General features: G+C 55.5%; 7 protein-coding genes across 21 annotated transcripts; 3 read left to right on the top strand and 4 right to left on the bottom strand.

Moving 5' to 3' along the window:
• Positions 1-37706: 37706 nt before the first annotated feature.
• LOC141540963 (uncharacterized) lies at positions 37707-53410 on the bottom strand. The gene is made up of 14 exons (XM_074264914.1): positions 53340-53410; positions 52338-52463; positions 52112-52193; positions 51466-51630; positions 49988-50131; positions 49290-49565; positions 47976-48036; positions 45943-46016; positions 44809-44970; positions 41445-41556; positions 41012-41148; positions 40060-40280; positions 39822-39883; positions 37707-37846 (listed from the first exon to the last, which is right to left on the bottom strand). Exons 1-14 carry the CDS (start codon positions 53408-53410, stop codon positions 37800-37802), a joined length of 1740 nt encoding a protein of 579 aa, XP_074121015.1. The 3' UTR covers positions 37707-37799.
• A 726-nt stretch (positions 53411-54136) lies between these two features.
• On the top strand, positions 54137-148596 carry PCNT (pericentrin). 11 transcript variants are annotated; one of them, XM_074264483.1, is made up of 54 exons: positions 54139-54499; positions 56187-56375; positions 57960-58142; positions 63003-63152; positions 67628-67819; positions 68644-70884; positions 70986-71081; positions 73424-73600; positions 75029-75284; positions 76036-76091; positions 76397-76571; positions 77135-77259; positions 77875-77986; positions 78859-79102; positions 79433-79520; positions 80603-80786; positions 81535-81773; positions 83464-83912; positions 87947-89207; positions 90202-90435; positions 90748-90876; positions 91300-91419; positions 94245-94396; positions 98813-98988; positions 99753-99994; positions 102023-102185; positions 102373-102585; positions 105986-106215; positions 106945-107067; positions 107168-107188; positions 108592-108798; positions 111597-111770; positions 113133-113285; positions 119191-119283; positions 120758-121723; positions 124308-125210; positions 126104-126206; positions 126445-126611; positions 127708-127905; positions 128125-128295; positions 128391-128586; positions 128686-128908; positions 129892-130042; positions 130147-130833; positions 132225-132481; positions 133294-133393; positions 141499-141576; positions 142579-142749; positions 143265-143426; positions 143663-143895; positions 144971-145047; positions 146235-146391; positions 147295-147419; positions 148158-148596. In XM_074264483.1, exons 1-54 carry the CDS (start codon positions 54443-54445, stop codon positions 148208-148210), a joined length of 14082 nt encoding a protein of 4693 aa, XP_074120584.1. In that variant the 5' UTR covers positions 54139-54442; the 3' UTR covers positions 148211-148596. The 11 variants fall into 11 exon arrangements, with proteins under 11 accessions (XP_074120588.1, XP_074120584.1, XP_074120583.1 ...); XM_074264482.1 differs by having other exon boundaries at positions 148155-148596; XM_074264477.1 differs by having other exon boundaries at positions 147295-148596.
• A 2736-nt stretch (positions 148597-151332) lies between these two features.
• DIP2A (disco interacting protein 2 homolog A) lies at positions 151333-207310 on the top strand. Of its 3 annotated transcripts, none has more exons than XM_074264472.1 (38): positions 151333-151569; positions 165519-165590; positions 167811-167930; positions 169618-169737; positions 170971-171219; positions 174281-174409; positions 174801-174920; positions 175252-175449; positions 175696-175787; positions 176842-176952; positions 177390-177513; positions 177624-177733; positions 177978-178080; positions 182755-182819; positions 182934-183027; positions 184673-184792; positions 186755-186869; positions 187117-187256; positions 189585-189721; positions 190392-190472; positions 190840-190967; positions 191590-191704; positions 192452-192653; positions 193869-193969; positions 194069-194149; positions 196559-196682; positions 197673-197794; positions 197878-197989; positions 198097-198206; positions 198474-198604; positions 198700-198868; positions 200450-200620; positions 201896-201957; positions 202196-202253; positions 203312-203386; positions 204427-204601; positions 205072-205195; positions 205396-207310. In XM_074264472.1, the coding sequence occupies exons 1-38, from the start codon at positions 151449-151451 to the stop codon at positions 205646-205648; spliced, it is 4734 nt and encodes a 1577-aa protein (XP_074120573.1). In that variant the 5' UTR covers positions 151333-151448; the 3' UTR covers positions 205649-207310. The 3 variants fall into 3 exon arrangements, with proteins under 3 accessions (XP_074120573.1, XP_074120572.1, XP_074120574.1); XM_074264471.1 differs by having other exon boundaries at positions 193869-193978; XM_074264473.1 differs by lacking the exon at positions 170971-171219 and having other exon boundaries at positions 193869-193978.
• A 3121-nt stretch (positions 207311-210431) lies between these two features.
• Positions 210432-218722, bottom strand: PRMT2 (protein arginine methyltransferase 2). 2 transcript variants are annotated; one of them, XM_074264474.1, is made up of 11 exons: positions 217643-218722; positions 216256-216348; positions 215123-215233; positions 214519-214692; positions 214264-214425; positions 213953-214117; positions 213618-213793; positions 213390-213519; positions 212353-212489; positions 211903-212074; positions 210432-211486 (listed from the first exon to the last, which is right to left on the bottom strand). In XM_074264474.1, the coding sequence occupies exons 2-11, from the start codon at positions 216340-216342 to the stop codon at positions 211454-211456; spliced, it is 1347 nt and encodes a 448-aa protein (XP_074120575.1). In that variant the 5' UTR covers positions 216343-216348; positions 217643-218722; the 3' UTR covers positions 210432-211453. The 2 variants fall into 2 exon arrangements, with proteins under 2 accessions (XP_074120575.1, XP_074120577.1); XM_074264476.1 differs by having other exon boundaries at positions 217827-218722.
• A 13595-nt stretch (positions 218723-232317) lies between these two features.
• Positions 232318-238813, top strand: S100B (S100 calcium binding protein B). Of its 2 annotated transcripts, none has more exons than XM_074264468.1 (3): positions 232318-232668; positions 234431-234586; positions 236955-238813. In XM_074264468.1, the coding sequence occupies exons 2-3, from the start codon at positions 234449-234451 to the stop codon at positions 237093-237095; spliced, it is 279 nt and encodes a 92-aa protein (XP_074120569.1). In that variant the 5' UTR covers positions 232318-232668; positions 234431-234448; the 3' UTR covers positions 237096-238813. The 2 variants fall into 2 exon arrangements, with proteins under 2 accessions (XP_074120569.1, XP_074120570.1); XM_074264469.1 differs by lacking the exon at positions 232318-232668 and adding an exon at positions 232768-232909.
• A 275-nt stretch (positions 238814-239088) lies between these two features.
• LOC141540423 (uncharacterized) lies at positions 239089-243034 on the bottom strand. The gene is made up of 2 exons (XM_074264467.1): positions 242896-243034; positions 239089-240871 (listed from the first exon to the last, which is right to left on the bottom strand). Exon 2 carries the CDS (start codon positions 240819-240821, stop codon positions 239763-239765), a length of 1059 nt encoding a protein of 352 aa, XP_074120568.1. The 5' UTR covers positions 240822-240871; positions 242896-243034; the 3' UTR covers positions 239089-239762.
• A 1438-nt stretch (positions 243035-244472) lies between these two features.
• SPP2 (secreted phosphoprotein 2) lies at positions 244473-255623 on the bottom strand. The gene is made up of 8 exons (XM_074264466.1): positions 255457-255623; positions 255243-255367; positions 252225-252347; positions 251156-251266; positions 250497-250548; positions 249702-249752; positions 246781-246860; positions 244473-244600 (listed from the first exon to the last, which is right to left on the bottom strand). The coding sequence occupies exons 1-8, from the start codon at positions 255506-255508 to the stop codon at positions 244598-244600; spliced, it is 597 nt and encodes a 198-aa protein (XP_074120567.1). The 5' UTR covers positions 255509-255623; the 3' UTR covers positions 244473-244597.
• Positions 255624-258107: the final 2484 nt, after the last annotated feature.

Here is a 258107-nt window from a genome sequence, read left to right as displayed (position 1 = left end):
TGACTAATTCTGTACAGAGGATCCCCAACCTTCTAATCCACCCCAAATCTCTCTCCTGAGCTCTAGCTCCACAGAACTGAACCTGAAGGCATTTCAAACTCAACATGGCCAAATGGAATCCATTATTAGGTTTCCCTCTGAAGCTCCTTCTCCTCCAGTCTTCCCTATTTCTGTTAAAAAGCACCACCTTCTTCCAGCCTAAATGTTGGCAATCCTAATGCAATTCTTAAATCTTCTCTCTCCCCACCTCCCCTGCCTGAGTTTATCAACTGAGCCCTTGAATGCATTTTCCTACCTTTTTGCACGGCTCCTTCTCTGCTGACACAGCCAGCTCTTGAGTTCAGACCCTTTTGCTTCTCACCAGACTCTGGAGAAAATCTTTAATTGGGCTCTCCACTTCTAGCCTCTCCCCTCCCTCACCTGCCCCTCGTGGAGCCACTAAAGATCTTCCCCAAACAGGTGTGTCTGTATGTAAATTCCCCCCCCCCCCCTTGCCTGGAACTTAAAACACAACCTTCTGGCTTGGAAGTTAAAGCCCTTCAGGGTCTGGCTCCCTCAATCAACTTTCTAAGTGGTGTTTTTACTTCATTTCACTTTCCTCTCATTGGGTTCCAGTCGGACTTTCTTTTTTGCTCTTTTCCTACTTTTGTGCCTTTGGCTACACTAGAATGCTCTCCTGCCCCCCTCCAGCTCTTTGAATCTTTAGCTAACTGGAAACTCCCATGATTGCTACTCCAAAGCTGCCCCTAGTTGTTGGGATTCTATCCTTCCTCAGACCCGATTGTATTGTTCTCTTCTATGTGAATATTGGGTTCATCAGGCAGACTCTTGTTAATTTGTTTGTTTGTTTGTTTCCTTAACACTTAACATAGGGCAATGGACCCAATAGCTGCTTATTCATTTATTCATTAACAATTATTCATTGTTCATTAAGGTGCATCAGGCCTGGAATCAGGGAGACTCCTCTTTGTGTGTTCAAATCTGGCATCTGACATTTACTGGGTGACCCTAGGCAAGCCACTTGACACTGCCTCAGTTTCCTCCAGCTGGAGAAGGAAATGGCAAACCACTCCAGGGTCTCTTCCAAGAAAATCCCAAATGGAGTCACACAGATTTGGACCCAACTGAACAATTTAAATTTCAATAATTTTATAATTTCCCCAATTATATGTAAAAACATTTTAATATGCGTATTTTTTAAAATTTTGTTTCCAAATCCTCCTCTTTCATCCCCATTGAGAAACAAGCAATTTGGTATAGGTTATACCTGTGTAGTCATGTAAAATGTATTCCCATAAATAAAATAAGTTCCACCCCTCAGAAAGATAAAGAATAGAGGCAGTTAGGTGGCACCGTGAATAGAGCACCAGCCTTGAAGTCCGGAGGACCTGAGTTCAAACCTAGCCCTGAACACTTAACCCTTCGTAGCTGTTTGACCCTAAGCAAGTCATTTAACCCCAATTGCCTCAGCAGAAAAAAAAAAAAGATAAGGAGTATATTGATTTTATATATATATATATATGTAGTTATGTAAAACATATCTCCATTAGCCACGTTGCAAAAGAAAACATGTAAAAATATTAAGGATGTTTTAAACAAAATGTGTTTCAATCTGCATTGAGAGTTCCTCGATTGCCTCTCTGCAGATTAGCATTTTTCATGATAGGTCTTTGGAAATTGCCTTCGATCACTGCTGGATTCAGCACAGCTGGATCTTTTACAGTTGCTCATCATTATAATATTGCTGCCACAATGGAAAATGTCTTCTTGGTTTTGCTCACTTCACATCAGTCCCACTTTTGTTTTCTTTTTCTGAAACCATTCTAATTGTATTTCTTAAAGCACAATGTATTCCACCATGATCACATCTCATGGCTACAGTCACCTCTGCAGGATCTTTTAGCCCAAGAATATAATTCTGACAATGCTTTTCTTTATTCTCCCTCTATTTGTCAGGAAGGTTTAGAGCCAGTTGCCAAGATCTCATTTTTGTTTTTAATATTAAGCTTCAAATGAGATTTTATAGTCTCCTCTTTTGCCCTAATCTAGAGGCTTTTTAATTCTTCACTTTATGGCACTTTATCATCTGCATATCCAAGATGGCTCCTATTTCCCTTGGCAATCTTAATTCCAGTTTATCATTCATCCACCTGGGATTTCAGATGACGTGCTCTGCAGATGATGATATACAGCCTTGTCATACTCCTATTTCCATCTTAAACCATGTTTGATTCTAATTATTGCTTTTTGACCTTATAGAGGATTATCAGGATCTGGTAATTTCCATTTATTTAAGAACTCAGGACATTTTGTTGTGTTCCACACAGACAAAAGCTTTAGTGTAATCAAGAAATCATAAGTCAGTGTTTTTCTGGAACTTCCTTGCTTTCTCCAGAATGCAGTAATTTGGTTTCTAGTTTCTCTGCCTCTTCAAAAACCAACTGTTCTACTGGTAATTCTCAGTTTTACATCCTGCTGAAGTCTAGCTTGCAAAATCTTAATCATAACCCTGCTGCATGTGAAAGGAAGGATCTTCCTAACTGCTTATCCATTTTCCCACAAATATTTGTCAAAAGGTCAGTTCTTACCCCAAAAGCATGAACTTGAGGTTTATCAAACATTAGATTACATAGTACTGTGTATTGTGTACCTAATCTACTCCATTAGGAACCATGACTATTTCTTAGCCAGTACCAGATCAGTTTGATGATTAGTGCTTTGTACTATAGTTTGAAACCTGGTATTACTAGGCTACCTTCCTTCACATTTATTTTCTCATGGATTACCTTTATATTCTTGACCTTTTGTTGTTCCAGATGAATTTTTTAAAATAATTTTGCTAGCTCTACAAAAGTTTTTTGGCAATTTTGTTGCTAATAACTGAATAAGCAAATTAATTTAGGTAGAATTTCCATTTTACTATATCGGCACTATATGGGCTCCAGCAAGCCTTTGTCAGTTTCTGTGTGGGCAGCTGATTGCAAGGTGATGCTGTTGCTCCTTAGCGAGGTGTAGGAAATTTGGGTCCTTAACTTGTCTTTCCATAATTTTTTTTCCCTCATTCCCATTTCTTAATCCAATTATTCCTCTATCATTCTTATTTGATTTTAAAAATCACTTTTTTAGCATTTAGAGGAATTCTTGTTGGACTCATGTTCAATTCACTTTTTTTCTTTGTAGCATGGCTCATGCAGTTATTGTTTTTTACTCCATTGTTTTTAGGGTTTCTTTCTTGGTTTTCTCAGTCACCATAATGACTTTAGGTGAAGTTCTTTTTGTCATTACTGTTAGCTCATTTTCCAAGCCTATTTCTTGACTCTGAATTTATAATAATGTTGAGCTTTATTCACAGTGAGGAAAGAAAGCTGAGGTGGTTACGATCCCGTTCAGGCTTTTACATGTTCCTCTTTTCAGAGCTATTTCAGAAGATTTGCAAGTTTGGGGGCTTACAAGGTGATGTGATGTTAAAAGTAGCCACTCTCCTCCTGTGCTTCTGACTTAGGAAAGGTCACCCCGTATCTCTTGGGTCTTGCTCCCTCTTGACCAAAAGTGTTCTTCTGTGTCCTTGAACAGTGATCCAGAAGTAGATATGGGCAATGGAGTTGTCAAATGGCTCTGATTGTATGTTCAGCACTAGCACAGAGGTTCCCTGTCATCATCTCACCACTTGGTGGGTCCCCTCATATATTTTGGTTGGAGAAGTCCTGAAAGTGCTGCTGCTGCTGCTTTCCTACTCCCTCTTATCTCCCCCCTCCTAAGTTGTCTGGGGCTGGAAGAATGTCTCCCCATGAGCTTCTTCCATCCCGTTATATTCATTTTAAAGTTGTGTGGAGGGGAATGTTGGGAGAGCTCAGCTGCTTGCTTTTTCTATGCTGCCAGCTTGCCTATGTCCCCAAGACTAATTGTTCATTTTCCTGACATTTCTTTTTAGATTTATTCATTTTCTTTTTACATAACCTTCATGCCTCAGAATATCCCTTTCATTTTCCTTCTAGAAAACTATTCTTTGTAGCAAAGAATGGAAGAGAAATAGGAAAATCACAACTTTTTTACATAATAAGCCATTACATATCCTGAGTCTGATAGCATACATATTTCACACCCACAGCCCCCTAGCTAGACAAAGAAAGGAGAGATTTTTCTCTTGTATAAAGTTCTCAATTCATATTTCTATCACAGATACAAAGAGAACAACATATTGAGAAAATAATTTAACATTATTTAACTCTCCACCTCATTAAACAACAACCAAAAATGCCTGTAATCTTTAATGTAAGTGACATAAACTAACAAATATGGTGTAATCTTCAGGACTGAGCAGCTAAAAATCAGCAAAAATTATTTCTTTCAATGATTTGTATTTTCTTCTTGGGTTTTTAGAAAGATGATTCCTCGAGTCTCCTCAAGAACTTGGATGCTGCTGTACATCTTTATGAAACTGACTCTCCACCAGGAGAAAAGAGAGAGGAAATCCAAACACCCCTGGATGAAGGGGTTCTTGGTGTACGCATTTTTCATTTATAAAAGCATATAATATATCTCCAATGTATAGCCGGATAGCTTATTAAAGAAAAATTTGTTGCAGAAAATTTAAATGGAAATGAATTAGACTTTGTTCCCCCCCCCCCCCCCGCCATGAGCATATCTGGAATGTATTCTAACTTTTCCAAGTGACTAGAGCAGTTTTTAGCCAATGGTTTCTTAAATGTACATATTTTTTAAATAGAATTGATTTATACTTGCATCCTAGGGTAGTAGGGTGGAGAAAAAACAAAACTAGAAGAAACCATTTCTTATTCAAAATGATGCAAGTTCTGACTTTTTCCATAATGATTGCCGAAAAGATAGCAAAACACCCGCTTTAAACTTAGTCAGATGGTCCACATGGTCTAAATTAGGCCGACACCTAGGACTTTCCCCCACACAATCTTATCTTTTTCAAGCAAAATTCTAGGAGAGATTCTTAAAGAGATGGTTTAGAAGTACTCCTAACATTAAGTGGTGATCGTTGGAGCCGTCATAGGTTCAAGAGCAAGTCACATCTACTGAAGCTCATTCCTTTCTTTAGAGAATCGGAAGAGTTCCTTAAGCAGAGCATGTTCAGGGGAAATGGGTTTATCTCTTCCTAAAATGGGAGGTGGATGACAGCCTGGGCTAGCACAAGCTGTGGCTCTACAACTTAGAGTAGTGAGAATTGGTTTGATGTTGGTCTAGAGGAAGGTCTCCAGTAGAACCATCGAGAGGTCAGTCCTTAGGAAAATGTGGATCATGTGACTGATAGTTGCAGCCCTGAGACTCCAGCTGGTGTAACATGGGTAGAAGGCTTGGACCTGCCATCAGGAAGACTTGAGTTTAAATCCAGCCTCAGCCACTTACTAGCTGTATGACCCTGGGAAAGTTACTAAATCTGTCTCCGTTTTCTTATATGTAAGACAGGGATAATACTAATACCTACCAACCTCCAAGATGATGTGGAGGATCAAATATCTAAGATATCTGTGAAGTGGTTAAACCCCGCACTACTGCTATTAATGGGGCAAATTTTGAGTGAAATTTGAGAGGGAAAAACATAAACCTTTACTTAGGTTTAAAAAATAATAATTCTTGAATATAAGATAAGGTCAGTCTGACAAAGAGCAAGCCACAAAGAGCCAGATTCTAGTCCTACCCACGACATCAGCTGGTTGCTGATAAGTGCTGACAAATGGAAGCCTGCTGGCTGCTTAAGCCTAAAGTGCCTCAGGAGTTCTCCAAGAGTTTAAGTTTCAGAGCTGCAGTGGATACTATCGGTCTGGTTAAATGAAATTCCTCATTTAGGTAAAAATTAAGCTAATTGGATGAGTGGGAAATGGGAAAGATGTGGCTTAAAAGCTGTAAATGTATATGATATAATATATGTATATACATGTGTGCTTGCGTACATATAGGTATATGCACATGTGTATACATATATGTACTGCATGTGTATATGCATGGATCTATATATGTGTGTGATATAATATACATATACGTGTGTGCATACATGTGTGTATATTGTGTATATGCATATGTGCATAAATCTATGCATGTGTGTGTAAATATACACTTGGGTGTTTTAATGACAAATTCAATATGTATCTATAGTGATGAGATAGTAGCTCCAGGGGGAGTTCCATGGAGGAACATCTGAGTGAAATCCTGTTTTAGAAACTTACCAGCTAAGTGATTGTGTTCTAGTCATTTAAACTTTGCTGGTCCTCAAAGGCATTGGATTGATCCCTGAAAAAGATGTGAGTTTTATTCCAGCCTATTTAGTAGCCATAAGACCCTGGGCAAGCCCGTCTACCTCAGTTTCCTCCGCTATCGATGAAGGATCACAATATAGCCTACCTTCCACAATTGTTGTGAGGATTAAATGAGAAATTTCTAAAGTAAATAGTACACGACTAAAACATAGTAGGCTCTTAAAAATGTTTACTTACTCAGTTTCCTCATTTGTATAATGAAAATTTTCTATCCAATGGCCCACTAAAGTATTTGTCAGTTCTTAAACCTAAGATTCCTTAGAACCTCATCCAAATTCTTCCAATGACACCTATTAACTGCATGACATTTAAGAAAGCCTCAGTTTCCTCATTTAAAAATAGGATGATATAGTCAAATACCAACCTTGAAATTCTAACAATAAAAGGAGAGATTAGTACAATTGAAAGTAAAAATAAAAACTATTGAATTAATAAATAAAACTAAGAGTTGGTTTTATGAAGAAACCAGCAAAATAGATAAAGCTTTGGTAAATTTTATTAGAAAAAGGAGAGAGGAAAATCAAATTGTTAGTCTGAAAAATGAAAAGGGAGACTATCCACCAATGAAGAGGAAACTAGAGCAATTATCAGGAGCTACTTTGCCCAACTTTATGCCAATAAATTTGATAACCTAAATGAAATGGATGAATACCTTTAAAAATATAGGTTGCCCAGATTAACAGAGGAAGAAGTAAATTGCTCAAACAGTCCCATTTCAGAAAAAGAGATGGAATAAGCTATTAATCAATTCCCCAAGAAAAAAATCCCCAGGACCAGATGCATTTACATGTAAATTCTACCAAACATTTAAAGAACAACTAACTCCAATGCTATATAAACTATTTGAAAAAATAGGGAATGAAGGAGTCCTACCAAGCTTCTTTTATGATACAGACATGGTACTGATACCTGAACCAGGTAGGTTGAAAACAGAGAAAGAAAATTATAGACCAATCTCCCTAATGAATATTAATGCTAAAATCTTAAATAAAATATTAGCAAAAAGATTACAGAAAATCATCCCCAGGATAATACATCATGACCAAGTGGGGTCAGGAAAGCAGGGCTGGTTCAATATTAGGAAAACTATTAACATAATTGACTATATCAGTAATCAAATTAACAAAAAAAAATTTCAATAGATGCAGAAAAAGCATTTGATAAAATTCAACATCCATTTTTAAAAAACACTAGAGAGTATAGAAATAAATGGACTTTTCCTTAAAATAATCAGTAGCATCTATTTAAAATCTTCAGTAAGCATCCTATGTAATGGAAGTAAACTGGAACCATTCCCAGTAAGAGCAGGCGTGAAACAAGATTGCCCACTATCACCATTACTATTCAATCTTGTATTAGAAGTACTAGCTTCAGCAATAAGAGATGAAAAAGAGATTGAAGAAATTAAAATAAGTAATGAGAAAACCAAAGTATCATTATTTGCAGATGATATGATGGTATACTTAGAGAACCCCAGAGATTCCACTAAAAACTATTAGAAATAATCCATAACCTTAGCAAAGTTGTGGATACAAAATAAATCCACATAAATCCTCAACAATTTTATACATCGCTAACAAAATCCAACAGCAAAAGATACAAAGAGAAATTCCATTTAAAATAACTGTCTATAGTATAAAATATTTGGGAATCTATCTGCCAAGGGAAAGTATGGAAATATATGAGCAAAACTACAAAGCACTTCTATACAAATAATCAGATCTAAACAATTGGAAAAATATTAAGTGCTCTTGGATAGGTCAAATAAATATAATGAAGATGATATTACTACCTAAACTAATCTATTTATTTAATGCTATACCAATCAGACTCCCAAGAAACTATATTAGTGACCTAGAAAAAATAATAATTTTCATCTAGAAGAACAAAACTTTCAAGGGAACTAATAAAAAAATAAAATGAAGATGACCTAGCTGTACCAGATCTAAAACTATTTTATAAAGCACTGGTCACCAAAACCATTTGGCATTGGCTAAGAAATAGACTAGTTGATCAGTGGAATAGGTTAGGTTCACAGGACAAAATAATTAATAACTATAGCAGTCTAGTGTTTGACAAACCCAAAGATCCCAGCTTTTTGGGATAAGAATTCAGTGTTTGACAAAAACTGCTGGGAAAATTGGAAATTAGTATGGCAGAAAATAAGCATAGACCCACATTTAGCACCATACACCAAGATAAGATCAAAATGGGTTCATGATTTAGGCATAAAGAATGAGATTATAAATAAATTAGAAAAACATAGGATAATTTACCTCTCAGACTTGTGAAGGAGGAAGGAATTTATGACCAAGGAAGAACTAGAGGTCATTATTGATCACAAAATAGAAAATTTGATTATATCAAGTTAAAAAGTTTTTGTACAAAGATTACAGACAAAATTAGAAAGGAAACAATAAACTGGGAAAACATTTTTACAGTCTCATTTCCAAAATATAGAGAGAATTGACTCAAATTTAGAAGAAATCAGGCCATTCTCCAAATGATAAATGGTCAAAAGATATGAACAGACAATTTTCAGATGAAGAAATTCAAACTATTTCTAGTCATATAAAAAGGTCCTCCAAATCACATTGATCAGAGAAATGCAAATTAAGATGACTCTGAGGTACCTCTACACACCAGTCAGATTGGCTAAGATGACAGGAAAAGATAATGATGAATGCTGGAGGGGATGCGGGAAAACTGGGACACTGATGCATTGTTGGTGGAGTTGTGAAAGAATCCAGCCATTCTGGAGAGCAATCTGGAATTATGCCCAAAAAGCTATCAAACTGTGCATACTCTTTGATCCAGCATTGCTACTACTGAGCTTATATCCCAAAGAAATACTAAAGAGGGGAAAGGGACCTGTGTGTGTCAAAATATTTGTGGCAGCCATTTTTGTAGTGGCAAGAAACTGGAAATTTATGCCCATCAACTGGAGGTTGGCTGAATAAGTTGTGGTATATGAATGTTATGAAATATTACTGTTCTGTAAGAAACGACCAACAGGATAAATACAGAGGCTTGGAGAGACTGACAGGAACTGATGCTGAGGGAAGGGAGCAGAACCAGGAGATCATTGTACACTTCAACAACAATACTGTATATGAGGATCAGTTCTGATGGAAGTGGTTCTCTTCAGCAATGAGATGATCCAAACCAGTTCCAATTGTTCAGTAATGAAGAGAACCAAGTACACCCAGAGATAGAACTATAGGAAATGAGTGTGGATCACCACATAGCATTCCCACTCTCTGTCACTGTTTGCTTGCATTTTTGTTTTCCTTCTCAGGTTATTTTTACCTTCTTTCTAGATCTGATTTTTCTTGTGCCGCAAGATAACTGAATGAATATGGATACATATATTGGATTTAACATCTACTTTAACCTATTTAACATGTATTAGACTACCTGTCATCTATGGGAGGGGGTGGATGGAAGGAGGGGAAAAGTTGGAACCGAAGGTTTTGCAAGGGTCAGTGCTAAAAAATGTCCTATGCATATGTTTTGTAAATAAAAAGTCTATAATAAAACCTATGTCGTACCTACTTTACAGGGCTGCTCTTTAAAGGTGCTTTTTAAACCTTAAATTATTCAAGTAAGCATCAGCTTGGAAGGCGTAGGAAGCACCTTTGTAACTTGAGGGTCTTCATAACTTCTCATGAGTTCATAAATCAATTACTAACCTCAACCTGACCCACAGGAAGGTTGAACAGGCTGCCTCCCTCTCCGTTAGAAGGTATTTCTAATCTCAGCTATCTATTTTCTCCGAAGAGCAGTTCCTCAGTGTTGAGCTCTGCTATATAACATACCATTGATTCAATCTATCCTAACAACATTTAGAACTTCAGATTGAGAAATCACAAAATGAGAGGGTGTTCTACTTAAGGAGTACAGTTTAGTTTATAAATGCTTACCCTCCTCCACTTTCTCTCTTCCTTCCTCCTTTCCCCCTTTTCTTCTTCCATTCTTTCTTTTACACATGCCAATTTCGAGACACATCTTTATTGCTATTCTTTAGTACTATTTATAGGGATTTGGGTGCTAGTTGATACTTTCTTCTGATGATATTTGATCACTTTAGCTGGAGTGATTTAAAATTTGCGGGACCAGGTGGTAGCCTGGCATGGAAGAAGGTTGTGTTTATGCTGGATTCTTATTTCTTCATTCCCCTTGGGTCTGTAGCTATATGTCTATTAATAACACTATAATATGTTATAATATAATATATTTCATATATTGCCTGTATTCCTTCCTAGCCTGACTGCACGAATAATTTTGAGATTCCTTGTATAAATCACTATCACTTGCTTTTTTCTTTCTGTCTTTCTTTCTCTTTCTCCATTCATTTGACCACTTTACACATTCGTTTTTCCTTTCTATAAGAATATATAATTAGAATAGTAGCTGCATATGTCTTTAACTAAGATTTTTTTTCTGTCATAACTCTAAAAGTAAGACAAAGAATGTCTCACTTTTTTTTGATAAATTATTTAAAAAAACACTTCCTGGGCCAGTTCTAAATGTTTGTTTAGACAGCTCCTTAATCTGTTCATTTCCTCAAATGCATAAAGCATAACTGCTCCTGCAGTCTCCTTTGGGCCAAACTGGACAGGGACTGAGCTACAGGAACTTGACTGCTCTGTCTAGCCCCAGAGGCCAGATGTAGGAGACCCAGGTGAAGGGGGAAGTCCCATTTTGGCTTCCAAACAGTGAGAACTATCCAATAAAAGGTCACTCAAATTTTAAATCACTCCAGCTAAAGTGATCAAATATCACAAATATCAGTTTCCCCCTTTCTGCCTCCCAGATTTGCCTGGCTTCTACCTCCAGGATGCTCTTCTGATTACCCCAACTTCTCCTGGCTCTCAGAGTCTATACTGCAGCCTCTGGCCCAGCTCACTGTTCTGACATTCCCCACAACTCTTCCCTCTTCTCTTCCATTTTCCTCCCTTATTTACCTCATTTTCCCGTTGAAATCTTTGTCTTTTCCCAGAAGCCCATGTTCTCTCTGCCCCTTCTGTCCACTTCCCACTTCCCAGCTTGAAGCATCAGCCTCCAATGGTCAACTAAGAGACTTTTAGGAATTCTCTAACCTAACCCCTTTGTTAATAATAATAATAATAATAAAACAGTTATATAGCACTTAAGGTTTGCAAAGTGCTTTGTAAACACTGTCTAATTCATTCTTCACAGCAACCTACTGGGAAGTAGATACTATTTTCCCTCTCCTCTCCTCTGCCTGCCTTGGTATCCTAAACTGTAAAATGAGGATAATAACATCTACCTCCCGAGGAAGCTCTAGTGAGATACTTAATGGTACTTAATAATTGCTTGTTTCCACCTTTCCTTCCTTTATGGATAAGGAAAGTAAGGCAGACAAAGGTGAAATGCCTTATCTAGGGAAACAAAGCAACTAAGTCTGAGGGAACATTTGAACTCAGTTCTTCCTGAGTCCAGGACAAGCAGTCTACTCTCTGTGCTTCTTTGCTGCTCAAATGAAACAATTAATGTCTTAGAAATATTAAGTAACCTGGATCTCCTGACCTTCAATCCAGTCCCTTTTCCCCCTTTTCTCCTCACTGGCTCCTCCCTCATCAGAACTTTATGTTCTCTATGCACGTATCATAATTTAATTTTTGTTGTAATTCCTAGCAAGGGCTCTGTTTTGGTTCATGTTAACATCATTCACAAAGCATACTAACATGAGAACTTTATTGATCATTTGTGCACTTCTTTGTTGGTTTATTCATACATTTATTCAATCATTCCTCCATTCACATATCCATTTACTTATCCATTTATTTATTTTACATAGGCAAGTCTTAACAAATAATTGTTGAATTAATGCCCACAGAGAGTTGTATACTATTCTTTAATCATTTCCTGTTTATTAAGCTTATTAAAAAAAAACTTTGACTATGGAAAAGCACATTATTTCCTTCTCTTTAGAAGCAGCCTGGGGTAGTGGGAAGGGCATGGGCAATGGAATCAAAAGACCTTGGTTCCCAGCCCAGCTCTTAATACTACCCAGAAGGCCAGGAGCAAATGACCTGATCATGAGGAGATCCATCCTTGTTCCCATTTGTAAAATGGAGATGATAATAATATGATCTGCCTCCGTGAGCTGGTTTGAGGAAAGCACTTTGTGACTCAGAAGTTGCTTTAGAAATGAGAGCTCTTTTTTTTCTCCCATGTTCCTCATAGTATCTAAAGCAAGGCCTCTGAACGTTGATATGTACATGTGGCCTGGGTTCCTTCATCATTCTTAGAAGTCTGCTTTTACATTCATAGAATAAATGCATAGAACAACAAAGGAAACTAGTAATAAATACAATTGTTTTTTATTTTAAAAATGAGAACTTTTGACCTAAGGACACAGCATCTATACATGTACATACATATATCCATTCAAATATAGGTGTGTGTCTGTATCATGCTATAGACCATATATTTAAAAATATAAATGTTTTTAAGAGAGAACGCTTATTGACTCTCAGATTGAGAAATATTGATTGGCAGATGCTTCCCCACTACAAGCAGTAATGGAGCTATTGAGCACCCAGTTGGGATAAGACTGGGCAGACAGAGAAGATGGAAGAAGATATTAAATATAAAGCATTGACTCTGCCTTTATAATCAAGTTAAGATTTAGGAGAGGCCTAATAAAAAAGCAAAAAAGTGGTGATGGTGGGGCTCTGTGCAATAAGTTTTTAAAAAGCAAGTGTTGGTCCCGTTGTTCTCTGATGGACCATGTTTGCATTCCCAGGTTGATTCTGGACAACTTGAAGAAGAATGTTGACAAATGAGGATGTGCCCAGAATATTCCATAATCTGACAGTTGCATGATAGGGATATGGACTCAAGAAACTCCCAAAGGTTAGCCGAGAGAAGACCCAAGTCTCAAATCCAAACCAGAGCAGGAAATGATTGCTATCTGCAGGAATTTCATAAAGATGCTGATTTTAGTAGAAAAATTTAAGGCTCATTCTGCTTGCCCAGGAAGACAGACCTAGCAACCATGAGAAGACTTGTAAAGAGGCAGATCCAAGGTCCCCATTCAAACTAGACTGGGCTATTTAAGAAGGTGATCAATTCCCCACCACTAATGGTCTTTTTTAGAGGAGGCTGGAGGCCCTCTTGTTAGGGATTCCTGTTCAGGCAAGTAGTTTTGGATGCAAATAGAACTAGGGTTAAGCAATCTTTCCATGAGGCTCCCTATGGAACACATGTTGACTCTAGCTTTAAAATGCAATTTTTTTCTGTTTGATTGTGTTTTTTAAATTTTTGCTGAATATCTCTCAATCCCATTTAAATGGTTTGAGTATGTTTTTGGTCACATGCAGTCCATGGCCATGGGCTTAATGCCTCTGGACCAGATGACCTCTGACTTTCCCTTCCAACTTTGAGAGTCTTTCCTTTTTTCATCCAAATCATTGAGGTTGAAATATGTATTCTACAAGATCATCTAACACTAGGGCTGGGAGATGCTGTGGTTCATTGAGAGTTATCGGAGTGACAGTGGAGCAAAAACAGATAAGAAAAATAAATAATTCACTGATTACACCAAAAATAATTACTTAGTACAGAATCCACTAAGGGAAAAACAGAATTAGCTTAGAAAAGCTATCACATATTCTCTCCACTGAAAAACAATTTCTTATAATGCAGATATGAAAAAAGAATTTTGGAAATAGGAAATAAGGTGGTGTATAAACAGCATGGTGCTTAACAAAGAGCACTGGGCAGAAATTCCGATTCAGGTTTCCATCGTGGCTATATCTTCAATAGTTTGGACAAATGATTATACCTCTCTTAGAAAATAGAAGAATATCTTGTAACTGCAAAAACACATCCTTGCAAAACGTCTAGAAGTCAAAGCTGAATCAGTAATTCAGTAACGATTTCTTAGCACCTCTAACTTTAGCCAAATTAGCCCCTGAGAGATCTTTCTTGTTATTGTCTGTGTTATTGTTTCCTTTCCCTTCTTAAGATCTGGGATTTTTTTCCAAATCAGTAGCATGAGATAATTATCTTTCAGAATTTGTTCAGCGAGGTAAGGACCTAATTAAGACTTAGGCAAGGTTTCTTTTATATCCCTCAATAAAATGAGAGATTTGAAATAGGTCATCTGCAAGGTTCCTTCCAGCCTTGACGGTCCATGTTCTGGGGTCTGTTCTATGTGACAGTCTGTGCTCGACGGTGTCTTCCAGCACCAAAGTTCTTGGCTCTAAGATCCCTTTCAACTCGGACATATTGTTATTCTGTGACCATCCCTGTGCCTGTTGTGTCAGTAAGTCAATATATATTAAGTCCTGCGATGTGCCAGGCACTGGGTTAATTGTCAGCTAAACAAAGCCAGGCGAGGGAAAGTCCTCCGTGCTCATGTTTGTGATCATTGCCAAATGGGGGTGACAGCATGTAAACAATTGTGTACAAACAAGCTTTTCACAGGGTAGATTGGAAATCATTAACTGAGGGAAGGAACTAGAATTAAGGGCAATCGGGCAAGGCAGGAGGTTAGTTGGGGTTTTAAAGAAGCCAGTGAAAGTAGGAGGCACAGATGAAGAAAGGGAGCAGAACGGATTTGCAGGACGGCTGGAGTAACTCAACCATCTTCTCAAAGAAAGAACTTAAAGATGGACAATTCTACTCTTTATCAATGTTAGTTACTCATCTATGTGTAGGACCTTCAAGACCGTGAACCTATCATTTCTTTCAATAGAGTAACCAGTCATAGCTAGGGTTGAGATGCAACTTAATTCCCTTAACATCACAAGGGAACAAGTGATGTATCACTGATATGGAAACTCTGGCTGAGGAAAGTCTGTCTCCCAATGAAGGCAGCGACTTCTTTTCAGTTTACAATCTTTAGTAACTGGCCCAAGTGATCTCTAACTTTGGTAGGGAGGGAGTTAAAATCTAAGATTTTAGTAAAGAGTCTAATTGATTCCTGCCATCTTAATAAGAAGGCATAACTTAAAGCACATTGGATTTGGAGCAAGAGACTTGGCTACAAATCCCAGGTCCGTCCAAACATTGGAAAGTCCCTTTTCCTATCTGAGCCTCAGTTTATCTGCTAACCAGGGCCAATGGCCCAGAAGTTTCAGATATATGGTTACAATACTCCTGAGTGCAGCCCAATCTGAAATGGAATGCAGTGGGGAAAATTTAACAAAATAAATTAATAAAGAAATATTAAAATGCATGAACGTGGCAATATGCAGCCCCCAGAGGTTCGTGTGCTTTAGTGGACCCCATGTCTACTTTAGTTGGAAATCACTGAGCAGATGACCTCTGAGGCCCTTTCTGTTCCAAAACCTTGCAACCCTGTGAAGGGAAATAGATTTTACCTATGCCCGTCTCGGAGTATTCTGCCTTCTGAGCACTCGAGGGAGCTCATCCAGGATAGGGGAGTATCCAGTTAAAATGAGGATTGATTCAAGGGAGCAGAGATGTTTATTTCAGAGAACAGAAGAGTCAGGGAACAGAAGAGCTTCTTTAAGTAGGTGAAGAGTTTGTTTAGCCCTTTAGTCTATGGAGCCCCAGAAGTCCAAAGAGGTGAGGGAAGAAAACTGCAGGAAAATCCTCCTAATAGTTGAGAGACATCCAGAAATAGAACTGAAGGCTTCTCGAGGTGGCGAGTTACCCTCCCTCCAGGCCTTCAAGGAGAGTTTATCTGATCTGTTTTTGTAAAAGGGACCTTTTTAATAAAGGAGATTTTTTTCTAGATCCAGTTTGGACGAGACAGCTGCCAAGGGGTTTTCTGACTGAAATTCTGTGACTCGGTGACTCCGACTCATTCCTCCTCACTGACTTCTCCATTCTTTGCTGCAAAAAGATGTTAATACTCTCTGAAATCCCAAGTGTCTTCCTTACTATCTAATCGATATCAGAGTGTGTAATTCAGCCTCTCTCCCCAATAACCAGGTACTGCTTAGAACCAGACGGAGCCCAGCGTGCCGAGACTGCTGCTTCCCTCATAATTGCCAGCATGTCACCAACCTCCGGAGTCATTCTTAAATCCATCCTTCTCTTTCAAGAACAGAAATAATGCGAGAGAATCCTGACTAGTCCCAAGAACACCCATTTAAAGTATTTGTTCCTCACCCCTCTCCCCCAATTCTCTACTAGCTTTAGTTTTACAACATGACTCTATTGTAGTCAAATATGCTGTGTGTATTCAATCAAATTGACTCTCGGGTCCCCTCCTGCTTTTGCAATCTTCCTGTTGATGATGCAGTGGCAGCTTTGGGATTTCACTTGGGGAGTTTGCTAATGCAATTACTGTCCCTCAGCTGCAAGGCTTTCTGTCGCAAGGTCTCCAGCAAACCTGGCCTTTAGAGGGCAAGAATTCAGAATAGCAAGTGTTTATTGACCTGAAAAGTAGAATATGTCACCAGGTTTTATTTATTTATCTGTGGTGACGATTTGATGGTCTTCAAAGCCTGGGATGTCAGACCTGGAAAGGACTTTCAAAAATAGTGTCATTTGGACACAAAGAACAGGGAGTGTTGGTGCTAGAAGGATAATTCATAAACTCACCTTCACACAGACAACACACACCATTCGAGCACAAGGGCCGTTAACATACAGTATGGAAAAGGAAAATTGAAAGTTCCCTTCAAAAATAGGCCCTGGAATATTAGCAAAGCTACATTCCCAGCTCTATCCATTGTACCATGTTGACCGCCCTCCCAAAAGTAATGCAGCTATTCTTATAAAGAATACTCAGATTTTGGAATAATATTGGAAATTCAGAAAGGTCAATTGGGGCTTTATAAAAGGAAAGTTGTTTTTTTTTCCTATTGGCAAGAGTTCTCCAAAAGTGCAGTAGCCTGCTTCAGGGGATGGGTATATTCCCTCTCCCAAAAGGTCTTCAGGCAAAGACTGATGACCATTTTTTTCTGGATGCTGTGAAATTAAATGAATTACACTAAACAACCTCTGTGGCTCATCCCCACTATGTAACTCTGGATATATTTGTTGGCAGGCCAACCTAAAGAGTAGAGTCCCATTTCATATTGTTAAGGAAGTCAGCAGAAGCGAAATCTGGACACAGGCAACAATAATTACTCTCATTTCAATGGTTTTTAAACTTACAAAACGACTTTTGTTATGACATATCTGGGCAGAAGATACTTCAAGTAGAATTCATTCATTTTTACAGACAAGGAAACTGAGTCAAAGGACTTGCCCACAGTCACACATGATTAGTCAGTGTTGAAACTAGAATATGAACCATCGTTTAACTCCACTTTCTCATTGTGCTACATGACATTCAGAAGTTTTCTGTCTAGAACCTTCAGGCACAGACAAAGCCATCGGGCATATTTCTTTCTCAGCACATCTTGTTAAGTATATGGACTTTATGGATGTAAGGTGATACAAGCATGCGACTTAGTGACCAGAGGATGGTTATAAAGCAGCCCTCTCATGAGGCCCCCAGCAGCTTTCAGTAGAGCAATTTAAATAGGATACAGTGAACGTTCTTCATCCTCAGAAGCTTAACCACTAGCAAAGGGTTATTTAATCCACAGCAGCTCATGAAAACCATTTATCAGGACTTGGACAGAAGCTTCCTTCTGCCTCAATAGAAGAAGCCCCCAGGTCAGCAAAATCATTAAACTTTTGGCAAACTAAAATATTAAACGTTAATGAATTGCTTTAATACCCAGATGCACCAGGGGAAGGTTGCTCAAAGGATAAATCCTTCGTGAAGGATTGATTACAAACTACGGGCAAGAGCTACCTTTGAGACTACCTAATGTCCTGAAGAATGCATTGGGTAGGAGGGTAAAACATGTACCTGAATGACTCTAATAGACAGGGGAGATGTCAGAAAGCCCAGCTAGACAAGTAAAGGACAGGGAGAGCTCACTCGTTCCTAAGGTTTCCAGATTCTTGGACCGATGCTTATTCCATTATATCCATCAAGAAATATCATAGATGCCAAAATGTTTGTGGAAGCCCTTTTTGTAGTGGCCAGAAACTGGAAAATGAAATGAACGGATGTCCATCAATTGGAGAATGGTTGGGTAAATTATGGTATATGAATGTTATGGAATATTATTGTTCTGTAAGAAATGACCAACAGGAGGAATACAGAGAGGCCTGGAGAGACTTACATCAACTGATGCTGAGTGAAATGAGCAGAATTAACTAGGGGATCATTATACACTTCAACAGTGATACTGTATGAGGATGGATTCTGATGGAAGTGGATCTCTTCATCACAGAGAAGAGCTAATTCAGTTCCAATTGATCAATGATGGACAGAACCAGCTACACCCAGAGAAGGAACACTGGGAAATGAGTGTAAACTGTGAGCATTTTTGTTTTTCTTCCCAGGGTATTTTTACCTTCTGAATCCAATTCTTCCTTTGCAACAACAACAAAATTTGGTTCTGCACATATATATTGTATCTAGGATATACTATAACATATTTAACATGTATGGGAATGCCTGCCATCTAGGGGAGGGGGTGGAGGGAAGGAGGGGAAAATTCGGAACAGAAGGGAGTACAAGGGATAATGTTGTAAAAAATTACCTATGCATATATACTGTCAAAAATGTTATCATTATAAAATTAATTTTAAAAAATAAAAAAAGAAATATCATAGAGATTTACTCAAGAGGGCAATTCTGTGACATTTTCTAATATTTGTTTGAAATGTTCCCACTGCTGTAGGGACACGGGCCTGAATTTACAGGTCAGTACTGAGAAATCCTAATAACACTCAACTCATTTTCCATATAAGTTGAGCAAAATGGAAACAGAGCAGAGAAGCATCATGATTTTGAAAGGGTCATTCCATAATTAAAAAGCTTGTTCTGCAAGAGAAGTGTTGAGATTTCCTTAAAGGTCAGCAAAAGCTCCCCAGAATTCAAAGAAACTGGTTTGCGGTTCAGGGGCCCGAGATGCCAGGATTCATCTGTGATCACCTACTGATGGGAACGTGTTTCAGGGACACCTGACTTAGGCGTTTCAATAGGTCATTAATAATGTCAGGGGCTGCCTTAATAACGCTTTACGATTGGACACGTGTACTTGGTATTCTAAGATGGCAAAAGGTCAGTGTTCATTACAGATATTTTCTGAGAAATCTAGAAACTTGAGCCTTCTTTTCCCAAATCTATTCCCTTATTTCTACTGATAGAGCCACCATCCTCTGAATCACCACACTTGCTTCAAAACCTTAGGGGCATGTTTGTCTTTCCTCCTTTACCGTCCTAGGTTAAAGGATTCACCCAAACTTGATTGATTTTCCTTTTAAATATTTCTGACCATTGACAGGCTCAAATTGTGCCATAGTATTTAAAGCTAGAGGAGATTTTAGAGATCTATGAGCCCATTTTATGGTAGAGAAAATGAGCCCAGAAAATTATAAGTTATTTGTCCAGTGGCAAGACAATAATAAGGAGAAGAATGAGATTTAGACTCTGTTCTTGTCATTTCCAATCAATTATGCCTTTCAATCCATCCTAGTGACTTCCTAAGTCATTGTACGGCTAAGGGAAATTTCAAACTTTAATTGTGATTGGCTCCTTTTTTCCCATGTCCTCAGTAGCTGGCCAGTTACTGAGTTCTATTGATTCTGCATGTATAATATATTCAAGCGAACTTGTTTATGCTAAAATTACTCTAGGACTCCCTTTCCTTTTTTTCTTAGCAGCTCGTCCATACCTCCATTCAACTGGTCTTGGTTCTAAAAGGAAGGGGACTGAACTTGCCTTTCCAGTGATATTGGGAACTCCCAGGTGATGAAACTACATCCACCAGGGCAGGCTGGCATCCTCTTGGCATTTATGGTTTTGGCCAGTTTCTGAGAGCACAAAGAGCTAACGAGCTTGTCTATATCTCTCAGAGGCAGGGCTTGACCCTAGATATCCTGGTGTTAGAGCCAACTCAGTTCTATTGTGATTGTGAATATTATGACTGTAGAAACTCATGAATGCATGGAGTGAACTCCTTCGTTTTTATACACCAATGCCCCAAGCTGAGCCCCACATGAAGAATCTTCAGCAATCTATTCTGGATTAGTTGATGAATCTCCATATCAGCTAGTGAGGGATGGAACTGGACTTTGGAAGACTCGAGTTCAAATCCTGATTCAAACACTCACTCCTGGGCAAGTCACTTAAGCTTTATCTGCCTTAGTTTTCTCATCTTATAATGAAGATAATAATTGCCTCTATCTCCCAGGACAGCTGTATGGATAAAGAAGATGCTTCTCTCCCAGTCATTCTGAGCACCCTAACTGGTAGGTCAGTTCTGCTAAGGGAGTCATATTTTTCCTTCCCCTTTCTGAAGATGTTCTTCAGCTAGTTGGATTTGCTGAATAGTGTATGGATTTAAAATCACAGCATCTGAGAGTTGGGGATGACCTCCAAGATGATGTGGTCCAAGCCTTCCTAGAAGTTTGAGAGAGTTCTCCATGGATATCTCTGCCAGAGCAAAGACTCTGTCTGAATAGGGGATTTGCTCCATCAATTATTATCTTCTGGGAAAAGGATGGTGGTAAAGTTTAATGGAGAGTATACTAGATTTTGATTTTTTAAGTTGTGAACATCTGACTCTTATTAGCTGTAGGAAAGTGGGCAAGTCACTTCTCATCGTGGGGATATACACAAGTCATTTTCCCCTCTGTCCCTCCTAATAATCTCTTGTCTATTAAACATCTCCAGCTCCTTAAAGTAATTCTCAAAAGTCTGGCCTCCATCCCCTCATCCTCCCAAGCTAATTTTGTATGGATGTTCTTCGGGGTGTCAATGTCCTTCTCAAGTATGGTGCCCAGAACTGTGCTCAGCATTTCAGAGATGATCTATTGAAGCAGGGGACACTAAGACTCTTACTTCTTTCATTTTAGACACTGGGTTTCTATTAATAGATGCTTTGAATCGTATGGCAAAAGTCCATTCTCAGTCTCCATCTCCCTAGAGCCACCCTGGCCATTTCAAAGATGCTGAGGCAGTCGAGTAGGAAATAAAACAAATGAATTTTAGCTCTATTCAAGGCAGAAAATCAATATTTATCCTGTGAAAAAATGTCAAAATTTAAAAGGGAAAGAAATGCCTTTTCTTGCTTATCAGAGGAGAGCAAAAAGAATGAATCCATTGGACAATTTCACATTGGAAGTCAAAGTCCTTCACCATTTTTTAGTGGAAATAACAGCACCAAATCTATTTTATAGACTGAAAAATTAACTGCCATGATAATTTGTGGCTTTCATTTTTGTTGCTTTATAAAAATAGCCTGAATAAGAGAGAAGGCAACTCTTCAATTATATTTGTTCAAGTAATCCAAAGTAGCTCTGGAGAAAAGAAGTCTCAAAGGAGAAGAGAATCGATATCAACCTGATTCCTGAGAGAAAATCAGCATTTCCAGAGGTTGGATGAAACATCGCCAAAATACTCTCCCTCTAGATGGGCAGCTTCATCTCCCTGGCAGCCAAGGGAACTGTGCCGGCTAAACCAAATCACAGAGCTCCCTTGCTCAGGGAGTTGTTACAGATGACAGTGGCTACCAGAGACACCCCACTTCCCTTTATGTTTTGCCATCTTTCTCCTTTGGCAAGAGTGTTGGAGGAAGCATTATGGATTAGGAGCATTTCAACCCAGATGATCCAGAATCAGTGAATCAGTAAGGACTTCAGAGACCATCGAGTCCAAACCATACTTGGATAAGAATCTAACCCTTCCCTGAAAGCCCCTAGGGAGGAGCAATTCATTATCCCCAAGATTCTTTATTTCACATTTAGATGGGTCAGATATTTAGGAAGGTTTTCATTATCTCAAGCCTAATTTTGGTTCTTTCTAACTGCTATCCCAGAGCTTCTAAGTCTGACCTCTGAGCCAAGGAGGACAGGTCAAATTCAACCCTTCAAATACTTGAAAATAGAGTTCATGTCCTAGCCAAGTCTTCTCCTTTCAAAGCTAGTCATCTCCAGCTCTTCCAACTGATTCTTACATGGATTTATCTTAAAGCATTCATATCCTTGCTCAGTCTATCCTGGACATGCTCCATGTTTCCGCTTCCTAGAATATGACCCCCAGAACTGAACAGGATACCCCAGATGTGATTTGATCTAAACAGAGTAATGGGACTATGATCTGTCTAATCTCAAACACTGACTCTTTTAATGCAAATATCTCATAGGGGTTTTTTTGTTGTTGTTGTTTTGTTTTGTTTTATTTTTTTGCTACCATATTGTGTTGTTGACTTCTGTTCTATCAGCTTGGAGCCAGTTATTCCTGTTCCTTTAGAGTCATCCTGGATAACAAAGAATAAAAAACAAAACAAAACAAAACAAAAAACAGACTTGCTAAGAACCACTTAGTTTACCCTCAATAGATGAACTTCTGGCTCTCAGACCCTCTGGCCATGACAACTCATGAGACAAAGAGAAACATAAAATTAGAGCTTGTGTCTGTGTACCAACTTTATCTTCTGCCCTGATGGGGATATTGTAGGGAAAAAGGGAGAAATAAAATGATCCACTAAGTGTGACTGATTGAGTTCAAGCATTTTTTAAAAATCCTGTCATTCAGTGAAATGATGGATAGTAAAATCCTGCTGTGAGGAGATGAGCTAAACCCAGAGTTGAATAAGAAGGGAATGAGCCAGATCACCTTCACGCAATCCTGAAGCTCCTTTAATGATCCTAAGCTTCCCATGAAAACAAAGGCTCATGTTATTAGCACCAGCATTGCCAGATGCTATCAAAAGAAGGAAATGGTAACTGATGGACTGTCATATCTAACTGATGTGGAACCCTAAGGACCAGCAGTGAAAGACATCATCAAGGAATCAAGTGATAGGAAAATAAAAATGATGAAGATGATGATGATGATAACAGTAATAAAGATGGGCTGCTCCCATGGTAAGACTAGGTGTCCAGAGTGCTCTTTTCACTGTCAAGAAGCAGCAGAGGATGTCTCCAGTATACTGGGTAGGTCTCTATTAGGTACATATTTGGGAGGAGCCAACTCCAGGGAAGATGTGGATACAATGTCACATGCATCCTTAGAGAGCGTTCAGATGAATGAGATCAGAAATCTAGGAGGAGAGAGTAATCTGATAGGATCGATAAAATTATGTCATGCATTATGCTGAACTAAAGAGCTAAATAGTACAACAGGAATTGCTTGGACTTTTAGGGGGAGGGGATGGCTCCTTCACTTTTTCCCCCAAATGATGTTTAAAAACTTACTTCCATTCCAATCTTTTTAAATCCACCAAATTTAATGTACCCCAGTTTGTCACAGAATGGCAGCATCTCAGTTACCAATGGAAATTATCACAGGAAGGTGAGGAGACTTGAAGGAAATGGTTCTTCAGCTGGGAAGTTGGAAAGTTGGCCATGGTCAGAAATCAGCAGCTGTCACACAGCCTTTAAAATATGCTTTGATATTAAAAAAAAAACCTGTGGTTTTGTGGTAATGGGACCACTCTTTCTAGAAACAGGGCACCATATTCCTGGTTTACAGATTGATTTTAGGAGGTACATGAATTTGAATTAAAAAAAAAACATGTATTACTTTGAACATAATCAGTTTCTTTTGTAATTTGATGTATTCTTTTTTATGTAACTAAAACATTATTCATATTAATCCATGGGCAAGTTATTTTTTGTCCACAGGACAAGTGACACCAGGCAAGTTCCATGGCCTTTTTTGTTTTTGTTTTTTGGCTTCTGTTTTCTCATCTGCAAAATGACCTATCTCCCAAGATTGCTGTGATGATAAAATGAGGTAACAGAAGAGTACTTAGCACTGTGCTTAATACATAGCAAGTGGGAGATAAATGTTAACTACTCTTTTTTACTGTTGTTGTTATTAAAGACTCTTACCTTAGTACATGGTTTCCTGGGTTGCCATGCCCAAAGCAGTCAGTCAATCAATCAGTCATGACTCTCGGCCAGCCTTCTGGTGAGGAACTTCTTCACTTGTAACTAATTTGGTCTTCAGAAAATCACCACATCAGCTTAGATCTGAATCTCTCCCAGCTTGGTAGAACCTGCCAGGAATTTTGTTTAGCTCCCTTGGCTTTTGAGTGTTGTGCTACTGGGAGCCACCTGATCCAACCCAGACCTGCAGAACCGATCTCCTCTTTAAGAGGAGGATACAAGGAGACTGAGAGGCCGTTGCTGTTCTCTGACCTCTCTGACTGAGAGCCCGTTGCGTTGTCTGATCTCCCTCATCTTCCCCCTGCCTCCAATTTATCTCATTCCCAATCTGAAACACCTGTGTCAGCCCGGAAACTCCTTCAGATGCTGTGATCCACAGCTGGGGAAGATCTCGGAGAATTGTCCCTTAACATTTGAGGACTCACAGTTAACTCTCGGTCATGGTGACACATGAAGAGAGGTGGGGAAGTCACAGCATAATGCGGATAAAACACGGTCTGAGGCTCTGACTGTGAAAAAGAGCAGAGGCTTCCAGAATATGGCACAGGATGACGAACTGTGCAAAGGCACATGTGCCTGTAGGGAGCAAGAGTTGAGGAGATATAAAGAACAGATGAGCAGGGGAAGGAGCAAATGTTACTATCCATCCTGCCATCCAGCCCCAGGTCTTCAGACTCCATATCCAGCACCTTTCCTGTTGCCCAATACTGTTGTCCATTTGCATAATTATTGATGATGGGGAGGATAATTGGGACTAACATATCCTGCCCACAGCCCCATGAGAGATAATGCATGTCTAATTATCCACATCATACAAATGAAGTCTAGATTTACCTCAGAATCTTTGCTTGAAAATCCACTTCATTGCTGAAAGGTTTAGATTTTTTTTTTACAATTATCTGTCAGCCCGAATATAGACTAATTTAAGAAGACATCAAATGGAGAACTTATTCTATTTTAACAAAAGGACTTTTGAAAGAAACTAAAAAAAGATAATATCTCTGGAAACAACATGTTGCTCTTTTGTGAGTCTTTTAATGAACAATGACCTCTGAATGGAAGTTTTGTTTTATTTTATAACAAAACTATGTAATTGCATTCCCTCATGTGTCCCTACTTATGGTGAGGTAGTCCTCCAGTCTGCTTGCCTGATTTCCTTCCTTAGTACTTCATTTTTGGGGGGTATGGGATATGGTGGAGATTGGGCCCCCCTATCTTACTCAAAATAAAAGTGGACACCTAATAATGGGGCCAACTCGCTTCTGGTCAGTCTGGGATCTTTCCCCTATTTCATTTCCAACCTGCCTGCCTTGCTTCTCCTGAGGCACTGCTCACAGGGGCTCCCCACGTTAGTACCAGACAGTGCAGACAACTGAGCACACTCAAACTCAGAAATTCCAAACTCTAGTGGTCCGTGAGCCGCAGCCTCAGTAGCAAGGATTTTGTTATAAGCTTCCATGCTGGAGGCATTTATTAGGCACCTTCTGAGTATAGGGTAGTAGGCTAGGATAGTATAGGGCCAGGTCAGCACTGGAAGAAATGTGAAGTTCAGGGAAGCTAAGGTGACCAACTTCATGGAATTCCTGGTCTAGTAGGAAGACATGTCATAAACATTGCTAACACACAGTATTATAAGTTCATAAGAGACATGTGAGTTCTTAACTAGATTGTGAAACCTTTCAAAAGTAGCTTGGAAGAGTTCTGATCTCTTGGTGAGAACAATGGACCACAGACTCCTGTGGTAAGATGTGACTTTTGAGGACAAAAAAAAAAAAAAAAAGAAACAGCAGCAAAAAATGAGAAAAGATAATGTGTGTGATCTGCATCATGCACTTGCAATGTTGTTCTTCCCTTCTCAAATCTCTGTTTATAAGGGTGTGTGTGTGTGTGTGTGTGTGTGTGTGTGTGTGTGTGTGTGTGTGTAAAATGCAAAGATTAATAATTTTTGGTAGTTTAGTATGAGTAATTTAGAATAGTATAAATGTAAATAATTCCTGATTATTGAGTATGAAAGGTTCTGATAGCCCAGTTGTAGAGGAGTTTGTGATAACTTATTGTACCGCCCTTCCCAGATAGCTTTTGGTGAGTAAGGAGGATCTTTAGTTTACCAGTCAAAGGGCCGAGAGCTGGCTTACTTGGGCACCTACTTGGAGGAGTGCTTGATTTCGATTTGGTTGTTGCTCTTCATTCTCAAAGAGCATGAAAATGACATCACTATGTCCGAGTCCAGTCAATGTGCCCATTTGGGGCTGACCAGACCAACATGAGCTCAGAACGCTCTGCCCCAGGACGAACACATCTATGAACATCTGGGGTGGATCCAATCTCTGCACATCTGTTGTTTCTCCTGAGCTAATTCAATTCTGCTCTGCTCATAGAGCACAGCAGCATTTCTGATGAGGGCACGTCAATGCCGGGTGCTCCTATCCCTGTGTCTCCCATGTCATCCGATCAATTTTAAAGTTCTTAAAGAAGACCTTGAGGGTGTCCTTGTATCCCTTTATCTGACCACCTTGTGAACGCTTGCTCTGGGCGAGTTCTCCATAAAATAGCCTTTTGGCCAGCATACGTTTGGCATTTGGACAGTGTGGCCAGCCCTGTGGAGTTGATCTCTCTTTGTAGAATTGGAAGATTTGACAGTTTAGTTCAACAAAGGACCTGGGTGTCTGTATCTTACCCTCCAGGTGCAATGTGCACAAGTAAATATAAAGCAAAAGCAGGGGAGTCATTTTTCAGTGATGTCTAAAGGTTCCTGGTACTATTTGGGATTTTCTTGGTGGAGATACTGGACGAGTTTGCTATTTCCTTTTCCAGCTCATTTTAAAGATGAGGAAACTGAGGCATACAGAGTAAGGTGACTTGAGCAGAGTCCCACACCTAGTGTCTGAAACCTGATCTGAACTCACTCTAACCACTGTACCACCTAGCTGCCATAAAACGAACAGAAAAGTATAAAGAAGGTCCATTGCAGCAGGGGTTCTTAACTTGGGCTATATAGATTTCAGGTTGGTCTGTGATTTACTTTGTAATCTTATATATTTTATTTTATACATCTAGTTGCTGCTAGGTGGGATGGTAGATAGAACACTGGACTATGGAACAGAAAGACTTCTGTGTGTTTTGCTTTCCTCATCTGTAGAATGGGGGTGATAATATTAATGCCCATCTCTCAGCCTTGTGGTGGAGATAAAAGGAGGTCATGTTTGTAAAGTGCTTTTCCCACCTTAAGCACTATTTAAATCATAGCCATTGCAAATGTTGGCTGTTTAAAAAAAAATGTTCTGGGAAGAGGTACAAAGTTGTCACCAGATTGTCAAAGGGAGGCAAGATAAACACACACATACAAGCACACATAAACTTATACATGCACATACTGAGCAAATCCTGCCTTGGAAATCATTTCAACCTCTTTTGGGGGGATTTAGGAAAAGAGAGATCAAGTCTATGACTGCGTTTCTATAAGGAAGTTCCCATGTGGAAATGCGCTTTACCAGAGGAAATTTTTACCCAGAAAATTACCGCCTGCTCTACAACTTATCTTAGTTGCCCCCAAATTTGTAAAGTTAAGTTCTTCACCAGGCTCACCTAGCTCACGGTGTCACAAGAGGGACCTGAACCCCCCGCTCCCTAATTCTGAAGCCATTTCTGTATCTAAGCTTCAATCAGGCCACACTGCCACTCTTGGAGAAAGAGGTCAAGATTGTGGGAGTTTTCATTTTCAGATGAGAAAGTTAAGAAACCAGAAAGAGAAAATGGCATGCCCACAATTACACAGGTACCGAGTCAGAGCCTTGATTCAAAGTCCAAGGTGAGCCCCCTTTCCGTAACCCCACATGGCCTCCAGTTGTCCTTCTAAGACAGAAGGATCTATTCTGCTCCCTTGGATTGTTTTCCCTTTTTAGGAGCTATATAGCAAAAGTATCCAAACTTTTGAAAAACTCATAGAAGAAACATTTCTTCAGACCCTCTTAAGACTGGCCTGCCCTTGGGAGAGCGTGAGCACTTGAAGCAAGATGTTCACGACAGCCCTCGAGCTAGAGAAGTCTGACTGATTCCGAGAAAAGTAATGGACGCTTTTCCAAGAATTACTCGACCAAGAAAAACAGGTATTGTGCTTGATTATAACAGCCAGATTGACATCACTCTGAAAACTTGACATCTCAAGATTGGAAAAATAGAAAACAGTATTTGCGTATATATATATATATATATATATATATAATATGTAATACAATACTATATATAAAATATGTAATACAATACTATATATAAAATATGTAATACAATACTATATATAATATATGATACAATATGACACAGTATAATATATAGCATATAGCACAATGTAATGTAATGTATGCAATATGGCACAATACAACACATATACACATACATGTATTTACATGTGGGAACTCATGTGTATCTGTATACCTCTGCCTAGATTCATGTGTGCATAAATATATGCATGTACATAGTACATGTACATATGTATATATGCTCACATTGTGTGTATAGATCATTTATATTATATTATATTATATTATATTATATTATATTATATTATATTATATTATATTATATTATGTTATATGTCCAGAGAGAGAGAGACGGAGACAGAGAGACAAAGAGACACACACTCAGAGAATGTTAGGTCTCAGGGCTAGCAATGAATCCCATGAAATGACCACATTATTTGAAAGTTGTATATTTGCATGAAGTTGGAACCATTGAACATATTTTATATAATTATAACTTCAAATTTGAATTTACTTGCCAATTTGAATAAATGAGACAGAATTCATTATTCATACTGATTGGAAAATAGTGGTAGGTAGGTAAGTAGATAGGTAGATAGATAAAAAGAAAGAAAAAAAGAAGGAAGGAAAGAAAAGGAAAAAAGAAAGAAAAAATTGAGATATGGAAGAATTGTGTTCTAGGATTGGAACATGCACAAAAAAGAAAAGGGACTAGTTTCAGTTTGTGTTTTATCTTAATAGGTAAGAGAGTCACTGAGTTTTTGATTAGGACAGTAAAATGAATCCCAATGAGAAAGCCTGCCGTTTCCTTGAAAAATATGTGAGCATGAGAGCAGTGAAATGCTCATATATCATTTATAAGACATCTACAAGACATCTCCTATTTATGGGAGATGTAGCAAGTGCAGAATTAAAAATTCAGCATCTACTCATTTTGAATAGAAGGCGTAGGTTTTGTATTGATATGAAAACAGGGACAGAACCAGTGTCTTTAGGCAAATATTTCAAATCGAGCTGTAACCTCTCAATAATGGAAATAATTTGGTTATTTTAGGTTATAATAATACCTAAGTTCTTTTTTTTCTCTTCATTTTTTTCCTTTTCCTTTCCTTTTCTTTAGTTTTCTTTTTTATTTGTGGATTTTTCCTGGCTCTACCAGAACTTTTTCAAGAATAGCTACATGTGCAAGTAAGTTTAAAGATCTCATCAACTGATTAAATAAGTATGATCAAGATAGCATTTCCTCAGGTTGTATAAGTCATAACTAATTTACTGATTGATTCTTTAATTGCTTTAAATTGCCTCGAGATATTTAGAGACGGTCATTCTCTCTCATTTTCCACATTGCCTCATTAATGAAGATGTGAGGAATAAACTTTACATGAAGGTAAACAGAGGGTTGATGTCCTCTCAAATCTACCAGCTTCTCAATTCATCAACCTCTTTAAAGTCCATAATCTACATGATCGGTGTCAAACACTGGCACAGTTTCCAAATGCAACCTGAACTAGATTAAAATGTTATAGGAAATATTCAACAAAATAAATGAAGAATACAATAAGACATAATATGTTCATATGTGTTTTTTAAGTCAAAATGTGCCCTACGAAGATCCTCACGTCTGTTTTTTGTGGTCACTGTCCCCATTTAGTTTGACCTCACTCACGTACATCATTGCTCCATTTCAGTCCTACAAAGAGAAAACTCAAAGCACTCAAATGTGTTCTGCCCACATAATTCCTCTGATCTCGGATTTGCTGCAGATCGACTCTAGCACAGTGATGTCATCTGGGTCTTCTTCAAGCAGGAAGGACAACAACCAACCAGACCTTCTCAATTCTCCACTTCACCATCGCTCTTCCCCCTCTGTCTTCCCCATATTTAATCTCAGAACAAGTGGCTCTTCTATTTACCAGGGTGTACTCCCTTACTTAAGCTCTTGATTCTCTTCTCTCCCATATTTTTTTGAGCTTGTTCCTTCAATTAATCCCTTCTCTCTGCTTCATTTTTAAATCTGTTATAAAGCCTTGACTCCTTTCCTACTATTTATAAATATACCTAGATATTCTTAATAAAAGCCCTTCATTTAATCCTATCATAATCTCAAGATCTTAGATCAACTATTATCTCTGTTCCTTTCATAGTCAAACACCTAGAAAAAATATATACGCTTTGCCTCTACTTTCTCCCCTCCCCCTCATTTCTCAACCTATTACAATATAGCTTTTCTTCTCACCACTCAACTGAAATTGCTCTCTCCAAACCCAATGTTCTTTTTTGAACCCTTATTCTTTTTGAGCTCTCTGCATTTAATGGCATTAACCATCCCCACCTCCTGGACCATCTCTCCTCAAGTTTTCATGACCCTATTGTTTCCTAATTCTTCTCTGACTGGGTTTCTCACTCTTTTTTTCCTAGATCAACATTTGTGTAGCATTCCCTGTATGTAATTCTATCCCTCACCTCCTCTATGGAGGATCTCTCTTCTCTCTTAATGATCTTATTTATTCCCATCGAGTCAACTATCACCTGTTGGCAGATTTGAAGATGACTCCCAGATGTACATATCTAGCTCCTAAACCCCAAATCTCTTCCAAAAACTTCTGATTGGAAACATTCAGGTGGATGTTCTATAGATGTCACAAATTCAACATGTCTAAAATAGGATTCTCACCTTTCTATCAAAAATTCTTTCAAAATTCCCCATTTTTTTTATCAGAGCACCATCATTTTTTCCAGAAACCTAGGTTTAGAGCAGGGGTTCTCAAACTTCGGCTCTCAGGCCAGATGTAGCCACTGAGGACGTTTATGCGGCCTGCTGGGTTATGGCAAATGGGCTGAGGGGCGGAGACAGAGTGGGAGTTTTTGTTTTTACTATAGTCCGGCCTTCCCACAGTCTGAGGGACAGTGAAATGGCCCCTATTTAAAAAGTTTGAGGACCACTGGTTTAGACCTTCATCCATTATTTCCTCTTTCACACCCTTCAAATCCAATCAGTTGCTAAGTCTTTTTTCTACCCCTCACAGAAATCTCTTTTACCTCATATCCTTGGCTGTCCTTCCACTAGTTTAGATCCTCATTATATGTTGATTAGGCTATTGAAATTGCCTGCTGATTGGTCTTTTCTGCCTTTGGTTTTTCTTTCTCTTTGTATCCATCTTTCAACTGGCCAGAAAATTGAACTTCCAAAAAACCACGTCTGACAATGTCAGTCCTTTGGTCAGAAAACTTCAGTGAGATTCTCTTGTATCTGGAATAATAAAGTATGAAGTCCTCTGACTCTGAAAGCCTTTAACAATCTGTAGCCAGCCTGCCATTCCAGACTTATTGAACAGTCTTCTTTTTCACATACTCCATGTTCCAGACAAATTGTCAACTTGCCTAAAAGTTGAGGCATTCAAAGTATAACACAACAGGCTCTAGGAGTCAGGAGACCCTGATACTTTGTCATGTGGCCATGGGCAAGCAACTGCCTCTCTGAGTCTCAACCTCAATCCATGAAGAGGGAAGAATAAGTCTTGCTCTCCTTACCTCACAGTTAATTTGGAATAAAACACTTTAAAATGTTCTAACACAAGTAAATATGAGAAGGGGGTGACAATTTAGGATCTTTCCTATTTTCCTTAAATCTCTTTTTTTTTTTTGGTCATGGAAGAAGCCCCAGGATTTCCAGGAGGATCCCCACAGAACGCCACCTCTGCAGTCACCGGATTTAGAGCCAAGTGATAAGATTGCATAATATCCCATCTAACCCTCCTATTTATGATGAAAAGACAGGCCAGACTCATTGAGTGAGCCAGGTAGTGAGTGGCAATGTCAAGAGTCTAACAGAGGCTTATTGAATCTAAATTTGGCAAGCTTCCCACTATTCCCAGTGTCTACCTTCCATACTTCCAAGTAACTTCAAATATAGATTATGAATTCAAGGTATGTTAGAAGCCATTAAGCCCAACCATCCTGTTTTAAAGATAAAAATGCTGCAGCAAAGACTGGTTGAATAACTTGTCCAAAGTCACACAATTAGGAAAGCTCTGAAGTAGAAGTTGAACATAAGTCTTCTGGATGCCAAGTTCCAGGCCCTGTACCAGGGTGCTTAAAGGCACAGTATATTTTTCCTCTAAGGACTTGTTTAGTTAAGCTCAGAGAAGATCATGACCATAGGGTTAGCTACTAAGGGATGGATTTTGAGACCATGGCAGCCGTATATCGCGCATCTCAATTACAAAGGGAGGCAGTATGATACACCTAGGCTGTTTCAGGCCTCTGAGTTCTCATCTGGCTCCATGGTCTTTGTTTGATCTTCTTTTTAGGTACTCAGATATTCATTGATTAACCTCCTACATAATTACAAGGGATAGAAAACACATGGTACAAATAATCCCCAAGTCCTTGGGACATTCCCATGTTTTCTTATTTTGATTTTGTCCAGAGCCTGAAAGCAGGCAAAAAAGGGCATGTTTCTGGCCCAGGGATAGAACCGATCTGGGCAGCATGTTCCTCAAGGGTGCAGGGATGAGACCATTTTCTTGGCTTCCTAAGCATTTGGCCGAGAGATGTCAAATTGTTAACCAAGATGGGTCAGAGCCCTTTCACGACCTGCCTTTGCAATTTCCAATAAATTCTTGCTGCTCACAGCTTCAAGCAAAATAGAATTCAACTTCCTTGCCTTGTATTTTGTTCACAATTTCCAGAGGACGCATATTAGCTCACATTCAGTGGCCAGCTCATACCCTACAAGCTGTTTGGTGCATTGAAACCAAGAGAAAGGAACTTAATCGAAGTGTTACCTGGAATGGATTTAAAATGAGTCACCTCCAATTGACATGATTCATTCCCATATTTATTGTGTGTGTGTGTGTGTGTGTGTGTGTGTGTGTGTGTGTGTGTGTGTGTGTGAATGTGTGTGGGAGTGTAAGGGTGTGTGTGAGTGTGTGTGTGTGAATGTGTGTGAGTGTGAGCGTGTGTGTGAGTGTGTGTGTGTATATGTGTGAGTGTGAGCGTGTGTGTGGGAGTGTGAGTGTGTGTGTGTGAGAGAGTGTATATGTGTGAGTGTGAGCGCGTGTGTGTGAGTGAGTGTGGGAGTGTAAGCGTGTGTGTGAGAGAGTGTATATGTGTGTGAGAGTGTGTGTGAATGTGAGTGTGAGCGTGTGTGTGAGTGTGTGTGTATATGTGTGTGAGCGTGTGTGTGTGAGTGTGAGTGTGTGTGTGTGTATGTGTGTGGGAGTGTAAGTGTGTGTGTGGGAGAGAGTGTATATTTGTGTGGGGGGGAGTGTGAGCGTGTGTGTGAGAGAGTGTGTGTATGTGTGTGGGAGAGAGTGTATATGTGTGAGTGTGAGTGTGAAGTCCTAAATGGAAACCTGTTGTAGTGGACAGTTTGCTAGACTTAAAATGAGAGTCTCCCTTTTGACAATTACTGGGAGGATGGAGCGCTGGCCTTGAAGTCAGGAAGACTCATCTTCCGAAGTTCAAATCCGGCCTCAAAAACTCGCCAACTACAGGTCCTGGGCAAGCCCCTTAGTCCTTTTAGCCTAAGTTTCCTCATCTGTCCAATGGCAAGTAGTCTGGTATCTCTGCCAGGAAAACCCCAAATGAGCTCAGGGAGAGTTGGACATGACTGAAATGACCAAGAAAACCGTGGAACTTCCCACGCTCCGAGACTCCATTGTATCATCTATAAAACAGGCAGAACTGTTTGATTTTCTGAGGTCTCTTCCACAAGTGACGTGTCAATCCCAAAGCCCCTTTTATACGGAACATTCTATGCTCTGAGGAATCTTTTCTACTTCTAGACGCTAACGATTATTTCATTCAGATAATCTGTATCTTGTCCCAAGGTGCTTTATGCCTCAGTCTGCATCTCTCCAGAAGGCCCCTCCGGCTCTAGTTGTGGACTCTGCTCCGGGTTACCTCCTGGCACTCGCACTTTACACTTTCAAGCCTCTGAGCCGGCTGGGCAGAGACAGTAGAGAGCCAGGGCAGGGAATAACAATGGTCCAAACGGGTTTTTCCCTTTTGATGCCGTTTCCGAGGAATGTGCCGAGTGGCAGCCCGGGGCAGTTTCAGGGTTGCACTAGTTAGTGGGAAGAGAGAACGCGGCCCTTTGGCTGGGCTACGGTGTTATTTTAGAAAAGATCTGCGGCGCCCTCAGTCGTGAAGGGCTGGTGTGTTCCCTTAGGTGTCTGGTTGGAAAAACCTTCCCGGATTATAAATAAGAAGAGCGCATAAAGTCTCGTTGGGGTGGATTCCATCGGACGCTGCTGCCGGTGAGCTTCGGGAGCGCTGGCTTCCTTCTTCGTGATAATTTCTGTGGGGAGAACATGCGAGGACTAGCGCGTTCTGTCGTGTGGCTCTTTCCCTTCTGACCCCGAGGGACGGTTCATACACCACATGGAGCAGCCGGGGGAGATACTTCCTCACTTCCGCTCACGCACCTCGGCTGCTGGGATGGGAGCGTTACCGGGGTCCCGCTCACCAGCCCCTCTTAAAGGGAGCCCTTCTGGCCGGAAATTCTTTTTTCAGTTTTGAGCCTGTTTCTTTATGCCCTAAAATGAATTATTGTTCATTTAAAGTGTTAGTAACCCCGGCGACGCCACAGAACGAGGGCCGGGCCGCCTCGGCTTTTCCGTGTGAGTTTCCATGTGAGTTTCTGTGTGAGTTTCCGTGTGAGTTTCCGTGTGAGTTTCCGTGTGAGTTTCCGTGTGAGTTTCCGTGTGAGTTTCCGTGTGAGTTTCCGTGACTGGCAGAGATCGCCATTCACAGCCGAGGTAGAATTTTATCAGTTTCATAGAGGTGGATGCTTGATTTCTAGAAACCGTAGAAATTGTAGACGGAGCAAAGGCAGAGACGAGACTTTTGGACTTGGAACCAGACAGGGGGAGGGAAGGGGGGGGGGCAGCCGGAGGGGGCAGCGAGGCCCTGAAGCCGGGAGGAGCCGAGTTCGAGCCGGGCCTCGCACACTGAGCACTTCCCGGCTGTGCGATCCCCATCCGCCTCAGCCGGAGAGACCGTTCGGCTCTGACCGCGGACACTTCTAGTTTCTGACTCAGTTTGTTCATCTGTCAGATGAGGGGGTGAAGCGCTGGGACCCCTGCTCTTTCCAGCTTTAAATCTAAATCTACCAAAAGACTTTAGAACAGAGAACTTAGAACCTAGAACCTAGAACACAGTACAGAACTGGGAAGGTCTTTAGACAACAGAATGTTAGAACTGGAACAGCTGAAAAAGCCCTTCGGATCCTGGGAATATTTTCAGCCGTGGCCTGGAACAGAGCGCCCCCTGTGGGGACCCGCGCGCTCGAACCCCCAGGCTCGGTGCGGTCCGCCCGTGTCCGATTGGGTCCCAGTGCTGTTATCTGTGAGCATCCAGCATCGGGCGGGTCTCCCAGTGCTGTTATCTGTGAGCGGAGGCCTCGCTCCCCCCGTACCCGACACGCTGCACCGTGAAAATGGAAAACGCAGCGCATCCTCCGGGTGTCCCTTTCCCTGTGTCATTCTCCAGACTTTAGAAATCCGGTGTTTTTCCCGTGGCCGCCATCTCCGGGACACAGCCGCGGCTCCTGCGCCCCCTCCTCACTGTCTGCCCTTTTCCTTATTTACCACCTCTGGGGGGGGGGGGGGAGCTGGTTCTGCAAAGGTAGAAGACGGTGTTTCTGAGGAAAGTAAACAAGGCCCCAAACCCAGCCCAGTCTTCACAAAGATGGGGATGAAAAGCCCGCGTTTCTCTACCGGGGCATTCTAGGATCCATCGTGACTTCCGGTTCCTGTTTGTCAATAGAGGTCTCCAGGAGCGGGCGCCACGTGGGGGCACGCTGGGACCGGGAGGAGCCTCAGGGGGCTCTGGTCTCCTTTGGCTGGGGTGCCCCGCCCACAAGGCCCCGTTTCCCTGCTCTTTGAGGCCGCGGGGCGGAGAGAAAGGGCTCAGCCGCTGTCTCTGCCTCAGGCCCCTCTGAGAGCGGCTGCACTGAGTCCTCTGAAGGAGCTCAGTTTGAAGCGCTTGCGCCCCCGTGTGGCCGGTCCCCGCCAGCGCCACAGGTGCCCGAGTGCTGGGACTCCCCCTCCTTCCTTCCGTGGCCGCCTCTGGGCGGGGCCTGCGGTCAGTGGGGGGGAGAGGGGGGCCGGGGCCCCCCCCACAGGACAGAGCACTGAGCGTCCTGCTTCCGCCCAGAACTCTCACAAGCTCGGGCCGGTCCGACGCTCGGGCATCTCGTCTCTGCAGCAGCTGGGGCGGGGCATAGAGAAAGCCCTGCGATCGATCGCAGTGGGGCCTCGGGCCCCGCCCCCACGTTGGCACGTGGAGAAGCGGAGGCGCCCCCTGCGGGTCACGGAGACAGAGCCGCGAGGCCAGGCGGAAATGCCCCAACTCCCCGCCTCCCCGCGGGAGCCCGTCACATACAGATCTCCAAGTGCGGCCGGGACCGGGGCAGGGGCCCCGAAAACCCCAGTGCAGATTCTGCGCAAGCGGATGGGCCAGAGAAGGGGCGCTCCCTGTCTCCAGGCCCGGGTTCCCCTTTCGTTCCCCTTGTTCTCTTCCAACGCGATTCTTGAAGCCGGTGGATTCCAGAGAAATGCATACAAACAATTTTTTAAGCCTCGGGTGCAAACGGAGCTTCGTTGTGCTCTTTCGGGGTCCGGAAACGGGCTGTCTTTTTTATTTGAATGCAGAAGTTTTTTCAAAATTTAAAAAAATAAAGGGAAACCTGGGCGCCACATCTGGAGCTGGGCAGTCTGGGCACCCCTTGTGGCCAGCTGCAGGCCCTCGCTCAGGCGGCCGGTCAGAGGGCGCGGGCGTGGGCGAGAAGGCCTCAGCGGACCAGTGGGTTCATGTGGTTGGGGGGAGGGGGAGGGCTCGGACTGGCGCTTCCATTTTTTCTGAGCTAAAACCATCATCTTCCACCTGCAAGAGAGAAAGCGCCACTTTCCATTTGATTTCTGGGGGGCTTCCCTCTATCGGGCAGAGCCCCCGCCGAGAGCCCCCCACGGGAGCCGACCGCGGCCGGAGCTCCCTCCCACAGCGCTCGGCAGCCAAGGGACGGCCTTGGAAGCGCCCGGCTCGAGAGCGCGGAGGATCAGCCCCGGGAGCCCCGCCAGCTGCCCCCCTCCCCCGGCCCCACAGCAGGGGGACTCCCCGTGGTACCCGCTCCGAGAGCTCGAGTCTGCAGTTTCCACAGGTCCCCCCCACCCCGGGCCTCGTATCTGGGTGAGGGGCCTGGCACCCAGCGGGCAGGGACACAAAGCACAAGGACGCAGGTTGAGGCCGGCCATGTTTTATTCTCAGCCCGTGAGGGCATGCGCGTTCTCTCCTCTGCCGCCTGGACTCGCTGCGGGCTCCCCCTCCAGGGCAGCACTTAGGGCGCGCTGGTCCCCCTGGGCCTTCTTGAGCTCCCGGCAGCTCCTGCGGTGCAAAGGGCCATTGTTGACCTGCCTGTGGCCGGCACTCCCCCAGGGCCTCCCCTTCCTCTGCTCGGGAACACCCCCCCACGGTCCCTCTCAGGGGCTCGAGACCCCCAGACGCGGCAGCGACTCCACGAGGGCCGGTCATTCACGCCCGGCCGAGGGCACAGAACGGGGGCCTGCCGCTTCTGTTAACTATTTTGAAGCGCGGGCACTGGGCCAGGCGTCGGGAGGACCCGAGTTCAAATCCAGCCTGGGCCACTTCCTAGCTGGCGGCCCTGGGCCGGTCACTTCACCCCGGCCCGCCTCAGTTTCAGGCAAATGGCGAAGGAAAGGCCGACCCCTGCAGGGTCCTTGCCAAGAAAACCCCAAGAACGGCCCGGAGAACCCCTGAAGGGGCTCAGCAACGACTGAGGGGCCGTGGGGAGGGAGACACAGACTGTAAAGAGCTTCGGGCCCACAGGAGGTGCCGGGATGTCGGTTCTTTCTGACCATTCTGACCCGCTGCTGGGAGGACTCTGGGAAAGTGCTCCCATCACTGATAAATGGGGAAGGCAAATAAAGCGCCTTGGAGGCTGCGTACCCGACGCTGACAGGAAGTGAGGGGGGGAACACGGGCTGCAGCCATTGTTGGGGGGCTGCGGGCTGGGAGGCCGGCCCAGAACTGTTCCCCTGACCCCACAGTGCTGCTAGGGGGGCCTCGTCCGAGGAGACCCGAGAAACAGGGCGAGGGTCCCTGGGCAAAGCGCTTCTCGTGGCTCTTTGTGAGGGCGGAAAATACGGGAAGGGAGGGGATGCCCACTTGGGGAAGGGCATGGGGTCATGAATGGGATGCTGGAGAAAGGAGGAAGGCTGCAGAGAAACCCTGGATGTGCAACTGAGACAGAACCGGGAGGTGGGGAAGACTCTGCTCCCCACAATTCCCTGGACCGGCCCCGCCCCCTGCTTCGGGAGCAGCATCGGGAGCCTTTTGGGTGGACGTGGGGGGAGTCCCGCTGCTTGACGGGATGTGTCTGTGACAGAGGAGGTTTTTCTAGTTTCTCAGTGAGGAAGGGGGGGGTCGGGGCGGGGGGGGGGGGGGAAGAGAAGGCCGAGGCTCATGGGAAATGCGGCTTAAAAGAAGAAAAACGAGAGGTGGAAGAAGTGCGTCTCTCTCCCAGACTGTCTGGGGCAGTCCGAGCTTCCCTAAGGGAGACCCCTTCTGTTTTGGCTGAGTCCTCCAGGGTCCAGCCCAGAGCTGCTCGTGACCCCCAAAAAGCCAATGGGAATCGACTTCCTTGGGACGGAAGTGACCCTGGGCAACGGCTCCTAGGGAAAGAACCCCGGCTCGCCTTCATACACTGTTTTGGGGTCAACTTGCAGTGTGTCTGACCAGCTGATCAGACCCTTAGGAAGCCCCCGTTCTCCATCCTCGGAGAAGGCCCAGGACACCCATTGTACAGATAGATTCTCTCTCAGACAGAGGGACCTGCGGCTTCTGGGGCTGTCTCGTCCAGGCCTTCTCTTCCTCAGTGGAAAATCCAGGTTATCCTGGGCCCCAGGGTCTGTCTGCCAGGTGAGCCGGACTCCGCCACGGGGCCTTGCCCACAGAGAGCAGGGCAGGGCCCAGTTTGCCACAAGTAGCTGCCTCTGCCCGGGGGATGTTTGTACCCTCTGGGTGGACCCCAGGAAATGGAAGCATGAAGGCTCCTTCCCACAGGGAGACTCCGGGGAACACTCAGCCCCTGTTCTCAGGCCACTGATAGTCATGGAGGCTCCTGTCCGAGCCCTGGGAGGTCCTTGCACAAGAAGGAGCCTTCCCCCAAGGAGAGGCCAGGCCGGGGCTCCTGGAAGGCCGACTCCCTTCATCCCGGGTTCCCCAGTACCCGGCACACAGAAGGTGCTTCCTAAATGCTGAGGGAAGGTGTTCGGCCCAGACTTTGCCTGATTTTTGTGAAAAGTCGCCCTGAATGCAGCCCAAACTGGGGCCTACTTACCAGCGCTGGGGACCAGGGGGCTCACAAGCCTGGGGGCAGGCCCGGGACGGCTCCGCTGGAGGCTACCCTTCAAGGAAAGAAAGCGTCAGAGGCTTCCCTGGCCCTATCTCCCCCTCCCCCCCACCATCTTGGCCCCCTTTGAGCCGGCTCTGCTGGGCCTGGACCAGCCAGCAGAGAGTTCTCCTCCTCCTCACTGAGCAGCCCTGCGGGGCCGGGGGCTCCCAGAGTCGGCACTCACGTGTTGAGGGCGGGCACGGTGGTGGTGGGCCCCATCATGTGCCGGATGGTGGGCTGGAGGCCTGGCGCCTGGGTCACGGCCGGGGCCGGAAGCAGCGAAGGCCACAGGGGGTAGCCCACCGGGGGCACGGGGGCGGGGAGAGCCGGCAGGCCAGAGGGGCCGTAATGGTGATGATGGTGGACTGAGGATGTCCTGGGCTTTGGCAGCAGAAACTGGGGCTCCTGAGCACAGAAATCACCGGGGGGGTGGGGGTTAGTTCCCCAAGCCCCTCGGAGGCCGCTTGCTGTTGGCGGGTGGCCCCAAGGCACTGGGCCCGTGGGACCAGGGGGCGTGGCTAGACCAGGGGGCGCACAGCAAGCGCTTTAAGCAGGAGCCATTAGTGGGCCCAGACCAGAACATGGAGACAGAGACCTGCTCAGGGTCACACGGCTAAGAAGTGTCCAAAGGGACCTTGGGGGCACCAGCCCCACCCCATGGCATCCCCGGGGAAAGGGAGAGCGCGGGGGAGGGGGGGGCTCCCAGCCACAATAACCCATTCCACCCCAGCCCTGGCCCTGGCAAGGCAGTGCCCGGGGACAGGGACGGAGCAAAGGGAAGAGAACTTCTGCTAAGAAGGACCAAGGCCGCCGCTGGGACGCCGGGCAGACAGCGGGCAGGGAGAGAAGTCGGGCACTCGGACTCGGGTCAGCGGGCTCCCTCCCACAGAACAGCTCTCGAGGCGGAGAAAGAATGGGGCTTGGGGAGTGCGGGCTGGCAGGCCCAGCTGTCGGGGCATGGGACAAGGGACTTCCTGGAGGGGGCAGGGACGGGGGGGTCTGGGCACTGGGCACGGTGGGGCACTCGGGGTCAATCTGGGGTCAGAGCATTCCGGAGGCACGGGCACAGCCGGCACGGACCGACGGGGGACAGCCAGCCCGGGTCCACCTGGGCCCGGCCGCTCCGGCGTGCCTACCTGCTGAGCGGGCCGGGGCCAGGGCGGGCTGGCCTCTGAGGCCGCCGAGGTCACGGGCGGGAGGACCTTCAGCATCATGTTCTGCATAATGATCTGGTGCATCTGGGCGTTCTGCATCAGCATCATCTCCACCATGTCTGAGGCGGCAGAGACCCTCAGTCAGGGAGAGAGACGGAGGGGGAGACAGAGACAGAGGGAGAGACAGAGTCAGGGCGAGAGATGGAGGGAGAGACAAAGAAAGGGGGGGAGAGAGAGAGACAGAGATGGAAAGAGAGACAAAAGGGGAGAGACGGAGGGAGGGGAAGAGAGACAGACAGAGACAGAGAGACAGGACAAGAGATGGAGGAAAAGGGGGAAGAGAGAGATAGGAGAGAGAAGGAGGGACAGAGAGACACAGGTAGGGATGGGGGGAGAGCAGCAGGGAGCAGCTTACCTTCCTTGATGCTGCCTGACCTTGGGCTCCCGTAGGCGGGGGCTGGGGGGATCTGGGTGATGAGGGGCTGCTGCGGCAGCTGCTGGATGATGGTCGCCGGCGGCTGGGGTACCTGGGGGGTTCAGCTCGTCAGAGGGGCTACAAGGCAGGCTTCTGGCCCCCACCCTCCCCTCAACTTGCCCCTCCCTTAGGACTGGGACCCTGGGGCCAACTCCCTCCTGGGAGCTCCCGGGGTGACCCCTCCTCCCCTGTGACCTCCTTGAACACGACCCCCCTTTAACCGGAGGTGCAGGAGCTCTACGGAGAGGGCCAGGCCCGGGATGACCCGGAAAGCAGGCCGGCTCCCTCCCCTGGCCCCCTGAGTGAGGGTCCTGCCGGACCCCCTGGGGGCCCAAGCATGGCTGCATTACAGAGTAGGGATAAATGCCATTTGAGAGCCTGCCCCTAAACGACTTTGCATTGACTTCCCAGATCTGGGGGTTTTAATTACAAGTGTCTTCCTCAGCAAGATTCATGCTCGGCGGGGCAGGGAGTTTTGTTTTTGCCTTGGAACCCGTGTCCCACCCAAATGTAGATTTTCAAAGCTGATTACACAGAGCCAGTGAAAGGAATTGGAACCTTCCCTTTGGAGGAAACTCCTGAGGAAGGGGCAGGGGCTCCGTCTGGGAAGAGCCATGAGTGGGGAAGAGATTGGTTTGGGTGCAGCGGGCGGGCCGGGCAGCAATGGGCCGGGGGGAGCATTGTAAAGTGAGGTTTGCGTCCGGCAGGAACCTGGCCAAGTCTGGGCTGCCGAGGGGACTGGGCCGCCCGAAGGGGCCCTGGATTCCTGCTCCCTGGAGGGCTTCCAGGGGAGGCCGATGGCTCTGGAGGGGCTTCCTCTCTTGTGCTGGTCGGACTCAAGTCTCCAAGGCCTCGGCTCGCTCTCCCACCTGGTCGTCCCCTAGTGACTGCTCACTACCAGACACACCGGCTGTTCCTGCCACTGCCCCGTCTGATCGGACAATTTGATTGAAGGGGACAAAGGGGGGGCGGTGGTGTGAGGAATGGTCATGGAGGAGGAGAAGCCCCACAGGAAAAAGGGCTCATTTAGGTAAAGAACGGTCCCTTTGACCTGTATGTGCCAAAATGTTTGTGGCAGTTCTTTTCGTAGTGGCCAGAAGCTGGAAGATGAATGGATGTCCATCCATTGGAGAATGGTTGGGTAAATTGTGGTATATGAAGGTTATGGAATATTATTGCTCTGTAAGAAATGACCAACAGGAGGAATACAGAGAGGCCTGGAGAGACTTACATCAACTGATGCTGAGTGAAATGAGCAGAACCAGAAGATCATTATACACTTCAACAACAATACTGTATGAGGATGTATGCTGATGGAAATGGAAATCTTCAACATAGAGAAGAGTTAATCCAATTCCAACTGATCATTGAAGGACAGAATCAGCTACACCCAGAGAAGGAACACTGGGAAATGAGGGTAAACTGTGAGCATTGTTTTTTGTTTGTTTTTCTCCCCAGGTTATTTTTATCTTCCGAATCCAATTCTTCCTTTACAACAACAACAACAAAATTCGGTTCTGCACATATATATTGTACCTAGGACATACCATAAGATGTTTAATATGTATGGGAATGCCCGCCATCCAGGGGAGGGGGTGGAGGGAAGGAGGGGAAAAACTCGGAACAGAAGGGAGTGCAAGGGATAATGTTGTAAAAAAAAAAAAAAAAAAAGTTACCTATGCATATGTACTGTCAAAAAAAATTACAATTATAAAATTAAAAAAAAAAAAGAATGGTCCCTTTGCCGAGGCCCTGGGCAGCCAGATGGGCTTCCACCAACGCTCCCAGAGGCGAGCCGAGGCGGGCGCTGCGAGGGGCCAGTGGAAGCTGGCCTCTAGATTTTGATCAGGCCTTGAGTTCTTTCAGGGGGCTGTGTTACAGTCCCGCCTTGGGCGGAGGTCTTGGGTAGAATTCTTAGCTGAATTAGCTTAGCCTGATAAAATCACCTTTGCCCTAAAGTTACTGTAACCAATCAGAAAGCCAGGTTATGATGTCAGCCCCCAGGTGACATTTCCCTATAAAAGGCCTACATTAAGCCACTCCCTTAAATCTTTTTAAGGGGCTCCATTCCTTTTAGGGTTAGCCTAGGAGTCTACGGTGTCATCTCCATCCCCCCCACTCCTTTTGTGGTTTGTCCGCTTGCTAAGTGTCATAATGGCCAAACTTTGGAATCGCGGCCACGTCCCCCCCTCGCCTTGATGGTGTTTAGTCTCTTGTTTGTTGCCAAAACCCTTTGCCTTGATACAAGCCCTCAGGGACTGAGGCTTTCTGCAGCAGGATCAGCTCAGCCTCTCTGTCTGCAGGTCTAGGCACCCAAGTTCTTTTGAGACACCTTATGACACTGGCCTGTTACCCCAACATATTTCAGGGTCCAACACTCCGGGACCCCCCCAGCGCCACTTAATTTACATAGATCGACAAGAGGACTTTACCATTGGAGGCTGGAAAACCTGGCTCACGGGAGCTATTTAGTGACCGGCGGACAAGGCCTGTCTGCGGCCTGGATGACAGAAAGGGGGATTCTGGTTCCTCGCAATAAAATCGAGGGGAGCCGTGCCCCGCTAATGCTCCTGCATCAGGGACTGGTCGGGACCCTGAGTGCTCTGGGAGGAGTCCCGGGAGCGGAAGCTCTCAGTCTGTCCTGCCCTTTCCTGCTGAGAGCGGCTGCTGGAGGAAGCGCTTTGGCCGTGGAGGAGCCGGTTCTACTTCGGCCTCTGTGAAGCTGTCAGAGCTGGAAGCGCCTCAGAAGGAGAAGCGCCCGGTGGCTTGGCCCTAGAAGTGGCCCCGGCCAGCAGTGACTGCCCTGGAAGCTGTGGGGGCTGGCGGCCGGAAGGCCCGGGGCCCAGAGCTCCCCACTGGCCGTCCCACACTGCGGGGGCGAGGTCCCGGCTCGGAGGCTGGCGTGCCTCCCTCTGCCGAGGGTTTCTGATTAACAGTTACTGGTGCCCCTTGGTTGGATCCCTCACCCACACACTGGTGGAGACTGGAGGGCTGAGGGGGCTGAGAGGAGGAGGGTGGTCTTACAGGGTTCCCACCGGGACCTTGAGAGAGAGCTGTGGCCACATGATCCCCCTTCCCCCCCTTGTGGGTGTGGGCAGCCTGCCCCAGGCCGGGCCATATGGGAGGGTTGGGCGCCGCCTCCCACAGAGCGATTCCCAGCAGCCCCACTTCTCCCTTTGGCTTCCTCTGTGGGGAAAAGGGACCACAAGCACCCGGGGGATCCATCCCAGGCCTCGGGGTCGACTACCGTCCCTCCGCCCGTGCAGCCTCTGAGGGTGGTCTGAGCAGAACGCGCCTTCCTCACCGTCTGCTGGATGATCCTGGGCTGCTCTGGCTGAGACGCTGCCGGGAAGGGCGGGTAGATGGGGGCCGGCGGCTCCTCGGGGGGCCCCTCAGCCCTGTAGCTTCTTCTGGGGCTCCCTCCCCACGAGTAGGGCCCAGCGAGCTCTTCTAGAAGGTGCTGTTCCTGCAAAGGCGGCCAGAGGCTGGAGGTGGGCACCCAGGGACACTGGGTGTCACACTAGTGAGAGCCGCTGACTGGCTCGTGTTCACGGGCAGCTTCCGGCCGAGCGGACCAGACGATGTTTGGGAAGTGCCCGGCACAGAGCCTGGCACACAGTAGGCGCATTGTCAATGCTGATTGCCCTCTCCCTCCCCTTCCTGCAAAGAACTTTACAAAAGAGATGTCATGTGATGCTCGCAGCTGGCGATGATCCCCATTTTACAGACAAGGAAGCTGAGGCAGACAGCTGTGGGCCAGTCGGTGTCTGGGACAGGAACTGAATTCAGGACTTCCCAACCCTGATCCGGTCCCAGCCCTCTGTCCCCCAACTCCTCTTCGGTGAGAACTTTGGAAACAGGCCCCAACGTGCTTTGTCATCTCGGGGCCCATTTACAAAACTTTTCAGGAGCCACGGAGAAAAGAAAGGCCAAGTGAATTATGGGGGGTCGGGGGAGAGCCTGGTTGGGATCTGGCCGCACCAGCTGAGGAACCTCAGTTTTCCCCTCTGTAAAATGGGGGTCACGCGCCCACTCATCACCGTGGAGCAGAATGTTAGAGCATAAAGAGGCTGTTACCTGGTATTCCTGGGGACCTTGCCTGCACACACAGGCCCCCGGGGCCTTCCGGGCCTGAGCCAGCCTGGCCAAAGACTAAGAGCTGAGGCCCAGGCCCGGGGTGGCCACACTTAGACCAGCCCTTTCCGGGGGACTCGCCAAAGCAAGCTCCGTCCTCCCCCCGCAGCAGCCCAGGGGAGCACGGGGAGGGACCGGCCGGACAAACGCTTCTCACAACCTGACCTGTAGATGCTCCACCTTAAGGTTGGGGAAATGAGCGGGAGCTGGAGAGACTCGTGGACCAGTGCTCTGCGCCACAGGGGGAGATGGCACCGGGGGGCATGGGGCAGGGGAGGGGGCCAGCCCCAGGGAATGAGCGTACCCTCAGCTTGTGCAGAAGGTCCTTCCTTCTCCTCAGGGCTCTCTGCACAATCTCCTCGTCTCCTTCGTAGCTCCCTGCGGGACGGAGCCGTCAAAAGCAGCCGAGGCAGCGCAGATCGCAGCCCACGGGCCGCTCGAGTCAACATAAAGCGGCGGCGCACACTACACATTCAGCGCAGCACAAGGCCGGGCAGCCGGACGCTGCCCACGCAACAAGCATCTGTTAGGAGGGAGGGCTCTGGGAAGATGGCCGAGGTCGGAAAGATTTTCCCCTGAGACAAATCCAAACAGGGCTTCGGGACAAACGTGGAGCGCTGCGGGACGGAGCCGGGGCCTCCCGAGACAGCGAGGAGGACACGGCCCAGGCCTGGCCGCGGGCTGGGACAGGGAGGGAGGAGTCCTGCAGAAAGCCGGGAAAGGCCGGACTGAGGGAGGAGGAGGACAAACAAGTCCGGAGTCTGGACGCTGCGAGTCCGCGTGTGTGAACGCGTGTGCACAGAGAACCGCCACGCTGCACTGGGGGGGAGAAGCTAAAAATACCGAGCAGAGAACAGAAGAAACCTGCAGGGAAGTGAGCGCGGGGCTCCGAGCGCAACGTGCAGCTCGTGGCCCGACTCTGGGCAACGTGGCTGGAATCGCCTCTGCCCCGGCCGCTGCTTTCTTTCCCCGCTTGTCTTTTCTATCTTATTTTTCTGCCTCAGTTTTAATTTATTTAAATATTTAAAATTTTAATAGTAATAATACATTATTATATAACATAACATTAATATATTTTATTATGTTTGTACTATAATATTATAATTATTAATGTTAATGAATTTTTTTGTAATATTGATATCATTCATAAAAATAAGTATCAAGTACTTTAATTTTATTTATTTCTATTTACTTTTTAATTTGGGTGCCTGGTCCTGTGGGCAGCTGAAACACAGTCCATGGCTGCAGGGCACCCCCAGAGCTGTGGAGGGGTGGGCATCCCGGCCTGGCACCCCTCAGCCAGCAGGACTCTCCCCGCTGCACCCCGTGGCCTCTCTAGTACTGCTGTTACTCTATTACCCATCAGAGCTGGGGAAGGGGCTGGGAGCCCGGGGAGGGCATGAATAAAACTATTCCCCTCACGCCTCCCAGAGTGCTCCGGCCTCCACGAACCGGGCACCTCCTGCTTCACACCGATGCTCCCCTCCCCTCGGGAGTCCTCCCATCCACTCTGGAGGTCCTCCCCTCCACTGTGCAGGTCCTCCCCTCCCCTCGGGAGTCCTCTCCTCCACTCTGGAAGTCCTCCCCTCCACTCTGGAGGTCCTCCCCTCCCCTCGGGAGTCCTCTCCTCCACTCTGGAAGTCCTCCCCTCCACTCTGGAGGTCCTCCCCTCCCCTTGGGAGTCCTCCCCTCCACTATGGAGGTCCTCCCCTCCACTCTGGAGGTCCTCCCCTCCCCTCGGGAGTCCTCCTCTCCATTCTGGAGGTCCTCCCCTCCCCTCAGGAGTCCTCCCCTCCACTATGGAGGTCCTCCCCTCCACTATGGAGGTCCTCCCCTCGGGAGTCCTCCCCTCCACTGTGGAGGTCCTCCCCTCCACTGTGGAGGTCCTCCCCTCCACTGTGGAGGTCCTCCCCTCCCCTTGGGAGTCCTCCCCTCCACTCAGGTGGTCCTCCCCACCACTCTGGAGGTCCTCCCCTCCCCTTGGGAGTCCTCCCCTCCACTCTGGAGGCCCTCCCCTCTACTTTGGAGGTCCTCCCCTCCCCTTGGGAGTCCTCCCCTCCACTCTGGAAGTCCTCCCCTCCACTCTGGAAGTCCTCCCCTCCCCTCGGGAGTCCTTCCCTCCCCTTGGGAGTCCTCCCCTCCCCTCGGGAGTCCTCCCCTATACTGCACAGCCTTTTATTCTATCACTAGGCCGGGGTCCTGAGGGATGTTAATGCCTCAGTCACTACTGAATGAGTGACAGACAGAGCTGGGCCGGGGCCGGGACGTCCCTGGGAGGATGACTTGGCCACGAGGGACAGGATGGCGCCACAGGGCGGGGGGAGGGGAGGCCCTTACTTGGGGCAGCCAGGGACGGCTCCAGATTTTCTTCCAGGTTTTCTCGTTCAGCCTCGAGCTTCTGTGAACAGAGAGCCGCCATGAGCCCGGGGACGTCGCGGACGGGGGGCTCGGGGCGGCCGCACGGACGGCGGAGGGGCCGGGGCTGCTGCAGGCCTGTGCTGAGGGCGAGCGAGGATGCAGTCGCCCTCGGGGTTTTCACGGGGGGCTCTCGCTGCTTTGGGGGCACCTCGAAGCCCCAGGGAGGGAGATCTAGGAGGGAGGAGGGGCCCGGCAGACCTTTAGGGTTGTCCTTCGATGCCCCGAGCGGGCACAGAGGTGGGCGCCCTCCCAGACCTGGAACGACGCCACCATCTGTCACCGGAGCACCAGCCGGGTACCCGGGGGACGTGTGGCCCAGGACCACAAGAAGCTGGGATGCTCAGGGATGCCGGAGGTGCTGAGCCGCCCGTTGGGACCGTCCACAGCAGGAAGGGGGGGGGCTGAGGTGAAGCCCGGCTTTTTGTGTCTGCGGGCAAGCGCGGAGCCTCAGAAGCCGGGGCTGGGACAGCCTGGGCGGACTCGGTGGGGATTTGAACCGAGCACGGTGGCCGTGGCTCAGTCTGAGCCTCTCTCCTGCCTAAAACGGGGTCATTGTGATGTGCCTGGGATGGGGGCAGAGGGAGGCCACGGGCTCTAGAGGAAGACGGGGTCCTGCTCCCCCGGCTGGCGGAGGGACGGGCCCAAAGCCCTTCCCCCCTGCCACTCTCCGCTTCCTCCTGGATAAGATCGGGGACCTCCGTCCCTCCCCGCTCGGGGGCTGGGCTCCCGAAACTTCTTCACGTTAGGGGCACGGCCACTTGATCGTTCCCGCTATGGCCCCGATGGCGAGCTCGGCTTCAGGGAATCCCCCGTGCCCGTCCCTGAGAGCCTTGGGCAGGGCAGGGTCACCCACGAGAAGGGCTTCCCTCGTGCCCGGGCACACCCTGGTGGCCTGGCGGGCAGCCACTCCCCTGGGAACTGGGACCATTTCATGCCTGGGCTGGGAGCCCAGCCCGGGAGCAGAACCCCCGGGGGGAAGGTGATAGGCTGAGGGTCTGTGGAAGGTCAAAGAGGAGAAGATCAGGGTCTCTGACAGCCCCGGGCTCCTTCCTTTGCACCACACGGCTGCCCCGGTGACCCCAGCAACTTCTCAAGGAGGACGCTCCCTCCTCTAGCGCAGGTCAGCACCGGCCGGTACCTCGGAGGCTGGGCCCACTCCTGCAGCCGGCCGCCCCGGGCCCACTCCCACTCTCCGGCCCACCACCCCGGGCCCACTCCCCCGGCCGGCCTTACCTTTTCCAAGAGTTTGAGCTTTAACCGGGCCATTTGGTCAGCCACCGAGGAGTCCACCATGGCAGCCGGGGCCAGGGCCGGGCTACGCGGGGGGAGCGTGTGCAGCCGGCCCCTGCGGTTAGATCGGTCTGTGCCCGGCCCACAGATGGCTGCAGGCTGACCCAGAGCTCCCGGTCCCCCCCAGCTCCTCTCGGCTGCCCCGCTGGCTCTGTTGCCCGGGGGGTTGCTGTGGAGCTGCCTCCCTGCAGGTGCCTGTGGGCCCTGCCCTGCAGGTTGCTAGGAGCCCGCCTGGCAGGAGCTCCGGGAGGCCGGGCAGCCCCAGCTCGTTACTATGTCTTTCCCTGTAAACAAGCTTCTGCCCGGGCGTGTCACCCTGAAGAGCCCCAGGACCCTCCAAAATGACAGCTCCTCCCGCTGGCCCAGGTGGGCTGGGCCGCGGTCTAGTCCCATGTAAAGAAAAAGGGGCCACGGTGGGGTTGGGGGCAGCACATGCCAGGAGCTTGAGCCAAGGTTTTCTTTATCCCTCTGAGCCCCCTTGCAGATCAGTCGGCCCTGGCGGGCACGGGGGGCCCCTGCTGCGTGCTTGTGGCCGGAATGAACCATGACAGACAGAAGCGAGCCCAGGAGACGTTTAGCCCTTAACCCACGGGGGAGAATCCCAGCTGCCCCGGCCACAGGAGGGTCCCTGGGAGACTCACGCCCTGCCGATGCCCTCGGCCAAGGGCCACATCCACGGGGGCCTCTCGGACCCTTCCAGCTCCCACGTGCTTCCCGGTGCAGCCGCACACCAGGGTCACAGCCCCAGAGCTGGGGGAGGTTCTAGAGCGCAGCTGCCTCAGCCTCTTGGGGGGGGGGGAGGTCTTGGCCAAGGTCACATCAGCAAGGTGACAGGAGCAGGAGTTTGTAGTTCAAGTTCAAGTGATTCTGTGGCTCAGCCTTCCCGTGAGTCTGGGAAGGAGAGATGGTGGCTCTCCCCCTTTATCTCTCTGTCTCTGTCTCTCTCTGTGTCTCTGTCTCTGTCTCCGTCTCTCTCCCTGCTGGGCAGGAACGTGTGTAGTCAGTGAGAGCCGCCAACATCCTTCTCCCAAATCTTGCTGCTGAGACCCTTGGAGAACGGCCGGCCTCGCTCCCCACTAAGTCACCAAGTGGAGTCCGGGATGTGCTCTGGGCCAGCTCGCAGCCCGCCCCCCCTCCCAGCTTTCCTCAGGGCCCACTCTGGGGCCCTGCTTGAGTTGTCCTTCAGGCCTGGGCTCAGCTGCTCCCTCCCTAAGGCCTCAAAGCCCGCTGCCTCAGCCCAGCCTCAGCCCAGCTCGGCACTTGGCTGCGGGGATGCTGCACTGATTAGGCGCCTGCTGTGTGCCAGGTACTGGAGGTGCACAGAAAGGCTGGGCCGCTCTCCAGGCCTGCGGGGAGACCACGGCCACCACACCCTATACTGTACCCAAATTAGAGATAAAGGGGAATCAGCAGCAGGGAATTAGGGGCTGGGAGGGCTTCCTGCCAGAGGAGGCTCCCAGGGGTTTGGGGGTGAATGGAGTCCCATTAGTAAGTCTCTTTGCATAAAGGCAAGCTATTGTTATTCTTAACAAGGAGATTTTCCTAGTCTTTCAGCTGGGGGAGGAGGAGGAAAAGGAGGAAGGGGAGGAGGAGGAGGAGGGGGAGGAGGAGAGGGAGGAGGAGGGACACAGCTTGCAGCCCCAGAGGCTTAAAAGCATCTCATACCTAGTTTGGGAAGCTCCTTTCTCCAGCTCTGGAAGAGTCCCGAGAAAGAAGCCCAGAAGGAGGAAGGGTTTCCCGAGGTCAGCAGTGGCAGCTGCCCCCGCCCCCAGAGGTGAGGTTTAATGCCATGGGACTAGCCTGCATGGGACTAGCCTGCCTGCCATGGGGGGAGGTGCTCCCACATAAGGGGGAAGGGAACACCCAGAAGGACTTGAAGGACCCCCCTCCATACACTGACTGGGGGTGGGTGGGACAATTTATGAAAGCCACATCTCACAGGATGGTCCCCTCAGCCTGGAGGAGCCCTGGAGGAGGAGTCTTGGGGAGGAGCCCCGGGTAGCAGGAGCCGCTTTCTCCTGTTTGCTTTCCCTGGGGAGTGGGGCTGCTTCTGGATGCAAATCAGGCCTCAGACTCTAAAGAGCCATGGAGGTATCGGTACTTTCCCGGTTCAGGCCACCAAAACGAGGGGGCACGGGGAACCCCCAAAGCATCCTGGGGTCCGGCCAGCGTCCCCGTCATCAGGGGTGGACAGGCTCCCGATCCAGGGCGGGGAGAGCCGGCTGAGTTCTGAGAGGCGAGCTAGTGAGCGTAACAAGTTCACCACAGAGCAGGGGAAGACACCCTAAAGTGTGGCAAGTGGGGGCTCCGGGGCCAGCAGTGCAGGGTAGTTTGGAGTCCTTGGGCGTTAGCTATTGTGAGGCAAGCAGGCAGGGTAGCTAAAAGCTGGGGAGCGTCCACAGCACGAGCAGATCTCACCTGGGAAGTGAAACCCCGGGGGCCTGACATCCTCCTGGCTTTCTGATTGGACACAGTAGAGGGTGATTTCTACGACCCCCCTCCAGCTGGGAGGGGCCAAAGGGCACTTGAACTAAAGGCCCAGATGACCCTGTCAGGGCTCCTCCCTGCCCGCCTCAGGGAGCAGCAAGGCTTCCACACTGCACACAATAATCCAGGTGCCTCAGTTTCCTCATCTGTAAAAACGAGCCGGAGCAAGAAACGGCCAACCGCTGCAGCACTCTGCCAGAAAACCCCAAATGGGATGACCAAGAGTCGGGCCCAAGTGAAACGCGAGAACAGCCCTGGGACAGCATAAGGTACAGTACCCGGATGCAGATGGGCCAGAAGCCGGAGTCTGATCGGCCCAAAGGTCCTGGCCGCTCAGCCAGGGACTCACTGGAGGCAAGTCTGGCGGAATGAGGGAAGAGACCCCGGCAGCGCAGCCAGATTCCAGATGGTGGGGAAGCATTTCATCAAGTAAGTGAAAGTACAGAGAGCATTCCGTTCTAAAGCTGCTGACCTGCAAGCTGCCCCCAGCCCAACTCCTCCCACCGTGCCCAGGAGCGCTCCTCAGGCATCCGGACAGACACAAAGGGGAGCCGGAAGGAAGCCTCTGCCCCGCATTCTGCTGATCCGGGGCTCCGTGGGTCCTCCAGGGAGGCTCTACTGCCGGAGAAACTGAGGCAAGGGACATCAGGCTTTTCATATTTTGGTAGCGGAGAGTTTGGGCTGGCGAGCGAACAGGTGACACGTCCGGGACTCTGGAAGCATCCAGCAGCGCGTAACTAACTCCAGAGATGTTTATAGGGCTCCAGTTACCAGGGAAACAGAGGCAAGAGGGGGGAACTTTGGGGAAGCCCTCACCTCAGGAGGGACCAGAGCAAAAAAGATGGTGAGCACGCCAGAGGAGCCCCTGGGGCTCAGACTGCAATGTGAGCGTGACCAGGGCCCGGTGGGGTAAGGGGGGTGGCCGCAACATTTCATTCAGGGAAACTGAGGCAGAGAACCTGAAGCACTGCCGCCCCCAGAGGAGAGAGCTTTTCACAAATAAAGTTAGAAGCGAAGCCCGTGAGCGGAGAACATCCGCTATTCGCCTCATTGAATATACAAGAGGGGCCCAGGGCGGCTCCGAGCTCTAATCTCAGGCGGGACGTGCAGGGCTGAGGGACCCGGACTCGCACTTTTATCATCAGATCTTTATTGACAGAGCACTGGGCCTTCTGTTCCCACGTCCCCTCCTCGCCAGCCCCTCCCCCAGATGGCAGGCAGTCCCAGAGTGTGACGTAAGCTACATGCAAGGTGCGGATGCATATTAATGACTGTCTCCTGTGCTTCTTTTTCACATCCCCCCCCCCCCCACACTTTAAGCTTCTGGCCACTTCCTTGGACTGGAAGCGACAAGGGCAGGGGGGGCTGCCCGGGCCTGAGGCGGGGAGGGGGAGGGGAGAGATAGCCCGGGATCCCGCAGGATGGCGCGGGAACCTCAGAACCGTCCGGGCCTGAAGGAGCTCCGAAGGGGAGGGCCGGAGGCCGGGCAGGAGAGGGCCAGCCCACCCGGGCCAGTGTCCGCACAGGGGCCAGTGTCCGCACAGGGCCCCGTCGGCGCGGGCTCCTTCGGGGTGCATGTGCTCGGCTCCGGACTGCCTGGGAGGGGGGGTGGGGCGTGAAGGCCCCGGAGCAAGGCTCCCATGGGGCCCCTGGAGCCTGCCGGCGGGCGAGGCTGCGCCGCGCTGACCAGGAAGCCCTGGACGGTGCCAGGCTGTCAGCGGTGTGAAGAGGGAGGGGGATGGGCGGCGTCCGCCGTTAAAGAGGGGCAGGGGAAGGCGGGGGCGAACTCTGCCCGCCAGCCCGTGGTCCGGGCCCAGTCAGTCACTCGGATCGCGGGGCTCTCCGACCAGTCCCTGCCCAGGGGCCTCAGTTTCTCAGTCTGCCCCTCGTGACCGGGCCCACCACGGGTCCCCAGAGCAGCGGGGAAGGGGGGGGGGATTCTGGATGATCCGCCCCTAGCCCCTCCCGTCTCGCTCGTCCTTCTCCGGTTTCCCGGGTTTCAGACTCTACACCCGCTCCCACTCAAAGCCCGAGGTCTGAACCGCCGCTTCAGTCCTTTTCCCGCCCGCGCTTCTGATTGGACAACGCGTACCATCGGCGTGAGGCGGGCTCTTTGAAATTGGCCAAAGAGAACGCACGGCTTGGTCGTCGTCCGTAGCTCATTGGCCGATTCTTTCATGTGGCGGGCGGAGCCCGGACTGCGCTGAAAAAGGGAGCCCCGGAGGGCGAGGCGAGCGTTCCTGTCAATCAGAGCTCTGCTCCGGCGGTTGGTTGGGCGAGGTCGGGCTTCCAGGAGAAGAGCCACCCGTTCGAGCCTGTGATTGGCAGGGTAGACGCGGACGACGTTCGCTAGTTGGCCAGTGGAGACATCCATCTGTGGAGACGCCGATGGGCGTGAGCGAGACGGCGAGAGAGCGAAAAACGCCGCCGGAGCTCAGGAGGGCGCGGCGAGGGCAGGGGCGGGACCACGCTGCCTCCCACCCCCTCACTCCCGGTCAGTTACGGAGGCGGGGCTCAGAGGGGGCGGGGCGGCCGTGTCAATACGGCGGCTGAGGCGGCGGCTGAGGGTCGGGACTGTCCCGGAGCTCCGCGCGCACCCTCGCCGGACCATGGAGGACGTCGAGAGAGACGAGCGGCGGCGCAAGGTGGAGGCCGGCCGGGCAAAGGTAGGGCCGCCTCCCACCTCCGCGTGGGGCCCCCGCGCGCCAAGCTCGGGGGTGGGAGGCCCAGGGACCCGAGGAAAGGGGAGAAAATTGCGGGCCGAGAGAGCGGCGGGCGCGGCCCGGGTCGGGGCCCGGTAGCTCGGCAGAGCCCGATCCCTGCCGGGGGCCGCGCCTCTCCCGCGCTCTCGCCCGGAATTCTCCACCTCCTGGCCGCCGCCATCTTGAATCCGCCGCTCTTTCCTAGGCACCGCCCCCTGCTTGCCTGCCAATAAACGCTGGGCGGAGGCGGGGTCAGGCCTGGCGCGTCGCGGGGTCCCCCGCCCTCCGGGGCTTTGACCGTGACCACTGAGTCTCTGGGTCCTCCGGCATACTAGAATGGTCCCGGAAGTGCCATAGTCCGCCCGGAAGCCAGCTGCATGTATTTCCTGCTGCTCTGGGGGCGCGCCCTCGGGGCTGTGGGAAGGGCTTGGGGCGGGATTGAGGAGGGGGCGTGTGCGGGGAGGGCCTCCAGAGCCTGGGGGTTTCTTCGGGAAAGCCGCCCCCCCAGCCCAGAGTGACCTTCGAGGTCTGGGTGTTCTTCCCCATTGTACGGAGGAGGAAACTGAGGCCAGCCTGAGGGGGCCAGGGGTCTCCTGGTTGTCGACCTCCCGCCCAACTGTTGCGGCCCCTCCCTTTAACAAGCGGGGAAACTGAGGCCTGGCCACAAAAACTCCTTGCGAGGTGCGGTCGTCGTGGCCCAGGGTCCAGATGAGGAAGCTGAGGCAGCTTGAGCAGGCAGGGACCCCGCGGCCGCCGTTAGAGGGGAAGGCCGGTGGTGCCCGCCGGGCGGGGGAGGCCGGGCCTCCCCCAGGAGCCAGTAAGATGAGGCCGCCGGCCCGCCCGCAGGTGACCCGTGGCACGTGCCGCAGCAGGTCTGGCCCGAGGGGCAGGCCCGGGGCGCAGGAAGGTGCCAGCGCCGCCGGGCACTCAGGGCACGGCTGTGATTGGCCTGGGCAGCTGTCATTAGCAGCAGGAGAAACTTGCCCCCCCCCCCCCTTCCCCACAACCTGACGCCCCCTGCTGGTCGGGGAAAGCTCCAGAATGGGGTGAACAAGCCCCCCCCAGCTGGGCCCGGACCCGCTTCCCAAAATACGGAGAGTGGGATGGGCCCGAAGCCTCTTCCCCAGAGCCGCGTGAGTCCGTGAGAGTCGTTCTTCCTGTCGGACCGCGCTGGCCCATTCCCCAGATGCCCTCGGGTCTCTGCTTTGAAATATTAATGGAAAATTCGGGCCAAACGGAGCCCGGGCAGTGGGGAGGCTGGGGGAGGGGGCTGTGCCATTGTGGCGGTCCCTGGTGCCTGTGGCGGGGCAGAGAAGTGGAGCATCTGCTCCGTCCGGGAGGAGGGGCCGCCTGACTTAATTAATTCTCTGCTGTTTCTGGGCCGAATCTGTGGCCAGGAAGTTTTACTCCAGATTTTCTGAGGGGGGGGAAGATCCGCCCCTCGCTCGGCTTCTGTTCCCGCTGAAGTGAAAGTCCTGCCAGTGCCGGCTGTGGCCGGGGAAGCTGGGGAGGGCCCGGGCCGCGCGAGCGCCCCCTGCCGCCTGGGTCCCTCCATGTCCCGCGCCCTCCTCCCCGGGGCGCTGACTTTGTGGTCTTGTTACTTCTTCCTCACTTACCTCGGCCTCTACTATCTGCTGACTCTCGTGTGCAGCTTGCTCAGTTCCGACAGAGGAAGGCCAAAGGCGACGGTGCGGGTCCGAAGAAAAAGGCGGCGAAGAGGAAGAACGCGCCTGTCCCTGCGGCTGTCCCGGAGGAGGAGGAGGAGCGCGCGGTAGCGGGCCAGAGTGCCGCCGGGGAGGACGGCGGGGAGGACGGCGGGGAGGCCCCCCGGGCCCAGGGGGTAAGTGCTCCCCGCGGGGCCGGTGCCCCCGCTGTGCTCCCTGCCCTCTCCGCGTTTGGGCTGCCCTTGGCTGCCCGGGTGGGAGGATGGGTTTCTTGGTTCCGAAGGTGAGTTCTCTTTCCCTGGTGTTTCGTTCCTTTGAGGAACTCTCAGGGCCCCGTGGCCTGATGCATGTTTGGAGCGTTGACCGGCCCAGCCCCCCTCCCCAACTTGAGCAACTTCCCACCATCCCGGGGGTCTCTGCCTCTTCCCCTTCATCTTCCTGCCCCCCCACCCCTGAGAGGGACCAGTGACTGAGCCCACGGGGCTTCTTCCCGGGGCAGGAGGGGGGGGGCGGCTCCCGGCAGAGGAGAGAAGGGATGAGGGCCCGTCACTTGTGTGGAGGGAGTGGCCAGAGCAGCTGCTCTGGGGAAGTCCTGGGGAGGGTTCGGCCTCAGGGGGGGGGGCAGGGTTCTGGTTGGGGAGCCCGGGGCTCTCCCTGCGGTGTCCGTGGGCTGCGGAAGGGGACCTCAGCTCAGACCCCGTAAAGAGAAGCCTTTGACTTTTCCCCCTTTTTTTCTGCTGAGACAATCGGGGTTCAGTGACTTGCCCAGGGTCACCCAGCCAGGAAGGGTTAAGTGTCCGAGGCTGGATTAGAACTCGGCTCCTCCTGATTCCAGGGCTGGGGCTCTCTCCACTGCGCCCCCGTGCGGCCCCGAATTTTTCCTTTTTAAAAACAGTTGGGAATGGAAACTAGGCTTTGAATTTATTCCAAAAGAAAGCAAGAAAGCCTCTAAATGCAGAACTGTCGCTGGCCCTCTGAAATGGAGACGCCCCGTCCCGGCAGCCTCGTGGGCGCTGGTGGCAGTCAGCGTCCGACATCTTCTTTTATTTGCAGGGACTTGCAAGTAGTAGATGCGAGCAAACAGGCGCAGGTGGACTTTGTCAGTAATCAGGTTCTTTGCATCCTATGTCCCTGCCCCCCAGCCCTGAGATGTGAACGTTTTGTTCTCCTTTGGGAAACTCAGGCAGGCAGCTTGTGTGGGCCGTGGGAAAGTGGGACTGTGAGTGGCGCAAAGCGCCAGCGTGTCCCGGTGCCAGCGGCGGGCAGAGGACGTGCCCGCTCCGCCGCTGTGCCCGCTGCTGCCATTTGTCTTCAGGGAGCAGCTGGAGATGTCCCGGACTCTACTTTGTCCTGAACCCTTCTTTATCCCTTAATTGATGAGTCGAGAGGGAGCTCTGTCAGTGACAAACACCCCCCCAAAAAGGTCCCAAAGGCTGAGAGGAGAAATACTGAAAACTCTCTTTACGTGTTATTGGAAAAAGGCGAAGTACTGTTAAGTGGGGGGAGAGATTTCGTCCTCGAAGCTGCTGCAGAATGGCGAGTAACGAATGGCAGGTTCCCTCCGGCTGCCCTCCCTCTCCCAAAAGTCGCCCTCGTACCGTCGCCTCTGTGCACTGTTCCCCCCGTGACGTCTGCAGAATTATTTCCCAAGCCTGCTTCTCGCCACCAAAGCAGCCGTCTGGCTCTCGGGGCTTTCCCTGCCAGCTCTTCGAGGTGCTCCACGCGCCGTGAGCTGAGACCCGGTGTCTTTGTCCGTACAGGGCGGCAGGTCTCCCTTGGGCGTAGATCCCAGCGTGCCTGAAGTCCCAGCGACTCAGGATGAGGTGAAGATGCCGGAGGAGAAGCTCGAGGGCAGGCGGGATGCCGCCGACCTGCCAGGTCAGCAGGTGGCCGAGCTTCCGCCGTGGCTGGCCCAGTGCTCCGAGGCCTCCCAGCTGCAGCAGGTAGGAGCCTGTCGCCCTCCACGGGAGCCCAAGGGAGGGCGGGGGGGGGAGGAGCACCTCCCCAGGACTCTTGGAGGGGCCGCGTCGGGTCTGTGATGTTGGAGGAAAGAGAGGGCTCGGCTGAGGGCGGTGGAGCCCGTCTTGGCCTTGATGCCAGTCCCCGTGGCTCTGGTCGGGGGGGGTGCTGTGAGCTTCGGGAGGGGACGGGTCCTCAGTGTAGTCTTTCCCACTGAGTCTGGGTGAATTTCTTCTGAGTAGTTGCTTGTTTTGTTGAGTGTAAGCTCCAGGAGGCCCAGGGCTGTCTTGCTTTGGCATTCGCAGCCCCAGAGCCTGGCATAGACTGCGCTTAGTGGACACTTTTCATTTGTGACTTCTTCATTGTGTTTGGCTGCTGTTGACACGAACTTGCCTTTTCTGAGCGTAGAGTAATCGAAAGTCAGTGATGGGCCAGAAGCATGTTAGGGCCCGTTAGGGCGCTTCAGGTTCACCCAAGTGGTCGCTTCTTACAGTTTTCTGTCTTCGAGGATGCAGGCAGCGTGGGCCGGTGGCCTCAGTCGCGGTCGAATTTGGGATTCGCACTTTGTGTTTATGTGTCTCGTGCTGGCTTCTGAAGGACAGGAATGCACTTTGGTTTTTGGTTGTTTTTCTTCTTTTTTAAATAATAGCTTTTTATTTTTCAACACACGTGCAAAGATAATTTTTAACATTCACTCTTGCAAAACCTTGTGTTCCATATTTTTCTCCTTTCCCCGCCCCCTCCCTTAGACAGCAAGTAATCTAACATAGCTCAAACCATTCTTCTCTATGTATTTACACAATGATCGTGCTGCACAAGAAAAACCAGATCAAAAGGGGGGAAAAAAAAAAAAAAGGAAAAAACAAGCAAGCAAACAACAAAAAGGTGGAAATGCTCTCTCCGTGCCAAGCCTGTTGGCATTGGCCTGCATCACCTCACTGCTGGAAAGAGCCCCGGCCATCAGAATTGCTCATCGTATAGTCTTCTTGTCGTGATGTACAACGATCTTCTGGTTCCGCTCACTGCCCTCAGCATCAGCTCCTGTCAGACTCTCCAGGTCTCCCTGAAATCCTCCTGCCGATCGTGTCCTACAGAACAATAATATTCCATGACATTCAGATACCACAATTTATTCGGCCATTCTCCATCTGATGGGCATCCCCTCAGTTTCACTTCCTGGCCATTACAAGGCTGCCACATTCTTGCGTATGTGTGTCCTTTTTCCTCCTTTAAAATCTCTTTGAGATATAAGCCCCTTAGGAACACTGCTCCAAATGCTTTCTAGCATGGCTGGATGTATTCGCAACTCCACCAACAATGCACCAGTGTCCCAGTTTTCCCACATCCCTCCAACACTGCGCATTATCTTTCCCTGTCGTTCTAGCCACTCTGACAGGTGTTCAGGGGTATCTCAGGGCTGTCTTAATTTAGAATGCCTCTTGTTCTGGGTATAATTTCCCCTGTCTGTGTGCCCAGGTGGGCCCAGCTTAGCCATAGAGTAAATGCCTCAGACATAGCGAATTGGGGAAACTGTCTCATGGTGACCCTCCTAAGGGAGGAAAAAGTAGTCCCTGACACCACGGGAGTGGCCATGGGGGTGGTGGGTGGTTGTCCTTGGCTCTTGAAGAGGACCATGACGAGAGGGAGGTGAATGGGATTTATGCGAGGGGAGCTGGGCAAAGTCACTGGTTTCCCCTCCAGAGCTGTCTGGGTCCAGTGGCCAGACAGAGATCGGGACGGCTGGAGATGACTGGTTGTCATGGGAGAACTTGGCCTTTTTAAGCGAAGGGCTCAACAGTTTGGCTGATGTCTCCGGCATCTTCTGAAGGGAAGTCCTTAAGGAAAGCACATGGACGTCCCTCTGTGGGACCCCCGGAGTGTCCAGAACAGCCGGCCCACCTTGTCACGTCATGGCATGGGAAATCATGCGGTAGAAGGAAGCTGAGCTCCCTCAAAATAAAGCAAGGCCAAGCCCCCAAAACTCAGGAGCTGGAGGAGGCGGAAAGATGCTCCGGCCCTGCCTTCTGTGGCTCCTGACCAGTTGCCCTGCCTCTGGATGCTGGTGCCGGGCGGGCCGGTCTCATGGCTGCCTCTTGCAACCTGAGGGACGGGAGGAGAGGGGCCTTCCCAGCATTCCTGCCCCTCGGGGCGTTTAGAAAGGCTTAAGAGACAACCTTTCTGGGCATTTTAATCAACTAATTCACAAAGCCAGCATCTTAATAAAAGCACGGTCATTTGGCCATCTCTCTTAGACCAAAGGCAATCGTGGTATAGAATTTCTCCCCGCCCAAGCCCGAAGCTGACCACAAGGGCTTCCCCAGCTGGTGCCTCTGAGTCGGAGAGTTAGCCCAGTGTCGGCATCCGTGTCGCCCTTCAAGGAGCCTGAGCTTTAAAATCAGGCCTAAAGAGGGCGCGCTCCCCAAATCATTGGCTATCCTAATCATTTCTCTCACCCCTCAAGGGATGGCCGGCAGAAGGGGAAAGTGAGGGAGGAGAAGCCGGGGAGGCTGGGCCGGAGCCGGAGGGAGGCGGTTAGCATCTGAGGACAGGTGGGAGCTTTGTGGGCCGCTCAGCGAGCTCGGAGTCCTTCTGAAGATAGTGAGAGGTGGGAGAGAGGCTGGGAGAAAGATTTACACGCCACGGCAAGGAGAGAGCCTAAATAAAGTGCTTTAGGAGACGCCCTGAAATTTGAGCTTTCTAAGGTGGGAAAAGACGCCTCAAACCCTCAGCAGTGCGTTTTCAGAACCAGCTTCGTCCCCTCGATGCAAACCTCTGCAACGTAAATGCCCGAGTCTGCAGCACTTGGCCTCGAAGCTGCTAATCCCCCAGCCTGGACCTGGAGCGCCATCTTGGAAAGAAAAGAAGAGATTCTTCATAGATCTTTAAGCAATTGTTAATAGATAATTGTGAATTCTTGATGAACCCCACCATTATAGATCAAGAGCTGAAAGGGGCACAACAAGTGCTTTTGCAGCCGTTGCTTAAAGAGGTCCTTCAGGGAGAGAGGGCACCAGCTCTGGAGGAAGCCCCTTCCACGCCCGACAGCTGTCGGAGCTTCCGTTCTCCCCAGGACCCAGCCTGGACCCGGCCCCTAAAATACTCGGAGGGCTCTTCTGAACGTCCTGCAGGCTCGTGCTGCCCACCACCCTTCCGGGGGGCTGCTGGTCTTCCCCAAGAAGCTCTCTGGTCTTTCAGGGACCTTGGGAGCCGCACACGCCACTGCCGGTGGAGGAGGGCCCCGGGCAATGGAGTGATCACTCCCTTGTTCCTAGAAGCTCAGCCTGCCGTGGTGGCTCCTGCTGTTATACACAGAGCCTGTTCACAATGGCTGCCTTTGCTGGTACTTCTCAGGAGTGACCAGTCTAATGGGGGGGGCAGGGGGAGCAGCAGGGACCTGCTCATGGTGGGCAGCATCCCAAGGAAGCACTTCACGGCTTCAGGGGAGAAGGGAGGTGATTGCTGCAGGATCCGCACAGGGAGGGGGCCGCGGCTGGGAGGCGTCTCGTCGTTGGGCTCGAGCTGGTGGAGGGGTTGGCCAGGGGTCAGTGGCAGGGGGTGAGGAGGAGGATTGCCAGCTGGTGAGCCTGTGACTCTGGGAGGATGGCGTTGTCCTCCACGGGGTGGGTGTTCTGCGGGGAAAGAGACTATCCAGTGTTTCTGAATGGCCGTTGTCTCCTCGGTCAGAGACGAGGAATGGTAGCCAGGGCCTGAAACCCTCGCGGGAGCTCTCTTGGACCCTGGCAGATGCCAAGGTTGCAGCTCCAGAGCTGGGAAGGACCCTCGTCCTTCGCCCAGAGAAGCGCCCCTTCTTTGCCCCCTCTGATTGGCCTCCCCTCCCCCTGCACAGTCTGAGGATGACACCCCTGAAAGGGGGCTCGGTGGCCTCTGGGGACAACCTTCTTGTGCTGCCAGGAGCGGTTCCTTCTAGGCTTTTTCTTGCCCTTGGTATTTGCCGGCCCTCGGCTCTATGGTGCGGACCCCCACCTCTTGGGGCTGGATGAGAGTCCTTTACTGTAGACCGGTGGCTCGGGCCTGCGCGGTCTGACAGGGCGGAGGAGGGTCTCAGCCCATGGTCAGGGCCGGCCCTGTGGGGAGCCAGGAGATGGTCGCCGGTGGGCCCCGGGCTGCTCAGTGGGCCGGCTGGCGTCGCCGCTCCAGTCACGACGGGATCAGAGCTTTTGTTAGGGAACTGGCCCGGTGCTGAGTCACTGCCAGCACCCGAGCCACGGAAGGGGAGAGCGGGGCTGCCCAGAGACGCCCCGGATCAGGCGGCTGGGGAAACCGAGGCCTGGGAGGGATGTGGCAAATGGCTGCAGGCGCACAGGGTGGGGGGTAATTCTTATCCGGGACCTCGGGCTTCTCTGAAACGATGTGGCGGCAGGAGGAGAACTGAGCCGCTGGCCCTGGGGGTGGAGATCGGTGGGCTCTGGGCCTGGCCCTGCCCTCATTTTTCATGTCAGTTCTGGGGATCTTTTGATGCTTCGGCCGGTATGTAAAGTTAAGGGCGTGTTTGTGGGCTCCGGAGGGTCGAATGGCCCAGGCTCACCCAGATGAAGCGGCTAGCGGAGCCGGAGGCCGTGGAGGAGGCCGTCTTGGTAGCTTGTGGTCCTGCAGGGCCTGAGTGCGGGCTGCGTGGCTGAGGCCTGGGCCAGCCCCGAAGGGGGAGGCTCACCGGCTTTGTCTCTGACCACGTGGCCTCCCACGGGGCTCCTGCTGATGCTTGGCGGGCAGAGCTTTGAATCGCATCCCTGTAGTTGGAATATTGAGGACGCCCCACCGTGTGTTGTCCTGAGTGGGCTTTTTCTCGCCCCTGAAAGAACTGTTACGTATTGGCCCCTTGGTAGGAATTAGCGATGGCAGTCCAGGAAAGAGACAGAATCATTGTCCAGCTGAGCAGTAACCTTCAGCAGGCGAGGCAGAGTCACCAGCACGTCCAGCAGGAGGCGCTGCTCCTGGCCACTCAGATGCACCATTTGCAACATCAGTTACAAGAGGTAATTTGCTGTGGAAGAACATTTTGGATTTTTTTTCTGAGGCAGTTGCCCAGGGTCCCACAGCCAGGAAGTGCTAAGTGTCTGAGGCCAGATTTGAACTCGGGTCCTCCTGACTTCAGGGCTGGTGCTCTCTCCACGGCGCCCCCTAGCTGCTCCAACATTTTGGATTTTTAGAAAAACTTTCTTACGGAGGTCGGCCCTTTTCCTTTGGGAAGAAAGTTTTGGTTTGCAGCTTCCTCCGCTCACTGCTGTGGCCCAGCCTTCCTGGGGCGCCTCCCCAGCCCATATGTGGCAGGGCAGGGCTCACACGGGAGCCTGCTGCGGGACGTCATGCTGGGCTAAGGTCGGGCTGCCAAGTCAGCCCTCTGAGGGTTATGGGGCCTGCAGCCCTCTGAGGAATCCTGTGAGGTAAGGCTAGAGCTGTCCCTAGCTTAGTGGGAGGAGTTTCCCCTTCCTGTGCTGAATGCACAATGCCTTGTTTCTCAGGGTACTTTAAGGCGCCTCTCTGCCCTTCCTCCCTGATTCCCTTCCACTTGTCATTCCTTTCCCTTTGGGGTTTGGCTCACTGGTTCCTTCTCTGTCCCACTTTTATCTGGAATACGATTCTCTCCCTTTTCTCCTTCCTAGTAACTCTGACCCTAATTCTTCCTCCTCTCCCCTGTAACTAGTTCGGTTCCTCCTGTGGCTCATATGACTAGAACTCACTACTTTACAGAGGAGGAAGCTGAGGCACGTGGAAGTGCAGTGACTTGCCCAGAGTCGGGGAGCTAGGAAGTGTCTGAGGCTGCCTTTGTCCTGGCATCCTTTCCTTCTCATATATTCCATATTCCCCTTCTAAGTCACTCCAAAAAGATCTGCTCTAAATATTTTTGTACATATAGATCCTTTTCCTTTTTTGATTCTTTTTTAAACTTATGAATGCATAATTCTGCAACTTTTCCTTTGAACTTTTTGAAGTCCACACCTAATAGTGGTTTGGGTGGAGCAAAAGGGAGGCCCAGTTTGAGTGTTCTTTGGGTGTAGTTGCACATTTTTCTCCGGACGGTTGCACTGTTCACAACTTCACAACAGAGCATTCGTGTCCCAGTTTCCCCACGGCCTCCCCATTTTCCTTTTTTTGTCATCTTAACCAGCCTAATAGGTGTGGGCGGTACCTCAGAATTGTCTTAATTTGCACTCTGTTCATTAGTTTTTAAAATTTGGTTTTTGGCCCCCTTTTCCCAAAAGGATTTCTCTTCTTTCCGTCTCCTCTCATTCTCTGACTCACGACCCTTATGATGAATGTCTTTCTATTCCTTTGTGTGCCTCGTGAAGCCAAAACTTCCAAGGGCGCCACTCTGACTCCTCCCCTCTAGGGAGTTTCTGCCATTGCCTTGGAGAGTTTGCCTGTCCCTCAATACCAGTTCTTGCAGGGTCAGCGAGGACTCTGCCCCGTCGTGGATCCCCTCCCTTACCAGTGAGCTGCGCCTCATTTTCCTCAAAAGCCTCCCTGGCTCCATCGTGCTTCTCTTCCAGTGCTGGATGTCTCTAGGGTTCCAGCTCCTGCTGCAGAGGGGTGGCCTTTTCCAGCTCCACGGCCTGCAGACTTTACTCTCTTGCGTCTCTAGTGCTCGTGGTATTCAAGAAGAAAATAATCCGTTCACTTCTGGTTTTCTTTCTGAGCACGTTTCAAACACTCTTTATTATAGGATGTCCGTCTTTTTTTTCATTGCTGGCGAAGCTGCGATTTGTCTGGCAGGTCACTTGAGCTCCAGTGCTCGAGAACACGGTTCCGTTCCCTCTGCACCTCTGCCGAGTGCACCATGGTCCTGCCTTGTTCAGACGCTCTCTCCTTTGCATCGGAAGGGCTTTTCTAGATGCTTGCACTAGTTGTTGCTGACTTGAGTGATGGAGTTGGAGCGCTTTGGGTCTTGGAATTTGAAGCGTTGTGAGTTCCTCCAGTTGGAGTTCTGTCTTTTTGTGTACAGGAAGGTCTGGCCAGTTCCCTTGTTTTCTTCTTTATGTTTTAGTCCTTTGATTCTTCTGGGGCTTGTGGATCCTTCGATTCTCTCAGACATCTTCCCTGGAGATCTGAGCTGATTTTCTCCTTTTCTTTTCTCTCTGTTTGCTTTCCTGATGGACCGTCTCTCATTTCCCCGGGGAGATGTGCACTGCAGCTTGTCTCTTCTGACGGTTGCTTTTGCCGCCCAGGCCGTGAGTTCTGCTCTCATTGTTCTCATTTCTAACTTAAGGCTCTCAGGATCAGTGTCCTGCGGTTCTGTGGCGTCCTCATATTACAGAGTCCTTCATCCCCTCAGGCGTTGGACTCTATTCCTAGGGGCCTGACCTTGCTTTGGGGATTTCCTTCTGTTACTATTTTTGCTCGTGCTTTATCTGCTTATTTTCCAGCTCTGAGATGTTTGCTTTCCGAGACCTTTGGTGATTTCGGGGGTTTTCTCCTTACTCTCCCTTATTGTTCACTTTCTGACTCTGCCCCCTCCTCTGTGATTTCCTTGGAAGCTGGATCTCGGTGCCTAAGCCTTGGCCCATACTGGGCCGTTCCTTGCAGAGCAGCCTAGGCCCTTTCCCCAGCTGACTCCTAGGTGGTCAGAAGTGACCCCGCCGTGGTGAGTGCTCGTGGCCTGTGCTGCTCCCGCCACTCCTCGGTTCTCTGGCCCAGCAGCAGCTGTTTGGAGAGGGGCCGTGCCGGCCGCTGATGTTACGTGGGCTGTCCACGGCAGGGCCCTAGACTCCCTTGTTCCGGGGCACGGGGTAGAAGGGGAGGAGAGGAAGATGGGTGTCCTAGAGTTGGAGACGGCCGAAATGGATTTCTTTCTGGTGCATGATTTCTGTTTTGGAGAAGTTTGAGAGGCTATAGGGATTGGAGAAAACATCTGGTCCTACATCTTGTTGCTCATGTGACCCTATTTTACAGAGGGGGAAGCTGAGGCAGGCCGAAGTGAAATGACTTGTTCGGAGCTGGATAGCTAGTAAGCATCTGAGGCTGGATTGGTTGTGAGGTCCCCCTGGTCCTAGGCCCTGCCTCTGCCCTGGGCCTGCCTCCTGGCTGCCTCAGCAGTCCTGTTAAATGCTTACTTTGTACCAGATAACATGCTAAGTGTTGGGGGTACAAAGGAGAGCAAGAAGCGTTTTTCCTTGCAAAGAGTCTGGGAAAGCTAGGGGCTGGGTCTCCACGTGAAGGGCTTTGAATGCCAAACCAAAGATGTGAGATGGATGGTAGATCCGGGTCTTGGGCACTGAACGAGTGGAGTCAGGGAGAGAGAAGGACCAGGACAAGGCTGGCAGGGAGGCCTTCGAAGAAACCTGGCAGAGGGCGAGGGAGCGTGGGGCTGAGGGCAGAAGCTTGGCTCTGAGTCCTGGAAGGGGATGCTGAGTGTGGTTCTCAGCACGTGTGGCTTTGGCCTCCCAGGTCGATGGAGCCCTCTGAGTGTGGGCCGGTAGTGCAGGAGCAGGGAGGAATTAGCCAGCCGCAGCTCGAGGCACGTGGATGATGTCCCTGGGCCCGGAGGGACCAGGAAGGAGCAGTCAGAGCCATGGCAGGAGGGTTATCCAGCGGGGAAGGTGGTCCCTCGTCCACTCTCAGGGGTCTGCCGGACTGGGCGGCTGAGCTGGGAGTGGCTGCGGGCAGGGTCTGGTCGGCACAGAGGGCTGGAGGCCCCTGGGCCGGGGAGCCTCAGAAGCCGCTCCCCTCCCCCCCACTGCTGTGTGACCCCGGTCATGCCCTCCCCTCCCTGGGCTCCATGGTTCCTCAGGCCCCTTCAAGGCCCAAGTTGAGACTCCTGAAGATTCTGAGGAGCAAATGGGGGTGAAGCGGAGGGAGCAGACAACGTGAGCGTGGTCCCGAATCGAGTTGGATGGAACAGACATCTTGAGGCTGCTAGGAGCCACGGGGGGCAGCGTGTTGAGGGTGGGAGGGGAAGGCCCTGGCCTCAGACACTTCTGCTTCAGTTTCCTCTTCCCTAAAATGGGAGCAATGTTAGCACCTGCCCCTTAGGGTCATTATGAAGATTAAAGGAAACAGAATGCGTTGAAGCCCTTGACCGGCCTGAAAGGGCCGTGGGGGTATTCAAGCCAAGGTGGGATGGCAGGTGTTGGGTCTCAGACATCCCATATGGACTGGACGGGACGGTCACAAAGACCCTTTCCTACTCTCTGTCTGGGATCTCAGCGCAGGAAAGGCGTGGAGGAGGAGCAGGGGGGTGATCTGAGAGGGGGCTTGCATGGGAAGGACCCCCTCCTGGTGGTGACTGCCTCCTGTGGAGGCCTTTGAGAATGGGGGAGGACGGGAAGGGTGGGGACAAAATAAGTCAGCCCCCTGGCTGTGGGCCACATCTTGGGGAATCAGGGCTCAGCGCTGATAGAGCAAGCACTTTCTCTGCCTGATCTGTGAGGAGCTACTGGGGATGGGGGAGGAGGCAGGCACCCCAGTAGCTTCCATCTTCTGAGAGCTCATCGGCCAATCACTTGGTGTTTAGAATAGTGACCTTCTGAAGAGCAAGATGCCGGCCAAAGGAGGCTCGTTACAGCCCCGGCCCCTGGCAGCGGCCTCTCCGCAGTGCCCAGCAGAGCCGAGCGCTCCCCTGCAAGAGCCATTCCACAGCACTCCCCTGCAGCTCCAGCACCACAGGGCCCAGGATTTGGAAACCCACTTAGCAGCAAATCAGCAGGTGAGGAAGTGGTGGAGGCTCGCCGGGGCCTTGGCCGGAGCAGCCCCTCTTGTTCTGAAGAGGCGCTTTTCTCTAGAGGGGCCCTCGTGACCGCATGGAGTTCTTTAGGACCCGCCAGGCCTCGTGTCCTACCCTGGGCTAGTCCCAGACCTCGCCCTGCCGAGGCCTTCCCTTCTCTCGGCTTAGCAGGCGCCATCCCATGCTGAGGGAAGGTGGGTGGATGGCGGGTCCTCCCTGAGAGGTCGACATCCTAGTCCAGGGGCCCCCCAGCCGTCCCTCCCCAATCACTGTGGTTCTGTAGGAGCAGAGTTACTTGTGTAGATTAGAGAACCAATTCCTTGTTTGCTTTCCAGTTAGAATTTTATTCTCCCAGGACACCGGGACCTCTATTTCTTAGTGCTTAATAATTGGCTACGGTTCTCATTGTTTCCAGAAAGGAAAGGAAGTACTTTTGTATTCAAACAATACAATTAAGAATTGTCCCCCTTGTGACCAGTTGGAAGGAAAAGGGCCTTATCTGTACCAAGATCAGGTCAAAATTTGCCCCAGGCCATTTGGAGATCATTCCCTGTAATTGTCCCTAACTTCCCATCATCCTAATAATTTGAGACCACTCTGCTGTGATGTTGGAACTTTCTTTGCACTTGTTACTAAAAATTAGCTTTCCAAACAAAAAAGACAAGGCCGCTGTGGCTCTAGCCTGTACTGACTTATATATGAGTAACATTTAGTCTGGTGAAATATTAACTAATTGTTTTTAATTAATGTGCAGATTAGCATGTCGAGTTTTCTTCCTAGTTGATATGTAACATTTTATTTTTAAGAATTTCAAAGATAAAGAGGACATGTCTGTGGAGATGGAAGAACATTTGAAAGGTGCCGTTCGGGAGCTGTCATGGGTGGTCAGAGAGAAAGAAGGGCTGAGCAGCAGTCTGCGAGACCCTTTCCATCTTGCCGATGAGGCCGTGGTTTCACCAGAGCGTGCTGTTTCAGTAAACGATGCAGAAGCCGGACTGTTCAAACAGGAAAAGCGACCGTGTGTTGAGGAGTCCCAAGAACATCCCCTAAAGGAAGTTTGTGAACTGCCTCAGGATCTAAAGTGGGAGCCTGGGCTGGGGGTCCCAGAGGTGAAACAGGATTGTGGCAACATCGTGGATGGGGCATATAGGAAAGCAGGTGGGCCTGCAGGAGCCTCTCCACTTAGAGGCCTGAGAGACAGGGAGCCACAGAGCCTCAGTGGAGCTCATGCCCATTTAAACGATCCACTCCAAGAGTTGGATCTTCATCCAAATGGCTCATGTGCAACACCAGAGAGCCACATGGCAGCTTTTCAGAAGGAAGGAGAGGAGACTGAGTGGTTGGAGGAAGATATGCTGGAGGATCTTAAAAGGAAGTTTTCACCTGCAGAGAAACACTTGGACAAAGCTTGGGACTCCAAGGGTGATGAGCAAAATGGGGATGAGGAGATGCAAAAACTCAGCTCCCGTGACCAAGGGTGGAATGGGGAGTTGCTCCGAGAATCTGAAAAGAGCAGAGACCTCCCGCTGGAGGATGTCGGGGAAGTCCCTTCCTGTGAGCCGGAGAGAGCCTCGCGAGGTGCCTTTGGCGCCCAGAAAGCTGAACTGGACAGGCTGTGTGGTAGGGTCGGCCTTCAGGGAGAGCCATTCTGCCATGAGTTGGAATATCAAGATGTTCCCAAAAGGTTCAGTTTAGAATCTGAAGAAGAAAAGCCAAGTTTGAAATTTGACATGAGTGAGGAGGACGAAACGATTGAAGTCGGCCCCCTTGCTGGGGAAGCGTCAGTGGAGGGATTGATGGTAGAGGTCCCTGGTGACTTGATGGAAAAGTACCTGGTCTGCAGCGAACAAGATCATTTGAGTGCATCCGAGACACCCGAGTATTTTGACATAGAAACTGCTTTCCAGAGTAAATCTGAGAGGGGGAATCTGGGTTTCGTAACAGATGAGCTCATTATTGGCTTGGATGAAAAAATGGACTCCAGTGTCTTGTCAGAAGGATTGCTTGCCGACCCGGTGACAGACCTGCAGTACGGCAGTGGCTTTTCTCATGGAGACTTAAGGGAGTTAATGGACAAAGATAAGGTTTACTTGGGAGAGCGGTGTGGGAAGTTCAATCAGCTATGTATAAAAAAGGAGACGGCCCTCAAGAATTTCTCCCAGGAGGATGAAAAGGCTGAGGAGACATGGTGGGAGGGGGGACACAGCCTTCCAATCGAACTGAACCAGGACGAGGAAAGCTCGTTTTCTTGCTCTGAGATTGTCCCACAGCTGGAGGAAGAAGCGGAAAATCCAATGGCAGCTGCGGCTGCAGCCGGAAGGGTCCCAGATTCACAAGGCCCGTCTTCAGCATCTGTTCAGGATCTTCTCTGGCCTGGGATGGTCGAGATCTGCCCTGAGGAAGTGGAGAGGGGAGCGGGGAAGAGGACTTCCGACTCAGCGCATCTGGAGGCCCTGCACACTCAGGAGGGGGACAGACTGCAGGGCCTGCCGGATGCCCACCAAGGCAGAAGCCAAAGGGCTGCCGGGCGCCTGGGTCAGAAAACCACCCTAGAGGAGGCTCTGCTGCAGGAGGTGGAGACCCTGAAGGCCGAGATCGCTACCAAGGAAAGTCTCTTTACCCAAATTGTCAAAGAAAAAAATAATTTGGAAAAAATGTTTTCTAAAGACAGGGAAAATCTTGAGGAAAACATATTGGAACTGACTGAGAAAATTAAATGCTTGGAAAAAGAACAGCGGCGTGAAAAAACAGCATTTGTGGGACAGTCTAAACTGGCTCCTTCAGAGGGTCAGAAACCTGATGCTGAAATAAAGGCAAAAGACTCAGATATCACGCAAGCAGAGAATAACCTGATTCCGCCAATGACTTCCTTGAAAAGTGCCCTAGCAGACCCCACTTGGCGGCTGCAGGAGGAAGCACAGAGAGCTGCCTGGGCTCTGGAGGACGTCTGGTCGGAGCTGAGCAGCCGCTTTGACAAGCAGATGACTCAGTTGAAGCATCAGCAGGAGGTTGAGAGGGCCCAGCTGAAGCGGGAGCACCAGAAAGAGGTAGGCTGGCGGGGCGCCGAGGGCATCCGTGTTTTCCTTCCAGGTGCTCCTGGTGGAGCTTTTGAACAGAGCCCTCTCCTTGTCCTTCGTCTTATTTCTAGGTGGAGGCCATAAGTGATCAGATGAAGGAAGAGCTGGGCAAGCAGCAGCGCAAGTGGGACGAAGAGCGGAAAGAACAGATTGGCATGATTAAGCAGGTACTCCCGTGACCGGCGCGGTCCTTTCTCTTGTCGGGGAGCCGTCTTCCGGTGGCCACGCCAGCCTGGCGGCCTCACAGGCGCAGAATGAGGGGCTGAGGCCCCTGCTCCAGTCTGTAAAACACTCCTAACGGCTTTGGTTCAAAACAAATTGAAGCATTTGGGTTTTACGTCACCTAGATTTCATTCCTTTGTCAGAGAGCTAGTCTATAGGACAAAGAATTTTTTTTTTTTTTAAGAAAGGAAGAAAGAGGAAGGGGAGAAGCCACGGGCTTTTAAGGACCTGGGTCTAGAGGTAGCATTCCCCCTTGAGGCCCTCTGGCCTCTGCACAGGAGTAGGTCTCTCAGCCCTTCCGCTCAGCCCGCCTTGTCCTTTGTAGTTTCAAACATTCCCTTCTGACTGTTTCTGTTTTATTCTCCTTGTCGTCATGTCTGGTGTCCTTCTGGTTATCCTGCCATCCCTCTGCTCGCTCACTGCTGTCTTCCGGACTTCCTCAGTCTCTCCGTGCTTTGCTTTATCAAAGTCACCTTTTGTTTTGTTTTGTTTTTGTTTTTTGACTTTCTTTCTAGATCTGATTTTTCTTTTCATTATAACTTTTTATTTGCAAGATATATGTGGGTAATTTTTTAGCATTGAGAGTCCCCTTTTCTCGGAGCACATCCCGCTTACAGTAAGGTTCTGTGGTGTTTAGCCATTCCCCAAACAACGCATCTACTTTGGTTCTGGTTTTGCACAAGACAGCGGCAATCACGGTAGATCAAAGCTACCGTTTTGGGAAATGAAATGAAGAGTTTTTGCACAAATGCAATTAATGAATCAGGGATGAGGAGGGAGGCAGATGACGGGAAAAGATTCTGTGTCATATTTATCTGAGGCTTTGGGTATCCAGCATATATCGGGTATCCAAGATATCTCTATCTGTACGTGTATCTAATCTCTCTCTATAGCCAGCAAACGTGCGTATGTGTGTTTGTGCGTGTGTGCATTTGTGTTTGTGTATGTATGTCCAAAAGTCACTCCTCAGCAGATGAGTAGCTATGAAAAAAGGCTACGGAAAGTAGTTCTCACAAAGAATTGCAAAGCATTACGTGCCACCTGATCGCTAAGAAGAAGAGGAACCCCAGTTAAAATAAACCTGATGGTAGCCCTGAAAATTGGCAACGGTGACACGAGATGAGGGTGGTCAATGTTGGGAGGGGTCCGGGAAGACTGATACACTGCGGCTGTGAGGCAGGGGGACTGTTTTGGAGAGCTGTTTATATCGTGCAAATGAACCAGAGATTGCACTTCGGAGGCCCATGCCCCAAGGTCCCATTCGCTGGGCGCTTTTTTCACCCCCGGTGGGATTTTCACGGCCGACCAGCCGGGAGGGAGGGATTGTTTCAGTGGCGGTCAGTGTGGACTTGGACAGATCACAGCGAGCTAAGGATGAGGAAGAGGTCATTAAGCCCCGGATTCTTCCCGGCAGAAAAGCCAATGTTTCGCTTGGGCTGCGTAGCCTCGCCCGTCCCGCAGCGTTGACTTTCCTCACGGTTATTTTCTGCGTCTGGATGTGCGGCTTTTTTGTTGTGCAGCTAGTGAAGCTTCTGTGATGATTCTTGTGGTCATTGCTCGGTCTGGCGTCCACCGATTGTACTCAGCTTGGACCATGGCTGACTTGATTTTGGAGGCCCGAAATTTTTTTTTCCCAGAATCGGGGTCAATACTGACATTAGGATCTCTCTCTCCTTTTCCATTTCCCCGCTTCCCCCCGTCCCAAGCTTTTCAGAAATCAGGTGCTTTTGAAGTGGCAGGAGAGGAAGTGGGGCGCTCCGGCTGCCGGTCAGTCTCATTGTGGCCCTGGGGTTGGAGGCTGAGGGCAGAGTTTGGGTGCCAAGAGGTCCCATGGCCTTCCTCCATCCAGTGAGGCGGCGGCCTGGAGGATGCTGCAGCTCGTGACCAGCCTGAATCTGTGAGCCCACAGTGACCGGTGTTCATGCCCAGGGCTGGCCAAGGATGAACTCTCTCCTCCCGCGTTGGGACACAGTGCCTTTCTTAAAAAATGGAATTTGGTCCTTTTTTTTCTTGGTCACGACCAGATTCTAGGTGATCTTTAAGCACATTACGTGCTTGCTTGTGGGCTTTGCGGAGTTTTTAGCTTTCACCTTTTGCGAATTGCCTTTGTCAGGTTTTAGGCGTTCCCCAGCGGACCACGCATGTTGGATTTGTTATTAAAGCTTTGGCAGCCCCTCAGGGCCAGGCTCTGGACTTGCAGAAAACGCCTTCGCTCAGGGAGGCGACAGCACTCTGTCCTTTCTTTGCTGAAACCGGGCATTCACAGTGATCGCTTTTCTCTCTCGAGATTCACGAACGAGAACGTGATCGGGAGGTTGCGGAGCTGGTCTGTAAGCATCAAGAGGAGCTGAAGCAGCTCCGGGAGGGACTTCAGAGCAAGCACCAGCAAGCGATGAAGGAGCTGCAGAAGCACCTGGAAGCCTTCCATGAAACAGAGATGCAGCAAGCCCAGCTCCAGGCACAGGTAGGCTTGGGCCCGGCCAGACCGCTGCCCCCTTAACCCGGGCCTTTGGAGGTTTGCTCCAGGGGCCCCCCACCTGCAGGCCTTCTTTGAGGGCCATCCCCGAACAAGACTCCCCTGTGCCCCCCACTTGATGCCTCGAGCTTTTCTTCAGAACCCTGCCTTGCAGAGCTCGGCCCTCCCCCTCTTGGGGAGCTTTTACTGGTGTCTTTGTGATGTCTTCTGCCCACAGGCAATGAGTGGAACAAAAACCTTGGGGGTAGCTCAGTCTTCTGGTCTGATCCCCTTTATCCCGTGGGGTCCTGGCTTCCTTCAGGACGTGGCTCCTGGCCTGCTGAGCCTCCCTCCTCCTCTGGGGGTGTTCTGCCTATGTATGCCGTCTCCTCCCAGTCTGTCTGGAGCCCTTCCTGGGGGTGTGTGTGAAGATGGGGGGGTGCAGGCCTGGGGTGTGCACGTTGGCTTCTGACCCCTGGTGCCCAGCCTGGCACTCAGAGTGTTTGTGGTCTCCCTGCTCAGTCAAGGGCTCCGTGCTCTGGACAAGCCGGCCTTCCCTCTGCAATGGCCGGGCTCCCGCCCAGGCTGAGCCTGCTTCTTGCCCAAGGTCTTTCTCTCCAGCTCTTCCTCTGCTCTCCCCTTCTTCCTTGGCCTTCAGCCTCTCCTGCCTCCTCACCGGGCGGCCAGTGTGTTTCGGCTTCGGCCTCGGCCTCTGGCCTCTCAGTGAGGGGCGCGCCTTAAATTCTGGACAAACCGGCTGCTCTGACCCTGCCGTCTGAGCCGCTCTCGGGCCTTCTCCGGCAGCACCCTGGAGAGCAGCCGCTTTCCTCAGAGAGTTTCGTCCAGAGCCTTAAACGTAGCGGGAACTTGTCCTTCATTGAGAGCCTCAGGCCGTGGGATGCCCATGTGGAGGCCTGAGGAGGAGGCGGATCTGGAAGGGGTTGGGGGGAGCAGGAGACACAGACGCGCCCTGGGCCTGGAGAGGTCTGCTAAGGAGGCTGCTTCACAACAGAGGCCACGGGGGGCCGACCTGGTCACATCCCCTGGCCAAGTTTCCTGGGGGAATCTGGCACGTGCTCAGGGAAGCGCAGCTCGCTCAGTCATTTGGCCTGAGCTGGGGAAGGGCCCGCTCCCCTGTGCCTGAGCGAGGCTCCGGGGGAGGAGGGGGAGTCGTTCCTTCGGGAGGAGGGCCGCCGGGAGGATGTTGGAAAGTGGAAAGGAAGGCGAGCCCGGGAAGGTGTTCCCAGAAAGGGGAGGTCGCAGGTCACTAAGGAGCCCATCAATGAGGCTGTTGCTGAGAAGTGAGAGAGCTGCAAAGAGGCGGCCTACAAGGGGGCCTGGCCCCCGCCCCCCCGGGACCCCCCGCTGCAGCCACACGCAGGACCATCCGGTCCTGGCAGGGACTGTTGGCTAATGCCCCTTTTCTGTTGCTTGTAGACCCTGCACAGCCTGGAGCTGGAGGCTCTGCGCCTGAGCCTGAGCAACATGCACACGGCCCAGCTCGAGCTGACCCAGGCCAACCTGCGCAAGGAGAAGGAGACGGCCCTGGTGGAGCTCCGGGAGATGCTCAATGACAAGCGGGCGCAGGAGGTGGCGCTCGTCCAGAGCCGCCAGCAGTTTGAGCTGGAGCACATCAAGGAGCAGCACCGCAAGGAGAAGGAGGAGATGGCCTTGGAGCACCAGCAGGAGCTAGGTACGGGCTCCCGTCCCCGCCCAGAGGTGCCAGGGAACCCCCCCGCTGCTCCCCTCTTCTCTGCTCACGGGGGCCCGGCGGCAGCTCCCTGCCCTTGCCCAGTGTGCTTGCCAGCACTTGTGGGCGGCTTCCTTCCTGAGGAGTGCCAGGACTGGGTGCATACTCTGGGTACCTGTTTGCAGCCTGGAGTTCATCATCCATTTGTGCTCCCTTCTAAAAGGGAGAGGCCCTGGCTAGACCTCGAGGCCCTGGAGCCGGGCTCCATATCCCAGGAGGACCCTCCTGGCGCCTTCTTCCCTCTGGGCCCAGCTCCTCGAGGAGCCGGCCATGTCGTGGCCTTCCATCCGCCTTCTCATGCAGAGCGAGGGAGGCAGCTGGGATTTGGAGACTCCCTTCCTCCCTTTGTTCTCCATCTTTCTGCCTGGCTGAAGCTGCCCAAGAATGGCTAAGTCATAGTCAGGGGCTTCCTCCTCCGACGTGGAGAGACCACCACGGCCTCATGCTAGTTCTCTCAGTGTTGCCCGTCCCTTGGTTTTAGCATCTGGCCTGAATTTGCCATTCGGAGCCCCCCGTCCTGCCCCGCGGGAGCAGCAGGACAGCGTCTGTCCCCTCTCCCCGTGCTTGGAGACGCTCCCGCGGCCAAACCCCTCCTGGGAACGCCGGGCCCGGGCCCTCCCGGCAGCCAAAGGCCAGGAGGACAGAGTCTGCCGCGTGGGGCCGGTTGTGTTGAGTGGCTTCTCTTTTATTTCAGCCGCCTTGGAGAAGAAACTGGAACTAGAAGTGGAGGCTCACAGCCAGACGTTGGAGGTAGCTCCAGCTGCCCTTGTTGTGTTTGTGGGGGAGGGGTACAGCACTGGGACCCCGAAACCTGCCTTGGGCTCCCCCGACACACACCCAGGACCGGTAGACTCAAGCGCATTTCTTTCCGTCTCTGTCAAATGGGAACTGCCGCAGACTTGAGCCCCCCCGTGTGGGGATGAGGCTGTGGTGGTGTGAGATGGGTCAAGCCCTTCGCCAGCCTGGGAGGGTCTGTGAGTCCCCCCTTTCCCCAGGCCTGCCTGCTGCCTCGGTCCTCCAGAGGGGCCCATGGTCTGTGCTTGATGTTTTCCCAGATGCTCAAGGGAGACTGGGACTCCGAGAAGGGCTCGTGCTTAAGAAGGCTCGAGGAGGAGCTGGCCCAAAAGCACCGGGCAGAGATGGAGAGCGTGCGCGAGGCCCTGAGGGCCCAGCTGGCCGAGCAGAAGGCGGAGCTGGAGAAGATGGCCCATGACAAGGCCCAGGCCGAAGGTAGGGCTCCGCTGGGGGCGAGGCGTCGTGGTCCGGTCCCCTGGGCCCGAACCCTTCAGGACCTGTGTCTGCAGGTGGCACCCCGGTGAGAGGGCTCGGCCACAGAGGCCCGCGTTCCTGCCCCGCCTGCGGCCCCCTGGGCGAGGCCTTCAGCCTCCGGCTGCCTCCATTTCCTCACCCGTGAGGGAGAGAGTAATGACAGCCGCCTCCCTGGGTCCTTGGGCGGATGCAGGCCTTGTTCTCCCCTTCTCTTCCCTTTCCCTCAGAAAATGAAATTGAAAGTTGGATTCTAAACTTAAATTCCCTTTAAATTCCCTTTCCTTTTTACCTTTTAAAACACTAGACCTTGTCCCGAAGAGAATGTAAATGCCATTTTAGTGTCATTTCTTCCCTGGATGGGCGGGAGCGAGCCGCTTTCCTGCCTCTGCTCCTGGGCGAGCGTCCGTGGCTCCCCTGGGAAGGCTCCGGGCCCAGTGGGGCGGCGGGTTCAGGCGGCCGCGGGGCCGATTCCTTTGATGGGCCGGGATTGAGGACCAACCACCCCTTGGCCTCTTCTCCCACAGCCGCTCTCAGTAGCCTCCAGGCCCAGCACCAGGCGGCCATGCAGGACCTTCGCGAGGAGCTCCAGCTTCAGCGCGACCGGTATTTAGAAGACATGGATCTGAAAGTCCGCGAGAAGCAGCAGGAGGTGGGCGCCCGCACGGGGCTTTCAGTCTGGCGTGCCCAACGGGGACAGACTTGGGAGCCCCTTTGGAGCTGCCAGTTCCTTCACAGCCTGTCCAGGGGGGGCCTTGGTTTTGGTGGGGAAAGCTGCCTTCTGGTGTGGGAGCAGCAACTCCCCTGTCCCGTTTCCTCAGATTGGGGGTTGGGCCCTTCTTAGGCCAGTGACCGGCTCTCTGTCCTTCGGCGCTGATCCCGAGGCTCTTGCAGGATGTCCACACTGGCCTCCTCCCCTGTTTCTGACACTGGCGTATTTGTCATGAGAGCAGCTGACGTGTGTGTGTGTGTGTGTGTGTGTCTCTGTGTGTGTGTGTGTGTGTGTGTGTGTGTGTGTGTGTGTGTGTGTGTGATGCTGTGCACCCCGGGGCCCCAGCACCTCCTTTTTTCCCCATTGGGGTCCCTAGCGTGGCCCCTATTTTGTAGTTGAGGAAGCCCCTGAGCAGAGAGGGCCTGGGTCTAGCCTGCCGGGCCCTGGCCTCCCCGCTGCGCCCTCGCGCCCGCACTGCCCGACCCTCTGGGCCGCTTGCCCGTGCCCTGGCGTTGGAGGCACCGACAATGTGCGGAACGCTTTCCTTTCCTGCAGCTGGACACGCTCCAGGCCTCCTACGAAGAGCTGCAGGCGCAGTCCCGAGAGGAGATCCAGCAGCTCTGGTCTCAGCTGGACTCCACACGAGCAAATCGGCAGGAGCTGAACGGTGAGTCCGGGAGCAGTTGTAGCCGCGCCTCCCTGGGCCGGCCACCGTGGCGGGGCCGACCGCCCCTGTCTCTGGGGAAATGGTGGGACGGTCAGAGGGGGGGGGATTCCCAGGCGAGGAAATGCCTCCATCGATGCAGGTCGCCTCTTCCTCTGTAGCTCCTGGAAGAAGGGCATTAAGGGCCCAGGGTCACGCAGTCAGGAAGTGTGGCCTTCAGCCTGGCTCTCTGCTTGCTGCCCGGGCCTCCGGGCTAGAGGCTGGCAGAGAGCTTGGGGAAGGAAGGTGTTAGGAAACTAAGGCAGACCGAGGGAAGTGACTTGTCTAGGGGCCCCCAGCTAGGAAGTGTCTGGGGCTGGATTGGAACTCAGCACTGTCTCTAGGCGTAGCGCTCCCCCCCCCCACCCCCCCCCGCCCCCCGTGCCCTCAAGCTGACAGAGTTGCCGAGGGATATTGTATGGGGAGAAGAGAGAAGGGGGCCCAGGACAGAGCCGTGAGGGACCCCTGAGGTTAACAGGTGTGACCTGGAAGAGAATGGAGTGGGAGACCCTGAGAAGCAGCAGGGCGGCCTGTGGGGCCAGAGAAGAGGGAGGGAAGGCCCCGGGCTGAGGTGAGAAGCAGCAGGAGCAGGCCTTGGCCCGGTTCCCAGCATCCACCAGCTGCGGGCCGGTGCCCCCAATAACGCCGGCGACCTTGTCCTGAGACTGCAGCCGCGGAGGGGGTCGGGGGGAGCCGGCCTTGGCTCTCTTGGGCTTGGCGGTGCCGGCCTCCCATCGCATTCTCCTCCTCCTCCTGACGCACACGCGGCACCGCATCGGGGGGCCGCCGGTCCCGCGCTTCTCGCTCCTGCTGACGGGAGGCGTTTGGCGTTGCAGATCTCAGGGAGCAGCTTCTGGCCCGAGCGTCCCACGTGGAGCAGCTCGAACACCTCAAGCACGACTTTGAGCAGCGGCAGCAGCAGAGGCGCAGCGAGCACGAGCGCGAGCTGGAGCAGCTGCGCCTTTACTTTGAGCAGAAGCTGCGGGACGCCGAAGACAGCTACCGGGAAGACCTCCACCTGCTGCACCAGCGGCTGCAGGAGGTCAGGGAGGACTCTTTCCTCGACTCTGCCGACGTCAGGTAAAGGAGGCGGCCCGGCCCTCCCGGGAGAAGGGGCTTCAGCCGCACAGATCACCGCCTGCTCCTGAGCCCAGCCGGCCACGCCTGCTCTGAGGGGGCGGTGGGAAGGAGCCTCGGGCCTCCCTTTTCCTCCGATTTTCCTCTTGCCAGTAGCCGTAGAGGTGCCGCCCTTTCCTCAGACTGAGCACGGTCCCCTTGGCCAGGAAGGGATCTTCCAGAAATGGGGAGGAGGGGGGACACCTTGTGCCTTCCTCCCCTGGAGAGCGCACGGGGGCTGGCCCTGGAGCCGCGGCCCAGGCGGGCGCTTCAGCCCTCTCTCCTTTGTGGCAGTTGGTCCATCGAGCTCGTGGAAGACGCGGTTGATGTGGAAAGAAAGGCCCACTTGGAGCAGCTGATGCTTCAGCTGGAGCAGCACAAGGTGAGCCCGGCCTGGAAGTGGCCTCGGACTGGGTGCATGGCCCGGGGGAGGCCTTGGGAGCCATGGGCTGCTGGGAGCTCAGCTCAGGGCCTGCTTCTCCCTCATGGGGAAGGAGACGCTGCTCCCCTGGGGCTCTGGCCGTGTCAGAGGCCGGCTGCTTGGGGCCCCGGGGGCCGGGCTTGCGGTGGGGGCGAGGCTTTGACCTTGGGAGAGGGTTCGCAAGCTTGTGTTAACATGGCTGGCCCTGGCTGGGGCCCTGTGGGTGGAAGGGGTTTCCGGTCAGCAGGAGCAGGGCCTTTCCCAGATCCTCCTCTTGTTCGGCCGCAGTGGAGGGGTACGGCCTGGTGTCTGTACCTCCCCCAGTCTGGCCGCGGGGGAGAGGCCTCTCGCTTTTTCTAACGTTCCCCCGAGTTCCGTGTAAATAACTTCAGGCATTTTCTTTCCGGTCTGCAGTAGCGGGTTCTAGGGATCCCTCCCTCCCCTTTCCCAGAGGGGAGCCATGTCATGGAGGGTGTGCACGGGCGGGCGTGGCAGAAAAGCCGAAGGGAAAAGCAGGGTGCTTCACTCTGTGTGCGATGGCGCCGAGCCCCCCATGCAAGCCCGGAGTCCTTTGGGACTGTGACGGAGGCTTATTAATCGGTGCTTTGGGGGAGCTGGCGTCAGGAGGATGGGCTCAAACCCAGTCTCAGACTTTTACTGGCTGTGTGACCCTGGGCCGGTCATTCGACCCCATCCGGCCCGTTCTTCTGTAGAGTGGGGGTAACAGCACCCGCCTTCTCCCAGAGCTGTGCTCTCTAGATGCTGTTGTCATTATTATTATCGATTTCTTGCATAAATCAGACGCGACAGTAGGGAGCCCTCCCCCCAAAGTGTCCCTTGACTGCCCCTGCTGGCTCTTTGTGTGGGCACCTGCCTGCCCCTGAGGAGCGGCACGCAGTGGCCTTTGCCCGGGGCATGTGGGCACCAAAGGACTTCCTTGGGCAAACAGGCCAAAGGATCCCTGCCCGCGTTCCTCCTGGGTTTGTTGTCAGGAAAACGCAGGGAAGGTTCGCCCTAGGCTCTTGTGCCCTTGTCCCCGGTAGGAGGGCATCGCCCATTTGAAGCTACAGCTGGAAGAGAAGCACAAGGAGGAACTGGATGCGCTGAAGGCGGCTCTGGAGACTCATCACAAGCAGCAGTCCGTGGCGGAGATGCAGAGGGAGAAGCGCCAGCACGACCTCGACCTCGAAGAGCTGCGCACCCGCCTCACAGAGGAGCACAGCAAAGGTACTCCTGGGCCCCTGCTCCAGCAGCCCGCTGATGGTGACAAAAAGAGAGTGGTCACTAGTTGGGCCGCAGGAGCTGGTCGCTGCTGTCACCGCTCTTCGGCCAGGCTTTTAGAGAAGCAGGAGGAGAAGCGAGGCATGGACCCCCCCCAAAGGAGAAGAGGGTACAGGGGGCTGGGGCTCCTGGGCCAGAGCTGCCCCAGAGCACAAAACGTCCCCGCAGTGGGAGTCTCAGCTCTCTTAGGAAATCTCCTCAGGTGGTTTTAAGGGCCTCTGGTCTCAGTTCAGTGTGGTCCGGTCCAGTCTGGCCCACCGGTCGCATCGCATTCGGCCTGATTGGTCCCTGCCTAGTGCCAGTCCAGTCCGGTCCGCTCTGTGTTCAGTCTTGTCCATCGCCGTGCGGTCCAGCACACTGGCACTGAGCCCTCTGCACGTTGGGCCTCGTGTTAGCTGGGCAGAGAAAGCTTTGCTATGGGGACCTTGACCTCAGTGAGCTGACATGTCCTTGCATCCTCAGAAGAATTGGCCAGGATGGTTTGGTTAGAGGGAACAAATGATGGAGGCCCCCAGGGAGGGCTTCCTGGAGGAGAGAAAGGGGATTCCTCAGAGAGTCCATGAAGGAATGGGGTGCAGGGGATTGTGGTCACGCAGCCCCGCTCGGGGTCTCCTCTGAGCAGGCGCAACATCCTGGGCGCCGCGCAGGTCCCCGCACGGCCCAGCCGCCACCTCCTGTTCTTGGTTTCCCACAGAGATGATCAAGGTGAGACTGCAGTGTGCGCAGGACGCTGCCCGCCAGGTGGAAGCCGAGGTGGCGCAGAGGCTCTTGCTGGCCTTAGAAGACGATCACAAGGCCAGAGTGGCTGAGCTGCAGTCCCAGGAGGGACGGGTTTTTCAGCTCACCGAAGAAGTTGGCCTTGCTCGGAAAGAAAATGCGGAACTGCAGGAGAAATTGCAGCGGGAGGTCGCTCTGAAGGAGGAGGCGGAGAAAGTGGGTCTTGGTGCCGGCCCGGGGGGTGAGGGGAGGCCTGCCCTTTGTGGTGTCCAGTTCTGGTCCCTCAGGCCGAGGCTCACTGGTCGACCGCGAGTTGTTCCTTTGGCCCGGCTTCTCTTGGGGTGGGGCCTGAAGGAGCAGGAGGGGCAGGCGGCGGGCTGGGGGGGAATGCCCTCGGAGGAAGCTTGGGCGCGCATCCTAGAGCCCTCGGTGAGCCCCTGGGACCCTTCCTCAGGCAAACGGGCCAAAGGATCCCTGCCGCTTTCCTCCTGGGTTTGTTGTGAGGAAAATACTTGGGCAGGAACAAGATGACGCCAAGTTCCAGACAAGCTTGCAGGTAGCGCAGCCTGGTCCCGAGCCGCTCTGCGCCCCTTCCTTCCTTCATCCTTGGCCTGCCAGGCCCCCTTTGGCTCACCTAGCATCCCCATGTTGGGCTGCGACCTCCTTTCAGAACCCCACATCTTCATGTGGCCTGTGCTAAGAATGATAGAGAGCCTCACTGCAAAGGCCCCGGGGGAGAGGAGGACACAGTGCGGGCAATGTGGCGGCCTGCCGGGCGTGGCATCGCACAGGTGGCTCTGAAGGCAGGAGCAGCAGCTGGAATGGCCCCCTTGGCCATCACTCAGCAAGCACCAACATCACCAGTGAACCTTTCTGAGCACAGTGCTCCCAGAGGCCCAGTGGGCACAGGAAATGGGGGTTTGCTCTTTCTCTGTTGCTGGCAGCCCCGACCCCCCCCCCAACTGAGGTCGAGATGGCACCAGCTTTTTGGCTAGCTCCTCCCCTTCCCCACTGAGCTTGCATTCCTGTAAGAACGCCCGCTCCTCTTCTTTCTTTCTTCTGAAATACTGATAGCTTTTTATTTTTCGTGATAACACGCAGAGATAGTTTCACCAACTACCTTTGCAAAACCTTGGCTTCCAAATTTTTCTCCCTTCCCCTCCCCTAGACAGCAAATAATCTGATACAGGTTACACATGGGCACTTCTCTAGCCATATTTCACAATTATCACTCTGCAGAAGAGAAATCCGATGAAAAGGAAAAAAATAAGAAAACAAAATGCAAACAAACGCAACCAAAAGGTGAAAATACGCTGTTGGGCTCCATACTCAGGCCAGGCGGGGAATCTGGAACACGTGACCTTTAAAAAGGTTCAAGAGACGTAGTTTCTGGGTCATTTTATCATTTGGTTAGTAAGGCCAGCAGGTTATTCATAAAGGGATCGTCATTTGGCCAAAGACCCCTGATGGTGGCAGGGTCACAGTTCATATATCCTTTAAAGAGGAGATGGTCCTGAGAGGTGGCAGTCAAGTTGGATTGGTCAACACAATAACAGGTGTGGGCAAAAATAAAGCATGTGACGGGTCACTCCGGTCTAGGTCAGAGACACATCAATTTCCGTCTCGATAATGGTGAGGCTCGCCCCTCTGGCCAACCTGAGGATTGCGTTTACACTGAGCAGATGTAGACCCGGCAGCCCCGAGTTAGAATTTCTTTCCTCTCTGATTAGATTTTCTGACTGAGTTTTCCTACACTAGTTGGTTTCTAGATGAAGAAGAAGAAAAGGGGGAAACCTTGATCCTAATGGCAATTATCAATTATTAAATAGAAGAGAAAAATACTAATTTCTTACAAGTGTGGGCGCACAGAATTCTTGGCTAACAGGTTTGGTCCTTCTCGTTGCAGAAGAGATGTCGTCTCGTTGAAGACCACCAGGAAGAGATAAAGAAGCTGAGAGAAGAGATTCAGCAGCTGATCCAAAGGAACAAGGACAAAGAAGATGAGTGGCAAGTCCAGCGTGGGGATCTCAGCAGGAAAGCCGAAGAGAGACTGGCCGCCCTGGCCCTCGAGCTGAACGGCAAGGCCGAGCAGGAGCAGCAGGCCCTGAGAGAGGCGGCGGAGCTCCGTGTCGAGGAGATGGAGCGGCTTCGAGACCGGCAGGCGGCCGACATCACGAGGCTGGAGCAGTCCCTGAGGCAGGAGGAGGAGAGCCGGGCCCAAGAGGAGGCTGCCTGGCAAGAGCGGGCAGCTCAGGATCTGGAGGCGGCCAAGGCCCAGATGGCCAAAGAGTTGGAGGCGGCCACCCAGAGCCTTCGGGAGAACTGTGCCTTGGAGCTGCAGACAAGCCAAGCAAGGTTGGTGACTGAGGCCCGGGGGCTTGCTTAGGTACCTGGATCTTGTTTCCGGGCCTCTTCTGTGTAGCAAATGGTCTGACGGTCCTTTTGTCCCACATACCTGATAATTTGCTCACAACCCTTGCCCTCTGCTGGTCTGCCAGTCATGGGAGCCAACCCTTTTCACTGCCCAAACAAGTTATGCTTTTTTAAGACCAGGGCATCAGGGCGCTCTTCCTCAGTGCAGGTGGCAGCACCTTGTCTTCCTCAGTGGTCTTGGGAAGGTTGCTGTGCCCCTCTAGAGATGAATCTCTGCGGACAGAGCCAAACCTGTAGCAACGTGGGCTGAGCCTGCCCCAGCCCAAACCAGCTGGCAGAGCCTTGGCGAATGCAGGGCACCTTTGTCAGAGGGCGTTTTGTAAAAATAACAATAACTTCTTATTTTTCAAAATACATACAAAGAGACTTTTCGGCATTCTCCTTCATATAACCTTGTGTTCCTAATTTTTCTCCTTTCCCTCCTCCACTGGATAGCAAGTAATCCTATGTAGGCTAAACAAATACAGTTCTTCTATACATGTTTCCACATTTATCATGCTACATAAGCAAAACAGATAAGGGGAAAAAAGAGAAGAAAAAAAGCAAGCAAACAATAACAACAAAGGTGAAACTACTATGTTATGATGGACATTCAGTTCCCACAGTCCTCTCTGGATGTGGACGGCTCTCTCCATCACGAGTCAGTTGGAATTGGCCTGAATCACCTCATAGTTCATCTGAATTGATCACTGTGTAATGTTGCCAGGTACACTATTCTCTTTGTTCCGCTCACTTTCCTCAGCATCAGTTCCTGTCAGACTCTCCAGGTCTCCCTGAAATCCTCCTGCCGATCGTGTCTTACAGAACAATAATATTCCATAACATTCAGGTACCACAATTTATTCAGCCCTTCTCCACTTGATGGGCAGCCACTCGATTTCCAGTTTGTGGCCACTACAAAAATGGCCGCCACAAACATTCTTGCAAATAGGTCCCTTTCCCTCCTTTAAGATCTCTTTGGGATACAGGCCCAATAGAGACACAGCTGGATCAAAGGGGATGCCCAGTTTGATAGTCTTTTGGGTATAATTCCATATTGCTCTCTAGAATGTCTGGATCTGTTCACAACTCCACCAACAATGTATTAGAGTTCCAACTTTCCCACGTTTCCTCCAACATTTATCATTATCTTTTCCTGTCATCTTAGCCAGTCTAAGAGGCGTTAGTGGTACCACAGAGTTAAGATGCAAATCTTAATTTGCATTTCTCTAATATTGATTTAGAGCATTTTTTTCATATAAGTATAGATGGCTTTTATTTCTTCATCTGAAAGTTGTTCATATCCTTTCACCATTTATCAGGTGGAGAGTCACTTGTATTCTTAGAAATTTGAGTTGGTTCTCTATGTTTTAAAAACAAAGTCTCTGTCATAAACCTTGGATGTAAAAAGTTTTTTCCCGTTTCCTAATCTTGGCTGCATTGCTTTTGTTTGTTCAAAACCTTATGAATATAATCAGAATTATCCATTTTGCATTTTGAATTGTTCGCCAGTTCTTTGTTTGACCATGAATCCCTTCCTTCTCCAAAGATCTGAGAGGTAGTTTGTTCTTTGTTCTCCTAATGTGCTTATACTATCACCCTTTATGTCTAAATCATGAACCCATTTCGACCTTATCTTAATAGAGGGTGTGGGTCAGTGCCTCGTTTCTACCACTGATTTTCCCAGCGATTTTTATCAATTAATGAGTTCTTATGCCGGAAGCTGTAACCTTTGGGTTTTTCAAACACTAGATTATTATCGATGTTGACTCTTTTGACTTAGGAACCTAATCTATCCCACTGCTCCACTACTCTCTTACAAATGGTTTTGATGACCGCTCTTTTATACCAGGCCTGGTACAGCAAGGCCATCTTCATTTGCATTTTTTTTTTTTCATTGATTCCCTCAATTCTTGACCTTTTCTTCCAGCCAAATTTTGTTATTTTTTCCTAGCTTTATAAAGTAATTCATTTCTTGGCAGCTTCATTAGGATGGCACTGAAGAAGTAGATTAATTTAAGTAGAATTATCCTTTTTATTATATTGGCTCTGCAGGAGGAGTCGATGTTACACGCTTGCTTATGTTGCTGGTTCATAAGAGATAGGAAGTTGAAGAGGGGAGATTGATCTAAAAGAGAGCATCTGGTTGTATAAAGTACTCTGGACTTTGCAGAATGCTTTACAAATCTCTCGTAAAGATTCTCACTGTGACCATGGGAGGGGCGGGCTGTTATTATCCCCATTCTACAGATGAGGCAAACAGGTGAAGTATCACCAGTAAGTGTTTGAGGCGTCCTGACTTGAGGTCCAGCTCCTTTGTCACTCCCGCCAGCTGCCTCCGTGATCAGGAGGGGCCTCCTGGAAAAGGCGGCATTTGAGAGCATTTTAGGGGACATACGGAGAGACCCAGCAGAGGCCCAGGTGGCTGAGGGCGTGTTGAGGAACAGAGTTTGGCTGAATTGTCATGAGCGTCAAAGTATAATGAGACGGCAAAGCTAGGAGGGGAGCTGGCCTTGAAATGCTAAGCACAGGGTTTTGTGTTTGATCCGAGAGTGATCCCGAGCACATCCAGGTTTGAAGAAAATCCCTTTGGCAACTTTGTGGACCACAGACTGGCCTAGAGGGAGCCTTAAAGCAGACACACCCATGGGGCAGTGTTGGGGGCTTCCCGAAGAACAACACACCGACTTCTTGTTAGCGTTGTTCCGTGTTGTGCTGCATATTTATTTATTCAACCATTCCCAGTCATATTTGCTTCCGCTTCCATCTTACCGGGGGTTCTGTCGGTCTATGCTTGAACTAGGAGCGGTACCGTAGCACAGGGTTGACAGGGTGCCAAGAAGGGATGGCTCCACAGGGGTGGAGGAGGAGCCTGTGGTCCTGACAAGGTTTGGGCCAGGTTGTCCTGGGGTTAGGGGGTCTGTGGCACCGAGGTTGGGAGCCTGGATCCCTGGGCAGGATGAAAGTTCTGTGGAGATAGTCTGAGACACAGATCCAGATGGAAGGCAGGCAGGCAGGCAGCCCATGGGGCAGGGCCGGTTGTGTTAGAGACGGGAAGGAACCTTAGTGTAGGAATTTCCACAAATCGGGAATGCAGAATCCCCAGAGGAGAAGGGGCAGCGGGGTGCGGGCGCTCTGTTCTCCTGGGCTAAGGAAGCAGTGGCTCCACATCCCTGGGAGGTAGCCTGGGTGATGGCAGTACCTGCCCCGTAGCTGATGTTGGCAGCCACTGGGCTGCAAGGGAGGAGGGGGGCGGCCAGTTCTTCCTTTGCGATTTGCTTTTCCACATGAGTTCTGTCCTTTCTCTGGCCAACCTGTCAGCCACCCGCCTGCTGCTGTCACTTTGCTGGGCTCCACCAGCTGAGGCTGCAGTTCTGGGAGAGCTGGTGCAGTGAACGGAGCCCTGGGCTCGGAGTCGGGAAGGCCCGAGTTCCGATATGGCCTCAGCCCCTGGACACTGGCTCCGTGTCCTCGATTGTAAGGCAGGTCCTTCCTTCAAGGTTGTTGTGAGGATCTGACCAAATTATATTTGGAGGGTTTTTAGCTTAACGTGTGCCTGGAGCGTCGTAGACGCTTAATAAAGCCCTGGGCCCTTTCCCATCCCTGCCGAAGCCTCCTCAAGGAGCCGATAGCCGAGTGGGGTAGCATTATCTGGAGCTGAAGGCTGACGCTTCCTCTGTGCAGCCAAGTCCTGAAACTGCAGCTTCTTCAAACCTTTCGGACTTGGCAGTTTGAGGCTCTGAAATGTTGTTGCCAGAGAGTGGCCTCTTCATGTGACCTTCAAGGTGCTTTAAAGAGAGGTCAGCAGCTAGAGGCGGCCCTGGGGCTCAGAGGCAGCATCTTGGGCCAGGTCAAGGCCACGGCTTGGGGTTCCAGGCCCAGACCCGGACACGGCCATTCCCCCTGACCAGAAGCAGGAGTTCCCACCTACTTAGGACGCCCCATTTATAGTGTTTGTGCCTTTATGTTTTATTTAGATTCTTGGAAGAGCAGAAAGAAATGACTCAGAAATTCACCGAGAAACAAGATGCTCTCTTCAGGGAGCTGCAGGAGAAGCATGCCGGTGAGCTCCAGCTGCAGAGGCAGCAGACGGAGTCCCTGACCGCTGAGCTGCACAGCCAGCACCGGGGGGAGATGGATGCTCTCAGGGCTTCCCTGCAGAGCCAACACCAGGCACAGCTGGATGCGAGAGTGGCCGAGCTGCAGACCCAGCACCGGGGGGAGATGGACGCCCTCAGGACTTCCTTACAGAGCCAGCACCAGGCACAGCTGGATGCCCAGGTCGCTAAGCTGCAGACCCAGCACCAGGAGAAGATGGACGCCCTCAGGACTTCCCTACATAGCCAACACCAGACACAGCTGGAAGCCAGAGTGGCTGAGCTGCAGACCCAGTACCAGGAGAAGATGGACGCCCTCAGGACTTCCCTGCAGAGCCAGCACCAGACACAGCTGGAAGCCAGAGTGGCTGAGCTGCAGACCCAGCACCGGGGGGAGATGGACGCCCTCAGGACTTCCCTGCAGAGCCAGCACCAGGCACAGCTGGAAGCCAGAGTGGCTGAGCTGCAGACCCAGCACCGGGGGGAGATGGACGCCCTCAGGACTTCCCTACATAGCCAACACCAGACACAGCTGGAAGCCAGAGTGGCTGAGCTGCAGACCCAGTACCAGGAGAAGATGGACGCCCTCAGGACTTCCCTGCAGAGCCAGCACCAGACACAGCTGGAAGCCAGAGTGGCTGAGCTGCAGACCCAGCACCGGGGGGAGATGGACGCCCTCAGGACTTCCCTGCAGAGCCAGCACCAGGCACAGCTGGAAGCCAGAGTGGCCGAGCTGCAGACCCAGCACCGGGGGGAGATGGACACTCTCAGGACTTTCCTACAGAGCCAGCACCGGGCACAGCTGGAAGCCAGAGTGGCCGACCTGCAGACCCAGCATGTTGCGGAGATGAGCGATCTGGAAGCCAAGCACTTGTCCAATCTGGACTCTTTGGAGTCTGGTTACCTGTCTGAGATTCAGACCATGCAGGAAGAGCACAGCCACGCTCTGGAAGGGCTGCGGGTGAGGCTCGAGGAGCAGCTACAGGCGAAGGAAGCCGAGCACAAGGCGTGGCTGGCCAAGGACACCGAGAAGCACCAGCGAGAGCTGCAGCAGGCCCAGGAAAGCCTCAGAATTGAGATGACCACAAATCATATTGAAAAACTGAAATCGCTGGCCACGGAGCTGCAAGACATGCATCAGGTAAGTGCCGTAGGCCCAGCGGGCTCGGGGCTCGGGCCACCTTGCCCACTGTGGAATGGCTCACAGGTCAGAGCAGCGTGGGGAAAGAGGCGGGCACACATTGCTGATGTCAGCCGGCCTTGCTTATCGTAAACTTTTTGTAAGGAGGAAGTGATTTAATTTTATCACATCAACCTGGGCAAATAATTACTTGTTGGCTTGAAAAATCAGTGCCCTGGGTTTGAGGTCCGATTCAAAAGCATAAAACTGCACCCGGGCGTTAGACAAAATCGTGAAGGCTGCAGTGTCACGGAGATCCGGCCCTGCTTCTCTTTATCTTGTTCAACTTGATTTTATAAATCCCCTCGAGGCCATGCTTGCATCCTTCCCCAGGGTGCCCTTTGACCCAGTCTTCAGCCCCAGCCTGGGCTGGTGTTGTTTTGAATTGCTGGAAAGAGAAGCTCTCGGTAAGGAAGTGGGGATTCTTCTCGTGTCCTCCAACTCCCCTGGGCAGGCTGCTGTCTTGTTGCTAGGATGTAACGTCCCAGCAGACCGTTGAGAGCTTTACTCTCCTTGACTACGGCCTCCCGGGAGATGCTCGACCACAGCCCTTTTCCTAACAGGGCCCTGACAAGCACTGCCTGTGAGTCTGGGCTCAAGGCCCACCCAAGGGCGCTTCTTTTCTCAGCAGCAGATAGCTGTCATTCTGATGGGGTAGTGGGAGCATCCCGATGCGGGTCGGGTCACTGAGGACCTCCCATGAGCTCATTTAGTCTACAATGAAATTGGCTGCCAGTTTAAAGGCAAGCAAACCCAGAAGTCCTTATTCTGGAGGAAAAAGAGAAAACAGGTGAAGGGAGAAGGAGCTGGAAAAACTATTTCTTCCCCGAGTATTAGAAAATAGTGTAAATCTTTTCTTCATTGGGGAGGTCAACTCTGGTCCTCGGTCAGGGCTCAGCCCACAGAACTCTGGCCGGCGTAAGGACGGGGCTCTCTCCAATGGTCCCTCTTGTAGGAGGAGCTGCAGGTGGCCCTTCACAACCAGAGGTGTTTGCTGGAGGAAGAGAACCACAAGGCTTTGGACAGGTTGGGCGAAGAGGCCCTCCGCATGGAGGAGCAGCACCGGCGGGCCCTGCAGGAACTCAAGGACATCCACGTGGCCGAGCTCGAGAAGCAGAGGGCCACGGCTGGCCAGCAGCTCCAAGAAGAGCTGGGCAGGCTGAGGGCCCAGCACCAGCGGGAGCGAGAGGTGAGCCTTGGGGAGGGGTGGCCCGACAGACCTGGAAGGGGCTCATCTCTTCACCCATCTGGCCCACTCACCACGTCAGTGATTTGCTCATCCAGAGATGTTCTGGGCCGCAGAGTGTCTGAAGCATGGTGCTGCTGATGTGCCAGCCTTAGAGAGGGCCCTGGTCCTGGGGGAGGGAGGTGGGTGGGCAGGCCTTAGAGACAGGGGTGGCTGGCAGGGATGCCCAGTAGTGCTTGAGGGAGCGTCAAGTTTGGGCACAAACTCGAGGTGGGCACAGGCCTTGTGACCAATACCTTCCGCTTGCTCTTGCAGGAAGATGCCCGAGCGGCGTCTGCGAAGGGCGAAGCGGCCCGACAGCAGCAGGAGCTGCTCTTTCAGCAGGAGATGGCGCTGCTCAAGGCACAGGCCCAGGTCCTGGAGCAGCAGGTGGCCCAGCTGAAGGTAGGAGCCTGTTTTTTCCTTGATGTGGGCATGTGCGGGCGGGCTTTGAGGATGCCCCGCCTTTCCCCCAGCAGTGGTTTTCTGGAAGAGTTCTTTTAAGCATCATCTAGGCAGATGCAGGGTCTCTGATTTAGGTGGCTCCTCTCGGAGCAGAAGGGGGCTTGAGCTTCCTGGCAGCTGCCCTCCCTCCTGCACAGATCCGATACTCTGGCGAGTTCTTTCCTAATCAGACCATCTTGGGGCTGACCGGTAGATTTGGTGTTGGTCAGACAGAAGCAGGAAAGCGAGTCAGTGGGAAGGTTTGCCCCCGCTCCCCGGGCTGCCAGGTTTCTTTGCCCTGCCTCCATGGGCTGCTCAGAGAGTGACAGGAAGCGGGGGAAGCCCAGTGGAGGCCCACCTGACCTTGGGGGTCCTTGGGTGCAGGACAAGCTGGAGACGGAGAAGCGGGCTGCCAAAGAGCAGGCCGAGGAGTTGGTGGCCCTGGAGAGGGAGAAGGAGGCGCTGACCTCACAGCTGCAGGAGCAGAGCGGCCTCATCCTCCAGGTACGCACGAGCGCTGGCGGGGGGCAGCCATGGGGCAGTGCCAGCATTCCTTCATTGATTCAGGCAGTCATTGGCGCTCAGTGATGGCGGGACACCCGCCAGCGGGGGGGGATCAGGAACGCTTCCTTCCTATAGAAGATGGCGAGAGAAGGGATTTGGGGAGGGATGGCATGTCGGGCATGGGACCCACGGGCAGAAGCAGGGAGGAGCAGGGAAGCCAGTCTGGCGGCATCGCACCAGTTCCCACCACACTGTTCCCTCAGTGGCGCTTGCCGGGCCACCGTGTCTCCGAAGCCTTTGCCCACTCCAAGCTCTGCCGCCACGGCACCTTTCAGTCTGGCTCTTTGTCGGCTGCTGCTTCCACCTGCCAGAAGCTCCTTGGCTTTGGCTCGGCCCGAAACACTTATCCTGGAGGGAGCCCCGGCCATATGGGGAGCAGCTGTTTCCAGCCTCTGCTGGGGGCCAGTGTTCTGGTTGTGGGGGGGTGGCAGCGGGGCCGGGCTGTCTGGCCTGGGCTTCCCTTCTGGGCCATGATGCTTCCGAGGGTAGGATCTCCTCCACTCGGCACCCAGAGGTGCAGGACCCACAACTCCCGAGTGCTTTGTGTTCTCATTTAAGCCCGTCCGCTAGGGGCCCGATCGTGTCCTGGTGTGGACACGGGACTCTCCAGCCTTCGCTGCCCTCTGTGTCTGGGCCTCCTCACACTAGGTGACCTCCCTGGACTTGCCCCTCGCTTTCCTCCTCTTGCTCCTCTGGACCTTCTGTCCTGCCCTACCCAGGGCATCCTCCATTAACACTCTAAATTAGAGATTTTCTCAAAGTGTAGCGTAGTCTGATCATGTCACTCTGCTCTCACTCAGTAAACTTCAGGGGCTCCCTGTCACCTCCACGAGCAAAGCCCAGATGTGTTTTGCATTGGGAGCCCATCACCACTTCCCACCAGCCCCAGCGCTGTTGATGTCAGGGCCTTCCCTCTAGCTTGTCCTGCCCACTAGACTGAGCTCCTCGAGAGCAAGGACTTTTTGATTTGCTTTTCTTTGTGTCCCCAGCATTTAGCACAGTATCTGGCCCATAGTAGGGCCAACCAGGGGCTGCAGTGGATAGAGTGCTGGGCCTAGAATCAGAAAGATCGAAGGTCAAGTCTGGCCTTAGACCCAGGACAAGCCACTTAACTGCCGTTTGCCTCAGTTTCCTCATCTTATCCAGTCCAGGGTTATTGTGGTGCTCCAGGGAGATAACTGGCACATAGTAGGCACTCTAAATGTTAGCTGTTAGATGCTACTGCCTGACCGCGGGGGTCTCAAGCACCACTCACCACGTACAAGATTTTTTGTCCTGAGCATTCAGTAGAAAGCAGCCCCGGGGGATGTAGGAGGCAGAAGCGGCCTGGCCTCGTACTGTGTTCTGTCGAGGAGGCGGGAGGGGATGGGCGGCCGCCAGCTCACTCCCCTCAACCCTCATCACAAGCCGGAGCCTTGTTGTTAGTTGTGAGGACCTTGTTGGAAAGAACAAGCTGGTCTCTGTTGTTGTTCTTGTTCTCTCCCACCGGGAGGCTTGGTCTGAAGACCTGGCTTCAGATCTTTGTGAGCTCCAGCCTAGAACTGGCAGACATGTCTCCTGGGGTGTAAATTGAGGGCCTGGGCCGGTGATTTCTGCTGTCCCCACTGGAGCTCAGAATCCCACAGTCCTAAAAGCTGGTCTTTTGTAAACCCCGCCTCATCCAGCCTGTGTTGCACATCTGGGCGGTGTGCGTGCGCGTATTTTAAAAACATTCACAGATTTGTTTGCGGAATCGCTGATTGTCGTTTGCTGGGTTGCCTTCCCTGTTGTCTGGTGAGCTCCGTGAGGGCGGGGGACGGTCTCTCGTCTTTTTTTGTATCCCCCGTGTTCTGCACAAACTAAATGCTTGTTGACTACATTTTCACAGAACTTCTAGTCTTCTGGGGGGGTTGCCATCATTAAATGGTTGTGAATGAAGTCCTTTTGCCTTCAAAATTGTCAACTTTTTCTACCCCCGCTAATAACACCTTTTACTGAGGACCAATCTTCCTTTTAAAGAAGGTCCGGAGCCCAGCCAGCTATTTGGGATTCCAGAACTGGACCTTTGTGCGTTTCTGAGTCACGGCAGCTTTGACGCAAATGCCGGTGTCAGAACTCCCCAATTCTCTTCATTGGGCTTTCTTGGAAGCTCTTTGAGAGGTAAAGGGTACGGGCCATATTATACCCCGGTGCTGCCTTGGGGTTTTTTTCCTGAGTGATGTCACAGGCCATATTATACCCCGGTGCTGCCTTGGAGTTTTTTTCCTGAGTGATGTCACAGGATCCTGTGATTCGACTCTCCCCACACAGTGCACGCCCACACTCCCATCTCACCCCAGTGAGCCCAAGTCTTGACTGACTTGTTCTAGCTAGTGTAGGGAGGCGTTTCAACGGTAGCCACACTTTGATCTTTTCAAGGTCTCTATGGCCCACAGAGATTTGGGTGTTTTAATTCCATTCCCCATAAAATGTTGGGTTTAGTAACTTTGTTCTTGAAAGAACGTGTGTGTGTGTGTGTGTGTGTGTGTGTGTGTATTTGGGGTAGAGCTAGGTGTTATTTATTTTGATCTAGCGAGTGACACCTGAAGGAGAAACCATCAGAGAAGCAGGTTGGCTGAGGGCTGCCTTCTTCGCTGACCATGGTGCTGAAAGGCAGAGCTTGCCGCTGGAGCCGGGCAGCCTGGGTCTTTATTCTGACCATTTCAGGGCAGCAGCGTCCAGGAAGGAACTTTCCACATTTCACTGGTGGCTCATTGAGTGTTGTTTTTGTTTCTCCTTCTCAACAGTTAAAAGAAAAAGTCTCGTCCTTAAATAATGAAGTAGCAGAGAGTCACAGGGAGCTGGAGAACCTTCAGGCACGGCGAGAACGAGAGCACGAGGAAGAGACGAACCTGTTATCTCTGCTGCAGTCTGACATGAGCCATACCAGGCAGGAAAGGTAAGGATTTCTGTGTCGTCCGAGACTTGCTCCTGTCAGATTTTGGGCCAGTTACAGAAAAGGCTGAAGCTTTTGATGGAGCTAGTGGGAATTCTAGGCTTTCTAGCCATTGCTCTACTTCGGTCTTTAGTTTGGACTCTAAATGGATCGTGGCTCATACATTAAGGAGTGAAAAGTATTGCTAGTCCTTTTTTAAATAGGGCATTGTTGTTTGCACATTGGCTGTCCCGTTAGATTGTAATCTCCTGGAGGGCAGGGTCTGTTCTCTGCCTCTTTGTATTCCCAGTGCTTTTCAGAGGCCGTGGCACGTCCCAGTTGCTCATTAAATGTTGACTGAGAGGATGGAACGGCTCATTTCTCCAGAGAAACAGACAGCAGAGCCTTGTTCTAAAGTTAGACATAAGAGCTAGGTCAGCGCTGATAGTCTGTAACGCGTGAGTGGAGCGGTGGAGGCTTCAGGCCCTCTTCTGAACCGTCCTTTGCTCTCCTTGTCACTGAGGGCCCCCTTCTCCCCGCCTACACACCTCGCGCCTTTTGACACCATCACTCTTTCTTTGTTCTTTGTCCAGACTCTGATGAGAGGCAGCTCTTCTCACCAGACCCACTGTGGCTCTCCTTCTTTCCCATCTTCCCCAGCATTTTGTCTCCCCAGCCTTGCTTTCATCTGTCTTTCCATAGAGATTCGTCCCTTCTTTGCCCACGCTTTTCCTCTTGGTGCTCCCCTCTATTCAGGAACCATTCTGTTCTGTATCTCCTCCCTCTCCCTGCCAGCCCCCAGAAAGTTTGGGATGCTCATTGCCCCCCCTTTTCTCCCTCGTGGGTCACCCCTCTGCATTCTGAGCTCTGTCCCTCGTGGAAAGTGAGCGTTCCAAACTAGCCGTCTCTTCCTTGGTCGTCCTCATCACACCTTGCTCCTGCATCTTCTCTCCTTGATCTACTACTTGTTGAGCTGCTTCTCAGCCTCCTTTGGCCTGTGGTTTGGGTCTGCCCAGAACCCTTCCTCTCCTCCGTCAATAATAAATGTTTGGGGATCTGCTGCCAAATCTTGGGCTTTCTCCTTTTTAACCAAGTATCCCAGAATGCCCCTCTGCCTAGAGCCATGTGCTCCAGACCCAGTGAGACTTTTTCCTGCCACAGAACAGGCGGAGAAGCCCTGACTCACCCTTTAAAGGAGATGTTTAAAATGATAAACGTGGCTCCTGTGAAATGACTTCATAAGCTGCAGCCGTCCAGACTTTCTCAGGCCCCCGATAGCCTCTGTCTGCGGCTGTCCCAAAAAGTGCGGGTCTCCAAGCTGGCACTCAGAGAGGCTGGAGTCGGCCCGCCTGCTACGTGCCAGCTGAGCCAGAAGGCAGAGCTGCCAACGGCCTGCAGAGACAACGGCCAGGCTGGTCCTTCTAAAATCTCTGGCTGTCCGGAGAATGGCTCTCCCTGCTCGGGTAGGAGCCTGGAGGCCAGGGTGATGCCCGGGGCCAGTGCCTCTAGTCAACTTTGACCTTTTAGTGACTGCCCTGGGCGTGACAAGGAGGGAGAGCCACGGGAGGTCACTGACTGCTCAGAGGTGATATTCTCTGGTGCCCCCTGGCAGACTGAGTGGGTTGTGAGGTTCCTTCAGGACAGACCTCCATCTCTGTCTCTGGGCAGGAATAGATGCCATCAGCCTCGGTGGCCCCCGCTTGGTGGCCAGTGTCCTTGGAATATTCCATGGCACTGTTCCTAGCAACCTTCCGGGTTCCAGGAGCAGAAGCCGGGGTGTCACAGAAGCCCCCAGGGGCTGGAATGGCGCTTGGGAGATGCTGAAAGCAGTGCCCAGGGCTAGCCTCTTGCCCCTTTTGTGTTGTCATTCCCCACAGTAAACTCCTTGGTGGATGTAAGTGAACCGTGCCAGGGAGTCTGTTGTCTCTGCAGGCCGTTGGCAGCTCTGCCTTCTGGCTCGGCTGGCACAGTAGCAGGCGGCTGACTCCAGCCTCTCTGAGTGCCAGCTTGGAGCCCGGCCCTTCTTGGGGCAGCCGCAGAGAGAGGCTTTCGCCACGGCTGGGCCGTTGTCTGGAAGAAGCCACGGCTTTTAGAGAACGTGCTCTGAACTTGGGTCGGGGCTGTGTCTTACCTGCCGTGTGACCAGGGCCTGGTGTGGGGGCCTGGGGGTCCTGAGGCCCCGGGGGAGCTTGTGTGCATAATAGGGCTCTTGTTTGTTGGTGTCTCGTTGCTTTGGTTTGAGTATCTCGTGAAGACGTGGGATATTTTAGCTTTGCTGCAATAACGACAATTGATTGATTTGTTTCTAAAGGAGATCGGGTTGCTGTGTTCGTGGACGTCCTCTGTAGAGTGTCAGGTTTCTTCTCTTCCCATTTGTCAGGGCCACACTTGATTTTCTGAGATTCCCGATGATTGTCGAAAGCTTTCCTGGAGTAAATAGAACAAGGCCTGGGCTGGGAAGCGTGCAGACAAAGAGTGATTTGGAAATCCCCTACTTCCCTTGCCTGCGCCTTTAGCTGGCAGCCGTTACCGGCCCGCCTCCAGGCAGGCCTGCTGTTCTCGGGCCTCCCGGGTTAGGAGGGAGAGGGAGGTCTGCCAGGAGGAGATGTCACCCGCTCCGTCACCACGTCCTTCTTGAGCCCTGAGCCCTCCTCTCTTTCTAGTCCTTTCCATGCGGCGTTTCCTTCCATGCACTCTCCTCGTTACCCCTTCGCATCTGCTCGCTCTGTGATGGCGGCATGGACTCGGAGGCCCAGGAGTGTCGTATACCTCAGAGAGCCCGTCTGGGAGAGCCCATTGAGGGCTAGAGGCCCACGAAACCATCAAAATTCAGAACCACAAAGCATCTCCTGTGTAACCGTGGGTTACAAGGCTTCGGAACCAGCCAGGTGACCCGAGGACCCTTAATCACTAGCAGAATCCAGGTGCAAAGAGGAACGGACCAGGAGGAAACCCTGGAGGTCACCTGTCCGGCCTCTTCACGGATGCCCCAGACCTTGCTTTCCTAGTCTTGTTCTCCCCAGCTGGGGCCCCTCTGCTCCGGGTTCTCTGAACCTTTCTTCTGCCTTGGTTCTGCTCCATCTGTAGGCCTGCTAACAGAGAGAATGACGAGAAGCTGCACTGGGGGGAGGGAGTGGAGTGCTGCGGGACCCACTCCCGGCTCCTGGACCTTAAGAGAAGGCTCTGGGCCCCTGGGTCTCAGGTCCGTAGCAGCCCTAAGCCCGTGAACTCTCTCCAGTGTGGGGGTGCGTCAGGGGAAGCAGCTTTTCATCAGAGGCGCTTGTTGACGCCAAGCCACGGGCGCCATCTAATGCCATCTAATGAAACCGGGGCGTCGGGGTCCGACAAGGCGGAATATGAGACCCACAGAGAGGGAGAGACAGAGCGAGCGCGCGTGTGTGTGTGTGTAGAGACTTGACACTGAGGTACCAGAACCACAAACACCCAGAGCACAGAGCCATGTGTCAGAGTCCGGGTGGACTTGGGGCGGCTTTCTGAGCCTCTATTTGATGAGCCTGGGCACTGATTAGCAATTCCCAGTAAGTGAGCTGTTTTGGGAGCCATGGTGCCCCAGCCCTGCCCAATCTCCCATCCCAGCCCCGAGGATGTGATTGATAACCAGGGCAGGAGCTTAGAGGCCTCCCCTGGCCCCCAGGGGCTCCAGGACGGTCCCTGCTGGCAGCTGCAGCCTTGCAGTGCTTTTGGACCCGAGCTCAGAACCGTGTTGGACTTTGCTTTGGCAAACACTCCCTGGAAGAAATAGCGAGTTGAGCCAGAATCCTTTCAATGGGTCGAGAGTGTTTTGGAACAAACATCCTTGATTGAGGCGCCCCGCCAGGGAGGTCCCGGTCCGCCCCACAGCTAGGGGTTGGGTGCTGGGCACCATCCACTAAGGTGAGAAGGAAGCAGCAGCAGCCCGGCAAGATGAGATTCTGAGTGGGGAGGAGCTTCAGCCACGCTGAGCGTCGTCCCCCGCTTCAGCCTGGGGCAGCTGCTCCTGTGAGTGCCCGGACTCCCAGTAAATGGTAGGTGGGTCCTCGAGGCGCCCCATAAGGCACGGAGGCAGTGACCGCTAGGGAGCAGGGCAGCCAGCAAGGCCTCCTGGGAGACCGGGGGGAGAGCGCTTTAGGTAGTCGGCCAAGCACCCAGAAATTTCCTTTTTTGTATTGGGAAAAAAATCAGGCTCATTCTCTGGAGTGTTTAACAAAGCCTAGAGGGCTCCCTTGATGCTGCCTCTTGCAGACAACTAGACCCAAGTGACGGCCCTTCTCCTTCCAGTCCTTTGCCCCGGCAGCCGCCGCCAGCCAGAATCCTTTGGTCCTGTTGGCTGAAGATGCACGAGCAGATCTCTGGGAGGGCAGGGGGCGGCTCTTATTCTCTGGGTTTCATGCAGCCCACGGGCATGGCGTTCACTCCGAATTATTGTCTTCTTTGATTTAGGAAAACGCTGCAGGAGACAAACCAGCACCTCCTGAGTCTGTTTGGGGACACCCTGAAGGCCGCCATTGCGATAAAGAACCAGATCAGTAAGAGGATCGGGATCTGTCTGGACGAAGATTCCTTGGGCAGAGAAAGCACCATTATGGGGAGGCAGGAGCAGCCAACCCAAGACACGTGTGAGTCCCAGGGATGGTGCCGGCCGCCCCCCGTGGGCACCCGGCCAGGTTTCCTTCCGATTCTCTCCCCCGCCTTGTATGATGGGCTCTGCAGCTTGGCAACCCCTTTGACCCGAAGTGGATGCTCAGCCAAGGGAGCCCCGGGAGAGAGCTGGGTCCGGATCCCACCCAGGGCCCCCTTAGAGCCTCACCTCCCCAGGGCTGACGTTGTGAGGCTGCTTCCAGCTCAGAATTTTTGTTCCTCTGAATGGAACACGTCTCAAATGCCGCGCTGAGTGGGCCGTAACCAGTCTCGGGGTTCTCGGGTATAGCCTGTGCTGATCCAGGGCGGATCCTGTGTACAGGAGGGGCTGTGGACCTCTCGTGGAGGTGGCCCTGGTGTGATTTGGGGTCTTTCTCCCTCTTTAATACAAAAAGATGAAGCTTGTTTCATTGGTGACTAAATGGAAGAGTCTCTCGCCGTTCTCACCTGGAGTTCCCCTACCCTAGCAGCCAACTCCCAAAGATCCCTTCCCCAGCATCATGGGCCCGATGGGATTGAGGCAGTGAGAAGTCACGGCATTCTGCCATTTTGTTGAGGCTGAAAGGTTTTTTACCCCGTCCCTGTTAAAACTGATGGGGCCTTTTCTCCAAGGGTCCGCTTTGGCTCGCTCTATGCTTGCCCGGTGGGACAGGGCAGCCTTCCCCGGGGAGCCCTGGTAGTGGACGCAGGCCCCGGCCCGAGCCGTGTCCCTGCCTCGATGCTCCGGCACCTTGCGTTGCAGGCCAGCTGCCCGCGGACGCGTCACTTCGAGGTCCCATTCCTCCCCTGGAGTTCGATCAGACCTTGCCTGAATGTGATGAGACGTTGCTGACCGAGACTGACGTAAGTTGTCACGTCCGAGAGAGCTTCTTTTTGAGTCCGGGAGTCACGATGGAGTGTGAGCAGCCCATCAGGAGGATCTACCAGAGCCTTGGGGTGGCCGTGGACAACCTCCTGGAGATGATGCTGGACTCCAATAAACAGGTAAGGCTCAAGTGCTCCCTGCTGGCAGCCCGGAGCTCAGGGGGCAGCCCTTCCGACGGGGAACTGCCCTGGCTCGGGGGAACTGGGATTGAACGGGACGCGGTCGGACTTGCTGATTTCTTCACTGCCAGCCCTAAACGAGGCAGCCCGTTTTCTTTTCATAAATACGTTTTGGTTTATTTCATCAAATATTTCCCGATAAGATGTACAAAATGTATCATTTGTTAACGATTTGAGTTCCAAATTCCTTCCTCTCTCTGGCCCTTCCCCCCACTTTAAGGCAAGCATTTTGTTATTAATCGATAACATTATATGTATGACGTCTTGCAAAACGCACCTCCAGAGTCACCATGTAACAAAAGCGAAAGCAGGATGCTTTTGATGTGTGTCCAGAGTGCTCATGGGAACAGACGTGTCTTTTGGAGCCAGCTGTAATAGGTGTGAACATCCTGGCAAATGGTGCCGGGGGAGGAGCTTTGGTCCCTGACTGGGCTGATGATGAACCTCTGATTTGAGCTTTTTTTTAAACTTTTCTTTTTCTGGTTATATGCATACATTCATTTAATTTTATTATTATTATTATTATTTTTATATGTCTGGGTAATTTTTCAGCATTGACCCTTGCAAAACCTTCTGTTCCAACTTTTCTCCTCCTTCCCCCCACCCCCTCCCCCAGATGGCAGGTTCACCAATACATGTTCAATATGTTAAAGTATAAATTAAATACAGTATATGTAGACACGTCCAAACGGTTGTTTTGCCGAACAAAAAGAATCGGACTTTGAAATTAGCCTGTGAAGGAAATCAGAAATGCAGGCGGACAAATACAGAGAGAGTGGAAATGCTCTGCAGTGGCTCACACTCATCTCCCAGAGTTCTTTCACTGGGTGTAGCTGGTTCAGTTCATTTCTGCTCCATTGGAACTGATTTGGTTCATCTCATTGTTGAAGACGCCACGTCCCTCAGAATTGATCATCGTGTACTGCAAAGGTCCCGGTTAGCTCCTCTGAAGGGCTCAGAATCAGTCCTTGTCAGGATAAGCAAAAGTCCTTCTCCCCCCTCCCCCCGTTGGGCACCAAAATGTGATGCTCTGTTGCCTCCAGAAACTGCCGATCACTGTGGGAGGAGATCTGCTGTCCCAACTAAATCCCAGACTAGACTCTTCTTCCTCCAACTCTGTCCTAGAGTAGACTCACTCCTTGCTCAATGGTGTCGTCTTTTATCCTCCCAGAGAATGGGCTTTTGGGAAAATTACTTCAACCAATGAACTTGCTCCTTTTAAAGGTTGTGTAAACTTCTTTTCATTTGTAAACTCCTCCTCAGAAGTTCGAAGGGGTAAACTCCCCTTAAAGGCGGGAACCAAAGGTGTGAACTAGAGAATTGTTAAGTACGGACTCAGCACTTAGTAAGAACCTTATAATACAGTATTGTTGTTGAAGTATACAACGATCTCCTGTCCTGCTCATTTCCCTCAGCATCAGTTGATTTAAGTCTCTCCAGCCTCTCTGAAATCATGCTGCTAGTCATTTCTTACAGAGCAATAATATTCCATAATTTTCATATACCACAATTTATTCAGCCATTCTCCAATTGATGAGCACCTACTCCTTTTCCAGTTCTTTGCTACCACAAAAAGGCCGCTATAAACACTTTTGCACATATGGGTCCCTTTCCCTCCTTTATGATCTCTTTGGGATACAAGACCAATAGAAACACTGCTGGGTGTGCACAGTTTCATGGCCCTAGTTCCAAAGTGCTCTCCAGAACGGCTGGATCAGTTCACAACTCCACCTGAAATGTATCAGGGTCCCGGTTTTCCCACATCCCCTCCAGCATTCCTCACTATTCTGTTTTTGTCATCTTAGCCAATCTGAAAGGTTTGAGGTGTTTTAATTTGCATTTCTCTAATTGCCAGTGACATAGAACATTTTTCATATGGCTGTCGATGGCTTTAATTTCTTCATCTGAAAACTGTTCATACCCTTTGCCTATTTGTCCATGGGGGAATAATTAATTGTTTCTTAATAGCTGGAGGAGACCCGCGAACTTCATGCTCGCTTTGAGAAAGAATTTAACCGTAAAAATGAGGAGACTGCCCTGGCGGTGAGACAGCAGCAGGAACTGATGGACCGGTTAAATCAGGAGAGCGCGGCCAAGAACCAGCTGGCCCTGGAGCTCCACAAAGCCGAGGGTGAGGCCGCCTCCCTCCCCGGGGCCCTGAGAGTGCCGGGGAACCCTCTGTCTACAGTCCCCGCGCACACGCTCACTGTTGCTCTGCTGCTCGAGCTGCAGAGAGGGGCAGCCTGTCCCAAGCTCGTCTGCCCGTGCCGTCTGCATGGGTCCGGCCTTGGTCACTTCCTTTCCCTCTGCTCCGGCAGGTCTCACTGAGGGCTACAAAGCTGAGAAGGCCGCACTGGAGGAGATTCTACTTCAGAAGGAAAAGTCTGAGCATCGTCTGGCGGTGGAGTTGGAGAACCTGAAGGCCCAGTTCCAGGCGCTGATCCAAGAACAAGCCAAGCTGAAGGAGGAGCAGAGCCTGCTGTTGAGGCAGAAGGAGAAGCTGGTTGTGGAGGCCGAGGAGAAGGCCGCTGGTAGGCAGGGCCAGAGAGCGGCCCCACTTGGGCCGGCTGTTTGGGCAGAACAAGCTGGTGTTGTCATAAATTCAAGGAATGAGAATGAGGAGGTGCCTTAGGGCAGATGAATGTAGAAAAGGCAGGATGCTCAGGACCTCCTGCTTCCCCTTCCTGCGTGCAGGAAGTGTGCCTGTGCAAAGGTCCCGGTTAGCTCCTCTGAAGGGCTCAGAATCAGTCCTTGTCAGGATAAGCAAAAGACAGGTTTTTCCATTCCCAAAAGGCTGTTTTTCCCACTCTTGCAGAACAGATCTCTTTAGAATGGATTATTCTAGATGAGCGAATCCCCAGTGTCTGGTGCCTTGTCTTGCTGAAGAGACCTTTGCTCCATTTGTGGCACTCACGAACTCCTCCATGAATGCCTTCTTGATGGGTTTCCATCTTGGCTCTGGGAGCATTGCTGGGTACCCAGATCACAGCCAAGAAATAGGCAGTCGTATAACCTGGGACGGTTGTTGGGCCGTTCGTGGCGTCCATTTGTGCTGCGTGGGAGCCCCTGTCCTCCTCCTGGGCCCCCAGAAAACAAGCTGTCTGGGCTCCCTGCTGGGCCGTGTTCCTCTCTGGGCTCTAGAACTAGCCAAGTGCTTCTGGGAGGGCTTCTGCCTGCCCAGCCACACGTACATAGATGTTAGCATATGGAGAGGGGCGTTGTCCTCTACAGGCAGCGCGGGAAAGCGTTCTACATGTTTCCTACTCTGAGAAATGCATATTGTGATCAAAGGCCAAGTCCCTCCGTGTCGGCCGGGGAGACTGAGGCTTGGTAGGGGAAAGTGGGGAAAGGCCTTTCAGCATGCCCCCCCCCCACCCCCGGCATCCTAGCTGCAGGTTCTTGGCTAGCACTAAACACCCGTCCCCTGCCTCAAGGGACGGCACCAGTCCCTTTGTTGGCAAGCCTTTTGGGGGAAGGGGAGGGGTCTTTTTGTCTGGATTTTGTGTTAAAATTGACCTAGCCTGGTCAGTCTGGGTGATTGTTCCCAGTCGCTGGCAAGGGGAGAATAGGATTTCTGTCCCTTGTTCCTTCCCCCTCTCCCCTCCCCTTTGTTGCTTATGGTCAAGAGCAGCTCTAGCTGTAGAATCCCAGAGCAGGGCCTCTGGGGCCAGACTCTAGCTGCAGAAGTGTTTCCAGCCCGGGCCACAGGAAGGTCTCCTCCCATCTGCTCAGGTGTCAACCCCCTCCTTGGCGCTGGGCACTGGGTGTGTGGTAAGGGGGGCAACATTGTCCCCTTCCTCAGGCAGTCCCCTCTGGGACAAGCATGAGTGAAAACCCAGGAGGGACCTCTGGCTGCCCACGGGCCCCGGCCTCCCTGGGCCTGGCTCTTCCGTCCATAAATCTGTGCACCTTTTCATCCTAGGCATTCCTGTTGGGACGGTAGCCCCAGAGGATTCAGGTTTGTGTGGCTTCGTGTGGCCTGCGTGCTCCCCAGGCTTGGCCCCGAGTTTGGGACTGGACGAGGGAGGGAGAGAGTCCCCAAGGAGGAGAAGGGACATCTGCCCCTTGCTCGCCTCAGGAAGTATCAGTGACTTCCTGTCGGGTAGCCCTTTACTTTGCCCAATCCTCCGCCCGTCCTTTTGGAAAATGGGTGCCGTGACAGGGCTGGAAGGCCCTGCTTGGGGATGACCTTGTCTGACGCAGTGGTCAGTGAGCCAGGGCCGGCCTCTGCTGAAGCCTGGCCAAGCGCCCGCAGGGGCAGCTGTTGGGTGACTTTGACATTAGATCCAAGGAGTTTCAATGTGCGTTTGCTTGGAGTGGACGCTTGCGAGCTGGGGAGAAGGCGGATTCAGGGGGCGAGCTCCTCGTGGCAAGGTTGGAAAGCTTCAGCGTGCCGGGCACTGGTTCCCTGCTTTGTTCTGCTGCCGTTTGAAGTTTTGACTCAATCCCAAGTGCTTTTCCTCATTCCTTTTTTATCTTGAAAGGTTTGATTTGTATGTGTCTGTGTGAGTGTGTGCGCTGGCTTTGGAGGCTGGGCCTGGCATTAGTGCCCCATGAGGAAGAGGAGGAGGAAGAAGGGGAGGAGGAGGAGGAGGAGGAGGAGGAGGAGGAGGAGGAGGATTGGATTGGCCGGATTGTCTGAATGGTATTACTGAAAAGCTGTGGGAGAAAAGGCAGGAACAGCATGCGAGGCTCCTTGTGAGATTCATCCTGGAGTGCAATCGGCAAATCCTGGGTCAGGAGGAAGAGAGCTAGGGAAAGAACGAGCTAAGAGAGGAGCAAATGTTCTTAATCCCCAGATGACCTTCAACATTTTGAAATAATAATTCCCGAGCTTTTTATAGTGCTAGAAGCTTGCCAGTCTGCGCAGAGTTCCCTCTTGGAGGTTTTCAGAATGGTGGCACATTCTTTGGTGGCCGAAATTAGCAGTTGTGACTCTGGGGCACGTTGGAGATGGGTTCTCGTGGGCACGGTTGGGCGGTCAGGCTCTCGTGGGCACGGTTGGGCCGTCACCTCGGATTGGTCGTCCCCACTAGACACGGCAGACCACAGCACTGCAGATACACGAATGCCTCCTGGTGTCTGATGGGAGGGCGGACACATCCAAGAGGGTTAGAATCTCTCTCTGCTTAGCGAGGAAGGGCTTGTTGTGGTTATTGTTTGTTTTTAATCTGCTATTGTCTGGGTCCTAAGGGCCGTGTTATAATACAGAAGGGCATCGTTTGCCCCAGTCTGCCCCCAGCTGAAACCCAAAGCCTCTAAATGACTTGTTCCGGATCACCCCTGAAACCAGGGCTCTGAATCTTAGGCTAGAATCTTGTCACATCCAGATTTTGTGGTCTGCAGGCCCTCCTCACCCTCACACCGATTCGTGGCTCCTCAAATATTTCTCATCTCATAAAGAGAAGAGTGACGGGCTTCTGAATCCGCAGCCTCTCTTAGAATCTTGGAGGGGAAATGGAAAATGATTGACTGAGTCCATCTCCTCCCAAAGCCATTGGGATTCCGAGGAAAGACCCTCGCAGACCTAGAGATCTTCTCTGCCCTCTGCCCCCATCTCTCCACTTACAAGAGGAGATGGCCGAGGCTTTGGGGGCTCCGGGAACCGACCTGCTAGGCCTGATTTGGGAGCTTTATTCCTTTCCAGCTGCTTTCTAGTTTTCCAAAATGACTTTTACTTGGAAATGTTTGAATCCCTTGAATTCAGGAGAGTTCGGCCAAATATTTGGAGATGCTGATTCGTGAAGCTGCTTTGCGTGTGCTTTTGCATGGATCTCTGTGCAGACACACCGCTTCTTCAGCACGACCAACCTGAATGTGCGGAATGGCCTTTTTCTGTTTTGATGTGTCTGAAAATAAGTTAGCTTGATCATTTATTTATTCATCTATCTGCCTATCTATCCATTTACTTATTTATTTTATTCTCATCAGGTTTACTTCAGGAAGTAGAACATTTGGTAAAGGAACAATCAGAAACAAAACAACAGTCTGAGAAAGATTGTTCAACCCTGCGTTCTCAGATGAGAGCTCTGGAGCTAGAGCTGGAAGAGCAGCTTTCCCACAGTCAAGAGCTCGTCCAGCAAGCAGCCGAAATCCAGGACCTCAAAGAGCAGATCGCCTCTTTAGACAAACACTTACGGAATCAACGGCAGTTCATGGATGTAAGCGCTTCGGGGCCCAAAAGTGTCATTGGTGCAAACCCCGCTCTGCTGTGGGTTGGCCGTCCCTGAGGCTGATACAGCCAAGTAGGCCTCAGTGGCTGGGGGGGGGGGGGGGCGGTGAAGTGGGGTGGAAGTGGCTAGAGAGTGAGGTTTTAATGAGATTAGATAGGGAGCTGATTGAGTTTGAGAGAGGAGCCTGGTGGCCTTGCGCATCTGTGTCTTATCTAATCGGGGTACAGGCAGAAATCTAACCATAAGCCACACTGCCAAGCTCAGAAGGCCTCCTGGGTGACCCCTGATCAATGTGGGGCAGCAAGCTGCAGTGTGCTAGCTCAGTGTGGGGTTTAGTCCTTTATCTTGGGGTGACATTTGTCCTGTCTGAACTCTTCATCCCCCTGCTCCATTCCTAAAACAGAAAAGAATGGGTAACCATAACAAGGGGAAACTTCTGAGTTGCCTTTTTTCTTTAGAAGAAATCTTGCAAGTAATGTCATTTGTAACCATCTGAATTGGCCCGAGTTCTTACAGAGCCAGCGCTCTCTCAGGATTCACACTTTCTAGTCCTCCGTGTCCACACGGTACCGTACAACGAGAGGCTAAATGGGCATTTTAAAGAAATGAGGTAGCCCTTTCACCCCTTCTTGGGCCCATTTTCTCCGTGTAGACACAGGGTTGGTAAAATCAGCCTTTTGAGCACAAGGGACTGACACTCACTCTATCTGGTGACAGGAACAGGCAATCGAAAGAGAGCATGAGCGGGATGAGTTTCAGCAAGAAATCAGGAAGCTGGAGCAGCAGCTGGAGCAGCAGCCAGCCAAGAGCCAGCCTTGGGGAGAGCCTCGCAACAGCCAGGTGAGCCGCGGCGCCAGGGAGGGCACGCGGGCCTCACAGCCGGGGCGGGCACCCTCAGTGACCTCTCTCTTTTTTCTTTCCACAAACCTGAACGTGGCAGAGCTTTGAGTTGACTCCTGAGGTATGGACATGTAGCATGTCTTAGTTCCCCATCCTTTTGCTCAGGCAGATACTTGTTTGGCCTGTTAACTCGCACTCCTTAACCTGCTTGCTTTCTGGTTGGGTTTTCTGCTTTTGTTTAGGCTTGATGTGTGCAGGTTTACTTTCTTTCTCCCTGGTTTGTGGCAGTCACCCTCTTTAGCTAATATCCTCATGCTCGTCGCTTTTCTCTCTGGCAGAATCCATCCGGCTCCTGTGTGGGCAGTGCCAGGCCCACCCCTCCAACTGCTCCCCTCGGGCAGGAGTCTGAGCCCCGTGTGGGCAGTGCCAGGCCCACCACTCCTTCGGGCAGGAGGGAGCAGCGCCACCCTTCTCTCTTTGTTGTGGCAGCAGAGATGTGATAATCAAAAGCTGGTGATTTCCTCCCAGTGGGAACTGGAGGAAGTCGAGTAATAGGAAAAGTTCCATCGGGGTGTAGTGGGAAGGCTTTAGTTCCCCGATGGAAGCTTAAGCAAGCTTTCTCTCTGCGGTTTTGTCCCTGAACTCCACATTTGTGTGTGCCCCTGGCGTTGGCCTTGTAGGGAATGAGACAGGTATCAGTTGACTCTATCTTCTCTGTCACAAATGTCTCTCCTCCTTCCTTTCTCTCCCCTCCCCCCCAAACTCTAAAGATTGCCTATTGGGGCCTGGCTTAATTGAAGCATATAGAGAAAGAAACTTACTCAGAAACTTAATGGAGCAAAACTGCCACTGGCTTGGCTTGGGGAAAGTTTCCTATTGGAAGGAGGGCCAGTCCGGTCTTTCCCTTCCCGCTGTCATACTCAGTCCCTACTCTCCGTCTTCTTGTCCGAGGAGCCTTCCTTGTCCTTTCTTGTAGCACTGAGCCCCTCCGGGGAAGCCTCTGAGCCCAAAATAAGAGGTGAAGGGTTTGAAAGGCAGCTAGGGCTCTTTCAGACCCTCAGCCATGGATCCCAGGCGAAGATAAGGGAAGACACTCACACAGCTTTTGGGAGAGGGAAAGAAAAGCCTTAGGGCTCAGGTGGTTCCGAGGTTTTAGCACGTTCCTGATCAATACAGTCTTCTGGCAGTTGGGGTTTTCCATCCTTGGAGAGAAGAGGATTGGGCTTGGCTGAGCTTTCCTTCTAATTAGAGTGGAAAAGAACCCTGAATGTAGAGTGAGAATATCTGCACTCCAGCCCTGCCTCTGGGACTGTCACCTCCCAGCCTGTTTCCTTGCGAGACATGAAAAGACTGATGCGTTCAAGCATCAATATCTCCAAAGGAAATTCTGGGCTCGTCTTCTTAGGATAAGTCCATCTACGTGTAAAGGAGGAGCTTTTCTTACGTCCGCAACAGCTGCTTGTTTAGGAACATTAAAATGGACATTTTTACAACTTTAAAAATTTCTCTCTTCTCGGTTTTCAGATTGAATCTTTACAAAGACAATTAAGAGAAAAAATAGATGAATTGAATGAATTGGTCATAAAGAAGGAGCTAACCGAAAGAGAGCTCTCAGCCCAAAAAGGTGAAATCAGAAACCTGGAGGACGCGAATGACGTAATCCGAAGAAAAGTTAAGTGGCTTGAAGACGAATTGGAGAAACAGAAGAAAATCGGAAAAGAATTGAAACAGGTAAGTTTGTCTTTTTTTATTGGGATCGGTAGGATTGAGGCATCTTTGATCAAAGATGAGCATTGAAGGGGGTCAGTGAGTGGATCTCATAGAATGCCTGGGCTTGCCTCGTGTAGGAGGGGCCCTGCTCAGTGAGCACCGGCCCTTAGAGCTCCTTCCTCTCCAGCTGGTAGAACGTCCAGAGGACGTTAGTGTCTTTTCACCTGGAAGAAGAAAGTGCCCTCGGCATCTACCAAAAGCCTATTTCCATAGTGCTCTGGGGTTGGCAGATGGCCTTTTCTTAGACCGATAGCCAGGTGTTGACCTCCAATTTCAAGCATAGAAAAACTTCAAGAAATCTAGGATTTTTCTTTTTAGAGATTTTGAAGATTTAAAGAACTAAAGCCGGAGGCATATTGCCTTTTCGAGCTGATGACAGTGTCAGGACATTTTTCCAGTCTCCTGTTAAAAACATTAAGAATGAAATTCCTTTTCGTCTTCCTGTTGGAGGGTTCCGGCCCATGGAGTGCATGTTGATGACACGCTGGAGCTCGCTTGAGACTCCAGCAGCATCCTCTGTTGTCATCTGGGGCCTTGTTCCTACTTCTAGGAATCAGTGCTAACAATTTAATTGGTCCTGGTTTCCTAATTAAATGTGATCCTCTTAGACATGCGTCTGATTGGAGTCTTATAAATTCCACTTGTGCACTCGACAGATGAACTTATAGGCAGTGATTGGGTAGAGTGTGATGTGTGTGTGTGTGTGTGTGTATGTGCACATACACATGATGATTTTATCCTCACACATATGTAGGTTTGTATAAATGGTTTTCTAGAATTCGTTTCTAGAATGGCCTACGGAGCAGTCCCTAGACGTCTCAGAGCCTCCGTTTTCTCCTCTGTACATTGTGGATGCCCAAACTCACACTGTTGGGAGACTGAAATAAGAAAACCTATACACGTAAACTAAAATGCAATTTTTTTTTTTGAGGCTGGGGTTAAGTGACTTGCCCAGGGTCACACAGCCAGGAAGTGTTAAGTGTCTGAGATCAGATTTGAACTCGGGTCCTTCTGAATTCAAGGCTGGTGCTCTATCCACTGCGCCACCTAGCTGCCCCAAAATGCAATTTTTTAAAAAACTAATTTTTATATTGATAGCTTTTGATTAGGTCTCCCCTCAATAATCCGAGTTGCTTTCTGTTGCCTCCAAGATCAAAAACAAATTCTGTTTGATGCCCAAAGGCCTGTCCAGTCTTATCACACCCTCCTCAGTTTATTGTCTTTGACTCGGTGACCTTAGCCTCTTGGCTCTTCACTGTAAAGGGCTGGAACTCTGAGTAGATGCACTGGAATCAGACAGCCGAGCACTTAAGGCTAATTACCGATTGGACACATGCTCGGAAAATGGCCCTTCCCACGATTCTGTGCTGGCTTGATCTTTTGGCGTATACAGAGAATTGTGGGAAGAATTAGGGGGTGGAGTAAGACAAGCCAGAGTCACTCTGGAGGTAGATGAGGAGGAGGAAGGTCGTGGAGATCCTGTGTCCATTCCCTTCACTTCTATCCCTAAAGACCAAGCACTTTTGTTTATCCTGACTGCGGCTGATTCTAAGGCATCCAGGCTGCTAACACGGTCTTCACACTTCCTCACACAAGATTCCCCATCTCTCAGCTCCAAGCATTTTCTCTGGCCATACTTCGTGCCTACTGACCCCTGCTGACCTCTGCTGACCCCTGCTGACCTCCTTGGCTTCCTGCAAGTCCCACTTTCTACAAATAGTCTTTCCCAACTCCTTTTAAGTCCAGAGTCTTTCCTCTGGGTTTATTTCCTATTTATCCTGTATAAAGCTTGTTTTGTATATATTTATTTGGATGTTGAATCCCCTCATCCCCACTGGATCATGACCTTTTTGAGGCCTGGGACTGGTTTTTTGGTCTCTTTTTGTATCCTCATTATTTAACACAGTTCAATGCCAGCATCCAAGAGCTTTCCGCAGAGAATGCCGACATAGTAGGCACTCAGTCAGTGTTAATGAGTTGTGTATTGCTCAGGTTTCCTGCTTTCTCTCTCTTCCTTCTTGGAAAGCCATGCCATGTAACAGGTAATATTTTTAAAGCGGGGGGGGGGGAAGGAAAAATAGAAATAATCAGTAAAACCAATTAACGTGCCGTTTTACAAAAATCTGAAAATGCAAAAAATTGCTCTACATTGTTCATGGTTTTTGACCATTTATCCATTGGGGAGTTGTTTTTGGTTGTGTGTGTGTGTGTGTGTGCCTGTACATACACATGTTAAATATTTTGCATGTCAAACTCTTATCTGAGAAATTGCTAAGAACATTTTTTGCTGTCATACTCCTTCCCTTCTTGTCCTAGATTCACTGAGTTTGTTTGTGCCAAAGTTTCAATTCCACGTACTCCCATTGAGCTCTTTATCATTTATTATCACCCCCAGTCCATCCTTTGTTTGGTTAAAAACTTGTCCCCTTTCCTATCACCTCTTCTGCCTCTGTGTCCATTTTGAACAATTCCAAATATCCTTTCCTGTTTTCCCAGCAATTCTTAACAGAATTCTTCCCAACATAATTTCTGTTTGGGGGGGGGGGGGGTTGACCTCCATCATTGCTGATACTCCCTTGCCTACCCTGTTCAAATGATGGACCGGGACATTTTTTCTCCAGCCCCCGCTGGATGTGATGTCAGTGGAAAGGGAGTGTGACCGGTTGATCCTCACTGCGTTTTTTCACTGGGGTCCAGATGAAGCACTCAGCTGTCTTGGGCAATTTTCGTGACCCCCGACCTGCTTCCTTCTTTGTCAGGACAGAGAGGCCTTGCAGGAGCAGCAGATGAACAACCTGCTCCAGATTTCCACGTTACAGTCAAAATTAGATGAAGCAAAACATTTGACACCCGCCCAAGGAAGCCCAAATGGGGAGGATCTTAAGGAGCAGCTGGAGGCGGAACAGGCAGCTCTGCTGTTGAAAGAAAAGGAGGTAAGGCCAGGCTGGTGGCCCCCAGCATCCCTCACCCCACTTGCTCTCCTGAGGCTTCCTGCTTTCCCAGCCTCATTGATGATTGGGTGTTCCTGATGAAGCCATTCTGCAGAGCAGTTTGGAACTGTGTCCCAGGGGCTATCAAATTACACATATCCTTTAACCTAACAGTACCACGACTAGGCATGTATCCAAAAGATTTTTTTTTTCTTTTTTTCCTGAGGCTGGGGTTCAGTGACTTGCCCAGGGTCACACAGCTAGGAAGTGTGAAGTGTCTGAGACCAGATTTGAACTTGGGTCCTCCTGAATTCAAGGCTGGTGTTCTATCCACTGTGCCACCTAGCTGCCCCCAAAAGATTAAAAAAAAACCAAAACAACAAAGAAAAGAACCCACGTGCACAAAAACATTTGTAGCAGCGCTCTTCTCAGGACCAAGAATTGGAAATTGAGGGGATGCCCACGAAGGGCCTAAGTTGGGGGGTGTGGGGTAATGTTATATGTTATTCTATGGGAAACGAAGCGTAGGATGCTCTCAGAAAAACCTGGAAAGTCCTCCACGAGCAAAGTAAAATGATCCGTGTGCAAGTAATGGCAGTGTTGGCGGGTGATCAGCTGGGAGTGGCTTTGCTATTCCCAGCAGTCCAGTGATTCAAGACTGCGCCGAAGGACTTGACGATGCAAAATGCAGTCCCTCTCCAGAGAACTGATTGTGTCTGAATAAAGATGGAGGCATAATTTTTTTTTACTGTATATTCTTGGAGGGGGTGGGTCTGTGTTTTCTTTCCCAACATGATGTTTATGGAAATATATTGCATAATTTCACATGTGCTTTCTCAAAGCGGGGGCTGGGAACTGGAGAAGGAGGAAGGGAAAGACTCTAAAACTTCAAAGTTTTAAAAATTGTTTTCATGTAACTAACTGGGAAAAATAAAATCAAATGGAAAAACTTTTCAGAAAAAAAAAATGATTGGGCGTAACTCTGGGAAAGTCCTCATAACGACTCCCAGGATATTCTTAGGGAGTCCAATTGCAGAATTGTTCTCACTTAGGTGTGGCAGAGCTTTCGTGATGTGGAACACACGAAAATACCGACACTATTTGGGACAAGGGTTGGGCTGTGCGGTGGGGATGGGTAGAGGGGGCCTGAGAGGGGAAGGAGGGCTTTGGGGCCAGGATGGGAGACTGGCGGGGGCAGCATTCTGGTCCCAGTGACTTTCTTTAGTTGACATCTTTGTCTGTAGGTCATTTGATGGTGTTTTTGTGTTCCTCCAATAAACCATTAACAGAATAAGGAGCCTCCTCTTAGGGACTCCATCAAGTACAGTTTTATGACAAGTGCTCTGTGCTTTGCTTCTGTTCTAGGTTCTGAGCTTGGAGGAGGAACTAGAACAACTTAAGAACAATTTGACAAGTAAAAATAATGAAATCCTTCAGCTAAACTTGGAATTGGCTCTGCAGAGCAGCCAGTTCAATGCCAACATCCAAGAGCTTTCTGCAGAGAATGCCGACTTAAAGGTAACCTAAGAAAGGCCCTTCGTACCAGACCTCAGCTTGCCCGGGCTTTGCCCTGTGTCCTGGTTGGCCGGGGCCCTCCAGGAGTGGGTGGTGGGCATGACATGGCCCTGGGGCAGACTGCCTTTGACATCTCTGGGGGAGTCTGTGATCAGGTCTCTTCCTAGACATTGCTGGGCTCACTGGGGTGCTCTGAGTTCGGTGCTTTGTCAGCTTTGTACGGTGTGGATTTGATGCCTGAGAATGTGTTCCTAGACATCCGGGTGTGGGCAGACGTGCGAGAGTGACAGTGTGGGCATCTGCCAAGTTGGGCGTGTGGCAGGGAGAGAGCGATCACAGGCCCCGGGGGACAGACATTGCCTGGGGAGGGGGGGCAGTTGTCAGAAGCATCTTCAGGCATGGGTGCTCTCGGGCCTGCCATCCTGCCTTCGTGTGGTTGTCCTGAGGGGCACTGAGAGTCACAAGAAGTGAGAGGCTGCTTAGGGCAGAATTCACTTTTTGGATTATGTTTGTAGCCTGCTGCCTCTGGAGCATTTGGAGCCTCTCAGAGGTTCAGAGTTCAGGAACCTGAGCAGCTGTCTAATTAGACTCCACCTAGAGCAAGAATCTTCCCCCAAGCCTCTGGGGCAGAGGGTGCTGCTTCCTGTCTTGGAGAGAGATGGTTTAAACAAATACTGATGGCTTTTTATCTTTCAGAATACATGCAAAGATCGTTTTCATCCTTTACTTGCAAAACCTTGTGTTCCAATTTCTCCCCCACCCCCCCATTTCCCCACCTCGCCCCCCAGACAGCAAATTATCCCCATGAGTTACACATGTGCAATTCTTTGAAACGCATTTCCACATGTATCTTGCTGTCCAAGGAGAATCAGATCAAAAAGGGGGGGAAAGGAGGGAAAAAACAAGCAATGAAACAACAAAAAAGGTGACAATATTTATGTTGGGATCCACACTCAGTCCCCACAGTCCTCTCTGGTGCAGATGGCTCTCTCCATCCCAAGTCTATTGGAACGGGCCATGGGCCACATCCATCAGAGTGTCTCATCACAGAATCTAGCGGTGTACAATGACGTCCTGGTCCTGCTCACTTCCCTCAGCATCCGTTCCTGTCAGTCTCTCCAGGCCTCTCTGAAATCATCTTGCTATTTGTTTCTTTCAGAACAATAATATTCCATAACATGCATGTACCACAACTCGGCCGTGCCCCAGCGGATGGGCAGCCACTCAGTTTCCAGTTCTTTGCCACTATACAAAGGGCTGCCACAAACATTTATGCCCATGTGGGTCCTTTTCTGTTTTTTATGGTCTCTTGGGGACACAGGCTGGGATTACACAGTTTGAGCGCCCTTTGGGCCTCGTTTGTACCATCTGGCCCTCTTGTCCAGTCTACTCCCCTTGGGATGGACCTTGGAATAGTTGGCGAAATCCGCCCTGACGCAGGAGCCTCTTCTCGTGGCCGTCTTCATCCCTTCCTGCCGAGGCTCTGCCGGCTTCTGCTTTTGCTCCAAGGAGAGCTCACTCATAGTCTCTCTGAGAAGGAGCATGCAGGGCAGAAGCAATGCCATGGTTCGCTTTTCGAATGCCCATCCTCCATCTGTCCTGCATTTGTGTCTTTGTAGCTTCTGCCTTTTATTCTTGGGTGGCTCCTGTTTCATCTTTCACGTGATCATCCTGCAGATCCTCGAAGACAGTTCTCGGTTCTTTCCCAAGTCTTTCCAACTTACTCTTATAAGCCTCTCCTATTCTTCCAGCCAGTCCCCAGATGGCATGAACTGGAGGTCTTTCCCATGACCTTTCTTGGGACACTCCAGCGCCTTTGCTAAAAGGTGGCTCCTAGAACTGAACCTGGTTCCAGGTGGAGTCTGTCCCCTCCCTAGTTCTTAACCATTCTTCACTCTTGATGTCTCCCAGGAAGCATTAGTGGCCACGGCCGCATTCACAACTCTTTCTAAAAGCTCTTTTGTGTTTACACGCAAAAGCGGCTTTTAGCATTTGTATTTTGTCCCGAATTGCCTGCCTCCCTTCGTCCCCACATGTCCCTCTCCCGGACGATTTGATGTAGGTGACACACACGCAGTCATGCTTTGAAAGAGTAACCAGAGCTCCTCCCCAAATAAGAAAACAAAATAAAAGCCGTAGGCTTCGTCAGTTTGCATTCAGACGGTCGGTCCTTTCTCAGAAATACGTGATAGCATTTTCCTCCTGAATACTTTGGAACTGTCTTGAACCTTTCTCATTCACTCTTCCCATCGTCCATGCCAGGCCCGGGGAGATTCTTACGGATTCTCGTGGCTGACTCCCCTCTTTATGGAGGGAGGGGGGCTTCTGGAAGAGTCGTGGTGAGGGCCCTTGGGGGTGCCTGAAGGTAGACCAGACTTGGGAGAGAGAAGGTGGAATAAAACCGGACTTGGAGCTGTCAGAATAGGGAGCTCTGGGGGAGGGGCAGGTGTGTTTGTGTGACGGAGGATGGGCAAGGCCTCTGGAATGTTCAGCACTTGAGCTGCCCCCAGGCCTCCCTGGAGAGGAAAGCAAGAAGGGGGAGCCTGATTCTCAGGGGAGAGGGAAGAGCTGTGGGCCAGAACTTAGGGACTCCCGGGAGAGGGAAAGACGGGGAGAGCCAGGACCCAGCCAAGGACAGCGACCACAGTGTTGACAAAGCCTGATAAGTACGTGAGCACGTGGGAGCCTCAGGTGATGAGACGTAGAGGAGTGACTCGCAAGCCAGGAGATGTGTCTGGAATGGGTTTGGAACTTGGGTCGTTCTGACTGTGCAAGGATGGCACTCTGCCCTCAGCACCACCCAGAAATCCCCAGGAGCCTGACGAGTAGCGGTCAGTTTCGTACCGGGAGAGAGCCCGGGGAAGGCCCATGGGGACGGGGGACGCTAGTGCTAAAGGCTGAGAACTGAGAGGTCATCAGATGATGTCGTGACTGATACGGCGGCTGTTCTTGGAGGGGGTCCTGTTGGACAGGGAGGCTGCAAAGCAAGTGTTACGCTATGGGCTTGAGATGGAGGCCCTGAGCCAAGATGGGGGAAAGCTGGGGGTGCTGACGGGAGCACATTGAGCATCTCCAGGGAAGAGCTGGGATGGACTGAGGAGAGAGAAACCAGCAGCCGTTGCCGCTCTGGCCATTGTACTGGCTCCACATCTGCCGAACTGTGCTCTGATTTAGCGCTCAGTGTCTTCATCTTGGCCCCCAAGCCAACATGGCCGACTGGGCCAGGCGCTTTCCTGAGAGATGTGCCCCAGGCTGCCAGTGATCATTCCACAAACACTGAGTAAGGACCAGCTCTCTGTCTGGCACTAACCCCAGCCAGAGGCCAGAGACAACACAAAAATGGCCTCTGCCCTTGGGGAGCTGGTGGACGTCATTCCCATAGTGAACCCTTATTTTTGCAGCCGACTGGCTGCCCCATTGTCTTGAAAATCAGGATGCTGGTGGTCCTGCTGGTGTCCCGTCCTGCCGGTGCTCTCACCCCCTGCTGCCTTCCAGAGATTTCACCTAGTGGTAGTTCACAGTCCAGCCTTCACTGGGCCCTCGCTGCTGCCTCATTCACTCCTTGGCCCCTCCCCCCGGCCTTCCTTACCCTTCCTCCTACCCTGCCCCTTCCTCCCTTTTCAATCTCCTTAAGAGTCCTCTTGGATCCAGTGCTCTCAGCCTCCTGGCTGCTCCGGCGACAAGACCCTCTTATCTCTCTACTCTGGCCATTGTCTTTGGGCGTCCCCCTTTCTCGGAATGCTCTCCCTCTGCTAAATCCCTCTGACGTTGCCTTCCGTCTGTTGATGACTTCCTGTTTATCCTGTGGAGAGCTTGCTCGGGCCTATTCTTCCCCTTTCCAGCAGGAGCTCCAGGGCAGGCACCATCTTTTGCCTTTTTTTGTCTTCCTTGCCCTTAGCCCAGCCCCTGACACACAGTAGGCCCTCAATTGGCTGACTGGCATGCTTGTTCCACGATGCCCTGTGGAGCTCATTTGGGTCAGGAGCTGGTTCCGTTATCTTCCTCTGCGTTGCCACTCCCTGTTAGCTCCTTTTGTTCTCCCGCTTGGGTGAGGAAACGGTGCCTGGTCCTTGGCGGTTTCCGCCGTCCGTCCGCCAGTTCTCTGGCGCCGGTCTAGCTTGTCCCTTCTCCCTACCCCTTCATTTACAGAAGAGGCCCTGAAGGCCGCCTTCTGGACTCACACCTTCCTGCAGATTCTTTTGAATGAATCTGATAAAGGTGAGATCATTCACAAATGATCATTAACTCAAATCTTCTGGATTCAGCTCTTAGCCTCCAGACAGCGAGAAACCGAGTATTTTGAGTGCCTTGCACTGGAGGAAGTGACATTTTGGAAATGATACACTTATGCTTCTATTGTTATCTTTGCCATAATCAGAATCTAGGTCGGTGTTTAAGATTAACAACACGAATTGGATCCACTCATTTCTGCTGTGAGCATTTCCTTGTACTTGAGACTTGAGTCAACCTTGTTTTTCAGCCTTGAGCTGATTCATTCTACTTCCAGTCGACTTGGGATGGAGGGGGCCATCAGCACCCAGAGAGGGAGGGAACTGTGGGAACCGGAGGGAGATCACAACCGAGTATTTTACCTTTTTGGTGATTGTTTGCTTGCTTTTTTTTTTTTCATTTTTTTTTCCTTTTTGATCTTTTTTTTTTTTTTCTTGTGTAATATGATAAATGCGGAAATATGTATAGAAGAATAGCACATGTTTAACCTATATTGGATTACTTTCAGTCTAGGGAAGGGGGAAGGAGGGGGTGAGGGGAAAGGACGGAGAAAAATTTGGAACACAAGGTTTTGCAAGGGCTGAAGACTATTTTTTTAAAAAGCTATTTATTGAAAAAAAAAAAAAAAGAAATTTAAGAGCATGAATTAGAATTAGTTTCCTGAGATATTTTGTGTTTAAAGAAGTAAGTACATGTGCTATGTGTTGTAGAGAGGGACTGGGTGCGGGAGTTAGTAATTAGTAGTTAGAACAGGCGGCAGTATGCTTCTAAAACAACTTTCCAAAGCAGAAATAGTCCCTGATTTTCTTTCTAAGCCCCTTTGCGTGAGTATCACGTCGTGGGTCACGTCACTTCTTTGCTGCTATTTTCATGTATTCTCAAGGATACAGAAAGGACCGAAACTTGGGGGCTTCAGAAATCCGGACCGTTTTCACTGGAAAACAAGCTGTTGTCCTGTTTGAGTGTCTTTGTAGAAGGGTATTGTACAGTCGTCTTTGTGATCCTAAGGAAGCATCAATCTGTTGGGTGAAATGATCTATTTCAGTGACAGATCTGAATTCATTTCATCAAGGTGAACAATTTATTTATTAAAGCGCATAATAATTGTCTTTAAAATAGCACGTTGGCCTGAGACACACGACCAGTCAACATTTCTTCAGTACTTACTGGGCACTGGCTTCTAGGCATTGTGCTAAGCTCTGGGGATACAAATTCAGTCCCTGCCCTCAAGGATACCCCAAAGCAAGCTGGGAACTAGAGTGTGTAGGAAGTGAGGCGATGGGCGGCTGTTCAGAGTGGCAAAGGGCACCAGGAGGGCTCAGCACCAGGTCTCAGTCTTGTTTTAAGTCAGAACTTCTTGAGAGAAACTCTTCCCGGGCCTTGACTGAGGAAGGGTCCCAGGCAGATCTGTGGAGAGCCGATTGAGTGTGCCCCAAGGACTGTGCGGCCTTCCCGGCATCCGTGAAGGGACGGTCCTCATGCAGCCCGGCCAGACGGTACAGGAGGCCCGCCTCCCGTGCCACGAGTCACCGTTTTGTTGGCCTGGTTGGCTGCTAAAGTCCCTTGGGACTATTCGCCGGGCGCTGCCAGGACCCCCTGGAGAGCCCGTCATGTCTCGAACCTCCCCACAAGTTTGCCATTTGAGATGCCCCAACAGCTCTGTCTTTGATTTCCACAGGCTTTTCTACAAAACAGAGAACAGGAGGTTGTCTCTTTGAATGAGCAGATTAAGGGAAAGCAGCACGAGGTAGAGCATACGGTGGAGCTCAAGGTGATGCCCTTTTTTTGTCCCGCTCCTTTCCAGTCTGCAGTCTCCTCCCTGAGAGCGGCTGCCTCTGCCGCCCCGGCAGGGCTCCGGGGATTGGGGGCCCCAGGCAGCGAGGCTCCAGAGCTGGGGCACCCTGGTCCTCTGGCCTGTGGAATCCTCCGAGAAGCCCCTTGGGTCGGGCTGTGCTCAGTGCTGGCCCTGCCTCCTCCAAGGCCGTGCGGATCTGTTGTGGGTTCTGGGGCGGCGGATGGGAAGAGGGAGGATCCCTTCCAGGCCCCCCCCCCCCAGGAGACTTGCATCCTTCCTGCTGCAATTCCACATTGTAATCACTCCCTTCGAGGCCCTTTATCACTTGTGGTGCGCTTGGGCAGTATGGCCTACCTGCTCTGGCCACACCAACTGGGATCATTTCCTCACAAAGGTTCTCTTAAGAGGACTTGATGGCGTGTGGTCAGACCACCCGAAACCCCTTCCAGCCCAGAGCCCCTCTCTTGGTCCCTGGGCGCATTTCTGCTTCTCACTTCTCAGTGAGGGCGAGATTCAGAATGCCTCTGAGCGCCTCCTTTTTGTCACTCTTCCGACTCTGCAGAACCAGAAATGACCCATCAACATTTCCATTGGCCCCCTTTCTGTGAGGTTGGAGGAGGCGTGTATGTGTTTTCCCCCTTGCTCTCTCACTGCCCTGTCATCCTTCTGCTGCCCCCATCTTCTCCTTGCTCCTGGTCTTGCCTCATCACCACAGGCAGCGTGCCCCTGGAGGACCCCGATCCTCCCTCCCTCCTCCTTAGTCTCTCTTGGCTTTTCTCTCAGCCTCCACCTCCTCCTTAGTCTCTCTTGGCTTTTCTCTCAGCCTCCACCTCCTCCTTAGTCTCTCTTGGCTTTTCTCTCAGCCTCCACCTCCTCCTTAGTCTCTCTTGGCTTTTCTCTCAGCCTCCACCTCCTCCTTAGTCTCTCTTGGCTTTTCTCTCAGCCTCCACCTCCTCCTTAGTCTCTCTTGGCTTTTCTCTCAGCCTCCACCTCCTCCTTAGTCTCTCTTGGCTTTTCTCACAGCCTCCACCTCCTCCTTAGTCTCTCTTGGCTTTTCTCTCAGCCTCCACCTCCTCCTTAGTCTCTCTTGGCTTTTCTCACAGCCTCCACCTCCTCCTTAGTCTCTCTTGGCTTTTCTCACAGCCTCCACCTCCTCCTTAGTCTCTCTTGGCTTTTCTCACAGCCTCCACCTCTTTCTTGCTCTCTCTTGGCTTTTCTCACAGCTTCTTTTTCCTCAGACTGTCGTGGAACTGAACACTCTTGGACTGTCTCTAATTGGGTTATAGCCACTCCACCCCCTCCTCAGAAGGACACGGGTCTCTTTCCTCAGACTTCCGGGAAGATGGCATCCGGTTGTGTTTTTGAGTTGCTTAAAAGCCCATGATCCCAGAGGAAGGAGTTCTGCCCCTTCCTGTGCGTAACTGGCCTGTGCCATTTGCTTCCTACTCAGGTGATGGACGATAGGAGCTCTGAAATAGAGGAGCTAAAAGTTGTCATTGAAAACTTGCGTGAGAACCAAGAACGATTACGAAAGGAGAAGCTGGAGGAGGCCGAGCAGCTGCATGAAGTCATTGAGAAGCTGCAGCAGGAGCTCTCCCTCCTGGGGCCCGTGGTTCACGAAGTCAGCGACAGCCAGGGCGACTCGGACAGCTCCCAGCCCGAGAATCTGCAGCGAGAGCTCCGGAAGGGCCTCTTCTCCTTTCGGGCCGCCGCGCCCGACGAGGGAGCGAGGGAGCCGGACCCTCACGTGGAGCAGCTACGGGACGCCCTGCGGGAGAAGGAGAGCCAGTGCCGGCTGCGGGTGGAAGCCCTCGAGCGGGACCTGCAGAGCGTCCGCGCGGCTTCCACCGAGCGGCTGGACCTGCTGAGCCACCAGCTGTCTCTGAAGGAGGCGGAGGCCAAGAGGGCGGCCTCGCAGGCCCGGCACTGGCAGGCCGCCTTCCTCGAGAAGGAAGCCGAGGCCGACGCTCTGGCCCAGGAGAGGGGCGCCTTCTTGGCCGAGCTGCGCGTCCTGGCGTCGGCCTGCTCGCGCCTGGAGAGGGACCTGGAGGGCAGGAGGGTGTGGGGCTCCGGGGAGCCTCCCGAGCTGCAGATGCTTCGGACTCAGTGTGTCGGCCTGGACCTGAAGCTGCAGGCCCTCACCCGGAAGCTGGTCACCTACCAGGTGGCGCTCGATCAGCACCAGGCCTGCGGGCCCCAATGTCAAGTACAGATCCAGAACGACCTGAAGGGAGCGGACACTCTGGGCCCACCCGGAGCGCGGGCTCCTGGGTGGCCCCTGTCTGGAGCTCACGCTCGGGAGGCGCATCGGAGCGATCGAGTCGCTCAAGGAGCCGGCGCAGAGGAAGCGCGGGGTCAGGCTGCCAGGCCGGGGCAGCTGGCCGCTGCTACCCAGGGGCAGTGTGGTGATGGCTGGGTATGCAGGGTTTGAGAGGAGAGTGTACCCAGAAAGGGGGAGTGAGGGGCTTTGAGATCTCTTCCCAGAGAGCCTTTTCTTCCTTTCCACAGTTCTCGGCGGCGGGGCGGGGCCTGCCCTCAGGGCAGCCTGCCAGTCCTAGCCACTCTTTCTTCCTGCCATTGCTGCTTCTCTCTTGCTTTCCCGCCTTCTCTTTCTCTGTGCACCGGGAAAAGGCCGGTGCTTCCAGGGTGGGGGCGCCTCAGAGGATCAGGGATGTAGCTTCAGGCCAGGCTTCCTTTGGGTCAGGTGGGCTGGGGGCAGGGCCCTGCTTTAGGGCAGGGCCTGGGAGTCCTGCCAGAGCCTGTGGTTTTTGGAGGGGGTGCTCCCCTGCGTCACCCCTCCCCACATAACAGGGGGGGCGGGGGCCTTCCGCTTTAGCTCAGCACAAGGCGCTGCGTGTCCAGCGGGATCTGCCGCGCGCTGGGAAGCAGCGTTTGCCTTTGCTCATTTTCTTAGCCAGAAGCTTTTGCTTTTTTCTTTCAATTTTTAAAAGTATTTTCTCTAAAAAGGAAACGTGTTTAAAATCCCTAATTTTTTCTGAGAAGCAGCTTTTCAGGAGTGTAAAAGGCGGCTGGGCCAGAGCCGTTCAGGCATCAGCTCCACGGCAGGGCCGATGTCCGTGCTGTGCAGTGATTGGCTGGGCAGAGAGTTCTGGGACAATTCAGGTGCAATGTGAACCTGGGACATGCATGGGAGCTTCTCCCACAAGCCTTTCTTTCGCAAAGTCCCCCCTTCCCCGTAGGAACTGGGGGCTGAGAACCCTTGGCCATAAGGCGGGCTCGCACTGCTGGGAGCCGGATTGCCGATTCCCGTGATTTGGGCTCCTGTTAGTCTGCACGCAGCGGGGGCTGCTCAGTCTGCGCCCCCCCGGCTGTGACCAGGAGCGGCCGGCTGCATTTTGGGTGGGGGAGGAGCGGAGCAGCCAAGGGAGCAAAACCCCGGGAAAGGCCGTGTGGGCCCCTCAGCCAGAGGTCGTGGCCAAAGCCCGGGCCTTGTGGCCTGTCTGGCTCACCTCGAGGGCCGTGGCCTGGCCGGCTCCTCTTGTGAGGAGAGCCTCGAGGCGGGCCGAGTCCCCCTCCCCACGGTGTCCGTTTTCCCCTTTATTTTAGAGTCTAGTTGAGGAGGCGGCCTTCGCCCCCAAAGGCCCGGCGATCCGCAAGGAGGCAGGGATCCTGAGGAGGGAAAGGGTGATCTCGGTGCTGACGGTCTGTCAGAAACAGCTGGAGTCTGAGCTCCTCTTTATGAAAAATAAGATGTCGTTGAATAAAGAGCCCCGCAGCCAGCCTTTAGGAGGACGGAAGGTACCTCAGGCAGGGCCCAAGGGCGCTCCCTTCTGCAGCCGGCCCCCGGGTGGGGGCAGGGCAGAGCCAGCACTGCTTCGATGCCTGGTGTGGGCAGCCCTGAGGATTTCACAAATGCCTCATTCAGGCATCACAGCAGCCCTGCGAGGTAGGGGCCATTGTGACTCCCAGCATTTGGCAGTTGAGGGAACCGAGGCAGGAAAGGCCGGGGCCCAGGGCCACAGGCTGTGAGTGTCTGAGGCCAGATTTGAATTCTGGGCTTCCTGACTCCAGACTCGGAGCTCTCGCCCCCAGAACCTGATCGGTCCTCTGCGGTCCCGTGTGCGTTCCGTCCAGGTGAATGTGGGGTCACTCTTAGAAGTAGGGTTCCCTGACCCGGCAGATGAATGAGGGCAGGATGGGGGGGCCTGAGTAGTGAGAGGACAGAGCCGGCGAGTTCCGGGGTACGGGCTGACAGTCTGGGTGAGTCGGCCTAGGGCACAGGCCGCAGGTGGGAGCTCGGCGCCGGGGCGGGAGGGGCTGGACCTGGGGACCCCGACCACTCGTGAAAGCCCCTCCCCGCCCCAGTTAAAGAGCAGAACAGCAAAGATGAGCACCAGGCTGGGGGACACACACAGGACACACCTTCCGATCGTGAGGCAGTCACGTCAGGGAAGTCCTAGGAATGGTCACCACGGGGGGCGGGGGGCAGAACTGGGGAGAACGAGGGAAACAACTCCTGGCAGCAAAAAGAGGCCAAAGGAACTGCTCGTTTCAGGGAAAATGAGAAATTCAGCCAAGGAAGCACCGAGCAAGAAACCTTTATTAGAGGGGAAATGGGTCAGAAGAGAACATTTCCTCCTGCGGGCGGCCCCCTGCCCAGCCTTCTTCCCTTGCTCCGTCTGCGCCTGTCCTTTCCCTCCTCCTTGCTCTGTCCTCGTGGGGAAGGCCGCGCGGCCACGTTTCTTGGCCTGTGTGGCCCCTCCGAAGCCCTTCCCGCCTCTGGGAGCCGCCTCTGAGCTCCCAGCTTTCCTGGCAGCCAGATCCAGGGTGGGCCCGCGGCAGGGCCGAGCCCCCACCTGGCGGCCTCTTGGGGCCGAGGAAGCTTTCTCCCTTCGCTCTCTCCTTCCTGGCCAAGAGGGCTGGGACTGGGGCTCCGGTCCCGGGAGGGTTGGAAGCAGAAGGGCCCTCGCCAGTGTCCGCGGCAGCCGAGCCCTCCCGGGTCCCGCTGCTTAGTAACCCCCGCCTTTGTCCAACCGCAGATTCAGCAGCAGCCGATGGAGGGGGATCAGCTGCACAGAGGAGACCTGATGACCCAAGTGAGGCACATTCTGGAGAAGCTCCATCACCTGATCAAGTCCATATCCTCCGCAGACAGAGACGCCGACGGCGGGAAGCAGCCGCACTCGCCGGGGCAGTTGGAGCGCGCTGCGCGGGCCAGTCCCAGCCAGAGACCTCACGGGCGGGTCTCACGGACCTCTCGGGGCCAGTCGGCCACGGACTCGGGCTCGCCCGTCTCGCCAGGGCCAGAATGCAGCAGCGTCTGTCAGTTGTGGGACTCGGCCGACGACACGAACGGTTACGCTCCTCCGGGACGGGGCAGGCGCCAGTTCCAGTTTGACCAGAGCCCGGACTCTTTCCCCAGCAGCCGGAGTGGAGACCCAGACTACGCCGAGCCCCTGACTCCCGAGAGCTCCTACTTCGAAGAGCGAGTGGCTGCTTCGAACGTCCCGGCGCAGATGAAAAGCCGGGGCTCACCCCCTCCAGATGCAGGCAAGCGTTCCGGGGAGCCGAGCCAAGGGTCCGCCCAGGGCTCCCCTTCTTGGGCCGGCAGCTCCGAGAACGGGTCACAGGTCGACACGGATGCCCTGGAGACTGTGGAGCACTTCCGGGACACGATCCTGGACACGGACGCCTCCTCCCTGGGCTCCCCGGAGCTGGTCCGCAGAGACTCCACGCTGGAGAGCCTGCCCAGCCTCCACCTGACGCCCCTCTCGCACACCGCCGGCCTGCAGAGCCCCGAAGCGGCCTGGCGCTCCTTGGCTCTGCCGGACTCCTCAGGCTACTTGGGCTTGCCTGCTCTCCCGGGGCTGGCAGCCAGCCCTCCGGCCTGTAAGGACAAGTCGCAGCCCGATGCCGGCCAGGACCTCAAGAGGAGGATTTTGGTAAGGTGCCCGCTTTGTTCTGCCGTCTCTCTCCCTTTGGTTCTCCTTGGAGCCGTTTTTGTGGCCGGAGTACAGAGGGCTGGAGAAGTCCCTGCCCGCCCTGGGCTGGCTGGGCCAGCGCCCCTCGCCCCCGGGGCTGCTTCAGGACTGAGGCGCTGCGGGGAAGGTGATGGGCACTGGGGGAGGGGATGTCCTCCCCCGGGGCTTCCCGGAGGTCTGGTGCCCCTGGCCCGTCCTCAGGTAGTGTGACTTCAACATGTTCCCATGGAAATGGGTTGTCCCTCTCCTGGCCAGCTGTCCCAGACCTCCCCCATTATTAGTTCACCTCCTGGCCAAAGGTCATGAGAGCAGCTTTTGAAGCATAGCTCAGAGCCCAGGGGTCAGCACGGTGTGTGGGCAAGACTCACTTTCTGCAGGTCAACCCCCACTTCCTTGTCTTCTGGGGGGATTTTGGCCCTAAGGCATTGCTGTGTCTGATCCAGGCCGGTCACGCTCCAAGGGTCAGGAGCGAAGGAGGGAGGGAAGCCTGAGGGGCCGAGGTACTCGCCAAGAACGGGCCTTTGGTGCAGGTTGGGGAGAGCGGCAGAGGCTACGCCAGGCTCGTGGGGCGAAGGGTCCCGGCCCACCCCGGCTCCCTTGTCTCGGTGGCGCGGGGGGGTCCCCGGGGAGCCGGGATCCCGAGCCCGCCGCTGCTTGAACGGCACTCTCGGGACCCTCGGCCGCTGTTGCGCTACTCGCTGCCCGTAGGGACGATTTCTCTTTTCCAAAGTCAGGGCCCCTGGTTTTCTGATGGAGACTTAGGACTTCATCTCCCCGGCCAGGAAGCACTCACAAGCGCGGGGGGTTACCGGTGCAGCCCAGGGACAGATGGGAAACGCTTCTCTTTTGGACAGGAAAAAGATGTTGAGAACGTCATCCTAACACCAAAGGATTTGCAAGAAGGTCGACAGTCCAAAACGCCCGGCTCAGGAGGGGACGGCCTTGGCCATGACATCAGTGAGTTGGGGGGGGGGGGGGGACAGGCGCGGTCCTCACTGGCGTTCAAAAGTGTCTCCTTCCCCTCTATTGGAGTTGTGTGATTGGCAACACCCCCCGGGCCCCCCAGCAGAGCCCTTCTCATTGGCCCAGGGGCCCCTCCTCGGCTCCTGCTCCCAAGGAGTCGGCCCGCACGGCCCGGGCTTGCTTGAGAAACCGCCCGGGGTCGCTCTGAACCCCCATTTGTGTTCCCGTTTAGGTCGGATCTCTGACTTTCCAGACAAACTAAAGCAGGATTCGTACCGCTCGGGACCTCCGCCCTCTCGCCCTGTGGCTCATCTTCACCGAGCTCAGAAATCTGGCATGGTTCAAAGGCCTTTCAAACCAATGAAGGATAAATTAGAAATGCAGTCCAAGCAGATGAAGGTAATCCCCCACAGGGTTCGGGAACGTGGCCGGACGCCGGGGCCGGGCTTGGAGTTAGAGCCGGAGCCTCGTGTTGGGCGCCGTCCGTGTCTAGCATCTTTCCACAGCGGCCAAGTTTCGGCCCCCACAAAACATCTGGGGAAGCGGCTAGAATGGGGGGAGTCCCCTGGGAGCCAGAAGGAAAGAGAGGAACCCCCCCCTTCAGCGGTGAGGGGACAGGGTGTCCCTCTCCCTCCTTGGTGGCGAGCAGTGCAGGGCCAGCTGCCGAGCGGATGAACCTTAGAGTCGCCGAGAGGAGCAGGAGTGGAGAGTGAAGTCGGGTCGTGCTGCGGCCACGCGCAACTGGGCCGGGCTGGTTTGGGGGGACGAGTGGGGGACTAGGGACACACCCAGGTTCAGGGGTCCTGGCTCCGGCCGGCACGTTGTCAGCGCCCCAACTTCGCTTGGCCTGTGAAATGTCCCGACCCCAAATGCCGTGCGTGGTGGCAGACGGGGGCAGGGCAGTGCAGGCTGCTTCCGGGCTGGGGTCAGTGCCGAACTCCCCAGCTCAGCCATCAGGTTCCCCGTGCAGCCGGGGGAGGGGACGCCTTTCGGCCAGGCAGAGGGCCTCCGGAGCACAGAAGCCGTGGCAGCCTCTTGTTCGATCCTTGTGACGGCGCCAGGAGGTGCCACTGGGTCTGCGGGGTACAGGGAGGCAGGGAAGCGGGCGGCTTGCCCAGGCAGTGGGGGGGCCGCCTTCAGACTCCAGGCCGGCGCTCGGTCGCCTGCGCCCGCAGCCGCTTCAGACGGACCCGGGCTGCATTTGAGGTCGTGCCGGGAGTCACCGAAGCTTCCACAAGGACCCCCTGAAGGGGCAGAGCCTGGCGGGGGAGACTACAGGGAGGGGGTCGGAGCGGGAGAGATCGCACGTCGAGCAAGCGGGGAAGGGCGAGCGTGGCGAAGGCTGCAGTCACTCTGACCTGCCGCTTCTGAGTGGCTCCTCAGCCGGGACGGGGGAAGGCGAGCACCCCAGCAGGCGGGACCAGCGCCCTCCCCCGCCCGCTCCAGGCAGCCGCTCCCTGGGTCTGAGGCGTCCCCTCCCCCGTTCAACCCCCAGGCGCTCCTGAAGATGGTCTGTGATGAGAGCCAGCAGATCCTGGTCTTGTCCGAAGCCGAAGCCTCTGTCCCGGATCAGGGCAGCGACCGGCTGCGCACCCCCCCGGATTTCTTCCAGAAGGAGAGGCAGGGCCTGCTGGAGGCCGTGCAGGCCCTCAAAGAGCACCTCACCCTCGTGTCGTCCAGAGCAGGGGACAAGGTCGGCGGGGGGCGGGTGCCCGGGTCGGGGTCTGTGTGCCCTTTCACAAAGGAGCCGGGCTCTGTCCAAGGTCCTCAAGGTGGAGTCATGGGGTCGGAAGGCTCAGGGGTGACTCCCAGCGGGTCAGGCAGGGGCGGGCTGGCCACCAGCCCCGGGAGGGCCGGCCACCGAGGGCAGCCGTCTTTTTGACCGCACTCCTGGGTCTTTCTCGTCTCGAAGGAACCTTCGGATCCAGTCTTCGACTGGGGAGAATTTCTGCAGGCGGTCCAAATAGTCCTGGAAAAGGAGCGCAACGTGCTCAAGATAGAGCTGCAGTCGAAGCTCTGCAATCTGGAGGCTGGAGACGAGCGGTCCCTGCTGGAGAAGCTGGAGGATGTCGTCAAGGAGCAGGTAGTGGCGGGGAGTGGCGGGCGGCCCCTCCCTCCCTCTCTCGCGGCCCGCCCGGCGGGGTCCCGGCGCTCACTGCGCTTCGGCTCCTCCCCCAGGGGGAGCTGCAGAAGAGAACGTTGGAGAACCTGCACCTGAGTGACCGGAGCAGCCTGCTGTCGGAGATCCAGGCCCTGCGGGCCCAGCTGCGCATGACCCACCTGCAGAACCAGGAGAAGCTGCAGCAGCTCTATGAGGCCCTCACCAACGTCGAGGACCACGGCAGCAAGCAGGAGTACCAGTTCCGGAGGCAAAGTAACGGGGGTGGGGCGCGGGCAGGGAGGCGGGCAGGGCGGGCCACGGCCGCCACGCTCGCTGGGTAACCCGGCCCTCCTGCCCCGCTCCTCCCCCTAGTCGAGTTACTGGAGTATAAAGTGGAGCAAGAGAAAGGGCTGGTGGGTGATCTGCAGAAGGCTCTGACCGCCGAGCAAGAGAAGGGCATAGAAGCTCAGAAGCTGTTGCTGGCGGCGCAGAGCGCGGCCCAGGGACTCGCGGCGCAGCTGGAGGAGTGCAGGCGGGACAAGGAGGCCATTTCCCAATCCCTGAGAGACGCCCACAAGGACGGCGCCCACCTGAGGTACGGGCGTGGGACGCAGGGGAGGGCTTGCCCTCGGCTCACATGAAATCCGTGGGACTCGGCAGCTGGGAAGGGAGCGAGGGCTGGCACCGGAGCGAAGAAGCCGGGTCGGGGGAGGAGCCTGTCGTGGGCGCGGCTCACGTGCTGAGGCATGAGGAGGGATGAGCAGGAGGGGCCTCGGCAGACTCTGGGGTCTGTGCCCTAAACAGGAGCATCTAGAAAGGAGAAAACAAAGAGCGTAGGAGGGAGACTGGGGCTGGGAAGCTGACGCCACCACCCAGAGATGCAGACGGCCATTAGGAAAGCCCGGGCAGGAGTCCCCCAGAGGCCTCAGGCTCGTCAGCCTCTCCTTCCTCTGGGCCTTCATTCCTCGCCTCCAGAGGGAGGAACTTGGCCTGGGTAGCTCCTGAGCCCCCTCGTAGCTGGAAGTCATAGCGGGGACTGGGTGCTGGGCAGGGGAGGGGCCGGAGAGGGAGCAGCCGGGAATGACGTGGACTTTAGAGCCGCTTCCCAAGGCCAATGAACGCTGGGGCTGCTGGGAGGAGAGGCTGGCGCGGCCCAGCGGGGCGCCCGGTGCTCTGTCCCGCACACCGCCCTTTAGGCAGAACCACGTGCCCGGTCTAGTGGGAGGTGAGGCTGGAGGCAGGGCAGGAACCAGGGATGGTCTAGAGGGGGCCCGTTGGCGACCTTCGAGAGTCGGTCTGAGACCGAGGGCGGGCTGGCCCAGGCTGGGCGGGCTGCTGGGGGGCTCCCAGTCACAGCTTCCACAGCATCTTCCCGGGACGGGCCTTTGAGGGTCAGAGAATTAGGAGAAATCGGGAGGAGTGGGAGAGCAGAAGGGAGCCAGGGCGCCCCCTTGCAATCAAGGCCCCAGGAGGGGTTCTGGAGCAGAGGGATGGCCTGGGGCCGGAGGGCTTGGGGCTCCTGCTCTGCAAGAGTGACAGCTGGTCGGGCCCTGTTGCGGGCCCCCTCTCTCCGTGCAGATCCGCGCTGGACTGCAGAGAGAAAGAGCTGGCGTCCGCCCTGGAGGGGCTGCAGGTCGAGAAGCAGAAGGCGGCCGAGCTGCAGGCGCTGCTGGAAGAGGAGCGGCGGCAGAGCGTGCAGAGGGACGAGCTGAGGTCCAAGGCCATCGAGGTGGGTCCCCTCGGGGACGGGCCCGGGGTGGGGGGCGTGGGGACAGCCGGGGCACGCGCCTGTGGCCCGTGGGCCCGGCTACAGGCGCCCTTCTCTCCACGCAGGAGCTGCAGGCGTCTCTGGAGCAGCAGCGCAGCCAGAACGGGCAGCTGGTGGTGAGCCTCCAGCACGAGCAGGCCGAGAAGGACAACCTGAAGAAGGAGCTCCAGATCGAGTACTCCCGCTGCGAGGCGCTCCTCTGCCAGGAGCGCGGCCAGGTGGGCGAGCTCCAGCGCAGCCTGGAGGCGGAGCGGGCCCGCTCGGCCGAGCTCGGCGAGGCCCTGAACCACGAGCGCCTGGTCACGGAGCAGCTGAGCAAGCGCGCCGGCGAGGTGAGCTCCCAGAAGGAGGCCCAGCTGCAGCACGCCTTCGTGCGCAAGCTGAAGGAGGAGAAGGCGCGCGGCGCCGAGCTGCAGGCCCTGCTGGACGAGGCCCGCCGCCAGGGCCTGGCCGCCCAGAAGCAGTTCGAGCTGGAGGTACAGATGCACTGTGAGGAGATGAAGAAGGAGAAAGAGGTGAGTGGGCGGCTGCAGGCCTCGGCCGACGCCCTCCAGAAGCAGAAGCAGGAGCTGCTCTGCTACGTGGACGAGGAGAGGGCCAAGCAGGGCAGGCTGCAGGCCGAGCTAGAGCAGCTGCAGAGCCGGCTGAAGGACGAGGCCGGCAAGGAGGCCAGGAGGGACAAGGAGAGGAGGCACGAGGTGCAAGCAGAGGAGGAGAAGGGCAAGAGAGGCAAGAAGGAGAAGGAGAGGCTGGTGAGACGCCCGGCGGCCCGGGCCGACCTCCTCTCGGGGGGCGCACCGCCTGTGCTCACGACCCTGCGCTGTCGTGTGGGCCCGATAGAGACGAGGCGCTCGGTGGGGCTCAGGGGCCGAGGCTCCAGAGGCAGCCACAGGGGCCGGGGAGAGGCCAGCTCCGCAGCGGGCCTTTAGGCTGGAGGCCCTGGGCGGTCAGAGTTGGGGGCTTGAGAGAAATCCTCCTGGTGCTTGGTGGAGGATGGATTGGAGGGGGGCACAGAACGAGGCGGGGGAGCATTGAGGAGAGCCGAGGGAGAAGCGAAGATGGTGGGCGGTGGCTCTGCAGAGGAGAGGCGGTGGGGACGATGGCCGGGAAGTGGGGTGGTCTGCTCAACGCAGAGGGGCCCACGGGTGGGCACGGCCAGGGGAGGACACGGACAAGCTCTGAGGAGGACCAGGCCTGGGCTTGGATAAAAGTGCCCGTGGGAGCTGGTGTGGGGGTGACATCTTAGAGACCCAAGGAGAACTCCCTTTGGTCATCGCCTTGGAAACCTCTGGGCAGGAAGCCCAGGAATTATGGGCTGTGGTCCTGGGGCCGTGGGAGGCGGCTGAGATGGGAGGGGTGGGAACGGGGAGACACCGGAGGGGGAGGTGAGGACCCGAGGAGCGCCACAGAGCCGGCCGAGAAGGTGGACCGAGGGCCTGGGGCTGCCTGGCGGCTCAGGATCAGCCGGGATCTTGAGAAAAGGATGTCGGTTCTTCAGTTCTCTGTCAAGTCCAGTGGCTCAGGGCCTGAGGGCCAGCAGCGAGCCAGAGGAAGGGGCCCTATTTACCCGGCTGGCATAGTTCTTATGTGGGCCCTTCCTATAAGGATCAGAAAAATGGGACGCTGCTGCCCCTCAGCTGGGGTCAAAGGACCTCAGTAAATAAGGTCACTCGCACTTGTCCCGGCCCCAGAAACGAGCCTTTGCTCCTGGGCAGTTTTCCCATTTCTGGGCGAGTTTTCCGCCGCGCAGGCTAGAAGGCAAGGGCTAACGCCCGTCCCCTCCCAGGGGTTCTTGGAGCAGTGGCCGGCTGATAATGGCTCGAGGCAGCTCCCAGGGAGCCCCCGGCCAGGCCATCTTCCCTCGCTCAGGAAGCTGAGTCTCCTGGGGCCGGGCAAGCCCTTCACCCTCAGCATTTCAGCCTCTTGTGTGTCTCCCCATTCTGCATTTCCCCTTGCCGGGGCCCTGGCCCTTGCCCAGGCTGCCCCCCGGGTTGGGACGCCCCCCCCTCCGTCACTGAAGGTCCCCAGCGCAGGTGGGGAGCCGTTTGCTGGGGGTCTGCGAGGGGCCGGGCGGGGTGGGCAGAGTCGGGATGCTCGGCGAGCGCGTGGGTGACACGCGCCGTCTGTGGTCTTGTGCTTCAAGGGCTGGCAGCGCGAGTTAGAGCTGCAGCGTCAGAGAGATGAGCACAAAATCCAGCAGCTCCAGCAGACCATCACTGAGCTCGAGAAGGACAAGGGCTTCGTGGTCAGCCGGACCTGGCCGGAGGGCGGGATGGCGGCGGCGCTGCCTCCCGACGCGGAGAAGCTGCAGGAGCACCAGGAGCCGCTTGAGAACGTCCGGCAGCAGCTGCTGTACGCCCTGGGAATTCTGACCAGCTTCATGAACCAAGCCGTTAACAGGTGGGCCCGGGAATGCAGCGGCCATTTGTGACGGAGAGAAGACGCCCCTCGGGAGGCAGAAAAGGGGGCGGGGGTTGGGGACTTCCCCGTGCATTGCAGTATCCATCCATATAGTATTTTGGTGTCACATGACTGCAGTCCCAATGACACTGAGCACTGGAGCTGGTAGAGCGGGCCCTCTGCTCCCCTGACCTTCGGATTACTCCCTCCAGGGGCCCAGAGTGCTGGGTTACCCCGGTCCCTGAAGGTCTTACTGCTCTTGGGCAGCTCCTCCTGCTCGGGCGACCTAGGGGCTGCGCTCAGGACGGATGCTGCGGCCAGTGTCCTCGCTGGGCCGGATACTGCGGCCAATGTCCCCGCTGGGCCGGGGCAGGGAGCTGGGGTGTTAGCCCCTCTCCCTCCCCCCACCCCGCCTTGATTACTGTGCTCTAAAAGCCAGTGACCACCCGGTGCTCAGTGAATGAATGAAAGGACTGGGACGACAAAGCAGCTGTTGTTACCGTGGCACGTGCTGCGGGGAACGTTGCGGCGAGGCCGAGGCCGTCCGCCGAGCTGAGAGTCCAGCCTGGAGCCTCCCTCCGGGGCTGTGCCCCACAGCCCCCAGGCCGCCACAGTCTGGGGTCTCCCTTCTCATTGTTCTTTTCATGGCTTCTGGCGGCCTTTTCTATCTCAATCGTCCCCTGAAAAGGCCTCTCCTGTAAGCCTGACGGAGCCCACCTCCCTCCCCCCGGCACACCGAGCTCCGGGAAGACGCGTTCTGGGGAGGGCGGCCACCGCCAGCTCACATTGTTCGCCATCCGCTTCTCCTACAGGACGATCAGCGACTGGACGTCCTCAAACGAAAAGGCCGTGACGTCCTTGCTGCTCACCTTGGAGGAGTTGAAGTCAGAATTAATGCCGAGCCTCCCTCAGGTAAGTTGGCACCTTGGACCTCACGCGCGAGGCCCCCAGAGGGATGGGGGGCGGTCCTTGCCCGGGATCACAGACTCGGGCACATCCTCGGGCTTCATCCCGGGAAAGCCGTGTCCGTGGCGCTCTGACAGTGCCCGCTTGCTTTGGAGACAAAAGTGAATTACGGGAAGACACGTTTTCAGCGGCCCGTGGTTTGGCTTTGACCTCCTGTGTTATGTCCTTTTGGACCAGCCTTACTTTCAGCAGAATAATCACCAAGAAAATAGTCGGGGATAAAGTCCGAAGTCTTTTTTATCTCCTTCAGTCTCCCAGTCTGAGCCAGTCTCTCCCAAGTGCAGGAGGCAGGAGAGCCACCAGCATGGGGGGCACGGAACATGGTCTCTCCCAGGCCTGGTGGCTCTTAGGTACTCTAATCACGGCACCGGAGGACTAGACTCAGTATTAAGTACATGCAAGCTAGAGAATCCTTATCTTACTCCACTGCATTAACGCCTTGTTTCAAGTAGACTTGTCCACAGTTCTGCCCTGTCCACTTGTGATTTGTCCCTTGTTGCTGTCACCCATCCTCGGGGTCAGACGCTCGACTTCCGTCGCTCCTCTCAGACCTTTGCTCACTTCTTGCGCCAAGTCTGGCAGTTGAGGAGGGTTGTGGATGATTCCGTGACTTTTTCAGGAAGTGATGTCCAGCGTGTCACAACGGGGCCGTTTCCCACTGCTCTTGTTTTTAAAAATTAACAGAGCTCTTTTTCGGGATGACTGCCATCCCGTTGGGGCAAAGGCCTCAGATTTCTTGTGGCGTACGCATGATGGAAGCAGATCGATGCCCGCAGGGCACCCTCACGGTCGAGCAGCTTTTGGGGCATAATTCCAACTTTCTGATATGGTTGCACTGTTCACAGATCTATACAGTGTGTGGTACGGGCCCCTCCGCAGGCAGCATGAGCAGGGAGGCGGGTCTGGCCTCTGGGGGGGGCCAAAGGACTCTGGGGATCTCCTCCATCTCGCACTTGTGGGTCTGAGGAGAAGACTGATTCTTTCTTTGATTTCAATGTCAGAGCTCGACTCCGGCACCCACTGAGGCCTGCTCTGAAGGAGCCGGCCTCGAGCTCGGGCTGTGCTCCCCAGAAGGGCTGGTCACTTGACCCCTGAACTTCCGTCCTTAGCGGGGCTGTGACTCCCTGCTTGGTGCTTCTCCTGGGACCGTCATCACGGAGCGCTCCGTGATGAAGAGCGAGTAAGAGGGGCTTTTCTCGCTTCTCATCCTGCTCGAGCTACTTGTTGTAATCTCCTGCTGGATGCACCTGACCCTCCCCCTCCTGCTTTCCTTCATTCACCTCCATGTTGGCAGTGCCCCAAACCTGGGGCTTCCCCAGCCTCTGTCCTCGGGGCTTTGTGCTGGGCTCTGTGCTGTGTTTTTTTTTTTTTTTTTTTTTTTTTTTAATATATTTTTTTATAATATTATCCCTTGTATTCATTTTTCCAAATTCTCCCTTCCCTCCCTCCACTCCCTCCCCCCGATGACAGGCAATCCCATACATTTTACATGTGTTACAATATAACCTAAATACAATATATGTGTGTAAATCCCATTTTCTTGTGGCACATTAAGTATTAGCTTCCGAAGGTACATGTAACCTGGGCAGACAGATATTAGTGCTCACAATTTACATTCCCCTCCCAGTGTTTCTTCTCTGGGTGCAGCTACCTCTGTCCATCATTGATCAACTGGAAGTGAGTTGGATCTTCTTTATGTTGAAGATTTCCACTTCCATCAGAATACATCCTTATACAGTATCATTGTTGAAGTGTCTAATGATCTCCTGGCTCTGCTCATTTCACTCAGCAACAGCTGATTTAAGTCTCTGCAAGCCTCTCTGTATTCCTCCTGCTGGTCATTTCTTACAGAGCAATAATATTCCATAACCTTCATATACCACAATTTACCCAACCATTCTCCAATGGATGGACATCCATTCATCCTCCAGTTTCTAGCTACAACAAAAAGAGCTGCCACAAACATTTTGGCACATATATGTCTCTTTCCGCTCTTTAGTATTTCTTTGGGATATAATCCCAGTAGTAGCGCTGCTGGGTCAAAGGGTATGCACAGTTTGATAACTTTTTGGGCATAATTCCAGATTGCTCTCCAGAATGGCTGGATTCTTTCACAACTCCACCAGCAATGTATTAGTGTCCCAATTTCCCCACATCCCCTCCAACATTTGTCATTATTTGTTCCTGTCATCTTAGCCAATCTGACAGGTGTGTAGTGGTATCTCAGAGTGGTCTTAATTTGCATTTCTCTGATCAGTAGTGATTTGGAACACTCTTTCATGTGAGTGGATATAGTTTCAATTTCTTCCTCTGAGAATTGTCTGTTCATATCCTTTGACCATTTATCAATTGGAGAATGGTTCGGTTTCTTATAAATTAGGGTCAGTTCTCTATATATTTTGGAAATGAGACCTTTGTCAGAACCTTTGTTTTTAAAAATATTTTCCCAATTTGTTACTTCCCTTCTAATCTTGTTTGCATTAGTATTATTTGTACAGAAACTTTTTAGTTTGATGTAATCAAAATCTTCTATTTTGTGATCAATAATGATCTCTAGTTCTCCTCTGGTCATAAATTCCTTCCTCCTCCACAAGTCTGAGAGGTAGATTATCCTCTGTTCCTCTAATCTATTTATGATCTCCCTCTTTATGCCTAAATCATGGACCCATTTTGATCTTATCTTGGTATATGGTGTTAAGTGTGGATCCATATCTAATTTCTGCCATACCAATTTCCAGTTTTCCCAACAGTTTTTTCCGAATAATGAATTTTTATCCCTAATGTTGGAATCTTTGGGTTTGTCAAAGATTAGATTGCTATAGATGTACCCTTTTTTGTCCTTTGTATCTAATCTGTTCCACTGATCTACCGGTCTATTTCGTAGCCAATACCAAATGGTTTTGGTGACTGCTGCTATATAATATAGCTTTAGATCAGGTACACTTAGACCACCTTCCTCTGAGTTTTTTTTCATTAGTTCCCTTGCAATTCTCGACCTTTTATTCTTCCATATGAATTTTGTTGTTATTTTTTCTAGGTCATTGAAATAGTTTCTTGGGACTCTGATTGGTATAGCACTAAATAAATAGATTAGTTTGGGGAGTATTGTCATCTTTATTATATTCGCTCGGCCTATCCAAGAGCACTGAATGTCTTTCCAATTATTTAAATCTGACTTTATTTTTGTGGCAAGTGTTTTGTAATTTTTCTCATATAATTCCTGACTTTTCTTTGGTAGATGGATTCCCAAATATTTTATACTCTCAACATTTGTTTGGAATGGAATTTCTCTTTGTATCTCTTGCTGTTGCATTTTGTTAGTGATATATAAAAATGCCGAGGATTTATGTGGATTTATTTTGTATCCTGCCACTTTGCTAAAATTCTGAATTATTTCTAGTAGCTTTTTAGCAGAGTCTTTGGGGTTCTCTAAGTATACCATCATGTCATCTGCGAAAAGTGATAGTTTGATTTCCTCATTTCCTACTCTAATTCCTTGAATCTCTTTCTCGGCTCTTATTGCCGAGGCTAGCGTTTCTAGTACTAAATTGAATAGTAATGGTGATAGTGGGCAACCTTGTTTCACTCCTGATCTTACTGGGAAAGGTTGCAGTTTATTTCTATCGCATATTATGCTTACTGAAGGTCTTAAATATATACTCCTGATTATTCTAAGGAATAATCCATTTATTCCTATACTCTCAAGAGTTTTTAGTAGGAATGGATGTTGGATTTTGTCAAATGCTTTTTCTGCATCTATTGAGATGATCATATGGTTCTTATTAATTTGATTATTAATATGGTCAATTATATTAATAGTTTTCCTAATATTAAACCAGCCCTGCATTCCTGGTATGAATCCTACTTGATCATAGTGTATTATCCTGGGGATGATTTTCTGAAGTCTTTTGCTAATATCTTATTTAAGATTTTAGCATCAATATTCATTAAGGAGATTGGTCTATAATTTTCTTTCTCAGTTTTCGATCTACCTGGTTTAGGTATCAGTACCATGTCTGTGTCATAAAAGGAATTTGGTAGGACTCCTTCATCCCCTATTTTTTCAAATAATTTATATAACATTGGGGCTAATTGTTCTTTAAATGTTTGGTAGAATTCACATGTGAATCCATCTGGCCCTGGGGATTTTTTCTTGGGGAGTTGATTAATAGCTTGTTCTATTTCTTTTTCTGAAATGGGACTATTTAAGCACTTTATCTCCTCCTCTGTTAATCTCGGGAGCCTATATTTTTGGAGGAAGTCATCCATTTCACTTAAGTTATCAAATTTATTGGCATAAAGTTGGGCAAAGTAACTCCTTATTATTTCTCTAATTTCCTCTTCATTGGTGGAAAGATCCCCCTTTTCATTTGTAAGACTAACAATTTGATTTTCCTCTTTCTTTTTTCTGATCAAATTTACCAAAGGTTTATCTATTTTATTGGCTTTTTCATAAAACCAACTCTTGGTTTTATTTATTAATTCAATAGTTTTTTTACTTTCAATATTATTGATTTCTCCTTTTAATTTTTGTATTTCAAGTTTAATTTTTGGTTGGGGGGGCTCTGTGCTGTCTTGTTGCCCCCATCATCTCAACAATGGCTCCCAGTCACCGCTTCCAGCCCAGTCTCGCCCCGGAGCTTTGAGCTCTAGCGTCCCTGCTGGCCCGCAGGAGCCCCGGAGAAAGCTGCATCTCCACGTGGCCCCCTGACTCCCCCCGTCCCTCTCTTCCCAAACTGCTGGGGGTTTGGATAGACTGGCAACCTGGGTTTTTCAAGCTGCCGTCAGGCTGCTGCTCTGGCCTCTGTCTTGGCTCTGGTGGCTGCTTCTCAGCTGTCCCCCACATCATGGCCGTGACCTCTCCCTCGGGCTCCTTGCTTCCAGGCTCTTCCCCCACAGCACTTCTCCGGGACCAGCCTCGTCACCACTCTGCCCCCTCTCCTCCCAGGCGGCATTTCAGCTCTTCACGGCCACGGGCTTCCCCGCAACTCTGTGACCCTGCTGGTCCTGGCGGTGTGCCCCCTCCTGGGCCCGCACCTCTGCTAGTGACCCACCTCCCCCCCTTTATGTCACGTCAGGGCCTCCTTCCAAACTGTCGGGGACCGATTGCTTGGAGACGTGCAGATTGGCCCAGAAGCCTCTGTGCAGTTTTAAGGTTCGATGACTCCGATCTTCCTGAAGATCATCCTGTATTGAGAAAGAGAAAGTTTGTCAGTTTCTTCAGCTGTCAACCTTAGTGTATGTGTGTGTGTGTGTGTGCTTGTATACACGTGTGCACGAGTATGTGAGTGTGTGTATATGAGTGTGTGTGAGTGTGTGTGTGTGTGCATGAGTATGTCTTTGTGTGTGGTTGTGTGTGTGTGAGTGTGCTTGTGTGTGTGTGTGCGCGCGTGTGCGTGTGTGCGCGTGTGTACATGCGCACGTTACTCAAAGGTCCCTGATGGAAGCTCACCAGTGACTTCCGCTGGCCTGGTGACTTGGCTTCATCATGGAGTAATAGATGTCCTCCTCTTCTTATCTCCTTCCTGACCTTGGCCATTTTATTCCATGTTTTCTACACCAAAGGCCATTTTCCTTGGCAGAGAAAACCAAAGCCAGATCCAGGAAGGATGAGCAGCGAGTTCTGCCTTTTGGATCTTTTGTCCTCTAAAATCCCTCCCTCCCTCCCTTGTCCTCTCCCTTGTGGGGTCCCTTTTCCTCTTCAGCCACAGCTGCCATTGAGTCCTGCAGGGCTCTGCCACACTCTGGCATTCATTCTCCACTTTCCCTTTCTCGCAGCCAACTGGGTTTTTACCAGTCTGGTGGAGGAATCTTAGGCTCATCTAGCTCCTGATTATGCATGAGACGGTACCGGAATTTTAGCCCTTCGGCATTTTCCTTCCCTTCTTGCCAGGATGTCCCTGTAGAATTTGAGGCCGTGGGGTAGTTTCTCTCGCTTTCCTCTGAACGAGATTCAGAAATCTGCCCTTCTTGAACCCCAGGTTCACATCAGACCCTGCCTGGTCTTCCTCCCCTTTTTCACAACATGGTGGTTGGGGTCTAGCCCCATACTATTTCCCATTGTTTCCATCCCAACCACTTGTTCCTTCTTAGGGAGGACAGTTAAGTCCAGAAAGACTTTACCCTATTGCTTCTTGTACCTTTTAAAGAATGACTACAGAACTCACTATTTCACAAAAAATGACTGGGAAAATAGTTTGGTGGAAATTAGGTGTCCACAACATCCAACAGCCTCTATGAGATAAAGTTGAATTGGTTCCATGATACTATAAGCAGATCAGTAGAGCAAGGGATAGTCCAGCTGTCAAATCTGTGGATTTATGGCCAGAGAAGAACAAGAGGACATGCAAAATGGCTAATTTTGATTATAATTACATTAAATTAAAATTCTTTGCACAAACAAAATCAATGCAGCCAAGATTCGGAGGGAAGCAGAAAGCCGGGAACAAAATTTCACAGCCAATGTTTCTGAAAAAGGCCTTATTTCTAAAATAGAGAAGTGACTCGAGTTTGTAAGAATGCAGATTATTCCCCTGCCCATAGATGGTCAAGAGATATGAAGAGACAGCTTGTGAATGAAAAAATTAAAGCCATTTCTAGCCATCTGAAAAAATGCTCTAAATCACTATTGATTAGAAAAATGCAAATTAGGACGTCTCCGAGGTGCCCCTAACACTTCTCAGACTGTCCAAGGTGACAGGGAGAGGTAATGCTGAATGTGTTGGAGGGATGCTTTGGCTGGTGCTTCCTGTCTGGGGCTGTGATCCAGACCGGCCTATGGCCAACGTAACAGTCCTGCAGAGGGGCCCCTGTAGTCTCAGTTAGCTGACCCTTTTACGGCCTCTGGCCTGAGCGCTCTGGAAAGAGCTGTTGCTGGCTCGGTCGCTCCCGAGACTGCGGGCCTGTTGGGGCAGGGCCTGTGCTCACCTCTGGCCTAGTGCAACAGCCCTTTCCTGCCAGTATCTAAGTTGTCTTGGGCTGGAAACCGATTTTCCTCTGTCCTCTTTGTGGGTTCTGCCACTTGCGAGTTTGTTTTGAGGTGTTATTTTTAAAGGAGTTTGGAGGGTGACGGGGAGGCCTCAGCCGAGCCCTGCCTTTCCGCTGCCCCGACCAAGCCAGTTTTATCCGCCCTCATTTTTGATAAAATAAGAGCTCCAGAAGCTGGCTGGCTTCCGGAGCTTTCTGCATTGTTCCTCTGGTATATGTCGGTGCCAGGTTTGGGATATGTTTCCTTTCGATCCTGATTTTTTTTTTTTTTTGCCCTATTTCTATCAGGCCCTTCCCCCTCAGATTCCTGGATCCACTGCTGCTCTCTCCTTCTCTTCTCACCTATCCTTTTCTTTGGAGAAAGGAGTACCCAAACTGCCTCCCGTCCCCCAAGCCTTTGTGAGCCTGTTGAGCCCCGCTCATCCCCTTCTGGCTCAGCTGCCCAGCTCTGTGTCTGCCAGGGCTGCCACTTAATGGTGGTCTCTTCTGTCTCTCTTTAGTGTTACTCCCTCTCTTGGGGGGGTTTCCTGCCCAACCTTTTCCCTTTGAAAGTCCTTTTGATTAAACTTGCAAGAACATCTGCAAAAAACCGTCTTCCCAGCCGTTGCTTGACATTCGGCCTCTCTGGCCGGGAGCCTCTTGTTCTTGTATAGAAAACCCATCCTCAGACCGCATCTTCTTGACCAGCTGCTCCCTTGCCAAACGTGGCCCCATGGGCAGTGGTTAGTGGGGCCCCTTGGGTCCCCCTTCCTTGGCCCAGCTTTTGCCTCGAGGCCGTCAGCAAGGAGCCAGCCACTTGCCTCTCGGTGCGAAGGCCGCGCGCCCTTTCTCCTGCCCCAAAGGTCCCAGGAGGCTTTTGGGGGAAAGGCCTCCTTCCTTTCTCTGTTGCGGTTTCGCCGCGCGTTCTATGGGTCTTCTTCCCCGTGTTGCGCACAATTGGCCCACGGGCCCTTGAGCCTGGGGAGGATTTTCCGCTTTCCTCGCTTTGTCGAAGCCGTGTCGCCCACGGACCCCGGAGAGTGGAGAGCTGCTCCTCGGCCTTTTTACCTTCCCTTCTCTTGTAGGAGGAAGACGTGGCTGCCGTGGAACCGCTGCCGGTAGTCACGTGGTTGGGGCAGAAACACAAACCTGGCACCCTCAATGTAGGTCCCTGCACGCCTCTCTCTGCTCAGCGGGAGCTTCCGTCTTCGGGGCTGGGGAGGCGCTTCTGTCGGGAAGGGGAGGGTGGGGACTGGCAGGGGCCACTTTGGAATGTCTATTCGCTTCTGCGCCCTTCTTGAGGGTCAAGCGCAGCTCCCAGAGCTACCCCGGGCAGCTTCGAGTGGGCTCCTGCTGCTGGCTTGGGGGCTGCCCGTTTCTGGGGGCTCCATGTTGTCGGGCTCGCTGCGAGGGCGCTGATCGGGAGCTCGTCCCCATCAGCCGCAGGGGCTCTGGCACGTTGCCGAGACATTGGCATTCTGGGATTCGGGGAAAGGCATTCTGGGCCATGGGAGAGGAGGCCATCTTTCACCCTTTCCTTGCCTCTTATCACCACGGGCTTTTCTCCCGGCCCCGACTTAAAAGAAAGTCGCTAGTGTCCGAGCTGACAGAGCGCAGGAAAAACCGAAGACTTTGAACCAGTACGTTTTGTTACTGCAGTTTTTCTTTCCGATCTTCTCTGGAGGAAAACCCGTTCTCCCATGTCACCCCAGGTCCTGCCTTGTACCTCGGATCCCCAAAGCTGCCCTTGGGGCAGAGAATCTCAAGCCAAAGCCCACTCAGGGAGGGTGGCCAGTGGGTCGCTGAGGGTAGCTCCCTTGTGTCCTCGATCATTCCTCCCCACTAGGAGGGGGAGGAGGAGGAACAAGGCCAAGAGAGAGGCCAGAGACCCCTTCTCCGGGACCTTTCCTCTGCCAGGAAACCCCAGGGCCCCAGAGCTAGGGCTGGAAGGGCCTGGAGAGGCCTCTTGCAAAGAAGAGGAAAGGTGGGAAGAAGCCCCCCCCCCCAGGACCGGTCCCAGGCAGGCTCGGCATCCCTGACTCGGCCATTGTCAGCGCCCCTGTCCCGGGCGCCCCTCCCGTCCCCTGTGCCCCGGGGAGGAGGGCTTGGCCTTGCTGCAGCTCTCCCGACCTCAGACGGTCCATCTCGTCCTTGGTTTTCTCTAGAAAAAAAGCACCCAGGCCCAGATCAGTCTCATCGATGTGCTGCTGAAGGAAAATGGCTCCCTCACCAAAGCCTTGAGCACCATGACCCAGGAGAAGGTGGAGCTCTGCAGGACCGTCTCCAAGCTGGAGAAGACGCTCAAGCACCATCTGCAGAAGGGCTGCGGGCACATCGTGAGTCACGATTCCCAGCTGTGGGGGGAGCTGGCCAGCCCCGGGTCTGGCCACGGGAGCGCTGGAGGCAACCCAGACGGGACCCCTCGCTAAGGCGCCAGGGCAGGAGTGGGCACAGAAATAGGGAGGGAGAGAAGAGGGCCAAGGGACCCAGCTGCTTTTCACCACAGATTCCCCAGTTGGCCCATGGGTGGGTGGGTGCCCGCCATCTCCAGGCACTTTCCTTGGCTTGGGGCTGGCGTCGAACTTGGCAGCCGACCGGTCCAAAAGGAGCTCCAGAGAGCCATCTTTGAGCCAGGTCTCGCCCAGGACTTAGCCCTGGGAAGTAGAAGTTGCCACGTTGACTTGGGAGTAGTATAAGGAGTCCCCGCTTGGGCTTCTTTCCAAAATAGCCAGCGGGACTCTCTCTGGGTGCCGCTGTCAGGGAGGATCCTCAGCTGTGGCTCCTGGGGGCCGGAACGTCCGTCCCCTGGCCAAGAAGGGGTCACCTTAACGTTGGTCCTTTCTCTTGGAAGTATAAATACGTGGACCGGATCGGCACGCTGCAGAAAGCCGACAAGGCCGCCTGGAAGCAACAGAAAATGGCCCTGCAGGGCTCGAGGCACGGCGAGGCCGGGATGGTGAAAGCCGCGTTTAAGGGCGAGAGCACTCACGGCGGGAGCACCTGCCGCATCAGGGTAAGGGAGCGGCGGCGCCGCGCGGGAGGACCTCAGGGAGAGGGCTCACGAGCGCACCTTTTGGTTGCTTGCAGAGCTTGGTCAGGCTTGGCTGTTGCTCTCGGGGCTTCTCCAGAGATGGGAGCCCAGGCGAGGAGCACGGGCCAACGACGCGGCGGAACCGCGGGAACCGCCAGAGCTCGTCGTCAGCGGCCCCAGCGAAAGCTTACGCTCTGCTCTCTGTTTTCCCCCCCAAGATGGAAAAGCTCTACCTGCATTTTCTACGCGCAGAGAGGTTCCGAAAGGCCTTGATTTACCAAAAGAGGTACCTCCTGCTGCTGATCGGGGGCTTTCAGGATTCCGAGCAAGAAACCCTCTCCATGATCGCACATCTGGGGGTCTTCCCCTCCAAGATGGACAAGCGGGCTTTTCCATCTCGCCCCTTTACCAAGTTCCGGACCGCAGTCAGGGTGGTCATCGCCATCTTAAGGTAAATGCCAGTGTCCGCCACTGGGGATGGCGCCTTGCTGCCTCTGTGCCGCCTCCAACCAGCCCTGTCCTCAGAGGGATCTGGGCTCCTCTCAGCTGTGTGTGTGTGCACATCCCAGGATCTCTTCCCACTTGCCCTTGCGTCCCTCCTTCGCCAGCCTGCTTCCTGAGGAAGCTCCCGTAGGTGACTGGTGTTGGGAGCCCTTCCTGGCCGCCGCCTCCTGTGGAGACAAGCCTGGGCTGGCACATAATGAGCCCCCATGGCAGAGCCCGTTCTGTCCTCAGAGCCTCCCCGTGTCTGCCAAAGTCCCCCCCATCTTCCTGGCCTCTGTACCAGCCTGGTTATGCCCAGGGGCCTCGCCCCCCCCCCCCCCCCGTGCCAATCGGGCGCTTGCGTCCAGCCTCTCGTCTCCCCTCACACGGCCACCCCCTCGGCTGCTGCAGCCTCCTGGTCTTTCACCCCCATCTTTCCCCGAGCCGGCCCATTCTCCCCATTGCCTCAGAGGGAAGTGCAGACCTGGTGCCCACATTCGTTACCACTGTGCGGTCCAGCTAGACTGAGCCCCATCTCCCGTTAACATCTGGGGAGTGGACGCCCCGTCCCCTCCATCTTAGGAGAGTCTCCCCCCAGAGAGAGCTTGGGCAGCATCCCCTGCCATCCGGACGGGCCAGACACATGATCCGCTCGCCCCCTGGGGCTGGGGATGGATCGATTTTTGTTTTTTAGAGACAAGTCAGTCCCATGTGCTCAGAACGCTTCCCCGTTCGCTCCTGTTGGCGGTGGGGTGGAGTCAGTCACTGGGAAGGCTTTAGGCCTAGCCGAGGCCGGCCCCTGCTCCCGCAGACGCCAGGTCCGGAGCTCTTCTCGGAGCTGGAGGATGGAGGAGCCTCCGACTCTCCGCTCCCCTGAGCACCCTCCGGGGCTGCCCTGTTGGGCCTCGGCTAGAGTCGGGAGATGGAGAGCCCGCGGCTCGCGGCCTGCCTTCCCTCCCGAGATGAGGAAGAAGCGGTCTCGGGGCCTCCCGGGGGCTGTGCTTTGCTTTTCCAGCTTTTCGCCTTTCCCTCCCTCTCCACAGGTTACGCTTCTTGGTGAAGAAGTGGCAAGAACTCGACCGCAGAGCGACGTTCGTCCAGAGCGGCGAGCTCGACTCGGGTAAGGGATTGTTCTTGGGGAGTTCACTTTGGGGGGCCCGAGTCAGGGCCTTGAGGCTTGATCCATCCATTTGGGGAACCAGGAAGACCCTGGTCATGCTGCCTTCCCCTTAGAAGGCTCTGGGCCACCCGGCCTATAGCGGCGATGGCCTCTGACCCCTCTACTGCCTGCCTGTTGGTGGAGTTGGGGCAGTCTTCCACCAGTCCCTGCCACCGTCCTCTCCTTTCTGGCCCCGCTGTGCCGGGGGGCCTCGGGGACGGGGGGCACTTTGAAACTTCTCTAAGTGGGAGGAGCACTTAGCCCTATCAATTCAGGCGCCAAAATACACGATCCGGGGCTCCGGCAGCCCCGGAAAGACTCTGCTCTGGGGCTCCTCCACCCAGAGCTCCTCGCCGGGACTTCCGGCCACCTTCCCCCGTGGGGCAAGTGTGGCTCGGGGGCTGCAGGAGGGGGGCCCCCAGTGACTTCTGGGCTCCGCCCTTAGCACCCACAGGAAGTGCCCCCACAGGAGGGAAGGAGACCCTCCTCACTTCCCACACTACCCAGCTGAAGGGTGGGCAATCAGGGACCCTCGCGTGCAAGTCCTCTTTCCGCCAGAGCCACCCTTGGGCAGTTCTGCTGATCTGGGACCTTGCACGGCACACAGGACAGGCTCTGGCAGCTTCCTGTGCCCACGGGTAGAGCACCTGAGGGGGGGAGGAGTGGCCCTAGAAATCAGATCCTTGCCACAACCAGCCCAGAAGCTGATGGTGGTTATGATTGTGCCCATTTTACAGATGAAGAGACTTAAAGGGCAGAGACAGGGAAGTGAGCTGGGCGGAGTCCCACAGCTGGGAAGTCTCCGAGGGGGCTTTTGTTGTTCTATCCCATTGTCCATTCTCCCCGGCCTTGTGACCGCCATTAGGAACCTTCCCTCAGGAGCTGGCAGCCATGGGGTTCCTCGGGCAGCTGGAGCGGTCTGCCCCTCAGTTCCCTGGCATCTCTCCCTCCGCCCACCCGCCCAGCCCCTTAAGGAGGGTCCTTCCTTTGGCTGCACAATTCCCATCATCGGGGAGCCTGGAGAGGCCTTGGAGCCAGGCCTGACAGGAAGCCCCCTGGCTTCTGGGGGGTCGTCAGTGGGGCCGGGGGAGGGGGGAGACCTGTCTGGTCTTCCTGTGTTGGTGATACCCGGAATGCCTGTCTCCTAGTCCCGGAAGAAGCTGTTGAGATTTCAAGGCAGCAGCCGCCCCTGTCGTCATCGCCGTCGCTCCCAGATACCACCAGCTCCCCTCCCACGCAGGACCTCCCCCTGAGCTCTCTGAAGGGGAGACGGTCCCCGTCCCCTGCCTGCCGCATGTGGGACAGGTGAGCCCTGGGGTTCTTAGTGGGGTGGGGCGGGGGGGCCCTGGGGACCCTCACGACGAGAAGGATATTTGCCCGGCTGCCAAGTCTGTTTGCAGTGTTTATCTTGAGCCAGACTGGCTCTGCCCGCCACAGCTCAGGCACCTCCCGGGCGCACCTGGCGGTGACCGTGTGGCTCTCCCGTGCCCCTCTGGCAGGAGCCCTTCACAAGGGGGGTGTTCACTTGTGTGCGCTCACGAGTGTGACACAAGCCGGGCCCCCGGAGGACCACGTTCCTGGCCCGCCTGCCCTGCAGAGTCCCGGGGGCCTGTCCAGGCCGCTTCCCTGCCATTCCTGGGTCCCCCTTTCCCCTTGGCGGTAGAGCTCCACCCCCAGCCCCCGCCCTCCTGCGTTACGGCAGATTGGCTGGGTTCCATTGGGAGAGAGAGGGTCCCCAGGTATCTGGGCTCCTCTGCTCGTGGCTGTGAACAGCAGCGCCTCTGAACAAGGGCCCGGCCCCGAGAGGCTCAGCCTCCCCCAGGGCAACAGAGCTTCTCCCCAGGGCAGAAAGTGAGCCCCCTTGCTTGGGCGGCCGTGTCCCCGTGGAGCTTAGCACCTCCCGAACGGGGGCTTGGGGCGCGGGGAGCCAGGCACGAGGATGGGGGACGCATTAGGGACGTCTGACCATTCGTACCCAGCTTCTGGGGCTCCCCGAAGCCCGAGGGCCACCTTGTGAGTCCATGAAGTGAGAGAGAATGGCCAGAGGGGATGGTTTCAAAGGCGTGGGAGGTTCCTGCTAAGGAGGCCCGCCATGGGTGTGGGCGCCGGTCAGCATGGCCTCCCCCCAGCCGGCCTGTCCCCTGGGTGCACTGGGCCTCCTCTCCCACAGGGATGGGAAATTCACCGTTTTTTCTGGTCTTTCTGCAGGTCCCTCACGTCCCCGAGTTCAAGTGCAGACGCCTATGACAGCTCCCAGGACCCCGAACACTCATTGACAGAATACATTCACCACCTGGAGGTCATCCAGCAGAGACTAGGGGGTGTCCAGCCAGGTAGGAGCCATCCCGGCACGCGCTCACGCCAGGCCGGAAAGGGCCCCCCGGCGCCCAAGCATGTGAAAGGCGAGCCCGGCCCCGGAGGGGCCAGGCGGCCAGCTGGCGCTTGTCTCGCTGGAGCAAAAGGTGCAGGTTTGGCCACAACCGTTAGTGCCGCGGCCCTCGGAGGGGGAGATGGCGTCTTGGCCGGCGCTGATGGGCGAGAGCTGCCCGGTGCCGGGACGTGGACACGGGCAGAGAGGGCTGGGGGAAGGCTGGCAATGCCGGCGGCCCTTTCTTCTCCACCTTCTCGCATAGAGTCACACCAAGCGCAGTGGCCCCTGGGATGGAGTAAAGTGGATCCCAGAACTGATGGGGAGGGAGTAGGAGGGTGCCATTCTGGCAGGGTGGCGAGCACTCCCGAATGTTAGTGGGGGCCCCCCCTTTCTCCTCTGCCCAGCGCCCAAGCTTGATAGACCTGTTTGAAATAGGCACTGGTGTGTGAGATGGCAGTTTGGGGGGGCAGGTCTGGTTCTTCAACATCTCGGGGCCCCCTGCCCCCCAAGTTACTTGAAGGTCGTCGCTGGGAGCCGTAAAACCAAGTTGAAGTGATAAACTGGAGCGAGGTCGGCCTCGGAGGGGCCCCGGAGCCTGGTTGTGTCTGGGGGGCTGGGGGAGGCGGCCCCCAACTTCCTAGGCTTTTTACAAAGGGCCGAGAAATCGCTAACATGACTGTGTTTGGTTTGTGTGCAGCAGAACTGACTTCGAAAAAACCTGCTCACCAGAAGCCCAAAAAAGGGAGCCCCTGAGGGCGGCTCCGGGAGGAAGCCACAGAAGCTGGGAGCTCTTAGGTTTTCTCTCTCCTTCTGGGCCCCTTGTCCCCTCCTCCACCTCTTTTTTTAAAAAAAGCATCTTGGTGCTACCGCACAGGATTGTGGGAAGACCCTGCTCGCGCATCTTTTTCATGACATCAGCCGAATGCCGCGAATTAAAAAGTGTTCTAGTCTGTGCGGTGTCTGGAAAGCTTGTATTGTTGCGTAAGCCTGGAGAGCACCGCGCGCCTGGCTGTGGCTCCCGCCGTGGCTCCCGCGGCACCAGTGAAATGTAAACTAGCACGTGTCCTCTGCTGTGGATTTTTCTCGTGTATAGTTGGGACACCTTGTAAAAAGTCATTAAAAGCAAAGCATTATTTTTACACGGGTCTCTTTCTCTCGGCCGGCCAAATTCGGGTTCGCCAGTGGATGGGGGGGGTGAGTGCCAGGCTGAGCCCGTCCCTCCGTGGCCGTCCTGGATGCCCGGCCCTCACCCTGTCTCAGGCCCCAGTCACCTGCCTGCCACAGGCCTCTTGTCCCGGGAAGCGTGGCTCAGTAAAGGGACTTTTCCTAAAGACTTCCTCCTCATCTCGGACTGGCCAGCCAGGGGCTGGTTGAGTCCCCGGGCTCCTCTGAGCACTTAGAAAAGCTGGGGACACAAAGGAAACAGTCTCTGCCTTCAGCGGGTTCTCATTCCAATGGAGCCTCTGGGACAATAACTGGGTCCATCCAAGGGAGGCAAAGTTCAAAGGGCAGGGGTCAGGTCCAATGGATGGGGCTCCACAGGAACCAGAAGAGACCACCTGGGGAAAGCGAGCTTTGGCCAAAGGCCCGGAGTCTGCCGGAGTCTGGAGTTGCCGTCCTTCCTCACAAAGAATAACAGGCAGGCGGGTGGGCCTCCCCACTGTGGGGGGGCACGTGTGGGGCTTCCTCGGGGGTCCTGGAGCCCCTCAAAAGAAGCTGCAGGCAGAGCTCCTCCACCCCCCAGGCTCTTGGGAAGGCTCCTTGGCCCGGCCTGCCCCTTGGCTCTGGTCGCTTTGGATGGACTGGGCACACTCACAGAGGTGAGGGTGCGTGTGAGTGCCCACGGAGCAGATTCACATGCACATTTACTGACACAAGTGCACGAACTTTCACCTGGATGCACCTGCATGCACGCCGCCCTGAGCGTGCCCACACATGCAGCCCAGTACGCAAGATTACAGCAAACACGTCACGTTCTGACACATCCGCACTATTACACACGCACAAACACCATCCCGCAGGTCCCTGAGCTGGCCCGCTGGCTGGCCTGCCCTCTGCCCGTCCCAGGTCAGCCGCTCCCCGGGCACAGCGACCCTCCTCTGGCATCTCCTGTGGAGCTTGGCCCTGGCGGCTGAGCCGGCCTCTTCGCCCCACGGCCAGAGGCACTTCTTGCTGCTCAAGCCCTCTGCTCGGCATCCGAATGGGATGCAGCCTGGGCAGGGGAAATGGCCTTAGAGAAGCCTGATGGTGAGCCTGCACCCCCTGGCCCAAGGACTGCAGGGTCGGAGCCTTTCCCAGCACTTTTAGCTGAAACCTCTTTGGGGTGGGGGAGGGATTCCCCCAGGGCGGCGCCAGCTTGGGGGGGGGGGGCGGCTCCTTTTCCAGACGCATCTCCAGCACAGCCCTCACAGGCCCGCAGAGGGCCCGAGAGTTCCAACGGCGAGAGGTCATCGCCCAGGCCAGGGGCCCGGACCCAGGATGCTTTGTGTGCCTCGTTTTCTGGACAAGGATAACGGCCGTGGAAGGGATTCTGGGGCACAAGCCAAACAGCCGGCCTGGCGGGCACCAGACCGGAGCTGACCGGTCCGCAGGGGACCCGGGCAGCCAGAACCATGGAGACGCGTTGGGTGGGAAGCCTGTGGGCCTGGCCTGGTGCACCCGGACTCCAGGGGCCTTCCTGGGGCTCACGGGGCCCGGGCCGCTTGGGTTCCTCGGCTCAGAAGCAGATGCTGCAGGACTCTGGGAATCCTTGCCCACGCCCCTCCCCCCCCCCAGCCCTAGACACTGCCTGCTCCCTCCCCCCAAAAACCTGGACCAGGGACTGCCAGGCTTGGGCACCTGCGGGGGCCATCAGGATGCAAGCAGGGCATCCCAGGAGGCCCGGCCAGGCCACTTTTAGAGGAAGAAGCTGAGTCCCGCCCTCCGGCCCCCTCCACACTGGACAGCAGGGGCAGAGCCGGTTGTGACCCCAGGGGCGGCCTGACCCCCACTGCTCTGGGGGAGGGGGACGCAGGTGCTCCACGGGAGCCGCACAGGGCTCTGGGAAAGGAGTGCGGGACAGCCGGGATTGGGTGGGAGGCTGCTCCCTCCCCCCGAGGCCTCTGCGCTGGTTTGTCCCGGGAGTCCAAGTTGGGCAAACAGATCCCGGACCCGGGAGCGGGTTTGGGGGGCTGGGGGGAGCCCCGCCCGCAGCTCCCCGAGACTGGGGGGGCTGATGCTGAGCTCCTGGTGAGGGGCGGAATGGGACACCGGGGGGTTCCTGCGGATGATGTTGGGGTGCACTGGGCTGCACCCCCATCCTCGTTACCCCGTGACCTCTCCCTCTGGGCACCGGGGCTCGCTCCCTCCGGAGTGGTCTCCTCAGGGCGGGGTCCCTGCCCAGTACACAGTAGGCGCTCAATCAGTGCGCTGGCGCAGGGCCCCGCTTCGGCCCCTCGCCTCTCGCGGAGGGAGGGGGGGCGCCGGCCTCAGTTTCCCCACCGAGGCCGGGCACTCCGAGGGGGTGTGGCTCGCTCTGCGGCGGCCGCACGTGGAGTGCTCGGTGCAGGAAGCGCGTGCGGGGCGGACGGAGGGCGGGCCTCGGAGAAGCCGGATGGGGAGGGGGAGGGAGCCCTGTCCCTGTCTCCTCTCAGACTGTCCCTCTGTCCTCAGGCCGGCCGGGAAGGACGCGGACTACAACTCCCGGCAGCGCCCAGGCAGCCCGCCCCGCCCCAAGCGCGCACAGCCCGTCGGGAGCGGCCTCCGCCGCAGGGCTCCGGGGGCGGGGCCCGGAGAGCGGCCGGCCAATGGGCGGGACGCTCGTCGGCGTTACTAGGCGGCGCCGCGGCTTCCTCCTCCTCTCCTCCCCTCCCGGCCGGGAGCGCGCGCGCGCTCCGAGGGCGGCTCCGCCTCCGCGGGCTCGCGACTCTCAGGCCGCGTCCGAGGCCGAGCCCGGCTCCGGTTCCGGGTCCGAGTCCGGGGCGTGGCGGAGCTGGAGGCCTGAGTGCGGGCCATGGCGGAGCGGGAGCGCGGCGGGGGCGGCGGCGGCGGCGGCGGCGGGGGGCTGGAGGCCGGGGCGCTGCCGCCCGACGTGCGCGAGGGCCTGGCCGAGCTGGAGCTGGAGCTGTCCGAGGGTGAGTCTGGGGGGAGGGGCGGGAGGGGAGGGGCCGGGGGCGGGGCCTGGGAGGGGGCGGGTCATCTCGCACCGTCTGGCGGCTCGGGTCTCCCCCTTCCCCCATTAGGACACTTATGGGAGGGGGTCCTGAAACTTGGAGAGGGGGAGGGGCGTTGTGCTTCCACGTGGGCGCGCCCCCTGCTGCGCCGAGCCCCAAAGCCGGGGTGGGGGGGGACAGTGCTCTGTGTCCGGGGCCCCTCGCTCCCGTTTCCGGGTCTTTGTCCGGGCCGCCCTCCGCTGACTCTGGGCATGCAGGCGGCGCTTAATCCGTGCGGGGCTTCACCTGCCGAGGAGGCATCCGGGGGGCGGGGCTGAGGGCAGGTCCCCCTCCCCCCAGTCACCCAGGCTGTGCAGAGCCCACAGGGAGGCGCGCAGGGTCAGCCCCGGACCGCACCTGCCTCCCCTTAGAGGCTGCACCCCGGGGGGGGGGGGGTTCCCCTACAGGCTGCGGGGAAGAGCATTGACCACTGGGAGCGCCTGGCGGGGGGGAGGGGGGCCTGGAGCCCACTTGTGCGCGAGATGGCCCCGCCCCGCGCTCTGGGGTCCCCCGGGACCCCCGCGGCCTCCTCTGGTCCGGAGCAGGCGCCGCTCCCGCTCCCCGATACCTGTGAGTGACAGAGGGGACCCTGCGGGAAACTGAGGCAGAGATCCGCGCCCCACCCCCACCCTCCCGGGCCTGTGTCACTGCCTGAATGGGCTGTAAATGTGCTGTGTGTGCCTGGGCCCGCTGAGGGCGCCCTGGGGCGAGCCTGAGTGTGGCCCCTCCTCCGTCAGAGGCCCCGCCCCTTGGTGGCCTCAGGCACTCCCCTTCGGAGGGCGCTCCGGCACGCGGCCCCAACGCTAGTGGGGGGGGGTTTCCTTCGTGGGGGGGGGCCGCAGGAGCAGTGAGCGGGCCTTGTTCCCATGTCCCAGAGGGAGCAGCGAGGGGGGAGCCCCCCTCCCCCCTCCGGGTGGGTCCCTGAGGCTCCGCAGTTTGTCAGCAGCTCATGTCCGGGGGTCTGTCAGGGGTCAGGGTCACGGAGGGAGAAGGAGGCCCCGGGCTCCCTCCTTAGCTCAGCCCCGGGGGGGGGGGGGGGGGGGGGGAGGACGAGGGCGGGGAGATCTGGGCCAAGGGGGCGGGCGGGGGGGGGGGGGGGGGGGGGCGCCTTGGCTCCCAGCGCCGGGTGTTCTAGAAATTCTCTTGGGTCTCCCGTGTGCCCTCCGGACGGCAGGGGGACTCTCCGCCCCAAATGATTTTTGTCCCTGAAAAAGCCAAGCCCCGCCCCCGCCCCCCATTTATACTTTGCCTTCCAAGCGCTCACGCGGGCGGAGGGCCGGGGCTTTGGCCTGGCACCTCGGGCGCCCCCAGCGCGGGCGGACCTGCCATCTGGAGTGCCCTGGAGCTGGCAGTGCCCGCAGCAGCCTCAGGAGTCTGCCAAGCCCGACTTGGGCAGCGGGATGCGGGGCTTCCACCTGGAAGCAAAGGCCGCCAGGAAGGCCCGGCTGTGGGGGAGGGGCGGCCTGCAGCGCGCCCGGCCCGAGCCCGGACAGAGGGCGCCCGCTGAGCTCTGGCGCTTTGGGCTGACCCCAATGAAGCAGTTTGTGCCCCTCGCGGGGAGTTTCTGTAAAGCCCGCCTTGATTCGGTGCCCGCCGGGCGGGGGGCCGTGCCGGGCACTGGAGGTGGGACACAGCCTCTCCCAGAAAATACTTTATTTGCCAAACAAACCCTGTCACAAAACAGACTTTGCTGGGAAAGGAGGGAGAGACGGACTCCGGGCGGCTGCGGGCACCGTCTCCCCCAGGCGCGGGCACCGTCTCTCCCCCGGGCGCGGGCACAGTCTCCCCCGGGCGCGGGCACCGTCTCCCCCCGGGCGGCGGTCATTGGACGATCGTCCACCGGAGGCTCCGAGGCCGCTCTCACCCTCCTTACGGGCCACGCTCCCAGTGCCAGCGGCCGCCCCATGTTCTCCCAGCACCCGACCCCTATGTGCCCACCCCAGCGCTCTCGGTGCCGGGCCCTGCCTGGCGAGGGCGCCGTCTGGGCGCTTGCAGAGTAATCCGGGCTTTGTCCTGCTCCTCGAGCAGACTCGGCCGCCCCCCCACGCCTCCCCTCCCCCACTCGCTCTTGGGCCCGGAGGTGCTGCAGAGGTGGCCTTCCCTCCTGGCTCGGGGTGGAGTGGATCCCCCCGACACTGCCTGGGCCGCGTGGCGCAGACCCTTCCCCGCAGCATCGCTGTGAGCTTGTAAGCTGGGGCCGTTCTGGGGGGGCTGCCAGGGAGATGCCCTGCTGGCTCTGCCACCCAGACCCTCATCCCGGGGGGTGGGGCTACTGCTTGTCCGCGCCCAGCACCCAGGCTGAAGGTCCCTGCGACTGCCGCCCGGCCCCCTGGCTCTGTGGGCCTAGTCCTTGGGCCTGTGCCCAGCGCCAGTGTGACCGCTTGAGAAGACGTTAAACCAGATGCCGTCTGTCCCGGCCTGTGTCCCGGCCACCTCTGGCCCAGCACGTTGGCCACGGCAAGCTGCGGGAGCTGCCCGGCCGGGGCCCCACCAGGAGAGCTGGACCCAGGCGTCTGGGGACGAGCCTGCCTGTGATTTCCCAGGAGGAAGCCGCCCTCATCGGCCGAGACTGGCGCCCTGGGCACAGGCCGGTGCGGCGACCTCCTGCGGCAGAACCCCCAGAGCCTCCATCTTCAGGAGCATCTGTCCCGATAGCGCCTCCTGCAGCCGGGACGGGCCGCGGTCCCGAGAGCCGGGGGAAGAGGGAAGTTCTGAAACGTGGGAGGGGCCAGAGCGGGCCTCCTAATGCCAGGGAGGCCGCACGGCGCAGTGGTTAGTGTCCGGCCCCTCCCGGACCCCCTGAGCGGATCTTTCCTCATCAGTCCCTTAAAGCGTGAAAGTTCAAGGACTCACGCTTCAAACTGCGGGAGGTGCCCCCGTGCCAAGGTGTCAAGTGGAGGCGGCCGACCTGCCTGGGGCTCTGGGAGCGAGCGGCCGCTAGCGGGGCTCTGGGGGTCCCAGGTGCGGGGCTTGCTCCCCCTGTGGCGGGCGGCTCGCAGCCCGGCCCCTCCTTTGGCTCTTGAGGTTTCCCAAGCCGGCCGGCTGTTTGCCCCCTTCCTGCTCACGCGGGACCGTGGCTGGGCTGTTGGCACCTGGGCGCTCTGCTGCCTCCCGGCCCCTGCACCATGGGGACGCGCCCGCGGGGGTTTGTGCTAAAAGCCTGGGGCTGTGTGCTGGGGAGGGGCCGGGAGCCTGAGGGCGCTGCCGCTGCCCCTGCCCCTGCGCTTCCTTCCATTCAGCTCACTGGCTCTCCGGCCGGGAAGTGGGGGCTGGGCCTCCGAACAATTGCGGAGCCCCCAGGAGGGCTTTGGTCCGGGTGGGCTCTGATCAGACATCTTGGTGTGGTGACGAGCGCAGCTTTGACCCCGGCCCGGAAAGGCACCGGGACAGCCCCTGCCGGAGATGCCCAGCCCCCGGCTTCCTCCTGACACACTTCTTTACTCCTGGAAAGAGGGGCAGCGGAAGCCTGGCCCACAGGCTGCTGGGGGAGGGGAAGGGCCTTTACTTCCTGCGCTCCCCAGGCCGCCGCCCTCTCCAGCTCTCAGTCTCCCCTGATTGCATTGACTCACTTTCAGTAAAGACCTGGAGGGTCCAGGACTTCCGGAATCATTCACTCTCAGTCATTCTCCCATTTCCCCCTTGTAGAACCAGCCCCAAAGGGAAGGGTCACGTGGTGCAGCGTCTGGAGGTGGTAACCCAGGCCCCAACCACCTTGTGATCAATCATGGGCGGGGGCAGGGAGCTCAGGAGGGCACGTTGCTTCGGAGCAGAGCCCGAGCCCCCCTTTGGGGTCCAGGTTCTAGCAGAGGCGGTGGGGTGGAGGGGCTGGCCCTGGAGGGGACTCCCTCCCCCTGCTTTTGCCCCCGTGACCCATGTCTGGGCTGCCTCAGAAGGTCCGGGTGGCTCCACTGCTCAGGCCTCTGTTCTTGGGGTGAGCCAGGGACCCCCCGGCCCCGCCGCCTGCCCGCCCTCGGCCCTCCAGCTGAAGTTTCCTGTCACTGGGCAGGGGCCCAGCTGGCACAGCCCAGGGCTGCTTTTTAAACTTATTTAAAAATAGTCACAGCTTTTTCTTTTTCAGAGTGCGTGCCTGCCCCCTCGCCAAGCCGAGGCTCCCAGTCCTTGGTCCCTCCCTCCCCCTCCCCGAGGCAGCTGGTGAGCCAGTCTAGGTTAGCCACGTGCCAGTCTCCTCGCCGGATTTGCACATTTATCAGGTGCACTAGAAAAGTCAGATCAAAAGGGGGAAAAGGAAGAAAAGCAGCCCGCAGCGACAGCACAGAGGAGAGCGGGGCTCCCCGCTCTGCTCCCAGAGTCCTCGCCCCGTCTCAGCCTACGGGAATCTCGAGCGTTTTCCACTCACAACCCCTTTGGCCTGAGAAGTGTTTGCACAACCTGTAGCGGAGGGGGAAACATTTCCTGATAAGAAACAATTCCAGGCCCCTCCCATTCACCCTGCGGGGTCCCCTGTCTGAGAAGTGAGACGTGGCCCTCTCCCCGGCGGCAGAGCTTCATCAGTGCTTTTTCATTCGCTCAAGAACCATCTCAGACAGAGACTAGCTGGGGTGGGCGAGGGCAATGGCGCGGTGCCCCCGGCACCGTGGTTGGCTCTGTGCTTGGTCAGAGGTAGGGGGTCGTATGGGACGGGCAACGGTAATGAATGTAGGCTAAAAGTGGCTTTTTAACCTGAGACTGGAAACCCCCGGCTGCCCGAGGGGCATTCGGGCAAACCTTCCTAGAGTCACTGCGTTTGGGTGTTAGGGCGAAACGGATGTAAGTCTCTGCTGTCCTCCACCCCCCAGTAAGCGGCCGCCCCAGCAGTGTCCGGGCCCAGCGGCCCGGGGAGCCGAGGGCAGGCCAGAGAGGAGCCCCTCCAGGCCCCGCCTCCCTTCTATTTATCTTCAGTGTTCTCCAGACTTCCTTCTTATAAAAGAGTGGTTAAACGGAGACAACGAACAAGCCGGTCCCAGAACTGGAGAGTTAGAACCGGGAGAGCTGCTGGCCCATAGCCAGGCCAGGCCACCCCTTTTACAGATGAAGAAACAGAGGCTCAGAGAGTGTGGGTCTGCCAAGGTCATGTGTGTAGTGAACGGTAGTTAGAATTTGAACCCAGGTCTTCTTTAGTACAAAGTCAGTGGCCCTCCATGGGGAACCAGAAGAATTGTTCAGTCATCCTCCGTCACGTCCGACTCTTGTGCCAGCACCTTCTACAGATGAGCAAACAGGGTCACCCAGCTGGCCCAGGGAAGGAACAGAACGTCCTCCCGAAATCTGAACCCAGAGCCCGTCTCATCAGAGAAGCGATGTTCTGGAGGCCAGGGTGCTTCCTCGTGGCCTGTCACTTGACCAGCAACGGACAGTGGTTGATTTTCCGTGTTGGCGGCCTGGTGGAGAAACAGCGAACTAGAATTGTGACGGTGCTGCTCTTTTTAAAGTTGTCTTAAAAATCACCAGCCACAAATCCAAGCAAGGCAGTTAAGGAGTCGAATCAAAGAAGAAGAGTTAGCGGGGATAGGAAGTGAGATATAAACGAGCACTGCAAGGGTCAGGAATCTGATTTATTAGGAAAAAATATAGGCTTGTAAGCACTATTCTCCAAGTCAAACTTAAAGATTCAGTCAAGAAAAAAATTCTGCGTCATGTGCCAGCCAAATCACATTGTTTTAGATGCGTGTTTACATGTCTCAAAATATGTCTGTATGTGTGTGTATATATACAGGTTATATACATATGTGTGTATATTTATACATATACACGTATATACACATACATCCAGAGAGAGGAAGAGGAGAGTGTGCTTAATTGGATCCCGCTTGGGGCCTTTGGGGGGAAGAAAATTAAAGGGAGAAGAAAAAGAATAAAGTAAAAAGTGCAGAACAGAGAACAAAAGAGTAACCCACAAAGAACGATGGACACTCACAAACAGAATCTCTTCTAATATTATAGGCTTTTTAAAAGGATGGATACTCATGAATATAGTCTCATTATTATTTAAGCTTTTTTTTTTTAAGCTAAAAGTCGTACCCAAATGCAGGGGCGAGTTTCCTTTAAAATAGGAATTATATGCTTTCTTGAAATGGAAATTTATTATCTATTTTGAATCTTCCATGACGGTTTCAATATTTTATTTTCTTTTGTCTTTCTTTTCCTAATTTTTTTCTTATTTTTTTATTTAGTTGTATATATGTGTTTGTTATATGTTATGTGCATATATATATATATATATATACATGTATATATACATGTATATGAAGTGACATTCAGACTCGGGTCTGGAATTACCAGGAGAAAAGGAAAATATCACTGCCGTGATAGTCATCCTCATTTTGGAAGGAACAGCGGATGTTCTGGAATTGCATGCCCTAAGTGAGTGGATCCCATTCACCGACCTTAAACTCGCCTACCTATGGCAGAGTGCGGCTGGGTCGGCCTGTTTGGAGCAGGGACCTCTTGGGCACCGGGTGGACTCTAGAGACTTTTCAGAACCCCTTGGCTAAGAATCACATAAGATGAAAAAAGCCCAGCAGACTCTCATTGTTGTCACCCAGTCTCCAAAAAGCACAGGCGCCCACGCTGGGAGGAGGTGTCTCGTGTATGTGAAGCCTTCGAATCCTCAAAATTACTCTTCAGGAAATCTGCTGAGAGAGTCGGGGCGGTCGCTGAAATCTTCGCAATCTGGAAATTAGTGTTTTGTTACGTGCTTGCGTCTTCTCAGAAGGGAGATGAATGGGCTTCCCCATAAGCGTGTGTTCTCCACCTCCATCAGCAAGAATCCCTGCCGTGCCCTGCTGTGTAGCTTCCCCCCCGTTCCCTCGGTAGACTGGGTGGCCTCTGGGGTCCGTCCCTGTGGCCGGAGCGTGTTGAGCTTTGCAGAGACTTTCCATGACTTATCCATCTGATGCTTGCACCAGCTCGGTGGAGGAGATGCTCGTGTCCATTTTAGAGATGAGCAAACTGCGGCTCAAGCTAAGCCTGAGACAGGTTGGGCACTCGGGACTCTGGAGTCCAGGGACAGCCCTGGGAAATGGCTTTCGTGTGGGTGGCAGCTGTCCACATGGCGAGCTGGAAGTACATGTGCGGTTCTGTCAGCCCTGCCCCCGCCACAGCCCGAGCGGCCCGAGGCCCAGAGGGAGAGAGACCTCAGTGGATTCTGTGTTGCTAAGAGTGGAACAGTCTTTTTTTATGATCTTGCTTCCTTTACTTGGAAAGAACTTCCCTAATGGCAGGCCGCTTGGGTCTGGTCGCAGCACGTCCCAGAGGCCAGGTGGGGGCTGCTGAGGGAGAGGAGAGCTTTCCTGAGGAACTGGCCGGAAAGGAACAAGATCGCTCAGGTCAAGCCCCGTTCCGGCCGAGACTAGTCGCTGCTGGTGCAGCTGGGTGGGTTCCAAGGAGGGGGGACCTAGTTCATTCAGGGCGTGTTTGGTCTCCCCCGCCACGCTGTAGAATGGCCCGAACCACGTTTCTTTGGAGGCCCGGCCTTTTGAGCGCGGATCTTCCTTCAGGGCCCAGGCTCTGGCTGGCTCTTGCCCTTTATCCTTGGGAAGTCCCTCTTTCCCTGAACTTCAGGAGGTTCTCCCCAGGTGGGGCCCAGCATGACATTTGACCAGATGCTCTCTCCATGGGCATTGCACCTGGAGGTCATCTTGGCCAGAAGGGAGGATGGACAAGGCCCCGAACTCTCGTTTTTCCAGGATGAAGCTCCCCGCCCCCGAAGAGCTGGCCTGATTTGCTACTTTTAATCCTATCAGACCTCTCCGTGTGTCCTTGAAGCCGGTCACCCGGCTCTGGCCAGTCTAGTTCAGACTGATAAACTGTGTGCACAGCTGGGCCCTGTTCAGATAAGCAGAACATCCTCCCTCCCTCGTCCAACTTTCTGGGCCCTCCTGCTCCCTCTGCTGTGCTAGCCCAGCTCGAGAGGGGATTGCCGTTCTCCCCCGTGGGACTCTCCTCAAGTGGCCAAAGCTGACCCACGTCATCGGCCTCCTTTGTCCGAGAGCCCCCGAAGCTCTCTCTCGTGCTGGCCCCGGTTACTCACTGCCTTCTGGACCTGTGACGTGGTGGGCAGCTGCTTTCTGACAGGCGGCAGTGCCTGCTGGAGGACCAGCCCGGGCACTGGGGGAGCCTCATTTAGGGCACGTGATCCCCTGTGCATTTTCTTTTTCTCATTGCCTCGTGCGGGTCGGCAAGGGGGAAGGAAACCAAACGTGCCAGCCAGCCTTCTGTGGCTCGAGTAGAAGATGTGCTGAGGGAAGCCGAGCTCCGGCGTTGAGCCTCTGGCGGTTCGGGCTCCCCTCGCTCCATCTCTCATCACCACATGCACAGTTGGGCCATGGAGGTGTCCGGTCCCTCCCGTGGCAGCTACTCTTGTCTGCGCCCAGCTCTGCAGTTCCACAGCGCTGGGCGGGAGAATGGGGACCGGGGGAATGATTTAGGGCGACTTTTGGTGCCGAGGCGGCAGTGATCCAAGGCTGCAGTTGGGCAGCAAGGACACGGTGGGACTGGAGGGATCTCTGCTGGAGAAAGATACTGGAGCGGAGCTGGTGCCGGGGAGGATATCATAAGAGCTGTGTGGAGTCGATTAAGAGTGACCGGTAGGACACCTCTCGGATTGGCTAAGGTGATAGATAACGGTAAATGCTAGAGAGGATGTGGGCAAACTGGGACACTGATGCCTCGTTGGCAGAGTCTGAACCGATCCAGCCATTCTGGAGAACAATCTGGAACTGCCCAAAGGGCCAGGTGGCAGTGTCCGTCCTGGGCCCGTGTCCCAGAGGTCCTAAACAAGAGGAAAGGACCCCCACGTGCACAGATGTTCGCAGAAGCTCTTGGTGCAGTGGCAAGGAGCTGGGCGCGGAGGGAGTGCCCATTGGCCGGATGATGGCATACAAATGTTAGGGAATGTTGCTGTTCTCGTTTTATGATAGCTTTTTCTTTTCACAATCCGTGCAGAGAGAGGTTTTCCCCCTTGCGGAACCTCAGGCTCCACATTTTCTTTCCCTTCTCCTCACCCCCTCCCCGAGACGGCGGCTGATCCAACGTCTGTTCACACGTGCGGTTCTTCTACACCCGTTTCCACACTTGTCTTGTTGCACAGAAAAGTCAGCTCAAGAAGGAAAGAAAATGAATAAAAAAGCAAAATGCAAGTGAGCAACAGCAGAAAGCGTGAGAGGGCTGCGTTGTGGTCCGGCCTGAGGCCCCGCAGCCCCCTCTCTGGGTGCAGGCAACTCTAATCACAAGCCCAGGGAAGCGACCTGAAGCGCCTCGCTGTTGCGGAGAGCCCCGCCCTCGGGACTGGTCCTCGCAGAAGCTTGTTGCCGGCACCGTGATCTCCTGGTTCCCGGAAGTCTCTCCGGGCCTCTCTGAAATCATCCCGCTGCTCCTCCCTTATCTGTTGTTCTGTAGGAAGGGGTGTTGAGAGAAGCGATTGTTAAGTTTTTTAAAGAGTGCAGCAGGTAGGGCCGGGGTGGGGGGGACAGCAGTCAACCACTAACCTTCCCTGCTGCTGTTCGGCTCCGCTCCACGTGGACTTGTTCGTGAGCTTTCTTGGCAAAGATCGGAAGGGGTTTGTCATTTCTTTCTCCAGTATGCTCCCATTTTACAGAAGAAGAACTGAGGCAAATGGGGGTGACTGGCCAAGGCCACACCGCTTGTGTCCGAGGCTGGATTTACACTCCGAGCCCAGCACTCCGTCTCCACATGACCCAGCACCCCTCCCCCCACCCTCCCGGCACCGGCCTTGGGTTCAGGGCTGGCCCGCACACGAGGGCAGGAGAGCCGGGATCCCCCGCCAGGGAGTCAGCCTGGGGGTCTTGGGCCTAGGGCAGCACAGACACATTCAGCGTGTCTGTTCTCCTTAAGCTACTTTAGGCTGACGTGTGAGGCGCGTTGGTGACTGACCCGCGACACGGCAGCTTGGAAATCCGCTCTGGCCATGGCTGAGCCCAAGTCCCGAGCCGTGCCGGCCGAACAGAGGCAGGCCTGCGGATCGGATGGCCCGGCTCCCCCGGCCCTGACGCCGGAGGGACCCAATAACCACTGGGGGGTACCCAGCCAAAGAACGTGGCCCCCTCTGCTGCCCCAGGGCCCTGTCTATTGGGCCTACTGGGATGGCGGCTTCTTTGGATGGCACTTGTGTTCGGGGCCGGGCCTTTGCTACGTATGGCCGGTCTGGAAGCCAGCGCCATAGACCTGATGGAAGGAGCAGGGACTGGGGAGGTTCAGCTTGGAGAAGATTCAGCCGCATCGGAACACGGCTGCCTTCGGGGGTTCGGAAAGCTGCGCCGTGGCAGAGAACTTGGGATCACCATCGCCTAGACCTGCGAGCACTGTCTGGAAATGAGAAGAGTTTAGCTTCGGCTGGGAGCCCGCCTTGTGAAGTGCTGTGAACCGCCCGGGGAGGTCGGGGCCGGCGGTACCCCCGAGTCCACTCCCTGCACTCCATGTGCTACGCCCCCCCTTAGGCACCCCCGGCGCAGCTGCCGAGCTAGAGCTGGCCTAGGGGACCCTGAAGGTCAGAGCCGCATCTTTGGAGAAAGATGGCGCCTTTGGGTTCTGGCTACTTGGTTCCTGGCAGGGTTTTTTGCCCTGACAGAACCATGTGTTTGTAGGCTGGGTGCATGCTGACCCATTGGGGCTCTTGACCTAAGGTTGTATTTGAGCCTAAAGTGTGGCTAGATGGCGTCAGGCGGTGCTTTTCAGCCTCTGTGGGTGCAGGGCATTGGTGAAATGGGGCTGGGTCTGAGTCTGATTGAATCATGGGTGCCGGAGGTTCTGCCCAGGAGAGCTCTGTGGCCTATACCTGCCAGGCCTTCCCCAGGTCTTCTGGGACGGGGCAGGGACCTGCACCTTGGAAAGCTCTGCTGGTAGTGGCTTCTGGGCATAACCCTAACCCTAAATGCTGCGCCTGACAGCAGAGTGAGCCGTGCCCTAGCTCAGCAGAGCGAACTTTATTCTCTGGTTCGGCAGAGCGAGCCGTGCTCTAGCTAAGGGGGAACACCTGACTTTGCCCAGTTGGCGACTGGCCACTTGGTGAGGAATTCTCTGGCCGAGGCATCCCAGAGGCTCCGTTCCAGCCCCTCTGATTTCCAAGCAGCACGAGGGTAGATCCGACGCTTCTCCCAGCAGTGGCAGGACAGACTGCGCTTCATGCACGGTCCATGATGCCCGCTCTCCCCAGAAGAACTGGGGCATTGGGCCCCTTCTTCAGGCGCTGAAGTGTGGCTGCGCTCTTTTACTGTGCTGCCGTCTTGCCCGACCCAGGTTCATTCGTTTTTCTCTGCTCCCGGAGTGAGACTCATTTTCCAACTTTAATAAGACAGCAGCTTTGGCCGGGCGTCCAGAATGGCCGGAGCTTCAGCCCTTGAGTCAGGGAGGCCTGAATTCTAAGCCTGCCTTACTTATAGACACCTAGCATGTGGCCCTGGAAAAGTGCCTCACTTTCCTCATCTGCTAAATGGGGCTATACTAGCTCCTAGCTCCCAGGTTTGTTTGAAAATGAAATGAGTTAATATGTGGAGAGCACTTTGTGTACCTTGGAGCATTCTGGGAATTCCAGTTATCTTCAGGTTTTCTTTTAGCTTTGGTTCCCAAACCACCAGGCCATCCTTGGGACAGCTTAGTGAACATCCAAATGAGAGGAGACCGAGGTTCCTGATTTGACTGAAGCAGAGAACAAATAAAAGCTGAATGTCATTCAAACGGAATAAAAGGCACTGACCAAGCCAACAGTTGAGCATTTTGAGGTCGGGGTCAATGCTTGAATTAAACAGTATCGTAGGTGGCAAGCACACGCCGGGACTCGGACCCACGCAGGCCGCTGGGCGGCCCAGACGGAGTGATGGGTATTTTAGGAAGGGAAGTATGTTCTAAATCTTAGCCAGGCCTGGGGAAAATTGCCTTGAACCGAAGGGGTTTAAAAATTCACTTTTTCACATAGGCCTCAACCTGGGCATTTAAAAAAATATTCCATGGAAAAGACTGAGAAGTCGCGTTCTCCTGAACTGTGGTCTGAGTTTCCGTTGAGAAGTTCCCAGCTGGTTCCTGGGACTGGGGTCATCAGACAGCTTTTGTCTCCCCTAATAACCAGGGGAGAGTAGTGGCAGCAGCTGGGGCCCGCCACACCACACGGGCCTCTGGGGTGGAGGGGTGAGGGACGACAAAAGCAGCCCCGGATGCTGGGTTAATCCCACCGGGGCCCGGCCTATGTGGTGGGGGTGGAGGGTGATTGTGGAACACACAGAACCCCGAATCCTCCTCAGAGCGGAGCAGAAGGAAACAAAGACATCTCAGCTGAAGCTTTGGACACGACTTTTCCTCACCAGGGGCAAGGAAAGCATCTCACTTCTCATCCTTTTTCTGCAGAATTAGCAAACTCGGCATTGATTCCGCAGCGGCAAAGTCAGTGTCCCGGGCAGACTTTGCGGGACTTTTTTTTTCCTTTAAGCCCACACTTAGATCTGCCCGTGGGGGCCAGAGACTGCCCGCCAGCCGAGGAGCGAAGGCTGGGGCACTTGAAGGGTTTTGACCTAGGCCGCGCAGGGGAGTTTGGGAAGGTGAGGTCTGAGAGGTCACTTCTCTGTCCGCAGCAGCTGCTCTCTTACCGGCTCGGCGTGGAGCGCGGGCTCCCACGCCACGGGGCTGGCCGAAAACAGGAGTTAATGATCTGCCTCCTGAGCTCAGCTGTTGGTTTTGCGTATGGGCTCGGAGGATCAGAAGCCCCACTCTCGGCTCTGTGCGGGGAGATTCATTACATTTCCAAGCGTTGTTCTGTACCGGGTTAGAGCAAGATTCCAGTTGACGATAGTGTGTGAGTGACATCAAGACTGCTCAATCATCTCGTGTTTTTAGTAAGAGAAGGGTTTTCTGGAGCGAGAAGCTCCTGGAGCTACGCATTGTCCCTTTGTGATTTAATTTGACATTAGAAAGTACAAGTGTGAGCTGTCTGGATGGCATGGGCCTGGGTAAACTGAGGCCATTACCTTAAAATTGAATACTTAGTGCTGTCTGTGGAAATGGCATTTGCATTGGGGGCTTCTGAAGTTTGGCGTCTTCCTGTAGGGGCCTGTTTCCCTTGGCAACAAGGCTGATAGAGGCCCTATCAGCTCAGCCAAACCTGGGGGAAAGCCCTGGGGGGGCATGGGGCTGTTTGGGAGGAGCGGAAACTATTCCCTTCCCTCTGCCAGGCTACTATAGAGGAGAGATTCGGAGGCTGGATGCTCGAGGCTCCCTGCCCGGCTGGAGCGCCTGGAAATTAGATTAGATAAGATGCATTAATCCAACTAGATCAAGTAAACATACGCAATTAGAGCTAACGTTTTTCAAAAGTATAATATTAACTTCTTAAAATATCAAGCTTTCTAGGACTGGCTGCTCCTTGGGGGGCCGGGTTTGGTGCGTAGCCCAGCCAGCTTGGGAGGTGGGGAGGGGAGGCACCTTGTGACCTCCTGGTTCTACTGTTAGGTTTTAAGAGGAGGGAAAAGCTTTTTCCTCCAAAGCAGACTAATTTGCATCTTGGGGAGGCGGGATTTTCTTTTTGTACTTCCTTTGTGGAACTAAGCTATGTCATAGAAGCTTGGGATAATCTGTCTATTGATTTTTCTGCGTGCACGCTACATATGTGGTGCTTTGGATTTGGACTATTTTAGGACTAACTGATCGCACCCAGAAAGCTCATAAAACTCAGAGCAGAATGCCTTCTCCAACAGACTAAGACTTGCTGCTGACACCCTCTGCTCCAAGATTTTCTCCCCGGCTGTGAGTGAAGGCTCCCGGTGGCGCGAGCCCACATCCTGGCTCATGGTCTGTCAGGAGATCACTTTTAAACCCAGAAGAAAATCCTCAAGTTGAACCTGACATTTCCCTAAATGTTTCTCTTTTAGGTGACATCACGCAGAAAGGCTACGAGAAGAAGAGGGCGAAGCTGCTGGCGCGCTACATCCCACTCATCCAAGGTAGGAGCCGCTCGCCTCGGCCTTCCCGGGAGTTTGGGCATAGGCTTTGTCCCGGCTGGTCTGACCGAAGGGGGCGCCGGCGTTTGGCGTCCTGCTTCAGACCTTAGGGGAACTTGGGCAAACCCTGGGGCTGGCCACTTAGTCTTAGAATCAATTACAGAGGCTGAGGTCAAACTTAAACAGCTGTTAGAGGGTAAAGAAATCCCTGCGTGGTTTTGTTTCTGACATTCTGCCTTGTAACGAAGAACAATTATAGCTCACGCTTAGGCTGCGCTGCGCTCCTGTAGCCCAGCAAACTTCTCTGCCAGGAGGCAGACCACCTGTTTCACCTTCGCCAGCTAAAATCAGACTGGTCCCCGCAATCACCAGAGGACTTTTTCCTTCACAAAACTCAGCGCCTTATAATGAAAGGCTCACGACTAAAGGAACCTTGTGCCTCTATTATTATAGAGCCTTACGGGACCTTCTGAGAAAAACAAGACATAAACACAAAGATCCATCGACTCTTGTCCCAATTAGATTTTGTAGTGATTCTAGGATATCTTTTGTCCAATCTTTGTGAACTCTTTTTGAGGTTTTCGTGGTAAAATACTGGAAGGGTTTGCCATTTCTTTCTCCAGTTAGTTTTACAGATGAGGAAATTAAGGTAAAGGGGGTTAAGTGACTTGCCCGGGGTCACATGGCTAGTTGGTGTCAGAGGCTAGATTTGAAATCTGGGTCTACCACAACCGTTTTTTCTTTTAACGTTTATTTCTTGCCTTTGTAAATATATTTGAGGAATCTAATCTGATGTTTCTTTAATGAACTTAGTGGGCGCCAGGCCATCTTTGTGACTGTATTCTCCTCGTGTAATTGTATTGCTCTGGACCGGGAGAGTTAGAACTTCTCCCTCTGTCTTGTTTTTTTGGTTTTTTTCCCTTGTGATTTCCTCTTCAAAGCAGGGAGGAAACCCGAATTATTTGAGGGTTTCCATGATCATGGGCCTTCCTGTGTTGCATTTCCAGAATTCAGTATTGGCTGTGTGTTTCCACATGAAGAATGTAAATGCCTTCATAGGTAGAACTCCAAAGGACGCTGCTTGTTGTGGGGATGCAGTGGTGAGCCGACTGCTCTTGCACACTGCCCAGTGACATATTCCCTGCAGGACACTCTTCACAGAAGAAATCAAAAGAATATCCAGAAGCTACCTTATCCAGTTGTATAACTGAGAACAGGAAAGAAATAGAGGAAGACCTTCAGAAATAGAGCGTAGCCCAGCTGTCTGAAGGCCAGGCAGAGCTTAAATGATGCAGTCTCAAAAAAGGATGTGGATCTAGCTGCAAAGGAACTCCCACGGGAAAAACAAACTCCTGGTCCCGGCGGATTCAGAGGAAAATTCTTTCAAACTTATAAAGGATAGTTGGCACCCAGACTTCACAAATTGTCCCTAGACATTGAAAAAAACAAACGAGAATCCTTTTATGAGACGGATGTATATTTCTAGTATCTAAACCAGAGAAAGAACATGGACCCAAAAGTTTTAAACAAAATCCTGTCAGACTGCAACAATTTATCCAAGAAATCATTCATTATGACCAAGGGGGATTTATACCAGGGATGCACAGATAGTTTGATCTTTGGAAAACAGTCAACAAAATTGATGTTAAAATCCCAAACATCCCAAACCGCATGATCATCTCAGCAGCTGCAGAAAAGTCTGTGACTGAGCACAGCACTCTCATGCTAAAAACCCTACAAAGTAGAGGCACAGAGGGGGGATTCTTAATTTCATACAAAGCTTCTTTCTGAAAGCTCAAAGCAAGCACCCCATGCAATAGGTGGGAGGGTGGCCGCTGAGTCCCGTGAGAGCCCGACTGTGGCTTCCTTCCAGCCTCCACAGTATTTTCCCTTTGACCTCTGGCTGTGCTGCTCCTGGGGATTCTCTGGGCATTGCTTCTTCAGCTTCTAAGGTTGTGGGGTGGTTTTCTTGGAGGACCAGCCCTAGCTTCGGCCTTTGGGAGCCCGCTGGGTCTTAATCTTTTGCTCCTCAGTCTCCCCGGGCGGGTGTTTTGGGTCTGAGGTCTTAGGCTCTTTCGCCTTTGCTTCAGTGTTTCTTTCACGGTAAGGAGCCCGGTGCTTTTCTGTCCGCTGTTGCAAGTGGGGGGAGGCTCACGGTGTCAAATGAAGGGTGGGCGTGGCGATAAACAGAGAATGTTGACCTGTGCTGGGACTCTGTTTCAGGTGTAGACCCCTCTCTCCAGGCAGAAACCAGGGTCCCCGGGTCCTCACAAACTCCAGCTGCCGGCTCCAAACAGCAAAAGGCCCGCTCCGCCAACTCGAGGGATGAGCGGTTCCGATCCGGTAAGAAAAGCCGCGGGAGCTGAGCTCTCTGGGGATAGTGGGGGATTGTGGGGCAGTGTGTCCTGAATGGTGGGCCTGAGTCTGCTGAGGGGCAGGCAGACCCCAGCCAGTGGTCACGGCGAGGAGCTCATGATGGCTGGCAGTGAGAGTGTGTGAAGGCTTTATAATGATCACCTCACTGACTCCCGGAGGCCAAGGGTTCCATTTTACAGATGAGGAAACTGAGTAGGCAGAGGGCAGGGCAGGGAAGTGGTTTGCCCACAGTCACGGAGATGGTTCTTCCTGTGGACGTGGGCACCCACCTCTGTCCCCGAGACCTGAGGCCCCTTGGTTGGGCCGCTGCGCTCCCCTCCTTCCTCTTCTCCCGTCCCAGTTGGAGGCTTTGCTGGCCCCCGGGGTCCCTGGAAGGGGACTGTGAGGGAGGACGCTCTGAGCTTTCTGGGGGCATCTTTGGTCCCTCATAATCTTCTTAGCTCTCCTCAGGCGCACCCCAAGTTCTGCTCTTCTCACGGGGCTCGCGCCCTCGTCTCTCCGTCTCTGGCCTGACTCCTTCCTCCTGCCTCTGGCGTTGGGCTGGGAGCCCATTGATTCTCTGGTCCAAGGGGGTCCTTCCTGCTCGGTCATTAAAGCGAGAGCAGATGGGGGGCCAGGCCGGGAGACGCCAATCAGGCCCCGGGCTTTGAGCAGGACCAGCTTTGCTTCTTCCAGTAGTCTCCACTTCCTGCTGCCCCAGGAAGCGTCTCTGATCTCTGTGTCTGATCGGAAACCCCGTCCCCCTCACCGCCCCCCAGAGACAGGGTGAGGTGGATGCCGCAATGGAGTCTCAGGGCGCTGGGCAGGGGGCCCCAGGCATGGGGCAGCCCCCGGGCACAGGCCTCCGACTGTGGGGAAAGCCCGGGGGGGTGTGCCCAGCCACCTGATGTCCCAGGAGCCTTTGGGCCGTCATCACAGCGGGAGCTCGTGGCCCGTCACCTTCCTGCCAACCCTCCCTCTTCTGCAGCTTGTCTGTGGGAGTGCGTGTGTGTTTGCGTGCATGTGCGTGTGGTGGGGAAGGGGCCTTTAAGCCGGTGGACCCTCGTAGGTTTGCCAGAGCTTCATCCTCCGGCCCTACTGGGGGCTCCTGGAGACCCAGAAGGCCTTTCTATGGCGTGGGTGCCAGGGGTCACCTCCCAAAGGCCTCCGTGGACCACAAGTGTCACTGGGCAGCTGTGCCCGGAGCCAGAGGGACATTCTGCCGCAGACGTGAAGAGCGTTTGGGGAGCAGGGGGAGCCTGGGGTTCCTTCGGGAGAGGTCCCTGTAGCCAGTCTTGGAGAGCAACCAAAAGGGGACGTGGTCCTGGCATCGGGCCCGGCCTAGGCAAAGGCCTGCCGATGGGAAACAACAGTTCCGATCGGGGTGGGACGTGGGAGAGATGAATTGGAGATGAGATCCCCTCCCCCAGATGGCGAGGTGGGCGCTCTCGCCCTCAGAGCGGCGAGGGGGTGATGTGCATGTTCCTCCTTGGCTCCTGGCTCCAGGGGTAAGAGGGGGAGGGGGAGCCTCACCTGGACAGCTCCCGGGGGCCCCCAACCCCGGCGCCTACCATCCCACCCTGGTCCCGGGACGCGGGCGCCCCTGGCCCTGCCCTAAGGACCGGAGGCCGCAGGGACCCCCCCACTCAGCGTGGCGACTCTCTCTGTCCTGCAGACGTCCACACTGAAGCCGTCCAGGCCGCGTTAGCCAAGTACAAGGAGAGGAAGATGCCCATGCCCTCCAAGAGGCGCTCCGTGCTGGCGCACTCCTCCGTCGAGACCTACACGCCTCCAGGTACCCCGCCTCTCTGGCGACCGCTCTTGTGGGCCCGGGGGGGGGGAGAGTGTGTGCCGCACCTGTGGGCACGTGGGCGCTCACGCATGCCCGGGCACGTGTCACATATCAGCAAGTGTGTGGCACGTGTAAGAGCGGGGGGCTGCAGGTGTGTCTCTCGGGACGTGTTCACGAGCACAACGTCCGTGGGTGTGAGCGCGCACGTGCGCAAGCCTGCGCCCTCGCCCGCCGCTGTAGGTGTGCGCGAGCCTCACGTGTGCCCTCTTTTGGAGGGCAGCCATGGCGTGGTGGGCGGGCCCTGGGGGCCCGGGCCGGCTCCCTCTGGCGCTCCTCCTCTGCCTGGGCCGCCTCAGAGGGGTGCTCGGGAATGGGAGAGGGCGGCCCTTGCTGGCCCCGGGTCGAGGAGATTTGGGCTTGGAAGGAGAAGCCTCCTTCGGGATCTGTTTTTAAACTGGTGTTCCGGGGAACAAGGGTCACGTCAGGGCATGGCAGGGCTCAGCTTCTTGGGGAGCCTGGGCCATGGGGCCGGTGGCTCGGAGCGGGGAGACTGGCGGCCACCTGGCGTGCCGCTCTGCCCGGCTCTCCCATGGGCGGCAAAGCAGGAACTCCGGGTCCACGGGTCACTCGTCGGGTTTGCCCGGCTTCTCATCCAGCCCGTGTGCGAGGGGCCTCCACGGGCACTACTGGGGAGAGTCGCCCGCTGGTGCCCCTGTAAGAAGGGCACTTTTCAGGGTCTTTGGCCCCTCTGCTTCCTGTGGCGGATGGAGCTCCAGGGCCCCGTTCTGGTCTGGACGCTCTTGAGCGGTTTGGGGCCGAGGGTCTGCGGCCCGGCTTCTGGCTTGCGCCATTGTGATGAACGATCTCCCTGTGACGGACCGCACTGTTCCGCCGTTAGAAGTTCCAGAGCCTCTCCAAAGCTGGCTTTCAGAGTCGCGGCCAGGGCAGGGTCCTTGTGGGGCTCGCCGGCGGCCTCGGGGTCTCACAGACTCGGCGTCTTCACGGTCGAACTCCCAAGTCAAAAGAGGGAAGCGGGTCGTTCTGCAGAGCCCCTCGGGGAGATGGCGGGACGTCCCCTGCGCCCTCATGACGGCGGGGCCGCTCCAAGCTAGTTTCGCTGCCGGCTACATCGCCCTTCGAGGGGCTGCCCGGACATGGCGGCCCCCGGGGGGCACGGCGCGGCCGGCGCCTCGGCTCGCACCCCGTGACCTGCCTGTCCGGTTGTCTCCATCACAGACACCTCCTCGGCCTCAGAAGACGAGGGCTCGCTCCGGCGGCAAGGGCGACTCGCTTCCGCTCCGTTCCAGAGCCATTCCAGCGTAGAACCCTGGCTTCATCGGGTCATTCAGGGCTCCTCCACCTCATCCTCCGCATCCTCCACTTCATCCCACCCGGGAGGGAAACCTGCTGCCGCTTCCAATACGGCTCCCGCCGCCGCCGCCGCCGCCACAGTGCTTGCAGATCTCATGGCCCACGCTCAGCTAGGTCAGTACAATAACCGCCTCTGGACACCCATCACAGCGGGAGTCCCCAGAGAGCTAGGTGCCCCTAGGTGGGCAGTGCCCATTGTTTCAGGGCCCCCCATAGGCAGGCAGTGCCCATTGTTTCAGGGCCCCCCATAGGCAGGCAGTGCCCATTGTTTCAGGGCCCCCCAAAGGCAGGCAGTGCCCATTGTTTCAGGGCCCCCCAAAGGCAGGCAGTGCCCATTGTTTCAGGGCCCCCCAAAGGCAGGCAGCGCCCATTGTTTCAGGGCCCCCCAAAGGCAGGCAGCGCCCATTGTTTCAGGGCCCCCCAAAGGCAGGCAGTGCCCATTGTTTCAGGGCCCCCCAAAGGCAGGCAGCGCCCATTGTTTCAGGGCCCCCCAAAGGCAGGCAGTGCCCATTGTTTCAGGGCCCCCCAAAGGCAGGCAGCGCCCATTGTTTCAGGGCCCCCCAAAGGCAGGCAGCGCCCATTGTTTCAGGGCCCCCCAAAGGCAGGCAGTGCCCATTGTTTCAGGGCCCCCCAAAGGCAGAGTACATTTTTTCAGGGCACCCAGAGCCCATTGTTTCAGGGGCACCTCCAAAGGCAGGCAGAGCCTACTGTTTCAGGGCCCCCCCACAGGCAGGCAGAGTCCATCTTTCGGGCGACCCCATCTGCCCAAAGTCCTCAGCAAGTGCAGAGGCGCAGTCCCCAGTGCCCACATAGCTATGAGACCTTGGCCTTCAGGACCCGATCTCAGCTCAGGATGACATCCCAGTGCCCCACAGGAGAGGTGGACGCTCCCTTTGGACCATAGGCTCCTGGGGTTCTGTGAATGCCCCCCTTATGGATCGATGGGCTCTAAGCCAAGGCTGCTGCCGCCCCCCTGCCACCCTCTGCTCTTGGAGGGCGACGTCCGGGCAGCGGCCCCGGGGCAGCGGGCCAGGGCCGAGCTAACGCTGGCTGCGGTCGGGGCCTTTTAGCAGGGCAGCCTGTCCTTGTCTCAGGGAGGGATAAGGTTAGAGAGGCCTTCCCTTAGGACTGCCCTGGCCCGTGTCCCGAGACCCTCCCTGGCCCCTGGCAGCAGCGGCCTGTGTCTGGGTGTCCCCAGGTGGTCATTGCATCCCTTGTGCTGCTTCATGTCCATTGTCATCCTGCTCATGGCTCCTGCTCCCGCTCTCCCTGCACGCTCCCCTGGCTCTCCGGCTTCTCCTCTTGGTGGTTTGGTGGGACCGAGTCCGACCGCCTGCGCACCCCGGCTTGTTCCGCCATTGCTCCCTCTAGCGCTTAGCTCCGGGCAGACGCGGCGCGGGCGGCAGTGAGCCCGGCGCGGGGCCGCAGAACTGCCGGGAATCACGGGGGGTTTCCTCGGAATCTCAGACTTCGCACACTCTTGGGGCCTGTCGAGCCGGCGGAGCCGGGCCTTCTCTTAATGGGGCCGAGGAGAGACGGGGCTGCTTGAGGTGCCCCTGGCAAGAAGCGGGGAGGAAGCCGGGAGAGACCCGAGCACTAAGGTCCCAGGAGCACGGCCAGTCCACGGGCACGGGTGCCCCCTTCCGGATCTTTGCTTAATGGGAAATGCGAGCGGGCTTGGTAACTGTGGAGCGGGCGCTGTTCCCTGGTGGGCAGGGGTAGCCGGGGGAGTTTGGCGGGGGCCGCGCTCTCCGTCCGCGGCTTTCCTGGCCCGGACTTCACAGAACGCGCCTGTTCCAGAGGGAGCGGCCTTCTGTTGCCAGGAGCCGCCCCCTCCCCCCCAGTTGCCCCCCGTCGGGTGCCCGTCCTTCAGGAAGCAGCTCTGCCGGTGCCGGGGAATGTTGCCGAAGGGCCGGCCAGCCTGGGCCTGGTCCCTGGCCTCTTCAGAAGAGTTCTCGGGCCGGGGGCGCCATGGGGGGCTGGGCTCGTCTTGTGGACCTGTTTCTGGAGCGGCCAGGGCTCGGCCTCCTTCGCAGCCCCCACTCGGGCGTGCAGACTCTGGGTCCACGCACCCCTCTAGCTCGGACCGAGGCATGCTGGGACTTGGCGGGGGACAGCCAACGGGCCCGGAACCGTGAAAGGGAAGCAGCCGGCTTCTGGGCCAGCCCTTGGCCCCGAGCCCCACGGCTCCCAGGGGGCTTCACCCCCTGGCCTAGAGGGCGTTCCCCAGGGGCTGGTGTCATGGGGGCCCAGCTCCTCAGCCTTTCTCGGAGGGGCCCCTCGGCAGCCGCCGGCGCAGGGAAGTCTGACCTTTCTGAGCTCCTTTGTCCAACTGGCCCGGCCCCAGGTGGCCATGGGGGTTAACCCCGGGCACGGGGGGCGATGAGCCCGCTGTCTCCCAGCGGCCTTCTCTGGCTGGCGTGTAGTGACCATTGCCCTTCTTCCCATGGATCTTCAGAGCTTTAAAATACCCGTCACGGATGTTTGGCACGAGGGGCTCGCCGGGGCCCAACTAGCACCAGTGAGGGGGCTCCAGAGGCAGCGTGAGCTGGCCCGGGGAAGTGGCGCCCGGGCGGGCCTCCGGTTCACCTGCTCTTGGCCAAGAGCCCCCGCGTCCCTGACCCGGGTAGACACCGACCTTCTCGGCTCCTGCTCCGCCCTGGAGCAGCTTCCCCGAGGCCGCTGGGATCGAGCAGAGATAGTGGGGGCAGGGCAGGGGCAGGAGGCGAGAGGTCAAGCAGGACTGGTCACCCTGACCAGGAGCTGGAAGGCCGCCTCTGGGGAGGGAGGCCCAGGGGTCGGAGGGAGAAGGCGCTTCCCCAGCTCGGCCGCAGGGCGCCGCTTTTCAGTCCGGTCTCTTGGCGCCATGGAGACGGTGGAACCTCCGGTCCGAGGCAGGGAGGCGTGGACCCCCCAAGCCCCCAACTCGTCGGGGCGCGCCGGCCTTTGCTGTCGTCCGTGGCCTCGTCCGTGGCTCTCGGTGCTTGCCGGGGCGGCGGGGACCCACGGCGGAGACCAGGCGCCCCCCTCTGTGACGGCGGCCGGCCGAGCTCTCGGGGCCCCCCACGGCGCGGTCCCTCTTCCCGGGCAGCCGTCTCTGCTCCTGCGGCCTCCATCCACGCAGCCGCCCCACCCAGAGAACCTTGTGGGCAGCGCCTTTCTTGTCCCCCCACAGATAACCATCCCGCCCCTCCCGACGTGACCACCGGCCTTGTAGGGCAGCACCCCCATGAGCGCCCCCAGGTGGCCTCCGTGAGAGGGATCCCCCGAGGCTACAGCAGCAGCATTTTGGAAACAGCTGATGGCAAGTGGGGGGGGGCAGTGGGGGATCGGGGAGGAGCGGGGGGGGGGGTGCTCACTCTTGTGGCCGCGCCCTTGGTGAGCCGCCCGGACCCGACGGCCCCGGTGCCGAGGCTTGGCCACAGCTGTACGCAGCCGGCAGAGCGTGCGAGTCATCCTGGGCCTCGCAAGCCCGGCACCAGCCTGTGTGAGGCGCCCTTCTACGGGCATGGGGGGGCGCCGCCCGAGCTCGTCGGGGTGGGAGACCGTGAGCCCTGTGGGGCAAACTGCCCCTCAGCAGCTGGCACGGTGGGGAGAGAAGTCCTCCCGGGGCCCAGGGAGGGGTGGGGTGGGCAGTGCCCTCGTGGAGAGCCTCTCTGGAGCCTCCGCCCCTGTCCACGCCCTCATGCCCACAGGTGTGCCCGTCAGCAGCAGGGTGTCCTCCAAGATCCAGCAGCTCCTGAACACCCTGAAGAGGCCCAAGCGGCCTCCCCTGAAGGAGTTCTTTGTGGACGACTTCGAAGAGCTCTTGGAAGGTGAGCGCGCGCCTCGGTGCCCGGGGAGGGGCCTCCCTTCTGTCCCCGAACCTGGCCCGCTGGCACTCCCCAGGCCGAGGTTTGCCCCTCCCCCTGCGCCCTCGGGTGTGGCACGGCCTTTGGGGCCCTTGGCGGCTCACTTCGAGCAGGCCGTTGGAGGGGGCGCTCGGTGTGGGCAAAGTCCCTAAAGAAATGGACCCTGTTCCCGAGGGGGGGCCGAGAGAGCGCCCCCCGAGCTGGGCGCTCAGGTCCTCGAGGGAGGCTCTCTGAGGGCCGTCAGGGGAATGGCGGCGAGGGAGGGAGCCGCTGAAGGGCGCCCCCGTCTCCGCAGTGCACCAGCCGGACCCCAACCAGCCGAAGCCCGAGGGCGGCCCCGCGGCCGTGCTCCAGGGAGAGCCTCTCGCCGTGCTCCCCAACTGGCCTCCGTCCCTCCTGGCGGCCCTGCAGCGCTGGGGCACCACGCAGCCCAAGGCCCCTTGTCTCACGGCCCTGGACACGACCGGGAAAGCCGTCTACACCCTGACCTACGGTGAGTCCGCAGGCAGGGGCGGCCTCCCGGCCCCTCCCTCCCCTTGGAGAGGGGGACCCGAGGGGGCCGGCGGGGACGCCCTCTCGTGCTTGGGGCAGAGGCAAAGGGGGAGCTGCGGCCTCTCGGGAGCGTCGTTTCCGGGACCAGGCCGGGGGCGCGGCCAGTCCTCGGCTCCCCCTTTGGCCCGGTGACGGCTCCTCACCTCTGACCTTGGTCCCGGGCGCTTTGTTTTCCTTCTGACCTTAGGCAAACTTTGGAGTCGCAGCGTGAAGCTGGCGTACACCCTCCTCAACAAGCTCAGCAGCCGCAACGAGCCGCTGCTGAAACCTGGAGACCGGGTGAGTCCCTGAGGGCCGGGGAGGCCGGGGGGGGGGGGGGGAGACACAGAGACGGGGGGGGGGTGGAGAGAGACACAGACGGGGGGGGATGGAGAGAGACACAGAGACGGGGGGGGATGGAGATGGAGAGAGACACAGAGACGGGGGGGGATGGAGATGGAGAGAGACACAGAGACAGGGGGGATGGAGATGGAGAGAGACACAGAGACGGGGGGGGGAGATGGAGAGAGACACAGAGACGGGGGGGTGGAGATGGAGAGAGACACAGAGACAGGGGGAGGGAGATGGAGAGAGACACAGAGACGGGGGGGAGGGAGATGGAGAGAGACACAGAGACGGGGGGGGATGGAGATGGAGAGAGACACAGAGACGGGGGGGAGGGAGATGGAGAGAGACACAGAGACGGGGGGGATGGAGATGGAGAGAGACACAGAGACGGGGGGGGATGGAGATGGAGAGAGACACAGAGACAGGGGGAGGGAGATGGAGAGAGACACAGAGACGGGGGGGTGGAGATGGAGAGAGACACAGAGACGGGGGGGTGGAGATGGAGAGAGACACAGAGACAGGGGGGTGGAGATGGAGAGAGACACAGACGGGGGGGTGGAGATGGAGAGAGACACAGAGACGGGGGGGGTGGAGATGGAGAGAGACACAGAGACAGGGGGGGATGGAGATGGAGAGAGACACAGAGACAGGGGGGGATGGAGATGGAGAGAGACACAGAGACAGGGGGAGGGAGATGGAGAGAGACACAGAGACGGGGGGGGTGGAGATGGAGAGAGACACAGAGACGGGGGGGTGGAGATGGAGAGAGACACAGAGACAGGGGGAGGGAGATGGAGAGAGACACAGAGACGGGGGGGATGGAGATGGAGAGAGACACAGAGACGGGGGGGGAGGATGGAGATGGAGAGAGACACAGAGACAGAGGAGAGACAGCGTGGTTGTCTGTGGGGGGGAGCCACTGGGGAGTCCCTGTTGCTGGGGGGCTTTTGTTCTCCTTTGAGAACCGGAAGCCGTTCTCACCTCCCGCCCGTGCCCTCCCTCCCAGGTGGCTCTCGTCTTCCCGAACAGCGACCCCGTGATGTTCATGGTGGCGTTCTATGGGTGCCTCCTGGCAGAACTTATCCCTGTGCCAATAGAAGTGCCCTTAACGAGAAAGGTAAGCTGGATGCCCCCCCGAGCCCCTCCTGGGGGCACCTTGCTCTGGCCGGCCGGCCCTCCCCACCCCGGGGGGGCCACGAGATCTCCAGAGGGCCTGGGGAGACCGCAGGGGCGGCGGCGCTGCCACGGACGGTTCCTCCTGGCAACTCTGGACGTGGTCAGGGTCCGGCGGTCCTCCCCTTCCTCCTCTGGGGTGCATTTTCCCGCCCTACAGTGTCCGGATGCTGGCCTGGCTCCCCCCCTCTCCCTTGGGATCCTTTTTTCTGAGGGGAGCCTGCATGGTCCCCCGTTGTCTGAGCTCCTCCCGTCTTGTAAGGGAGCTAAGAGAGCCGTGGCGGTCTGAGAGCCCCACATCGGGGGCCCTTGCTGGGGACGGTCACCCCGCGTCTGTCCGCTCGGTCGGCCGTCTTCAAGCTGACCAAAGCCTTGTCTTAGGATGCCGGGAGCCAGCAGATCGGCTTTCTCTTGGGCAGCTGTGGGGTGATGCTGGCCCTGACCACGGACGCCTGTCAGAAGGGGCTGCCCAAGGCACCCACGGGAGAAGTGGCCACGTTCAAAGGTAGGAGCTCGCTGCTCGGGAGCCCCCCGCCCTGGGGCGGGGTCCTCAGGGGGCTGCCCACGAGCGTCTCTTCCCACTTTCCCCATCACCCCCTTTGTGCTTTCTTGAAGGCTGGCCTCGCCTCGTCTGGTTCGTGATCGACGGGAAGCATTTGGCGAAACCGCCCAAGGACTGGCACCCCCCGGTGCGGGAGGCGGGCGCCGAGACCGCGTACATCGAGGTGAGCGCCGCTGTGGCCCGTGCGCCAGCAAGGCAAGGGGAGGGGGGGCCTGCGGATCTTGGGCATCTCCCCTCCTTAGATGCCCCAGTCCGGCGTGGTGCCCGTGCAGTCCCACCTCCAGAGGGACCGGTTGCTCTGCGGACGCGCCCGTTAGCGGGCGAGCATGGCGGCTCCTGGTTCTAGGCCAGGCCTCGTCTCCGGACCCGGCGCCGGCTCACGGCCCGTTTCCGACCTTCCTTTCCAGTACAAGACAAGCAAGGAAGGCAGCGCCGTGGGAATCACCGTATCGCACGCCTCCGCGCTGGCCCAGTGCCACGCCTTAAGCCAAGCCTGCAGCTACTCCGAGGGTAAGTCTGCTGCTTGGGGGCGTCGTCGTCGGCAGCAGGGGCGCTCCGGGGCCCGCCTGGCTCGGCTACCAGGGAGGCTGGGTGCAAAGGTCTGGTCTAGCTCCTCTTGTCAGGATAAGCAAAAGTCCTTGCCCCACGTTGGGCGCCAATTGTAGCGAGCTGTCGTCTCCAGAAGCTGCTGGATCGCTCTCTGGGAGGAGATCTGCTGTGTCTACTCAAATCTTTCAGACAGATTCTTCTTCCTGGAACCGTTGTCTCCAGGTAGTTGCTGTTAACTCTTGTCCAGAGAAGTGACTTCCCTTCCTGCAGAGAGCCCCGTCAAGCCTGATGCAATGCAGAGTCTTCTCTTCTTTAACTCTTGTCCTTCTCCAGTCCAATCTGCTCTCCAGGCCCAATGTTGTGTCTTTTATCCTCCCAGAGAATGGGCGTGGGATAATGCAAGGGCTTCTGGGAAGAACCACCCCAGCCAATGAGCTTGCTCCTTCTATCAAGTCAACCTGAATTCTCACCTTGTCACTATCCAGACAACTTGAGTTCTCACCTAGTAATCCTAACATCCTCCCCCTTTCTTTTGATTTAGAACATAGGACAGTCATGACCTTGAAACATAAATCCATCAATATGGGAAGTATTACAGATAATTACATAAATTACATAAGCACATAGTAACATAGTAACATAACACATGCTAGAAGTATATGACAAATAACATAATCAAATAATCATAAATTGAAAATTTATAAATGTCCATAAGTCCATTGTCCATTAGTCTCATCTTGTGTGAGGAAGTCCAATGATTCCTGCTGGTTTTTAAAGTTCTTTAACAGTCTTCTTATCAGCCATGCTCTTTCAGTGTAAGATATTTCTTAGATCTTCTCCTTTATTTTGAGGTCTTTCTCTTTTTCTGTCTCTCTCTGATGGACAAGGCGAATATGACTCGTTGGCACCCATCTGCTTCCTTCTCCTGCTGAAGAAATACAAGCAAACCCTCTCTCCCAGGCAGTTCACCTATCTAATTTCCTTCTATTTACCACTTTCTAAATCTCTTCACATCATCTGGCAATTACATTGGAATTGTTTGCACTGGACACAGCCCTGTTGGTTTAAAAGGCCTGTATTCTCCCCAAGTGTAATCCATTTTTGCAATCTGATTGCTTTTTGGCTGACTGATTGGGTAATCCCTTTCTGCAATGTGATTGCTTTTCTTCTGGTTAATTAAATCAGAGTCCTGACCTTCTAAAGGCTCTTTAGGTGTAACATCAGCTGCCATCATGCCCCAAGTCTTTTTTGCCTCGGGCCCTGGACCTGGGCCCCTCATCCCATTTCTCTGAATTATTCTACACTCTGATGCCCAATGGAGTCCTCTGTTGCATTTTGGACATGGGGTTTTAGGTCTTCTCTCACCCTGTCTTCTCTCTGTATCTCCATACCTACACTGAGCTCTTAGATGTCCAATTTTTCCACATTGAAAACATCGCCGAGTTTCTCTAGAAGTCTCTTGCCAGGAGGGACCCTGTCTTTCCACATTCATCATTGTCCGGGTGTAAAAAGCATTTGTTCCCACTGTAGCACAGCGTCTTATGATCTCCTCTAAAGGAGCATCTTTGTCTAATCCCCATATAATTCTTTTGCAAATCTCATTGGCATTTTCCTTAGCCAGATGTCTGGTCATTATTTCTGTAGCTGCATTTTCTCCAATAGTTCTTTTGACAGCAGTTTGCAAACGTCCCACAAAATCTGCAAAAGGTTCATTGGGACCTTGCTGTATTTTAGTGAAAGCCTCTCCGCGATCTTTCTGTCCAGGAAGGACACCCCAAGCTTTTATTGCAGCCTTAGCAATTTGCTCATATATTGTCATGGTATAATTAATCTGTTCCGAATTCTCTCCATACTGACCTTCACCAGCTAAGTGCTCAAAAGTGAATTGTGTGTTAACTCCTATTTCCAAATTGCATCTGACTTGAATTTTACATAATTCATGAAATTCCGCAAGCCATAATAAATTTTCTCCAGGTTCCAGACATGTCCTTGCTATGGATTTCCAATCATTCGGGGTTAGGACTTCATAAGACAAACCATCTAGTAACATTTTGACATAAGCTGATGTAGCCCCATAAAGGGTACAACCTTTTTTCAAATCCTTAATTTTATTCAAATCTAAAGGTGCATATCTTCTCCTTTTTTTACCTACAGAGTCAGTATTTTCAATCACAGGATATGCATGTATAAAATCACTTATATCCTGTCCTTCTCTCTTAGCTTTAACCAATGCTTTTTCTAATCTTGTCATAGGCTTAGGCTGCTTCACAGGCAATTCTGTTTGTGTTTCTGCCTCTTCCCCTCTTTCTTCCTCCATCTCTGAAGGTGGGGTTGATGTGGGCCTGTCAATAATCTGTTCTCTAGGCAGGGTTGAAGCTTCTTCAAGAGAATCATACCATAATTCCTCATTTAAATCCTCTTGGTCTAGGGAAAGATCTTGATCTTTCCTTTTTTCCTCACACTTCCTCCTCTGTTCATTTTTAGAACTTTTCCTTCTCCTACAACTTGCTTGATAGTTTAAGGCTAATTGAACTATGTTGTAGATATAAAATACTTCTGCAGAAATTGAACGAGGCCCATTTTTTGCTTGAAATTCTTTCATTTCATATCCCACTAGCTTCCCTTTATCTACATCTATCTTTTCTTCCTCTAAGAACCAAGGGGTTCCCATCTCCTCCCTCAATTAACCCTTTAGGGGTGGAGCAAGAAGGAGGAGAGGAAGAGGTGCTCCTGTTGCTGTTGCTCAGAATTGTACTTAACTTCATTGTTATCTGATTCATCCTTTTCACCTAGTTTAGTTGACACCTCCCCATTTTGCTCCTTCATCTCTTCCTTTAGAATAACATTTTTTAAAGCCATTTGGATTAAATTGTAGGTATGAATTGTATCTTTGGAAACTGAGTTTGGTCTGGAACCAAAGGGCAAAATGTCACAAAGGCAATTGTAGTGTTCACCTAATTGCTCTCCTACTAATTTCCACTCATCTGGATCCAATTCTTTTTCCAGAGAAAAAGAAGGACATATGACCTTCACAGTTCTTAAAAGTTCAGTAATCTCCTCTAAAATTATAATCAATCCTTGGCTTTTCATAACCTTGATGATGCTCTCTAAACATTTTCCTTGAACAGAAGGTGTTTGCCCCATTTCACTATAAGAGATTGCTGGTTTAGCCCTTAACAAGTTAAGTTCCTTATTTATCTATTAGCACGCTCACTTAATCTTTAACAAAGTTTCCTCGTTACTCACGGTTCTGGGTCAGAGAGACTGAGATCTGGATGGGAGGCTTTTCCACTGGAATCAGGACCGTGTCTGGGCACCAAATTGCAAGTCCCTGTTCGGGCGCCAAATTGCGGAGGTCTGGTCTAGCTCCTCTTATCAGGATAAGCAAAAGTCCTTGCCCCACGTTGGGCGCCAATTGTAGCGAGCTGTCGTCTCCAGAAGCTGCTGGATCGCTCTCTGGGAAGAGATCTGCTGTGTCTTCTACTCAAATCTCTCCGACAGATTCTTCTTCCTGTAGTGAACCGTTGTCTCCAGGCAGTTGCTGTTAACTCTTGTCCAGAGAGCCGACTTCCCTTCCTGCAGAGAGCTGCGTCAAGCCAGATGTAGTGCAGAGTCTTCTCTTCTTTAACTCTTGTCCTTCTCCAGTCCAATCTGCTCTCCAGGCCCAATGTTGTGTCTTTTATCCTCCCAGAGAATGGGCGTGGGATAATGCAAGGGCTTCTGGGAAGAACCACTTCAGCCAATGAGCTTGCTCCTTCTATCAAGTCAACCTGAATTCTCACCTTGTCACTGTCCAGACAACTTGAGTTCTCACCTAGTAATCCTAACATCTGGGGCCCCTCCAATGTCCGCGGCCAGCGCCCGGAATGGGCCCAGTGCCTGGGGAGCCGGAATCGCCCCCCACGTCGCCCCTGAAACGAGGCAGAGCAAGTGGGTCTCCTCCCCGGCTTCACACCCCTGCCGGCAGGGAGCGGGCTGCCCGGAGCCCGTGGGGGTGGCGCGGCCCTGGCCTCCCAGGCCAGGAGGGCAGACTTGTCTTTTTTCCTCCCTTTGCCAGTCGGGGAAAGTCAGGACTCTTGGGAGCCTCTCGTGCCCTCAGAGCGGGGGCTCGGTTTTCTGGCCTCGAGCTGTTGTCCCGGCCTCGTTCTCCCCTGTGGCGCGGCGTCGGACTGCGTGGGCGTCTCCAATCTAAACGCCTCTCCCACATCTTCGTCCGGTTCCTGGGTTAAATTGGGACAGGGCCAAGTCAGCATACGTTTATTAAGCTCCTACTCTCTACCAGCCTGGAGCTGGGGCCGGAAGGAAAGGCCGAGGGGCGGCGCATGGCCAGGGGCGGGCAGGCCCCGAGGAAGGGCACGGGCGAAGGGAGCCGCAGGGGCCTTCGAGGAAGCTCTGGGGCTGCTCTCGGCCGGCTTCGCGCCCGCTGTCCCGGTCCTTGGCTTCCGTCTCCCCAGCACAGCGCAGGGCTGGAGCTTAGGGTTGTTGGCAGAGCTGCTCCCAGTGAAGCCGGCGTGGGCAGCGAGAGGCGCTAGATGGGGGGCGAGGGCGTGGCCAGACGGCCCAGAGCTGGGGGAAGTGCGCGGGGCTCGCGGGGCCGGGAGCCGCGTGCTTTTAACGCCCTCTGTTCGCTTTCAGCCGAGACGCTGACCAACGTGCTGGACTTCAAAAGGGATGCCGGCCTGTGGCACGGGGTGCTGACGGTGAGCGCGGCCCCTGCTGGGGGCGCACGGGGAGGGTGGGAAGCCAGCGCTGTGACCCACACGCCCGGGGGCGGGCCCTAAGTAATCAACCTTTGGGGCCTTGGGCTTTTTCAGAGCGTCATGAACCGGATGCACGTGATCAGTATTCCCTACGCGCTCATGAAAGTGAACCCCCTGTCGTGGATCCAGAAGGTGTGCTCCTATAAAGGTAATCCCCCCCCCCCCCAGCTTCGCACCGCAGGAGGCCTCTCAGGAGCCAGAGGAGACGCCCTGCGGAGCCCCGCCCCCGCCCCGCTTGTGTCTGCCCGGCTCTGCACTTGAACATTTTCTGCAATTCTGCTCGCAGTGGGGGTCCTCCACCGGTGCGTGGGAGGGCGCTGAGGCCTTGAATTTGATGCTGCCTGGAGGGGCGTGTGTGTGCGTGACTGTGTGTACATGTGTGTGATTGTGTGTACATGTGTGTGACTGTGTGTACATGTGTGTGATTGTATGTGTGCGTGACTGTGTACATGTGTGTGATTTGTGTGCGTGACTGTGTGTACATGTGTGTGATTGTGTGTGCGTGACTGTGTACATGTGTGTGATTGTGTGTGTACATGTGCGTGACTGTGTACATGTGTGTGATTGTGTGTGTACATGTGTGTGATTGTGTGTGCATGTGCGTGACTGTGTGTGAAGGTGTGTACATGCGTGTGATTGTGTGTGTGAGACTGTGTACATGTGTGTGATTGTGTGCGCATGACTGTGTGTACATGTGTGTGATTGTGTGTGTGCGTGACTGTGTGTGATTGTGTGTGTGTGACTGTGTGTACGTGTGTGTGATTGTGTGTGTGTGACTGTGTGTACATGTGTGTGATTGTGTGTGTGCGTATGTACATGTGTGTGTGTGACTGTGTGTACGTGTGTGTGATTGTGTGACTGTGTGTACATGTGTGTGATTGTGTGTGTGTGCGTGACTGTGTGTACATGTGTGTGATTGTGTGTGTGTGCGTGACTGTGTGTACATGTGTGTGATTGTGTGTGTGACTGTGTGTACATGTGTGTGATTGTGTGTGCGTGACTGTGTACGTGTGTGCGTGACTGTGTACATGTGTGTGATTGTGTGTGTACATGTGTGTGACTGTGTGTGCATGTGCGTGACTGTGTGTACATGTGTGTGAAGGTGTGTACATGCGTGTGATTGTGTGTGAGACTGTGTACATGTGTGTGATTGTGTGTGAGAGAGACTGTGTACATGCGTGTGATTGTGTGTGTGACTGTGTGTACATGTGTGTGATTGTGTGTGCGTGACTGTGTACGTGTGTGTGCGTGACTGTGTACATGTGTGTGATTGTGTGTGTACATGTGTGTGATTGTGTGTGCATGTGCGTGACTGTGTGTACATGCGTGTGATTGTGTGTGAGACTGTGTACATGTGTGTGATTGTGTGTGAGAGAGACTGTGTACATGCGTGTGATTGTGTGTGGGACTGTGTACATGTGTGTGATTGTGTGCGCATGACTGTGTGTACATGTGTGTGATTGTGTGTGTGCGTGACTGTGTGTGATTGTGTGTGTGTGACTGTGTGTACGTGTGTGTGATTGTGTGTGTGTGACTGTGTGTACATGTGTGTGATTGTGTGTGTGCGTGTGTACATGTGTGTGTGACTGTGTGTGATTGTGTGTGCGTGACTGTGTGTACATGTGTGTGACTGTGTACATGTGTGTGATTGTGTGTGCGCGTGACTGTGTGTACATGTGTGTGATTGTGTGTGTGACTGTGTGTACATGTGTGTGATTGTGTGTGCGTGCGTGCATGTGCTCCGCGGTCCTTCGCGTGACCCATGTCTGCTGACCCTCTGTCCCCCCGCACAGCCCGGGTGGCGTTAGTCAAATCCCGAGACATGCACTGGTCCCTCCTGGCCCAGCGAGATCAGAGGGACGTCAGCCTGAGCTCTCTGCGGATGCTGATCGTGGCCGACGGAGCGAATCCGTGTAAGTGAAGGCCTGGGCGGCCGCCGCGTCTTCTGGGCGCCTCTCCTGGGCGGGGCGAGCTGGGGGGGGGCGTGGCCTCTGTGAGGGGGCGCGGGCTCCTCGCGGGGCGGCCTCTGGCACCGGGGACTTTGCTCCACGCTACTCTGAGGGAAGAGGCGTTGGGTGTCTGGAAGCCCTTTGAAGGGCCCGCTGTGCGCCCAGCGCTGAGAGGGGAAGGCAGAGGGGGCGGCGCCCGATGATCCTGGAGAAGGGGCAGGTGCACAAGGGCAGCGAAGGGCCTGCCTCCCCGGGGCGAGGGGGGGTTTGTCTGCCTTGCGGTCGCCTGAACTTCCCAGGGAGAACGGAGGGAAAGGCCCATGGGCCTCGGTCACTCCGTGGATCTGGGGTTAGGGGGGTCGGGGAAAGCCTGGAGGGAGCGTGGGCGGGAGGGACGGGCGAGTCTGGCCTTCGAAACTTTGATTTGGGAGCGATTGTGGGAAATAGGCTTGGGGAAAATGGGGCTCGCTGGCGTTCAGATGTGGGCACCCCAGGAGTCACCCCCCCCAGTCATGGCCCCCCCGGGAGTCACGGCCCCCCCCCGGAGTCACACGCCCCCCCCCCCGGGAGTCACGGCCCCCCCTGGGAGTCACGCCCCCCCCCCCCGGGAGTCACGGCCCCCCCTGGGAGTCACGCCCCCCCCCCCCCGGGAGTCACAGCCCCCCCTGGGAGTCACGCCCCCCCCCCGGGAGTCACGGCCCCCCTGGGAGTCACGCCCCCCCCCGGGAGTCACGCCCCCCCCCCCAGGAGTCAGGCCCCCCTGGGAGTCACGCCCCCCCCCGGGAGTCACAGCCCCCCCTGGGAGTCACGCCCCCCCCCCCCCGGAGTCACGGCCCCCCCGGGAGTCACGGCCCCCCCCTGGGAGTCACGCCCCCCCCCCGGGAGTCACAGCCCCCCCTGGGAGTCACGGCCCCCCCGGGAGTCACGGCCCCCCCTGGGAGTCACGCCCCCCCCCCGGGAGTCACAGCCCCCCCTGGGAGTCACGGCCCCCCCGGGAGTCACGGCCCCCCCCCAGTCACAGCCCCCCCCTGGGAGTCACGCCCCCCCCCCCAGGAGTCACAGCCCCCCCTGGGAGTCACGCCCCCCCCCCCGGGAGTCACAGCCCCCCCTGGGAGTCACGCCCCCCCCCGGGAGTCACGGCCCCCCCTGGGAGTCACGCCCCCCCCCCCGGGAGTCACAGCCCCCCCTGGGAGTCACGCCCCCCCCCCCCCGAGTCACGGCCCCCCCTGGGAGTCACGCCCCTCCCCCCCCGGGGAGTCAGGGCGCCCCTGGCGTTCAGTAGAGCTTCTGAGGGGGAGAGCGAGGACTGAGGGTGGAAGCTGGGTCACCCGCCCCGGAGAGGAAGCGGCAGCGCCAGGACCGCTGGCCACGGGCGGGCCGGCCGAAGCATCTGGACGTCATTGGGTTGGACGGAGGGAACCTTGGGAAAGCCCCGATGGTCTGGATGAGGGCGAAGGAGGAGGAGGAAAGGAGAGATTTGGGAACCCGGATCTTAGAAGATGAAGGCTAAAAAGGGGTTTTTATGTCTAATTGGGGAAAAGAAAACGTCTTTTAAGAAGTTCTACGCCACAGTTGCTCGGCTTTGAGCTTTGTCAGCCTCTGTGACCAGGGGTTCTGCGAAGCCCATTTGTGTGACTGTAGCCAGAGAGCGAGTCGTGGCCGGGAGGAGCCCCCCCCCCCCCCGGCTCTGTGGGAGAGATCTAGCAATGACAAAATGCAGGGGAGCTGGCCTTCGGGGGGGGTCCCGGGGTTGGCTGTCCCATCCCCGGGGGCCAGCACTTCCCAAATCCTGGGGGGACTCCACGGAAGTGGCCGCCTGGGAGATGGGGCTCCCTGCCCACCAGAGCTTGGGTCTTCAGGAGGTCAGCGGCCGGCCCCGGGTCACCCCCTTTCATCGCTCCTTGTCTTGTCCTTTCTTCCCCTCAGGGTCAGTATCGTCCTGTGATGCGTTCCTCAATGTCTTTCAGTCCAGAGGGTTGAGGCCCGAGGTCATCTGCCCCTGCGCCAGCTCCTCGGAGGCGCTCACCGTCGCCATCCGCAGGTAACCTGGGGGGCCCCTCGCAGCCGGAGGCGCCACCTCCAGGGGGCATCTACGTCACGGAACACGGAAGGGGAATCCAGTGGATCCTCTGCAGGCAGATCGTAATTGGCTGCTTTTCTTCCAAAGGATTCAGCGCTTCCTTTAGCATAAGATTTTGCTGACTCCTGCTTGTCTGCGATTCCTCGGGCTGGGAGCAGGGCGGGAGAGAGCCCCCGGGGGTCACGGCTGCCTTGGCTTTGTTTTCCAGGCCCCCGGACTCGGGCGGCCCTCCCCCGGGCAAAGCCGTGCTGTCCATGAACGGCCTCAGCTACGGCGTGATCCGAGTGGACACGGAAGAAAAGCTGTCGGTGTTGACGGTGCAAGATGTCGGCCAGGTGATGCCGGGAGGTGAGAAGGGCCTCTGAGCTGTCGAGCGAGGCTGGGGGGGGGTGCCGCCCCTGGGAGCGGGGAGCTCGGCGCTGCTGCGTGGCAGTGATCTCAATCCGGCTTTCCCAGGCCTGGCCTCAGCAAACAGCTACTGTAAACGCCTGCGGACGTTCGGGCCAAAGGTCAGACCTCGCAAGGAAGCCGGGGGGAGGGAGGCGACTCAGCGGGCTCGGCCCTCTGAGAACTGCACCCGAACAGAGCCTTGTTGAATGGCAGATGAATAATTTTGATAATTTTAAATTAAAACGGCCTCGTACAAGGAAAGCCAAACCGAAGGGACACAGAAAAGGGGGCGGGGCAGGCCGGCTCTGCCGGGATGTGATGGGTTAGGATACTTTGCTTAGAAAACCGGGGGCGGACTGAGGGAGGCTGCTGGCCGCCTCCAGAGAAAGCCATCCCAGGCGGAGCCTGTGGAGGACGGCCTGGCGTGCACGCGGCGGGAGTGTTTGCGGATACCCGTGGCTAATTGTGGTGTCCTTTGGGTAATGGGCTCAGCTGCCCGGCACAGAGCCAAAGAAAACCTGGGAAGGAAGCAAAAAAGAGCCGGGCAGAGGTGCTCGTCAGGAGCTTGGCTTGAGACGGAGATGTGTTGTTTTACGTTGGCTCCCCCGATGCTCCGTGTACGTGGGAATGTGCTCTTTTCTTTTCCCATTTTGTATCTAAAATGAGCAAAAATTTTGAAAAGCTTCGAAGGGAGGGAGCACGCTCAGAGGGGGCTCAGAGGGGGGAAGATCTGCAGAGCGGAGTGGGGCCGACCCGGCACTCCGTCCCCAGGCTGGCCCAGCGTCTTGCTCCCTCCGGGAAGATGTCCTTCCCGGCCTCCCTCCCGGCCTCCCTCCCGCCACAGCTTTCCTCCTCCTGGCGCCTCCCTCGGACTCTGGCCCACACTTTTGTGGCCCCTGGGGGCGGCCTCCTCCCCTGGGCCAGGAGCTCCTCGGGGGCGGCCTCCTCCCCTGGGCCAGGAGCTCCTGGGGGCGGCCTCCTCCCCTGGGCCAGGAGCTCCTCGGGGGCGGCCTCCTCCCCTGGGCCAGGAGCTCCTGGGGGCGGCCTCCTCCCCTGGGCCAGGAGCTCCTCGGGGGCGGCCTCCTCCCCTGGGCCAGGAGCTCCTGGGGGCGGCCTCCTCCCCTGGGCCAGGAGCTCCTCGGGGGCGGCCTCCTCCCCTGGGCCAGGAGCTCCTCGGGGCGGCCTCCTCCCCTGGGCCAGGAGCTCCTCGGGGCGGCCTCCTCCCCTGGGCCAGGAGCTCCTCGGGGCGGCCTCCTCCCCTGGGCCAGGAGCTCCTTGGGTGCGAAGGTCTGGTCTAGCTCCTCTTGTCAGGATAAGCAAAAGTCCTTGCCCCACGTTGGGCGCCAATTGTAGCGAGCTGTCGTCTCTAGAAGCTGCTGGATCGCTCTCTGGGAGGAGATCTGCTGTGTCTTCTACTCAAATCTCTCCGACAGATTCTTCTTCCTGTAGAGAACCGTTGTCTCCAGGCAGTTGCTGTTAACTCTTGTCCAAAGAAGTGACTTCCCTTCCTGCAGAGAGCCCCGTCAAGCCTGATGCAATTCAGAGTCTTCCTTCTTGAATCCTGGCTCTGAATCTCCTCCAGCTCTTATCCTTCTCCAGGCCGATCTTCTCTCTGCGCCCAGTGCTGTCTCTTTTTATTCTCCCAGAGAATGGGCGTGGGATAATGCAAGGGCTTCTGGGAAGAACCACCCCAGCCAATGAGCTTGCCCCCTCTATCAAGTCAACCTGAGTTCTCACCTTGTAATTGTCCAGAAAACCTGAATTCTCACCTTGTCACCATCCAGACAACCTGAGTTCTCACTTAGTAATCCTAACACTCGGGGACGGCCTCCTCCCCTGGGCCAGGAGCTCCTCGGGGGCGGCCTCCTCCCCTGGGCCAGGAGCTCCTCGGGGCGGCCTCCTCCCCTGGGCCAGGAGCTCCTGGGGGCGGCCTCCTCCCCTGGGCCAGGAGCTCCTCGGGGCGGCCTCCTCCCCTGGGCCAGGAGCTCCTCGGGGCGGCCTCCTCCCCTGGGCCAGGAGCTCCTCGGGGCGGCCTCCTCCCCTGGGCCAGGAGCTCCTCGGGGCGGCCTCCTCCCCTGGGCCAGGAGCTCCTCGGGGCGGCCTCCTCCCCTGGGCCAGGAGCTCCTCGGGGGCGGCCTCCTCCCCGGGAACAGTCCTCGGTGCTTGTGCACCGGCTCACCGGCGCCGTGCGGGGGCTTAGTCCACGTGGCTGATCTCGCCCAAGGCCGAGGCGTCTCTGGGCCCCACGGCCCGCAGGAGGCGACTCGGGCTCTCCTTGTCCTTCAGCCAGCGTGTGTGTGGTGAAGGTGGAAGGCCCCCCCTATCTCTGCCGGACGGACGAGGTGGGAGAAGTGTGCGTCTGCTCTGGAGCCACTGGCGCCGCCTACTACGGCCTGGTCGGAATCACCAAGAACGTCTTTGAGGTACGCGGGAGACCCCCGCTCCCCTCGGGCCCCGTCCCAGCCTCGCCTTGGGTCTCTCTTCACTCCCCGTCACCCTTGGCACGGCTGCCACAATTTTCCCCGGGCCCCCTCAGAGCCTCTGTGGGCCGAGAGCCCCCGTGCTGCTGCCCGAGCCCAGGGCCTTCCAGGCCCAGCTCCTCCAGGAAGCCCCCGACGCCCAGCCCAGGCTGGGGCTGCCCTGCCCTCGGATCCCACCGTGCTGGCGGGGGAAAGGGCCCCGACTCCAAATGGGGAGGTTTCTGTCCGCCCCCATGGGACGCGGCTGACGGGTGAGAGGCGGGCTTATGGGCCCTGGGAGTCCTGGGGACCCTTTCTGCCGTCTCATTTCGGGGCAGTGAGCGGGGGAGGCAGACGGGCCCAAGAAGTAACGAGTGGGGAAGGCCGGGGGGCTTCACTGCAAGTGGAATGGGCGTCTGCCTCCGGCCTCTTCCCTCCCCCCCGAGGTGCTTCTGTCCTTGCGGGTCAGCCTTCTTTTGGAGGCAGGAAGGGGGGGTGTTTGGGATGCAGGGAGCCCCCATTTGGCTGCAAAGGGGTAGGTTGGCCCCATTCAGCTCCCCCTCCCCCCCAGTCTCTGAGGCCCCGGCGTGGGCGGGAGACACGGGGCCACTTCACAGGCTTGTCTCTCCGCCAGACGGTCCCAGTCACGGCAGGAGGCGCGCCCATTTCTGACCAGCCCTTCACCAGGACCGGCCTGCTGGGCTTCATCGGGCCAGTAAGTGCCAGGGTGCGCCCGGAAAACCGCCCGGAGCCCCTCGAATGGCGAGTTTTCCGTCTCTCTCTATCGTGTACGAGTGCATGTGCGTGAGTGTGTGTGTGTGCATTTAAGGACCCTCTTCCTGCCTTACCTTCCCCTGCCGGCCGTTAGGAAGTGCTGGCTCAGCCCCCCGGGCCAGCCCTTGGCACAGGCCCCCCTCGAAGGCTCGGCTCTGCAGGGCACCTTCCCTCCCTAAGTGCCAGCCTGCTCTGCCCGGGGGCGGTCGCTGACCTTGGCCCGCCCCGAGTTCCCCGTTCTGCTCCCCCAGCCCCGGCCCCGGGGGATCTTCCTCTCGGTGATTTCTGCTCGGGTCTTTTGTGTGGAGGACCAGTTGGTGTTTGTCGTGGGCAAGCTGGACGGGCTGATGGTGGTCGGCCTTCGCAGACACAACGCGGACGACGTGGTGGCCACCGCTCTGGCAGTGGAACCGATGAAGTTCGTCTACAGGGGAAGGTGCTGACCCCGGCCAGAGCCCGGTCCCCTGCAGAGGGGGTGGGGAGGGGGCGGGGAGGGGGCGGCTCGCGTTGAAGGCCGAAAGTGCCGGCAGCTTTAGCCCAGCGCGCCACGGGTGCCCTGAGGGAGGCTCGCCCCCAGCGCCTCTGAGGGAAATGCACGTCCTGTGCCCGCCGCTCCTCGACCCTTTACAAGCGAAGGCTTCCTCGCCTTTGTCCATCACAAGCAGTGGTCGGGCAGCGCCGGGCGCTGGCCCTGCACTTCACGAGTCTCCTTTGATCCTCGCCTCGGCCCTGGCAGCGCGCCACGGCTGAGGAGACCGCGGTGAAGCGATTCGTGAAGTGATTCACAAGAAATGTCTGAGGCTGGGTTTGAACTTGGCTCCCGGTTCCTGACTCACGCCCTCTCTGCCCGCTCCAGTGGGCACTTAGGAGATCCCCGCCGTGGGCCAGGCGCGCTCCCGGGCGCTCAGAGGCGAACTCCAGCAGCCCCTGCCCCCGCCAGCTTCCGTGCGTGGGCCCACTCCGCGGGTGTCTCCGCCCACAGCCCGCCGGGAGCAGAGGGACCGTTCGGAGGAGCGACCGCCCTCCCGGGCCCAACCCTGCTCCTGCCTTTGTTGCAGAATAGCCGTGTTCTCAGTGACCGTGCTACACGACGACCGCATAGTGCTGGTGGCCGAGCAGCGTCCCGACGCGTCTGAGGAGGACAGTTTTCAGTGGATGAGCCGCGTCCTGCAGGTGAGTCACTCGGCATCTTCCAGAGGGGGGCGCTGCCACCGGGCAGGTCCCGAGCCGGCCTGAGGAGGGCGTCTCGAGGCTTCTCGGGGCCCAGGGGGGCGCTTCCGGCCTGACCTTCGGATGCGCCAGGGAGAGGAGGGGCTCTGCAGGAGGGGACGCGCCGGAGCTCAGGGTCAACGTGAGAGAAGGTCTGGACTCGGAGGAGGAGGCCCTGGCAGTGAGGGGATCCAGGAGCCTGGAACCAAGTGACCTCGGAAGTCTGGGCCCCAGGGGAGAAATCTGGAAAGGAGGGAAACGCGGGCGGAAGCTGGGGATGTGCCCAGTCCTCCTTCAGGGCCTTCCTTGTGGGCAGAGGGATGGGCTGGAGGCAGGGAGGCTCCCTCCTGAAGTGGGGACCACGGTGCCCTGGAGAGAGGGCAGGACCTTTGGGTGGGGCCTGCTGGGAGGAGGAGACCCACGGCATTATGGGCCAGCGCTGGGGGAGGGGTGAGGAAGGGGGAGCGGGAGGAGAAAAAGCCACTGCTTGTAGGCCACAGGGAGGCGGCAGGTCTGTCTGGGGGGCGTCCTGAGGTCCGGCCCGGAGAGGGACGTCCGCACCTTTCTTAGGGCTGGAAGGGGCATTGGGGTTGGGAGGCCCAGTGACCCCTTGCTGAGCAAGCCCCCCCCCCCCAGCAGAGGACCGCGCCTTTCTAGGCTGGAGGGGGGTTTCTGCGGCTGCTCCAGCCCGGCCACGTCCTTTCCTTTAAGGCCATAGACAGCATCCACCAGGTGGGCGTGTACTGCCTGGCCCTGGTCCCTGCCAACACTTTGCCCAAAGCTCCTCTGGGGGGGATCCACATCTCCGAAACCAAGCAGCGCTTTCTCGAGGGCTCTCTGCACCCCTGCAACGTGCTGATGTGCCCGCACACCTGCGTCACCAACCTCCCCAAGCCTCGCCAGAAGCAGCCAGGTCAGTGACCCGGGCCGCGCGGCCCCTCCCCCCCGGCGGCCTGGCCTCGGTGGGCCGCGGGGCCCCGACCCCCAGCCGCGTGGCTCGGTGAGAAGGGGAGGTGGGGAATCTCGGTTCCCATCGGGGGTCTCCTCGTTAGCGGAATGGGGCCCTTTCTTTTGGACGGGGTGCAAGAAGTGGAGGCCCTCGAGGGGGACGCTTGCCTGCAAGGAGAACCCGAGTCCCGGAGGTCGGGCGGCTATTTGAGCCGACTCGACAAATAAGATGGTACCGGGCGAGGTCCTGGCCATTGCTGCAGCCACGTTTCTCAGCGAAGGGAAGCGCGAAGCCGGCGCTTCTGAGCCCATTGGGCTGGGGGGGGGGCGGTCATGAACGGGCTCAGGACACGTCCCCGAAGCAGCCCCGGCCTCCGAGGGCGGCCGGGCTCCCTCGCCACCCAGAGGTCCCCGGCCCAAACCAAGGCCTTACTTTAAAAAAGCTACAAGGTTTTTTTGGGTTTGTTTTTTTCCCCATTAAAAAAATCTCGTCTCCCTCTCACCCTTCTTTGGAAAAAAGAAAGAAAGCCAGAATTGAAACAATAAATAAACCACCCGGTCCAACAAAGTAGGTCCCCCAGGGCCCCGTCCCCGAGCTTCCCTTGACCCGGGCCCTCGGCTCTCGCTCTCGTGGCCATCGGCTGGTCGGAGGCTCCAAGTACCCGGAGTCCGACTTGCCCCGGCTGCTGTCGCTGTCTCCCGGTTCCGCTCCGGCCCCTCGGCTCCTAGGAGCCTGCCCGGCTTTTCCCAGAATCATCTCTGGGCTTCCCCGGGCCAGGCCGGCCTTTGCCGCCATTTGTTCGGCCGGCCGCAAGCAGGTTCTTCTCTTCGTGGATGTCTCTGGGGGATGGGGAGAGGCGGGGGTGTCACGGGTCCTAGGGCAGTCGGGAGTGACCGAGCACCGGACCCCAGGTGCTGTCGGCACGGCCGGCTCCTGTGGCTCACGTGTCCCGGGAGGGAGGCGCAACCGGGAGGCAGCGCAGCCTAAGCAGCGCTGCCTGGACATTCCAGGCTGGTCTAGACCAGCCCTCAGGCCTTTCTGAACGTCCAGTGAGAATAAAGTCAGGCGGGCCCTCCCTCCCCGGGCCCTCGGTCAGCCTCGAGCCTCAGCCCGGCGTCCCCGGCCGGGTCCTAGCCGAAGGGAGTTTTCTCGGGGTCTCATCTTTCCTTTTAAATGCAGAAGTCGGCCCCGCCTCCATGATTGTTGGGAACCTCGTGGCTGGGAAGCGGATCGCTCAGGCTTCAGGGAGAGACGTCACCCAGCTGGAGGACAACGACCAGGCAAGAAAGGTGGCCTTGTTCAGCCCCTGAGCGCGGCTGCGGGCGCTACCCGGGGGGGGGCATCGGGGAAGGTCTGACCTCCCTTTCTGTCCCGAGCAGTTTTTGTACCTGGCGGACGTGTTGCAGTGGCGGGCCCAGACCACCCCCGACCACCCTCTGTTCCTGCTGCTGAACGCCAAGGTGAGCGTCCCGGAGCGGGGCTGGGAAACGTCCTGTTCCCGTGGGCCACGTTCCAAGGGCCGGGTGCTCAGGTGAAGGAGGGAGCCTTCAGACTCTCTTGGGTCCGTGGTTGGTCCGTGGGAGCCCGCCCACCAAGAGGGGCAGCAGGCCGTGGGGAGGCGTGTCGTCCCTGTCGCCCAGTGCCCGGTCGAGAGGGTGCCGGAGAGCCGCCATCCGTGACTGGGGAAAGACTGTGCGAGGCCGGGAGCGCCGAGGTCCAAAACGACGTGGGCGGGTGGACGTTGTGGGGGGGGGGCCACGGCCGGGGTCCTGGGGGCACTGGCGTCCGGGGGGGAGGGAGCTGGCAAAGGATTTAGATTTGATGAAATAGGGCCAGCAGGTCCGGAGCGGGGTTCTGTTGGGCCGCGCAGGACTGGCCACGGGCAGAGGAGTGTGAAGGCCATCGCAGCAGCCCGAGCCGGACTCGGGCCTGGGTCAGCGGCCACTTTGTCAGCCTGGCGGTGGGATCTGGATGCTAGAGAGACCAGGCTGCCCGGCACACTGGCTCCTGAGAGGGGGAGAACGGAGACCTGAGGGGGGCTCCAGGCTCAGGCTGACTTTAGTCCCCCCATGTCCTGGCTGCCTGTCTCTGGAACAAGTGGAGGTCGACCGTTTCTCAGGGAGAAGGGAAGTGTATTTGGGCACGCCCCATGGAAAGGCCCGGAGCCTCTGGCTCTGTCAGTAGGGGCCCAGCTGCCCCATGACTCTGCCCGGGTCTGACCTTAGCCCCTTTCCACGTGGATGGGCGTCCTGTGGATCCTGCCCTTCCTATGCCCAAGGCCCCCTTTCCGCACCTTTTCTTCCGAAGCCGGGGTCCCCGGGCCTGAGCACCGTCCCCCAGGGAGCGTTCGAGCGGCCCACGGAGCAGCGGGCCCTTCTCCCCTTCTCGGCCTCCGTCACGCTGCGGCTCAGACCGAGCTCGCGGCTCTGCTGGGCAGGCAAGGCGCCGGCCCGTCCCACTGCCGCGTCTCACGCCTGGGAGCCTGCCCGGGGCTCTCCGTCCCGTTTGGCCCAGATACTCTTAGACCCAGATCTGGTGTCCGTGTGTCCCTGTCGGCCCCGGGCACGTCTCTGCAGAATATCTGAGGAGCCGGGCTCCTTCAGGCCTTTACGGAGTGAGTGACCAAAGTGTGACTCAGCAGGCCTGGCCAGGGGCCCGAGCCCTTGGCACGGAGCGGACAGGCCCCGCTCACCCTCCCAGGACGTCTTGCTGCTCTGAGCCCTCTCCAGCCCTGGGCCCGGCCCTCACGTTCCCATCCTTGTGGGGTTCCTGACAGTGGTGACCCATGCTCAGCTCCTCCCACTGGCTTTCTGGGGGCCACAGTGCAGTTCAAAGGTCATTCTCCTTTCCCTTCCTTGTCAGTCTTTCTCTTCTTTGGCCCCCTGCTCTGTCTGGCCTCAGCTTCCGAGGCCCCGGGCCGCCCCCGTGCGCCTCCCCTTGAACCAGGCTCAGGCCTCGGCCATTCTTCTCTGGCCCGCCCCGTGGCCTTCCGTCGGGACTGTTCTTTCTTTTCTAGTAAATGGATTCATTTTTAACACACGTTTTATGAATCATGTTGAGAGAGAGAAATCAGAGCAAAAGGGGAAATCGTGGGGGGATTTATAAAAACAGGAAAAGGCCCCGGGCCAGCGCTTGGTGATGTCCTTTCGGTCTCCTTAGTGCCTTTTCTGCCCAGTCGCGATCTCCTCGGACTGGGAAAGCGTTCTCTTCCCAACCTCGTTCTTGAGCTTCACTCCCCGGGAGCCCGGACCCCCGACCCCGGGTCCACGCGATCTCGGCTCCTCGGCCCCAGCCGCTTCCCCTTGTGGTCCCGTGCCCCGGCTCTGCCCCGGCTCGGAGGCGCCGGGACCCGCCCAAGGCCAGGAGGGGCCTCCCGTCGTGAGCCCTCCGCGCGCAGAAGCAAGGACGAGCGGTTCCTTCTCGATTTTCCGGCCTCCGGTGCTGTTTAAATGTCCTCAGGGAGATGTCTGGGTTGAGAGACAGCGAGCCCCCTTCTTGGCGGGGCCAGTGCCTCCTGCACGTTCCGTCGCCAGCCTGCGGTCAGGGCGCTGACTGCCAGGCAGCAAGGCCCGGGGCTCTTACGCCATGGCCACCCCTGCTCCTTTGCCCATTTCCACCCTTTTAGTGGGATGCTTTTTTATATTGATTTGGCCCAGTTCGGGATGGAGCCGTGACCTCTGACCTACGAGCCGGCCGGAGTGACAAGCTTTGCTAGACATCTCTTGGGCCCCTCGGTGTTCCCGTAACCCTTTTGACAGCTGGAAGTCGCCGCGTTTGAGGCAGTGCCGGGGGGCGCCCTTTCTTTCCAGTGCCCGCCCGTGCTCGAAGGAGACCGGGCGCCCTCGAGTGTAACTCTGTCGCTCCCTCAGGGCACGGTCACCAGCACTGCCACCTGCGTCCAGCTGCACAAGAAGGCCGAGAGAGTCGCCGCGGCCTTGACGGAGAGGGGCCGGCTGAGCGTGGGTGACCACGTGGCTCTGGTGTACCCCCCAGGTAGGCAGCGGGAGGAGCCTCCCCCGGGGCCCCGCCCGCTGGGTTCTCGGTGCCGCCCCGTCCGGGCCTAGAATGGCGGGCGCGGGACCTGGTAGGTCTTCTGCCGAAACCGAGCCAGGGTCAGTGTATTGTTAGGTTGGGTGGTTAGGCCCCATCCCTGCCACATGTGTGCGTGGATGAGTGGGAGAAGCATTTATTAAGTGCTTACTGGATGCCACGTACCGAGCTAGGTGCTGGAGATAGCAAGAGGCGGTCAGACCCAGACCAGCGCCCATTCCCAGCCCGGGAGTCGGGGGCCAAGCGCTCAATCGCAGGGTCCCTTCCCAGCTCGTTTGTCCCGGACCCCCTCGACCACACCACCCTTGTGCTCTTGGGGACTTCTGTCCACTGGGGAGGTGCAAACTAGTGGCGCCGAGTGGGCGCACCCGCAGGCCCAGGCGTGGCGCCTTCACGGAAAGCGCGCGCTTACAATCCCCCGGTCCAGCCCTGCCCTCGCTCGTCGGGCTGCCCGGGTTCGGGCGGGCGGCGCCCCTGGAGAAACAAGAAACTAGAAGCACGATCAGGGCCGGGAAAGGTGCCCATTTTGGGTGCAACTGATTTTTAATTGCAATGAAAACTTTTTAAAAATGGGTGGAAAATTTGCCCCCGTGCAGGCAGGCCGGACTTGTGGCTCGCCGGGCTCCCCTCCTGGCAAACAGCCGTGGCACGAGCCGAGAAAGGGACAGCGGTCAGGCTGAAAGGCGAGGGGCCCGGCCTCCTCGACGGGGGGGCTCGTGGACTTCACGGGGACACCGACAAAAAGACCCTCGCAGTTTGGGACGAGGAGGGGCCTTTCCCTTGCCAACACAGTCCCCAATCACGACCGAAAAACTGGGCTTCTTGGTGCCCGTCGGCCGCACTGGCTGCACCACGAAGGGCGGGGCCCACGGGCGGGGGGGGGGGGTCTGAGCTCTCTGAGACGCTCTCCCTGACGGGCCCGCTTTGTTCCAGGCGTGGACCTCATCGCCACCTTCTACGGCTGCCTCTATGCCGGCTGCGTCCCCATCACGGTGCGCCCCCCTCACCCCCAGAATCTCGCCACCACCCTGCCCACCGTCAAGATGATCGTCGAGGTGAGTTTGTGAAAGCGCGTGGCTGGGGAGGGCGCGGGGGGCGCGGGCACTCCCTGGCATCTGCAACCACCTTCTCCGCTCAGGTCAGCAAGTCCACGTGCATCCTGACAACCCAAGCAATAATGAAGCTGCTCAAGTCCAAGGAAGCAGGCGCTGCCGTGGACGTGAAGACGTGGCCGACCATCTTAGACACAGGTGCCGGCGCGGGCGAGCTGAGCGCGGGGGGCGCGCGGGGAGGGGGCGGCAGAGGCCGGTGCTGGGCCCCCTGCCCGGCCCTCACCGGCCCCTTTCTGCCGTGACAGATGACCTCCCGAAGAAGAGAGTAGCCAGTGTTTTTAGGCCGCCTTCCCCCGACACGCTGGCGTACTTAGACTTCAGCGTCTCCACCACGGGCATATTGGCGGGAGTCAAGGTACGCCCAAGTGCTGAGTGCGAGTCTGACCGGGTGGCCCTGGGTGTACCCCTCCCCCCCAGGGCCCCTGAAAGCCCCCCCAGGGCTGTAATTTCTACCCAGGCCGCGAGGACGCGCCGTAATGATGGACCCCCAGGCTGCCCGTCACCTTAGTGTAGCCACCGCGTCTGTGCCAGAAACCAGCCAGGGAGGACGCCTGGGAGGGGCGCTCCGGGCGCCCCCCCCCGGGCCCCGTCCTGACCCGTGCCCTTTGTCCGCTCCCTTCAGATGTCGCACGCGGCCACAAGTGCCTTATGCCGGTCCATCAAGCTTCAGTGTGAGCTGTACCCGTCCCGGCAGATTGCCGTCTGCCTGGACCCCTACTGTGGCCTGGGCTTCGCCCTCTGGTGCTTGTGCAGGTTCGCGGACCCCACCCGGGCCCCAGGGAGGGGGGGCGGGAGGGGCCCGTCCGGCTCCCGGTCCGACCGGCGGCCCCGGCCTTGTGTCCCCCCAGCGTCTACTCGGGACACCAGTCCCTCCTGGTGCCTCCACTCGAACTCGAGAACAACGTGTCCCTGTGGCTGTCGGCCGTGAGCCAGTACCGCGTGCGCGTCACCTTCTGCTCTTACTCGGTCATGGAGATGTGCACCAAAGGGCTGGGGACGCAGACAGATCTCCTCAGGGTGAGTGCCCGGCCCCGGGGGCCCAGCGTGCCCTCGTGGTCCTCGAGAACGTCCTCCCCCTCCCGCTGCCCGGGCCAGCAGTGACCTGCCTCCCCGGAAGGTCAGGGTGCGGGCCCCCCGTTAGCGTCCCTTCGCTCCCCCGTCCGACGTCTAGACCACTCCGGAGCTCCCTGCTCCGGCCCGTGAGGGTCTCGGCCGGTCAGTCAGAGGGTCGGCGCCCATCGTTCAGGGCCCTCAGTCTCGACTAGGGAAGGGACGAGATGGAAGAAGGGCTGCAGAGCGAGGGGGAGAGACCCCGGCCCATGCCAGGGGCTGGATGCACAGGGAGGCGTCTCGGCCAGAAGGGGCTGCTCGGGTTTACGGTGGCAAGAAGTTGGAGAGGCTCGATACCATGGCCAGGGCCCGTGCAAAGTCCTGCACCTGCACAGGGTGAAGGACCGCGCACCACAGGGACTGCCCCTGGCAGCCCCTCCCCCAGAATGGCAGCCTCCCGGAGGCCGTGTGTTTGGGAAGGATGATGTCAAGCTGGCACGCGTGCCGCCCCACGGGGCACACTGGGCCCCAGAAGCCCGTTCACTTAGCCCCAAGAAGATTCAACGTGCTGGGAGTGGGACGTGAGGAGCGGCTCCAGATCGGGAGGACTCCGGTCCTCGGAATCGGCTCCACGCTTGTCCAACTTGGCAAGGGTCTGAGTGACACCGGCCAACAGATGGCACCCCTGACGTCCGGCCCCAAATGAGGGGAGAAACACGGACATAAATGAAGGGTCCTGGGCCATGGAAGAGGCCTGGGGCGAGATCCAGACAGAAGTTTTCCTGCTTTGGAAGAAGAGCACGTAGCAGGACCGCAATGGACCTGAAATTCAGCGGGAGAAGGGGGGCGGGAGAGCCCCTGGGGAATGGGCAGCCGCCGGTCAGCGCTCGAGGACACTCGGCAGGCCGGGAGGCGCGGAAGCAGGAGTGGCCAGGGAGGAAGCGGCCCCGAGGCCAGACCACTCTGTGGCACACAAGCTGGCGACTGCCGAGGAGGCCTTCGTTACCTTAATTCTTTGTGTTTGTACTTTTCTGTCACACACGGATAGTGACTTTTTAAAGCACGCGTTGCTCCGAATCACGCCAGGAGAGAGCTTAGCGTCTGTGGGTGGCCGCCCGGGCTCCTCGGTTCCTTTCCTGGAGGCCGGCCGCAGTTTCCGCCCAAGGATCTCTGACCCGCTCTCGTCGTCGATCCCGGCCCGTTCTCGCTGCGGCCGTGCAGCCGGATCTCCTGGGCCGCCCGTTTCTCTCGGCACCGTTCGTGCAGAACTCCCCGGCCCTCCTGAAGTCTTCACACAAGGATGTTCTCTTCCATTCCCACTCTGGAACTCGTCCGGCCGTCCCCCAGTTCTCTGCCGCCGCAGAAAGAGCTGCTACAGACCCCTTTGCACACGGGGGTCCTTTCCCCTTCGGGTCGAAGGGCACACTTAGGGCCTGGGGTTAAGCTTCAGGGTCACCTCGTCCCCGCCCTCGAGGAAGCCCGCGGGTGCCGCCCGGCCGGTGCAGAGCAGCCCTGCGGCCCGAATCACGGCCGCTTCCTCCCCCACAGGCCAAAAGCGTGAACCTGTCCTGCGTGCGCACCTGCATGGTGGTTGCGGAGGAGCGGCCCCGGATCGCGCTCACCCAGTCCTTCTCCAAGCTGTTCAAGGACCTGGGCCTGTCCGCGCGCGCCGTGAGCACCACCTTTGGGTGCCGAGTGAACGTCGCCATCTGCCTCCAGGTGAGGTGGGCCCAGAAACGCTTCCATTCGGCAGCCCCCGGGGTCCCGGGAAACGGGCCTGACCCTGGGCTTCTTGGACCATGGGAGGATGGGGTTGGGAGGGCTCCCGAACTCGAGGGTCCCCCCTGCCCTGAGGTCTTCCTCAGACCAGGAAATCAGAGACGATCAGAATTAGCCCTTTTTCAGCAGGTTTGCCAGTTGCCTTGGTCTTAAAGGCCTTTCTCGTTCCGCTTCCTCAGTTTCTCCTCTTCCTTCCCTCCTGCTCTTTAATATTTCATGATCCCTAGTCTACGAGCGCCGGACTTTGGGCGGCTCGCCAAGACTTGTCTGAAGGGGTGGGCAGAAGCCGGGCCCCAGGCCCCTTTCTGCGGACTTGACGGGATTCTGGGTAGAAGCCTTCAAGCCGGCCACTCGTTCTGGTGGCTCGTGGCCACCGGGGGAGGCCCCTTGGGAAGGGGGGGCGGGCCCGGCGCAGCGGCTGCCAGTCTGAGTCCGTGTTCCCTGTGCCGTTTCCCGGAGACGTCTGTGTCCGAGGCCGGAAGCGGGCCGGCCCCCCCAGTGTTCCCGTCTGGCCTGGATGTCCTGGGCGTTCCCGTGGGCTGCCCGGCGCTTTGAGCCGGATCTAGCGGGAGACGCCCTGGTCCTCTCTGACTGTGTGTCTCCTGTTCCCTGTTGCCTTCCTGTCTTTTCCTTTGGGCTTTCTCCTCTGTCCCTCCCCTTTGCTGACCTCTGCTCCTTCTGCTTGTGGCCCCTCTGTCAGCCCAACAGGCTGGGAAAGCTGGCTGAGCAGGTACGGTGACGTGTGTGCATGTGCCGCGCCCCGCCCCGCCCGTCGGCCCCCTGGGTCTCAGACCGCCCGCCCGGGCTCTGAAATGCTCGTGGGGGGTTGGGGGGAGAGGCTGCTGGTTTCCATCGGACCACGTCCGGCCTCCCGCCTGCGCGTTCTTAGGGCGAGATGGCCGTGCTCGTGCCCAGAGAAAACAGACCCTTCTGCGGCAATCTGAGGGGCCTCCCCCGGTGATGCTCGGGCACGTGGCGGGCCCGAGCCCCACTCTGGGCGCCAGTCCCTCGAGAGCCACCCGGGTCAGGGGCACCTTCGCGGCCCTCGAAGCCGCCCCGTGCTGTGGGCTGGCCTGCGAGGGTCCGAGGGGCGCGGGCCCTTCCACGCTTTCAGTCCTCTCTGTCCTTGGAGGGGTGAAGGGCCTGGTTTCGGGTTACATAAGAAGATGGATCCTGGGGAGCCTTGATTCAAGCCTCGCTTTCCTTTGTCCCCAGGGCACCGCCGGCCCTGACCCCACCACGGTGTACGTCGACATGCGGGCACTGCGCCATGACAGGTAGGCCCGCCCTCCTTCCTCTGGCCTGGGGGCCACGTGGGGGCCAAGGGAGGAGGCCACGGAGATGGCGTCTGCCACCCCCACTCGGAGGCTGTGCCAAGGAGGCCCCGGCCCCGGCCTTCCTGGCGTGGAACGCGGCCGCCCTTGTGATTGTAGCCTATTTGAGGATCGCGTTTTTCGAGGGTGCTTGAATACGTGGCCCGAACGTTAGAGCAGCGCCCTCTCTTGTTCACTTTAGGGTGCGCCTGGTGGAACGGGGCTCTCCCCACAGTTTACCCTTGATGGAGTCTGGAAAGGTAAGAGCGTGCTCAGCATCTTTCCCAGCAGGCCCTGGGCTGGCTTCAGGGGGCTTGGGCCTTGTGAGCCATCCGTCTCTTCTGCGAACGCCTCCCTCCCCCATCCTCTGTGAAGGGGCCCCCCTCCCCTCGACAGCCAGAGCAGAGACCCCCCCCAGGGGCTGTTAAGTGCCATGGGAGTAAACAGGCGAATTGAAGGCAGGTCAGCTTTGCCCTGTGGGGTGAGCACTGGGCAGTGATTGGATGCATGGACCTTGCCCCCAAACTTTGCTCTTTCCGGTCCCCAGCACCCCCAGCACTCTGGTCCCCTCGGCCGCCAGCCGGCCTTGCCTCGGCCTCTAAACCCCAGCGGGTCCCATGGCACCTTAATTTGGCACTTGACCCTTCCGCCCGCTGATCCTCCTCGCAGCCCCTTGTGCAGCTCTCTGAACCCCGGCCCTGGGCTGAGGGCGCAGCGGGGGACACGGCGCTCGGACTCCCGGAGCTTCCGCTCTTACTGGGGGAGACGGCTCCAGACGGGTCCGGTGACTCGGGCAGCTTCCCGCAGAATCCGCTGTCCGCACCGCGGCTTAGGGGGCGCTTTGCGAGATGGCTGGGAGAGTCCCCTGCAGGCCCGAAGGACGGCCAGGAGGGGCTGGGCAGGGGGCCCGGCTCGGGAGAGTCTAACAACTTTAGTCAAGAGGCGTGTGGGCAGTCACCCAGGACACTCCCTGGAGAGGGAGAAGGCAGGATTTGAACTCGGGACTCCAGACTGCCAATTAATGTGGCAAAACTCAGGAGGGAGCCATGGGCTGCACTACCTCAAAGCAAAGCAGCGAGCTCTCATGAAGTGCCCACTGTGTGCTAGGTCCCAGGGGCAGCGGCGAGAACGCGGCAGGCCTGGCTCTCGAGCAGCCCGCTCCCTAGTAAGCCCAAGAGGGCATGGAGGGCGAGGGGCGCCGATGGCGCCTGCGGGGACCCCTCTGCTCAGGAGGGCGGCCGCCGGTCACCGGGGTCAGGGCGCTGCCCGGGGCCTCGGGGCCTCCTCTGCAAACAAGGACGGGCTCTTTTACTTGCAGATCCTTCCCGGGGTCAAAGTCATCATCGCTCACACGGAAACGAAGGGCCCCCTCGGCGACTCCCACCTGGGTGAGGTGAGATTGGCTTTGGGGGCTGAGGAGGGGGACTAGGGCGCAGGTCATGTCCTCTGGGGGGCTCCAGATCACAGCCCTCAGCCCGGGGTGCTGCCGTCCCTCAGCTGTGGCCCCCCAAAGGTGCCTAGGTCCATTGTTCCTCAGCCCAGTGGGGGAAGGGGAGATAAGCCGCTGGCCTGGGTCCGTACCTTGGAGAGAGTCGCTGACAGGGCCCAGCCTGGCACAGTCTTGTGGGAGGCCAGGGAGGGAGGGAAGAGCTCTTTCCCTTCAGATGCTGGTTCGTTCCACCCAGGAGACATTTCTGAGGTCTGTGCCAGGCCTGGTGCCAGCTCCAGAGGGCACTCCCTTCTCAGGAGCTGCTTCTGGACCAAAGGGAGCAGAGAAAGCCTTGGGACACCCAGGACTCTGAGCCAGTGTTGAGGGGGCCATGTGGGGCCCGGCAGGACAGGTGGTGAGGGAGGCCCCTCGGGGAGCCGCAGGGATCCTGGCACGGGGGCAGAGAAGCGGCAAATGAGGCTGGGGAAGGTCACGGGCACCCGGGACTTCAGGGTCCAGAAGTGAGAGGCGCTGAGAGTTCAGCACAGCCTTCGTTTCTGGAAAGAAACGCTTCTTTGTTCCCACCCTCTATTTGCCCCGATTTCCATTTGGTGCGGGCTCACCTGCAGTAGGCGTTCTTTAGCCAATTAGGGGGTGAAACGTGCATCAGGGCTGCTTGATTCTCCTTCCAGGGGATTATGGGGAGCTCTGGGACCCCCGGGGCTGCCGCCTGTTCCAAAGCTAACCCACTGTGCACTGAGTGTGCGGAAGGAGCTTCCACGTGGTCGGTGCTGAGGTGGTCGAGGCTGGGAGTGGGGCCCACCGGGTCCCTTCATCCCCCGGGCCAGCTCTCTAGCAGCCTGGTACAAAAGCCAGGGCTGCCCAGTTCCCCAAATTGTGGAGGCCGGACGGATCCCCTTTGGTCTCCTTCCCCTGCTGCCTCGGTCCCTTGGGTGCCACGGCCAGTGCCCGCAGGCTGCTGAGTCTGCCGTGCCCTTCCCTAGATCTGGGTGAGCAGTCCACACAACGCCACGGGCTATTACACGGTCTACGGGGAAGAGTCTCTGCATGCTGACCACTTCAGTGCCCGGCTCAGCTTTGGAGACACCCAGACCATCTGGGCCAGGACGGGCTACCTGGGCTTTCTCCGGAGAACGGATCTCACCGATGCCAGTGGAGGTAAGGGGGGGGGGGGCAGCCCGACTGCCAGCCCTGAGCTTGGGGAGCACAGCCAAGGGTCCGGGCGGGCCAGAGAGAAAGGGGCAACCAACCGGAGCCTCCTCTAGACCCTGGAAGATAAAAATGCATCAAGGCTTCTCCCCTTCACACCGTAGTGAGACCGGCTCCCCTCCCTTTAGGGAAAATCAATGCCCCTTGAGCCTTTGAGCCTTTATGAGGCGCCTCCTGTGTCCCCGGCCCTGGGCACGCAAAGCCGCAGCAGAACAGCAGCTCCTTTTACGTTAAGGAAGGGAGAACGAAGGCGGCCCTCGCTCTGGGTGTGTTTGCCGCCGCATCGGGCAGAGGCAGAAATGCCGAGGCCATTGGAGCCAAGTCCCTGCCGGCCTTTGGGCCGCTGGAGAGACCCGCTCTTCGTCCTGAGCTCCAGGAGCGAGGGGGGTTTGTGACTCGGGGGGGTCTCCTTTCCGCAGAGAGGCACGACGCCCTGTATGTGGTCGGCTCTCTGGATGAGACCCTGGAGCTGAGGGGCATGCGGTACCACCCGATCGACATCGAGACCTCGGTGATCAGGGCCCACAAGAGCATTGCCGAGTGGTAAGGGCGGGCCCCAGAGCCAGGGCCTGCAGCCGCGGGGTGTGCCTCAGGGGATCCTTCTGGCAGGGGGAGAAACCAAAGGGCCCCTGGGTGGCCCTTCCTGGGCTTTCACTGTCCCTTTCGTCGGGGCCTCCGCCCCCTTGCTCGGCTCCCCCGGAGCGCCGTGGGCCGTGGCTGACTGGTTCTGTTCCCTCTCCCAGTGCCGTGTTTACATGGACCAACCTGCTGGTGGTGGTGGTGGAGCTGGAAGGCCCCGAGCAGGAGGCCTTGGACTTGGTGGCGCTGGTGACCAACGTGGTTCTCGAGGAGCACTTTCTCATCGTGGGCGTGGTGGTCATCGTGGACCCCGGAGTCATCCCCATCAATTCTCGGGGGGAAAAGCAGCGTATGCACTTGCGGGATGGATTCCTGGCCGACCAGCTGGACCCCATTTACGTGGCCTACAACATGTGAAGGCGGGGCCGGGGCCCGGCACTGAGATCCCGGGCGTCCCGCACACCCTGCTCGGAGCCAAAGCCCCCCGGGGGGTCCTCTCTGCCACTTTGCCCTGACGATTGGCGGGACCAAACTGGGGAATTCTTTGAGGAGAGGGCCCCGGAGCCATCCAGATGCCACCAGTTTGGGGCCCTGGGCAGGCGGGGGAGGGGTGGGCCCCGCTGTGTCGTGCCAGTGGGGAGGGAGGGGCTGGCACTGGCACGTGCCTCCGGGCTTTGCTCTCTACTGTATCCTGAGTGTTTTTGCACATGTTTTCACCATCGGAGACGCGATCCCTGCTTCTGCGTGGGGTTGTTGCCCCGTGGAGCAGACCCAGTCGTCCGCCGTCACATCTGGAAGGGACCAGAGAAGCAAACCAGCATAACCTCCTCCTTGTAAAGGGTGGAAGTGGGCCCAGAAAGGGGAAGCGGCAGAGTCGGCGCTGGGACCCGGGCGTCCTGGCCCCCGCTGCAGCAGCCGCTTCCCCGAACGCCCACTCTTGTTTCTCGGTTACCGTACGGAAACCCTTCAGAAGTGAATTCTCCATAATCCAAGTTACTAATCCTTACTAATAGTGCCATATTGGACCGGTCCGAGGAGAAGCCTTCGCACTCAGCTTCCCCGTGGAGGGGCTTCCGCCCCCTCTGCTCGGGTCTGGAACTTCGCGTGACAGTTGTTCATCCTCATGACACGATGTTTGTTGGGAAAATTATTGTCCACACAGGAATTTGGGGGGTGCTTGTTCCTTTCCAGACCCCTGAGATCTGAGGCTTCGGGCTGGGGGCCCGCCTGGAAACGGCCTTCGTGTTTCCAGCGTCCCCCCGTGGAAGCTCTGGGAAACCTTGTCTCGCAGACACACGCACACGCACACATACGGGCGGGCTGACCCTCTCGCTGCTGCTGTACCCGCTTTGCCGTGGGACGTGGCTCTGCTCCGAGCCCGTGCCTCGGGCGCCCCCTCGACTCGCCAGCTGGAATGTCGGCCTGAGAGACGGCTGCAGCGAAGGGGCATCAGAGCAAGAAGGGGGAATCCTTCAGCCACTCTGAGAGTTTGAAGACGGACACGAGTCCAGCAAATAGATTATTTTTATACGCTACTAAAAATTAATGTTCTAAAAGGCGAGGTTTGGGGGCCGGGGCGTCTGACGCGCGTGCTCCCAGAGCGCCAGGTTTCTCGGCGGGGTGAGTGAGTCTGCCCGGATCAGTGCCTAAGAAAGCCGGTGGTTCTCCAGGTTGCAGCAGTCAAACCAAATGAGCCTCACTGACGCGGCGGGCCGATTGTAGAGTCCTTCCCTTACTGGCCACCAGAGCGGCCCCGGAGAGCAGTTCTGTTTGCCCTCACGGTGTTCGACTGTGGTGTATGATACAAATGCTTATTAAACCTCTAATGACCTAGTGTAATTATGTACAGAATTGGATAACTTATTATTTGAAGCCCAGCGGTCTTAGCGGTGGACTAACGGACGTTCCTTAGAAGGGGATGGCTGGCGAGGGAAAAGGACGCCCTGACCCCAACTCGATGTTGTAGTTTTATAGCAAATAAAGCCTTGTAAGATTTTTGTATTGAAAGATTGGTGACAGGAAGACGAGTTGCCTTGTAAAGTAAGATTTTCAAAAGCACATTAAAAACATTTAAAATGACTCGAAATTCGTCTTTTGAATCGCACTAAAATCCCGTAACGCCCTGTGCCCCCTGCCGCCGCCCGCTCCTGGTGCTGAGCCATAGAGGCCGGGCCAGGGATAGCCCAAGCTCTGGAGGTCAAGGAGTCCGTCGTCACACGGGAAAAATCGCTCCTGGGGACTGCGCCGCGCGTGGAGTGAGGTCGTCCGCCTGCCAAGGCTATTAACGCCAGGATTGAGATGGGCAAAGGTGGCGACTGCGCTCAGTCTTCTGCAAACAGAACTTCCCTGTGGGGGGTCCGGCTCCTTGATCGTCCCCCTGAGAATTAAGGAAATGAAGGGGAGAGGCCAGAAGGGAGGAGCGAGATCTACGGGATGGACCTGTCCTGAGAGAGTCTGGAGAGGCTCGGAGAGGGGGAAAAGTGACCAGGGACCAAGGAGCCAGGCCACCTGTGACCCCAGACAAGCCGGAAAGTTGGAGGGCTTTTGTCTCCTTAAATAGAGTGGAAGGAACGCGCCTGTGAACACGCGTGGCGGAATGAAAGAGGAGCCAGAGGAGAAGCATCGCCCCCTGCCGTCTCACCGGCCTGCCTCTCTCCAGACCGGAGCCTCGCTCTCGCTGCCTTCCAGCCCGGCTTCTCGCCCCCCTCCGGGACGTCTGCAGTGACCGAGGCCGGGGCCCTTTCTTGGTCCCCGTTCTCCCGGCCATCTCCTCCCCCGCTCTCTCCTCCCTTCCTCACCCCTCCTTTCTTGCCTCAGATTCTGTGCTGACTCCAGTCTCGACTTTCCAACTGCCTCCCAGCCAGCAGACACCTTGAACTCCACCGTCTGAACCAGGAATCATTTTCACAGCCCTCCCACTGTGGGGGCACCCATACCCCCAGTCGTCCAGGCCCGCACTCTCCCCACCTCCAGATCCAGCAGGGTGCCACATGGAGCAGGCCCTCCTCTCCCCCCGCCTGCCCCAGCGCTCTCCCCCCGCCCCCCGTCCACGGCGGCCACCAAAGGCCCGGTACTGATCACGCGGCCTTCGTGCGCAGCAGGCGCCACTGCGCCTCCCACACGGCCCTTCCTACCCCCCACAGAGGTGCTCTTGGGCCCGGGGACTCGGCCTCCTGGCTGCTCCACACACAAGACCGACGTCTCTTGACCCCGTGACCAAAACGGTTATTTAGAGAAACCCCACAGACGCCAGGATGCGGAACGGCACTTTTTTGTGACACCAAAGAATTGGGAACATGGGAGTACAGGACCGCCCTGGCGTGTGATTGTGCAGTAAGAAAGGACAGATGTGACGAATTCTGCACTTCTGTCAGCTGGAGTCAAGAAAACCCGATGTGCCTACGGGCCGAAAGCTCTGAAGTCAGCACAAGCCGGAAGCTCATCTGCCCCGTCCCTCTGAAGAGCTGGGAGGTTCACAGAGGCTCACGGGGCCCCGCTGCAGGTTGTTTGTGGTGGTCGGATGCTGACCTTCCCACCGGCCTCCTCTTGTGTGGTCCTTACAAAGCACTGTGTGTTAGATGGGATGGCTCTCCGAGGAGAAACTGGGAAGAAATCTGAACTCCTTTTTTCTCAAGAAATGGTACAAGAGACTCTCAGCTATTGAGCTCGGGGGAAGAGCCGTAGGATTCAGCAGCCTTGCTGGGAAATATCCAATACAACTTAAGCAAAGAGCCTTCGCCACAACGGCGACGTCTCGCGAGGATCCCAAGAACAGGGTCACCTCTCCCAGTTTCTCACAAAGACCCAGTCGAGCCTCTGAAGGGATCCTGGAGCAACGGAACTACAAAAAGCAAGAGCGAAACCATTTTTCAGCCTGAAATAGCTTGGGAGCCACGAGGAGAGGGCCCTCTGACTTGGGTAAAAGGGGAGCAGGAAGCTCTAAGCTGCACAGACCGGCAGCGGAGGCTCCTTGGTCCCGGCTCCGCGGGCCCGCTGGGAGGCCTCCAGCCCCGGCCCAGCAGGCTCGATCGGGCCAGGCCAACCCCGCACGGCGGCGGAACTGCCGGCGCGGCCAGCCCTGGCGCGGAGAGCCCGAGGAGCAGCGCTCGGCTTTAAAAGTGAGCAAAAACAGGACAATTATGGGGCACTGGCTAGAGCCTTGTTTGCTCTGAAAAGTAAAATGTTAAAAAATGCAATTAATTAATGTTAAATTTTTCTGATAAAATGAAAAATGAGCAGCAAAAAGCCCTGACCACAGAAGGTCACCGTGGCTTCAGGGAAGACCGCGACACGGCGAGCGGTGACAGAATGCCTACAGGCGGAGCCTCAAAGGCGCATCGGAACTGGTCCCAAGCTCAAGAGTCTCTTGGAAAAGCTCAAAAAGGATTTCAGAATCAAGTAGAAAAATAGGGGGGGGGGAGAAGAGCTATGCAGGAGGATTATTGGGGGGGGGGAGTCAGCAGCTTCAAAATGGAAGTACAAAAATTGATGAAAACTTCTTATGGATTTGACAAAATGAAAAAAAAAATGGACTTAGAAAACACCTCCTTTAAAAGTAGAACTGACCCAGTGAAAAAGGAGGGGCTACATGGGGTGTCTCAGCCACGTCGGGGCCGTCTCCGTCATCACCCCAGGCCCCTTGGGTTCTCTTGGCACATGGTGGGGGGAGCTCCTTCTCCAGCTCATTTTACGATGAGGAGACGGAGACAAGCAGGGCGCAGTGCCCAGGATCACCAGCTGGTGCGGACTCAAGTTCCCTGACTCCAGGCCCAGGGCACTGCCCACGGCACCTCGCTGCCCGTCCACGTCAGTGCCAGGCGTGGTGAGGATTGGAGTCCAGCGGCGCGTCCACAGACGCCTCCCCCGTTTCCTCATTTGGGAAAGAAGAGGGTTCGTAGTGTTGCCGCGCAGTCCGGCCCCTTCCTTTCAGTGGGGAAACTGAGGCCGAGGGGATAAGGGCCTCGCCCGTGGCCACGTGGTCCCCAAGTCCCTCAGCTCTGACCGGATTCTGCGGCATTGAAGGATGCACGGGGGCTCTGCCCCCCCCCGGAGCCCCTCCCCCAGGCCCTCCAACCTCTGGGGTTTGAGAGGGACAGGGTAGATCGCTGATCTGAAGTCAGAAGCTCCGGGTTCAAGTCCTGCTGAAGAGGTCGGAGAGTTGGAAGTACAAACATGTGACAGACCCACGATGGCCATTCTCTTTGCCAAAAGGAAGGTTTATTTAGGAGGTTACAAACTACGGGGTAAAATGGGCACCTGGAGACAAATAGGAAGGGGTCAGGAGAGCAAAGGGTGACAAGGAGGGTCTGGAGAGCAGCCCCTTACAGGAAGATGGGGGGTGGGCGCAGAATCAGCTCGAGGCAGCAGAAGCCGCCACTGGGGGGAGAGTGCGACGCTCAGCGCTGGGAAGAGCTCAGGCAAGATCTGCAGCAGCAGAAAACGGTTTGGGGGCTCCCTGGGGGGGGCACGTCCTGGCACCAGGGCCGTTTAAAGATGGCCGGAAGCTGGGGTTCCGCCCTCACACTCTCTGGGATCGGGGAGAACAGCCCCGCGGGCTTCTTCCTGGCCCTGGCAGGGCCCCCACACCAGGCCTTGGCCCCCTCCTCTGTCCGGCAGGTGCCTCGGGGTTGCTGGGAGGCCAAGAGTGGCCACCTGAGGTCACTGTTCCCCTTCCCTGCGCCCTCAGGCCCGAGCCCCTGGCCGTTCTGAGCTTGCTGCTTTCGGACCCCTCCGGTGCCCCTCTGCGCCCGCGGACTGGGTTGGAAGCAGTGAAAAGGGGGATTCTGAAGGGCTTTGCTGCCCGGGCGGGGGGGGGGGGGGAGTGGGCCGAGAGCCAAGGGAAGACTGGCCCGGGTCCCCGGGCACCGGTCCCTAGGCCTGCACATGCTCAGTAAGGCAAAAGGCGCTTCCTGGACATGTTTGGAAGCCGGGCTTCCTTCCCTTTGGGAGGCTGAGCCAGGTCAGGGTCGGGGGGGGGGGGGGGGCCTGAGTCGTGGTCCCCAAGAGGAGCTCGATGAAGAACAAGGGCAGAAGGCCGGAGCGCCCGTCCTTGGCCATGACGGGCAGTCTGCGGGGCCAGGGCGAGCCCCTTCACCTTCGCAGCCTCGGCCTTCTCACCTGTGAAATGGGTGTTGCCCGTTCCATTCTGCTGCTGGGGCCGTGAGGGGGGAGGAGGAGGCCGCCCCATCGTCACCCACCTGCCGGCCCGGCCCCCGCAGATGATCATCTCCAGATGGGGAAGGTTTTCTCTCCAACCTGCAACAGAATGGGGAAAAGGCATGAAATGCGGCTTCTCCCCAGCTGGCTCCGGGCCGCGCTCAGAGGAAGCCGGTTCTTCCTGGATCCCCCCGGGGCCTCTTGTCTGCCCTCTGAACATCCCCCTGGAGGCTGGGCGGGAAGGTGGCACCCGGGGGGCCGACAGTGGTCTCAGGCTCCACTCGCGTCTGGGGGAGCCCCCTCCCATCACGGCTGCCCGAGTCTCTGGGGAAAAGCCCCCTGGGCTGGCCCGGCCCCACACGAGCCAAACGCGCCCGAGCCTGGACCGACCCTTGGCCTTGGGGGCTCCCACCTCCTGGGGGGGCTCTGGGCTTCTTCGTCGCCAGAGCAGAGGCCGGGCACTCGATGCGGGAGCCGTGGGGGGGCCGGTGCGCTGCCGAGGGCCCCCTCAGTACCTTTGGAGAGCTGGGGTCCTGTTGGGAGGTGATGGTCCAGCTCAGGGTGACGGACAGGTGCCTCCTCCACACCGGGTTCCTCTGCAGCAGCATGGAGCCGGCGAGCACGTCCCCGGCGTGCACGGCCAGAGGCTCGTCCAGCATGAACAAGGTCTGCTTCCAGTGCGTGGTGCTGGGAGCAAAGGAGCGGGGCTCAGCGCCCAGAGAGGGGTCCCCCTCGTGGGGGAGTGGCGGCCGTGGGGGCCGAGGCAGGGGGGCAGGGGCGCCGGAGCCTGCATTCAGAGGGGTCCGAGACCAGCCTCTTGGTGACCCTCCCTCCTCCTGCCAAGGGCCTTGTACACAGTAGGCACTCAATAGGTGCTCCCAATTAGCTCCATATGTTAGAGTTCTAGCTTCCGTCTCCCCCAGGCTCTCACTCCCTCCTCCCTGCCCGCGGCCCCGCCCACTTACGGGTCCCAGGGGCCCGTGCTCAGCACCAGCTGTGGTCCGCTTCCCCCCGGGCCCCAGAACTCGACGCTGAACCAGGCGGAGAAGCCGTGCAGGGTCCCGGACCTCTGGATGCAGAAGCACAGCTCGCCCTTCATCCTCTGTGGGGGGAGGGCGGGGGGGTCACCCAGGGAAGGAGGGGGGGCTGCTCGGAACAAGACCCCCACGGCCGGGCTGGGCAGGGAGTCGGGCCCGGACCATCCAGCTGAGGACCAGGAGAGGCCCAGAGTCTGGTGGGCAAGGGGAGGACCCAGAGCCCTTCCCCAACGTTGTGGTCCCGGGCCGGGCAGAGCCACTCCAAAGCTGCCTGGCCTCTGGCGGTCAGCCTCCCCTGGGGGTCAGCCTCCCCTGGGGGTCAGCCTCCCCTGGGGGTCAGCCTCCTCTGGGGGTCAGCCTCCCTGGGGGTCAGCCTCCCCTGGCGGTCAGCCTCCCCTGGGGGTCAGCCTCCCTGGGGGTCAGCCTCCCCTGGCGGTCAGCCTCCCTGGGGGTCAGCCTCCCCTGGCGGTCAGCCTCCCCTGGGGGTCAGCCTCCCTGGGGGTCAGCCTCCCCTGGCGGTCAGCCTCCCCTGGGGGTCAGCCTCCCCTGGGGGTTAGGCTCCCCTGGCGGTCAGCCTCCCCTGGCGGTCAGCCTCCCCTGGGGGTCAGGCTCCCCTGGCGGTCAGCCTCCCCTGGGGGTCAGGCTCCCCTGGGGGTCAGCCTCCCTGGGGGTCAGCCTCCCCTGGCCCGGCCCTCAGGCCGCACGAATCCATCCTGTGCTCTGGGCTCCGGTTACCCGGGAGCCCCCGGACCGCGGCGGACGCGCCCAAAGTCCTCGGAGCACAGAGCTTCCAGCCCGGGTCCCGCTTTGTCCGTGGGAGCGTCCGGAGACAGGAAGCTCGGGGCCCACCTGGCCGGGGGAGAGCCTGCGGAAGGGCCGCGTGCTGCCGCGTCCCTGGGTCCGGGCCAGGGCCCCAAGCCCGCCATGCGCCTGGCGGGGGAGGCGGGGGGGCCGGGGCCCCTCACCTCGAGGTCGGAGATCCGCACGGTCCTCATGTCCAGCTGGAAGATGGGGCGCGGCTCCGAGAGACACTCCCCGGGCTCCAGGACGTGGTTGTACTTGGGCTTGGCGAGAAACTCGCGGATGGCCAAGGATCTGTCGTGGGGAAGAAGGGGCCGCATCCGTCCCGTGACTGCGCCCGGGGGCCCGCCCCCGCCCCCTCCGGCGTCCGGCCGTGCTCCCCGGGGACTCACCTCAGCGAGCTGAGGTCCAACTCGTAGGCCTTGTCCCAGAAGAGGACTTTGTGGCCGTAGTCCTCCTCCGCGCTGCAGGGGGCCACGTGGATGGCGGCCGTGGTCGGCCAGATGACGCCGTCCGGGGACAGCCACTTGTCCCGCGCGAAAATCACCGACTCGATCATGAACTCAAACTGCGGACGGAGGAGGGGGCCGAGGCCGGGGGGAAGGACCTGACACCTCTGCCCGGCCCCTGCCCCCTCGCCCTGGCTCCCGGAGGGGTCTCTGAGGCCGGCCGGCCAGGCTGCTCCCAGAGGCCCCCGCGCCCCTCCCCTCCCCGGCCCCGCCCTCACCAGCAGGCAGGTGCCCATCCACTCGGAGACCAGCACGTCCACCTTCCCCGGCAGCTCCACTTCCTCCACCTTCTCCCCGAAGACGGTGATCTTGTCGGCGAAGCCGTTGCTCGCCACCAGCTGCTCGGTGTGCTGCGCCATCTCGCTGGCCTCCACGGCGTAGACCTGCGGGCACCGAGAGGCCCCCTCGCTCCTACCTCGCCCTTCCCCCGCCCGGGCCCCTCGGGTCTGCCCGCTGCCCCCCGACCTGCGGCCCAGCCCCCGCGAGCCGGGCGAGGGTGGGCCGGGGCGGGGGAGGGGGCTGCGCTCACCGCCCGGGGCCGCGCCTCGTGGGCGCAGAAGAGGCTCAGGATGCCCGTGCCGCAGCCCACGTCCAGAACCACTTTGTCTTCCAGGAAATCGCGGTGCCGCAGGATCACCTGGTGGTACGCGGCCATCCTCGGCTGGTCCGACAGCATCTCCAAGTGCAGCTTCTGGAGGGGGCGGGCGGGGGGCCGTCAGGGCCGGCCTCCGGAGACCCCCCGAGCCCCGCCCCGAGCCTCCCCTCCCCCCGCCAGGACCGCTACCAGGGTTCCGTAGCTGCCGAAGTACTCCTCGTCCTGCCAGGTGTCCTCGAGCCCCGCGCCCTCCTCTATGTAGCCGGCGGGGATGTAGCCGCAGTGACCCCCCTGCTCGCCCCACCACCACTGGCCCGTCACCCTCCTCAGCACGAGCACCTTCTCGCCCCTGCGGAAGCTGAGCTGGAAGACAAGAGGCGGGGCCTGGGGCGGCGTCTCCCCCCGTGCTGCCCGGGCCAGCGTCACCCCTTGGGGCCCCGCACGGGGCCGCCCACCGGCCCCTCCTGTGACCCCTCGGGCCCCTCCGTCATTCTCTTACAAGTGCCAGCCTCTGACCGCGTGAGCCCAGAGAGGGCCCCGGCGGGCCGGGCCGGAAACCTCAGCGGGGCCGTGGGGGGGGGGGGTCTCAGGACCCTCGGCCGCCGCTGGCAGCCCCAGATCTCCAGAGCGCGGCCCGGCGGCCGTTGTGGTTGGGGCCGCTTCTGCCCCAGGCCTCCTCCCTCCTGCCCCCCAGCCTGGCAGAGGGCAGCCCCACTCCCTCGGGACCCTTCCAGCCGCTCAGACAGACAGGTCCCGACCCGCCCAGCCCTGCCAGGGAAGCGCCCCTCGTTACCTGCGTCCCGTCCGCGGCCGTGTAGTCGGCGATGGCCACAAACTCCTCGGGGGCCGCGTCCTCCTCCTCGGGTTCTGCGTCGTCATTCTCTTCTTCGGTCTCTCCCGCTCTCTGCACAGAACCAGGGCCGTCAGGTGGGGGGGCTGGGCAAACATTTTCCCCCGGGCGTTCTGAGCGGTGTCATCCAGGTGGTGCTTACTAAATGCTCAATAAGTGACTGTGCCCGCTCAGGGTCGCTCTCCCGGGACCAGAGGACGGGCACGTCCGGCCCAGTCCATGGACAAAGACTGGGCAAATGCCACCGTTCCCGGAGACCCCCCAAGGAGAGGGCAGGCTGTGGCCCCCCTCCCGCTCCCTGTGGCCGAGGCGCTCCGGGTCATCGGCTGGACCCACTCCTCTGGATCGCCACCGGCGGGCTTCCGGATGCCTCGAGGAAGGCCGAGGCAGACAAGGGCAGCTTCTGGGGCGGCGGCGGCTCTCCCGCCATGGTCCTGTGGGCCGGACGTGCGGTCCACTCCGCCCTGAGCCCCAAGGGCCGCGAGCCGCCCCTCCGCTGGCTCTCCGGTGGCTTTAGTGCCGAAGGCCGGCTCCAGCTTCAGAGTCCCCCCCCCACGACTCGGCCGAGCAGGGCACGGGCACCTCAGAGCCCTCCCCTCGGAGACCCTGTTCAAGGTCTTTGACCGCTTGGTCCCCTGGCACGAGGTCAGCCCTGAGAGTGGGGGAAGGGCAGTCAGGACGCCCACGCCGGGGCCCTCCAAATGTCAGTGTACGTCCTTGCCACTGATTGTCCTCTCCGGCCGTTGTCGCCACCAGACTCAGCGTGCCCGAGTCACGTGGTCCTCGCCCCTGCACTGGCCAATCGGGTCCCTTATCCACGGAGCCGAGCGGAACAACGGAAAGCCCCCTCCCAGAATGACCTTTGGGGCTGGGGCCGAAGGGGAACTGGAAGTGCGGGCACGCCCCAGACAGCTCCGGCTGGGGGGTCTCGGGTTCTGTCCCTGACCCAGGAGGTCATCGGGGTGAGCCCCCCCAGGCCCACTTCCCAGGGACAGCCGTCCTCGGCGGGGGGGACGGGGAGGGGGGGGCCGAGAGGAGCGCTGCGGGTGAAGCCTTAGGGCCGGCTCCCAAATCACCTGTGGCTCTCCCGGGGCTGCGCCGTGGGGGGGCGCCGGGACTTGCTGGGGCTCTTCATCCCTGGGGTCGTCGTCTTCGTGCCTCATCGTGTCCTGTCCGGGGGAGGGAGATGGTCAGAAGTCCGCTCTGACGCCGGGGGGAGCCCCCGCCCCCTCCCCCCACCAAAAAGCCCCCATCTGCACGTGCTGCTCTCCAGGGAGCGCCGGGAAAGGGGCGTCAGCTGTGCTCGCCGGCCGGAGTCCTGCGGGGCCCCCCAGGCTGAGCCGGGGCAGCGGCGGCTGATCCCGCTCCGTCCCTCCTTCGCACCCGCGCTGGCTGACGGGGAGGCGGTCCCCAAGAAGACAGCGCCTGCCCGCCCGGGGGAGCCCAGCCCCCACGCCCCTCTGGGCCCCGTCCGCCGGGGCAGGAAGAGCCGGCTCCTCGTGGGCACCCTGTAGAGAGGGCCAGGGGACAGCAGACGGGCAAAGAGCGGGACCCCCCGCCAGGGAATCCCCGTCTGTCTGGGGGCCTCCAGCAGCGAAGCCTCCAGCAGCGAAACCTCCAGCAGCGAAGCCTTTCAGCTCTGACCAGGGCCAGGAGGGAGCGGGCGACCCTTGCTCCCTCACAGTGACTGCCCCGGCCTGGGGGGTGGGGAGGGACACCGGGGAGGGGTCAGCGCCGGGCCTTTGTCCACTTCTCCTGCACGGCCGCGGACATCCGGTCTTCGGCAGGGAGGCTCTGGGCGAGTTTCGTTGCCAGGGACCGGGCCTGGGTCACCCTGTGGGTCTAACACTCCTTTGGGAGGGGAGGCGGGGCTGGCGAGAGGCTGTGAGGGGCCGGCCGGGCTAGGGGGTCACTGGGGGGTAACTGCCCCTTTAGGCCCCTCGGGCCTGTCACTCCAGCAGCAGAGAGGCCAGTGTAGACGCCCTCAGGGCCAGCGGCAGGTGTAGACAGCTTAGGGGCTACTTCTGTAAGTCTGCAGGGCTCAGGGCAAGGGGGGAGGGGGAGGGGGGCCCGATGCTGGTCAAGTTTCATCCGTCCAACCTCGTCATTGGACAGACTGGGAAACTGGGGGGGAGGGGCAGTCTGTGAGCCAGAAGGGCTCAGGGAGGAAATCGTTGCCATGGAGACAGCATCCCTTGGGTGCTCCCCCTGCCTTCCCCAGTTAGACTCTAGGCTGCGGGAGGGCGGGCCCTGGCTCTCTGGCGCCCTCCCTTCAAAATGTTTCTCGTATAGTGTCCATCAATGGGCATTTATGCAGCGCCCACTGTATACCGGGTTCCCACCCTGCACTGAATAGGGAAATGGAGGCTGCCCAGAGAGGGGCCGGGAGTGCCCCAGGAAGCCCAGCGCGTTTGCGCCCCTCCCCCTCCCCCCACCCCCCACCATCCCCCGCATTTCCTCCACCTTGGGCACTTGACAAATGAGGAAACTGAGGCAGCCCCGCTCTCCGGCCTGAGCTGCTTCCGCCCTCTCCCGGAGCGCTCCAGTCACGGGCGGGGAAACTGAGGCACGGGCGCGGCGGCCCCGCTGCCCTCCTACCGCAGCGTTCTTCACCCAGCAGCAAAATAAGGAAACTGCGGAGACTCACCCTTGCCCCGTTCTCCTGAGGGGCAACTGCGCAGGCGTGGGCCGAGGGGCGGGGCCTCTGGAGAAGACTCCACCCACGACGCCTCCTTATGCCCGAGTTTTCCAAGGATCCCACGTGCCCGGAAGTCTTAAAGCACTTGCGCAGATCGCTCCATTGCTTCCGGATTCTAGAGGTAGTGCTCCTTGCTCCTCCCCTGAGGGCTCCCCGTGCATGCGTGCGGTGGTCTCTTGGAAGTCCGAGGCTGCCTCCGCCTCTTTGCCTTTAACCCGGTGTAGGAGCGCTTGGCGGGGGGGAGGGGGGTCGCTTGCCGTTCCGGGGCCGCCATTTCCCCATTTGTCTTGAGGGGGCGGGGCCTGTAGGTGCCGCCTGTGACAGACGCGACCCCTTCCCCCCTCAGGTTCTGCCTTAGTTTTCTCCAGAGCGCAGGGTCCTGCTCTGGGATGGGGGGGGGAGGCCCACGGGCGCGCATGCGCACAAGAATGCAAGCACGCGTGTGGCCTAAGGTAGTGCTCACGCAAACTTGAACACGAGCACACGTGACTGCACACGTGAATTAAAACACGCATGAGCACGTGCATATGTGAGTATAAAACACGCAAACATGACCACGGGCGTGCGACCACACGCACAGAACATGCTGGTGCACACGTGAGCACAAAACATGTGAAAGTGAGCAAAGCACACGGGAGTGCAGACACGGGCCACACTGCGCACACGCCCAGCAGGGCCCAGCCCCGGGCTCTCCATCACCTCGGCTCCCGGTGGGTGACCCACGGACACAGGCTGCGGATGGCGAAGAACTGAGGCACAAAGAGCCCCGGCCCTCAGGTAGAGGCGCCAAGCCCTGACTCTGCCGCAGAGCGGGGACCCCCCTCTGGGCCCATCTGTAACGGAGCGTTCTCCTCCAGCTGACGTGTAAAGGTGCTCCAGCTCTGTGTGCGTGCGTGTGTGCGTGTACGCGCATGTGTGTGCGTGTGCGCGCTTGTGTGTGGGTGCGCGTGTGCATGTGTGAGGCGCTTCATTCCACGGGACGACACTCGCCCTTCTAGGAGGGAACCAGGCCCTGCCCCAGCCTACATTTCAGCGCCCCTCGCGCCGTGACCGTGCGGTGACTCCCATAAAAGGGGAGACGACCCCGGAGTGACGTAACGCACACCCCGTAGCGTCAGTTCGATTTCTGCACTGCGCGCTCACAGTAACGACACAGATAATTCCTGCTTCCCAAGCACAGGTGGCCGCGCGCGTTGTGTAACGGGCCGGCGGCGCGTGGAAACGAGGAGCGGGCTGCCGGGCACTCCCCAGCCCTCCTGTTCCCGGGGCCGCTGCGATCTGAGTCTGCGGCCCCCGCGCCAGGACCCTGTGTTTTCCCGCGATTTCAAGCTCGGCGCCCCTTGGCCAGTCTCGGGAGGAGGAGAGCTCGCGGCTGAGGAAGTTTCTAGCTTCCTGGGAGTCTCTACAGAACTGCGAGGAGGCTGCGGCGCTGGGACGGGCCCCCAAGCAGGCCTCCTTCGAGCTGCAGGAGGAACGCTCCGGGCGGGGCAGCGGGTGGGAATTCCTCACAAACACTGACCAGGAGCTGCTGCGGGCCGCCTCTCTCCCGCCCCAAGGGACCCGCGGCACTGGCGTCAGGAGGGCCCGGACACTGACCCCCTGACCCCGAGCCCGCGCGCGCCCCCATTTTCTCATGCGGGAAGCGAGCTGGAGGAGGGGAGGCCTCCTCCGCAGCCCCCGCCGCAGCGGGGGGCCGCAGGAGAATCTTCTCGAAGCAAGCGGGCGTGTCGCGGGCTTACTGACCGCGAGACCGACGGCCGAGAACTCCTGACCCCGATTTGTGCTTCCAGAGCTTGAAGAACCTGCAGATTTGCATCCCCGGAGCCAGTGGCCGCGGGGTGCGCGACTCCGCCTCGAGCTGCCCCCCACCGGCATCAGTCCCGGAGGCGTCAGCTGTTCAACAGTTTATTAAAAGATAAAATAATCCCGAACGGGCTGTGGGGCAAAGGCAGGAACCGCCAACGTCCTGGATCAGAAAGCATTTAACCAAACCTGGCGGTCCGCAAGACCCGTGAGAGCGTCCGCCAAGAGCGGGGCAGCCGCTCCCAGAGAGAGACACCCCGGCGGCCGCCTCGCCCTCCTCCGCAGAGCTGGGCCTGACTGCTCCCCGGGGTGCCGAGGGGGGATGGGAGGGGCGGTTCCCTCGGCCCGGAAACGGCCGCTGCTCCCAGACCGGGCTCTCTTAAGGCCGAGCGGCCACGCCCGCGCCCTTGCCCGCCTGACGCTCCTTAGCAGCAGATGGCAGGGGAGAGCAGCCTCCCTGCCAGCTCTGGGGGGCAGCAGGACGCGCCCCAGCCTTTCTCCAGCCAAGCGAACGCCAGCTGTTCTCTAGCGCCTGTCCCGGCTCCTTCCCGAGCCGCCTGTGCCGCACGTCAGAGCCCTGCAGGGCCCAGCGACTCCTCCTTTTGCTTTAGGGAGTCAAATTCACGGTGGTCTCCACTGTTCTAGAATGTGCGAACCCAGCAGTTCTTCTACAGCCTTCTCGGAGCCCCAAGGACTGATTTGATGTGGGCGTTGGCCAGTTTTAGCCTTTAATCTGAAAGGGTCGCACCAGGTGAGGGAGGTTCCCGGCTCTCCGCACTATCCTGATTTCCTTTCTGATCCGAATAAGGCCAGCTTCTTTCCTGTGAGGAGCAGCCACTTTGCCAACTCGCTTCGAATAGTGCGAGTCTCTCGAGCATTTAATTGAGAAACTTTTTTTTTCTTCCTTCTTTCTCCAGAAAATCAGTTTCCCTTCCGCAAATGGTTTTCCTCCCCTCACTTATTCAACCACAAAACCAAAAAAACCCTCGTGAAGGGGCAGCGATAAAGTGGACGCTGTGGGCCCCGCGGCTTCCGGCGGGCTCTGGCTCAGACCCCTGGACCCGAGGCGGGCTGCGGGCTGCGCCCGGCCGCCTTGTTTCTTTCAGGGACACCAGCCGCAGCGGGCTCTCGCTTCCGAAGTCTTGATCTGAGAGCCGTTCCGAGGTGATGGCCAAGTCTCTCCCGTTCCTACACAGGTTTTCGCTCTGGGCTCTGGGTCCCCGAGCAAAACGGTTACACCACGGGGTGGCGCCCACAAACCCCTTCATGCTTCTTTCTTTGTTGCAAACTTTCCTCCGACTTTTTCTGGGTGAAGCTCAGAGACTCTGTCATTGACAATCATTAGGTCCTACCTGTAGAAACTTCAGTTCGGTTATTCTAAGAATTACCCACAATGCCTCCTTCCCTTTATCGTAGTTCCATTATGTTGAATTACTCTGGATTTCAGAATAAAAAGGCTTTTTAAAAACCCACTTCCCTGTTATTTTAAAATCACAAAGATATTGATAGAAAAGCCAAATTCGCACGTATGCGGCTCCAAAATCCTGTTTGCTATTTGTACCTCTGCACTAATTTTTCCACAGGTCATTGTGGGTTTTTTTTTGGGGGGGGGTCAATTCTACAAAAGACATTTAAACAATATGGAAAATTTTTTCTTTTTGCCTAATTTTTTAAAATAAATTTTTATGGATGTCTCGTTTTCGCATCACTTGCATTTCCCATTGTATCTCTTTACTCAGCTCTGCCATCTCTTGTGCACTCTCCCTTATGACAAAAAAGTTAAAAAGAAGTAAATAAATCAGCAGAACTGAACAATGCATTTAAACAGGTATGCAGTATTTCCCACCTGAGGCCCCTCACCTCTGTGAATAAGTGGAAAGAAGTATCTTTTATCCTTAGGACCCCTTCTTACTATTTTAGCTATTTTGAATTTTGCTTAGTTTCTCCCTGAAAATGTTTGTGACATTTTGCATAAGATTGTTTGCCCATCTATGTCCTAAATGATTGCGTTGATCTCATTCAGTATTTCAGGGGGGTCAGTACTGGGTACAAATTACAATCTCTTGGCTCCTTTCAAACGGAGGCTTCAGCATTTCAAAGCTCCATCGTTGCCGGCATGGGTCTCCCATTTCTTATGGGAGCTTGCAGCTCTCTGTTTTCTTGTAGCTGACTTGGGGGAGCTAACTATGACTGAAAAATCCTCCTCTACTCATCCTGTCTGGTGGTGAGACTCAAACTTACATGTCTGGCGCTTGAGTAATCCCATTAATCAAGTTAATACTATTCATCTAATTAATTAATCAATCAATTAAATACTATTAAATCCTAGGTCTGCACTCCAAACCTTATTTGGAGCTTAGTAGGACCAGCTAGCACATGTGCTCTGTTGGCTTCAAGAGCCCAGGCTCAGCCCAGTCCTGTGAGGGAGGAGGGAGCATCACAGGAGACTGGGGGGGGGGTATGTGGAGGGGGATAAGGAGCTTCAAAAAGAAAGAAGAAAAAGCTTGCATAACGCCCCCATCTGTGTAAATAAGAAAAGGTGGTCGGTTAAGTGGGAAATAGGGTTGGGTATGAGTTGTGCCAAGGGGCACACAATCCAGAGTAATGGAAACAGTTTATGCTGCAGCTCTGGGGGCAGCAGGGCCAAGGCTGTCATTCTCCATGACTGGCTCAGGACCACTTCCTGCCTCACTTCAGCGACCCGGGTTTGCTCGGCACCAGTGGCTCACAGTCCGAATGCCGTGAAAACCAGCTTTGTTCGGAGCGTGCTCTCTCTCTACCAACTGCCAGTTCCCTTTTCACAACTGAAAGAAAGTGAGGAGAAGTGAAACCCCTGTTGTTTTGTCCTCGCCTACCAGGGCTGCCAGGGGACCAAAGCAAACACCGCTCTTGGGGTTGTTATTTTCTTCTGGGTCGCCTGGCGGTGGGGGGGCTGCCCCAAGCTTTTGCTTTGCTACAGTGTGCCGGCTGCGCTCGCTCTGAGGGAGGGCAGGGAGGACCGAGTCCAAATGCCACAAGGGCTCTGGAAGCCACACAGCCAGGAGACAACCTGGGGCCCAGGACGAGGCTTTGGAAGCCAAATAGATTCATGGAATTCGGCGTTATGCAAAATGTGGAAGATGAGACCCGTGAAATGCAGCCATTGCCCCCCCCACCCTGCCCCGACTGCCCGATATCTGGGCCTCCCGGTATTGAACCCTTCTGCCCAGGACCTCGCACCGGGCACTGAGAAACACTTGGACAATGACTCCATTCTCTCTTTGTTTAGACTGAATATCTGAATCCTAAGCAGATCTCCTGTGCTGAGAAAGGAGAAAGAAGGAAAAACAGCATTCTTGGACTGCCAGAGATGGAATCACTAACATGAGGAGCAAGTTGGGCCAGTTCCAAGATTCTTTGAAAAGAAAGGACGCCATTCCTAAAGATGCCCCTAGCCGTGGCTGGATCGCCCAGAGACAGGGCTAAGGGAGCTGGCAGCTACTCCTAGCTTCACTCCCCTCCCTTCCGCCATGGCGTTTTTTCTCATCCTTTATATCTGTACACAGAGAGCGCAGCCCCCCACCCCCACCCCGTTGAACAAACTACTTCTTTTCACCCACGCGCAGTATTCCATCTCTAGTTCTCTGCGACGTTGGCTATTCATCCAATCCCATGAAAGAAGGGGCAACATGGACTCCTGAGCGAGCACTGTGTACTCTGTGTTGCTTTTCTGACACCGAGTCCTGGGAAGTCTCAGCCTCCCTGTGCCCCAGGGAGGGATGAGGACCCAGGGCCTCCTTCCTTCTGGGTCAAGTTTAGTAAGTTCTGATGGCCTGGCTCCCCTGTGGCCAATGATAGGGACGTAGTCCCGAGACAAGCTTTGGTGTTTGGGCGAGAATCACACGTAAAACTCATGGAAGGGACCCCAGACCTCATCCCAACTGTGGCTAGGAACAACATGGAACAAAGGAGGGACGTCTTGGATGTGTTTGTTAGGATACAATTTGCACAAAACCCTTCCTAACAGTTGGAGGAGCCTGGTGCAGAATGCAATGGAAGGTGAGGGGGGTCTCCTTCAGAAGAGGCGAGACAAAGCAGGACAATCTGTATCAGAGACGTTGTAGGGCCGAATCCCCTCTCTAATCGGGGACCCTTAGACTCGATGGCCTCTCAGGGCATTTCCAGCTCCCAGATTCAGTGGGTTTCTTTTCTGGGCTAGACTCTTGAATATGTGTGTAACCCCAACTCTCCCACAGAGACTATGGCCACTACCACAGTCTTTAAGAGGGAAGAGAGCCTTAAGAAGGAGGCAAATCAACACACATGCCTATATACATAGAGAAGGGGACAAAGAGGAAGAAGGAGAGGGAGAGGGAAGGAGGGAGAAAGGGAAAGGAAAAGGAAGGAGGGAGGGAGGGGGAAAGAGAGACAGAGAAGAGGAAAGAAAGACAGAAGGAAGGGGGAGAGTGACTGGACTGTGTGAGAAACAGAGATAAGGGATTCAGAGAACTTCTTTCCTAAGATTAACTATGATTTTAGATGGATTGTTATTTCTGGAGAGAGAGCATGTGAAGGCAGAGAAAAGGGACCAGGGGAATTTCTTTCCTAAGCTTCGTTATCATCCCCTTAAGATACCTAGAAGGTAATTCCTGGGAGGCCTTGCCATTTTGAGAAAGCTGAACAGCAGGATGGTTTCTGGAGGATGAGAAGTCCATTCTTTGTGGCATCTCTGCTTCGGAGGCTGCATTGAATGTACAATGGACAATCATCTGCAAACAAAATATCCCGCGCTGATGCTCCCTTTACTTTGGTTTTGGCTTCCAACCTTTTCGTGGTGAAGAATTCCATCGTGCTAAAAACCTCCTGCTAAAAAGCACGGGAGCGAGCCAGCACCCAGCCTCCTTTCACTCCACTGGTGGCCGGGAAGGCTCGAGGATGTTGCCCATCATCCACAACTAGGGCAAATAGACATTCTCTACTCTGGGCCACTGAATTTGGACATAATTATCTATGAGCCCCCAGACTGACCTTGGTCAGATTCACAAAGGTGGTGAGCTCCCTGCTCTGCTGCTGGAACTTTTCCTGGAGTTGTAGGGCAGTAAACGCCACCTTGACTGTTCCTCGGCCCCTTTGGAAGCCCCTGGCTTTCAAGTAGAGGACTATTCCCTCCGTGTAGGGTCAGCTTATTAAGGCAAGAATTTTGCCACAATGACCAAGAGAGAGACCCCCTGTGACTGCACAGAATGGTCCATTCCCTTTACCTTGACAGGCTGGTGCTAATTTTGGCCAACAATGAATACCAAGAAAACCCAGGTCCTCCACGAGTCAGCATCGCAATTCCAGATGTGGAACTACCCGTTATGCAAAAGGAGGAGCTCTGAATGCTGGGGACAAGATCATTTACCTCGGCAGGATGCTCTCCAGGGATGTCTGCAGGGATGATGAGACTGACGCACACATGGCCAGGGCTGGCTCAGTGTTTGGGAGACTCCCAAGGAAAGGGTGGGAGGAGAGGGATTAGACTGACTACCCAGGGTCTCCAGAGCCGCTGTGCTGGTCTCATTGTTACATTGTTATATTATTGTCACCTGCCTGGGAAACCTAGAGTCAGGAGGACCTTCGTTCAGATCCGGCTTCAGACATTTCACCCTTAATGGCCGTGTGACCCTGGGCAAGTCACTTAATCCCAATTGCCCAAAACCAATAAATAAAGGTATGTAACTTTATCAGTCCTTACAGCTAGTGGGCGGCACAATGGGAGCCTCCGCTCTGATTTCCAGACTAATGAGGAGAAGTCACAGTAACTGTTAGAAGTGAGACTGACCTTCGTTAATGTGATTTGCTGTTGAAATGTTTCATATATCTTTGTTTTGGTTTTCACATTAATGAACTGCAGAGCCAATAGCATTAATGCTTATTCGGGAGACTAGGGAGTTTTACATCGAAAGAAGGGTGGTTTAAAGCTTCTAAGAACAGATTTCTCTGATTTAGTGAAAAAATTGGAGGTGGGGCTAAGAGCTAACTGATCAATTAATGATAAAAATCACGTATTTCTATTAATTTATTAGGAGATATTAGAACCTGACCTCTTATTGCCTTAGAACCCTGATAGAGAATTAAAAAAGAAATGAGCCATTAGGAATTAGCACCCCATCGTGTGAAACATGCAAATAATGAGCTCCGAAGACTTGCCTCATATGAACTAAACAATTTACTACTACGAAAATAAGGTGCGGTCCTCCCTAGCATTCCCTCTCAGAATTAATTTGGGTAGTTTTGTGTACACCTGTTAGCGCCCGCGCCAGTGCTCCCTATTAGCAGGATGTCAGCTCCACGAGGGCAGATGGTTTGATTTGAGCCCTTGCGTCTGCAGAGCCTCGCTCGGGCACTTACCAAAGGTTTATTGAAGAAACCATTACATTGAAGCAGGGCCTGAAGTCATCCTAAAGTTTTATTGAAACAAGGAAGAAATACACAGTTATAGGCCATCTCGCTTAAAGACAGACTGTGATTTGAAAGGGGAAAGCATAGATTTTGAGTTGGAAAGGGCCTGCTCCAGGCCTTTAAGTAGCAGAGTCAGAATTCGCACCTGACTCTGGACCCAGGGCTCCTCACCCTCTGCCCCTTGGTCTCCTGGGACTTCATCTTCTCCTAGAGAGAGAGCTGGGAGGGTACTAGAAGCTGTCAGGGCCACCCCTCCCCCAATTTACAAATGAGAAGATGGAGGCCCAGAGGTTGAAGTGATTCCTTAAGGTTTCAGAGGGCAGAGCGAAGATTTGAACCTTTGGAACTCCTAACCAGAGTCTGGGAGGCTTTCCCACACTGCACTGCCCCAGAAGATGAGCTATGGCTGAAGGGCTGCACATCTGGGGGACTTTGTGACCATAATAAAGGAAAAGTAACATGGACATTGTTATACACATGCCCTAAAGCCGCTGAGAAATCTGTCTGCATGGGGACAGGACAGTCCTGTAATAAAGTGTATCAAAAATGGGGGGAAATTAGGGGTGGAGCCACTTCTTACCGTGTTGCAAATAAAAAGTGACTGAGAAATCCTTTACTCTCTCTTAACTGGTGATTCTCAAGAAAGAATAGCTTTAATTAGAAGAGAAGTGTTTTTAAAGCTTAGGTTTGGACCCCAATGTACACTACTTGAACTCAGAAGATGACAAGATTTCTCCATTCCAAAATGTTTCCTTCTGCCTTGATCTTGATCTCAGCCCATTTCAATCTCTATTTCTCTTAGTATTTCTCTCTCTATATCTTTCTCTCTCATCTCTGTTTCTCTTAGTATTTCTCTCTGTGTGTCTCTTTGTCTCCTGTCTCTCAGTCCCTTCCTTCCCCTTCCCTTCCCTTCCCTCCCCTCCCCTCCCCTCCTCTCCTCCCTTCTCTGTCCCTCCCTCTTCCCCCTCTCTCAGAAGAAAAGACCATCAGGCGGGACCCACCTTTCCTTGCTGGCTCAGTCTCTGTGGTTTGTTGGTCTCCGGCCGGCCACTGGCCGACAGTACGCAGTCTCTTTTGCAATTTGCTTTCCCAGCATTTTTACTATTCACATCCCTTTGCTCTGGGTTTTTCCACTTGAACTGGACTGAATGTGTAGGGGCCGAAACTGAATGTAACCTTATATTCCCGAGAGACCGTGGAACATTCTGAATTGAGGGGATTGGAGCAGCAAGGGGAGAATTGTGGGAAGTGAGTCAACGCCACTGACTCCATCTTGTGACTCAGTTCTGGAGCGAAGCCCCCTTTCTGTTCAGCTGTGGTCTAGTGCAATTTCTTCTTGTGAGAAAACTCTATTCATTTGCGGAGATCGGGAGAGCATCTAGTTGCATTGTTTGAAGGATCCCTGCATGGCTAGGAAGCTGGAGCGGCCCTCCCTGCTGCTCAGAGGCCCCTAACCAAAGACCTGGGGTATAGGTCAGAGATTGAAACAAGGCAGTTTCTCGAAGTTGCACATCTCAAGCAGCCCGTGCATCTTCTCTGAAAGCTGGTCCCGTCCCAGTCAGTCACTTATTGTTCCTATGTCCCTTTGTTGTTCTTTTTTCTGGATCTGAGGAATCACATCCATTCCCTTTCTCCCTCCCAACTCCGAAAGCCCCCGTCTTTCCTCCAACCAGAAATTGGACAAGCTGGTTTGTACTTTTGCTGTTTTAATCCATTGGTTCTATTTGATTTATTGTTTTATAGCGTATACAAATCTCTCTCCCCTGGTATCTGGAGTCCAAAGCCAAAGCTGAGGAAGGCAAGTGATCCCGCTCTGTTGGGAACGTGGCAGACATTGCTGAACAAATTGAGATGATTTGAAACTCAAATCTTTTTCTCAGTGATCTCGACTATGGCCTGCACGATAGTAGCAGCCGTTCTACAGCATTTTAAGTTTTGCAAAGATCTCATTTGATCCCCACACCAACCTAGGGGATGGGTGCTCCTGCTCTCCCCCAGTTACAGCTGGGATCCTGGGGATGAGCAACGTTAAATGGTTCACTCGCCATCACATAGCCAGGGAGGGCCAGTCAGGGTAGGACTCGGGCCCCGTGTTCAGTCCCGCTGCGGTGCCGTAGTGGACCGAGCAGTGGACTATGGGAGGTGGAAAGCCCCCACTTCCATGCTGTCCCAGACACTTGCTAGTTATATGTAGTATATATAGTGAGCCATTCAATTCAGCCTCAGTTTCCCCGTTGTAGGCCAGTGACAGCACCTACCTCACAAGGATGTTGTGGGAATTAAATGAGAGTCTCTCTACAACGGTTCAGAAACCTTAAAGCTCCCCAGAAAGACTTGCTCTTATTAAGACTATGATGGTGATTCTGCCCCCCTGCCACCCTCCCAGCTTCTTCTGCATTATTACAGTATATTTGATCTTGTGACTGGCTTCTAGAACCCCCAGGGTGGGCGCAGGCTGCGGCCTTGGTTTTGAGCAGATTAGCCCACGGCCTGGCTGACCGCCCCATGTGTGTCCTGGCCCATGACGGGCATTTCCAGCCATTTGGGGTTTCCGATTGGATGTCTGAGCGCCATTCTTTTAAATGACTGTCGGGGCTGTCGGGGAGCAAAGGCACTTTGCCACTGCAAAGCTTGGTTGCCATGGAGAGACACAGAGGGCGAGATGCTCTTGGTGGGATGCCCTGTGGTCTGGGATGAGGAGGTAGGCCCAGATGAAAGACAGCCCCCCAGCAGGTACCCGGAGAATAAAGTCAGGACCCAGGATACTTCTTGTTCCCACTCTTTGGGGGACAATGGAATCAGCCCCACCGGGGCCGGGACCTGGGGTCTGACCAGCTCACTTGGAGGCCTGCCTGAGTGCCAGCTTTAGTGGGCAGCCATCTTCGTGGGCGCCTTAGTGAAAGGCGGGTGACACAACGGGCAAGCATTTACCCAGTGCCTGGAGCGGGGCTGTGGATGCAAAGGCACTAAATAGTTCTTACTCACGGGATGCAGAAGCTCTGGGCGTGAGGTCCTAATGGACACCGCATGCCTGCATGCAGATGAAAGAGTAAGAGCACGGAACAGAGATCCACGCTGACAGACGCGAGCTTCGTGGGGCAGCCAAAAGCATCAGGAAAGTTTCATGTAGAAAGGGGCTTGGGGGCGTCTCGCAGGGCCTTACGCTCTTTGCCAGGGGAAATGATGGCGAATTTTGGTGCAGATCTTTCTCAGTGTTTGAGCTACTGGTGTGCAGAGTCTCCGATGGCCTGGATGGGGAAGGCGCTTGGAACTTGCAGGATCTGGAGCAGGTCATGTCTTACCTTTGCCCTACCTCCCCCAGAAGGTCTGGTGGGCACAGGATGGGGCTTATCATGAGCTCTTGGTGCCTCGGAGGAGAGACTCAGATCAAGCCTGAGAATCCAAAACTAGCCAAAACTAGGGGTGGGATGTCAGGCTCTTGTCTGGGGGGTTGGCATTTAGAAGGTGCAAAAAAGCATTTAAGAGAATGATTTTGAAAATTCTTACATTGGTTGTGCATTGTAACAATCAAACTCCTTAAATGTATAAAATTCTGGAATAATTAAATGGGAAACTATAGATTGCTTACCTTCTCCTTCTCCCCAAAGGAGCTGTACCCCTTAGGAGCATCTCTTGGGCCACGCCCAGCCTCGATTCTACTCCCCATCTCCCCTTCTCCCCTGAAGGAAGCTCACAGACCTGGAGCTAGGGTCCAAGATCTCTTCCCCAAGATCCACAGAGTCCTGATGTCTCTCTTCTAATTCTAGGGAAACTGCCTCAATTACTTCTAAAATTAACAACACTTAGAGAGCATTTGGAGATGTGCAAAAAGCTTAGAAATATGATCACAGTCCTAAGGACAAGCATGAGGGGGAGGCGCTGCCGGGATCCCCGTTTATAGATGAGAAAGCTGGGGCTGGCCAGGGGGTGACTGGCCAGGGCCCCACACTTAGGATGGGCCAGAGGCTGCTCCGGAGCTCTGTTCCCGTGACTGGATTGGAGGTGGGGGCGCCCACATTTCTATCTGGGGCTCTGGAGTCATGAGCAGGGCCCGGAGGCGAGCAGGGCCAAGCTGGCATCCCTAGTTTGGTCAGATTGGAAATGAAAGGGGCGGACTCCGGCCTGGCTGAATGCCAGCCCCTGGCCCCTGCCAGCTCTGCCAAAGATAAGAGTTAGGGCAGCGTCAGTGGAGCTGCCTTCATGACTGGGTCCCCCCCAAGCTGACCCAGTGGGGGGTGCTTTCAGGCAGCGCGTCAACTAGATTTCCTTCCCTCCTTTCCCAGGCCTGGTCCTTCCCAGGAGCCGATCCACTCTCCTTTGTTGGGGATGTTAAAGTGACCCTCCGACTCAGCAAGCTGGCCGGGGAGAAAACAGCTGACCCGACTTCCCAGGATCTGCTTAGGACTGAAAGGGACCTCAGAAACCATCTGGCCCATGCCCATCTTCCCGATGAAGGAATCGAGGCCCAGAGAGAGTGACTGATGGGCCTGAGATCAGTGGGGTCACAGTGGCGGAGACCAGGTGGCAGCTCTTCCGTGGCCTCCCACGGTGCTTTCCAATGGCTTTGCTGTGTGGTTAGAAGCTGTTACCTGAACATACCCAGTCTTTTATTCCCCACAGCTCATAAATCATTTACTTGTTCCTTTATTAAACATTGCCCTGGGCTCAAACGGCTTCCCCACCGAGTCAGGTCTGGGCTCAGAGCTAGAACAGGGCCGGGTGAGCTCTGGTGCCCCAAGAGTCCTTTGGGGCTCAAGTGGGGAGTGAGGAGCAAGTAACTCTCGGAGCCTTTGTCACAGGAAACCCTGAAACTCTGAGATTGTGTCAAGATTCCATTAGCAATTGGATTTCCTTCCTTCCTTCCTTCTTTCCTTCCTATTCCTTCTTTCCTTTTCCTTCCTTCCTTCCTTCCTTCCTTCCTTCCTTCCTTCCCTCCTTCTTTCTTTCCTTCCTTCCTCCCTTCTCCTTCTTTCCTTCCTTCCTCCCTTCTCCTTTCTTCCTTCCTCCCTTCTCCTTCCTTCCTGCCCTCCTTCTTTCCTTCCTCCCTTCCTTCCTATTCCTTCTTTCCTTTTCCTTCCTTCCTTCCTTTCCTCCTTCCTTTCTTCCTTCCTTCCTTCCTTCCCTCCTTCCTTCCTTTCCTCCTTCCTTCCTTCCTTCCTTCCTTCCTTCCTTCCTTCCTTCCTTCCTTCCTTCCTTCCTTCCTTCCGTCCCTCCCTCCATCCCTTCCTCCCTCCCTCCCTCCTTCCTTCTGATGGGAATCTGACAAGGGAAACTGAGGCTGGAAACCCCAAAAAGAGTCATTTCCCACATTATCGTGACCTAGAAGCCAACCCAACCCCACCTCTGTTAAGTATCACTAATTTACCTTTCTATAGAGTTCAGCAGACACCACCCAAGCTTTCTATAGAGCTGAACTAAAGCTAAGTAGTTAAGTACTCCTACTTAACTATCAATAGAACTGAATTCACCTTAAGTACCTCCACTTAAGCTCTATACAATTTAAACTACCACTAATCAAACTTTCTATAGCCTTACTGAAGCCTATTCAAACCCTACAGCTCCGTACAGTCTCAAATCCTATATCCGAGGGTGGGAAGAATGGGCTGATGAGCAGAAGGGACAGAACTCTAATTCCATCCAAGAATTCTGAGCCATTTGAGATCTCTTGATGATTTCTAATAAACTTAAACTTCTAATTTTACTTATAATTTAGTAAATTCTTTTACTTCACCCGCTCCTTGTCTCATCACAAGCCTGCACATCCCCAACACTTCCTCCCTCCCTCCCTCCTTCCTTCCTCCCTCCCTTCCTTCCTTCTTTTTTTCCTTCCTTCCTCCCTCCCTCCCTCCTTCCTCCCTTCCTCCCTCCCTCCCTCCTTCCTTCCTTCCTCCCTCCCTCCCTCCTTCCTTCCTCCCTCCCTCCCTCCTTCCTTCCTTCCTTCTTTTTTCCTTCCTTCCTCCCTCCCTCCCTCCCTCCCTCCTTCCTCCCTCCCTCCCTCCCTCCTTCCTTCCTCCCTCCCTCCCTCCTTCCTCCCTCCCTCCTTCCCTCCCTCCTTCCTTCCTTCCTCCCTCCCTCCCTCCTTCCTTCCTTCCTCCCTCCCTCCCTCCCTCCCTCCCTCCTTCCTCCCTCCCTCCTTCCCTCCCTCCTTCCTTCCTTCCTCCCTCCCTCCCTCCCTCCCTTCCTTCCTCCCTCTCTTTTTTCCTCCTCTGTTTTCCTCCTTCCCCCTCTCTCCCTCTCTTGGGCCCTTCTTCGCCAGGGTCCTGCCTCTCAGTAGTCCGGGGGAGTACACCGCGCCCCCCAGCGCCCGCCCCGCGGCGGATCCCAGCGCCTCTGTCTTTCTCCCCGGGCGGTGGCTCGTCTGGAGTCCCGCGGCCGCCCAGCGGCCCCCTCCCCCACCTCTGTCAATGCTCTCTTGTGTGCGGCCGGGAGCCGGGGGCGGCCTCCCGTTCGGGCCGTGATTGGCTGGCTCGGGCGCGCTCCTCGGTGTCCGAGCCCCCTCCACCCCGAGGCCGGGAATAAGAAGCCGGGAGCGGCGGGCGGCCGCGAGAGTCGGCGGCGCGCGGAGGTGAGTGCGGGAGGCGCGGGACGCGGAGCTGTCCGGGCCGGGACTCCTTTTCTTGCCGCGGGGTTGGGAGGCGGCTCCGGCCGCTCCCTCTCCCCCACCCGCGGCGGAGCCGGCCCGGGCGCTTGGCCGGCTTTGGGGCCCTGCCGCAGGAGCCCTTTGTCGCTCGCTCGGGCGCCGAGGGGAATGGAGCGCCGGGTTTCAGGGCTCCGGGCCGAGCCGGAAGCCAGGGACGCCCCGAAAGGTGCTTTGGTGCGGGACGGGGCTCGGGGGCCCGATCCAGGCTCTCCCCGTCTGATGGAGGAGGAGGAAACCCGGCCCCGGTCAGCCCTCGGGCGGACTTGGCCGTGATCCAGGCCGGCTCCGCGCTCCCTTTTCTCGGGTCCCGGCGGCCGCCTCTGCCCCAGCCCGACCCCGGCCGGCCGGGCTCGCGCCTCGCCCCGGGATCCTCCCAGGAGCCTCCGCAGTGCGGGCGCCGCAGCTCAGGGCTGCAGAGCGGGCGGGGCGCCCCCCCCTGTCACCCCGGGGAAGTCCGGCCTCTGGGCCACAGGGGAGGCTCCCACCGGCCTCCCTTTTCCTCCCGTGGCTGGAGGTCCCGGAGGAGGCGGAGAGGGGGGAAGGGCCCGACGCAGCTTCAGGAAGAAAGATCGAAATCACGGGGGTCCTTTCTGCCCCCACGCCCGGGGCGGGGCCCCTTTCAGCCGGCGGGGGTGTTTGCTAGAGAAAAGGGGGCGGGGTTGGGTGGCAGCCCCTAGTCTAGGCTTGCCCTTGGGGTCCAGCGAGACTCGGAAAATGGTCTGGAGGGGGGTCCCGGGGGTCGGTTCAGTTGGGCCTGAAGAGGGATGTGTGCTGGCACAAAAAGTGGGCGGGGCAACGGGACTGGGCTGTGCCAGGCTGGGCAGGACGGGGCTCTGGCAGAGCGGGGCCAGGCTGGGCAGGGCAGGACAGGGGAGGGCAGGGCAGGACTGGGCTCTGGGCAGGACGGGGCTCTGGCAGAGCGGGGCCAGGCTGGGCAGGGCAGGACTGGGCTCTGGGCTGGGCGGGGATGAGGCTCTGGCTGGTCCCCTCTGCTAATGAGGGGCTGAGGCTGACTGCAGTGGAGGCCCACGGGGAAGCCTCCCCCTGTGGGCGGCTCACTTCCTTGGGGCTTCGCTGAGCACGGGTCCCTGTGGTGGGTTTTCAGTAGCATTTTATTTTTCCAAATCCATGCCAAGACAGTGCCCGGCGTTCCCCCTTGCAAAACCTTCCGCTCTGACCGGCTCTCCCTGCCCCCTCCCTCCTCAGAGGAAGACAATTTGAACCAGGAAAAACAGCGCCTCTCTGGAACCCACAGGCGGGACTTGGACTCCCCTCCTTTTGGGCCTGGGACATTCTCCCTTTTTCTTTTCTTTCTTTTCCCCTTTTCCGTGGAGCTTTGTTCATTGGCCGGATCCTGGTGAAGTGAGAAGTCCCGGGTGGGGCCGTTCCTTCTCTCTGTACCCCCCTGGGGCATGTTGGGAAGGTTTGGGGCCAGAGGAAGTTCTGAGTTCTAGAGGTGGCCCGAACGCTGGAATCTCCCACGGGTTTATGAGCAAACCCCCCCCCCCCCAGGTGGACCTGGCTTCTCTGTAAGGGTCCGAGGAGGTCGCCACCGGCCACGTTGCCCCCAGGGGTGGTCACAGTCATTGCGGTCATTGTCCCACCCAGGGATTAGGACCGGGAGAGGAGCAGCTGAGGAAGGACGTCTGTGACCGGGCGGGCCATTTTCTCCTCCCCTTGTGTCCAGGAGCATCTGATCTTCGCCATGTCGGAGCTGGAGAAAGCCATGATGGCCATCATCGAGACCTTCCACCAGTACTCTGGGAAGGAGGGGGACAAACACAAGCTGAAGAAGTCAGAGCTGAAAGAGCTCATCAACAATGAACTCTCCCACTTCTTAGGGGTGAGTGTTACCTCCCGGGCCCTTCGGACCCTCCCAGAACCACCGGGATGGGCTGCACGCGGCTCCGTGGCCTTCTGCACTTGCGGGGGAAGATGGGGCTGGTGATGGTGGGAACTGGCGCTCCTGTAGCTGTTCAGGAATGGAGTGCCTGACATGAATAGAAATCTCTGAGGGTTTTGAAGCACTCTATCCCCAGTTCTATTCTTGAGCCCATTTTCCTGATGAGGAAGCTGAGGCTCTGGAGGTGACGTGCTCTCCCAAAGCTAGCTTGTGCTGCTAAGCCCAGCTCTCCAAAGGAAATCCAGAAAGAAACCCAAACCGAACTGTGAGAGCCTCAGAACTTGGAGGGACCGGGGGAGGGATGGGGCTCCGTGCCCTTTGTCACGGGCCCTGTGAGCCTTTCAGGCCCGTGTTCTGCTGCCCGGGACGCACCTGGTTATGCCCACCGCACCCCTGGCATAGTATCAGCCGTCCTCAGCCACCCTCACCAGCTCAGGAGGAGACAAGTGCTCCCCCCCCCCATGCCTGGCTCTTCAGAGAGACCCGTGACTGAGGGGAGGGGCTCTTCCTGGGGCTGGAGCAGATGGGCCTGTATTCAGCTGGAACCTTAGGGGTCTCCTGGGCAGTGCCAGGGCTTGCCTCCGGGGAACGGAGAACGGACTAAGCTACGGAGGCGAGGAGCTTTGCACACGTTCACCAGAGAAGTTGACGCAGTGGGGAAGCCTGCTGGAGCACCCCACGAAGCTGGGGGGGGGGCTTCCTCCTCCACTAGGTGGGCTGCAGAGGGAAACTACAGCAAGTACTCCTGGGAGTCATCAGGGCCCTGAAGTTCCAGCTTCTTCCCAGTATACTCAGGCAGGTAGAAAGACTTTAGGCGTCCTTCCTCCCAGCAGCACAAGCTCGCTGAGCACGGGGGCTGCTTTTCTCTTTCTTATTTGCACACCCAGGCCTCAAATGGTCGGGCATTCGGTGCCCACTGAGGTCAGCTGTCTAGTCTGCGATGGCTGTGTCCCCCCCTTCCTCCCCGCAGCAGACTCGGGTTTTCTGGACCAGAATGGAAGTGCAGGGGACAGTCTCAGGAGAAGGGGAGGACTCTTCCCATTTATTTGGAAAACAATAGAGTGACGGGGAGCTGGCCCCGGGTTCAGGAGGTTGGGGGCTCCGGCCTGTTCCGGATCATCTGCTCCACCGGGCCCACACTAGCTCCATCTCTCACTGGTCCAGGAGGATGAAGGAGCTCCCTATAGTCTAGTGGGATGAAGAGGTGTAGACAGACAGAATAATAACAGAGAGGTACAGACAGAATAATATCTCTAGGACTTTTAGATTCTCAAGGGCTTCACTAACACAATCCCATTTGATTTTTAGTGTCCCCGTGAAACGGGTGCTGTTACCCCATTTTACAGATGGGGAAATGAGAGAGGGCAGATGGCTTGCCCAAGGTGACACAGCTAAGTTGATGTCAAAGGCAGGACTTGACCCAGCCTTCAGTGCCCTCTGCCACCAGCTGCCGATCATAAATGAAGAGACACGATGCACTTGGGAGATCAGATGGGGAGAGAGTCCTTCCATCTGGCAGCTGGGGATGGAAGTGTTTGGCCAGGAGGAGGGGCCGGCCAGTGCCAGGCTGGGGTGCTCTCCCAGGGCCTCCTGGGAGCGGGGGGCTGGGTTCGTGTCGGCTGGGGGGGCATCCATCAGTGCAGGCTCTCGGGAACCTAGTCTGGGCCCGTGACTCCGGCTGGCAGGGAGCCCCCAGGGGTTGGGCTGCGCTCTCTGGGGCAGGTGGGCTCCACCTGGGCTCAGAGGCAGGGCTTGGAGTGAGGTTTGAGGCTAGCCCTCTGTCCACTCAGTCACAGAGCCTCGTTTGGGAGTGTGCGACCATAGGAGAAGGTGAGTGAGGAGGGGATGAGGGAGAAGGAAAACCTGGAGGGGGCCCGGAGACTCCCAAAAGAGCTTTAAAAACCCCAGAGGAAGGCGAACTCCCCATGTTAGATGGGGAGTTTATGGGGTCACTGACCGGAGTCCTGCTTGATGACAAGTGGTAAAGACCCGACGTCTGGCCCCGTGGCGGGTGTGCCCTGGCTGCCAGGTCAGGGCTGGAGCTAAAAGGACTTCAGAGGCCGGTTGTTCCAACCCACTCATTGTACTGAGGAGAAAACCGAGAAGCTCTAGGGTCATTCACCTGAAGCTGGAAGGGACATCTGAGGGCATCTGCTCTCATTTCCCAGAGGAGGAAACAGATCCAGAGACGGAGTGGAAGGCAGCAGAGCCGGGCTTGGATCTGGGGATCCCTGACTCGAGCAGCCCCCTCTGTGAGGGAAGTATGACCGGGGCTGATCTCCGCTTTTGCTAACCTTGTTTCCCTCAGGAGATCAAGGAGCAGGAGACGGTGGATAAAGTCATGGAGACCCTGGACACGGACGGGGACGCCGAGTGCGACTTCCAGGAGTTCGTGGCTTTCGTCGCCGTGATCACCTCTGCGTGCCATGAGTTTTTCGAACACGAGTGAAACCCCTGAGAAGTTCCATTGTCACGGAGATCGAGCAAAGACCCCGTTGACATTTTAAGCAAAGCAGCAAAGCAGAGCTTGTGGTCTGGTAGGACCCCAGCTGGCCAGCCCCCTAGGTAGCTTACTTAGTAGGAAGTTTGATGCGCTTTGTGATTAGAAACAGGAGAGCTTCTGCCAGGACCAAGAGTCTCCTTCATTCTCCTCGAAGCATTTCTTTGTAATCCCTGCCCGTAGAGGACCTAGGCTCTGCCCACTGTGCCATCAGATCCCTGCCCAATTGCCAACTAGAACCTGCAGAAAAGATCTCCTTCCTTTTGTGAGTACCAAGAAAAGGCAAGCCGCTCGAGCCTCCCAGGGGCGCGGGGGCCTGGACGCACTGACCCAGTGGAGTGTTCCTGAAGACCACCAAGGTTGCCATCGCTCCCTCTAAGCCTCCATCTTTATTTTATTTTAAAATATAGATTGTTGTTCTGGGGGGCCACCTCCCCATGGTCCTCAGCTTGCTTTAGCCAGAAAGGGAAACCAGAGCAAGTAGAGAATCTCAGCACGTGATTCCTCAGATCAGAACAAGAATGGGGATGTTTGGGATTCCCTGTCCCCGGGGAACGTGAGCTCTGGAGCCACGTTCAGCTTGGTAGCTTCAGCCCAGAGCTCAGGATCTTGCATACAGGAAGTGCTTAATCAATGCTTGTTGGATGTTCATGTCAGAGTGGATTTTTCCATAATAAGAAATTAGTAGTCAGCTGAAAAATACAAACTGTGACTAATAGAACCAAAGCAGATCCAACAGAAACATGCCTTATAAACTCCCGCAGTGCTGGAAGTAAGAATCCCCAGTCCTATATTCATTCACTCACTCTTTCATTCATTTACTCATTCATTCATTCATTCATTCATTCATTCATCCCCTTATTCATTCGACAACCATTCCTTTGGGGTGAGTTACTTGGCTGGAGATAACTCAGCATTTTTTGGGTGGTGAGAGCAGCTGGGACAAGGTGGGGAGATGGGCAGTGCATTATGTAGAACATCCCCCCACAGTGGTCAGAGTGCGGCCCCCCTCTCCTCACGCTGTGCCCCCCCCCACAGAGGTCAGAGTGCGGCCCCCCTCTCCTCATGCTGTGCTGTGTGACTGGGCAAGACTCTTCCCTGGGCTGTAGAATGAAGTGACCCCGTTAGCCCCTGGCTTCCTGCTTTTATGGAAATATCGAGTCTAGCTCTTGAAAAAAGCAGAACCAACAAAAAACAACCACCGGAAGAAACCCCCAATTTGCTTACAATTTCACTCCCCATCGAAGCCTGAACATCCATCACTACCCAGAGTGGGGGGGACTAAGGCAGAGTTGGGGGCAGACGACCCCGCCCGTTGCTGACTCCCCGGAACTCCTCACGCTTCAGTAGTTTCCCACCTGGCAGGAGGAGGCGCCGCCATTTCTCCTTAGAAACTAGCTTTCAGTCTCAACTGTGAGATGCTCTCCTGTGGTCCCCCACGGGGCAGGCTCTGCTCCGCACCCCGCCCACCCCAGGTGACCCCGCCTCATCTGGCAGCTTGCTTCCAATGGGGCCATTTTGCAGAGTCACAGCTGCAAGGATTGATGGGAAAATGGACACAGGCGTGTTCTCAGCTTTTTGGGGTTTTGTAAGGGGGTGAAAGGCTGGGGGGGGGGCTGATGATGGATGCTGTGCTCTCGCCCCATAAAGACACCATTCCTCCAGTCTCTCCTCTCGTGATCTTTTGAAGCTCCTGGAATAGGGAGTGTATCTGTGAGTGTGAGTGTGTGTGAGTGTGTGTGTGTGTGTACGCACACGTATAAATCAGACAACAAGCATTTATGAAGCTCCTACTGTGTGCTGCAATAAGGAGCCAGGGAGAGAAAGGCAATGAGGAAAAGTCTAAATATGGGAAGGGTCTTCATGGGGAGAGGGGCTGTGCTGCCGGCAGCAGCTCCGGATTCAGACAGAGTTCAGCGGGTGAACATGACAGGAAGGCAGATTTGGGCTGAATTCAAGGAAGACTTTTAATCATCACACTGGTGGGACAAAGAAGTGGGCTGTTTACCGGGACTGAGATCCCCATCCCTGGAACATTCAAGAAGCAATTACACGGCCCCCCCTGGAGGTGCTGCGGAGGGAGTGGTGGGAGCCCTGAACTCGGGTCCCGCTCCGGGGGTGGGTGAGGGGATGGGGCCCGAGCCCTTTCCTTGTTTGTGTGTGCCCGGGGCCGAGCGAGCCTGGGAGCCCTCATTCACACAGGACGCACCCGGAGCATCCCCCCTTGGTGCCTGCTGGACCGCAGCTCCTGGGGCTCTCCAGGGAAGATGCCTGTGGTGTCCCCGGGTTCTGCGGAGGCCGAGGGGCGCCTCCTGCTGGCCGGGGCTGGGTCACTATTTATTATCATTAGCTATGCCGGCCGGTGCAGTGTCCCGGAGCCCCCGGTCTGGAGCGGGAGGAAGACTAGTCTTCCTGACATCAAATCTGGCCTCAGAAACTCACTCCTGAGTGAGCCACGTCCCTGTTTGCCTCAGTTTCTCCCTCTGTAAAATGAGCATAGAAGGCTCTGCTGGAAGCTGGGGGGGAGATGGGGGGCTGGGAACGCCCCGTGTGACCTCAGTCTCCCGCAGAAGCTCCAGGAGGCTGGGGGGGGGGGGGGGCGGGGAGCCGGGCCGTTCACTCCGGGGCCTCCCAGGCCGCCGGGCTGTCGTCGCTCCAGTGTCTGCCGGTCCTGCGCTTCCTGTTCCTCTCGGCCATGACGATGGCGGCGACCACGGTGACGCAGACGGTGAAGGTGACCACCAGCACGGTGACGGTCTCGGCGGCGCAGAGCTGCGAGTCCCCCAGGGCCAGGCCCCGCAGCACGGGGGGCTCCCGGCAGGTCACGTTGGCGTAGTTGTCCACGACGAGCCAGGGGACGCGGCGCAGCTTGCCGAAGGCCCTCTGCAGGTCACAGTCGCACGCCCAGGGGTTGTGGGCCAGCAGCACGTGCGTGCCCGGGGTCCGGATGGACAGGAAGGTCCGGAAGCGCAGGCGGCCCAGGGCGTTGTGCGCCAGGTTGAGGAGCGTCAGGCTCTGGAGCGCCGCGAAGGCCCCGGGCGCGATGCTCTCGATGCGGTTGCCCTCGAGGTCCAGGAGCTCCAGGCGCTGCAGCGTGGAGAAGAGGCCGTCCTGGAGGCGCCGGAGCCGGTTGTTCTGCAGCCGCAGCTGCCGCAGGCGCGTCAGGCCCCGGAACGTGCCGGGGGCGATGGCGGCGATGGCGTTGTTCTGCAGGCCCAGCCCGCGCAGGTCCTCGCAGTGGCGGAAGGCGCCCGGCCCGAGCGCCCGCAGCCCGTTGGAGGCCAGGCTGAGCTCCCGCAGCGCGCCCAGGCCCGCCGAGAAGCCCCGGCCCAGCTCCGACAGCCCGTTGCGCTGCAGCTCCAGCCTGCGCAGGCTCTCCAGCCCTCCGAAGGCCCCCTCGCCCACGCCCCCGATGCGGTTGTCCCCCAGGAGCAGCACCTGCAACCGCCACAACCCCCTCAGGGAGGAGCTCGGGACTTCCAGCAGCTGCGCCCCGGACAGGTCCAGGCGCTCCGTGTCCGGGGAGAAGAAGAGCGGCCCGGTCAGGTTGGCCCCGGAGCAGTTCACGGCCCGGGCCGCTTCCTGGCAGAGGCAGGCTCGGGGACACGGCGGGGGAGAGCCGGCGTCCAGGGGCCAGAGCAGCGCCAGCACCCAGCAGAGGGAGAGGCCGGACATCTTCGGGCCGTCCGAGGGGCCCCGGGAACGAGGCCGGAGAGGCCCTGGACCTGAAACAGCGCGAGGGGGTCTTAATTTTAGCTTAGTTCTGCCAGAGCTTGTGCGAAACTCTTTCTTTCTTTCTCTTTCCTTCTTTCTTTCTCTTTCTTTCTCTTTCTTTCTCTTTCTTTCTTTCTTTCTTTCTTTCTTTCTTTCTTTCTTTCTTTCTTTCTTTCTTTCTTTCTTCCTTTCTTCCTTCCTTCCTTCCTTCCTTCCTTCCTTTCTTTCTTTCTTTCTCTTTCCTTCCTTCTTTCTTTCTCTTTCCTTCTTTCCTTCTTTCTTTCTTTCTCTTTCCTTCTTTCTTTCTTTCTCCTTCCTTCTTTCTTTCTTCCTTCCTTTTTTCTTTCTCTTTCTTTCTTTTTCATCCTTCCTTCCTTTTTTCTTTCTTTTTTCTTTCTTTTTTTCCTTCCCTCCTCTCTTTTCTCTCTTCCTTCTTTCCTCCTTTCCTTCTTCCCCCCCTCCTTCCCTTCCCTTTCTTTTCCTCCTTCCTTCGTGCCTTTCTGGCACAAGTGAATTTTAACACGGATATAGCCTCGTTTATCTCTTTATCCCTTTGCAGCTACAAAATGCAGCGAAAAAGCTAGACGGAAAAGCTGGAACTCCAGCTAGAAAGCCAAACCATAGTGTGAAAGTGAGAATTGTCACCAGAATCTGGAAGGCTGAGCGCTACTTGGAAAGAACCCTGGGGGAGGTGGGGGTGGGGTCTGAGTAAGTCTTGTAGGAAGTCAGGAAGGAGGGAAGATATTCCAGGCATGGGACAAAGCCAGGACCAATGCATGGACCCGGTGTTGTGCAGGGGAACAGCGAGGAGGCTGCTGGAGCCAGATGGTAAAATGAGGGGAGGGAATAAAAATGAGACTAGAAAAATAGAATGGGGGGAGGGGATTGACACACCCTATCCAGGAACAATGGAACATCTGATCTGGCTTCACGATCCCTAACAGGGATGAGCTAGGAGGGGCAGAGCAGCAGGAGAAGGAGGAGGAGGAGATGTCTGGGGGGTCAGGAGGGAGGTAAAACATAGCTGGGGTTTACCCAGAACGAGTGTTTCCGGAGAGGGGTCCCCACTGTGGGGAGCAGGGCCCCGGGGCAGCAATTTCTCCTGGTGGGGAAGGCTGGAGGGGGAGGCGTGGCCTGGGAGCTGGGTGGGGCCAATCAGCTGCCACATTTGGGGTTCTCTTCCAGCTCCCTCACAGCCACCCGCGTACCCGGGAAGGACCTCGGCCCTCCTCCATTATTAACAATCTGATTGACTTCCCAGGCTCAATCTTTCCTCACTACAGAGCATCGCACACTCACACACACCCATTCACACACTCCCCCCCTCCCCCGCCAGCGATTCTCCGGATTGCCGAGGTCCCCACGTCAGGCCCCTCAGTGCCTCTGTCCAGTGCTGAACCCTCCCCCCCCCCCCCCCCCGCCCCGTGCAGAGCCCCGCCGCGCTGCCGGCCGCGTGCTGCCCCTCTCTCCTCACCAGGCAGATGCCCGGGCAGTACCTCCTGCCTGGAACGCCCTCCCCGCCCACCTCTTCCAGCAGGAATTCTTTCCTGACTCCTCGCCCTCGCCGCCTCGCATTCACACCTGCTTTGTCCTCTCCCTTTACCTAGAGACTTGATAGATACCTTGTTGTCTCCCCTTTCCACTGGGAGTTCCTCAAGCCTTGTGCCCTCGGAGCCCAGAGTGGTGGCTGGTACACCGTAGGTGCTTAATAAGTGCTTGCTGCGTGCTTCCTTGGCGGCCTCCTCGGCTCCCGTGTCCAGGTCTCCCTCCCTCGTGGAGCGAGCGCTCCATCTCCCTCGGGTCAAGGCAGACTTGGCTCCAGGGAGCCTTGGGCTCCTCTGGGGAGTTCTTCCCACCGGAGGCCGCTGAATTTGGAATCCGAGGGGCTGGGTTCAGATCCTCCGCGGGGTGGGGGAGGGGCTGGGCTACACGGCCCAGGTCCCGTTCTGTCTGCGATGCGCTTCCTACAGACACAGGTCAGGCTCGGGAACGGGTATGGGGGGGGGGGGGCGGAGAGAGCTCCAAGCGTCCCTACCTTTGCTGAGGCCGGCGGGGTGGGCTGGAGCCCCCGGAGCTGTGGGATGGCCGGGAGCCCTCTGGGAGCTGGCGAGGGCGGGGGCTGAAGGTGAGTGACTGCCCGGGAAGCGTGAATAATTTAGAGAGCGGAGGCGGAGGGCAGGTGCAGGGGCGCAGGTGCAGGAGCGCAGGTGCAGGGGCGCAGGTGCAGGAGCGCAGGCCGCCGGGGGCCGCCGGGGGCCAGCAGGTGATTACAGAGAAGGCCTCCAGAGCCCAGGCTGCGCTGCCTGTCACACAGAAATCAGGGGTGGAGCCTCGGGGAGAGATCCCGCGGGGAGCAGCGCGCGCAGCCCCCCTGTGACCTTGGACCTGAGTCCCTCCCCTCCCAGGGGGTTTCCTCTTCTGTTACCCACGAGCCCGCGTGGGTCGGTCCAGGCCCGGCCCAGGCGGGGAAGGGAGGGAAACGTGAGACGGCTCTCGCCGCCCCGGCTGTGGGTCTCTGCGGAGCGGAGTCCGGGCTGGCGGGTCCGAGCCTCCCCGCGGCCCGGGGCCGGGACTCGGCCCCTCCTGGGTCCGGGACGGCGCGGGAGCGCGAGGCCCTTTCCCGAAGACTAGAGGGACAGCGTCGGGGCTCGGAGCTCACCGGCGCCGGCTCCTGCCCGGCGTGTCCCCCCTGCCCCGGGACAGTCGAGCTCTGGGGCCCGGGAGGGGCCGCGGGCCGCTCTTGGAGGTGTCACTCCCGCCACTTGGAGGCCGGGAGTCACCACGTGGCTGAGTGTCTGAGGCAGGATGGGGAGCCGGGCTCTGTGGCCGTAAGTCAGGGGAATCCCGGGACAGGGAGAGTGGAGGGGGGCGCACTTGGGCAATGGGGGGGGCGGCTGTGACTTAGTGCAGTGGCCCTTCGGGAGTCAGGACAGACCGGCCCCAAAGATCTGGGGCGCGGGGGGTGCCTCGCAAGGTAACTCAGGAGGGAGGCAGTGCCCTGTGGGCCGTGCCCGGTGTGCCCGGGAGCCGCAAAGGCACGGACTCCAAAGAGACCAGCGGGTGACCGTCAGGGCCGCCCCAGAGGGGCTCTTCTAGGGAAGGAGGACATTCGGGCCATCATGCACGCGACACACGAGGCCTGCTCGCCCTCCTTCAGGTCCTTGGGCCAGGTTGGCCTAGTGGGGGGGGGGCGGGGCAGAGAGCATGGAATGGACCCCGGCTTATCCCTACCCATCCATCCATCTCTGTCTCCATCCATCCATCCATCCATTCAGCTCTCTTCCTATCTATCTATCCATCATCTACCTACCTACCTACCTTTCTACCCACGCATCCACGCATCCACGCATTTATTTAAGTTGCCCTGTGTCCCCGGCACTCTGCACACTGGCTAGCACATAGTAGGCGCTTAGTAGTGCTCACGGGTCATCCGCTGCCGTGCACATGAAGCTTTAGCGAGCCGCTGGCCCCTTTTACTCCCCCCTCCCCCCCCTCCCTGCAGGTCCTCAGGCCAGGCTGCGCAAAGGAGCGGGAGAAGGGATTCTAGCCAAGTTCAGGTTTCATCTGTTTTAAGCACAGCTTAAAAGACCATTGTAAAACACAGAGCAGAGGAACAGGGGAGGCGGAGGCTTTTATTGTGGGAGGGAGGTGACAAGACCACGAGGCCGGGGCAGCAAACTTCGGGGTGAGGGCCGTGTTCTCTCCGCGCTCCTCGGCGCCCAGGCCTCTGCTGCATCTCACTGGTGATAAAGACAGAGAGCATGAGACGGGGCGGGGCGGGGCGGGGCGAGCTCTCTGTAACTGTCACTCATTGACGCACGGACATCCTGTGGGCACACGGGGTCAAGTGTCCGCTCACTGGGGGACCATCACAGATGGCCTGGGACCTGCCCCGCGGCAGTGGCTAACGGCCGTTTGGATTGGCCCGGCCCTGCACACGTGGCTCCCCCCCCCTACACCTGGTGGGCACGTGAGGCCGGGGATGTGCCAGTGTGGGTGCACTTGTAGACAGAGAATCGCTTTGTGCATCCCGGGCACCGGCCGAAGGACATGGAGAACATCTGTCCGTCCTCCTCATTGTACAGATGATGAAACTGAGGCCAGAGGGGTCAGCACTCCCTGTGCAAGGTGACGTAGGTCATGAGTTACAGAGATGAAATTCAGCTTCAGAGCCGGGCTCTTTGTGCCAGGGTTCAGTTACTGCGGGGATCAGCTGGGTTGGCCCGTCCATGTGAAAGTGACCAGTCACCCAGTGAGCATTTATTAAGCACCAAGTGTGTGCCAGGTGGTGTGCTAAGCACTGGGGCTACAAAGGAAGGTAAAGGACAGTCCCTGCCCTCAGAGAGCTCCCGGGCTAATGGGCCACACGAGCAAACAGAGGAGTCCAAACGGCTCTAGTCAGGAGAAGGAGGAAATGATGATAATGGACCAGGATAAGGGAGAATGGGGAAGGCTTCCTGGAGGAGATGGGCTTTTAGCTGCTACTTAAAGGCAGCCAGGGGAGCCAGGAGGAGGAGATGAGGAGAGAGAGCCTCCAAGCACGGGTGAGGGAAGGGGCGGTCACTCGATGGTCGATGGCTGCTGTGAAGAGTTGTGGGACAGGGTCACCAATCGGGCTAGGGAATGTTGGGTAGGTTGGGCAGGAAGGTGGAGGGAACGGCTTGGGAAGGACTATGCATGTCAGAGGTGTCTATTTGATCTTCCAGAGCATGGGCAGAGTGCGGGGCTGACAAGTTTCGATGGGCAATTTAGGTCATTTTGATGGCTGAATGGAGAGCAGAGCGCAGTGGGGAGAAAGCTGAGGCAGGGAGGTCACCCACCAGATGAGTGCAAGCCTTTGCCAGGGTCAGAGAGAAGGGGAAGCACAGGAGAGATGCTACAGAGGTTAAACTGGCTGCCCTCAGCCACAGATCAGGTATGGGGTGAGAACGGTGATTCCCGGGTGACTCCCAGGGCGCAAGGGCCGGTCATTGCAGGATGTTGGAAGAAGGGAAAAGAGAATGAGCTCAGTTTGGGGTGAGTCAAGTTTACGAGCTAGATGGGACGGCCACGTAGAGATTTATGAGTCTGGAGCTCGGGACAGAGATGAATTCTGGATTCTCGATCTGAGAATCATCAGCCTAGAGATGAAAACTGAATCCATGGGAAGGGATGAGATCATGAATTAGAAAAGAGGAAGAAGAGAAGAGGGACCAGGAGAGTGTTAAGGGACATCTGCAGTGAGGGGACGCAGCACAGGAGACGGAGAAAGAATGGCTAGAGAACCAGAAGTCACCAAACACCTGAGGAGCAGAGAGCATTGTGGACAAGGTGCTGGACGGGCAAAGGCTGCAGGGGGCACTCAGGTAGCGAGAAAGAGTCATCACCAGTAAAGCTATTTTGGGGGACCAGTCTTCCTTCCTGTGCCCCTCAGCCTTTACTGACCTCACTGGTCTTGCTCAACTGGGGTTACATCCCTGGGGGTGATGGTGGGATAGGGACCAGTAGAAGAAATAGTAGTTGGAGTGGTGGCTTCTTCCCCCACCTCTAGGGGTATTACAAATAAACCAATCCCTTCAACTTGGATCAACGTGGTGGAAAACGCCATCCACACCCAGAGAAAGAACTATGGAGTCTGTCGCTTTTTGTCTTTCTCACGGTTTTTCTCTTTTGTTCTGATTATTCTTTCACAACGTGACTAATGTAGAAATATGCTTAATATGATTAAACATATGTAACCCACAAAAGATTGATTGCCATCTTGGGGAGGGTGAGGTGAGGTGAGGGAGGGAGAAAATGGAAATCAAAATCTCATCCAAGTAAATGTCAAAAATTAATACTTTTTTTTTTTAAATGTGAAAAAGGAATTAATCCAAAAATGAACAAGAACTATTTCTCCCATGCTACAATCGAAGGCTAAACCCCAAGATATTGCACTTACCTCGTTATGGCCATTTAACCAGTTCCGATAATTCTGGCGTCTTCTGCTTGGAGGAGGAACTATATACACATCCCTGATACCTTAACAGAGAATGGAGACATTTAAGTCCTGGCAACTCCCAGGCTGTAAGCACGAGAAAATTTGGCTCTGCTTTAAGTGAGGGCCACACGCTTTGTCACTGAAACATGTCTTCTAGGGGGACAGCTTGGGACAGAGTGGGACTCATGAGTGCTGTTCAGATCAGATTTTTTTAAATTTAGATTTATGTTGCTTCTTAGCCATAATTTCGATTACCTTGCTTAAAAATGTGGGCTACAATCCTTGTGAAAATGATTGCATTTGTATAACTGTATTTTGGAAGATAAATATATGGCCCCAGAAAGTTAAATATCTTTGGTGAAAAATAACTGATCTTGAAGGCAGAGAATGAGGTTCTGAAGTATTTTTAAGATGTCTGCCTGGTTCTGAAGTATTTTTAAGATGTCTGCCTGGTTCTGAAGTATTTTTAAGATGTCTGCCTGGTGCACATTTTCTTCCTAAAGGCTTTTCTGTTTTATGAAACCCCTTGTTAATGTCAAAGCCTATTATAGTTCAAGTGAATCAGAAGTGTACCTTCCCTAGTTCTCACACCCGCTAAGAAAAGAACAAATTGTGTGGAACATGCACACGTGCATAAAACTTTGGAAATGGAAAGTCATGAGCTTTCAGAGAGAGACAAGTTTCTTTGTATGGACACATTTCTGATCATTCTGATGATTTTAATCATTTCATTCTTGGTGTAAAGCATCAGGATCATTTTGGACACACGTGTTTACCTGAAGATAGCAACTTTATTCTAAATTTACGACTTGAGCAATTCCCAAATGGAAAATACCATTTTACCATCATCGTGCCTGCTTTGGTTATATTTTTAATTTAGCCCACAGACAAGGATGTGACTCCACAGATAAAATGTCACCGAAATTTCAAGAATGTTCTTTATTATCTAAGCGAGCATGTGCAGGCTTTTCACTCTTATAAAAGATGAATTTTGAAACGTTGCTTGTGCCTCGAGCTGCTAAATAGTAAAACGTCAAAGGGCTTGGAGCAAGAAACAAAGATGATTGAATTTGGAGTCAAACGGCCGGTTTCTGATCCTGACTCTGGCAAGATAATCATGCTGTAGGCTTCTATTTGTGGAAAGGGAGGGGTTGGGTTCAATGGCCTTCATGTAGAATTTATGACTCTATCATCATTACTGTCGCCGTGAAAATAATCCTAGGTGTCTGGGCCATCAGAGGAGAAAGACCAAGGATCAGGTGGTGGATCGAACAGATTTTGCAAGGGTAGTCTTTTTATTGTCCTGCTCTTCCATATGGAACAGTTTGTGCCCGAGTTCAGCTTGTTTTGACCAGAATTCTAAGAGAAATAGTTACTCTGGGTCACGGTCCTGAAATGGGGGTAGTCTTGAAGGTGACAAGCTGTCGAGCGACATGGTTAAGTTTGATGGTGAAGGCATGAATTTATCTGAACCATAAGCTAAGGCCCAGAATCCGAATCCAGAAAGACAGGAGAGAAAAAAGTCAAAGGAGAGATTCCTAAGTATGAAACTGTAGCTGCTGTTGAAGAGTAATCCAGTAATACTCAGCGGGGAAGCATTTGTTTGGTCCAAAAGTTACATTCACTAAAGAACCGCTATGAGGAGAGAAAGAGCCCTGAAACTTACAGTTCTAGATTCGTGCCTTACTCTAAGCACGCGGGTTTTCTTCTCTCCGGCTTCTCTGTCTCACCCTTTTTTCTTACAGTCACTGAACTGATTGGTGGAGAATATGGGTTGGGTTTCGATGTGGATTCTCTTACATTTATTTTTACCACATAAATTTGAATATATTTAATATATAACAGAGGTAACATTTAATAATATATAATGTTATTATTGCTTTTACTTTATTGTTAAGTAAATGGTTATGTTCTAAAAGTGTCCTCACTGCAAGTGGCCGATTTGTGTAAATAAAACCACATCGGTGGGGACCCAGACTCTGAGAGTTTGAGTGTGATGAGGGTGACCGTGATGAGGGTAGGTGAGAGCGGGCAGCTCCGTCTGGGGGGTGAGAATGGGCATCTACATACCCGTGGGAGGGGCATGGGCACTAGGGCGTGGATGCCCGCCCGTGACGTCCGGCCGGAACTCGTGACGATATTCTCTCTCTATAACTCTAATTGGGAAATTGAATACATGCAACTACACTTCATGAGGCTCATTATTCCCACTGATTGAGACTTAGATGAAACATCGTTATTCGTTTAAATTTGGATTCCCTGTTTGTTTGCAAAGATTTACAGAGGAATCTGCCAATAGGAGTAATGACAACCAAGTGGTCAAGAGGAGGGAGACAAACCAGGAATGGGAGAGGAGCAACTGAAGTCATTTCTTGGGGTCCTGGAGCTAGCAGGGATTTTACAGGACCTCTAGTCACCCCTCACCCTATTTGACAGAAACCGAGGCTCAGAAATGTTGTGACTGCCCGAGTTCCCGCAGCACTGGGATTTGGACAAAGTCCTGTGAACTCCCGGCCTTTGACCCCAAGGTCATCTGTCTCTGCACCATATCACACAAGCTGTATTTCATTTGGGCAGATCTGGGGGGGGGGTATTTATTTACTTGTTTATTTGCAAGGCAATAGGGGTTAAGTGACCTGCCCCACTAGTAGGCGTTAAGTGTGTGAGACCAGCTTTGAACTCGGGTCCTCCTGCCCACCGTGCAGCCCCTCGAAGTGGATCTAAACAAGTGACCTGCAAAGCCAAGCTGGCTCCCCTCCCTCTCCCATCGGTCAGCAGGTCACAGGCGGGCGCCAGGGCGTCCCCCTCTCGTTCCCACCAGAGTGCCGGCCACGGGAGGAGGGTCCCAGGAGGGTCCCAGAGCAGAGCATGCGGAGACTTACCCAGCGACCTCTGATAGAGCGGCTCACTGCTGGACTCAGCGCTGTCCATATCTGCAAAACAAGGGCCCGGGCCCAGACTTCTCAGAGAGCGCCGGCCCCGCCCCGGCTCCCACACCTCGGGCACCGATCCTTCTACTGCTCAGGAGGGCTGGGCTGGGAGCTGAGGCGGCGAAGGCACAGGTGAAAGGGCCCTTGCCTTCAGGAAGGGCGCCAATTTAAAAGAATCATCGCTGGGAGCTGATCCCTGGAGCACCCCCGAGGGCAGGATCAGGAGTAATGGGTGCTCAGCGTTCAGCTCAGTTTTGACTCATGGTGACCCCGTTTGGGGTTTTCTGGGCAAAGGAGCCGGAGGGCTTGGCCATTTCCTTCCAGCCCATTTTACAGATGAGAAAACTGAGGCACACAGAGTTGAGTGACTTGGCCAGGCTCCCGCAGCTAATATCTCAGGCTGGAGTTGAACTCACCTGGTGCTAAGTGAATTATGGCGCCACCTAGCTGCCCCCAGAGACATTGGGATTAACCTCTCAGTCTTAGTTGCCCCATCTGTAAAATGGGGATAATAAGAGAAGCCTTTTCCCTGAGAATCAAGTTAGATAAAATACTGCATGTAAAGGGCCTCATGAGCCTCCAGGGGCCGTGAGTGAGGATGACCACGATAGCCGGACTGGCCTGCGTGGCTTGGGACCCCCGACCCAGCGCTCTGCACGGGCGACTTTGGGTCACGATCACGTAAGGCACAAAGCCTCGGGGCTCTGCCGGAAAGGTCGCCCAAGGACGCCCCCGCTCCCCGCTGACCTCTCGGGTGGAAGCTCCTCCAGTTGTACGGTCCCAGCCGGCTCCCAAAGATCTAGAGAAAGGCAGAGGCGGACAGAGGCCATTCAGGCCCTCCCGGGTCCTGGCAGAGCCAGCCCTTTGTCCCAGGGATCAGGAGGCCACTGGGGTCCCCTCCTCGCCTCGGGAGCGGCACGGGGCCGCGAGCACCCCCTGGCAGGAGAGCAGCAGAGGCCCCGGGGCGCCTGAGCACGGGAGGACTGCCCCGATGAGGGAGGCGCGCTCTCTGCCGGACTCAGGCTGGCGTACGCGGGCTGCGCCCATGAGTCCCAGGGCACTCGTTACAGAGGGCGAAGGCCGGGAAAGAAGCCAGGCCCTTTTGTCTGAGGGGCCTGTGGGGAGGAGGGGTTAAGGCCTGAGCAACACGGGGTTGGGCGGGAGGAGGCTGCCCCTGGGAAGTCCCGGGATTGGCAGGGGGCCGTCTCTCTCTGTGGTGTCTCAGAGCCGACTTGGCCGAGGAGAATTTCTAGGAAGCTGCCGCGGGTGACTGACAGGGTGGCCCGGAAGCAGCCCCACGGCCTGCTGGGTCGGCTCATTTGTCCAGCTGGGCCCATCACACCCTTTTCTCCTCGCGGGAGAGACACCAGCCCCCCCGGAGCCCCGTGCCCCAGGCCTGGACTCACCTCTTCGCTGCTACTGGAATCGGAGCCGGGGAAGGCGCGGTGGCAGCGCACCCACACGTTCTGCACCCGCTCCCTGGAGATCTGCACCGTGCTCCTGCAGGAGGCTGTTGGCTGTCAGACGTGGACAGAAAAGGGCGGGCCTGGAGCTTGCCGGCCACGTCCGGCCAGGGAAACGCTTCGAACGACGCGAGCTCCGGGCCCAGAGGCAAAGGGAGGGCCCGAGCCGGCCACGCTCACCCTCTCCCCGCTCCTGGTCCTGGCTGTGCGGGGCCTCCCCCTTCCAGGTCCCAAACCCTCCCCTTTCAGCTTCCTTTCACGTGCTGGCCTTCCCCAGGGGAGCGGACGCTCCTTGGGGGGGGGGAGGCTTATATTTGCTTATATTTGCATTCCCTGGGCTTAGTGCCTGCTGTATACTAAGTGCTTAATATATGTGCAATCTCTCCCTCTCCTATTTGTCTGCTATCTCCATCCATCATCCATCGTCCGTCTGTCCATTTGTCTGTCTGTCCCTGGGGCCTGGGGTGTGTGAATATTAATCCACCAGCGTGTGTTTTATTCCAGAGGGTCCCCCCCCTTTGCTGGGGCTACATGGTTATTCAGGACAGGAGCACCTCATAAACGACAGAAAACAGCAACCCTGAAATTGCTAATCTGGGGATGGAGTCTGCGGCCACGAAGCTGGCCAGAAGGACACGGGCAGCCCGACGTACGGCGCCATCCACGCGGGCAGAGCTTGGGGGTCGGTGGGGCACCAAGGCTGCAGTGGGGGCGGCCAGCTCCTTAACCTGCCTGAAGGGCGCCCCCCACCCCGTAATGGTGCCATTGAGGGCTGGGTGTGGGGGCACATGTAAGTCACCCCGGACCACGACAGGGTCAGAAGCCCCACCCGCCAGGCCGGGCTCCTGTTCCCGGACCCAGGGTGCCGGTGTGCGCCCCTTCCCTTCCTTAGTCTCCCAGCCCCCCCCTCTGGGCAAGCTGCCTCTGCCTTAACTTTGGGACCTCCCGGTCCTGGGGGTGAGACCTGGAGCCCGGCAGAACCCCAGGACGGGCTCGGTCACAGCTGGCTTACCGCAGAGTGGCCCCTCCGGAAACTGCAGGCTCTCGGCGGGCCCCCGGCCTCCTTCCCGCACTCGGTCTCGCGGATCCTGAAGTCGATGTCCATGGTCAGCTCGTTCTCATTCACGAAGTTCACCTTGGGGAGGGAAGAGTCAGCGCCCGCTGGGAAGTGGGGGGCGCCCTCGGCTGACGAACGCCCCCATTCCCTCTCCCTGCGACACGTCGGACCCGGGTGTTCCCACCTACCCGCTGCTCCGGGGCTCCCGGGGCCAGGCTGGCTCTCCCTGGTTTCTGTGGCCCCGATGCCCGCCACACAGAGGGGCCCTAAGTGCTGCCCACTGACCGCTTCTCAGCCTGAAAGTCCCTGCAGTTAGCCAAGGCGCCCATGAAGAAGACGCTTCCGGAGTCATTCGCCCCCCTTGGCCAGCCCCACCCAGGCTGATCTCCGCTTTAAGGACGTGATAGAGTCGGAAGGCGAATTTAGGGTTAGAGTTAGAGCTTTAAGGAGCCTCTCCTCCTTGCCGCAGGGGGGCAATGGCTCTCATAAGATCTCTGAACTTTCTGGTTTTAAACCCTATTTTTGGACGAGTTTGACAAGGAATTTCTTTGGTGTGGGGGTCCCCCACTGCCAGCCAGAGATGGCCGAGAGCTGCCAGAGCTTCCAGGGAGAGCAGGGAGGAGCCCCCAGAAGTGGGGTCACAGGGGGGAGCCAGCCCGGCTCCATGTGCCCCAGCGGCTGCCTTTCGTTACTTCTCCATCTCCTCAATCTTTCAGATCTGAAGCTAAGGTACTTAAGAGGCTCCCTGACTTTGTTGCTTGTACTGAAGGGTCGGGAGCAAACAGGCCATAAGCATTTATTAAGCACCTACTGCACACCAAGCACTGTTAAGGGGGAAGACCAATGATGTCATGGGGCGATGTCTAGACTCGCCGTGGATTGGATTGAAGTGAGGGAGGGGTGCGACGTCACCTGCCTCACGTTCCCCTCCAGAGCCCTCTGAGTCCAGTAGCAAGATGTAGATCAGGACAGCTGGAGACGGCCCCGATGCATTGAGACCTTGGCCCTGAAGCTCAAGTCTCTCAGCCTGACTGAGGCACCTGCCCATGTAGTGCCGAAGGCCGGCTAGTGAATGGGGCAGAGAGTGGCCTTTTACCTCATTAAAAACATCCCAGACCCCCAAGCTTGGAGATCTTGCAAGGTCTCCATGACCACAATGTACGTCCCGTGGTCAGAGCACTCCCAGGTGCTCACTGTGGGGATAGAGGGAGAGCGGGGAGGGAAGGGAAAGGAAAGAAAAGATAGGGTAAAGGAAGGGAAAGAAGGGGAGGGCAGAAGAGGAAAAGAGAAGGGAAAGAAGGAAGGGAGGGAGAGAAGGAGGAAAGAAAAGAAAGAAGAAAAGGAGGAAGGAAGAAAGGGAAGGAGGGAGAGAAGGAAGAAAGGAAAGAAAAAAGAAAAGGAGAGAGGAAGGAAGGAAGGAAGGGAAAGAGTAAGGGATAGAAGAAGGGAGGGACAGAAGAAAAGAGAGAAGGAAATAAAAAAGGAAGGATGGGAAGTAGGGAAGGAAAGAAGGAAGGGCAGGAGGAAGAAAGGAAGGGAGGAGGGAGGGAGGGATAGAAGAAAGAAGTGACAGAAGGAGGGAAGGAAATAAAAAAAGGAAGGAAAGAAGGAAGAAAGGGAAGTAGGGAACAAAAGAAGGAAGGGGGACGTGTGTCGCCCAGCTGGCCTGTTCCAGTTGGGTCCCCATCGGGGCAGCTGGTCATGCTGTCGTGCTCTTCACTGTGTTAAGCAGTAAAGATACAAAGAAAAATCACAATATCCTCTGCCCTCAGGGGTCTTAACTGAAATGCCGGAGATGACGTGTACAGACTAGCTGCCCACACGGTATAGGCCCACACGTGGATGTGCTTATATACATTATACATAGTCTGTACACGTCTGTGTCTCTGGGACAAAAGGGACTCTTGGGGAAAGGCGTTAGCAGCTCGAGGCATTAGAAAAGGCCGATTCAGTTGATTCTCAAAGGGAGCCGGAGACATGAGGCAGCCCTGCGGAGGAAGAACACAACCGGGAGGGGGACAGCCAGGGCAAAGGCCCTGAGGGCAGAGATGGTGGTGTCCGAGGAGGTGCCCAAGGCTCTGGTTCCTGCCCTGAGCGAGTAGCACCGTAGAGCCTCAGGCACGGGCGGGTGACGCTGCAGAAGGGGCCCTGGCCGGGGAGCCGCGAGCCCCAGCCCGAGCTGCGCCACTGACGGACTCGCTGTGACTTCTCTGTCCCCGGCTTCCTTATCTCTGCACTGAAGGCGTTGGACGAGACGGCTCCTTCCAGCTCTGACCTTCTGGGTCATTCAGTCCATCCCTCTGTTCCCCGACATCCCAGACAATCTTTCGTGGAGCTTCTGATGAAGCGCTCCAATGACAGGAGCCTCATCATCTCAAGGAAACTAATTTCTCAAATCGCAGTTTTGGACTCCTTTTTCCCCAAACAACGGATGACAGTTTATGTCTCAGTGGCCTGAGAGCCGCCCTCTGGGGCCACCCAGATTGGGTCTGAGCACTGAGGGGTGACCATGGGGGGGGGAAGAGGAATCAGGGGAAGTAAGGGGTGGGAGAGGAGGGTGAGTGTCAGAGAAAGTGAGACTTGGACAATGACTTTTCTCGAATCCTATCCACAGCCAGGGGCTGTCATTCTCCAGACTGAGCATCAAATGAGAGACGTCTGCGGTGCGGGAGCCTGAGCTGGCCACTGGGTCAGGAAGACCTGCCAGAAGCCCGTCCCTGATGCACGCTGGCCGGATGACCCTGGACGTGCCCCGGGCCACTCACGGAGACCCTAAACTGCAGAGAAGGTGTGTGCTGGGAGAGGAAGCGTCTCACTGGGGCTCTCTATGTTGGGCTGTCCTCCCCACACAATTAGAGACTGTTCTGGTTTTTAAATTATCTCTGCAGATGACAATATTGACAAAAAAGAAATCGAAATGTAGGAAAACCTGCACAAAACAACCCAGCCCAATGCACTTGGGAATCTACTCACTCTTTTGATTGAGCTCGCGTACGCCCGGAACAGGTTTGGGCTCTGAGACTGGGCGTTCACTTTTTCCACAGAGGCCCGAAGAGCTTCCCGCATCATTTCTGGGTCGTAGTCGTACACCGGGAAGCCTGAATGGCGGAGGGAAGACAAGGAGTCACCAGCTGAGCTGACTAGAAGTAAGCGGAGGGTTAGGGTTAGGGTTAGGGAGAGAGCCCACCTGTGCCAGCCCAGATGTTCGCAGCCAGAGCGATTATCGCCAGCGCCTCCATGACTGCCGTCTGTCCGGGCCGTGAAGGCCGATCAGAGCCGGGGGGCTTCCCAGGAGATGAAGCGTCCCCTACAGTGCGGCCTTCCCTCTGACGCTGGCCTGGCCCCTGTCGCCACTTTTCAGCAAACAGCGCCGCTCACATTGACCCCGGAGCAAATATTTGTTGCCAAGTCTGTCTCATGAAAATGCTGCGGTATGGAGCGGCCTTTGGAGTTTAGACCCCAGAGGGAGAACGCAGCAGCTCTGACCTCTCCCCAGGACAAGAGCCCGTGTTACTCGCGGGATCTCAGCTTACGAACCGGAAGGGAGCGGAGGCCGCCCGGTCTACTGTCCCCATTCTACTGAAGAGTATAGGGAGGCTCTGGAAGTTAGTGTTGGAGGCAGAACTGGAACCCAAGCCCCAGGGCTCCAGGGCTTTCCCGTGGACCAGCCCCTTCCCACAGAATGTTTGGGGTCGGGCGGTACCTTGGTGGCCGAGGAGGATGTTTTTGCTGAAGTCCACTTGGAGGTTCCGAGGGCTATGGGTTCTTGTAGTCTGTGCCAGAAGGGAAGACTCTGACCGGCCCTGCCGGACTCCAGGGGCTCAATCTCTGTTACCCCAGAGCCCACCTAGAAAAGCACAGAGATCACTTCCAGGCCCAGGGCCACAGCTAGGAAGTGTCTGGGATGGCAGCGGAACCTGCTCTGCCTTACTCGAAGCCCAGGATTCTGGACCCCACACCCCAGGCTGCCTCAAAGGCACCGGCTGACAGCAGAACACGGGCCTCCCATGGGGCACGTGAAGACGGGCCTCTCCCCCTTCCCGCCTGCAGCCTCTGGCCAGGCAGCCAAATTACCCCAATCTCTCTCTCTTCTGTAAAGAGCAGCCCACAGTCTTCTCCTGGCAGTGCCGGGCTTCCCCGGGCTTCTGTTCTCAGGGGCTTGGGAGACTTCTTGGGGCATCTTTTTTCATTCCATAAAAGTTCAGCTCCCATCCCGAGCTTGCTAAGGGCCTCACTCCATGTCCCTCCTCCCTCCTTTATGTTTTCACAATTGTATTTGGGAGCTCCCAGAATCCATGGTCTCGGGACTCACCACACATATCTGAGCCAATGTCGATAAGAACGTTGACATTTATAGAACTGTATGTTCCATATGTTTTTACCGAATCATAATTTCATCAGAGGTGTCCGTGGCTTTGTGATTTGCTTATTTTGTTTCAGTCCTTTATGAAAGTTTGTATGTGGGAGAGAAAAAGAGAGGGAGAGGGGAAAGGGGGGTTCCTGGAGAGACACTGAGGATCCTTTATTGCCAAATGATCCTGAAGGTTTCATGGGAACGATTGGGACTTTGAAGCTTCTTCCTTTTCCTCAGAAGCATCTTTACCAATAATAACACACACATATACATATATATACGTACATACATATATAATACATATATATGTATATATATATACACATATATACGTATATATATATACATACATATATATATATATATATATATATATATATATAATATATATGATTATGATTATCTGGTATTATAGTTCATGAACTCCATTGGTGTGCTTCCTCCATTGATTATAACAATATTAATTAACCACATGAACTCAATTAGCTTCTAATTAAAGTTATTTACTTTACTCCAAAGTCTGTGATATATTGCCAAAAGCATATATTTTTTTTAATTTTTTTTTATTTTGTAATTATAACATTTTTTGACAGTACATATGCATGGGTAATTTTTTACAACATTATCCCTTGCACTTACTTCTATTCAGATTTTTTCCCTTCCTCCCCCAACCCCCTCCCCCAGATGGCAAGCAGTCTTATATATGTTAAATATATTACAGTATAATTTAGATACAATATATGTGTGTAGAACCGAATTTCTTGTTGCACAGGAAGAATTGGATTCAGAAGGTAAAAATAACAGTTTACATTCATTTCCCAGTGTTCCTTTTCTGGGTGTAGCTGTTTCTGTCCATCATTAATCAATTGGAATTGGATTAGCTCTTCTCTATGTTGAAGAAATCCACTTCCATCAGCATACATCCTCGTACAGTATCATTGTTGAAGTGTATAATGATCTTCTGGTTCTGCTCGTTTCACTCAGCATCAGTTGATGTAAGTCTCTTCAAGCCTCTCTGTATTTCTCCTGTTGGTCATTTCTTATAGAACAATAATATTCCATAACATTCATATACCATAGTTTACCCAACCATTCTCCAATTGATGGACATCCATTCATCTTCCAGCTTCTAGCCACTATGAAAAGGGCTGCCACAAACATTTTGGCACATACAGGACCCTTTCCCTTCTCTAGTAGTTCCTTGGGGTATAAGCCCAGTAGTAGTATGGCTGGGTCAAAGGGTATGCACATTTTGATAACTTTTTGGGCATAATTCCAGATTGCTCTCCAGAATGGTTGGATTCTTTCACAACTCCACCAACAATGCATCAGTGTCCCAGTTTTCCCACAGCCCCTCCAACATTCATCGTTATTTGTTCCTGTCATCTTAGCCAATCTGACAGGTGTGTAATGATACCTCAGAGTGGTCTTAATTTGCATTTCTCTGATCAATAGTGATTTGGAACACTCTTTCATATGAGTGG

This window comes from Sminthopsis crassicaudata, chromosome 4 (genome assembly GCF_048593235.1).
Source record: "Sminthopsis crassicaudata isolate SCR6 chromosome 4, ASM4859323v1, whole genome shotgun sequence".
NCBI classification, from domain to species: domain Eukaryota; kingdom Metazoa; phylum Chordata; class Mammalia; order Dasyuromorphia; family Dasyuridae; genus Sminthopsis; species Sminthopsis crassicaudata.
Note: the sequence above shows the minus strand (reverse complement) of the source record. Positions and strands in the feature narration are given on the sequence as shown.

What these genes read in the sequence shown, in the direction of transcription:
- PCNT (XM_074264477.1), top strand. Translation starts at nt 54,443, where the DNA reads ATGGAGGACGTCGAGAGAGACGAGCGGCGGCGCAAGGTGGAGGCCGGC. An exon ending in AAATCGGCAGGAGCTGAACG is followed by an intron (nt 77,987 to 78,858) that starts GTGAGTCCGGGA and finishes TTGGCGTTGCAG; the next exon opens with ATCTCAGGGAGCAGCTTCTG. An exon ending in AGCATACGGTGGAGCTCAAG is followed by an intron (nt 119,284 to 120,757) that starts GTGATGCCCTTT and finishes CTTCCTACTCAG; the next exon opens with GTGATGGACGATAGGAGCTC.
- DIP2A (XM_074264471.1), top strand. Translation starts at nt 151,449, where the DNA reads ATGGCGGAGCGGGAGCGCGGCGGGGGCGGCGGCGGCGGCGGCGGCGGG. An exon ending in AAGTTCGTCTACAGGGGAAG is followed by an intron (nt 190,968 to 191,589) that starts GTGCTGACCCCG and finishes CCTTTGTTGCAG; the next exon opens with AATAGCCGTGTTCTCAGTGA. An exon ending in GGCTCTGGTGTACCCCCCAG is followed by an intron (nt 196,683 to 197,672) that starts GTAGGCAGCGGG and finishes GCTTTGTTCCAG; the next exon opens with GCGTGGACCTCATCGCCACC.
- SPP2 (XM_074264466.1), bottom strand. Translation starts at nt 255,508, where the DNA reads ATGGAGGCGCTGGCGATAATCGCTCTGGCTGCGAACATCTGGGCTGGC. An exon ending in ACGCGAGCTCAATCAAAAGA is followed by an intron (nt 252,348 to 255,242) that starts GTGAGTAGATTC and finishes TCCCTCCCCAAG; the next exon opens with GTGAACTTCGTGAATGAGAA. An exon ending in GCTCTATCAGAGGTCGCTGG is followed by an intron (nt 246,861 to 249,701) that starts GTAAGTCTCCGC and finishes TTCTCTGTTAAG; the next exon opens with GTATCAGGGATGTGTATATA.
- PRMT2 (XM_074264474.1), bottom strand. Translation starts at nt 216,342, where the DNA reads ATGAGGCACGAAGACGACGACCCCAGGGATGAAGAGCCCCAGCAAGTC. An exon ending in CAGCCCCGGGAGAGCCACAG is followed by an intron (nt 215,234 to 216,255) that starts GTGATTTGGGAG and finishes GGTTCTGTGCAG; the next exon opens with AGAGCGGGAGAGACCGAAGA. An exon ending in TCGGCAGCTACGGAACCCTG is followed by an intron (nt 214,426 to 214,518) that starts GTAGCGGTCCTG and finishes CGCCCCCTCCAG; the next exon opens with AAGCTGCACTTGGAGATGCT.
- LOC141540963 (XM_074264914.1), bottom strand. Translation starts at nt 53,410, where the DNA reads ATGCACCCCGAAGGAGCCCGCGCCGACGGGGCCCTGTGCGGACACTGG. An exon ending in CTGTGCGGACACTGGCCCGG is followed by an intron (nt 52,464 to 53,339) that starts GTGGGCTGGCCC and finishes CCCTTGCCTCAG; the next exon opens with TTTCTCCGGCAGTAGAGCCT. An exon ending in CCCCCTGGTCCCCAGCGCTG is followed by an intron (nt 37,847 to 39,821) that starts GTAAGTAGGCCC and finishes TTTGCACCGCAG; the next exon opens with GAGCTGCCGGGAGCTCAAGA.
- S100B (XM_074264468.1), top strand. Translation starts at nt 234,449, where the DNA reads ATGTCGGAGCTGGAGAAAGCCATGATGGCCATCATCGAGACCTTCCAC. An exon ending in AACTCTCCCACTTCTTAGGG is followed by an intron (nt 234,587 to 236,954) that starts GTGAGTGTTACC and finishes TGTTTCCCTCAG; the next exon opens with GAGATCAAGGAGCAGGAGAC.
- LOC141540423 (XM_074264467.1), bottom strand. Translation starts at nt 240,821, where the DNA reads ATGTCCGGCCTCTCCCTCTGCTGGGTGCTGGCGCTGCTCTGGCCCCTG.